This window comes from Furipterus horrens, unplaced genomic scaffold (assembly GCF_987537825.1).
Source record: "Furipterus horrens unplaced genomic scaffold, mFurHor1.1.pri manual_scaffold_12, whole genome shotgun sequence".
NCBI lineage: Eukaryota > Metazoa > Chordata > Mammalia > Chiroptera > Furipteridae > Furipterus > Furipterus horrens.
In genome coordinates, this window is record NW_028327182.1 from 96,929,688 (window position 1) to 97,211,485 (window position 281,798).

General features: G+C 57.2%; 5 protein-coding genes across 9 annotated transcripts; 3 read left to right on the plus strand and 2 right to left on the minus strand.

The window, feature by feature from the left end:
• Window positions 1-8,069: 8,069 nt before the first annotated feature.
• On the plus strand, window positions 8,070-18,505 carry DEFB1 (defensin beta 1). 2 transcript variants are annotated; one of them, XM_090258387.1, is made up of 3 exons: window positions 8,070-8,264; window positions 17,804-17,968; window positions 18,339-18,505. In XM_090258387.1, exons 1-2 carry the CDS (start codon window positions 8,204-8,206, stop codon window positions 17,944-17,946), a joined length of 204 nt encoding a protein of 67 aa, XP_090114513.1. In that variant the 5' UTR covers window positions 8,070-8,203; the 3' UTR covers window positions 17,947-17,968; window positions 18,339-18,505. The 2 variants fall into 2 exon arrangements, with proteins under 2 accessions (XP_090114513.1, XP_090114512.1); XM_090258386.1 differs by having other exon boundaries at window positions 8,071-8,264; window positions 17,804-17,979.
• Window positions 18,506-22,798: 4,293 nt separating this feature from the next.
• XKR5 (XK related 5) lies at window positions 22,799-29,193 on the plus strand. The gene is given in 5 exon segments (XM_090258245.1): window positions 22,799-22,871; window positions 24,019-24,281; window positions 24,284-24,384; window positions 24,627-24,757; window positions 29,048-29,193. Coding segments are annotated over 5 exon segments (714 nt in total).
• A 17,261-nt stretch (window positions 29,194-46,454) lies between these two features.
• Window positions 46,455-72,844, minus strand: AGPAT5 (1-acylglycerol-3-phosphate O-acyltransferase 5). 4 transcript variants are annotated; one of them, XM_090258472.1, is made up of 9 exons: window positions 72,587-72,844; window positions 63,733-63,802; window positions 60,231-60,346; window positions 58,861-58,950; window positions 55,045-55,135; window positions 48,386-48,547; window positions 47,808-47,931; window positions 47,091-47,298; window positions 46,455-46,624 (listed from the first exon to the last, which is right to left on the minus strand). In XM_090258472.1, exons 1-9 carry the CDS (start codon window positions 72,827-72,829, stop codon window positions 46,622-46,624), a joined length of 1,107 nt encoding a protein of 368 aa, XP_090114598.1. In that variant the 5' UTR covers window positions 72,830-72,844; the 3' UTR covers window positions 46,455-46,621. The 4 variants fall into 4 exon arrangements, with proteins under 4 accessions (XP_090114598.1, XP_090114596.1, XP_090114597.1 ...); XM_090258470.1 differs by having other exon boundaries at window positions 46,455-46,628; XM_090258471.1 differs by lacking the exon at window positions 72,587-72,844 and adding an exon at window positions 72,221-72,484 and having other exon boundaries at window positions 46,455-46,628.
• A 16,213-nt stretch (window positions 72,845-89,057) lies between these two features.
• Window positions 89,058-216,511, minus strand: MCPH1 (microcephalin 1). Its single transcript, XM_090258246.1, has 16 exons — window positions 216,451-216,511; window positions 215,008-215,099; window positions 212,888-213,006; window positions 208,748-208,835; window positions 208,123-208,237; window positions 206,794-206,937; window positions 206,163-206,252; window positions 204,594-205,679; window positions 202,102-202,376; window positions 201,632-201,665; window positions 200,491-200,600; window positions 199,755-199,792; window positions 197,834-197,996; window positions 180,480-180,557; window positions 103,060-103,297; window positions 89,058-89,290 (listed from the first exon to the last, which is right to left on the minus strand). Exons 1-16 carry the CDS (start codon window positions 216,488-216,490, stop codon window positions 89,109-89,111), a joined length of 2,892 nt encoding a protein of 963 aa, XP_090114372.1. The 5' UTR covers window positions 216,491-216,511; the 3' UTR covers window positions 89,058-89,108.
• On the plus strand, window positions 138,239-177,978 carry ANGPT2 (angiopoietin 2). The gene is made up of 9 exons (XM_090258114.1): window positions 138,239-138,833; window positions 160,559-160,714; window positions 162,374-162,495; window positions 164,924-165,154; window positions 166,771-166,903; window positions 170,957-171,058; window positions 171,573-171,739; window positions 175,049-175,179; window positions 177,629-177,978. Exons 1-9 carry the CDS (start codon window positions 138,546-138,548, stop codon window positions 177,787-177,789), a joined length of 1,491 nt encoding a protein of 496 aa, XP_090114240.1. The 5' UTR covers window positions 138,239-138,545; the 3' UTR covers window positions 177,790-177,978.
• Window positions 216,512-281,798: the final 65,287 nt, after the last annotated feature.

The window sequence follows — 281,798 nt, forward strand, 5'->3', positions numbered from 1 at the left end:
ATAATACATCAGTTCGCTGTGCGACACACACCAGACCTGCAGATAACCCTCCGACTACCCCTGCAGGGCTCGCATTCCCGGACCACCTGACATCCATTACCCGGTCAGCGAACCAGACCAACTGACATCCATTATCCAGGTCACCAAACCTGACCACCTGACGCCCATTACCTGGTCACCGAACATGACCACCTGACACCCATTACCTGGTCACCGAACATGACCAGACATCCTGGTGTCCATCAACCAGACTCTCTTCAAGGTCATGCTACAAGTCCAAAGTGTCAGAAGTGCTGACTGAAGATGCAAAACCCTGCCTTAGAGCAAAAGGTTTCATGTCTCAACATTAGCCCAAGAAACCTCCTTTGGACATGACCCTCTGGGCCGATGCCCACTACAGGCAGTGCCCACGCAGGGTGGGCGGGCCGAGAGCATAGGCTTGGCTTAGCTGGGGGTGGCGAGGCCACGGGTAGGAGCAGGGTGCCGCAGGGAAGTGGGGTCCAAGCAGCCTGTCTGGCTTGTTCTGGAAGCACAAACCCTGAGGACTAAAGGAGAACAGGAGGGCGGCCTGGGGAAAGACACAGCAGACTCAGCTCGCCTTAATCTGGGGAAAATGCCTGGACAAAACCCTCCCAGAGCCAAGCAGCCTCCCCCGAGAGCCCGGCCCTGCCTTGGGCCCCCCATGGGAAAGGCCAGGCAAAGCCCCTGGGTGAGTGAGGGAGTCTATCCAACATACATGCATGCGTGACCCACTGCCAAGAAAACTCTCCACGACATATGTCAGCTGACGGAGCCGTTCACTGCATAAGGTGGCTCCTGAGCACGTGTGTGAGGACAGGAAAAAGAAAACGTAAAGGCAGAGACAAAAAGCGCAAGCCCTGCAAGGAGAGTTGCTAAACAACAGTGTTTACCTCTGGGAAAGGGAGGGCGCTGGACGAGAGGGTCGTGAATAAAAATCCCACCTGTGCTTATTGCGTACATTTGTGTCCTGGTTGATTCTTGCCTGGGCGTAGCATCGTGTGTTACTCTAAAATTTAATGTGTAAAAATAACTTTTTCTATGCTAGGCTCAACTGTTTAACCACAGATTAATGGTGGGAAATTCCATTTCCCCCCCACACACAAATCTACGGCAGGATTTGTATCCGGGATGTAACCGCATTTAAATCCAAGTTATCGGAAGCCAGGAATGGGATCAGCACCTTCCTGAGGTCACGCCAGCTCCCGTCTGTGACCTGTGAGGGCAGAGCCTTTAACCCTGAAACAGGGGCGCTCAGAGCCTGGGCCAGAACACGAGTGGGGGTGGTGGGCCCTGACTCGGCGGGCACAACACTGAGAGCGTGATGGGTCCAAAGTCGGGTCAGGCACGGTCCCACCGCCGGGAGGATGAGGAGGCCAGGCACCTACCCCTGCTGGGCCCAAGCCCCGCTCCGACGCTGAAAGAACCTGCAATTCTCACGGCCCTCTGAGAGGCGGGGTACGGTCATCATCACCGTTTTATAGCCGAGGAAACTGGGGCACAGGGAGCAACTTGCCCGAGGCCAGTTCCTTTGAGTGGGGAAGAGGCTTTTCACCTATGGCACTGGTCCTGTCACCCGGTCAGGCCGGGCGGGGACCGAGGCTGGTCTCTTGTCGGCGAGTCCAGCTTGGCTTTCCAGGATGCACTGAGCTAGGGCGGCAGCTGCTTGTGAGGACCCGGGGGGCCTTCCGCGGGCTTGACGAATGGCAAGGAAGCTGCGGGGGAGGGGAGGGTAGTGGGGGGCAGGGAGCGAACCCCCCTTCTTCCTGAAAACACGGCTGTTCTGACACCATTCTGAACATGTCACTCATGATTCTGTTAGAAATAAAACTGGCTTCGGCGCTGAACGCTGTTCAGGGAAGTGGATGTCGAAGCCCGCAGGTGGAGGTGGGCACCGGGGCCGAGACCCCCCGCCTCCCGCCTGGCCTCGGCGCCCCGCACAGACGGCCTCGCCGGCCCCGAAGCCGCCGGGGCAGCGTGAGCTGTGGGACTCAGGGGCAAGCTCTGCCTTCACGTTTCCATGCTGGTGGGAACCGCAGAAGCCGTGTGTACCTGAGACGTGGGAGAGCCGGGAGCACGTGGCGCTGGGCGCGCTGGGGTCGTTCTGGGAATGTGTCAGGAAGACAGATCCCAGGGCCTCCGGAGGTCTTGGCCATTCCAACTCACGGCCCTGGTGTCAAGGCTCCCCAGTGGCGCTGATGGGCTGCCCACTTGGAAACTGGCCCTTGAACCGAAACAAACCACAAGGCTCGTCCGACGAGCAAAGTCATCCCAGACCAAACAAGCTGGGAAAACACTCGTCCAGAGCGCGAGAGATTAGAGACTGGGGCACAAACCCTGCCGTGCGTGGCCTCTGCATGGACGTGGGAATTTTCAAAAGTTATAAAGAAATGTGAGGACAAATAGAACAATTTGAGTTTGAGCTGCATGGTTTTGTATCATTGCTGAATTTTTAGGTGTGGTGAGAGTTGGTGTTTTTTGGGGGGGTTGGGGTGTGATGGAGCTGTTCTATGTCTTGATGGTAGTGAGGTTGTACAAATCTATACATGTATTTGCCTTATAGGACTGTACACCAAAAAGTTAATTTTACTGGATGATAACTGTTAAATAAAATTTAAAATTATTTTAAAGAAAAACCAACATAAAATTCCTCATTCTTTTACTGGACGGGAAGCCGAGGATGGCGAGTAGCCCGTGACGGGTCTGAGGCTGCACACGGCCGGGCCCCGGGGTCAGCCGCGGCCTCCCGCCCCGTCCAGGGGCTTCCCGCCTCCCCTGGCCACCGCCCAGGCCTTCCCAGACCCAGGTGACGGACAGCTCCGGGCTCCCCACGTGTGCGGTGCTGTCCTTTCTGGAAGGTTGGTGGGCGGAGCAGGTCAAGACAGGAAGTCCTGCGGGGATCGCTGTTGGGAACAGAGAGTAACCCACGCGAAACTGGTTTTTCTTCTTTAGGGTCTAGCCTCGCCTCTGCTCCCCGCCCAAAAGGGACGGGGACTGAATCATCCTGCTGACTGCCTTTGTTGTCAGCACGGCCAACACTGAAAATCCACCCGGCAGGCACGTCGCTCAGGGCAGCTGAGGGTGGCTCGTCTCAGCGAGAGAGGCGCAGGTCCCCATAAATCCAGGAGCTCAGGGAGCCCCAAATGTGCTGCATTCTGAGGTTCTGGGAAAGGAGGGCCAAGCGCTCGGCAGCAGGCTGCCCCAAGGCAGAGGGGAGAGGCCAGAGCCCATGCCGGGTGGGGAGCTCACCTGGTCGGTGACCTCAGTCGCCCCCTTTCACCGTTTGCCTTGTGACTCCGAATGCATCTCACTCTCTGCAGTTAGTTTCTGCACCTGGTGTTTCTGTCAAACATCTGACTGCGGGGCCGGGTTTGTTCTCTCCCCCTGTCCCAACTCCCAGACGCCTTTCGTCAAACACAAGCTCACGGCTGAGGCCTGACAGGGACCGTGGACGTCCCGGGCTGCTGACGGAAGTGAGTAAGGGCCCGCGTCCCGGCCAGGCCTCGCCAGCCCTGGGGGACCCCCTGGTGTCCCTGAGATGCAGAGACTCCCTGGGGTAAATGCTCACGGGCCTCCCGCTCAGACAGCTCCAGCAGTGGGTGGCCATTCTGGGCGCACCTGAGAGAGGCCGCTCCTGGTGCGGGGCCCGCGGCTTCCCCAGCAGGCCCTGCCCCACGCCGCGTGGCAGAGTGCGGAGAGGCTGCCGGAGGGGAGAGAAGTCGGTGGTGACTGCCAACGCCGCCATCCCCACGTGCGTCTACCTCCCAGGGAGAAACCCCGTCCGCACTCAGGTCCGGTACAGAAACCGAGGCACGGTCAGCCGCCCAGGCAGCGTGGGGCAGAAATCAGAGCACCCCTCCTCGCCTGCGCCTCTGCCGTCCCCGACACTCGCCCCTCCGGATGGACGGGGCTGCAAGGGGAGAGAAGAGAGGGCGGTCGGTCACCGGAGATGCTGCTGAACTGGAGAATCGCTGCTGAGGTTGCGCTTCTCCCAAGTGCCTGGATTATCGTCCAGCCTGGAAAGAGAGGGGACTTCTGCCTGTGCTACGAGGGCCACCTGGGATTTCGCTGCGTGAAATAAGCCAGTCACAAAAGTGCGAATGCCGGGGGTTCCCCACGTATGACGTGCTCAGGGACGGAAAGGAGAACCGTGGTCCCGGGGGCTGGCGGAGGGGCGGGGGAGGGGCGGAAGCGTGGACTGGGCATAGCATGTCACCTTGGAAGGATGACAAGCTCAGGGGAGCGGGTGGCAGGGAGGGTTGCCACACGAGGGCTGTGCTCAGTGCCCTACACTGCACGTCACAAGACGGTTAAACGGGTGAGTTGTGTCCTGTGTCTCTTACTGCCACTTCCAAAAATAAAACACCGTATGTTTCGCACTATAAGACGCACCTGACCATAAGACGCGCCCAGGTTTAGAGGAGGAAAACACGAAAAAAAAATTCTGAACCCAATGGTGTACTAAAATACTTAATAAAATATAACAAAATCATATTTCAACCCTGTAGAACGAACAGCAGTCAACAGCGGTATTAAGAACCATCACCACTGTCATTAACAAATGAGGAGAGACTTCAAGGTCCAGGTGCTCTTCCAGTTTTCTGGGAACCCCAGGTCAGGTAATCCCCATCACGGTCTGTGACGCAATGTTCACTCCATAAGACGCACAGACATTTCCCCCCACTTTTGGGGGCAAAAGTGCCTCTTATGGAGCAAAAAAGACTGTAGTGTTTTCCAAACTCTTCCACTGCGGACGGAATGGAGACACTCCCCCAGCGCGTTCTCTAAATGGGGTGGGTCCCCGAGACTGGAAGGCCTCCAGGCGCGTGGGGAAAGGAAGCCAGCTGCGGGACCCACCGCTCCTGCCCCCCTGGGTGTGCCCTGCCTGTCCAGGTGTTGCCACCTAGGGCCGCGGGGTCAGCGATGCTCCCGTGGTGGGACAAGGGACAGAGACGAGCGCAGTCGGAACAGCACTCCCGGGGCACCCGCTGTCAGTTACTTCCAAGGCGCAAACGCGTTCAGCCCCCCAGCCCTCTGGGGCCGTGACGGCTCCTCTTTCCTACGCAACAGAAGGGCAGCAAAACGCCACGTCCAAGGTGACCCTTCCAGGTGAGACACAGAACCGAAACCCAGCTTCTGACTCAGGGGCGGGTTCCGCTCCCCGGGGCCTCTCTGAGCTCTGGGGACCGGCTGCATGCACAGGAGTGAAAGCCCCCCTGTGCTCCTCGTGCTCCCCGACCCCGGCACGGAGGAGCCAGCCCCGACACACGGAGCTGAGGGGGACTCTCGGAAGGGCGTCCGCCTTGGGCCTGAGGCTGGCTCAGCCCCGCAGGAAAGGAATGTGTCTCCTTTGAACTTCGGCAGGCGGGGCCCTGCGGCAGGTGCTCCAGCCATGCCCGTCCCACCCCGGCTCCCCTCCCCGCTGCACCCAGGGCTCGTGGCCCAGTAAACACCCAACGGGAACAGCTCCTGCCTCTGGGCAGCCCCGGCAATGTGGCCGGTGCGATGTGACCTAGAGCCCGGCTGGCCAAGGACGTGACCGAGCCAGACGGCCGTGAAGGTCGGTGGCCAGCGAGAGAACAGGGAGGGGGGGCTGGGAGCCGCGCCCACGGCTGCTGGGGTGTGCGCCGCCTCAAAGCCGAGCCGCGTCAGCAGACAGAGCGGAAACGTACGGGTGGACACGGGGAGACTTCCTCACCGCCCGCCCCCCCAGGCCCCCTTCCCGTTCCCGGAGGCGCATGCCGTTAACACGGGGTGGGGTGCTTTCCTCCTCAGGCCCCGGCTTTTTCTCTGCACCGTGTATGTGAGTGTGCCCATGCGCTTAGACTGGGACAGGGACGCCCTGTGCTGTCCCGTCTTGAACTGTCACTGGTTGCCATTCTCCAGAAAGTGACGCGGAACTAAGCGGGGGGCTGCCCTGTGCATGCGCCCTGAGGCCCCGCGTCAGTTCTCGACGCGGCAACGCAGAACGGACACAGACGTGAGAGGGGACATCGTCCAGGTGCCAGGAGCGGGTGCAGGAGGGGCTGCTGCCGGGATGGAGTCCCAGCAGCGAGGGTGTCCCCAAGGATGGGAAGGGTCACCCAAACATGCGGACAACCCTGGTCTTGGTCGGCTCTGGCTGCGGTGACAGGAAGCCCCAGCCAACAGTGGACTCTCCCAGCTCCGGGGGCTGGAAGTCCCAGGCACGGGCCGACAGGCTCGGTTCCTCCCAAGGCCGAGAGGTCTCCCCTCTTCCCTTCCCACAGCCCTGCGGGCTCAGGCTCCACCCTGGGAGCCTCACCGAGGCCTAATCACCTCCTGACAGGCCCCCTCTCCAAATCCAGGCACACTGGGCAGTTGACGGCGGAAAGAATGAGACTATCACCCTTGTGGCTCAGGGAGACGCAGCCCAGTTTGCAACCCAGGCCTCGTGACTTGGAGGGGCCACGCCAGGAGCCCAGGCTCTGGGAGACCAGTCGGGCACTTCCTGGGAGCACGTGGCCAGTCGGAGAAAGGAAAGGCTGGGCAGAAGATGCTGCACCTCACAGGCCGCCGGGGAAGGGAAGTTAAAACAGCAACGAGACGCCGCTGCACTCCTATCAGAGCGGCCGAAGCCAGACACAGACAACCGCGGTGCTGGCAGGGACGCGGGGCAGTGAGAGTTCCCATCACGGCTGCTGGGAGCCCGAAGTGGTGCGGCCACTCTGGATGACAGCGAAACGCCCTCCTAGTGTACGATCCCCTACGTGTGCTCCTTGGTGTTCCCCCAAAGGAGCAGAGAACTGTGCTCCCACACAAACCTGCACGTGGATGTTCACCGCAGCTGCATCCGTACCCGCCAGCACTGGGGGGCCACCCAGGCGCCCCTCCGTCACCGAGTGGGCAAACAAGCCGCGGCGGGTCCACACAACGGAATGTCTTCAGCACAAAAAAGAAAGGAGGGAAGTCCAGAAGGAGCCTTAGATGCACGTGGCCAAGGGAAAGAGGACACACTGAAAAGGCTACATCCATATGGGGCGAATCCGACTCTGTGACACCCTGGAAAAGGCGACGGATGGGGACAGGGACAGAGCAGGGGTGCTGAGGGGCTGCGTCATAGGGAGGGGTGAATGGCAGAGCCCGGGGGTTTTGAGGGCAGCGGGTCTACTCTGTGTAGACACACCCCACTCTGTGTTTGTCCAGAGCCACAGAAAGTGCAGCACAGTGACCCTGAGGTCAACGACTGACTCTGGGTGGCGATGATGCGTCCGTGTAGGTGCATCAGCTGTGACAAATGTCCCGTCTGGTTGGGAATGTTGGTGGCGGGAACCTGTGCATGAGGGGGTGGGGGGAAGGGGCAGGAGGTACGTGGGAAATCTCTGTGCCTTCCTTACAGTCTTGCTGTGCATCTAAAATTGCCCTAAAAAGTAAAGCCTTGATAAAATGTAAGCGATAGCATTGGCTTGTAGATTTAAAAAGATTGAAGATACATTATTTGAAAAGGAAGGAAGGGAGGGAGGGACTGGTGCTGGCCACTGCAGGGGAAAGTCCCCTCAGCGGCAGGGACTGAGAAAGTGGCCTCGGCCCAGAACTGCTTCCCGGAGCTGAAATGGAAGAGCCACTGTCTGCATCCGGGAAGGGGTGAGCTGGGAGGCCTTCAGGCGGAAACACAGTTCTGCTAAGGAGGCTGACGCAGGTTTGCGGGCAGGTGGGTGGCCCCGGCTTGTGGCTGCCCGAGGCCACTTGGCAGCTCTCTTCTGGGCCTTTCCACCGGCTTCTCCTGAAGGGGCCTCCGCAGGAGCCGCCTCTTCCAGGAAGCCCCCCAGAACTGCCCAGCGATGGGGGAAAGAAAAACAGCTGCAGGAGGAGCCAGCCCCAGGTTTCCAGGCTGGGCGCTAACCCCAGCAGGAGGAGCTGGAGGGGCGGGGGCACGGGGCCAAGGATGGGGAAGGGGCCTAACCAAGCAACATGTATTTATGCCTGACCCAGGGACAGGGAAGCACAGAGACTGGGGTGGGGAGAGGGGTGGGGCTGGATGGGGACCGCTCAGGGTGAAGGACGCAGGGGTCACCTACCAGGTTTCCCTCCGAGGGTTGCGACACCGCCCCGGGTTGTGCAATCCTCTCACCCATAAATACGAGGCGCTGCAGCCTCGGGAAGCCTGTCCGCTCAGCTCCTGGGAGCCTCGCCTCCGCCTGCCACCCGGCCCCGCCTGGCAGCCACCATGAGGGTTTTGTACGTGCTGCTTCTGACGCTCTGCTTCCTCCTCTCTCAGATGGCCCCAGGTGAGCGTGGGGACCTGCCGAGCACCCCGGCTGGGGCTGGGAGCTCCGGGGCCACGGGAGCTGGGAGGACACCAGCCTCGCCTGTCCTGAGGGTGGAGCGGCCAGACAGCATCTCTGGGGTTGAGGGACCCGCTGTAGGAGAACAGCAGGAAGCCCTCAGGGCCTGGGGTCTGCGCACTGTCCCCTCACCTGCTGGGACGGAGCCAGTGGGGAGCACATGCTGGCTGATTGTCCCGGGCCCTGCGGCCGCCCGGCTGCAAGACAGGTGGGCTCACACCTGGCTCCCTGTCTGCCCCCTAGGGCTCCATGCCCTCTGCACTTGGCAGGGACACAGGGCCGGGCCCAGGCACCTGCCGGCCCCTCCTAGCCCTAGCAGGTCTTAGGCATCTAGAAAGGACGCTCTGCTGGGGGTCCCTGCTCCACCTGCAAGACGGCCCCTCACACAGGCAGCCAGCTTCCTATCCAGCTGACAAGGTGCAGGCTGCCTGGCCCGGGTCACCGGCAGGGCCTCCCAGGTGCCCTGCTCCCAGCAGGTGCCACCCGCCCCTCCCACAAGGCCAGCTCACTGGGGCCTTTGACTCACCCGTGTGCAGACTGCCAAGACCCAGAGACGGTCGGAGACCCTCCGTGAGGAGCCCTTTCACGTCTCCCGGCCGGGACACCTTCCCAGCGCTTTCTCTGTCCGGCTGGACCACCCAGCTACTCTGGGTCAAAGCAGCTGAGTCCCTGATTAAGAGAAGGTGGCGCCTTGGGAGGAACGGGAGCACGTGTGACCCCAGCCCTGCCGCTCGCTCTCTCCGGGCCTTCGAGCGAGTCATGCGTTCCCGGTGCCGGTTTCCTCCTCCGCAGGAGAGCGGGCCACGGGCCTGGATGCAGCCACACTCTGACACGCTCCCAAAGGCCCAGCTTTGCGCTTCTCCAGGCCATCACGTGGTCAGACGGGCAGGACTCACGTCCCCATCCGAAAACGGGAGCGGAAGCATTCTAACGCAGAGTTTTTCGTGTTTACGGCTGGAACCCCTTAGAGAGGAGGAGAAATCCATGTGGACAGCCGCAGCCAGGGGGGTTCAGAAGCGCACGTGGGCCCGGGTCTGCCGGGGCGTGCCGGGGCTGAGTGTGCGTGCCGTTTCGTTACATTCTGGTCTCCGTGGGGTGCGCACGTGCGTGTCCGTCCCGACGGGCTGTGCACCGTCTCTTAGGGCCGTTCCGTTCAGGCTCAGAAAGTTGGCCTGCCGCTTTGTGAACGTGAAGGGCCAACGCGAAGGGCCTGGCCAGTGAGCATCCCCGTCAAAGCACAGCCAGCGCAGGTGCTTCCTGGGACGTGCAGGGACAGCTGACCTTGCTAGCTGACATTGGGGAGCCGCTCGGTAAACGCGGGGTCAGCGCAGAGACTCCCGGGGTGGGTGGGGGGCTCCCTGTCCTGTCCTTTCACGAGACGTGAGTCCTGTCTGCACGAACCCACTGGGCCACACGTTCTCAGTATGGGGATGGGGACACCTCAGGAAGGCGAGTCCCTTGGGGAGTGGCTGTTCCGAAAGGGGAAGAGCTGTGTCCACTGCTCCCCGGGCCGAGGCTGGGGGTGGGGGGCGGGTCACCTCGGAGGGTCTGCAGGCCGCCATCACCTCTGTGGCTTCCACGGCGTGAGGTGCCCAGGCGGTGGAAGCGGCCCCAGGAACGGCCGCCCGTAACACAAATATCTCCCGCCAGGATTTCCCGGGTTTTGTGGGCGCGGTTGTCGGGGAGGGGACAGCTCCCTCCCCTGAGTGTCTCCAGCTGCAGGAGGCGCGCAGTCCCCGCTTCACTTACGGGCGCGTACGGTGCCGGCTGGGGCTGCTGTCCCCACGGTCACGGTCACGGTCACGGCTGCGTGGTTGCTATGGCGGTCGCCGCCCACCAGCTCCGCGGACTGCTGCGTGTGGTCAGCGCGGTCACGGCCCGAGTTCCGTGCGGGGGGAGGGGAGGGGCTGCGCGGCCCAGGCCTGCTGCTCCCGCCTCACCCCCGACTCAGCTGAGCCTCGCGTGGGATCAGCCCGCTGCTCCTCTGGAGGGGCCATCAGAGCTCATTGGGGTCACCTGGACGGCCCCCTGAGGAGGAGGCCGGGCGCACAGGAGCAGGTCAGCAATGTTCAGCTCTGAAAAAATAAATGAGTTGCCCACATTTGTCTCATACCAGTGACCTTTCTGTGAAACCGAGTGATGTCCAAGGGACATGGTGACTCAGAGCCCTGAGCAGCTAGCCAAGGGCCCTGCGAGGTGTTTAGTAATCAGGACAGTTTGAGGCTTCTCAGGGAAGCTGAGACGTGGAGGGAAAATGGGAGTCGTTTCAGGGCTCATGGCATTTTAAGAAAATGAAATTTAACTTCTTCTCGGCATTTAAGAATCAGGATACATCACAGAGAGCTTAGATGTTTATCTTCTCTTACACACACTACGTCATGGCTGCCAGCCCAGCAGGCTGCTCCCCGGTTGCTGGGGACCCCGCTGCTCCACACCCCCTCTGCCCGGCCCCCGTCACAGAGTCACGTCAGCTGCTGACGCTGTGGGGGACTGAGGCTCCAGCCCTGAGCTAGATAAATGGGTGACAGTGAGCAGGCAGGGGGACGGCCCAGTCCAGACGGAAAGGGTGTCAGGGATGAAAGACCAGAGATGGGAAGAAAGGAAAAAGCAGTCGCTCACACTTTTAATTTAGACCTCACAGCTCCCGGATGGAGAAGCAATGATCACTAACCCCCTTTTGTGGATAAATAACTTGGCCAAAGTGACGTGACTGGTCACTGGTGAGCAAGGAGCAGGACCTGGGCTGGCCTCTCCGATGCCAGCCCTGCGCGTCTCGCAGGCAGAGGGCACCGGACAGGCGCGGCCGGACGTGGTCCCCAAGTTCGGGTGAGCCCCGAAAAGCTTTCACGCTGGGAAGGTAACAGAACCAGAGGTGGCGTAAGAGGCTGCTGGGCTGCGGTGTGGAGGCCGAGGGGACGAGAGCACGGGGGAGGGGCAGCGAGGACAGTCCCCCCCAAACAAAGCCCCCGGGCCCAGCTGCACGCCTCCCAGGCGATCCGCAGCCCAGCCGGGCAGAATTAGCCAAGCTCACGGTGAAGGCGTCGCTCATTCCTCCATAGTCTTCTTTCCTCTCCCTTGGGACCCCGCGCGCCCCTGGGAGCCTGGGCCTCCGTTCCCCCACCTGGAAAACGAGGGCATTAGGCAAAACGACTCCCCGTTGCCACGTTCTGTGACCCTCCATCTCCACCCGCCCTGCCCACACTGGAGTGTCTCACTCTGCCGTCCCCACCCCAACCTGCTGGCCCGAATTCCTTGCCCTGATCAGATCTCTGGCAACAGCCGGCAGGAATGCACCTGCTGGGCGGCCTCTGGGTCCCAGCCAGCAGAACGTGCTCCCGCGGTCTGACCCAGGCCGGCAGAGGAACCTGATGTGCCACGCGTGGGGAGCAAGGGGTCCTCCCCCACACCTGACGAGCGCGCCCCCCGTGCGACTCTGTAGCCATGATGGCAGCTCTGCGGGTGTGGTCTCACTGAACGCCCTCCGCGTCTCTACTGTCGGGGGACAAGTCTTAGTGGGGCGTCCCCATTTTAGCTTCTACCCCGTGTTGCAGGCTGGCTTCCAACAGTGAATGGCAGAGAGGCTGACTCTGCAGGTGCCTGGCCAGCAAACGCAGACGCTCAAACCCAGCTCTGACTCTGAGTCCCACGTCCTGCCCCCCCTTCCCGAAGCCCTCCGGACACGCCCCAGGCCCCGGGTTTTCTCGGGAACAGCCTGGACAGAGGCTGACTGAAAGCTGTGGTGAACTGCAGAGGAAGCGTTGGCGACGACCCACGACCGGCGTGAGGCTCTCGGGGGACGGGGTCTTCCCGGGCCGCTCGTCGGCGCAGCGGGCCTCGGCCCTTGGTTATAACCCGGGTCGGTGTGCAGTTTTGTGGTTTTGCAGGAGAGGCTTGTAGGTTTGGTTCTGTGCCCACACGGCTTTCAGGGAGTCAGAGGAAGGCGGCGTGACCCTCTCCGGCCTCTGCTGCTTGCTGCAGCAGCACATCCCCTAAGTTGACAAGTGGCTTTGACTTCAGTGACCCCAGTAGGAGGGAACCCACACTGGGGGGCAGCCCTACCCCCGGTTTGACTGCCGAGCTGCCACCGTGTCCTGACCAGGGACAGAACCTCCGCCGACTTGCAAGGCCCAGAGGGCCCCAATTAGCTGATTCCTCAGCTCTGCCCAGCCTCACGCCGCTCCCGCGGCCAAGCCCATGCCTGGATCGCCAAGGAGCGGAGCCTGCCGCAGGCGTCGGAGCATCCCAGCTCCGGGACGGACCTGTGCGTCGGGGTTTGCTCCTCCCACGCTCCATCTGATGGGTCACGTCGTCCCTGTCCTGGCCCTGACCTCCTCCCGCCTCTGCTCTTTGAAGTCCCGGGAGGAGGCGGGGGCATGGGTCTTGGCAGGGGCTGCATTTGGCGTCATCTTCCCCAACACCCATGTCATCTCAGCTCACGTCCACCTCAGCCTGGGAGTCTTCCACAGCGAGAAATGTCCGTGTCAGTCCACGGCCCTCCGTTTTCCCTTCTCACGGTGCTCCTCCCGTACAGCTCCCTTGCTCTGGTGGTGTGGCAGGAGGCAGGCTTGGTGGCCACACTTCAGAGTGGGGTGGCAGAGAGCAGGCCCATGGTCAGCAGCGGCCTGGTCGCCACGCTCCCCTCGGGCTTCTCTCCCCGCCGGCTCACCCTCTGAAAGGCTCTCATTCTCCTGCCTCCCTCCTGGCCAGTCCGGAGATCACGCTCTGTGTTCCCAACAGGCCCTCCTGGTGGCCTTTCTCCTCTGCTCTTCCCTGGACGGCCGCCCGCCGACATGCGCAGGTCATGCTTGATCACGGCAGTGCTGGAAGGGCCTGCGCTGCCTTCCTGCAGACTTTTCTGAGGACCAAAACCCAGCCCTCCTGCGCCCACTCTTCCAGCCTCTCATCTTCTTCCCTGACTGACCCACGGGCGCGGACTTCCCAGTTAGTTTCCCGCTACGTCCTTTATTCACCCAACACACGTTATTACCCTTGATTAGAAAAGCAGTTGGTGGGGCAGCTATAGCTGGGCAGGGGTTTTTTGTACCTCAGTCAGATTCTTGACTGGCCTCATTAACAGATATTTGAAAGGGTCGATCTTTTAGCTGCAAGAACAGAACTTGGACAGCTTTTGTGACGGGCCTATTTCTCTTCTGCCCATATTTTCCATTCGATTACCTGTCTTTTCTTACTGATCTGTAGTAGTTCTTCATACAGCGTGCAGACAAGCCCTCTGCCAGTTATGTGCATTACAAACCCCTTCTCCCTTGTGCCGTGATTTTTCACTGACTTAATGAAAACTTTCCTTTGAGGTTTTTATCATTAGTTTCATGAGGCTCATAAATGTGTCATGGCTTTTCCTTTAGGGCTGAGGTTCTTTTTGCACCTTAAGAAATCTTTTTTAACCAGGGACATGAAGAAAATCTTCATTATTGTCTTCTGTGACCTCACTGTTGTGTCTTTTACATTTAGACTTATAAATGTGTCTGCGTGTGTGTGTGTGTGTGTGTGTGTGTGTGTGTGTGGTAAGGCTGGGGTGAAAGTCCTCTCAATACGAATATCCAGTTGTCCTAGAACCTGCTACAGAGGAGCAGGTGTCCCCACTGCCCTGCTGAGCCACTGTTATCCCCCAGGGGCTCTCCGTGCACCCCTGGGACTCAGTCTGCCCTCCTCATCCTGCTCCATTGGTGTGTTTGTGTGTCTCTGTGTCTTCACCACACGGTCTAATTACAGTGGCTCCATAATTAGTCTTGAAATCCAGTAAAGCCAGTCTTTCTACCTTCTTCTCCAAGAGTGTCTTGGTTATTCTTGGCCCCTCAGATTTCCATCCAAGTTTTAAGTTTGCTTGGCAAGTTTCACTGAAAGAATCTTTTAGGGTGTTCATAGTATTGGGTTAAATCTGTAGATTAATTGGAGGAAAAGAAACATTTTAAAAAATAATGAATCTTCCAATACTTAAACAGCATTTTCACTTATTTAGGTCTTCTTTAACTTAACAAAAATATTGCATTCCTTATAGATAGAGGTATTGCACATATTTTCTTAGATTGATAAGTAGAAATTGGCTATTTTGTGCTATTCTATATGACGTTTTATTTTAATTTTATTTTTTGTATTGGTTGCTAGTATACAGAATTAAAATTAATTTTCCCTTTTTGCATCTTGATCTCATACAGGAAAGTTGCTCAATTTCCTTATTAATTTCTTTTGGACTGTCTACATATAATCATAATGCTTGCAAACAGTGAAAATTTTATTTCTTCCTTTACAACACTTACTCCTTTTATTTATTTTTTCTTATCTTATTCCCCTGACTAATACCTCAAGTACAGATAGCAGCTATGCTGGTCTTGTTGCAAATCTCAGGTGGAAAGTTTTCAGTGTTTGACTGTTAAGCATACTATTTGTTGTAGGCTTCTGTAGATACTCTGTATCAGATTAAGGAAGTTCCCTCTAGTTCCTTATTTAAGTTTTTTTTTTTTTTTATCATAAGTCAATGTTGAATTTTCTCCAGTGTTTTTCTGCACCTATGGAGAAAACTACATGATTTTTTTCCCTTTATTCTTAGTAGGCATTGACTACTTTTCAAATGTTAAATGAAACCTGTGTGTGTGAAATAAAGTGAACCTAGTTTTATTTTGTTTGCTGTGATTTTATTTAGGATTTTTGCCTCTGCTGATCAGCGAGGTTGACCTATAGTCTTCCTTTCCTCTCCTGCCATGACTAATCTTGTCAGATATTTGTATTCAGACTGTGTTGGCATCACACCATGAACTGGTGAGTGTTCTCCATTTTTAATTCTGAGAAACAGTTTGTGTAATGCAGACACTATTCCTTATTTGTTGCGTGGTAGAATTTGCTGATGAAGCCATCTTGGCCTAGAGTTTTATTTATGGACTTGATTTCTTTTATAGTAATGGGACTATTTAGATTTTGTCATTCTTATTTATTTACTTTAGTAAGTCATATTTTTCTAAGAACTTTTCTGTCTCAACTAAATTTTCAAGTTTGTCCAAGTGATTATTCTATTTTTTCTATATAGAAAATTATTACTATTGCAATTAACTTCCAAATTTTTAAATTCATAATAATTTTATTTTTACATTAATAAAATATGCTGCCCTTGCTTCATTCCCATCTGCCCCCAAATCTTGACCCAGTAATTCTTTAGTTCTCTGACTAAAATTTGAAAACCAGTGGTCCAGAAGATCTCGATTCTTTACTGCATGTTAAAATTTATCTGATGAGTTCTTTTTTTAAATGCCAGTCCATAGACCCCACCCCAGAACAATTATATCAATATTTTTATGAGTATCCAGTTGATTTTCATGTGTGCGCAGCATGAAGGGCCAGCCACGGGTCAAGACCACGATGTCTCTACATTGGCACCGCTGACATTGGGGCCACAGAGTTCTGTGACGAAGGCTGTTCTGTGTCCTGCAGGTGTCCAGCTGCATCTCTGCCTCAGCCCACCTGACACCTGCCTCACACCCTCCCCGTTGTGACAACCAACAATGTCCCCAGACACCCACAGTTCTAGGCTGGACGAGGTGGCTGCCACAGGGCTGTGGATTGACTAAGAGAACAATTCCGATCAGCATGAAAGCCCTGTTTCCAGCCAGCAGAGATACGTGACATTAGAACCCACTGTTTTCCAGAGTGGCGATGGCCCAGTTTATCAGCCGGCTGGGGCGGCCATGACGAAATACCCCCGCGTGGGTCCCTTAAACAACAAAGAGTTATTTTCTTATAGTTCTGGAGGCTGGAAGTTCAGGTTCAGGGTGTGGGTGGGGGAGGTTTCTCCTGAGACCGCCCACCTCAGCTCGCAGACGGCACCTTCGCGGGGGCCTCACAAGCCTGTCCTGTGTGTGCCTGTGTACCCACATCTCTTCTTATTGGGACATCCCTCACAATGCAGTAGGGATGGGTCATGTGACCATGTTTACCCCGAACCACATCTTTAAAGGCCCCATCTCCAAACGCAGCCACGTTCTGAGGCCCTGGCTGGTCAGGACTCGGACATGTGACTTCGGGGCGGGGGTGCAATTCAATCCGTAACTCCTGTCCGTGCAACACAATGGCTTGAGAGTCACTTACCTGGGACACTGTAGGGCAGCTTGGTTCTCCCCTGCACGACACAGCCGACAGACCAGGAGCCTGGAGACCTTCTAATTTGGGGACCCGGCGCTTCTGGGCGGAAGGCAGGATAAATCCCGACGGAGGAGAACAGTGAGGGCTTCACGGAGCAGCCGTGTGTCAGCCTCACGTGCGGGGACCGTAGGGCTCGGCAGCAGCCGTGCGGGGCGGCCGTGCAGCGGGGCGTCGCGGGGCCATTGGGGCCTGGCGACCAGCACTGGGCGGGGAGGCTCGGGCTGTGCTGGTGGGGTCAGAAAGGCGCATAAGACCCACGGCCAAGGTTCCTGCACCAGCCAAGCTGCCGCGTAGCGTGCAAGGGCGGAAACAGTGCTTCCCGGACCAGGCGAAGCTGAAGGCGTCCATCGTCCCCAAGCCGTTATTATGTGAAATGTCAGAGGGACTCACTTAAGAAAAAGATCAAAACTATGAACACTAAAATGAGAACAAACTCACAACAATCAACAACAGAACATAAAAAATAAAAACAAAATTCAACCAAGCAAACCAGAATAGGAACAGAATCACAGGTGTGGGGATCACATGGAGGGTTATCAGCTGGGAGGGGGAGGAGGAGAAATGGGGAAATGGTGCAGGGACTAAGAAGCATAATCGGTTGGTACAAAACAGACAGGGGGAAGTTAAGAATAATATAAGAAAGGGTGAAGCCAAAGAACTTATATGCACGGCCATGGATGTGAACTAAGGGGGGTGGGATTGCTGGAGGGAAGGGGGCTCATGGGCAGAGGGGAGACAAGGGAAAAGACGTTGGGACACTGTAACAGCATCATCAATAAAACATACTAAAAAAACAAAATGAAGACACGCAAACGTGGACACAGAAGTGTTCACGGACAGAAAAGCCTCCCTAAAATGACCGTGTTGGCTGCGAGCCAAGTGGATTAACTTCCCCCAAACCACACAGAGCGCTAACGGTGCGTTGATACTCCATAGACCAAAGCCGGTGGAATCTGAAACGGGAATGCTCCCCTAGGAATTAAAACGTGTGAGCTGCTTTCTTTTTTAAAGACACGTGGGCATTTGCGGGAGAGAGCATGTGTGTTGGGGAGCAGTGCGCCGTGGAGGCGTGAATCCCCATCTGAGGACTAGCTAGGATGCTCTGCACACCCTGACGCTCTCTGGGCAGAAGGAACCCCTCGGAGCCCTGCCTTTCATCGGCAGCCCTGGTCTGGCCCCAGCAGGCACGCACCTCAGTGGGAGGGTGCCCTGCAGATGCATTTTCCAGAGCAGCCCCAGAGGTCGGGGGAGGGTGAAGTGCACAGGGCTGTCTGTCCTGCAGGGATGGTGGCCGCAAGCCCTGAGCCTGAAGCGTCTTCTTCCCCTCCTTGCAGGTGCGGGCCTCGGGGGTCTCTTCCACCGGTACCCGGAGTACCTCTGCGTGAAGAAGGGAGGGACCTGCAACTTCTCGCCCTGCCCGCTCTACACCCAGGCCGACGGCACCTGCTACCGGGGCAAGGCCAAGTGCTGCGTTTGAGCCGGGGCCGCGGCAGATCTCTGTAAGCGCCCTTTGAGTGAAAGAAAAAACCCTTTTTTTAAAACATACCTCCTTTGGACCAGCATGAGCCTTGCGCCTCCTTTTGGCAGAGGTTAGGAGTGAGACGGGCCAGGCCCCCAAGCCCGCGCGCAGGCCGGGGATCCGTGACGAGGGCCTCAGCCACGTCACCGCCTCATTTTATCACCAAAGCAACATGTGAGCAACACAGGGGGTCCGCATGCCTCGAGAACATGTGACGAGGGGCAGATGACAGCTCACCCCGCAGTCCGTGCTCCTGGCTGCCCGCCCCCCTTCCTGGGCCTGGGACCCTGGGTGGGTCAGGCTTCGCGCCCGAGGACTTCTGCCCTGACCATAAAACGGCTCCTCTCCAGTTTCGCTCTCTAGGCCTCACGTCTGGGTCCCACACGCGCGTCACCTGGTTCCAGTCGCTGAGAGAGCACCTGCTGTAAGCCCCCTGCCCCCACAAGCCTGCGTTCGCCTGCTGGTGGGGACCCTGGCTCGCCCCCCTTTCTCCCAATAAATGTCTTACTGTCTCTAACCGGCGACGGCCCGTTCCTTCTCTCTGCGGCGCGGATTGTAAAAGCGCAAACGCGAGTGGACAGGTAGAGAGCCTCGCCCCAGGGCTCGATTTAGACGCAAGTCCCCTCTTCTGGGAGGAGAAGGCAGCCCGGAAACGGGGTCTCTGCCGTGCGCTCCCGCCTCCTCGGCGGCCCTTCCACAGCGTGCGGCTTCCACGACAGAAAAGCTAAGGAACCCCAGGTGCGGTGCCAGGCGGGGACTGGAAGTGTCGGGGGGACCCCTTTGTAAAGCGCGGGATGGCCTGACCGCTATGCTGTGTGCCTGAAACGCATACAAAATAATGTTGAATGTAAACTGTACATGAAATAATTTTTTGAAAATATAATAAAAATGACTTAAATGAACAAATAAAGCGCTAAGGCACCCTGCAGGACCACTCTGTGGTGAGAAGCAGCTTCAGGGGCGCTGGGAACCCCCCGAGGCTGTGTGAGAGGCGGATTCCCGCGGAGCCCCTGGGGCCCCGAGGCCCGAGTGGGGGGACGGAGGAACCCCGTCTGTGTGTCTGCCGCACACGCTCGCTGGGCCAGGCGGCGGCGGCCCACGAGGTCGCAGCAATTGGCCGCCCTGCCAGGCGCTCTGCGAGGAGGGCAGGAGGCCCTTCCGGAGCCACCGTGGGTGGGGGCCGGTCGTCCTTAGCTGAAGCGACGCGCCCCCTGCTGCCCGTCAGGCCTTCCTGCGTGAGAGGACCGTGACCAGCACCCCTGCGGTTCTGGTACCTGGTGTTTCTGCAGGAAGAAGCTCTGCGTCCCCAGCCCCGTCCTTCCCTGGCCCTGAAACCCCGAGCGCACAGGTCCGGCCCTCTGCAGACGGGCCCCAGGGAAAGCGGGGTGAGCGCTTTACCTTCTCGGGGCGCCATCTGCTGGCGAGTGAGCATAACAGGGGCTCCACCTGCCAATGGCCTCCCCTTGGCTCTAGTTTGTCGGTACCTCAAAACCAAGGGCCTCTGAATGATCGGTCCTGCATCCTCTGGCTTTCCAAAGCCGGCTTCCTGCACGCATGTTCCCTTGTGGCCTACCGTCCTACAACTTCAAGTTCAACGGACCCCTGCCACCTCCGGGGACAAGGAGCGAAGAGTGGGGAAGAGTGGGCTGAGGACCTGGCAGGCACCAGGTGGGGGCAGGGGCGTCAGACACCAGGGCAGGAACAAAGGCAGGCGTCAGGGCCGGCACGTCCTGCAAAAACAGAGGTCGCGAACTCCACTGAAGGGCCGTCGCCCATACGGTGGGCGTATAAAATTGAGCCTTCGAAGGGTTCCTGATTTAAATATACACCCGACATTCGGGGGAGTGGTAGCAGCGCTATTAACAAGACGAAGACCTGCTGCACCTAGAATTTGTGGGAAACTCCTCTCTTCAGCCCGCCGGCAGCTCCGTGGGTGCACAGGCAGCAAATTCATCATGTGGCACTAGGGCTGCTTTCTGTCCTTTGCGCTTCGGGACACGCCCATGCGCCAGTGAGGGAAGAATAGCTCAGTCTTAGGAACTAAGTCCCCAAAGGAATGACTGTCTTGAACAGGGGTGCTGGTCTCTGTAGAGAGCGCCCTGGCACCCCGTTATTCCCGCGCGGCTACCGTATCGCGCGCAGGGCAGGGTTCTCTTCAGCCGCTCCGCGCGCCTCCCCGTCTGGTAAACATCACAGCCCCACTGCGTTACAAACGCCACGTCTGTGAATCAGCTCAGCGGCTGAGCTGCAGCCGCGGGACAAGCCGCGCTCACGCGAAGGACCCGAAGGCGACAGGACGCCCGCCTTCCGGCTGCTCCTCGTCCAGGGCAGGAGACCAGCTGTCCACGCCCAGCGAACCAGGAAGAAGAGGCAGAGCGTGGATGATGCTGGAGAGACGCCATGTCCACGCCGCGGGCTCCTGAGCAATGTGACACCTGGCGGGGTGGGCACAGGTGCTCTGACCAGAAGGTGAAGGTCGGGCGGCACACAGCGCGGGAGACAGTGCAGCCACGCGCCGCGGAGCACAGGTGCTGGGCTCAGACAAGCGCGCGTGGAGCCCCCGCTCCACCGTGACCATCGCCAGCCGGTGTGGCCCAGAACGCTGCCCCTCTGAACCCATTGCCCTCGGCACTCTGGGAACAAGGCTGCCCACAGCACCCCTGGGACAGTTACAGAAAGCCCACCTGTCCGGGTCTCTGACAGTGAAGTGGAATAATAACGCGGCACAAAATAACCAACGAGGATGCTCACTGCTGCTAATCCAAAGAGACTCACAGAAGCCGGGACTCCAGAACCAAGCCGTGAGCGAACGGGAGGGACCGGAGGGGCGGCTCTGGCAGGGAGGTGGGTGGCGTGGTCCCCTCCTGCAGAGCTGGGTGACCCCATCAGCCCGGGGCGACAGACTGAAAAGGATTTGTGATGCTGGGTGAGTGGCAGAGCCTCCGCCAGCCTCAGCCCCCACATCTGAACGCAGGACTAGCAGTACCTGTCCTGGGGGTGGGAGTGCACCGGCGCCGCGAGGCAGGGCTGGCCGGCCTCGTGCCTGTAGCAGCGTCCCAGCCCACACGCACGCGCGCATGGATAAAGCAGAGGGTTAATTCTACCCTCCGTTTACAGAGCAGCTTCCTCATCTGCCAATGACCACACGGGCCCTGATAAACAGGAACTGGATGGGAGAAGCCGTGCGTCTGTGGCGCTTGTTTGTGTGGGTGTCTGTCACGCCTGGGTCCCCACACCAGCTCCCAGGAGCTTTAGAGGGAAACAAACACTTCTTGGCTTCCTGCAGTCTTGTCACCAGACCGCTGGGATAAGAGTGTTTACGTGGAAAAAACAGAGCTTAGTACCGAAGTCTAGAGCAGAATCTGCAGGCATGGCCCTGCCGTCGGCAGGAGGAGCACGCGGCAGGTGGAGCGCACCACAGGTCCATCCCTCAGCCCTTCACCACGCGATCCCCAGACTCCTTTAGCTCCATCGCAGCCCCCACGGCATGGAGTCACGACCGCCCCTCCCAGAGCCGGGGAAGTGGACTTCCAGCTGGAGGGGGACGCTGTCCAGGTCAGGCCCAGGTCTCCTGCTGACACCCCTCCTGTGTCAGGCTCTGTCACGTGGTCCCTCCGTGGACTCTGTCCCCTAACAGACACTTCCTTGGCAGAGAGGCATGAGCCTGGACCCCAACAGAATGTTACGCCTTTTGGGCTAACTGTGTTGTGTCAGCAAAGAAGAGTTAAGGCCTTTGGGCGGGGGAGACCGAAAAGCAGAAAGGCCACAGAATCCACTTTCTAAGGAGGATGGGCCTGCGGGCAGCTTCGCGGAGCTCTGGTTTTTAATATATTATAATAGCTCATTAAAACAGCTATTATTCGCTTGCATAATAGAAAACTTGGCCCCAGATCAAAGCCACCCAGAGCCCAAGGCAGGGGAGAGTGGACGTCCTTAGGATCGTTACGCTGCTCCTAAAAGCGAGTTTAACGCTCTGCCTGTCTGCATCTTGTGGAGGCAAAATGACACACGTGAATGACCGTGCCGCGCTTCCTGACACAGCGCCACCGGGTGACGATTTAGTTTTCCAAATGTCTTGTACACAGGGTTTCGATGTATCACCTTGGGATTATGGCCAGTTTAATTATTTTAAGAAATCTATTTTTCATGGTTGAAACCTGGAAAGCAAAGGTAATAAGCCTCCTGGTGGGAGGGACCCAGCCCTGCGGGGTCACCCAGGAGGCCCCCCTGTTGCCTGCCGGTGGCCACAGGCCGAATTCACCTTTACGGAGGCAGAAACGTGAAAAAATGTGTCACCTTGTTTTGCAACTTGGGGCTGGGCGTAGGGGACTGGACTGCACGGTGAGCCCTGCAGACACCTTTGCGGGCTGAGCACCTGCGCACACGGGCGTGTGGAACATGTAACGCAGGGGACAAAGGCTCGCTCAGCCCCGCCCAGCTCACCAGCAGGAGCCCAAAACGTCCTGCGAGTCTGTGGCCCTGCAGACACCTGGGTGAGCTGCGCTGATGGCAGGGACAGCCCCCGCTGCCAGAGACGCTCCCAGACCCTGACCTGTCCCCAGGGAGCCCCGCTGGCATGGAGCCTCCCACACTGGGGGAAGCCCCTGAGCGGGGCGGGGGCGGGGTGCCAGCGGGAGTCTCACCACTGCGGACTGGACGCGCCTCTCCTGCATCTGCAGCACGAGTCCGCCCATCTGCTCCACGCCCTTGCGCTCTGATTTGGAAACACACACCCGACACCCCCCCTAAGACGGGCCCCACGCCCCTTTTCCCACCAGCTTCACACCAAGGCGGTATTTTCTTCCTCAGCATGTCGGCCCCGGGCGTGGGCGGTGGCAGCGGGGCAGGGGTCAGCAGCCGGAGGGCCCCCCACCAGGCCTGTGGTGCTCCCCACTTCCTGGAGCGGCCCGAACCCCAATTCCCACGTGGTCGGGAGGGAGTCCTCAGTGGGAAGAGGGCGCGCGGATGAGTCCCAGGACACAGGGCGCCGTGCCGGGGAAGCACATACTAAGCACCCCTGCAGGCCAGCTCAGCTGCAGGGAGACTCAGGAGGGGCGTGGCCGCCCGGGAGCCCACCCTCCCTGAATCTGGGGGCTGGGGCTGCGTGGTCAGGGCCCACGTCCCCCTTTCTTGGCCTCGGGTGGCTCACTGACCGTCAGCGTTCACCACAACGTGCAGGAGGGCTTGACCAGGGCCCGCAGCGCAGCCAGCCGGGCGCGCAGGATTCGGCCTCTGGTTCCCCGTTTGAGGCTTGCCTGCCTCCCCCCCGCCCCCCCCCCCCCAAGGAAAGGAGGTGAGGGGATCAGCTTGGGCTCCTCCCACCCTTGCTGGCCCCTCCAAAGCTTCCCCCCGCGTCAGTTCAGGTTTCATGCTGTTTATGACAAGGCCCGGTTCAACAGGAAACTGGAAAGAACGTGGGAGGCTGCTGGAATGCTCTGTTCTTCCATGGTCAACACTCCTGATCAAAATAAATTCAGACAACAATGCAATTAAGATGTTTATGCACAAAGGAAGTGTTGCTGCTGCTCCTGGAAATTCCTTGAGCTGGGGGCTCCCTGGCTGTGTGGGGGCTCCCTGGCTGTGTGTAACCTCTGCCTGGGTCCTGCCGCGGATCCCTGACCTCCCCTCACCCCAGCCCGGGACCGCGTCCCCCGCGTGTGAGAGGTTGGGTTCCAAGGATGTGATCCAGTTATCGGGAAGCAAAATTCGCATTTTTACCAAACATCCCCACACACAACACGCGCGCACACACACACACACACGCACACACACGTCTAGAGCAGCCCTCAAAGACTGAGGATTTAAACCCTGTTACTACGTTGTTAAGTTCAGAAACGTTTGCCGCTTATGGAGGCTGGAGCCGGTGTACATCGCCCCAGCTACCCAGTCCTGGCCTCCAACAACAGCCCTGTTCTGGATCCTCCATGACATTTTTCTACTCAAAGCCGCTGAACCTGGAAGCCCGCGAGCCGCAGGGCGGGGGCAGGACATGAAGCACAGAACCTGGTGCCCTTTCTTCTCCTTTTTCAGGCAGCGTCTCGCTGGTCCTTTCCGACCGCCTGCTCCGCCCTAAGTCCACAGACGTCCGGCGGGGCTTCGGGGGGAGGTCCTGCCGCACTGCAGCAGGTGACCGCCCAGAGACAGAAGCTGCTGCCCGGGCCACCGCTCCAGCTGGGGAGAGGCCGGGGAGCCCAGGCACCAGCCAAGGGGAAGGCTGTGAGCTAACCAGCCCGGGGAAGCCCCCCAGCCCGCAGTGGGCACCCCCAGAGGCTGGGCCGGACAGCCAGGTGGCTGGGGGGGGGGGGGGGCTTTCTTCAGTGACGGCCACTGGCTGTTGCTGGGACTTGTCCCGAAAACGGGAAACGTGTCTAAGATGGACGCGGCCTTTGCAGCAGGGCAGGCTGGCAGCCTCTGTTCCCCGGCACGGCCCTGAGCGGGCACGCCGTGCCGCAGAGGAAGGCGCCGTTCTCCCGGCAGGAGCCCCGTCGCCACCCCGGGCCCCCTGACCGCGGAGAGGGCGCTGAGTTTCCAGGTGACTCACATGCAGAGGCTCGCCTGTTGGAAACGTCAGGCTACAGCTCTTTGGACGGTGACGGTGACGACCAAGCTCCTGCCCGGATCCCTCCATGACCCAGCAGGAGGGCGGCCTGGAGGAAGCAGCGGGGCGTTGCTGGGGCGCAAGAGGGAGGCTCAGGGGGGCAGCGGCGAGGAGGGGAGGGACGGGAGAGCGCCAGGCTGGACTTCAGTGCCGCAGCCTCACACCTGCAAGGTGCGGGCAACCCCGCAGGCCCCGGGGGAGGCCGCCCGCTCAGCCCGCCGCACCTCGGCGGGCCGCGGAGCCCTGTCCCGTCCCCGTGGCCGGCATCAGCCCGACCCTAGGCACGGGCCCAGCTGGCAGGCTCCGCCCCGGCCCAGGCTCCCCCGGCAGAGCGCTGGGCGGCTCCGAGTGTGGGGAGGAGCAGGAGCCCACGAGGGACCTGAGTCGCCTGCCACGGCCGGCACACGGGCGTCATTGTCAACCATGAGCCTGAGGCCCGCCGACAAACCCGGCCTCACACCCACCCCCAAGTCTGAGTCCACCCATGGGGACAGCAGCGGGCAGGAGAGGCTGCCAACCAAGACAAGTGTCTTCGTGTGACACAGTCACAGTAGGCGGAGACAACAGGCCGGCCAATCACGCTGGTCCTTGGGGGTCGCAACAGCAATGATCCCACTTCTGACACCTACACCCTTGGAGCATCACGTCCCCCTCCCCTCACTCAGCTGAAAAGTCGGGGAACCGGATTAGAGGACCTCTGAGATCCCCCTGTGCACACCACACGCCATGCACATGTGGGGGAGACTTCTGGCGCAGCAGCAGGGGGAAAAGCCTCCCCTGCCCCAAATTGCCTGCTTCCCTTCATGAACTACACGAGCTCTTATTTCATTGTATTGTATTTTCTGTGGGGGCTTCTAGGAAGCCCAGAGGTAAAACCCAGAGTCCTAGTGTATTCTGGGTTCTTGTTCCAGTTAGCTTCTCCTGACATGAGTGATTACTCATTGCTTTATTAAAATGCATCCTGGCACTTTGTGAAATCGTGGTAAGAGGATGTCAGCTCCCTGGAAGTGGATGGGAAATGTGTCCCTCTAACCAACCACCGAACTGAAGTGCGAACGTCACTCTGAGACTCCCCCGTCGCTGCGGCAGAGCCTACAGGATGTTTTCCCGTTAAATGCGGGGCCTCCTTCCCGCAGACCCAGCAGCAGGTCTCCGTCCGGCTCCTCCTCTGCACCACTGACCTCCCGCCGTTCCCTTGGCCTCCAGACTTGGCTCTCCCCTCCGACGGGTGGCAGCTACCCTCTGCGGTGTAAGCTCACTCACCAAGAAAGGCGTGGACGTCCTTTCCCCCTCGTGCTCCCTCTCTAGCCCACCCCGTGAGTGTCCCTGTGGACCAACTCTCCCGTCACGTCTGGACGCCTTCCTTCTGAGCTGCTGAGGGGCGTCCCGTTGTAACCCACAGAGCAGAAGGCGGTCGGCACACAGAGGGCGGGGGCTGGGGGCTGCTGGCACTTATGACCTTTTCCAAACACCTCTATGTTCAGGGACAATACCCAAGCCCCCGAGGGGACGTGAAGCCCAGCTCGCCAGGCTAAGGGCAGGGACGCACGTTTTCTGCACTAAACTCTCAGAGCGGTCACACGAGCCAGTGACAAGGGCGGCTGGGAACTTTTCCTACAGAACAAAAAATCATCCACTGTGACGGTGGTATTTAAGCATTTGGGCCCCTCCCCCATCCCTCCCCCAAACAGGAACCTGACCCTCTTCCCTGATTCCTGCAGACCCCCACCCCCTTTGTCCTCAGAGACTCAACTCAAGCCCCGTCTCTTGGGCACCTTCCCTTAAGGCCCCTACCTTGTCCCCGGGCCTGGGCTCGTACTCCACAGTCCTTTGCCCTCTAGTGACTGCCTTCCCAAACTTGAGTGCGGCCCCATCTTGAGGGCTAAGTAAGGCTGCAAACCTCAGCTTAGCTCTGGACAGTGCCTGGCACACAGCGGGCCTCGGGATCCCATGGGGCAAATGAGTTAGTGACGGCTTGTGTCGTGAATTTCAGCTCGGGTGCACGTCAGTCCTCGCAGGCTGCTGTCCCCACATACCATAGCCTGGCGGCCTAAACGACAGACGTTCATGCCTCACGGGTCTGAAGGTGGGAGCCCGAGATCCTTTGCCAGAGGTTTGTGTCCCGGGGAGACCCTGCGTCCTCTCCCTGTGTCCTCACGTCGCGGGGCAGAGGAATGAAGCTCTTGGTGCCTCCTGGGAGGACCTGCGGGCCCACCGGACTTCCAGAAGTCCAGAGGGAAGTGGAACCCACAGCACAGGGGCTTATTTTGTTTTTCACGTCACCTGCTGCCATGCGGGGGCTCTCACGCCCCTCTGGGTCACGGCTGGGGCGGTCCTCCAGCTGCTTGCTAATCACGCAGGGTCCTTCAAGCGCCAGGCGAGGACTCGACTGCAAACCTCAGTCTGGGTGCTGCCTTTAAAAGAGACGGATACTTCCCGGCCCTGAATTTGATCCCATCTTCTGTAGTATGTGGGCTGACCCACTATCCCAGTCTCCCCAGGACTGGGAGGTCTCCTGGGACACGAGCTCTTGGCGCTAAAACCAGAGTTCCAGGCCCATCGGGGTGGGCATCACCCCTACCTGTTAGCGGGGCTCCCATTTTCTGCCTGGTACAGGCACCAAGCCAGAGAGCAGGGAAACGTCTGTGGCTACCAAGCTGGGAGGGTGCAAGTCTCCTGGAACAGCCGCTACACCCCTCCCACCCCCAGCCCACCCATCTTTCAAAAATCAGCGTGACTGATGCGCCCCTTGGTGGTCATGACTCCCAACGTCAACACCACTGTCACCTTCAAGCTCCACAATGCCAGGAGGGACCCTGCCCGGAGCCAAAGCCACGGTTCAGACCTTCAGTTAACATCTCTCAGGGAGGGCTCTCCCATGGAAAAATACCATGGAAAAATCCAGGACTTTGACCACACAGAAACATTCATTACGGCAAAGCTGTAATTACCGCGTGGCCCGTCAGGGTTTCCATTATGGATGGGGCCTCAGTCTCGGCGGAACACGATTCTTTCCAGCTGGAGTTGGCCATGGACAGGTTTCCAGCCCACGGGGGAGTTTTCTGGCACGTTTTCACATTGGCACAGCCGGGGTGGGGGAGGGGACGACGAGGCTGGGAGCGGAATAAACAATATGGATTTTGTTCTCAGCCTGTTCTTTAAGCTGTAATTAAGGGGACACAAACAAGCAGAACACGAGCCACCGGGATCGCTGAGAGTGTCGTGATGACCTGGGAGTTCTGGACTTAAAGGGGGCGCTTTATCTTTAACTTAAGAGATGGGGCAACTGGTAGAAGAACAGGGACTTGGTATTTTTTCTCCTCCTACCTGAAATGTGGTCAGCCAGGGAAGCGATGGGCTTGGAGGGAGACTGTACATTAGGGAGCCCAGGGTGGAAAATGAGACCTGGCTTCCCCTCTGGCTCTTTTTCTAGCTAATTCCATGGTTGTGCAGAAATCCCCGCATCTGTCTGGGCCTCGGGCTCCTCATGGGTAAATCAGTCACCCAGGTCCTGGGTGTGAGCTGCTTACCCCATGATAGGACCCCTCTGCTTGTTCCCCCCTCCCGCCCTCCCCAGCTGCCCTCCAGAGTCCTAGAGTCCCCATGTGGGCAGGGCCCAGGGTCCCTGAGACCGTGGAGGAAGGGACACACCTCCACCCTGCTCTGGATCCTGGCTCACCCCACAGCAATTGCATACTGGATCCTCCTGGAGTGAGTGTAACCTTGGCTTTACTAAAAAGTTTTACGGTCACTGCTCCAAGGCCACAAAACCACCGGTGGCAGGTTGCCACAATCCGTGACTTCGTAAGGCACGCAGGGCAAGGACCCCCGGCCCACCGCGCCCTGCCCTGTGGTGGAGGCACAGAGCCTTCTCAGGTCTGCTAAGGTCACGGGTGAGCAAACGGCCCTTAAGAAGCCTCGCACGAACCAAACAGGACTCCCCAAAGCACTGAGTCTCTGTCTTCCCCTCTCTCCCCCAGGGCCTCTGTGAATGATGGGGGGAACATTTTACTTCGCTATTCAGACCCCGCTTTCCAGTCTCCGCAGCCTGAAGAATTTGGAGGCCACTACTTTTTCCCCAGCAGTCAGGACGTGGTGTGATTAATCGGAGTAACGGAGGTAGGTGGGCAAAGGCGCACGTTGAACCGGGGAGGGTTATGACAACTTTCAGGATTCTGAGCCATTTATTTTCAACAACTGCCGGCTGGAAGCGCAGTGTGGCTTCGTTCTGCCTTGGTTTTGACATCCACGGCCCCTGACCTTCCCCGCACTCAATTCGGGATAGGACGTAGCCCGATTGGAAGTTGCAAAAAGCGGTCCTAAGGAGAGAGCCACTCCCCGCGCCCGCCCCGCGTCAATGCCACGGGGGGCCCTGAGCCTCCTTCATCGCCTTCCACAGAGAAGACACCCCGCGGGGGCCTCCATGAAGCAGGCGCACTGCGCGGCTTGCTTTGCTTTCAGGTAAGGCGCCTGTGATCCCACGCAGTCCGACCGACCGTGGCCGCAGCATTGACCTTGGAGCTTCCAGCTGCGCCCGGACCCCGCGCTGCGCCCCGTCGGCCAGCAGGCGGCGCGCCAGCCCCTCCGCAGCCGCGCGCTCCCGGTGACCCCGCTCCACCGCTTCCCTAAAACGCACGCTTGGGCGGGGGTGCTCCGCGCGCTGCCGCCGCCCACACCCACGGCCCCGGGTGGGCCGTCCCGCGGGGCTCGCCCCGCCTGCGTTCTCCCGGCGAATACCCTACTGCCCGGGCCGAAGCCCGGCGTCGCGGGGGCTACTGAGGTCAGCGGGTGTGCAAACGCGTTACACGCTTCCCGTGAAAGGAGTGCCCTGGACCCCCATTCTCGGAGGCGCGTGCCCTTGAGTGGGCAGTCGGCGTCCACGAGAAACCCAGCCACGGCGCGTGCAGAAGCGGGGCGCGCTCGCCGCGGGACTGACCCGCCCGGGGGGAACCTGCGTCCTACGGAACAGGGTGGCCGGACTGGGGTTTACGGGTGGGGGGGGGGGGCACCCACGCGGCAGGCACGCGTAGCCGCTGTCATTTTAAAACGGCCATTTTCTGTGTCTCTTCCGGGACAGCGAATTCCAGGGCGACACTGTCCCCGGCACCCCCGTGCGGCCTCCGTTCCAAGGAGCCGGAGAGCGCTTTTCATTTCCTGGGGGTGCAAGGTGTGCCCTTCCCGGACGGTGGGGGACGGCTGGGCTGTGAAGAACCGCGCTATGAAGCCATGATAAGACGTTGGGGAACCTTAACAGCATCTCTAAGCGAAAGCAGCCAGCCCGGGACAGCTGCCCACGACCCCACAACGCTCCGCAAAGGCAGCGCTGCGGACAGAGGGAAGAACAGTGGTGACAGGTTTGGGGGGGGGGGGAGAGCAGGGGATTTTCCAGGCAGGGAAACTAGCCTGTGGATACCGGATACCGTAAGGATGGCCACGTGTCATTGTGTGTTTGTCCAAACCCACAGAATGTGCGGTACAGAGTGACCCTCGTGTCCGCTGTGGACTCTGGGTGACGATGACATGTCTGTGCAGGTCCGTCCGTTGTGGCAGATGTCTCGTCTGTTGGGGGTGTTGTTAGCAGTGGAGGTTGGGGGAGGCAGGGGGTATGTGGAATATCTCTGTTCTCTCCCCTCAATTTTCCTGTGAACCTACAACGGCTCTTAGAAAAATGAAGTCTATTCTTTTTATTTTTTGATCATACCCTTCCCAGCCATGAACCAAAACCTAGGCCCAGCCATTGAAACATTGACCTGAGCACCTACAAGTGCCAGGCCCTGCACTGGGTGCTGGAGACGGAGGCCCAGGGCCCGAGGGTCAGCGTCCGGGACCACGGCCACACAAAGGCAGGGCTGGTCTCCCTCCCCCTCACAGCCAGTCTGCAAACAGGTGCGCGCAGCCGTTAACCCCTCGCAGGTGCTTCGCAAATGTGGCACCTGCACCTGTGGGCTTGTTCGAAGAGGATCCTGGGTGAGCAGGACGAAACCGTGGAAGGCCCCCGGGTTCACGGTCGCTTGGGAGGGTGTCGCCCTCAGAGTCTGGGCTGGGGGTCAGAACCAGCCTTGCTCTTACCTGCCTTCCAGGGTCTGAGGCCCTGCTTGCGGGGGCCGGGGGGTGGTGACCTCGGCAGCTTACGGAACCTTCTACAGACCGGGCTTGTGCACGGAATCAAGTGGGGAAAGACCCACGAGCATCGACCATCAGTGAACATCCTTTCCAGGTGGGAGGCACCAGCGGACAGGAGAGGAGGCCACCAGCTCATCACCTCGGTGTCTGCGTGTAAGTGCCCATCTTTTTGCTGAGATGTTTGAAATCCCTCAAACCTTACAATGTCCTCATGGCGGCCTTTGCCTCCCCTGGGCTCCCCGGGAAGGCGGGCCCCGTGCCAGGACACGGGAACAGCAAGTCCCCATCCTGCATCATCTGAACCCCACTGCCCCCCACCTGGCAGGGTGTCCGGACCTTCGCCCGGCAGATGTGAAACTCCAGCGAGGTCTCTCAGGACCAACGATACAGGCAAGGAGCAGCTTACCTAGACCTTTCCTTAGGAAAAAAGAAGAAAGAAAAAGTTACAGGGTTTGTTTTTTTTTTTTTTTTCCTGGTTCAGAGTTCTGACGTGCTTCTCCTTGTTTTTCTTCGTACGCGGGGACAGCAGAAATGATGCACAGCCTCTCCAGAGTCAGTGGACCATGATATATTTACTGAGAAATTTTTAATAAATAAACCACAGCGTGAACCCCCGTGGCCTTACAAACTAGCCAGTTCTCATGGGGAGAGTTCAGGAGTTTCTGTGGAGCAATACTGTGTTCTCATGAGAATTTTATTAGAAATCAGAGATTTGAAATGCATCAAGCAGGAAATTTATGAGGTTACATGGGAACCATCCTTTCATTTTGTCATTCTGGGTTAATTTACTTCTTCGTAGGATGATGATTTACTCTGGAAGTTTCAGTCATGAACATTATTCTGAACTTCTCAGCAAATTCAAGCCAGCTAATTGATTTTTGGACTTTTTCAGTTTCCATTTTTAACCTTAAAAGAAAATAGATAATTGAGAGTCTCTATAAGAAAGCCCCCACATCTATGGGAAACCCTCAGTACGGGTCAGAAACGTGTGCAGACAGGCCTCTCCTAACGCCAAGGAATAAACAGCCCAGTGAAAAACATTTTTATAACCACATGCGAGTTTTTGTCGCTAATGTTTCCACTTAAACGTTTCTCCAAATATTTCTTTTTTAATTGTGTTTTGTGAAGTTGAAATTTCACTCACCCAGAAAAACTTGTTTATCATCCATGTAACTCAACTTGGAAAATAGCCCGACCCCAGAATAGCTGTTTGTGCCGGTGAAGTGGACGGGAAGTGCTGTAAACGCGGCCTCGTCTGGGCCGCGTCCAGCGGTCCGTCCATTGTCCGGGCTGCCAGGCCGAGGAAGGAGGCCGGCCGGGCCGGCTCCGCGGGAACTGGCCCCCCGCCGTGACCCCTGAGCCAAGGCCTCCGCGTGGCTCCCGGGAGAAGTCCCAAAGTTAGGTAACGGCTGTTCTTCGTCTCTCAGTTTAATTCTTAAATCATGACTGTGTTTCCCCAGCCAGAGCCTCGCTTTGGGAGTTGAAGTTGGTCAACCACCGGCTGGAGCCCGTGTCCTTTCACTTTCCTACCCACCCATCGCCCCAAGTTCCCAGGCAGCACCCATTTCAGAACAAAAATACACATCACAAAGCGATGCAGGAAGGCACCCTGGGACCCGGGACGAGATCAGCTGCCCTGTCCTGGCTCCGCTCCCCTTTGGAGTCACGGCAGCGGGTCACTTCTCCGGGATGCCAGTGGAAGGACCGGTCACCAGTAATCGTCACCGTCCACCCAGCTCCTCTACGTATGTGTCATGTATGTATTAGCACACTGGCCACTGGAAAGGCCCTCGAGGAGAAGTCCCATTGGTTCTTCCCATTTCACGGAGGAGGAGCTGGAGGCTCAGGGACGGGATCACACAAGCCCACGGGGCCCCTCCCCTGCGGCGCCCAGACTATTGGGGCCACACTCTGACCGAGGTGGGGGAGCAGACGGGGGCCGCGGGCAGCCCTCAGGAAGCTCTCTGCCTGAGCTCAGGAACGGGGAGCTGGGAGTAAGGCCAGGACTCAGAACCCGCAGGGACGTGGGCACTGTGCAGGGAACAGATGCCTTCCCAGCCACGAGGCGCTGGAAGCCGCCCCCCGTCACGTGTCACCACGGAAATGCTCACCAAGCAACGAGGCAGCACTGCACACGCAGGGGAACGTCCTGAGTCTGGAACCCGGGCAGTGCCACGTGCTGGCGAGGATGGGCGGAGCAGGAGCCACGCAGGGCGCAGCCACCTTGGGAGACAGGGGCCCGTTTGCTACAAATCAGGCCATTCTGAGCATACAATCCAGCAGTCAGGCTACTCGGTATTTTCTCGAAGGACGTCAACATGCATGTCCACACAGCCACCTGCACACGGATGTTTAAAGCAGCTTTATTCCTAATTCCCAAACTTGGGACGCAACCAAGATGCCCTTGTGCAGCTGACGGATCCACGCGGACAACGGAATGTTCTCCAGCTAAAGAGAAATGAGGTGTCAAACCGTGAAAAGGACATGGCGACCCCTGAAGCGGAGGTGACTAGGTGGCAGGAGCCAGTGTGCAAAGGCTCCCCGCTGTGTGATCCCCACTCTGTGAGGTCCTGGGAAAGGCGCGACTGTGGGGACGGACAGGTCAGGGATTGCTGGGCTGCTGGGGGGGAGGGGCGGAGGGAGGGCCGGACCGAGCCCAGGGAGTGAGTCTGCTGTCTGTAATGGACACACGTCACTATCCATGTGTTCAAACCCACGGGATGCGCAGCACAAAGGGGACCCTGATGTCAGCGGCGGACTCTGGGTGAGAATGATGAGTCCGTGCAGGTTCATCCGTTGTGACAAATGTCCCGTCCTGAGGGGACACTGGCAATGGGGGAGTCTGGGGGGGGGGCGGGGAGGGACGTGGGAAATCTCTGCTCCTTCCTCTCAGTTTTGCTATGAACCTAAAACTGCTCTAAAAAAAACAAAGTCTATTAAAGAACCAAAACAAACAAAGACACCCTGGGCTTAGGAACCGGTCACCACAGCGTCCCGGGATCAGGGCGCTTTGAAACAAGCATAGAAAGAAACCAAAATGACCGGTCAGCTCAGGGCCATGGGGCTGCTTCCCCCAGGGGGAAGGGCCGCTGCAGACCAGTGGAGGGCTTCCTGGCAGAGGCGGCTTCTCAGGGCGCACGCAGGGGGTGGGGAGTATTTGGGACAAGGAGGCAAAGGCGGGGGCCGGGGCCAGGGGTTTTTGCCTCGAGATTCCTCCCCCACCCGCCCTGTGGCTGCTGTTCTCTGAGAATTGTTAACAAGGCCAAGCAAGAAGCCCACTGTGTGCAGACCCAGCTCGCCAGTCAGGCCCAGGCAGGCGCCACAGGGAACACTTGCTCTTCAGCAAGAAGCCACGGAGGCAGCCTCTCCTGCCCCTGCCCCCAAGGCCTGAGGCCCGGGTGGCAGATGTCACTGCAGGGCCACACTGTCCCTTGGTGTGGCCATAGCAGGACAAGGAAGACCAACAGGGCTTGGCAGGGTCTCCTTCTGCCCTCTGCTGGGACGCTTCCAGCTGCCACACTCAGGGGACAGTCTCCCAGCCCTGGGACAAACCTCGGCTGGCCGTGGAACGCACCCCAGAGAGCTCGCCTCCAGATCGAGGCAGCCCGGGATGGGGACCGCGGCGGGGTTGGAGGAAACCTGGGAAATCGGGGTGGCTCTGAGGACGCTCCAGCTCCCTCCGCAGCCAGCCGGGCCTGTGACGAAGGACACACGCAGGTCACGTGTGAGACTCCACACAGGCTCCGGGCGCTGCCAGCCAGGCCTCAGGAACCCCCTGCTGCACACGAGCTTTGCCATCCCGGTGCCAGTTCCGTGAGGACAGAGCCCGCACTTCGCTCCTGCCTGGGTCCCCGGCTCTCACCGGGGCCATGTGCTCAGAAGAGCACCCCCTCCACCGTCTGGGTGGCTTTCGGCTCACCACCCCCCACCCCCCAGCCACACACCCGCTGCAGAGGACAGTTACCCAGCGGCCGGCGCTCTGACCCCTGCAGCCCCGCTGAGCACATGGACGGCAGATGGGTGTGTGCTCGGTCCCCTCGGTGGCTGCGGGCCCCGGTTCTCCAATCCATGGGTCTCACTCTCTGGGGTGGGGCGTGGCTGTCAGGGCTTAATGTCTCCCATGTCCCCAGTTTGACGGCCTCCGTGGGGCCTGCGACCTCTGCCCAAGTCCACACACACGGGCCGTTGAGGTCCCCTCGTGAAACCCAGCCCCCGGCAGAGGTCTGGCCATCACAGGAACAGCCCTGCTTTACGGGACAATGGCAGACGTGGGAAGAAAGGCATCGTGTGAGAAACGGGGAAAGGAGCTGACGTGGCCGCGGTGAGGGAGGGACACGGACACAGGAGGGCGGCAATGCCGCTCCGTGACCTCCCGGCCCACCCCCCACCGCCCCCACCGAGCTCCGGTCCCCTGTCCCCCGGCAAGGCTGCCCGCGTGGCAGGTGCGGCCCTGTGTGGCCACCGTCTGCAAAGCGCGCGGGGAGCGGCTCAGCCCTGCGCACTTGGACTCTGCCGAGAGGGTAGAGCTCGCGCGTTCTCACCGCCCCCGCCCCCCGAAGGTAACCACGCGAGACAAGGACCTGCGAGTTAGCTTCACACACGGTCACGGGGCCCACCGTTAGCACACGCAGCTTCGCTGGTCAGTGCCGGGTCCCCACGGCGGGCCACTCACATGTGCCTCAGGAGGAAAATCACAGGAGGGCCTGCCACTCCTGCTTGCGCCCAGGACCAGAGCTGGACCGGGGTGAGCGGAAGAGAAGGGGCTCACGGGGCCTGCGCCCTGCATCGGGGACACGGCAAGGCCTGGGGGCAGGCGGACAGCAGCCCCGGGCCCCTACCAGCCCCACAGACCGCGGGTCCCATCGAGGGGAGAGCCCAGGGGGGAGGCTGCACCCCCACAGCCACGTGGACACGCAGGGACACCGGGCCGCCCCAGCCCCACACCCGGCCGGTCACGCTCACGGCAGACGCCTCCCGTGCCAGGTGCGTTCCGGGCTCTGCGTGAGGACAGGCAGTGAGGGTGACCGGGCAGGTCCCCGCCGAGGCCCCGAGGCGACCTGGGGAGCCAGCCTCTGAATGGCATCAGCGTGACGCAGCCGTGAGGTCTGCGCCCACCGGAGGGCTGGTCCCGGCGCCTGGAGTGCGTCCGCCTGCACACGCCAGGCGAGAGCAGCAGAGGCGAGCTCAGCCTCGGGAGAGGGCGCGGGTCTGCCCGGCACCGCTCTCTGCGCGTGGAGCCCCCATCCCGGGCCCGGGGGAGGCGTCTCTGGGACGTCCCTCCAGGCGGGCGCAGGGACAGATGTGCGAGGGAAGGCTGGGCCAGCTAAGGCTGCAGAGTGTCATTAAACTGGGACCGAGAGGAAAGAGAGTGTGACAATCACACACAAACATCTGGAAGATACAAGCAGCAGGAAAGCAGTATGTGCCTGGCACGGGGACAGTCCAGTAGGAGAAATGGGGCGTCATTAAGGGAAAGGAAACGGGGCTGCCTTGTTGCTGAGAGAACTTCCTGCCGGCCTGGCCCGGGACAGGCGCGCGGCACTCTCTCTGCTGGGCCCTGACTGCCACCTTGGGCTGCAGGGGACAGGGCTCCATCCCCACCCCCATGGTCCAGCCCCACTCTGGTGGCTGTGACGAGAACACGAGGTGACGGAAGGGGCCGAGGATGTCCGGGGCCAGGCAGGTGCGCAGGGCGGTGTTCACCTGCGGGCCCAGCGGAGCTGGCGGAGAGCGAGGGTGACCCTGGGGACCCCGCCGGCGGGTGGCCCCTGAACCTGGCCTCGCGTGGGGATCCTCGGCTGGGCCAGAGAAGGCCAAGGAGGGAGAGGCCCCGCACCCCCCCGCTCCTCCTGCCTGCCAGCGAGCGTGGGTGGGCGGCTTTTTGCCTCTGGAAGGAAAAAGTGAAAAACAGGGTCACTTCCTGAAACAGAAGTAGGTGACCCTCAGCCAGGTCAGCCTGCGGCGCAGAGCGCTCACCCCTCACCCCGAGGCCGCCGTGGAAAACTACCAGGCTGAGGGGGTGTGCCCGCACGGTCACAGAGGCTGTGCATCCGCCAACGGCGGCCACACGGGGCCCCTGCTCCACCCGGGAGGGGGGTCCTCACCCCCACCTGCACCCACCTGCTGCCACCCCAGGGGAGTCCTGCTCACCAGTGCTGGGCCCAGCAGTCCCTGGCTTTGTCCTGGTTTTAGTTTCATGAGCTAAAGTAATTTTTAAGGAACATAGCACTGATTCTAAATGGCCACTTGAGTCACGAATGAAAAGGACGAGAAGACAACATGGGGGCCGGGTGACGGAGGGTGGGCCAGCCGCACGGTGGAGAGAAGTGACCCTGGAAAAAGAAGGACATGGGGACGCATGCTGCCATCCGATGACGCTGCGTGAAAAAGGCCAGTCCCATGGGACAAATACCGTGTGGTTCCTCTTCCACGAGGCCCTAGGGGAGCAGAATTCACGGGCAGACGCAGAATGGCGGGGGCCTGGGGGCTGGGGGAGAGGGCGCGGGGACTGAGCGCCTCTCAGGGACAGACTTTCAGGCTGGAGGGAGGAGGAAGTGCTGGAGACGGGGGGTGGCGGTCACACAGCGCTGCGAAAGGGACTTGTCGCCCGATGTTCTCACACACACGGTTACTGTGCACATGACATCCCTGGGGGATTGGCGCTTTATACATAGATTCACGCAGTCAGAAACCCTTCTGGACAGTCCTCGTGGACCGTCCCCCGCTGACCACTGCTCACGTCCACCTGCGTTCCCTCGATGTCACTAAAACACAGCTTTCAACCCTTGAAGTTCGACTCTGACTTTTCGGGGCGCGTCCAAGAGGCAACTGACGGATCGATGTGTCTCTCCTACATCCATGTCGCTTTCCCTCTCCTTCTCCCTCCCTTCTCTCTAAAAATAAAAAATAAAATGTAAACAACAGAGAGAGACTGTACTGATTTGAGTCGTAAAGGCTGCAAGGAGCAGACACACCGAGGCCACCGTCAGAATGGGCCCCTGGAGGTCAGCCCCGGTCCCTCGTCCGTCGCTTTCTTTCTGACACCAGGATGCCCAGCGCATGCGTGTGCAACCGGACCGGGGTTCCGCCCACGCAGGACACACCTGACTCGGAGCCCCCGTGCCTCAGGGCCCCGCAGGCATTTCATACACGCCCAGCGCGAGGACCCCGGGGGCTGCCCCCGCCATGCTGGTCCCACGGCAGGCGGAAGCCGGCACCAGGCCCGCTCCGTCCGGACCACGTGGTGGCCCGGGGCCCTTCCTTTGCCCCGGGTCTCGCAGGATGCCTGCTTTTCTCCCAATGCGTGTGGCGCAACCCATAACAGTGTACGTTGGGGGAACCATTCTGGAAAAGTAACAGACACCTGACGTTTCGGAGACCCACCTGGAAGTCTCTAGGGAACAGACTAGCTGCTCTGCCCACAGCGGCGACGTCGCCCGGCGCGGCCTTACCTCAGCGAATGAACTAAAAGCGTTCGGCCCGTGTCACAGACGTTCTGAACGTCCCCTCTCACGGCCTCCGCCGCCCCAGCCTCTCCCTCCCCACATACAACTCAGGGGAGCGGCAGGCACTGCCCGAGGAAACCGCACTCGTCCGCTCTGGTCTCGATCCTCGGTTTTTACCCCCTCGCGTCCCACGTGACCTCCGAAGACCCGGAAAGAAGACGCTTCTCAAAGCCTGGAGGGGAGGCTGAGGCCTGTCCGTCCGGAGCCGCTGCCCGGCACCGCGCAAACCCCCGGGTGCCGATGGGCTCGCACGTGTCCCACGGGGCCAGGCCTGCGGCGGCCGGACCCCAGGGACACGAGTGAGGAGGCGCTCTGACCATCACGAGATGCGAGGGCTCCACACCTCGGTGTCTCCCATTCAGAGCGGTTTTTCCACGTGGAGAGAAAGTGGTTGCCCAGCCCCGGACGGAAACGCGGCCGCGCGGTTTGGCCCGCCCGGGAAGGGCCTTCTCCGGCGGCTCCGGGGTTTGGTGACTCCCCACAGTTGTAAATTTCCTTCAGTTCACGGCTTGTTTACATCTGGGGAGAGGTTTTGTTTTGTTTTGTTTGCGAAAAACCCAAGCCAAAAAGAAAATAAAATGGTTCTTTTTTTAGTTAAAAGATGACCGTCTCCCATTCACAGAAAACAGGCATGGACGCCCCCGGGCTTCTCTGACTGAGTCAGTCTTCAGACAACAGTTGAAAACACTTCCCAGGCGCTGGCTGGGGCCGTTCCCGAGGTCTGACGTCTGCTCAGCACAGAGTCGCGGGCCAGGCTCTGCAAGCCCCTCGCGGTGGCGGCTGGCAACTGTCCCCTTGCTTTGTGGTGGCAGTCACGGTCTTTCCTCTGGTGTCCAAAGAGAGGGCAGAGCTGTGTCCAGGAGTCCTGCACAGTGACCCCAGCCAGTCCCCAGCGACACCCAGGCTCCGGGGCAGGTGCAGGCTGGCAGGAAGGAGACGGGAAGGGAGCGGGCGGCTGGGGTCTGCCCTGCGGACACAGTTCGCTTCCTGGATGGGCCTCGTTCCTGCGTCCAGACACCACCCGGGTCAGAATCGACTGGTAAGGGGCTCACGAAGCGGGTTTCTGGGCTCCTCCCAGACCTCCGTGGGCCTGGAGATTTAACACCCTGAGGATCGGGGGTCCACTCACCCCAAATGCTCCCCGCACTCTGGGGCCACGGACATGAATAAGGATGGTGGGGTGCTGGAGAGCCGCGGGGAAACCGCTGTGCCGGGAGCAGCTGGCAGGCAGGGGAGGAACGGGGTGCAGAGAGCACAGGTGCCCGCGGTCCCACCGGGGCGTCCCACACACAGCGTCTCTGCCCGTCAAGGCCTGGCGTGGAAGGAAGCCCGCTGGGCTAACACGCCGCCCAGGCTCACGTGCTCTGTTGTCGTTTCTGCTGCTTGGTTCCACCGATCTGTGTGTGTGAGCCCAGCACCCGATGGCGGACCGGAGCTTTCACTCCCAGGCACACGTGGGGCCTCGCGTGGCCAAGCTGGCGGGCCCCCTCCGCTGGCCCTTGGCCGGTGCCCACTGGGCCCATGGCCCTCAGCCCTGGAGAAGGCCCAGCCCGTTAGCTGGGCGCGGCTCAGAGGAGAGAAGGGAAGGGAGGTCCATCTGGCAGCGACGTTCAAAAGGAAGGAGGAAAAGAGCCCGATCCGGAGGCCTGTCTGGGGAAAGCACGGGGTCCGAGCAAGGACCGGGTCACAGAGCTGAGGGCTCCCGCTGAGAATCATCACAACATTCCTCAAAAGGCGGGAAGGGCACATGAACCGGGGGCCCCCAACCAGAGCCCCTAAAACTCGGGAGCAGCTCATTCCACAGGGCGCCCAACCCCCTCTCTGCAGGAGCCGCAGCTGTCAGGAGGCGCTGCCCCAGCCCTGGCCCAGGACACCTGCTGTCCAGCCTCTGCGTCCCCGGGGGAGGCGCGGGGCCCACACCGGACATGCTCCCGGGTCGTCAATCTGTTGCCACCACCGCAGGCTTATCTCCTGACGGGCGGAACGGCCGCCCCTCTGTGCCTCGCCCCGCGGCCACATCTTTCCGGCACGCGGCCCTGGCTTCCGGCTGGTGAGGCGGCAGCCCAGCAGCTCTGACGCCACGTCCTCTGCTGTCACCAGCCGTCGGAGCCGCAGGACGCAGTCCCAGGAAAACAGGAAGGCCTGGGAGGCCGGGCCGAGCCCCCAGGGCTGTTACTGCGCAGAAGGGGGGCTCACCGCTGAGCACCTGCTGCGGGCCAGGCCGTCCGGCCAGACACACTCCTCAACCTTCACCGCCGCACCTGCGCCACCGTGGCGTGTGGTGACCGCTGCCATTTTCCTGGGCCTGCCACCCGCCCGGCGTGGGAGTTCACTTTGTCCCCAGAACCTGTGCATAGCAGATCTTAGGGTTTGGTTCACTAAGCCACCCCGGCCAGGGCTCCCCCTGCGGCATCTAAATCAGGTCTCAGTCTGACCCCCTTTCCGCACCTGGAAGGTGAGCCCCGCGAGCCCGGTGGCCTCCAGCTTTCCTGGCTCTCATGGTTCCAAGGGGACCACTGCCCTGAGCTATTTAGAATCGCATCTGTGTCACATTAGTTCTAACCCTAAGGGCCAAAATTATCTACTGGAGGGCAAGCGTTCTGTTAACAGCTCCGGGGGGCGTTGTCTGTTTTCTAGGCACTTCCCGGGATGATTAACTGCGACCTCATTAAAAGAATGACATTCTTTTGCTGTGAGCGCGTTCATGTGTTTCTGAGGTCATTAAAAAACAGACGGCCTCTCAACACAATTCCTCCTCAGTAATTTCCTTTGGGAAGAATGAAAGGACCAGAGAACAACATGTCTCTTCATTAGAAGCAGATGCGGCAGCAAATATTTTCAAAATTACGGTTGGACTCACAGTACCATTCGCCGACCGCATCCATAGTGTGCCGGCAACTTACGGGAGGATTTTCCAAGTGCAGCGTTTGCGGCTTATAAGATGGTACTGATTCCACTCGTACTCACAGCAGCGAGCGAGGAAAAGTGGGGGCCACGTAACTCGTGCCTTCAGCTAATCTGCTAAGTAAAACCGTCCCTGCGCCCAGGCTCACCCTTTCAAACCTGGAAATACTTGGAGACACAAAAGACCCCCTCAGAGCAGCATGACATGGTACCCACCGCAGCCCCATCCGGAGTGAACACACGAGCCCCGGCTGCTGTGGCCCAGGGCACTGAGCGTCCGCCTGCAAACCAAAGGCCGCAGGTTCGATGCCCAGGCAGGACACAGGCCTGGGTTGCAGGCCAGGCCCCCAGCTGGGGGAGCACAAGTGACAACCAGACATGGGTGCTTCTCTCCCTCTCTTTCTCCCTCCCTTCCCCTCTCTCTAAAAATAAGACAAACAGACAAGCCACGAGCTGTGCTGCTAGCAGCCCGGCCTGACTTGGACTAGAAGGTCAAACTTCAACAGCCCCCACTCAGAGTCAAATCCAATCAGCCCCAACGAGCCAAAGCTGCCCCCGAGGGCCTTGCAGAGGTGGCGGGTCCTGGGCTCACGCTGCTGCCCCCTCGCCACCGGCTGGACGCTCCCCTTCAGTTCTGTCCCTCCGCCGCTCCGCACCGCACACGGGCTCTTCCTTGAGTCGGGCCCCTTCCGCAACCCTGTTTCCACCCCACGGGAAACGATCGCCCAGAGAGGCTCCCAGCCCGAGACAGAACGGTGGGGCTGCCTGGCGGTTGGGGAAACACCCACCACTGCCCTGCCACCTTCCTTCAACGAACTCCCAAAGGCCTCAGAAGAGAGGGGTGCAGGCCACAGAACAGGACGAAGGCTGCTGTGAGCAAATGAACACCGGTCACCGGCCCAGACGTTACTAGGAGATGGTGTGACCCACAGACGGGTGACTCAGGCACGCACGGACAGGCACAGCCTAAGGATGGTCCCGGATGACTGAGGGACACAACAAGTGTTCCTGGCAATCGTGTGTGTGAGTCCTGAACGCACCGCAGAGCCAAGGCCAGTCACTGGTCACACTGCAGACCCCGTAAGCGAGGCTGAGATGACGCAGGGAAACTATAACCGCACATTCAGGTCGTGCCTGGTGTAAGAGTGCGTTTTGACAACTTACTCCATTCGGCTCCTATTAGCTCTCTGAATAAGTACCCTCCTCATTTTGCAGACAGAGGTGGGCTCCCACGGGGGAGGCCACTTCCCAGTGTCTGTGCGCACAGGGACACGGCAGTGAGGGACCTCCCGTGGGGCCGTTCCCAGCTCCGCTCTCCTTGACGCCCCTACACGGGATGACCTTAGGACCCGCCGTGACCTCTCACCAACACGAAGACCCCATGTCCCCCACATGGGGTCCCCACAGGTGCTCAGGACAGACCATGAGGTTTCTTAGGAAAGATGGGTCACCTTCCCTTTTGGGACCTCTATCTATGCCGTCTGGTCACAATTTTAAACAAAACCTGCCGTCTTCAAATAGCTATGACTGTGGTTCGGACCACCCGAAAGGAACGGGAGACGTGGGAACACTGCGACTTTGTTCCCTGGGGGAGGAGGAGCGCGCACTCTCCGGGACTGGGACCAGCTGTGTGACTCGGTGTCTCCTCACACGCAGAGCCCCGTTCCCTTACCTGTGCAGCAGGAGCCGGGGGAGACGCGGAAGGACGAGGTGCCACGTCCCACGCTCCAGACAGGGCATTCCACACGTCACGTTACGCGTCCTCACAGCTCAGGCAAACATGACCACTGCGGCCGCTTCACCGATGAGACAGGGACAGACACGGAGACCAGCGGCAGCACCTGCCTGCGGGCCCTCGCTCTCGTCACGCCCGTGGGGCGTGCGTCCTCTTCTGCGGAGGGGCCGGCCCGTGCCGCAGGCGGCCAGCACACCGTCTGGCCTACAGCGAGCGCCCAACATACCCTGGCCAGTGCCAACCCAAAGCGAGCTCAGAACAATATACAGTCTTCTGCAGCGCTCTGGCACTACAACACACCCACATACATATGTGTGTATCTCGTATGAACACGTTATCACATGCATATGAAATATCACCAGTAGGTCTCCCATCACACATGTCCCCCAATAACTAACCTCGCAGGTCTGCACTGTCCTCTTTCTTGCTGAACCAGTGAAGCAGCAACGGAGTCAGGAACGGACGTCAGGACCGACACAGGAGAGACCACGGGGAGACCCAGCTGGTGGCCCAACCTTCTCCTGCCGGGCGCACCGAGGTCAGCAGCAGCACCTCCTTCTTCCTCCTCGTTCCCAGATATAAAGACGTTTAGAACTAGAACCGCAGAACGTGCCTTTCCTACGTATTCCCACGCGACCTCCTGAGCCGCTCCTCACTTGGACGAAACCCCGGCCCTGTCCCGTTTACGACGTCCGCCCCGCATTCCGGGTTTTCTCCAGCACAGGAGAAGGAGCTGAGCTCTCCCTGCGGAGGGGCGTTCTGAGAAAACCGCTGCTTCCTCCTGCTCGGGGTAACCGCCAGGGGTTCGTCTCTCTGACCTCACCATGGCCACAAGAGCCACCCAAACTCGGAACAGGTGTCAAGTGAGCACCGGGAATAATGTCAAGTCGTAACGACTCTAAACCAAAGTGAACTGGTGATGTGTGTACAGCGCTCCAACATATAAATAGTTTTAAATTCAGTCCGTTACATGGATACCGTATCTATATAATATCAAGTACCTGATTGTTTCCAAGCATTAATACTTTGACCAAATACTGATTTCCATCGTAATGTGTGGGTATTAGGTTAAGTTAGCCTGTTGTTAATGCCTGTTATACTAAATAGCAACATAATATTCCAAGTTAGATGATCTTTAACTTAAAAATATGTGTAACTCATAAAAAAAACTGCACCCCCAGCCCTACTTACAAACAAAGAGAAGTAACTTACTATGGGTGTTATCTGGAATACAGCCAAGACAATCTGTTCCCCCAAAATAACACTTCGAGAACAAGCATTATCAGGTGAAAGTTTGTTTTTACTGTGCGCTGCGACCGTACACAGGAAACACCATGACAGACGTTTCTGTCTTCTCAGACGTGAGTCTGGCGTGTATCTGGCAGGCACTTTGCGTGGCCCACACTTGTGGGCAAATTTTCTATCATTTCATTTTTGTTTTACTGACGATCAGTCTAATTAGATCACGTTACCGACACAGACCTGTTCAGTGAACATAGCTATAAACCATGTAGAGTTACCAAGGGAAGGACAAAGCGCGCGCCATCTGGGCACGGAGGTACCACGCTAAAGGAAGTGCGATCCCACGGACACGGACAGGAACGAGCCCTCCTGTACCTGCCGGGCGGCCTCGCGACGGGCATCGGCCTCGCCAGCCTGCGGGGCTCAGGCGTCTGACACGCTGCAGGGAGGCGTCCCGGGGGGTGGGGGGGACCTGTCATGCGATCCCTACCTGCCCCACATCTTAGGAAACCCCCAGGCGAGGTTACCTACCAGACTGAGACCCTGCTTCCCAATTCGCATGTTTTAATGCATTCTTTTTAAAAACTGGCTCAATACTTTAAAAAAGTATTGTAGTACTTGGGGGGGGACTGCTGGGGGAGGGAGATGCTGGGTGGAGGGGAGCAAAGGGGAGAAAATTGGAACTGTTGTCACAATATAATCAATAAAAAAAGTATTGTAGTTTTATGTATTCAGAACGCAGGGCCAGCCTTGACGCCTGGTTCACGTCACGGAAGACTGTTGGTAACTTTCTGGGTCACAAAATGTTAAACAGCGCAGACATGAGAGACAGTGAGATTTTATTTTCTCTTTTCCTCTCACCCACACACTGTTTTCTGAAAGACATGAAGGCACACACATTGATGATGTTCTCCCGAAGAAAAACTAAGTAACAACTAAGCTGTAAATCAACAGGAACACAAACAAAAGCTTAAATGATATTATGGGAAAAGATTTACAAATAGATATGGAGCTCTTAATTTTAGAAAACAATTCAAATGATATCAATGCACGTTAAAAAGTTCTAATTTTCCAAATATTGATACCAAGTTTTTAAACTAAGAAATATTTTAAAGACCTTTTGTGAGAAGAATATAAGTGTAGTCATAACCAACATGATTCTCAAGTGACCTGATGCAATTCACGGTGCCTTTTTAAAGTCAATTATAATCAGTAAAATTCTAATGGTATCGCTTCTTAAAATTTAAACTGAGCATCTCCACTCTATTCAAAGTAAGTCACACGACTTACATTCATTCTGATCTAACGAGAGGCAGGGTCTCATTTTAGGACTTAAAAAGAAGTGTGACAAAGACATAGAATGGATCTAAATGTCACTTCACAGGTAAGAGAAAATTACAGTTTGGTATGAGTGCCCTTCTCAGGGTGAGACAGACGTCCTGTTCGTGATCAGGCCGTCGTCTGGGCGGGAGCGTGTGCGTGCACACACGTGTGCGCAAACACACACGCACACACACGCGCGCTGACGCAGAGAAGCCAGTTCATGCTGCCCGAATGGCCTCCTCTCTGTCCTGGAGCTTCGGCCAAGACAAGACGTCCCTGGTGTGCTGTTTTCGGTCGGTCCCCCACGACTCACTCGGTGTGTTCAGCCGAAGCAACGACACCGTTTGGAACAACACCCACAGTGGCACAGACCAGAGCGGATCCCACTTTGGGGAAAGTGCTCTCCCACGCGGCCTGCTGCTCCGTGACGGGGCTTTGCGTGCTCGGCACCTGAAACACAGCTCTGGTCCGGGGGCCGCAGTCGAGCTGAGGGTCCCCAGTGCACTAGAGAGCTACACAGACACACCGGGCGCTGATGGACGGAGCCTGCCACTCACTGGCGTGAGGAGGGGGATCTTCCCAACACGAGGCACACGCAGAAGGCCTCTGCCACGGCCCGGGCGGCGCCCTCGCAGGAGCGCACACAGCCCCCTCCGCCAGAGCGCAGGCGCCGTGGCCACCGGGCCCCCCGCGCGGCCCGTGCAGGCCACGGAGCAGGGAGCTGGGCGCCTGGAGGAGACTGGCCGCGGGGAGCGCACAGTGATTCCGGGACGGGAGCGCTGCTGCCCCGGAGCGACAGGAAGAAGGCACAGCTAGTAGATCCAGCAGATGCTCGCAGGCGCCCCGCCCCTCAAACTGTGGGGAACTGGGTCCAACACGGGGACACATGATTATCTGGATATAAACAAATTAAAGGAGACCTTGAGGTTTTCAAGTACTTATGGCACAGATGTTGCGAAGTCCGAGGGCGTAGCTTGCAACGCTGGGCAGCTTCCAGTCCCGCAGCTCGCACTCAGGCCTCAGTTTTGTACCCGGCTTCTGTGCAGAGGAAGTGTTCCAGGAAGTACCGGGGGCGAGAACTATCCTGCAAGCGTCAAGTCAGCTGGGCTCGGCGCGGAGAGCAGGTGCCCACCAGAGCGGCGTCCCCACGGCGAGTCCCGGGCCGTCCCTTCCCTCCTCCTCAACACTTAAGTACAGTGTCTTTCACTGCCTTGAAGAAATTATGCAAAAATCAGAAAATCACGTAGCTGTAAGAACACACAACACTTCAGTGGTCAGAGTCTGGACCAGTCAAGTTGTAAAAATTAGAAATAACGAATACAGTGAAATACGCTGCAGACCGAGTCCGTGGCTGCAGCTAACTGAATTACACAACCGTAACAAACGCACGGACCCGTCCCCCGAAGCCACGTCAGGCCACAGATGACCGAGCACGGTGAGAACCCTGCTTAGCTCCCCCCGCACCGGCTGCCGGGCCCACGCGGTGACGCCCTGGAAGCGCCCAGACCCACCGCAGCTGCAGTCAGGAATTCTAGTTTATCGGTGTTCAGACAACACGGCTTTATTTACACTTCTTACTCAGCGCAGGAAACAGGGCAACGTCACGGGCAGCCGCCCCGAGGCAGCAGTGTGGGACGCCCCGCGCCTGGGACAGTCACGCTTTCACACTAACCCAGAGGCAGCCGATGAGGGTCCCGCAGACCCACGTTTTCACGTACAGCTTCCTCCCAGCCTCGGTCACCAGCAGGCCGGCAGTCAGGCCACTGAGGACCAGCAGGGACGGCAGTGTCTTCTTGAGACTCAGCTTGGAGTGGACACTTTTCCCAGGAAATCTGTTTCTTCGTTCTGGATCCAGGGAGTCGTAGAATTCTATAAGCAACCTACGGCCCGACGAATAGAGCTGTGAGTTCCAGTTTTAGTTATTTCAACACTTTCATCCAACAAACACCTACCAGGCACCTAACATGGGCTGGAAAAGGCACGGGTCCTTGGGAAATAAAGACAAGAACGGGAAACAGCCAGAGACTAGGTTAGCTGGAGTCTGCAGGCCTAAAGCATCTCCGGTAAGCCCGATGGGGCGTTGCGCACGCATTGCCGGCTAGGCAGCGGGTTCAAGCCCTTTCAGGGCCATGTCTCTGTTCTGTAAACTTCAGGTCTGTAGCGTTTTGCCACGGCCTGGCCTCCCACCCAGGTGAGGAGCCCTCTCGTCTTCTCCCTGCCTCCGGCCCCGGCCCGCCTCCCCCCAGCACCCCCAATCCTGCCCTGCCTACTCCTGGCCCCCCCTCCCCCGTCTACCCCCGGCCCCCACCGACAGCACAGTAGTATATCGGCTTAGTACACTGAAATTTGGTCGGAACAGGTTTTGATGTGCAAAACTGTTGTTACTCACTTATCTTTTATTTCAAAACGTTCATGAAGCCACCTTCTCATATATACTTGTTCTTCTGGGACATCTTTCTTGTCTATACGGTCAATGTGAATATGGATTTTTGGACATTCTTTGCAGAGAAATTCTAACAAAACAAAGATATCTCATTTTTTTCATTTTAGAATTCATGGTTATATAAAATAACAATGAAACCGAGTCAAAGAAGTTTAAGAAACAAAAAGGTACAGATTCCTTAGCAAAAAGGGGGTTAAAATGAAGATCGTCACTGGCGTGCGGGTTCCAGCCAAGGGGCAAGCACGTCCGCTTCCGCGTCCCCCGGAGTCGCCCACGGCGCTCAGCTCTAGCTGCAGACCGACGCGTGCGTCCTGCGCAGCCAGCCCGGGGCAGCGGCCCGCCCTCTGGAAGGCCACAAGGGCGAGCACGGAACAGCGAGCTGAGCGCGCCGAGGGAACGCGCGCCCCACTGCAGGTGACTACGGGGTCGCTGCGGACGGGACTAGGGCCGCGGGCCCGGGAGGCACAGTGCGGTCGGCCCCCGGCTGCTGGGCACAGCGGCCGGCACTGCGGGTGCACACATACCGAACATGGACGGCGCTTCCTTCCGCTGCCCTCTGTCGTCCACGGTCCCCTCGAAGGCCACCGTGACGTCGTAAATGGCATCTAAATAGTTCTTCATGGAATCGAAAGCGACGTGAGTGGCCTTCACCCTCGGCGTCAGCACGTGCTTCAGCACTGCCAGGCCTGGAAGAGACGGGGCTCAGCCGCGGCCCGGACAGCACTGCGCGCGGCCTGCGACGCCCGCAGACGGCCACCCAAAACGGCCTGCTGCGCTGCCAGGCCTCCGGGCCGCCGGCTGCAGAGTGCGCGCTCACACCACCAGTCACCTGCGTGGGATGCCGCGGGAAGCTGCAGGGAGGCCGCCTGGGGCAGCTCCCGACCCTGGGGAACCCCTGGATCTGGGAAACCCTGACGAGGGCCAACACTACCCTCCTGTCTCCAGCCAGGGGACGACGGTGGTCGCGTCTCGACCATGGCCAGGCAAGGCCACCTGCCGTTCAGTCCAGGGTGTCCTGACTTCAAGCCTGTGATCCTTTTGGTTCTACTGTATTTCCTACTCAGGCCAGTGACCAAACGACCTCACGGCAGCAAGAGACGCGGAGCACGTGAAGGGGAGCGCTGGCCTGGCACTTCCGTGGGGAACCCCAAACTCCAGTTTCTCGGTTTACTGTCCAAAAGGACTGAGGTCTAACTCACATACACAACGTCTACCCTTCTCAAGCGCACAACTCGGTGGCTTTCTTAGTGTATTTCAAGAGCTGCGCAAGCATCACCTCCAACAAACCCCAGGCCCTCCCCGACTGCAGACCCCACACAGCGGCCGCCCCCGTGACCTCCCGTCCCAGCCCGTCCCGGCCGCGGCGGGTCAGCTGCGTCTCCGCAGACTCGGCTGCTACGGACCCCGCACGTCAGGGAGCCAAGCAGTGCGTGGCCCCGTGACCCGCCTCGCCCACTCCGCAGACCATGTCTGAGGCTCTCCCACGCAGCCTGTGTGCGTACTTACTGCCTCTCACGGCTGGGAAATGGCTTGTGGGACGGACAGGCCACATTCTGGGCACCCCCTGACCACCTGAAAGATTCTGGGCTCTTTTCACTCTTGGGCTATAATGAAAAATGCTGCTACAAACATTCATACATATGACTGCTGCAGATGAACACGTTTTTGTATAAATACAGGACTTTAATTCCCTTGGGTACACCTGATACAGTCGTGTGCACGTGGAAGTCGTCTTTGTCTGAGAAAACACTGCAGTGCAGTAACCAACCCCACCCCGTCAGTGCGGCCACCAGCGCCGAGCCGTCCTGCCGCCCGGCGCCCAGCTGCCCGGCTCTCCGGGGACCAGACGGTCCGCGGCAGCAGGAAGGGGCGCTCTGAAGGGGCGACGAGAAAACAGGCCCGGAGGAAGCCTGCTTTGGAATGTCTCCTCCCTCTCTCCAGGGAGCAGCAGCTGCATGAGGAGGAACAGTTATAGGACGTTGGGATCTTCCGCAGAAGAATTTTTAAAATGCAGAGTGGTGTGGGAAAAACGGACGTTCCCACACTTCACATCCGCCCCCGGAGCGGGAGCCGCTTCACTTACTCAGACTTGCAACAGAAGTCTGCGCGGGTCCCAGGCTGGGAAACACGCGTCTGTCACTCGGATTAGTCAATACTGCCTTCTTTGCTGCCAGAGTGCACCCCGTTTTCCAGCCCTGTTCTGTATTAGCTGCAGGTACACAGCAGCATGTAAGCTCCCCCAATTCTTTAAGACGCACGTCCCACAGAACCACTCTGTGGGACTCGTAAACACAGTGCGTAGCAGAGGCTAAGTCAGTCGGTAAGAAGACAGAAGACAAGAAGGCAGAAGGAGGGTTTCTCCAACAGTGCGTCCTGGTCAAGGTCTGAACAGCCAGCCGAGCGACCGGTGACCGACCCGCACCCGCATGGAGACGCCACAACACCTGTCACCCTCGCGTGGGACACGCACGGCTCTGGGAGAGACAGCCCCCGAGGGAGGGACGGACGAGGACCCTGGCAGCAGAGACGGGCAGAGAAGCAGCGCCTCAAGGAGATGGCCGACCGTGCCCAGCGCGCCCGGGAAGGTGTGGCATTGGGACGTGGCCACCAGCTGCCTGACCCAGTGTGCGCAGTCCCTGACCCAGTGTGCGCAGTCCCTGACCCAGTGTGCGCAGGGCCGGCGGTGCCTGCCTGACCCAGTGTGCGCAGTCCCTGACCCAGTGTGCGCAGGGCCGGCTGTGGCTGCCTGACCCAGTGAGCGCAGTCCCTGACCCAGTGTGCGCAGGGCCGGCGGTGCCTGCCTGACCCAGTGTGCGCAGTCCCTGACCCAGTGTGCGCAGTCCCTGACCCAGTGTGCGCAGGGCCGGCTGTGGCTGCCTGACCCAGTGAGCGCAGTCCCTGACCCAGTGTGCGCAGGGCCGGCGGTGCCTGCCTGACCCAGTGTGCGCAGTCCCTGACCCAGTGTGCGCAGTCCCTGACCCAGTGTGCGCAGGGCCGGCTGTGGCTGCCTGACCCAGTGAGCGCAGTCCCTGACCCAGTGTGCGCAGGGCCGGCGGTGCCTGCCTGACCCAGTGTGCGCAGTCCCTGACCCAGTGTGCGCAGTCCCTGACCCAGTGTGCGCAGGGCCGGCTGTGGCTGCCTGACCCAGTGAGCGCAGTCCCTGACCCAGTGTGCGCAGGGCCGGCTGTGGCTGCCTGACCCAGTGAGCGCAGACCCTGACCCAGTGTGCGCAGGGCCGGCGGTGCCTGCCTGACCCAGTGTGCGCAGTCCCTGACCCAGTGTGCGCAGTCCCTGACCCAGTGTGCGCAGGGCTGGCTGTGGCTGCCTGACCCAGTGAGCGCAGTCCCTGACCCAGTGTGCGCAGGGCCGGCTGTGGCTGCCTGACCCAGTGAGCGCAGACCCTGACCCAGTGTGCGCAGGGCCGGCGGTGCCTGCCTGACCCAGTGTGCGCAGTCCCTGACCCAGTGTGCGCAGTCCCTGACCCAGTGTGCGCAGGGCTGGCTGTGGCTGCCTGACCCAGTGAGCGCAGTCCCTGACCCAGTGTGCGCAGGGCCGGCTGTGGCTGCCTGACCCAGTGAGCGCAGTCCCTGACCCAGTGTGCGCAGACCCTGACCCAGTGAGCACAGTCCCTGACCCAGTGTGCGCAGTCCCTGACCCAGTGAGCGCAGTCCCTGACCCAGTGTGCGCAGTCCCTGACCCAGTGTGCGCAGACCCTGACCCAGTGTGCGCAGACCCTGACCCAGTGTGCGCAGACCCTGACCCAGCGAGCGCAGACCCTGACCCAGCGAGCGCAGACCCTGACCCAGTGTGCGCAGACCCTGACCCAGCGAGCGCAGTCCCTGACCCAACGAGCGCAGTCCCTGACCCAGTGTGCGCAGACCCTGACCCAGTGTGCGCCGTCCCTGACCCAGTGAGCGCAGTCCCTGACCCAGTGTGCGCAGTCCCTGACCCAGTGAGCGCAGACCCTGACCCAGCGAGCGCAGTCCCTGACCCAGTGAGCGCAGACCCTGACCCAGTGTGCGCAGTCCCTGACCCAGTGTGCGCAGTCCGACCCAGTGAGCGCAGTCCCTGACCCAGTGTGCGCAGTCCCTGACCCAGTGTGCGCAGGGCTGGCTGTGGCTGCCTGACCCAGTGAGTGCAGTCCCTGACCCAGTGTGCGCAGGGCCGGCTGTGGCTGCCTGACCCAGTGAGCGCAGACCCTGACCCAGTGAGCGCAGACCCTGACCCAGTGAGCGCAGTCCCTGACCCAGTGTGCGCAGTCCCTGACCCAGTGTGCGCAAACCCTGACCCAGTGTGCGCAGACCCTGACCCAGTGTGCGCAGACCCTGACCCAGTGTGCGCAGACCCTGACCCAGCGAGCGCAGTCCCTGACCCAGTGTGCGCAGTCCCTGACCCAGTGTGCGCAGGGCCGGGAGGCTGGAGTGGCTTCAGCAAGGTGTCGACGTGTGACCAAGAAAACAGACAGGGCACCCCTCACCGTGACAGCAACAGAATGTGGCGCTTCTCTGACCTTCAGACGGCACCTCCTAACCTAACCCTGAGCCCCGGGGCCCCCCAGACCACACAGACAAGGATTTCCAGTCTCTGGCCTCGGGGTCCTCAGGGATCCGCAGTGAGGAGGGCCCTCCGACCCCAAAACCTTGGGACATGGTCACAGGACCACCGCACACTGGTCACGAGAACTTCAGCCGAGCGCTGAAGAATGGCACTCACGGCTCCCTGCTCGGACCCCAGACCCTCTGCCGCGCTGGCAGGTCTGACCGCCCGCAGGGAGCCCCAGAGGCCCGGCCCCCACGGACAGAAACAGCAGCCGGGCCGGTCCGTCCGCCCCGGCCCCGTCCGGCCCCCACCTCCGTGTCCGCTGCGCCTCATTCCGCCCCCACGCCTCCTGAGCTGCTACCTGCGACGAACTCCATCGGCCTTACCCTCGGCCACGCTTCTCCCCAAGGGCCAACCTGCTCCCGGCTGGAGTACCTGAAATTCCGAAACAGACGGGGACAAGCACACTGGCCAGGTGACAGGCTTACGTGACACGCACGTCACGACCTCACTGGCCTGCGTGTTGCTCACGGCACGCGGCCAGGAAGACCCTGTGAGGCCCTGTCAGTGCCCTTCTATTCAGGAATTACCAGCAAGACCCGACCCTGAAATGGCCACCTTGTAAGCGGGACGGCGCGTGGGGCACGGTGCGTGGCAGCGTCCTGAAGGCGCGCAGCATCCTCAGAGAAGAAGAACGGCGGCCAGACTCGGAGCTGCCTTCCGCCCGCCTGTCTGACGGTGAGGCTTTAGGGAGAGGACGCTGGAGAGACCGGGACGGGCGTCTGTGGGGCAAAGACCCACGGAGGCACACAGGGACAGGGACCGGGGCAGGGCAGGCAGGGAGACGGGGCAGGACAACGGGGTCACACAGGTGAGAGCTTTCGAGGGACAAGGCTCGGGCACTTCCACCCCCCCCCCCCCCCGAGGGACTCCAAGGCTGTCAGGCCGAACGAGAGAGCCTAGATGCTAAGGAAAAGCACTGACGTGCTCAAACCAGGAGAATTCTAGGTGTGTGGTTTGCCGGGACAGGTGAGGCAACAAAGCCCCGCTCTCTAATCCTGGGCTTGCTGGCTGCTTACGGCACAGAACCGCTGGGGACGCGCTTGGGTGGGCTCCGGAGGGAAGTAAGAGCCGTTACATCCCCAGTCCTGAGCAAGCGCCGCAAGCAGAACACCCAAAACGGGCCTACGGAGGACGGGCTGAAACGAAACCCGTCAGACGAGCGCGGTGTGAGCTGTGAAACTGGCACGCGTGACCCGTCGGACGGTCTCCTCCCCCGCCCACCTCTAACGGGCACGCAACTGCTGCTTTTCCTTTCTTTGTCCTAATGGAACTCGAGTGTAACATAAAGGGTCACCAACAGCAGACGCTCACCCACATGTTCCGGTGGAGACACAACACTCAGACCCACCCGACCTGCTGAGCACGTGACCCGTCTGAGGTGGACGAGTGCGCAGCTCTAAGGGCCAGGGGGCAGCGGCCCGGCCCGGGGTGGGTGGGGGGCAGGTCCTGAGACCCGGGTCAGCCCTGGCCCAGTGGCCCAGGCGCCGCTCGGAGCGCCTGCGTTAGAACTCAGCCGTGGCTCGGGCAGAGGCAGGTCACAAAGAGCCGCTGGAGGGAGCGTGCGAGGATAGGAGGGGACACTGCCTGCCCTCCGCGGGGCGCACCTCCGTGAGCCGAGGGCCTGGGGAGGGCCTCAGAGGCAGGCCCAGCGCGCCCAGGGGCGGCGCCTTTGTGGTGCCCACAACCCCCGAGAGCACACGCCGGGGCCCTGCTCTCCCGCTCAGCCCCAGGCCCGCCGCTCCGGGCCCCGCCGCTGCCACCCCTACGGCTGCGGCTGGCCCAGGTGCCACTCGGAACCACGCAGCCGACATGAGGGCAGGAGGCGGCCACAGGACCGGGATGTGAGCTGCAGCTGCCCCGCCAGGGGAGCGGCGTCCCGAGCGTCAGCACAAAGGGACTCTGACAGCTTCTCACTCCCTCTATTCGCTCCTGCCCTCTTTCCCAATTGACAGGCACACTGGGGTCAAAACGCTACGCTGGGACAGGAGAGCTGAGGGTGCTCGTCCAATGATTCTGCCGTCTCTGCATCCTGAACGCCTCGTGGGGCGCTGCCCATGGCCCCCAGGGGAACAGACAAGTGCCCACGAGCGGCAGGGCCGGGCTGCCCAGAAGTCCGGAGCGGGAGGGCTCGCCTCGCTGTTTTTCAAGATGAGGAAGCGGAGGCTCAGTAACACTGGGCAGCGTGAGCCCAGCTAGCTAGTGAGAGTTGGAACTGGGTTCCCATCCAGGTCTGTCACCCGACGGCCCCGAGGTCTCCAGCCCAGAGCCCACGCTGCGCAGAAGCAGCGGCCCGCCTGCGTGCGCGCACACCTGGGCGGGTCCCCCGACACCCGTGGCCCAGGCATGCGCCGGGGAGCCCGACTTTGAGCTCTCCGACAGAAGTGACACCGTGCCCAGGAACTGACGAGAAGGATCTTCACTTCCCAAGGGGTAACATGTAACATGTGCTTTCATTCAAGGAACAAACAGGTTCCTTCATTTCAATTGTTGTAAAACATAAATACCTTCACTGTGAACAAAAATTTACAAGGTCATTATCTTTAAAAATGATTTTTTCAAAAAGAGTCACGCTTTTACTTACCTTCTCGAGCAGCAAACGCTTGACTAGCTGAAATGACCTTTGTGAGCTCTGGGTTATACCTTGTTCCCTCTGGAAAGATCACAAGATACATCTGTGAAGCACAAAGAAAGCTCGGTTTGCTGTGTGTGAGCTTTCTGTTAACTTACTAGTGCTAACCCTGTTAACGCTAAGGGAGTGTTTCCTACAGTGGGAGACGCGCATTTTCATTTACATACGGCCTTCACTTCAAGCAGCCACCAAAACGCAAAAGTTCAAATAAGTCTTACACAGACTATATTTAAAATGCAGCCCGACAGTCACTGGGAGGCAGGTCGGTGGCTAAGAATCTAACCTTTCTAATCACACGCTGCTTTTCACTAAGTAAAAATACGGCCATGGAACGCTGACTCACACAAAGCCTCGGCTAATTAATAAAAGAGCTCCCCCCCGCCTAAGTTCTGCAAAATGACCTTTAAAAAGGTGCACATTTTAGACAACTGTGTCCCTAAATACATCTTGAGAAAAGTCATATTTAAGGATGTAAATTTCCACAATATAAAAGGTAGTAAGTGTCCACATTTCAAAAATCACACAGTAAGATTTTACAGAGCTTTCCTGGTGCACTGTTTTCTAACCCTCCCCTGAGGACGTTTTTCATTGTTTTTGCTTTTGGAGAGGAAGGGAGAGAGACAGAGAGAGGCAGTGAATGGGGCCCCAGGGACTGAACCCGCGCCTGGGCGTGTGCCCCGACCGGGCATCCAACCTGCGACCCTCTGGTGTACGGGTGTCACCACCCACCCGAGTCCCTCCACGGGAACACCCAGCTGGACGTTTACTAAGCAGCCCAATGGGCTAGGCGTTTACGTTGACCTGCCTGGGAAAGTCAGGGCAGAAAGTGCAACAGTGACACCCTCCAGCTTTAGAACTGAGTCCCAGAAACTACCCCAACCTGTTCGGCAGCCCAGAGACAAAAGGGGACTTCCATCGCCTCTTCCCAAATTCACAAAAATTAACTCAGAATGGGTGACAGGCCTGATGTAAAACGAAACCTGTCAAACTTTCAAAGAACAGGAGAGAATCTCATACCCAGCGTTTGGCAGGGGGTCTTACAGAGGAAACCACGAGAGAAATCAAACAACCTGACTTGAGGCAAATGGAGGGACTCTGATCTGCCAGGCACGGCTGTGAGTGGGAAGGGGCCCGTCACCGACGCCCCAGGAACTGTGGTTCTGTCACAGCCCCCAGCGGAGACACGCTGTGGTGCTACTCGGCGGTGGACACGCTACTCATCAGGGGAAAGAAACAAAGACACTGACCCACACAATAATATGGAGAATCTCAAACTAATCACGCCGAGTGGCAGATGCGGACAGACTGAGCGCCGCCATCCCTATGGGATTCCAGGAAGCACAAACCTGTCTGCAGTGGCAGAGGGCAGACAGCGGCTGCCCTGGAGCAGAAGAGGCCGAGGGCGCACGAGGACACGCCTGGAGGGAACTGATGCGTGTCCATCACCCCGACTGGGTTGGTGGTTTCACGGATGTGTGCACACAGCGAAGTCCATCATGTTCTACCCTGCAACTACCTGTGGCTTGCTGTGCACATCAGTCACTGCACTGATACTTCAAAAATCAGTGTCCTAGGCTACGCTGTCACAATGGCAGCATGTCCTTTTTTCAGGCTGAAAAATACCTCACTGTACAGAAACACAGACCGTACCTTCCTCATCCACGCAGCTACAGAGGGACACTAAGGCTGTTTCCACATCCTGATCACTGGGAATGTTACTGTAATGAACATGGGGATGCAGATTACTCTTAAATACAGTCTGTGTGTGCATGCGATATGAGGTCTGTCCAGAAGGTATCCAGCCGTACAATATAAAAAATATTCATCTATTGAGGAGTATTCTATATAGCACAGTGACGGCCCAGTCTCCGTCAAAGCAGGCACCCTGGGGCCTCACACAGTTCTCCCGGTCGCCATCAGCTGCCCTGTTATATTTTCCTGAGTCACATCAACAGTCTGAAGTCTTCCCTTTCAAAGGTGATTTTAGTTTTGAGAAATGCCAGAAGTCACAGGGAGCCATATCTGGGCTGTAGGGGGGCTGAGTCACCTGGGTGATGTGATGTTTCACTAAAAACTGCACAAGATGTGATGCGTGAGCAGGCGTGTTGTTGTGACGGAGCTGCCAGTCTCACCGGCTGCCCACAGCTGCGGCCTCCTGAATCCTCCGAATAACTTCTGCAGAGGAGTGTTCAAGCTTCACGCAAAATTGGATGCAGATTCATGGCTCTCAGGCATTTTGAATGCAATGGCCACACAGCACACATGCTCACTCAGGGGTGTCTACAGCCCCGCTGACTAGTACAGTGAGGTCGTCATTGTTCACACATAAGCATTACAGTCCCCTCTCCTTGGCTGCCAGGTTAATTCAAGGTTTTATGAACAATGGCTGGGACTTTTTCTGGACAGACGTCAGTGTACACCCAGAGCAGAACTGCTGGATCATATGGTGGGCAGTTCTAGCTCTGACCTTTCCGTTTTCCACAATGACTACACCAGTCTGCGCTCCCACCAGCAGTAGCTAAGGGCTCCCTTTTCCCCACATCCTCACCAACATGTTATCTCTTGACTTTGTGATAACAGCCATTCTCACAGGTGTGAGGTGACATCTCACTGTGCTTGTGCCCAGCATTTCCCTGGTGATCAATGGTGAGAGCACCTTTACATGTACCCGCCGGCCCTTCTTTGGAGGGATGTCTATTCCAGCTGGTTGCCCCTTCCTGGGTGCCCCGTTTCCCTGCCGGTGAGCTGCACGAGTCCCTCACATATTTAGGAAAGTAACACCCCATAGGGTACGTGCTTCGCAAACATTTTCTCCCTCTCCATAGGTGGTTTTCTCATTTAGATTTTGTAAATCTAAAATTATTCCAGGCTTTAAATTTTATTAACAACAACAACAAAAATAGGAGGCAGCTCTCACTTAGGACATAGGATGCTAAAGGAATCCTGCTCCCAAGCCAAGGACAACAGCGAGTCCTGGCAAAGCTGCAAGCTGAACCCTTCGGAGGGGGGTTCACCCCACCGGGGAACGTCTGTAGGAGAAGAACCTGAGCACCGCAGCAGTGATCGGCTGCTTGGGGAACCCTTCCTTAGACACAAGCCCTGGAGAGAGGCCCGAAGACGACAGCAAGGGGCCGAGAGAGGAACAAGGAGAGGCCTGCACCAAAGGCGTCTCCAGGCAGGACAGCGACCTGCGCAGCCCCGGTGAGCCCCGCGCACGCGGCCGAGTCGCGCTCTCCTGTCCGGGCCCCCAGCGTCTCTCCAAGAGAACTCGGGGTTCTCTGCGGGAGCAAAGGGTTATGAAGTGACAGTTACTCTGAATGAGTCTTTGTCTGTAGACACTGACCCTATGTTTGGCTTTTCAATAACCCAATACAGACGAGAGGTCTCGATTTACGCTCCCCGGCGGAAGGCAGCCGCTTCTCCGGGACGCCCCGACACTGAAGACACCCGGGGCGGGAGCTCCTGAGCAGCTGAAGGGCACGGTGACAAGTGGAGTCCGGCACGCTATTTTTAGGCCGAGGTCACCAGCGTCCTTCCTGCTCCTCCCCTCGAGGTCAACAGCGACCGCGGCCGGCCAGGGACTGGCGGCCTGAGCGGCCTTTCTCGGGGCCCCGGAGAAACGCTTACCTGCCCCCGGAGGGCTTCCGTGGCCCTCGCACCACTGCCAATTACGCGTTACACACGGGGCAGCACATTTTCAAAACGACTGCTAGACTCTAACTACACTCCGAGAGGGGAATGGGGGGGGCCCGGCCGGCGCCGTCTTACGGGAGTCCCCGCGCCGGTGTAGCTCTGCAGCTTCCTCCTCATCTCCTTCTGGTCGAACCGGGCGCTCCGCTTGACGTAGATCCCTCCGTGCTGCCGCGGGAGAGACGGGGGGAAAGCACTTGGGTGAGCGTGCCCGGGGGCCGGGTCAAAGGGCAACTGCGCCCAGCGCGTGAGAGACAAAATGACATCTCAGGAAGTAAGCCTTACTTAGTAGACACTCAAATATCAGCATCTAAAGAACATGAGCTGTGTGTCAACATAATTCAAATAAAACTGCATAATGCATCGGAAAGTACATGAACATTTACTTTTGTTGGTAGTTAAAATAAAAATGCTTTCTTAAAAATACATTTTTGAAATAAATAAACTCGATTGCAGATGCATGCTAGTTCTCAATTTTCCACTACTTATAAAACCACTAAAACGTACCTGTAAAACTAACCCAACTACAGGTATTTATCCAGCACTGTTGTAGACTCGATTCTGTTTCCCTTCAACTCTTACATTTAAGTCCCCATGTGCAATGTGACGGAACGTGAGGATAGGACCATCACGGAAAAAACTCAGGCCCCCCGAGGCCATGAGGGCGGGCCCTGATTCAGCAGGACAGCGCCTCATAGGAAGAGACTTGGGTGCAGACTGTGTGTGCCCAGCGTGAGGACACAGAGGGGGCACCCGGGGCGTGGACGGGGGGCCGGGAGCGCCCAATGGGCAGGCCCGCTGCTCTCTGTCCTGGGATGACCTTCAGATCGACACGTTTTCAGAGCACACTGTAACCTCGGCCTTTCTTCTTCAGTCTGTCATTCAAGTCTCATTAATAAGAATGTCCTCCATACAAATTCTATACTTCATACTTAAAAAATTATCAGATCGTTTATTCAGAAAAGGATTAGAAAAAGTAATTACTTTTATTATTAGTTTAAGATAACTGTGTATCAAATTCTATGATGTTAAGTTTTCCTACTTGTTTGATTTTTGTAATTTGCATTTTTGCTATTTAATTTAACTATACAGGTAATCAGATGTGTATATACATATACACTATTAAAAGCCCTAAATAGTCTTGGCCAGGTAGCTCGGTTGGTTAGAGCATCGTCCCAATAGGCCAAGGTTGTGAGTTCGATTCCATTCAGGGCACATACAAGAATCAACCAACGATGCATCGATACGTGGAGCGACAAATCAGCGTTCTTCTCCCCATACTTCCTCCCTCTCTAAAACTCAAAAAATACTTTTTAAGTAAAAATAAAAACCCTAGACATAATTACTTCAATTTAGAAAAAGCTGCTCACTCATACAAAGAACCCCCCACCCGTACCCCCACATTAAGCACACGCTCAGTGTTAGAGCCGAGCGGGCGGGCGAGTTACCTGGGAGAAGTAGCAGCCGTACAGCGGCAGCCACTTCAGGCCGTCCTTCAGCACGTAGCGCACGTGCCCCAGGGCGCCCTGCCGCACGGCCAGGATGTCGGCCACGATCCAGTCCACTGCAAAGACAGAGCCGTCAGCGCGCCCCGCGCACAGCAGGGGGCCCCGCGTGAGGTTGTGTCTTTTCCTGGAACACCTGCTTTTAAAGTCGGGGGAATCTGGACGCTGTGTTTTACATTAAAGCCTGCACGGCTGTGTAATGGCCGAGGGGCGTCTTCCAGACGCTGCTAAGAGGAAACGTAACCGCTGACATGAGCTGTGCCCTTGGTACTCCAAAAGGAGGAGTGGAAAAGTTTAAGGACTGCCCTAAGCAGCCAAGAGACACAAGCTTTGTGACATCAATGTTTGCTCCTCAAACTTTTTTTTCACTTTTTCTGTTTATTCTCAATGAGGTTTCAGGACAGGAGGCAGGGAGAGCTGGGTTCCTGACAGCTGAGGCGAGGCGGTGCCTTGACAGCGGCTGTTACACTTTGTGACCTGGCCTGACTTCAAAGACACCGAGAAACCGGCTCCACAGGGACCTCCCTGGGGGTCCTACAGGGCGGCACTGCTGTCCCCTTAACTCAGGAGGGGGAGGGGAGCCGTGAGGAGAGGCCAGAGGGACGCAAGGTTCCCTGTCCAGGTTATGATGTAACAAGTTCCTAATTTGCAAGGGTGCTGCAGCGTCGAGACACTGCTCAGGGAGCCCGGGCCTGCACGGATGCACCGTCATCATCACAGTCATGCCTGCTGTTACCTGTCCCCGCGGAGCCTGGGCCTGGCATGGATCCACTACCATCATCATCATCATCATCATCATCATCACTCTGGCAGTCACCTGTCCCCGTGGAGCCCTGGCCTGCATGGATCCACTGTCACCGTCACCGTCACGCCTGCTGTCACCTGTCCCCATGAGCCGGCACTCTGGGAGATTACAGGCCAGCTGTGCAAAGGGCCTACGCCCTCATCAGGAGCGATCGCTCCCCACTTACCAGTAAGGCTCAGGGAGGGTAAGCCGTCTGCCCGCGGTCGCCCAGCTCACCGCAGAAGAGCACATAAACCAGGGTCGCTCTGACCCCAAAGCCCCCACCTGTGTATGACAATCTGCACACCACACGTCATCAGTCAAGGAAGACGACACCTAAACCAGGGAAAGGGAGCGTTCCACGAGACGGAAGCGGCAAGGAGAGCCCGAAGCAGAGTTACAGGCCGGGAGGAAGGACAGAGCCGCGCGCTTGCTGCTGACCCGGAGAACAAGGCGGCAGCAGAGAGCAGAAGTGCGGGCAGCGAGGAAGCACAGGCGGGCGGGGGGAGGGAGACCCCGCGCCCCGGCTCCTCTCCCACAGGCCAGGCCAGGGGCAGACGCGCGCCCAGCCGACCGGGGAGGCGGCGACGGCACAGTCTGAGCCCAGCAGCAGTCCTTGAGGTGCTCTTTCTGCCACTGACAGTTTTAGGTGCTCAGCTGTGACTCCTCACACCTCAAGAGGGTTTAAAAAAGGGACACAACAGGCCAGTGACCCACGGCCACGGACAAGCTCTAGGGGCTCTGGAACTTAAAGCCAAATGCACATTTTTATGAATCCCCCACCCCTTTTCTGGGAAAGGCTCCAAACCTACCCCCTGCGTTCTGACTGAGTTTAAAATCCCCACCTGGTCACGACCCTAACGCACAGGCTTCTAAGGCACTCAGTGCGCCCTCCCCACCCTAAGGCTGCGGGCAGCCTGGCCCTAGAGAGGCAGGCCTGGGCCGGGACGTCTCGGGCAGCTGAGGGCTGCCCACAGGGCGGGCTGCCCAGCACCCACGAGCTGGGCACACGAGGGGCTGTGCAGGCTGCTCCCTTCCCAGCGCGGCCCCGGAAGCCTCTGCTCCTAAGGGGCGCACACGGAGGCCGGCAGCTGGGAGGCTGTTACCACGACCACTCCAGCACCAGGGGTGTTAGGAGGGCTGCTCCCCGGGTCCGCCAGCAGGAGCGGTTTGTGCCGCAACCCGGAGCGAGGGCAGTGGGCAGGGAACTTGAACCAGGAGTTTTCAGAGAGAGCCCCGTTAAAGAGAAAGCAAGCTCAGCGGCGCAGCAGGAAGGAAGCGTGGGCTCTCTGGGCCAGCCTGCCCCGGGGGAACAGCCAGCGCGGAGCAGGGAGAGCGGGGCCACGGCGGTGCGCAGCCCTAGGGGGCCTGGAGAGGTGCGAGCCAGGCGGGGAGCAGGCCTGGCCACGGGCCGCTGCTCTGAGAGCCCCGTGCAATGACATCAGATCACCTGAGCCCGCCGCACGGGTCAAGTGCGCAGAATACACAAGCACACGAAACTGCCTGCCAAACCCGCAGCACTAACGCGTGTCCTGTAAGACTGAACGGACCATTAAGGAGCCGGCTGAGAGGCGTGCGTGCGCTGCCATCTGCCCCTAACCCTTGTCTGCGGTGGAAGTGGAGGCACAAGCACCCCGAGGCCCAGAGGCCCAGCCGGCAGGAGGCAGACGAGGGGCAGCAGGGCCCAGATGACCGTCCACGCAGGCCCTGTCAGGGGCCATGCTGCTCCGTTCGCCTGTCTTTGTAGTGAGGGAAAGGGACATCGATCGGCTGCCCAGGGCGCGCCCTGAGCACGGACCGAACCCGCCAGCCAGACCTGTGCCCTGATGGGGAATCGAACCTGTGACCTTCCGCTTCGCGGGACAACGTCCCACAAGCTGAGTCACGGTGGTCAGGCTGTTTTCAGCCCTCAGCTTCCGGGCGCTGCGTTTTTAAAGTAACAGTGAAATGGAGGAAGTTGCATCAAAAGCAGTCCCAGGTTTGAAAAACTATGAAGTGGGGTTTTTTTGAACTGAATCATGTGGAGAACTGAGAAGTGCTTTCACCGGGTTCTGATACTGCGCAGTTATGTAAGATGTCGCCTCTGGGCGCACCTGGTGAAATTCTTGGAAATCTGTAACTATTACAAAGTAAAAGAGGTTTAAAAGTGCCCTGACCTAATTCAAAGCATATACTGCACTGTATTACAGACCTGAGCCTCTGTGATTCTCCTGGTAGGATAATAAGCTGTAATTACACCCGAGTACTTGAAGGGGCAGAAGAGGAACTGCAGACACCAGCAATTAGTGCTCATTAGTGGGTCTGGGAAACGCCTCCTCACCCAGTGGAACAAACGCTCTGCAGCTTAACCATCACAGATGGGCAATGGGAGTACAGTGGCCCACCAATCCCACATCCAGAAACAGAACTGACGAAAGAACTCCTCAAATAAGTAGGAAAAAGGAAGAAAACAGCTTATTTACACCCATCGGAGGGAAAACGTAAGAATAGGAAAATTCATAGTAAAATCACAGAAATACAAGGTCACGTATAATATCTGCATTAAAATTTCATGTTGCAACAATAGCAAAAACTTTCCATTTAAATATACAAAAGCATTACTTTGAACGCCTACGTATTTTCTGTAGAAAAACCTAAGTTTCACACAAATGAAATACAAACCTGTGCATTGATGATTTGCTAAATATATTATATTTTCTTTATTTTTTGGCAAATCTCCATATAGCAATATCTAAAAAATAAAACAAAAAGAAACATTACTTTGGTATTTTAAAGCATGCACTGCTGTAACACACTGAATAGGACAAAGTCAAAGACTGACAAACACGTGCTGTCGCGGTTATTTCCAATCACGACGCGCGAGATTCAGACTTTCCCTGGGAGCCTCGGAGCGCGCGCGTGGCAGCTGGCTGAGTGGAGCGGCGCCCGCTCTCTGCCTGGGGCCCCACGCCGCCCTCCCCCGACCCCGCCTCCCCGGGGGCTGCCTTTCCTCTCCCTCCTGAGCTCCCCGCCCCGCTTCCGCCTCTGTCATTGTTCCCTGCGCCCACGCGGCCCCGCGCGCGCACGCGGACGGGCACTGAGACGGCCAGCGGGGAGGCGGGAGCGGCAGCGTCGGGCCCCTGGGCTGCTTCTCCTCCGGAGGCCCCGATGCGCGTGCGTGTCAGTGCCGCCAGGGCGCGGGGGGCTGCTCTCCGGCCCGTCTGTCTGGGCCGTGTAACCCGCAGGGGCCCCCGCAGCCTGAGCGGCAGAGGAAAAGCGCTGCCCGCTCTGCCCTGTAACACATTTGTCACTAGGAACACAGACTCTAACATTCTCCACTTGTAAGTTTCTGTTTTCTTTTCAGGGGCTACCTGCCGAGGTGGGGACAGGGCCATGTGAGGAGGAGGAAGGCGGCATGAGGCCAGGGCGCCCGTCGGTGGGACAAGGCCGGCAGGGGAGCTGCCCTCCGGGCGACGGTGTTGGGGCGCAGGTGTTGCCTGGGGCAGGCGGGCGTCTGCTGTGTCCGGGCCGTGGGGAGAGCAGGTTTTATTACGAGCAAGCATCCCCGTGGCCAACAGACTGCGTGGGTCTCCTCACTGCACGAAACGCAAGTGCTCCGTCTGGGGCAGGGCAGACGGCACCGGCAGCAGGCGGCAGTGCAGGCGACGCGGTCACACGGCCCAGTTTCCACGCGGCAGCCGGGAGTCCAGCCGCCGGGGTGGGGACGGACGCCCCGACAGACCGGCTGGGCCGGAGCCTTCTTGGCGAGCAGCTGGGACCTGAAACCCAGCCCGTCGCCTGGCCACGTGAGCCCGGGCAGAAGGACCCACGCGCCCCGCACCTCCCTGCTCCCCCGTGCGGTGAGCTGCCACCAGGGACGCCCCGCGGGGCTGCGGCCGCGCTCCGGAGGCTGGGACAACGCCCGCCGCGGCTGTTAAGCGTCATCCAATAAAGCGAATATTTTATTCAAAACTGTCTTAAGTGACTAATGAATAAGAAAAACAGCCATGCAGGCTCTTCCTAGAAAGGCTCTGATTATGTAGAAATGCAGCTACCAAGGTTTTCACTTTGAGTAGGATCGCATATACAATTTATGCTCCACGTTTATCATCATCTGAAATGCTTTTTACCTGCGTTTTTATGCAAATGAAATACACCCCCAGTACCCCACGACACGGTCTCTACTAAAATGCACACGAACACTGCGGTCCTTTTCTGCCCCGTCGGACCATTTCCCCAGCCAGGAAAGTGACGATGCCCCTGAAACAAGACCCCTGGCCTAACAGGAGCACGCACCAACCACCAGCAGGCACACGCAACGGCCCTCACGGAGCACCACGCTCCCTCCCGCACGCCGCCACGCATCTCTGTCCTTAGTCCCAGGGACTGACTTTCTGAGCGTCTATGACGTGCCGGTCTGTGCGCTGGGCGGCTTTGCCGCCTGTCCCGGTGAGGCTGTACGGCCACACGACAGTAAGCACCCACTCAGGACGCGCACAGAAGGCGGGACACTGACGTTCCCGCAGACACGCAGCGTGGCCGAGAACCAGAAATCACACCCAGGTTCTCACACAAGATCCAAAACTCTCTCAAATGTTACAAAACCATTCTCTGCCAACATCCCAAATAAAAATGCCAAGTGACAAGGCTGCTCATGTACCAGGAGCTCCTGTTTCCGCTCGGAACACTCGCCAAAAGAGACGAGCAACCTCTCAGTGAGGCGGCAGGAACAGGACGTGAGACGCTCCTCCTACAGAAAGACCCACCGAGCGTGGTGGTGACACAGGCCCCGGCGCGGGGGACCTGGCAGCCCCCCCCCCCCCCCCCGCAGCTCTGGGAGCCCCGGCACCACGCCGCGCGCCCTCGGTTCCATGCCCTGCGCCCTACTCTGGGACGTGTCTCGGTGCACGTTACTTGGAAATGGCCTCTTCCCACAGCTGAGGGCGTGCTGCTGGAGGGCGGGGGCTCTCACCAAACCGGAATGGGGGCGCCGGGCACGCGCTCAGCACTCAACACGCTTCCTTCCCGGGCATCAGCCCCTCACTGCTTTACACTCTGGGACGCCCCCCGGACGGGACAGGGCCAAGCTGCCTCCCACACACGCTCCCACTGACCCCCACACACAGCCCCTGGATTGCCCACCCAACGCCTGCTTGCTCGGGGCGCTCACTGCAGCTTCCTACAGCAAAACCAAGGGAACATCACAAACCCGAGAGAAGTGCATTGATTCAAAAACTGCGAAGCGTACACGCTTTTATTGGGAAGTGAACAGAAGCTTTTCTGACCTGCCAGCTGTGCAGAACTCCCTCCGTTTTTACAAGGTCTCTGACCTCCCCTCCACCGTGCCAGCTGAGGGTACGGCTCACGGTCCTCCCTCCTTTATCCAGGTCGGGAATGCAACCGGACGCACGACACCTGCAGACCCTGCCAGAGCAGAGCCTGCCAACGAGCAAGGCCATGCAGCCCCACCTTAAGGGTGACGTGCACCTGCCTTTGCACAGCCACAGACCAGAGACCCCGTGGACTGCCCTGCCCTTCTGCTACAAGGGGAAAAATCCAGGCAAGTAGCTCCCCACGTCCAAGGGGTCACGCCTTGTAGAAGAGAAAGCAGATCTATGAACGTGTGCTCACATTAACGGTACACGTGCTAACGTTACAGGTAAGTGGTTCTGGCCGTCCAGATGGGGCAACGTGGTGACAGAGGAGGGGGAACAGGCTGAGCTGGAAGAAGGCACAGAGGGCAGGCCGAGAGCCTGGTTGAGGAGGTGGTGGTAACGGGGGCAAGGTGCGGGGAGGAAGCAGCAGCCGGGCCGAGGGAAACCAAGGAGAGGACACGGGCCGGGGCAGAGCGGAGTTGCCCTCATGTCCCTCCGGCTCTCCGTGGAGAGCGCCTCCCCTGAACACACCTGCTGCTCCCTCCTGGTGGAGGGCAGAGGCTCCGCAGCCCCCAGCAGCCGATGCCGCCCGTGGGAAGAGCCCAGCCCAGCCTCTCCTGCGTCACGGAGCTCCCACACAGCCTTCCAGTGCCAGCACTGTCCCTGTTCCTGACTGTCCACGTCTGTCCTAGTACAAAAGTTTCCTAGCATAAACACCTTGAGAGGTGGCACCTCATTTCAACCGCCAGAACCTCACCACCCAGCAAAGCAGCTTCGGAGAATCGACCCTGAAGCTAGACCGCCCTGGACCGAATCCTGGCCGGACCACAACGCACGTGAGCGCTCTGCGCCTCGGTTCCCTCACCTGTCAGGTGGGCAGGACTGCGCGACCCTGCAGAGCGAAGGGACTCGGACAGCAGAGCAGCAGGAGGCCTGGGACCCTGCGCCTCCTCCCCTCCCCCCGCAGCTCCGCCCGGGACCTGGGACGGCAGCAGCACCTGCAAACCGTCCGCCCAGAGCTGCAGGCCAGGGCCCCTGCTCCCCCCGGGCTCACAGCCTTGCGGGGGCCCAGCGCACGTCACCTCTCGTGTCCTGGGGGATGAGAGGAGCTGCAGGAGGGCGGGCGGGGCCCTGCGTCCCCTCCACGTCCCCGCAGGGCCTTAGTGAGGCGCCCTCCTGCTCCGGTACCAAAGCAGAGAACGAAGAGCGGGTTCTAGGGATTCCTTGGTCAGAGGTTACTGCTCAGTTTTGGATCGTCTGTCAATACCAACCTCTGTGTGAGGAGCCACAGTGCAGCAGGAAATGCTAACGGAGCACTAGCTCCTGACTCCGGGTAAGAAGGGTCAGCCCGCAGGGCATGAGCTCCACCGCAGGACACACCCAGGAGAGAGGCAAAGCAAATGGTGTGTGAGAATCCCTGCCGTAGAAAACCTGTGTCAGATTTCACGGTTTACTGTTACACTGTGTACCGTTAGCATTCGGGGGAGAGGGAACCTGCAAGCAGCCGTCAGAGTCATGTCTATGTCACAGCAGCCGCCACCCGACAGAAGCAGGAAGGAACCGGTGACCCCGCTAAGCAGTCGGTGTTGACGAGAAGACGCCTGTCACGTCACTCGATGTTTCTGGCCTACAAGTACCAATGATCAGTTTCTGCCGTGTTCTAGCGGAAGGAAGGGAAAGAGCAGAGGTTTTTTAAAGACAAAAGGATTCTGACATTAAGAGAAAATTACAATAACTTTTACCCGCTTTCAAAGCACTTTTAAAAAGAACTTTCACGGTCGATCATAGCTACTCCAAGTGCTGTCTGCGCAGCCGCCTCGACACTGAGGACAGAAACCTAGGACCGCACGCGGAACCGCCGGGCTTCGCCTCGGGTGCGGGCAGAGTAACTCCGGGGCCTCCCCGGGGCGGCCCCACCAGCCCTCTCCGCGTCCTTCTCAGCATCCCCCACCCTGAACCCCAGCTCCAACGTATACACGCGGCCTCGTTTTCTTCCGGAGTCTCCAGCCTCACACACGCAAGTCGCTTCTCTTACCGTACACGGGAGTCACGACGGTGGACGTAACCAAATGCCAGTGTAGGCGCCACGTTTATATACGGTTAAGTTCTTAGTAGAAGTTACATTGCCCCTAATTTATCAGGTTTTCAGGGTTTTCCTAGTAAGCACTCACAAGATGGTAATGTAAGAATCAATTTAGAATTCAGAAAACACCAGCACATGAATAAGAAGTTGGTTATTATGATATAGAAAAAAGATTGGTTCTGAAAATAAGACAACTATTCAAATGCTCTAGATGAGGAGTATGTGAAGGTAACTTTGAAAATTAGATACTAAAAGCTTATGGGAAATTTTTTAAAAAAGGACTTTATTTATTTTGAGAGAGAGGGGAAGTGAGGGAGAAAGAGAGGGAGAAACATCCATGTGTGGTTGCCTCTTGCACGCCCCTAACTGGGGACCCGGCCTGCAACCCAGGCCAGTGCCCTGACTGGGAATCGAACTGGCGACCCTTTGGTCTGCAGGCCGGCACTCAGTCCACTGAGCCACAGCAGCCAGGGCGAGAAATTATTTTAAAAGTAACCTTGGCTTATAAAAGCAGGTCCCCTTTCCTTCAGCGTGTTAAAGGATGTAGACACCAAACGCTTCCACACACCTAGAAGACCAGGGCACACAGTTAAGCTAAGAGGCAGCAACAGAACAGTAAGGAAGAGGAATTCAGGGGTCACCCCTGCAGTGGGTTTCCATGACGACCCTGAGAAGATGTGCCCACGTCCTAAGCACGGAGCCTGTGAGTGTGTCCTTATCTGGAAAAAGGGTCTTTGCAGATTGCCATTGATTTGAGTTGAAGAGACCCTCCCGGGTTATCTAGGTAGGCCTGATACCCAGGAACGAGTATCCTTCTACGAAAGGCAGAGGGACATCTGAGACAGATGGAGGAAGAAGACACAGTGTGACCCCTGACGCAGACGGCAGGGATGTGGCCACGAGCCAGGGCACGCCAGCAGCCACCAGAGGCTGGAAGAGACCAAGAAAGGATTCTCCGCTCATGTTGCCGGAGGGAGTGCACCAACAAACACCCCGATTTCCCACTTCTGGCCTCCAGAACTGCTAAAGGATAAATTTCTATTGTTTTCAGCCACTAAATTTAAGGTGCTTTGTTATGGCAGCCACAGGAATGTAACACAATTACTTAAATCAGGGCTCCCCCAAATAGTAAAAAGGTGTGTTCCAGTTGTCAGTGGATCTCAAATTAAGAGAAAGACACATAAAACTGTTAAAATCCCAAAGGAATAAATGGTGAAGAAGGTACCCAGTTGAGTTTCAGCACTACCGAGATCCTAGGAGAACCTAAAAAGGTAGGTTATCAGCCGTAACCTCAGTGACAGCGGCTGGGATGCGTTCCCGTCTCACAGACGCAGATGAAGATGAAGCAATGAAACTGGGGAGAACAGAGTGTTTTCCTGGAAGCCACGGGATCCCCACGTGCACGCCCTCGCTTACCTGCCAAGCGCAGATCACGAACTGCACGGACCCACTGCTCTTCAGCTTGAAAATTCCATGCGTAAGAAAATTCTGTCTCACAACTGCTACGAAGCATTCTTTTTAAACTTAGAACTTTAAAGCATGAAAAGACCATTTTAAAAAATCTAATTTGAAAATACTTCTGCAATGCACGGTTCACTTATCACGGCCTCACTGTATCACGGGATGTTTAAAAATATTATATTTAATTATTTATCGTGGATTTTTCGCGATATCACAGGATTTTGCGGTACTGTATATGTATGTTGTTAAAGTGATGCAGGTTTAAGAGTGTAGAATATGTTTAAGAACATAAGTAGTGTTTATAAAGTGTGGGAAAGGTGAATAATGGAGTGGGAAAGGTTAATAAGGGACTGGGAATGGTTTATAAGTGTGGGGGAAGGGCTTATAAAGCCTTAAAACATATATAAACACTAAAATAAATGAAAGGTTCCTACTTCGCAGATTTTCACCTATTGTGGGGGGTCTAGAACGTAACACCGTGATGTGAGGGAATCCTGTATACGATTTAATGGTGAACTTCCTTTTTCATTCAAAAACTTATATTCTTTTACACAGAATAAACAAGAGGATCATCACCAACTTTGCCAATGAAAGCTGATGAACTCAAGTAAAAAAAAAAAAGTCCCCTAGCTAAACAAAAAAATAAGCTAAAATTTCCATTGAAACTTGGCAACGACAAATCACCGAGGAAAAGTAAAAAATAAGGTTACAGAATGTCCACTCTTAGAAATCCATTTCCTTTGGGTTTCTATTTTAAAGTAGCCACTTATTCCTTTATTGATTTAATCTTAAAAGAACGCATTAGGAGTATTGGCAGGTAGCCTTGTCTACCTCGGAACCCCAGATTCCAAAAAAGACCCCGAAGAAACATCCTGCTCCGTTATCTGCTCACCAGCAAGTGACTCCCTGAGAAAAGCAAACAAACGAAGATAACGCAGGAGGAGCAGGCCAGTCTTGGGCCTGCATTTTGCTTAGACGTTGAGAACCTGCATCTGAGGGCCGGGGGCACCCACCCCTACAGACGGGCGTCTGAGGGCCTCCAGGTACAACTCAAAACTGTCCCCAACGCCGGTCCCGGCGACCGTCACCAGATGAACCCCGTGCGCCGAGGCCCAGAAGGCCGACGGGCGTGGGTACTGGGCAGGGCACGGGGGAGCGCGGCGTGGAAGCTTCCACTTGCTTTTTAAGACAAGGCACGTGCTCAGCCCCGCGGACTCGGGGGTACACGGCGCACGCTGCTGCCCGGAGCGCGGTGCATACTGCGGGCGGAACTGCAACACCCAGCATGGGGCACAGGCAGCGCCCCTCTTCCGAGAGCGGAGCGGCTCGCCCCACGCTCCGAGTCCCGGCCGCCAGGCGCACGCGGGTGACAGCCTCACGCAGGCAGGCGCGACACCGCCACGCACTCGCACTCGCACGACCAGGAGGAGCACGGGGGAAGCGACGGGTCTGCTTCAGCGGCGATTTTCGGGGAGACCCGCTTTCCAAGGCCCTTTCTGCGAGCGCAGTGCTTCCTCCTCGCCCGGGAATCAAGGCTCCGGCGGAGACGGGGATCCCGGCTTCTCGTTCCCTGCAGCCGAGGCCAGCTCGGCCCCGGGGACCCCACGGGGGGAAGCAGCTGCTTTAGGGAGAAAAAGAAAGACCAAAAAAAAGCCACGGGAGCAGAAGCGCTAACCCAGAACCACGCTCGTTCTTCCAGACTGGGAGATGAAAGAAAACCCGCCGTCGTTACTTTGGAGGAGACTTCAAAGCGCCAAGTTCAAGGTCAGGGGCCCAGCTACGGCTGCTGGCGGACGCCGGGGACCTGCACCCCGTCTCCGCGGAGACAGACAAAGGAAGCGATCCATCCGACGGAGAGAGAGAGAGAGAGAGAGAGAGAGAGAGAGAGAGCGAGCGAGAAAGGAGGCAGCGCGGGCACACGCCGCGCCCCGCCCGCCGAGCTGGCAGCGCGTTATCGCCGGCCAGGCGTCTACGGTGACAGCCGGATCCGTTTCCGCGCGCGGCGGGGCGGGAGGCTGACCCAAGTCGGGTTTCTCGTCCCGGCGGCGATCACCTGCTGCAGGGGCAGGTCCCGGCTCCGGGTTTCGGTCCTGAGCGCGCTTCCGAGCTGCGACAGGCCCGGCCACGGCCCGCCGCGGGCCCCCCCTGCAGCCCCGGCTCCCCGGCGTGTCTGCCCGCAGGCGCTGGGCCGGGGCCCGGAGCGCGGCCCGAAACCGGCCCCGAAACCGCCCCCGCCCCGGGAGGGCCGCACCTGCACGCCGGTGTAGTGCTCGAAGAAGAAGAGCACCATGCTCTGGTACGCGCAGTACAGCCGGTCGTCCACCGCCTGGTAGAAGCGCGCGGGCAGCAGCGCGGACAGCAGGCGCCAGGCCCCCCAGGCCAGCACGTAGGTGGGCGCCGTGCCCAGCATCACGGCGGCCGGCAGCACGCAGCGCAGCGAGTACATGTGGAGCACCAGGGACAGCAGCATCCTCCCGGCTCCGCGCGCCCGCCGCTGCGCCGGCCCCGCCCCGCCCGGCCGCCTCCGGACGCCGCGCGGCCCGCGGCCGACGGCCAATCACCGCGCCGCGCCCGGCCCCGCCGCCGCCCCCTCGCCTCCCCGGGCCGCCGGCCGCACCTGGGACGTCCCGCCCGCGCCCGCTCGGGCCTCCGCCCCCGGCCGCATGGGCCGCGCCGGCGGACGGGCGAGTGCGGGGGCCGGACGCGCCTCCGCGGCCGCGGGCAAGGGCACTCCGCAGCCCTCCGGGGCTGGCAACTCAGGGGCGCTGCCACCCCATGACCCTATCCCGTCACCCTGTGCCCCGTCGGGGGCGGGGCTCCGAGGCAACAACACGCCTCCTGATTGGCCACCCGTTTCCATAGTACCCCGCCTGGGACGGGAGCCCTCGGCACCGGCACGCCTCCTGATTGGTCAGGTGCGGCTGACGCTTGACGCGCCGCAGCCAAGGGCACCGGGGACCGCGGGCCCCGGCCTCTGCGCACGCGCCGCAGCTCGGGCTCGCCGCGGGCGGGGGGCCGAGCGGGGTGACCGTGGGTGCCGGCCGGAGGAGGGCCCTGGGCACGGGGGGCGCCCTTAGGAGGCCTCGTGCGCGCAGCGGGTGCTTGCCGAGCCCCCCGTGGGCAGGACGGGACGGTAGAACCGCAGGCGTCCCAGAAGGGTGAGCCAGGCACCCAGCCCTGGCCCCGGGTCCCCCGCGCAGGCCGGGCGGCGACGTGGCGACCTCCCGTTCCCGCTCCTCTGCCCCGGCCCCGCGGGCGCACGGGGCCCCTCCGCTCCCTGCGCTCCCGCCGGCGTAGTGCAGGCCGGGCCCCTTCTTCGCCCCGCCGCCGGGTTTGTGACCCTGCCCGGGGAGAGTCGCCTTTTTAAAAAGCTTAGGACAGAGAACAGCTTTTTTCCTTAAAAAGTAGCCCGTGGGGCAGCTCCACGCAGAAGGCGCCCCCGTGGGAAACCCCGAGCGGGGCCGGGACGGCGGGCACCCATGGCCCGGCCGTGCGTGGCTGCAGCAGCGGGACGGGCGGACGGAGCCCCCCCGGAGCGGGGACGTGCACGAGCGGGCGGCCGGCGGGGAGCACCCCCAGGCCAGGTGCCCGCGGGGGGAAAGCGGGGGCGGGGTCCACGCGGCACGGGCGGGGGTGCAGCCCGCGGGGGGAATGTGTCGCCTCCTGGGAGCCACGCCCACCTCGCTGTGGCGAGTCCTCGGGTTTGGGGCGATGCCTTGGCCTGGGGACCCCGCGGACGCCCGTGTCGGGCCCTGTTTGCAGGAGGACCCGGTCCCCACCTGCCCGGTTGCCCCCCGCGCCCCTGGGTCCGCCCCCACCCCCTTCGGAGCCCCACGCCCTCTGTCCCCCCCACCAGGTACCCTTGAGCCCCTGCAGCCGGCTCCCTCTCCCACTGCCGCTCCCCGCGTGGGTGGACCTGGCCCTGGGACCAAACGGGGAGCCCGGCGTTCATGAAAAGGGGGCGCTCCCGGCCCAGAGCCGGAGGAGAGCCCTTTGGCTCCGGGGACAAAGCCTCTCCAGCGGTGACATTTGAGACGCCGCGGGGGGTGGGGGGGTCGGGAGGTGCGAAGGGACAGGACGCTGGTGTCAGGCGAGGACAGGGTCCCTGGGGGCCGGCGGCCTGGAAAGCCCCGCGCGGAGCCCTGTCCCGGGCCTCCCGCTTCTGCTCGTCACTGCGGTGCCCCTCGAAGAAGGCCCTGTGCTTCCCACCCGCGCTTTCAAGGTGACAGCTAAGACCACTTGACCGTCCGCTGAGCTGCAGGAGCAGTAAGTGCGGATGAGTCGCAAAGGACATTTTAAAACAAAGTGGGGACAGATCTTTTGAACGGACCCCACGGGTTATAAATACCATAGTGACGTAATACCGTCAACCATTCAAAAGTCCTGAAGGTTCTAGCAGTTGAATTTTACATCGGTCCTTTCTCTGAAAACGTTTCCACTCCACAGAATTTGTCCTAATGGAGTATCGTTTCTGCTTCAAAGCCTTTCACTGGTCCGACTGTTTCATCAGGGCTCTGAGCTGAAGTTTGCTGGATGGAGCCATTGCAGGTGCCAGCAGTGTGGCTCGCTCAGTGCGTGTCCCAGCGCACCGTTGCTGTCAGGGAAGGTGCGGTTCTGCCCCGGCTGCTGCGAACCCAAGGACCACCAGTTCGATCCCCAGTCGGGGCACAGGCCTGGGTTGCGGGCCGGGTCCCCACTTGGGGGCATGTGACAGGCAGCCACACGTTGATGTTTCCCTCCCTCTCTCTCCTTCCCTTCCCGTCTCTCTAAAAATAAATAAATGTTTTAAAAAAGTAAAGTTTTACTTGAAATGCCTGTGTCAGTGGTGGCTCAGTCAGGCGACTTTGTCGGGTCCCCTTCGGGTGTTGGCAGGATCTTCACCCCTCCCGGCCTCGGTGCAGGACAATGCGGTGAGACGTGGGGCGGGCCCCGTGGCGGCCACTGCCAGGCCCCACGGAGTCTCACGGGCCCATCAGCTTTAGTCAAGTTAAGTGTCTGAAAACTGGGTCCCTTCAAACTTAGGACCCCACTGTCACTTATTTTCAGGGATCCCCGTGGCCCAGTTTGAAGGTTAAGGTGGAGAAAGTCGGGGGCGGGGGAAGGAGACGGGGGAGATGAGGGTTGAGTCAGGCAGGGGCTCGGGGGACACAGAACTGACTTCAGACTTGATCCCGGGGGTCCTGGAAGCTGCTACAACTGAGGCGGGAAGCGACAGGATGAAGTTTGACTCAAACAAGCCCTGCTCCTGGGCTGTGCGGAGAGGAGCCGGGGCTAGACTCCCAGCTGGACGTGCTGCCGCTCAGACTTTGACCTTGGCCACGGATGCACGGCCGTGAGCACTGAAAATGGGCCAGGAAGTCCGAGCGGCGCCGTGGGCCGTGAGTGCAGGCAGGGGGCGGGCCAGCCCGCGCTCTGTGGGACGGTCGCGCGAGGGGCCCCGTGCGCGCTCGGGGCAGCAAGGTGCTGGGTTGTACAGGCGCCGTCTCCCGTTGCTGAGAGTCAGACACGCTGATGCGTTTCTGCGGGCAGTCGACTAGGGCCTGCAGGTGCCCGCAGGGTCTCCCACGGAAATGCTGATGCCCCGGGTCGGGGCCCGCTGCGCGTCCCCCCGCGGGGTGCCGGACAGAACAGATAAAGGCCCCAAGGTCTGGATGGAGCCTGAGCCTGGGGTGGGGAATGGGGGTTACTAGTGACAAGGCACTTCGGAATCCATAAAGGAGCAAAGCGAAGAGACGACCTGCGTGGGAGAGCCCACAGGTGTGGCCGGCGGTGCGAAGAGGCGGTGGGGACGCTCCCAGCTCCAGGCTCAGGGACCGGGGCGCTTGCTGTCATCTGCCGATGGAGTGGGAACTGGTTCCGCGGGGCCCGGGACTTGCTGGGCCGGTGGGGTGGGGAGGAAAAAGCAAGCTTACACACAAAATCAGGGTTGAACATGGATATCTACTTAGAATGAGAAAAACAGAAAATAAGATTTTAAAAGGTGGCCTGTCCAGAATACTAACTATTGCGTGCCTTTCTCAGGATCATGAAAACCTTTTGTATTCTCTGCATATAGAAAGGGAATTCTGTGCTCCGGCCTGGTAATTGGGAACTGGGCTTTCATCATCAGTCGTGAGGGGGTGTAAGTATCAGCCTCGTCCTGTGACTGACACACAGTCCCTGGGAACCAAACTGGCTTTTTCTGAGGGAGGAGGTGCCCGGGAGAAGGGCTCCCCGACAAGTTCATTCTGAAACACTGAGTGCGGCAGGTAGCAGGATGCCCCCACACAGATGGCCACATACTTTCCGGGGCCTGTGGTTGTGTGAACGTGCCCGGGAATGGGGCGCTCAGGGCTGCCAGTCCGATGGCCTGGGGTCCCCGGGGCTACCCACGTGGTACCACTGTCCTCCCCGCGGTCCCCAAAGATGCAAAGAGGCAGAAAAGGAGCTCAGAGCGCCCCATGTGAGGGCCCCACTCCTGCTGGCAGGCTCCTGAGCTGGGAAGGGAGGGTGTGGCCCCCCCAGAGCCCCGTTGGGAACTAGCTCTGCTGCCCTGTGACTTGTCCAGTGAGAGCCATGTGGGCCTTGTGACTCCAGATCTGGAAGCCAGGTTCACGTTACTGAAGCCACTGGACGTGTGACCGCGGCAGTGGAAACTGGCACGGGAGCAGTGTTCTGGCGGGCACCAGAACGTACCGGAAAGCTGCCAGCATGGTGTGTCCCTGGTGCTGAAATCAGCAGCTCAGTGAGCAAAACGAGGACATCGGAAACCCACGGACTGCATGCGCGACCTGTGTTGTGAATGATGTGACATCTAATGAAATCCGAGGGGGATGAGTGAACGAGTCAAAAAGACGACCTCAGTAGCAGCGTTAGGAAAAGGGTTACAGGCAAACGTGACAGCCTGCACCAAAACAAAAGCAGGTGGGATTCAAACGTAAAAGCACTTTAAGGCTGAAAGGAAACACACTAGAGAGGACAGGTAACAGCTTTACAATCTTGAGGTGGGAAGACTCGCTGGGCTGAGACTGAGGCCAGCGGTCAGGATCAAGTGTCGGGCGTCTGAAGACTCTGGCGTCTCCGCAGGGCAGCGTGACAGCGGCATCAGGTAACCTTGGTGGTGGCTGTCCCACAGACACCTTCGTGGGCTGCCGAGGGCCTGGGGCACGCGCAGACGGCCCGTGCGTGGACGCAGGTGGTGGCCGGCGCTGGGGAAAGCAGAAACCTAAGCAGCGCGCTCCCCGGTGCTGGCCCGGCAGGGCCGCCGGCTGTGCTCGCAGAACGCTGGCCAGCGCATCCTGTCCCTGGTCAGCTCCCACTCAGGCGCTCGTCGTCAGTGTCGGCAGGACAGAAGCAAGGCGCACTGGTTCTGAAGGACGGCAGCGACAGGCTGGTGTGAACACTGACTGGAGCATGGACGCCTCCCTCCCTTACTGTCCCGAACCCGCCTTTCTCACCCAGAGCTCAACCGTTGGCATAAACAACTTTCTACTTGCCTTCCTGTGCTGCCGCTGGTGCATGTGTGGGACCCCGTCCCCCTTCCTGATGTCACCAGGACTTCCCTTCAGATCAGGTGTCCGCCCCGCCCTCAACACAGCTCACACGCTGTGGGGAGCCGGGCCCCCCACTCCCTCCCGACGGACCACAGACCAGTGTGAGGCGGGGCTTGTTTTCAGGTGTGGACCTGGAGCCTCAAAGCTCCCCGAGACGCTTCCAGGTGCTCTGAGGTGACAGATGGTCCTGGTGACACCGGGACGACTTGCCCTTTTCACCGTGTTGCGTCTGGGGTGTTGGTGGCACGTAGACCTGCTAGTCCCTTAGCAGCACCCGGCAGCGACACCCAAGTGCCAGCAGCCCCGCGGCCTCCGTCACCCTCCCACTTGTCCCACTTAGGCCTGTCCTTGACTCCTGACACAAAACTTAACTTCACGAAATCGCAACGCTGGAAACACATCATTTTAAGTCTGTGATTTGTGAGCTGAACCCTTTTTTCAGGGGCATCGTTTTCCCTTGGAAGGACAATGGACGAGCTGCGGTTGTTCCAGCACTTTCTCAGAAACGAACCAAACGGTCCCGTCCCTTCAAGGAAAACAGCTAACAGCGTTGCCAATAACACTCACGCTTTCACATGAAAATGAGAATTTTGGGAAACTGAGATTTGCTCCCATTTCCCCCATTTGCTAGCCGGAAGGAACCACCGGTGCTCGTGTGCCTGCGGGGTCAGAACTGTTTTCCTGCAGTCCAGACTGGGCTTCATGGGCTCCGTCTCCCTCAGCGGGTAAAAGGGACCCTCGGGAGCACACTGGTTTCAGGTCACTTTGCAAACGAAAGGAGCCGTCACAGGCCTTTCAGTCAGCCAGCCCGGTGACCCTGACGAGGGCGTGAAAGGGTCCCCAGCTTCCTCTGCGAGCTGGCCCTTCTCAGCTCACGGCTGACGCGGCCCCACTCACCGTCTGTTTTTCACGTGTCTGTGACCCGTTATCCTCACATTTGCTAAACATGGTGGCAGTTTTGTTACAGTCAGTGCCCATGGCTTTTCCTGCTTTAAAATAAATGTTGAAAGTCAACACTATTTTTCAAAAGTTTTCTTCTAATAAATTGCTTTGACATTTCTAAAATAAGACTGTTAGGATCCAACCATACCACGTCTCTAATCTGAACTCTTCTAGACCCAGTGTTTTTTCTGTTGAAAGACACGCATTTTGGAAATGTCCCCCCCGCCCCATTTCTGTGCAGACAGCACCGCCCTCGGCAACAGCCGGCTGCGTGAATGGGGCACGGCTCGCTGTGACTAGCCTCAGCCGGGCTTCCGCTCCACCAGAGGTCCCCACGATAATCCCCCTCGTCACCTGCCCAGGGGTGTCACCAGCCGTCCTGTACAGTGTCGCTCCCTCTGCCCATGACCCCAGATGTGTGTCCCTTGCCTTGACCTGTGACCGTTTTGTTATCCGGCTTCCCAGTGTCTTTCCGAGAGCATCGCTGGGCCGTGGGGACAGCTCCGTGGTCCCTGGCTCGCGAGCCTTTCTGAGGACCGCTTGGCGGGGAGAACGAGCTCCTCTTCCCCGTACTTCCTGCACCACGCTCGAGTACGTTTTCCTTATCAAACCTGAAGTGATTGTTTTAAACGACTGTTTTTTCTCTGGAAATCCGTGCCAGGGTCTACGGTTGACTGAACCATGTATCACTCAGACTCATCCTCTCTGCCAAGAGCTGTGTTTACTCTTTAATACTTAACACAACCGCAAAGCCCTCCCAGTCCAACCTTCCGGAGCCCCGGCGTACCTGCGGGCTTTGCGCCGTTAACCTCGCGTCTTCAGCGAAGGCTCTGTTATTCCCGCAGCGCTGTCCCGTGTTTAGCCAGGCCCCCGCACACAGTTTAGGGTAACTTCGCCTTCTCTCTTGGTCACATCAGCATTTCCTTATTCGTTCTTCTGTGCCCGGTGTCACTTAGTTTCACAGTTACTGTGATGTCACCACGCACGACGCGGGGTCAGGCACCGAGCGCATCCCATTGAAGAAGAAAGACGTGGCCTTGTTCTCCGGGAGCCGACAGACCCGGAGGAGAGAGACCAGGTTGGTTTGCTTACGCACCAGCGGTGGTCAGTGCCCGGCTCGCTCACAGACTGCGGATAATATTAATAAAGGGAGCACAGCAGTAACTCCCTGAAACTAGCGAAAGGGGGGGAGGGATAAAAGCCTGAGAAACGGCCCGTCCAAGGGAGTGTCCGAGAGTTTTTACCTCCTGACTGATCTGCAGCCTGGCAACGGGACCGCAGAACTGCGCAGCGTCTCGGATGGAAACCAGCCAGAGACCCTGGTTTTCTGGCCGTAGGAAGCACGCCTGTCAGCCCAGAGCTCTCTGTGAATCAGAAACGCGCTGCAGAAACGAAGGCAAAATACATTTCTGAAAGAAAGGAGATGAAGAGAATTCGACCCCAGCGCGCCTGCTGCTGAAGGAACTATTCCAGGTGAAGGCAAACCTGGACCTTCCGCAGCAGAGGGAGAGCCGGAGAAATTACGAGTGTCTGGACAGATATAGTCGGTTTTCTCTCCCTTTAGCTGCCTGAAGTGTGTGTGCGGTTGAAGGCGAACAGTGTAGCTGGGCACTTTGGCTGTCGCTGCTGCGGCCGTGACGCACGCGACATTGGTGTACAGGGGTGAGGGCGAAGGGCCGAGATGCTTGGGAGGCTTTGCGTTTCCTTTGAGAACTGAACCATGAGGCCATAAGAGTGTGTCTGTTGTAACACTCAGAGCTACCAGTTAAAAACATGCAGTGGGAGACAGTTTATTTTTAAAAGATCAATTTAATTAATTATCTTTAATATTAATAAATATTTAAGCAATACAGTCAAAATAGGCAGGAAAAGGGAAGCGTGGGAACAAAGAAAAAACAGGACAAGTTGAGAAAATGCGAGGCCTACATTCACCCACATCGACAATATTAAGTGAATAATTTAAACACACCGAGCGAAAGACAGAGTTTTCCCACTGGGCTTGAGAACGAGACTTCATTACATGCTGTCCACGGGAATCCCACCTTCAGTGGGGCGGCAGGTCAGACGTGAAGCGATGGGAAATGTCACCTGCGAACACCGATCCAAAGAAAGCTGGAGGCCACAGTACCAAGTAGGCAGACCGCAGAGGAGAGACAGTCAGTACCAGGGAGACACAGAACGCATGATGACGAAAGGGCCAGCTCGCCGAGGAGGCGGCTGGCACGCCCCGTACCGTTACTGCGGAGTGTCAGAGCACGTGACGTGAAACCTGACGGAATTACACTAAAGGTCCAGCCGCAGCAGCCACGCCAGCGACAGGCTGTGACAGCCGAGCGGAGCGGCAGGAGACAAAACCGACAGGTGAGAAAGGGCTGCCCTTCTGTGTGCTAACACGGACAATCTAAAACGGAAATGAAAGCATCTTTATTTATGATAGAGTTTTCTATAAAAACCTTAGAAATGAATGTAGCCAGAGGGACCACAGACTTGTACACTGAAAACCAACCCCCCAAAACAAAATTGCTGAAAGAAATGAAATAAGTGGAGAGACAGCCCATTTTCGTGGATTGGAACACTTAATATTGCCAACGGGCCAGTACCACCCAGAGCGACCCACAGACTCAAGGCGCTCCTATTCCTTCTCAATATCATATATACATATACATATATATATATATATATATATATATATATATTTTTTTTTACAGAAATACAAAAAATAGAAAAGCTCACCCTAAAATCCACATGGAATCTGAAGGGACTCTGAGCAGCGCAGATAGCCTTGGGCAGGAACAGAGCTGGGGGACGCACCGTTCCCGGTCTCAGCGCCCCAGCAGTGCAGGCCGTGACGTGAGCGAGGGCCGAGGCACGGGTGGGGGGCGAGCAGGGCCTGGAACTGAGCTGCTGCGCACGTGGTCGGCTGGATGCCGACAGTGGTGCCGCGGCCGTTGGCGGGGGAAAGGCCAGGGACGCCAGCAGAAGGGTGAAGGCGAGCCCTCCTCTGACACAGGAATTGACTCACAGCTGTTCAAGGGCCTACATGCGGGGGCTACAGTTACAAACCTTACAAGAGAACATGGGGAGTGTTTACGGCACAGGATTGGGCAATGGTGTTTTGGAGGTGACACCAAATACACAGGCAAGACAGGAGGAATCGGTAAACTGGGCTCATCAGTATGTAGGACGTCATCAGGGGAGTGACAGGGAACCAGCGGAACGGGAGAAAATATGTGCAGGTTATGTATCTGGTAAGAGATTAATATTCAGAATATAGCAAGGGCTCCCGCGACTCAACAGTGGAAACCAGCCCCATTAAAATGTGGGCCAAAGGTCCGACTGGACGTTTCTCCAAAGGAGATACACAGATGGCCAAAGCGCACGTGAAAAGATGCTCCCAGTCACCTGTCAGAACCGCAGTGAGCTGTCCCCCAGCAGCTGGCAGGAGGACACGTCAAAAAGCAAACAAGACAACAGGAGTTGGTGAGGCGGCGGGTGGCCCAGCTGTCATGCTCCGCGGAGTTCACCCGAAGGAGCTGAACACGTACGTTCACACAGGAGCCTGAGCGCCAGTGCTTACAGCACGCCACCCTTCATCGCCCACAGCTCGGGAGCAGCCAGGATGACCTTCCGTGGGGACACGGAAGAATAAACTGCTACACCCAGCAATGGAATTTTACTCGGCTATACAAAGAAATGAGCTGTCAAGCCACAAAAAAGGCAAGAGGGCCCTGAAACGCAGGTGACTAGGGGACAAGCCAGTCTGGAAAGGCTCCCCGCCGTGTGATTCCCAACTCTGTGATGTCCTGGAAAAGGCGAGGCTGTGGGGACAGGGACAGGTCAGGGTTGTCATGGGAGGGAAGGGAGGGGGGACGGACGGACGGACGGATGGACGGCGCCCAGAGGCGGCTCAGGGCAGTGGGGCTGCTACGCTCTGTGCCGCGACGGTGAGCGGCACCTGCCCCGCGCTCCTCAAACCGCAAGGAGCGCACGAGACCCAGAGCGGCCCCTGCGGCCAACACGCCACGGGCCTTAGTAAGAACAGATGGGTGCCGGCCCTCGGGGTAACGCAGGTGCAGCCTAACGTAGGCTGTTGCAGACTGCGGACGGGCGCCCGGCGGGGGGCTGGATGAAAACCGCACTTTCTTTGCTTGCTATTTTCTGTGGCTCTAAAACTGCTAGAAGTTGTCTATTAATTGTTGTCACTCTCTAATTAAAAGTGTTTTATAGCCGTCTTTTTTTTTTTTTTTTACCACAAACAGAGGCATACATTTTATTAACATCACCTGTTCTCATCGCTGGTCCTTTGCTTAATTTCCTTGCCACTTACTTAGACCGGCTCAATTCTCCTCTCTCCGGTCACAAATAGCCACCAGCAGAGGGCGCGGAAGGGCCGGCCTCCCCTCCCCGCAGAGGGGCCCCGGGCTAGGTGGGTTTACCATGCACCTGGCCACGCGTCTAGTGCGGGCGTTTTCAAAGAATGTAGAGTCCGTGCGTCCTGCAGGGTGTCTGAGGCATTGCCTTCCAGATGCAAGACAGGGATCTGGACACCAGAAGTGGACCCTCACTTCCTTCATTTGGATGTTAACGTGTAAAAGTTGAGGGTTCTTTCCCCCGTTTTGTAGACCCCAGAGTTCCCCATCTCAGTTCTCGAGAAAGGCAGACTAAATTCCACTGACGCTAACCCTGGTTACGTGAGTGATCCCGGTTGTGGCTTAATTTTGTTTTTTCAAACAAAACGAGTAATGAGAGTGAATGAGGGCGCTGGACGCTCATTTTAAGCACACATTTCTCAGCTGTTTATTACTCTGTAAAGTCACTATTTGGGGGCCGTTCTGTCTCCGAGGCGCGCTCGGAGCTGCTAATGGGCTCATTAAGAGCCTTGTTCGGCTTCCCTCAGTAACATTCTGAATGCGACGTCCCTGTGTTTTCAGGGTTATCCAAGAAAGGAAGTGGAGAACGTTCTTTTAGAAAGCATGAAGTGGGAAAATGTTTAAAACTATTTATAGCAGCACTTAGCTGTGGAAATCCCAGACTTTACCATCTATTTATAGTTCTCCTTTGGGTTAAAGGGCTGAAACCAGAAATGTAGAAAATGCTGCCTGCTTTTATCCAGCCGTTGAAGCTAATAAGCTGTCTCTCCGTGGTTACGATAACCAGATACTCCGAAGAGTAATGACGGGGAAAACTGCCTGAGCGCAGCTGAGCAGTGCTGTCCCTGATGGAGCGGTTTTTACGTGGTTTCCCTGTTTTCCAGGTGCCTGCAAATGGGATTTTGTGCGTTATGGGAAGGAGGGTCGAGGTTACAGAATCCGAGGGGCTAATGGATGAGCCTCCAGTGCTGGCCGATGCGGCTGAGTGAAGAGGGAGCCAGGTCACAAGCCCAAGAGCAGCCTGTCCCTGCTGCTCCGAGCCCCCAGCTCCGGAGCGTCCCACCCCGGACTCGCCCACCCGCCTCTCCTGCAGCCTTGCCCGCGGGGCACGGACCTCCCACGGGGCAGCATGGACCGAGTAACCCATCCACCCTGCGAACGTGCCTGTGTCCTGCCCAGGACGTGTTCCTGCAGGAAAAAGACAAGGTTGGCGGCTGTCGCCGTGGACGGCCTGGTCCGGCCCTGGCCACGAGCCTGGGGCCTTCAGAACGGACCCGGCCGGGCTGGGTGCGGGGTTCCAGGGTCAGGAACGGACGTCCTGTACAGAAAGGAGAGACGGGTGGTAGAAACACGACACACACGCCCTGCCGCCGCCCCCGCACACGCCGCACACACAATCCCGCCTGCCAGCGGGCACCGTGGTCACTCACGCAGACCCACGCGCAGAGCAGGGGCCCAGCATGTGTTGGTGCCATCAGCGCAGACAGAAAGCCAGGCCCCCCCCACGGCCCCGGCGCGGGCCCGAGGCTCACGGCACTTCGTCCGCGGCCGCAGCTTCCGTTGCGGGGTGACGCAGTGTCTCCGTGGGCTCTGATTTGCTTCTCCGCTGAGTAGTGATGCTGCGCGTGTTTCCGTCCGTCTGTGGGCATCAGCGGGTCCTCCTTGGAGGACTAAAGGTCACTTCATGTCCTCTGTCCGCTTTTTGATTGGGTTGTTTATTATTATTTGCTATTGAATTCTATGAGTTCCTTATATGTTTTGGACCTAAACCCCTTATATCACTGGCAAAATATATTCTCCCATCCCATGGGCTATTTTTGTTTTGTTTCGTGGATGGTTTCCTTCGCTGTTCAGAATCAAAGACAAACACAGTATGGTTTCACTTATATATGGAATTTACGAAAACAAAACAAGACGAGGTCATATAAACAGAGATTAAAACTGATGGTTGCCAGAGGGCAGAGGGGAGGGGACTGGGCGAAAAAGGGGAACGGGACGGGGAACGACGTGATAAGTCTGTGCGGTGACAGATACGGTTACCAGAGTCAGTGGGTGGTCACAGTGTTGGGGATAAAGCTGTGGAATCATTATCTTGTACACCTGGAACTAATGTAGTGCTGTGTGACAACCATAAATTAAAAAAATAAAATTAAAAAGAAACGTGCGCGTCGGGTCCCCAGAGCACGCGCCACGCCGCCCGGCTGCTCCCGGCCCTATGCGCTCCGGGCACGCGTGTGTCTGCGGCAGCACCCCGCGTGGGCGCCCCCGGCTTAGGCTGCAAGTTCATGCAGTTTCACGTGTCAGGACTAAGAGACCCCGAGAGAAGGAATCGCTTAAAGGTGCGTGGCACGGGGTGTGTGTTGGGGTGCGTGCTGTGCACTTACCACCGGGGCCCAGGCACTGTATTTCTTTGGAGGAAAAGAAAACCTCAGGTGACTGATTCACAGCCAGGGTGGAAACCCACTGCATCAGAACCGTGACACACACACACACACACACACACACACACACACGAAGAACAAAGGCTTCGACCATTTCTCTTCTCCTGCCCTCGGCTTTGTAGGCACTCAGTCTCCCGACAAATATTGCTTTGGCTTTTTGGGTGCCCCACTCTGGGGACTGCTCTGGCAGAATCTCCGAAGGTATCACATAATTCAGTGCACCCCAGATCAAAGCCATCATGGAGCTGCCCCCCAGTTTTACATTGGGAATCGATTTTCCACAGCGCTGATGTCCTCGTGACACAGCTCTCCGAGGGCGCAGGTAAGAAAGCGGCTCTTTTCTGACCCACCATGATCCGGCCCGGCTCCCCGCTCCCGGAGGCGATGGCGGAGCCCAGTGCGGAGCGGGAAGCGGCCTCTGAGCTCGTGCAGCGGGGTGACTTGCCTGGCTCACGGAGTCCCCCTGTCCGGGCGTGCGTCACAGAAAGGGGCGCAGCGGGAGCCCCTGAGGAGCTGCCCGCGGCCAGCCCAGCAGAAGGTGGGGAGATGCTGTTCCCCCCCCCACCACATCCCTCACAGACTCAGAAGGGACCCCTGCTCAGCCGCCACTGGGAGGTCAGCGAGGGTCTCTGCGGGAGACTTAGAGGGCCGGGGGGCCCCACGCTGTGGGGAAACCGAGGCCTGGACTACGGCACCACAGCGCACGGCTTCATCGGTAGGTCGTGGCCGTGGGTTCTGTGGTCCCTGCTTGCACAGCACATTAAACACGGACTCTCTGGGTCACTTAGTATGTCCAGACGTGTTCTTTCTTCAAAGGCCCGTTATTCTTCCTTCCCTGTTTCTTCTTTTTTAAAAAACATTCTGTTTCTCAGTGATCTTGACTTTCGGTGTAATGTCACATTAGTCTCAGGTGCGCAGCACAGTGGCCAGTCACATACTTCGTGTGATGACTCCCCCCGATTATCCCAGCACCCACCTGACACCCTACATCGTTCTGTGTGCTACACTTACACCCCTGTGACTATTCTGTACCCCCTGCCAACCTGCCCCTCAGTCCCTTGCCCTTTGTCACCAGCCCCCCCGCCCCCGGCAGCCGCCAGTCTGTTCTCTGGTCTGTGAGTCTGTCTGTCGCCATTTTAAAGAAGCCAGCTAACCCTCCACCCACTGAGAATCCCTAACATAAACGAGGGGTTGTCAGGGCCTATGGATCCCTCGCCACAGACTCCGGGACCCCTGCCTTCCTCCCCAAACCCCACTGTCACTGCCCGCCACCTCCTCGCGGGCCTCTTGGCCTCCAGCCGCGCCCCGCGCCAGCCACCCAGCACAGTCCTGTCAGGACGACCTTCAGAACGACCTTCTCTCAACACAATTGGACCGTGTCGTTTCCGGCCCACCTCCCGGCGGCTTTCCAGGGCTGACCGAATCCAGACAAGCGGTGGTGGCGCGGCCTGCCCAGCCTGTCCCCAGCTCGTCCCATCTCCCTCCCCAGCACCCGAACTCCGCAGGCTGCACATGTGGGTGCATCACCGCCTCCCCCAGGGGCCGCCACACAGGTCCGTCTGCACACCTCCCTAATGCGCGCGGTGCCTTCGACACCCCTGGGTCGTGTGCCTGATCCTGGCTCTGCCCGCGTGGAGGTGCTTCTCAAATCCGCGCTCGGAAGCCTCCACGTCAGACTGGTGCTTCGCGCGGATCTGCTCACACTGCACACTGGAGTGGCCTTTGTTTGTTCAGCGAGGACTCAAGGGGACGTCACGGTCCCTTGGGGTCAGGCTTCACTTCGTACCGGGACAAGTTCCCTCGCAACTCAGGAGCACAAAGGCAACAAGCTGGCTTCTGGGGGCGGCCCGGGCTCAGCCCAGACCCTTCGCCTTTCCACAGGCACAGCGTGGTCTGATCCTCCCGAGGCTCCGGAGCAGAGACTTCCTGCTGAGAACACTACTTTCCCAGGACAAGGAAACGGAGGAAAGTATGTGAGAGGCTTTCCAGCAGCAGGACTGAACTTGGGGGTCGCTGGTTGGCCACGCTACCCGGGGACGTCGGAGGGCCGTGGCGCTCCTGTCCCTGCGTATCACGGTTAGCTGGAGGTTGATTGGGTCTGAAAGCAGCGAGTGACGTGGCACATTTCTTCGGAGGCTGCAGCGTTCCAACTGCGAACCTCAGTAAGAATCGAAACCCTACTTCCCGCGTCCAGGCCCCACGCTTAGCTTCACTGGGGTAACATGATTCCGTTTGGATGGGGTGCTGGAGCTTCACAAGACGTTGACTCTGCTCATCCATGAGCTTTCGGGGGCGGGGTGGCTTTAGTTGGGACTTTGAGGATCTCATCCATATTCGGAGAACCCTGCAGACATACTTATTTGCTGTTTTTGTCCCGAAGGGATAAATGCCGTCTTGTTCGGCAGAGGCAGCGTTATATCACTAATCCTACGTAATCTCGAAGGTAGCGTCTGGGTGGGAGAACGCTGGCACGGTGACAACCGCACAGCCCCCTGTGCTCCTTTCCCGATGCTGCCCCACGGAGCGGGGCCCTGCTGGCGGCACCTGCAGTGCCGGGGAGGTGTTCCAGAAGGGGGTCCCCCCCAGCCACACCGGGCTGGCCGCCCCGAGGACGGCGACTGGGCTTCCCTTGTGCCAGCCCGCGTCCCCCTCCAGGAATGGCTGTCACGGAGATTTCCCGGGGCGCCAGGACTTCAGATGTGGCTGCACCGGGAGCCCCCGCCCCATTTCACCGGGGAGGAGGGGAGGGGTGGCGGAGCGCCATGGACCCAGAGCGCCTGAGACAGAAGCAGCCTCTGCGCCCTCGGGGAGGAGGCCCTCCCACCCTCGGCCTTTGGAGGGGTCTCTGGAGAGCGCCCGGCTCTGGAACCCGGCGATGGGGTGCGGTCGCCCTGCTGCCCCTGGAAGCGGTGGCCTGGGTGTTCCTGACCTGCCCGTCGCAGGCCTGCCTTCTGGGCGGCTGTGGTCTGCACGGGCCCCTCCTCGCGGGCAGTGTCCCCGGTACATTCGGAAGGTCACCAGCAAGGGGGGGTCCATGTCCATTGACCCCACGCCCCCATCTCCAGCCTCACCTCTCCTCCAGTGGGGCGGGGGGGGTGGCGAGGGAAGGGGAGAGCTGAGTCTCTTCTGGCATCTTCCATCCCTGCGCCCTTGACCTGTGCGGGCCTCCCGTGAACCAGACGCGGGATTCCCCCATGTCTGTGACAAACGGTGGCACCGAGCTAGGATGCCGGACAGAGGTCCCTGCCTGAAGAACGCGGGTGGCCACCCTGGAGCCTTATTTCACCTGCTGAAGCCAAGAGAGAAGAAAAGAGGCAGCGAATATTTCTCTGAGCCGACAGGAAGCTCCTCGCCGCTATTTTAGGCACCGTGGGCGCTGGCAGACACACGTCGGAGCCTTGACTGCGCAGAAATAAGTGCACAGAGCCCAGGACGCAGCCTGGCCGAGACATTGAGACCTGGGGTCCCTCCAGCTCGCGGTTCCATGGCTCTTGATCCTGACACGTGACGTCTATTTCCGTCCGTGGGGACTGGCCAAGGACAATCTCCTCTATTTGCTTTTCACTTATTAGGCAAAATAGTTTTATAAAGACACAGCGAGAGGTACGCCGTCCCGTGCAGACCGTTAGTTTGCCAAGCGGCACCGTCTACAAAGGAGAGGCAGGAGCGAGCGTCACTAGTTTCCTGTTTCCCAGGTTTTAAGGAAATAAATCGGTTCTTTTCCATTCCCGCCATTTTCAGTCGCATTAAGAACTTAGGGATTTAAACTTCTTTGAGAGGTTTTAATTCACTGCAATTATTATTAAAGCTCAAAGGGCCTCACTCTGTCCAATGGGAGCTCCTCCAGCGGGATTCTAGGTCCTCTGGACGTCCCCGGAATAGTCTGGGGGTGTCCTTGCTGTGCGTGTGACAGGCCGCCCCAGGCTCCCCCCACACGCCCTGTTGCCGGCACGAAAGCAGCCTTTTCTCCCAGACGCCCCCTTTCCTTTCTGTGGGGAACGGCGTTTCAAGGCCACAACGTTGTCACCGAGGGATACTGAGTGAAGAGAAATAAGACACGTAAATACGTTTAAAGTAAAATGCCTACCTTGTGAGTCTGACTCAGATGAGAGTCTCCAGGGCTCACCCTCTTCTCAGTTACATCTGTGTCGTCTTCCTTCCGCTCCCGGATCTCTTCTCAGAGCCACGGCAGCCGTGGAAGCATGTGGCGCTCACGCCCATACCGAGAGCAGCTTTAGAATGAGGACGGCAAGGCCACCCACGGGAGCGCCGGGAACGCCACATTGCTGCCATGGGTGTGCCTGTCTTCCCTCCATTGTTCCTCCTGCCTCCGTTTTCTCAAAAGTATATGTTACTGATGATGCCGTTACAGTCGTCCCAATTTTTCCCTTTGCCCCCCTCCGCCCAGCACCCCCATTCCCTCCACTAATCCCCCCCCTTTGTTCATGCCCACGGGTCGTGCATACAAGTTCTTTGGCTTCACCCTCTCCTATATTATTCTTAACTCCCCTGTCTCTTTTGTACCAACCAACTGTGCTGCTTAGTCCCTGCACACACATAGACCTGCGCGCCGGGGCTCAGTGAGCACCGCCTTAGCCATGCGGGTGTCCAAAGGGCGACCTCTGCGGACATCATGAGGTGGCCCCTGGGCCCCGTGAGCCTGGGAGGGAAGGTGCTGTGGGAACGGCTCAAGAACACACGTGCCAGGGTCCATGTAACCCGACCCCCGCATCTCACGGCGAGGGCGGCCTCCACGGAGGTGAGGCGGCCGCCTTTTGTCCTTTCGTCGCCCCTCGGAGCTTCCCACCTCCCACCGAGCCCCGGCACGGCCCCAGGCCTGGTCTCGGAGCCAGACTTGTCGTTCGGTGAGTCACAGCCCCCCGGCCCCCCACCCTGGCCGTCAGCAGCTCTGCACACCCGGGACGAGGCCTTTCTCTTGGATCTCCAACGTCACGATCGGGTTTCATGTCGCTGGCTGTCAGCGGGCTCCTGGCGCGCGGCCTGGTCTGCCAGCCTCTCCCTCCCTGGCATCCCCCGGCCCCGATGAGCCGGCGCAACCACTGCTGATGCGCTTCGTCCCTGCCTTCGTGGTGACCAACGGACAGACAGACAGACACTTCCCCCTAACAAGTCCTGTCCCTTCGGTTTGGCTTGCAGGAGGGGACACCGGATTAACTGTTTCTCAGTAACTCTGCTCTCTGGAATATTAAAGATGTTAAGCTGCCTGTCCCCACCGGAAAGCTGTGAATCCAAACAGTAAACAAACTGAAAGCTGGTTAATAAAGACGTGATGGGGGCCGGTGTCTCCGAGTTCCAGGTGGCGCTCGGGACATGGACGGGCCCCCCGCTGTGGGGAGGGGCCGCCGAGCGAACTGGGGACGCACCAAAGCAGACACGGGGCCGCCAGCGTCAGCTCAGTGACTGCAGGGCTCGCCCCAGTGGCCACTCGGACATTCGGGGGACAGAGGGGCTTGTTTGCTTTCCTGGCACAGAAAACAGACTCGATAGTTTTCAATGAAGAGAAAGTTGAAGCAAAACTGAGAACAGGGACCAGGAGCATCAATCCCGGCTGCGGCCACTGCCAGGTGTGTTTCCACTTTACAGTCACGGTCAACGGAGCTAAAAATAAGGCCCATCCAGGTAAGTGACAGTCCCTGTAAGCGACCAGGTGCGCGGCTCCGTCCTCCTTGTCTGCGTCGCTCGCAGGGAGGCCTGTCGGCTGCGCACTCCTCGTCTGCACTGGGAATGGGGCGAGCTGGTTCGTCCGCGCTTCTGGGTAGACACACGTCCCTGAACAATGCAATGGGGGCTGCACCTGCTGCCAGGCCCCTAAGAGGAGCCTGCGTGTCGCCAGACGCGTCCTGACACGTATCATCGCGGCGACTGACGCAGACTCTGTGCCCGACCCAACCGGGGCCACTCGGCCCCACCTGTAAAACCCGGAGCAGTAGGACCCGCTGGGTCAGCGTAACCAGACCCTCCCCGTCATACCTGGTCCCCCTCGCTGTCTGAGGGGCCTCCGCTCCCCCACCCCCAGGTGAGGTCTGGCCACCTGGCTGCCCTCCGCAGGGACCCTGCTGGGTCAGTGTAGCTGGGTGACCAGGGAGTCCACCCTGGATTCAGCACGAGGAGGGCGGGCAGTGGCAGGCAGAGGCCTCAGCCTGTGCCCACGTCACCTTCAGGGCACAGGGGTCTAAGGCTGCAGTCCGCTTCCTTTAGTGTAGAGAGACCACCCCGGATCTCCTCGGTGGGCCAGGCAGTCAGTGTGGGCCCAGGGGCCTGAGCCGGGGGAGGGGAGCAAGCAGCGGGGTCACAGGGGAAGGATGGGGACGTCTCCCACGTGCTGATGGCTCTGCAGGCGGAGGTAGCGGCACCAGCCAGGAGGGCGGGCGCCCCAGAAGCTGGCAAAGGCAAGGAAAAGGGGAGGGAAGTCATGCTCCCCGGAGCCTCCAGAAAGGACTGCAGCCTGCCCACGCCCTGCTGAGACCCCCAGAAGGGAGGGAAGTGAGGAGGCGGAAGAGAGGGCCTGGGCGTCGGGCTGAGCACAGAAGAATAAAGAACGAAGAGGCGGAGGCGGGGCCGAGGGCCAGGGGAGGGAAGGAGCCCCGGGACAGGTGGGCTCGATTGCCATTTTCAGTTTGCAAGGAGCCGAAGGGTCTGCGCACCCGGCCCCAGAGGGGTCTGAGGAGGCGCTGGTACCCCACCAGAGGGGAGGGAATTCGGGCTCCGGGCGTTTGTGTAACTTGGCCAAAGACGCTGGGCTGACTTCGGAGAGGCAGGAGGGAGGTCTCCGGAGTTCAACAGGCAAACTGCTTGTTTGGGGCTCAGATTGCTCCTCAATAAAACGACTTAAACTAATTTCCACTCTTTATTTAACAAACAAGCGATACAGGTTCTGCGGCCTTGGAACTGGGGTCATGACTGTCCCTAACAGGCGAGTCACAGCTTCACGGAAGCGCACGGTCGGTCAGCAGAGGGTCACACAAGGGGGTTCCCGAGGGGAGGCCCCGCAGCACACGAGGCCGACGTGATGCCTTCTACAGAAGCCCCTCTCTGGCGGCCCCTCGCCTTCACGGTTCTGTCCCACTGGGACGCCCGGTGACGCTGGAGGGACGTCCCCCTCACTGCAGCAGGTAGTCCTCATGGGCGCAGACCCTGTGCTCCGTGATGGAATCTGGAGAAAGAGAGGCAGTTGCATGGATAACGGCCAGCCCCGCGGGGCAGGGATAACCGCTGCAGAAACGCAAAGTCCCATCCTAACACCTTAAATGGTCCAGGGCTGCACTTTCCACGTGTCCACGGCGCACATGAAACTCAGATGACATAAAGTGAAATAAAATGAAAAGTCCGGTTCCTCAGTCACACCGGCCACATTTCACGGGCTCGGTAGCCACGCGTCCATTAGCTGCGGCACGCGTGGGGTGCCCGCGCCACGGCCGAGCCTTCCCTTAGACACGGGGGGATTCGGCCTGAGTTCTAACCTCCGCTGAAGCGAATGCTCTCTGGCTGAAGGCAGAGCATAAATACGCGTACACGTGAGTTCTAGTTATGACACTCACCACGCACCAGGCCGTGTGACTGCGGCCACCGAGCGGAGAACTTCATGGGGAACGCGAAGGGTGAGCACGCCTCCCAATTCCGCTGGAATACGAAGAGTTTCGGTTTGAAACAGTTATTTTGTGACGATTGCAAGAACCACCGGGTCCCGGGTAAGCTGCAGGGGCAGGGGTGCGGGCCAGCCTGGGGGGGCCCCGCACGGCTCAAAGCTACCCCTCCTCTCTCCCTCCTGCTGAGGAGCCCGCCGCGCCCCGCCCGCCTTCTGCTCCGAGGAAGGAGGGACGCAGAGGCCCCGCCGCGCCGGCGGAATTATGAACTCAGTGGCACGTGTGGCTCCCCATCACCGCCCGGAGGTGGATGGAGTGTATGCGCGGTCACCGTGGGGTGCCGTGAGGCGCAGACGGTAAGCCCGGGCTTGCCCTCTGAGTGCGGGAGGAACGGCTCACTTCGGGCGTAGCTCAGGGCACAGTCCGAGAAGTTAATCAGGCCTTCTCGCTGCACACCCACTTCCACGCAGGTCTGAGCTCGTGCTGAACTGCGGGAGGCGGGGACGCCGGCCTCGGTTATACCGACATCATGTGACAATAACGAGTAACAGGAATAAAACAGAGTCGTAGCCGTCGGTGTCAGTACTACGCACGCCACTGAATTCTGCAGCGCCGTGAAGCAGGTGGTGCTCGTGATGGTTTCCCTGGTAACGCCAGTCCTTTATCTGTGATATGTTTATCTATAATCTCTCGGTTTGTCAGTGGCTTTTTGACTTTCCTAATGCAAACGTCTGCCATGCAAGACTTTTTATCTGTTTTCAAATTATATCAACCTTGTTTTACTGTGTCTGGATTGTGAATCATAGGTAGAAAGCCTTTCCTTATACTTGGTTATAAAGTATTCAGCCTTCTTTTCTTCCAGGTTGTAAAACCTCTGTGAATTCATTTTTTATATTAAGATTTTTTACAGGATGTCATTTTCAAAAGCCAGGAGATGGCAAAAGGATGCTTTTCCCTGATTAATCTACTAGGATCCTAAAATTCCAAATATTTCTTTTTAAAAAATTGAGAGGCTTATTCTGAAGTTTCTATGAAGGATAAAATGCACAGGAAGATGATTCTGAAAAAAGGAATGAGACATTCATAAGCCAGATACCAAAGCACACTGTGGAGTCATCGCAGCAAAACAGGACAGTGAGCACAGAGCAGAGAAACAGAGTCGACACTGCACAGCGCGGCTGTGACCAACGTGACGGCGCCAAACAGCCCGATTCACACGCAGGTCAAGCGCGAGGCAGGCAGCCCACGGAACACAGGTCCCCGTCTGAGGCGCGCACACGCCTCAGCAGCTTGGTGAGCAGGGAACACCGAGTGAGTAACGGGGCCCTCGGATCACCAGACACTGACCACGTGGGGGACGTCCCGCATGGGCACGGGCGCGGCCATGGGACCCGGATTTAAAGCGCACCCCAGGGCACAGGAATCCCACTCCCAGGAATCTATTTCACAGAAACAGTCCTGCCTGGGATGGAGCTGGAGGGACTGCAGCTCATGACAATCTCTTAAAATTGAATTCAAATCGTTCCAGTTAAAACACATGGAGTTTGTAACAGAAACAGTGGGAATAACCCCAAATGTCTAACGATAAGTGTAAATTAATGACAGTACCTCCAGTGGTTAAAAGAATGAAGTAACTATGTATGTGTTAAAATGGGGGGATCTCCTAGCCACAGAGTTAAGTAAAAAGTTCTGAACAATATGTGATCCGTCATTTATAGAAAAGCAAACCCTCACATGATACATATGTTTATATACATTGATTTTATGTCAGTGTGGCTTTAAAAAGTCAGAAAGGCAAACGTCCATCTTTACTGTAGTTACGTTAAGGCACTATGATTTGGGGGCTCGATGTATTTATTTCTCTATTGTTTGAATTCCTTGACCATAAAATTAAATGTCACTCCATGAATCTATGCATCCACCCATTCACCCACCCACCAGCCAGCCAGCCATCCACTCATCCATCCCTCTGTCCATCCACCCATCCATCCACCCACTCACTCATCGTGGTGGGGAAAGACCGACTGGAGAAGAATCCAGTTTTAGGTTTTGATGAAATAAAACAGAGCCCACACAAAACCTCATGACGAAGTCTGGGCCGGCCCCTTGCCCTCCCTGGGGGCCTGTGACCGGGCTGCTTGAGGAGCGAACCTCACGCCTGGGGACGGGCCGTGAGAAGAGGTACTGAGGTCCCCAGGTATCGTCAGCTGACAAGAGTGTCTGACTGGCAGCCAGGACGGCCCCGGATGGGACCCCCACAGCTCTCCGTTCCCAGCTGTGAGCGCACACACGAGAAACGACTTCCATCCAAGGTCATCTGGCATCTCAAGACGGCCACATCCCCAAACTCCTATGTTACATCATATGGATGATCCTCAAACACCCCATAAAATACGGCCGGGGGACAGCTGTTAGTGCAGCGCAGGCCTGGCCCGAGAGAAGTGGCCGGCACGTGAGCAGCCCTCTCAGAGCTCAACCAGGAAAGACTGGTTTTGCTCGTCTGTTTGTAGCAGGGTTACTTGGCAGGCCCTGGCCCGCCTCCCCTGTGCTCCGGGGGGTCTCCTGGTCAGGGTACTAAGTTGGCATGCTGCCTGCTAACTTCCTCAGTGCGGGGGGCAAGTCCCTTCCTAGACTAAACTGCCAAGGGCCGGCCGCCAAGTGTGGCCAATGGTACAGGGTGCAGAGGTCAAGGGACGCTGCTGGGCACTTTATTTAAACCAGCTGCCACGTTTAGAGCTGGGAGGAACGTCAGGGGCCTCGTGGGCAGATACCGTGGGATCAAGCAACCGCCTGTGCTGTTCTGTGGAATGAGGGTCGCCCGGCCCCTGGAGCCCTCACGACGCTCGCGTCTGACCCACTTCCTGCACTTGAAATCCTCCGGGGACTTGCACTGCCGTTGGGACAGAACCAGGCGTCTGCCCATCGTCTGTGCAGACCGCAGGGGCAGGTGCTGGGACTCCTCCGGCCTCACCTCCTACCACCCGGTCCCCTCATGGAGCTTCAGCCACTCTGGACTCCCCGTCTCTCCTTCATGCTCACCCGTGCCCCCAACCGCTCCCTGGCCTGAGAGGTCAGACCCTTAGATCGGCACCCCCCCACCCTTCTGCTCCTCATTTGGGCCTTGGCTCAAACGCAGGGGCCAGGAGACCCCTCACTGTCACTGTCACAGCCACGCCCTGCTTCTCCCTGGCAACCCTCGCCGTCCGGACGTCCAGAAGCGCTGCTGGCTGTCTTTGCAGGTTGTGAGTCCTGCTGGGCCAACCCGGCCTGTCCCTTGTCCACTGCTACCCGGCAGTGCCCAGGAGAGGCTGGCGCGTGACGGGGGCCGAGCAGGGGTCTGTCACGTGAACGAACGGCCCGATGCCCGTGCAAACTGAAGGACACAGCGTGTCTAACGGCAGAGCGGTTCTCAGCCCCCATTTCTGCTCGGACGTCCGCGGGAGCCCTGCACGTATCCGACGCGCTTCCGGGGGCACCGGGGGCCGGCCGGGCCGCAGGCGGGGCAGCCGAAGCTTGCGGGGCCCCTCGCGCGCCAGCTCTTCTTCCTCCCTCTCGAAAAGTGCCAGCAACTCCGGGCTTGGGTCACTGTTAGTTACTCTCTCTGGCCCGTTTCCCGTCCACTGAGCACAGCGACGCCGATGCCTTTAGTGAACGGGCCTCATCAGGAGCGACCGCGCTGAGTTCGCCGTTAGGCTTAGGGTTCCCTAGGAAGGTCATTGTATCAAACACAAATAAGATGACTCCTTCCTTCCTTTTAATCCTTCGACTTTGTTTCTTGTTTTATCCCCTCGAGTAGAAACTGAGAACTGTTGCAAAGTAAGGGATCTGTGGCCACATGTACGTATTTTGTACCTGACTGAAATCTTAGACTAAGGTTTTCAATGTTAAAATATATGTTGTATTTTTTTAAAAAAATAGATACACTTCATCAGGTTAAGAAAGTTCTCTTCTAGTCCTAGTTTATAAATACATGTATTTTTATCGTGACTAGCCACTGGATATTCTCTACTGCTTCTTAACCTCTACTGAGAAAACTAAGGAATCAGAAAAAAAATGTAATGATGCCATTTATCCTTAATCCTCAGGTTAAACCCCACTTAGTTACGTGCTCCTTAATACGCGGCTGGATTTAATCTGTTAATATTTTATTATCCATGTTCAGAGACGAGCCTGGGCTACACTTTAAAAAGAAACAGTGTGAGGTCACGGTAAAGTAGCCTCGTAAGATGAGGTGATTAGCTTCCCTCTCCGTTCTTCTTTGAAATAAGCTGTAACATTTGGGAACACTTATTAAAAGCAGAGAAGGCGTCTGACGAACGTTTTCCTGGGGGGGACAGACGTCACCTCGCCACCGTCAGCGTACAGGTCAGCGGCACGGTCCCTCCCCAGAACCTGCGCACGGCCCCAGACGGAATCGCTGTGCCCTTTAAACAGTAACCCCCACCCCCGCCCGCCCCCCGGCCTGGAAGCCCGTCACAGTTTCCGTCTCTAGGACGCTGCCCGCTCCAGGTGAGTCACAGTGGAGTCGCACCTGCCCTCTGGTGCCTGGCTCGTCTCACGCAATGTCGCTGCGTAACAGAAGGTCCCCTCCCTCAGGCTGGTAATGCTTCACCACGTGCGGACGACCGCTTTCCGCGTGTGCCTCCTTCCGCCGCCGGGCACCGGGGGGGCCTGCAGCTTTCGGCGGCTGTGAATGGCACTCTGGGTGCTGGGGGTGCTGAGAGGTGTCTGAGTCCCCGCTTTCAGTTCTTCTGGGGACGCGTCTAGAAGTGGAACTGCAGGTCTCATTTCTCCAGGAAGGACGTGCTGTTCCCACGGGGGCCGCGCCAGTCGACGGTCCCAGCAACCGTGCACGAGACCCCAGGGTCTCCGCGCCCTCCCCACACCCGCCACTTTCTGTTTTCCAGTTTCGTCGTTGTTCACAGTGGCCGTGGCAGTGGGGCTCTGCGGGCTTCCCAGCGCAGCTCCGATCTGCATTTCCCCGACCACCGTGAGGATGACCGTCTTCTCCGGTGCTGTGGGCCAGCCGTGTATCTTTGGAGAGGTGTCGAGGCCGGTCTTCACCCATTTTTGTAACCAGGTGCTTTGTTGCTGAGGTGCAGACGTCCTTCGTATTTCTTTGGGCCTTTCCTTTGGCCGACAGTGCTCTCTGATGCACGAAGGGTTGAACTTTGCCGCGGCCTGACTATCTGATTGTCCTTTCGCTGCCCACCTCGTGGCGTTCGGGGAGGTGAGAGCCTTTTCTGCATGCGTTCCGGCCTGACGCGGCCAGTCCTTCCGGGGTCCCCCGGACAGAGCACAGCGAACAAGGCCCACGCGCAAGGAGGACACCAGGAACTGGGCTGTCAGGCCCAAGTGGCCGTCCCGCGCCCGTGAACCTGGCCCGGTCTGTGCGCGCGCGTCCCAGGCGGGTGTTGGCCTCCGAGGTGATCAGCTCCTGCCCCGCGGTTCAGACGGCTGCCCACCCCGCGGCGTTTCTGCGGGGAGACGGGGGCTTGCGGCCCCGCAGTCTGCGGTGCCCCTCCGTGCAGGTGTCCTCTGATGGGCGGTGAGAGGCGGGCTGCTGATGACAGCTCAGTTTCTAAGGGGTTGAAATCATCCAGGTTACTTATTTCTTGAATCAGTCTGGTGACACTTCTCCAGAAATCACCCACTGGCCCGTTTCCGCTTCCATAGTCACTGGTAACGGGTCTTCGCCGGGCAGCCTGACGTTTCAACCACCCCTGCTGTTCGGCCGCTGCAGAGCCGACCCCGTCCTCAGTGCTGCTCCCCGGCCCCCTCCCTTCCTCCCTTCAGTGCCGTTAGCGCCTGACGGCCATTTCTTTACCGTCCAAAGAGCTTTTATTTCCCTCTCAAAAAGTCTTTTTTCCTCTGCTTTGACGCTGTTAACAACTGTGCCCACCCTCACTGGTTTTCTCCCGCATTCTCCAGGGTCGCTTTGCTGCGGTCCATTCATTCCTCTGCAGGCACCAGTGTCGAAGGGAAACCGATCATAAAGTAAAACGGCTTCACCCGGTTGCTCTCTCCTGTTCCCACAAACCGGGGAAAGCCACCTGCTCTCCCCGTGCTTGGCTTGAGCGTCGCAGCCGGAGGCTCACAAAGGAGGGATCTGAGCTCCGAGGCAGGTGACTGGGGACTCGGGGCCTTCCGTGCACCGTGTGGCCCCGCTCAGATCTCAGTGGCCGGGCTGAGTCCCCGGTAACGACCCCACCTCCAGGGAAGGGCATGAGGTCCTGGCCCGTGTGCGCGGCCGACGGCGGTGAGTGAGGCCGCAGGCCCATGGCCGGCAGGTGCAAAGGAGGGTCTCTTCTTTCCCAGTTCACTTGCCTTCAAAATGCTCCCCGCCCCTCATGCGGCCGAAGTGCTCACACGCAGTGACGGGGATCAGTGGGAGGAAGGAGAGCCAAGCAAGACAGGCCTGGAAACACCAGGAACCGCCTGGCGCCGGGACGCAGACGTGGAGGGCGGCTGAGAAGCCCACGCTCTGGGCACGGCCTCCCCGGCCTCCCATGGTACGTGCTCGGCAGCGTCCGGGCAGCTGGTGGTTAAACTAAAAGGAAATCCACAGAAATGATCCATTAAAACAAGAGGCCTAAACACATGGGATGTTGAAAGTGTAAAATTCCCTGAGTCTGTTCTAGTCTTTGTTCACTTTTCTCCTGGTTTCATCTGTGGTAACAACTGGAAAGAAAAATAATTATTACCGTCTTATTGTCTGAAATTGTAGCTTAAAGTGCCAATCACTTTTGTTTTTCTCTGTCTTCTTTTTTGGTTTATTTTTTTTAGCTGAAGCCTAGTTGGTACACAGTCTTACGTTGGTTACGTTAGTATCAGGCGTACAACATCGTGACTGGACGTTTCTACAGCTCACGCGGGGTCCCCCGCTAACTGTATTATCACCTCTCACCGTGCGAACTCACCACGACATTAGTGACCGTGCTCTCCTTCTGCTCTTCTCCAGAGGGACACACAGGTGGCCGACAGGTGCACGAACCAATGCTCAATGCCACATGGCAGGGAAACGAAACCCAAACCACAGCGAGATGCCACCTCACGCCCGTGAGAGTGGCTGTTTTCAGAAAGCCAGCAAGCGCCCTGCGCTGGTGAGGATGAGGCGGGAGGGGACCCGGCCCACGGTCACTGTGCTGCGGCTGCCTGGTGAGAATGGGATCAGCAGTCCCCAGGGGCGGCCCGGAGAGGACCCGCCTCCTGTCCTCCTCCGCGTCCTCTGCAGTGGGCTGGGCTCCAGCTCCCACCCGCGTCCTCATCTGTGTGGTGAGAGCGGGGCCTGCGGAGCTCAGACACGTCCGCCTCCCGGGGAGCTCCTGTGAGGCCTTCCGCTCCCAGACCCCGCGTTTCAGGGCACGGAGGACCCACCACCCACACTGGCGTGCGAACGCCGGTGCTATCAGCGATCGCTCCCTGGGAACTCGGCGTGGGGAGACATTCAAACCACATGCTTTCTATAAGCTATAGAGGAATCATGCCCAGGCTCACGTTTTATTTATTTAATTTTTGGCAACACGGCTGAGAATATCATGCGATGTTCCCACAGCAGCATAAACTGTGTCTTTTCACTTGAACGGAGCCCAGACAGTAAATGGGCGCCTGAGCCTGGAGACCTGCCGTGTGAGGAAGGCCAGACCAGCCGTCCTCACACTCACACCCACAGGGGACGAAAGAGTGACCGGGAAGGGTTCCAGCCTCACAAGCTGCGAGCCGCCCGCGGGGAGCGCACGGGTCCAGAGCCCGCCCGGGGGTGGCACCCTGTCCCAGGCTCACCATTCCTGGGGTGCAGAACAGGAATCAGACGCCAGGTAGTCCGGGGGCGTGGGGGGCAGGATGCAATTCCTGGAACACGCTTTCAAGTACAGTATGTGTCAGCAGCGCCAGGTAAAGGTAACAACGTCTCACTTCCTGGTGCCAGGAACTCAGTGTTTGTTTTCCTGCTTATTTTCATTCATATTCAAGCGCCCAGAAGAGCCTGTCTCTCAGAAATCCCCACTTCTCCCTCTGGTTGAATGATTCATCCAGAATCTTGGCCCCAGCATCCTGCTGTTTCACGGAAAAGGGACTCTGGGGACAGCTGGGGAACACACTCGTGACTGGGCCAGCAGCTCATTCGAAGGCAGCTGGTGTCTGCAAGCTTCTCCACGCAGAGGAGGAGGAGACAGGGCTACTTCCCACACAGGAGCCCACGGAGGCTCCGCACAGCTTCACGCACCTCTGCGCAGAGGGCTCCCAGTGTGGACGGGGCAGCAGGGGACCCAGGGTGGACAGGACAGTGGCCAGCGAGTCGGGGCTCATCTCCGGGTGAGGGTTCTCCACACCAAGAGCCAGGGACACACAATACCCGGATGTTGCCAAGGGCACGGACGGTCAGTGGCAGACGCGGGACATGAGTGGCAGGAGAGGAAGGGAACTGGCCCCCGGCTGCAGCCCCGGCTCTGGCGCTGACAGCTCCCCACGCGCCCTGCAGACAGGCGGCCTCGGCTCCAGCTGGGGACGGCCACCTCCTGGAGTCCCCGCAGCAGAGCTGGCCAAAGCCGCCAGAGGCACCGCCTGTGCAGAGACAGGGTGACCGGGAGGGGCCGGCACAGAGATCAGCGACCCGGAGGGAACGCGTGTCCACTCTGGCCTCCGGCCTCCACACCCCCCTGGGCTCCAGACCCTGCGAGCCGGCTGCGGCCCCTGCACACGGTCCCGCCGGCCCCGCCCGCCTCACTGTGATACGTGAACTTTTCTAAGCACCAAGCAAGAGCCCCTGTGTCAGAGCTCAGGCTGTTCGGAAGGTTACGTCCTTGGCCTTTAGAAAAGAGTAAGCAGCCTCCTGGCTTTCTGGATTGCAGCTGAAATCCCAGGTTTTTTAAAAATTAGTTTCCAGGCAACAGATAAGTGACTCTGCATCAGGTAGATGTCAGAGGTGACCCCCAGCCATTTCAAGGTCATTCAGAGACTGTCTGTAGTTACGTAAGAACGCAGCTCGGACAGATGCGATATCGTCTCCTCTGTTTTGGGGTGATGTCTGGGAAGGGGTGAGAAAAGCCAGAGTTTGTGGTTTAGACACAAGGGGACGTAAATGGGGAGCAGACTGGAGAGGAGGTGGAGGGGACAGGGGGTGGGGGGAGGGAGGGAATCCACTTCTCAGCTGTTGCGAAGCCGCTGCGGGCCGCGGCCCAGGGCGGAAACCGGGCATCGCTGCTGCAGGGTGGGCCATGCCCGCCCCCGCCCTCCCTCTCAGCCCAAATCCACGCGTGGGAGTCCTGGCACCCAGCACCTCGGCACAGGACTGTGTTCGCAGATAAGGGCCTTTCAGGAGGTGGCTGCGTTAGAAGGAGGTCACTGGGGTGGGACAGAGTCCAGGGCAGCTGGCACACGGGGGGACATCACAGCAGATGCCAGGGCAGACGGGGACCGTCCCACCGACGCCGGCCCCCGGCCCCAGGGCTGAGAGTAACGCTCGTGCTGTGGGAGTGGCCACCCCTGCAGACTGACAGTCATCAGCTCTCGAAGAGGCACAGTGACATTCATCCCCAAGGTAACGCCCCCCGGTCACGCCGCTGCATGCGCCTCAGTCACAGCAGGACCGCCACCGGCCGCGCGTCCCCTCAGTGTCCTGGCGGCCTCCTGCCTGCACACCAGCACCCTGGACACCGGGCAGATCTCCTGCCACGCTGTCCCCCCCAGGGACGAGCGACTCGCTGGCACCACTGTGTGCTGTGACCTGAGGCCAGGCCTGTACGCCACACGCACGAGACAAAGGCCGCGGGCCCTGCGGAGCTAACCGGCCCCCCTGGGAGCCCGAGAGCCATCGAGGTGCCAGGGGCAGACCCGGCCCCTGGAGGCAGAGCGGGCGCTCGGGGAGACAGGGCCTGGGGTTAGGGGGACAGGCCCGTGGGCTGTGGGGCGGCTTTGGGTGGCCTGGGCTCAGAGGACGCCCTTGTCCGTGTGAACTGTACTTGGGCTGAGAGTAGAAAGCAGGACCGCTGATGTCCGCCGCGAGGGACCATGGCAGGGCTCTCTGCGGGCAGGTGTGTGGCCCCAGGCGTGTGGAAGGCGTGGGTGGGCGAGCTGCCTCCCCGGGGAGAACCCAGCCCAGTTACAGAACCGCGCCCTCGGGGGGCGGCTGCTGCCTTGGAAGGCCCCTCCGCACCTCCCGTGCACCCCGCAGCACCCCGGCTGTCCCCGAGCAGACTCCTACCTAAGATCCACTTCTCCGACAGGTGCGTGGCGGTCCCCTTCTTCTTCCCTGGGCAGGGCCCGATGAAGATGCTGGCCTGGTGGGGGACGCCCGTGACCTGACCCCCGCAGAGGCGGACCAGCTCCCGGAGCTTGGCTCTGGGAGGGTCACTGGCCGGGGAGATGAACATCGCGGGCTGACCGGCAAACAGGGTCCCCTGGCGCTGCCCCGCGGAAAGGTGGCGCTCCCGGCGGCAGAGCTGTGGGCAGAGACAAGAGGGTTAGGCCGCGAGGCACGTTCCCGGGTGAGTTCTGAGTTCTGAGGACCCCGCACACGGTGACATGGATGGTGACGTTTTCTGAAGCAATCTCCGAGCAGAACTCCAGGCAAACAATTTACAGGCAGAAAAAGAAAAGGGAAAAGGAGAAGGTATAGGCCTCTGAATTGTTCCAAATTCTATCCCCAAACACAGACCGCGGCTGCTCTGCTGGAGAGTGAGGCGAGCCACCCTGCGGCGCTCCCTGAACGCCCCCCGTCCCCGGGCGCGGGCTCCGCGCAGCACTCTGGGGCGCGGGCCTGGGCAGGGCTCTCGGCGCAGCCCACGGTTCGGGGGGGCACGGAATGGAGTCCCCCAGTGGCTCCCGGGCAGGGCACGTCCCGGAGGGAGGGGCATTCCGGGGGCAGGACATGGAACTGCGCTCCTTTTGTCCTGACGAGGTCCTGGGGACGGCGGGGAGGCCCGGTCACTCTGGACACGCACCTCACTCAGGACAAAGTGCGTGTGATGCCTGGCTTCTGTCCCTGATGGTCGAACCGCATGTCTGAGGTCACTGGCTCAGAGAAATCAGGGGTTTTCATGGGACGTTTGTGGGGAAGAAGATCGGGGTGCTGCTCAGAGGAGGATGACCTGGTGGGGGGCAGCGGCGGGAACTGCTGTTGGCCAGAGCAAGGCAGGGGCTGGCTGGGCCGGGGAGGGCAGCGGGGACTGTCGTGGTCAGCCCGCCTCGCTGACAAAGTCAGAGAAAGAACGGACTGTTCTCCCACAAGGTGTTTGAACTGCTCTCAATTTTAAGAAAAGAGAATCTTACTGTTAAAAAAAAATAGCCCCAATGTTAATGGATCGAGTCAGAACACTTCAGTGCGGCCGCACGCAGGCTTCCCAATCCTAAGTAAAACGACTTCTGGGAAAGCTTAGCCAAGATTTAGGCACTGGAAACACAAACCCATCTGGGAACTTAACCTATAAAAACACCCCTGACGTACACAAGGACGTGTGTGCAGCGCAGCTCACGGCCCAGAGACAGACAACAGGCCAGTCTCAGCCACGCCACAGACATAACAGGACACGCGAGGCTGCTTGTCACGGGGCTTCAGCGCCGCTCTGTCCGGGACGCAGAGTCGGAGCACGTGGTGCCCCCCACCGCTCCCGGGGAGCCCGGGCGGCCTGAGGGTGGGCCCGTGTGACCTGCGGTGCCACCGTGGGCGTGACGCGGACGGGGCTGGTCAAGTTTTCTCTCCCGCACGCACCATTCCGTCCCCACTGGCACGTTTTTACAAGCACGTTGAGGCGCGTGCGGCTGTGAGCCGGACGGGAGGGGAACGGGCAGCTGTGCGCGCTGTCCCCGCAGGCGTGGCTCTGGACTGGCCACCGCAGGGGACAGGCCTCCGCCTGCAGCCACGGAGCGGCTCGCAGCCGGTTACGTCTGTGGCTTTTTCTCAGTCCCTTTTGTAAAAGCGATTCATGGCGACGTGCTCGAGTCCCATTTCACGTCAAATGTCTCAGCGCAGACAGAGGCGGCACGGCGCCTCGACCAGAGGCCCCTCACGGATGCGGACGGCGGAGCCCCACGCAGCCCTGGTCGGAGTGAACGGTGTTAAGGTCCCGTATGCAGCTATTCTCTGTGACATGTCTGCCTGCATTACTACGGGGTGTTTTAAATGACCTGCCCACAAGTAAGTGTGTCACAGGAGAGACAGGGCACACGCAGGTCGGCTCAATCACAGCCGGAGCGATGGCTAAAAATGGCACATCTCTAAGAGCGGCACGCGTGCAGATGGACACACCCCAGCAGTAAGGGACTGACGTGAGTCCAGCCTTGTCACCGGTAAGCAGACCAGGAGCTGCGGTGACGCCCAGAAGCAGGGAGGGGAAGGCCTGGCCGGCACACAGGGCTCTCCAAAGACCCGCGCCCAACATCCTCGCCGCGTGGAAGCTGAAACAAAGCACCCGGGCGACACCCGCGCCAGCTCTCCCAGAGCCGCCTAAGGAGCAGTCCCCTGGTCTGTGCCTGACTTGCCATCGGGGCCAGGGCCACGCGCGTCGCCCCTGAGTGCCGCCAAGGTTCCCAGACGGCCACGTGACAGCTCCGTGCGGGCTGAGCGAGGGCCTTCTGAACGCGGCATTGGCGCTCTGAAGGCGGCATGAGCGGTGGGAACATAATCCTCTTGGGAAGCCACAAATAACTCTAAAAAAGTCATGAATCTGGACTCCGTGCTTCCCAGTGTTCAGCAACCCTAAGAAGTGGGGGAAGCCCCGGCGGGGGCCCCACCCCCCTCAGCGGCGGGACCTGTCTCGTTTGCCTCCCGAACAGCCGGGCCGGCGAGCCGGCCACACGGGCTTCCGGGCTGCTTTTCCCCCTCACGTGTCAATGGTCGCGACGAAATACACGTATGGAAACCACCACTGGGGTTTACAGAGCTTTTTAGTTGACTCTTTAAAAACCGCCTGGTGGGTGGCAAGACACTTGTGACCCCAGGAGGACACTAAAGTTGGGGTTCGGAGCAAAATGGTGGGAAGGGCGCGGAGCAGCGGCCGGCAGAGCGGGGTGGCCTGCGGCGTCAGGGCCCGTGGTCGTTTCTGTCCTGGCTGCACAGCAGAATCACCAATGCAGCTTTTCAACCCTGCTGCGGGGGCCCGCCCCGTGCCCATTAAGTCGGGGCTGCGGGCAAGGAGCCCCGGCCTGCGCCGCCGTAGTGCTCCGTGGTGACCCCGTGGCTGCTCGGGCTGGCAGAGGCTTACCACGGAGGTGCTCCGACCGGGCTGCAGACGGCGGCCGCCCGGGCGGCTTTAGAAGCACTAGCGCCGGGCCAATGCCCGGCATTGTGACGTAATTAAAGGACACGCGACCTGGGCAGTGGAAATCACCCCCCCTTCCCCCAGGTGATTCCAATGAGCCAGAGCCACCACGTGAGAAAAAAAGAGGCTCCGAGTAGCCAGTCCCTGACCCTGGAAGAGCCGGTTCTGAGAGCCAGGAGCTCGGGGACACCTGTGATCAGTACTCAGGAGTGGGCGCCACCTGCCCTGCAGGGACCCACCCACTGAGGGGAGTCACACGTGGTCTCCTGGACTCCCACACACTCACCATGGACACACACGTGCACACACATGCAATTTTATATAGGTTATACAAATATATGTATTTGTAATTCTTTTCTACTTCAAAGTCACACCTGCAGGCCCTATTGGTTTACTGCATCTCTTAAAATAATCAGCATGCAATAAAACCCAGAAACACAAGACAATATCCCTCAGCACGGCCAGAGGTCAGACCCAAGAGCAGAGTTTAAAAGAGTCACAAGGAAGCTGGGCCAAGGGGTGACTAAGGGGAAGGAGATAAGATCTGTCTGCAAATACCTGGAGGCCGTAAACAAGGAGGAAGCCACAGAGGCCCAGGAATGCACTGAAGCTTCAGGACAGGAAGTGCAGGGGCGCAGCTCCCCACGGCTGCGTGGGAGTGGAGGGCTGGGCTGGGCGGCCCCTCCGCCCCCTCCCCACCCCGCCGGCCCCCGGTCTCTGCGGTGGTTCGGCCGATCTTTCCCACAGCTCGCCAGGACCCAGCCCAGGGCGCCTCGGCCACCTCCCTTCAGGACTGTCTGGCTTCCCTCCATCTGTCCCCACTCCATGGCCCGAGACCAGGACCCGCGGTGGCTGCAGACCTGTCCCATCAAGTGGAAAGACCTTCGTTCGGTCTTGAGGCCTCTGACCCTCTCAGAGCACCCTTCCGGAATCTCTCTGCTCAGGGGGGCCGGCCCCCAGGCTGGTCTGTCACTCCCTCCCAGTCAGACTTGCCGTTACCCGAGGACACTGCCCAGTGTCTAAACTGTAGGTGCCGGGTTAGAAATCAAACGTAACAATCGGCCTTGCCTTCAGGAAGCTCGTCGTCTAGCAGGAGACAGACAAGCAGCTAATGCAGGGACCACTGAACGATCCTTTCCAAACGGCAGGATTCATGCCGGCGAAACCGCCTCAGGTGGAGTCAATTTCTCCTGGAGGGTCTGGGCAAGGCCCCCGGAAGAGCCTGTGCTCAGGACCACGAGAGGGCAGGAGGCGTGTGCAGCGTGTGTGGCGTTGCGGGTCGGGCGGTGGGCCCAGCAGGGTGGGGCCGGCACAGCCGCCTGGTACCCGGCCCGGGAGGCTCGGCTTTCCGTTCCACAGTAACCGAGTTCGCGCGGCATCAGCCGACAGCAGCTCTCAGGACGGGGCCCCCAGGCTTCTGCCTTGCGGCACTGACAGTCGGGGTCGGCCTGACAGTGGGGATGTGACTTTGGGAGCCCAGACCCCACTCCGGACGGACGCCAGTTGGAAGTCTGGCTGCGGAGAGCCGAACCGGCGTGCTCACGGACGCTGGCGGACGCCGCCGGCAGCCCAGCCTGGCCACACGCTTAAGCCGTGTCACGGGCCGGGCCGTCAGGGACGTCCCAGGACGGCAGGCCCTGCCTGGATCCAACAATGGGCCGGAGACACCCCCCTGGAGAAGACACACACACAGCAAATGAGTAAACGCCCCAGGCCAGAGGTCACCAGGGAAGGGCAAACTGGAACAGCAGCCACGCGCCACTGCACTCCCAGCAGAGCGGCCAGAGCCCAGATGTACCTTGTATATCTTATTATCATGGCAGGAAGAGAGCTAAAGCCAATCCCCTCGAGGGAAACAAGACAATTGCCTTTGGAACACCAGGACAACATTCCTAGTCCCTTACCCATTAGGCATCGCAAGATAAAATTCTCAACCCAGCAAGCTACCTCCTGGTAGACAAGAGTTACTGTACCAGTTCTGAGGCTGCTCTTGGTAGGAAGTTCTGCTTACGCACTTGGTCCTCGGCTGCACCCAGGAACTGGATTTGAGGTGGATTCCCTCCATTTCTTCATGGATAAGAGAGGCCTGCTTTGCCTAAATCCCTCATGTAAATGATGCATTTTGTACCCAACGCCAATCCTTCTGGGATCTGGACTTCATCCCCCAAAAGGACAGTGCCCTTTGCAGACTTTGCTTTCTGTGTTCTGCTGTGACCCACCGTACCTGTGAGCTGGATTGTATGCTGGACTCCTTGTAATGAACCACCCAGCCTGGTGGTGGTCTTGGGACCCCGGACACAACCCTGTCTTCAAATATGAACACAATATCTAGGCAGGGACATTTCTTCCTAATGGTCACCCTGTACCCAGCCATCTTCTCACTTCCAAAGTCAGTCCACTAATAAGAGTTCCAGTCCAACATTGGTTTTAACTCTGCTTGAAATTATGTGTATTTTCTAACTGATAGGTATTGGTTTCCCTCTATACCCATTAAACCACATGCATCGTTTCTCTCAAAGCCTTGATGTCTTTATTGCTTTAAATTATTTATCATATATGACAAACACAGAAGGGCTAACACCTAAAATGTGAATTTGGATTTTCCCATGTTTCTGTTTTAATTTTTCCAGTTGCTGCTTCCTATATGGCACCGAGTCAGTTCAATTCATAGACCAAGAGAGAGAAAATGTCTTAAGAAAAGATGTCCCCAAGTCCAGAGGCTGCCCTGGCTCCTTGACATATGGGCGCCTCCCCCAGGGCTGGGTACTTCCTGCAAGTTGGCTCCCACAAAGCAAGGAGGGAAATGGAGACTCTAGGAAAAGCAAGCCTTGGAGTCTTATTCTGGAAAAAGTCTCGTACAATCATGTGCCACCCTGTCTCCTTTCCGGTCCCCTGTTGTTGAGAAGCAGGACACAAGACTCAAGTCACATCCAAGGACAGGGTGTGACATACGTGTACAAATAACAGAAGGTGAGGGGCCTGGGAGAGGGATGATGTGGATTTTGATGGCACAGAGTGCGTAACAAATGTATCTTTATCACGATTGGCTACTTGGTTGGCTGTTCGAACCATCTAGAAAAAGAATGACAGTTATAGTGATTATGGTGAGATCCCCCCCCCAAAAAAGGTAAGAAATGGGTTCTAAAAATAGACACATGACTGACAATTAAAATTTAACTACAGAAACGTCACCTTTTCATCATAGAATAAGAGCTACTAAATCTATAGCTTTTGTCTTAGATAAAAATACAGATGCGGCTCTCTTGAAGTGATCCTCTTGCTTTTTTTCCCCAACAAAATTAACAGTGTTTCTTTTTCTTATTTCCTATTCCCATCTTAAAAATCCTTAATTTACTTTGAGTCAATGCTCTACTCCCCAGTTTCCAAAATCTGACTGTTTATAACACACATCATGCTGTTATTTATCTTAGTGAATATGAAGAGGAAAAAGAAAAACATGGTTTTAATATATGTCACGAAAAAGAAAACTGTGAACCAGTGATTACAAAATAGATTAAATCTAAAATAGGGTTTAAAGAGTCACAAAATTGAAAGAACCCACTTGAATGCTAATTATGGTGCCCAAAGTCCCTTCAGGCTGCTTTTATTAAATCTATCTTTTGCTTTTATGATGGAAAAGCAAAGGGCTCTTGAGCCTTTTATGGTAGAGTCATTATTTCTAAAGGGAAAAATGTCACCATTTCTGTGACGTGATTTCAATATCACACGCACCCATTTACCCTGGTTTTCTTTACCTTTGACGTTTTTATAATATAAGATGAAATACAATGGATTCATCAGAATAACACAAATAATCACTCTGTTTTCCAAAACAAAATTGTGTCGCAGACAGTTTTTCTAGAATTGTCCGAAGTCAACACACCCATCTTTCCAGGGATCGCCTGGAGATATTCATAAAAACTCGCTAGCCCTCCTGGGCTACCGTCATGAAGTCCGTCAGAGTGATGAATGGCCTAACATTTTATGTGGCTGGGAAAGAAAGGAAAGTCAGGAACTTTATGGCTTGAAGAATTTAGGGTATGACCAGCAATCCTTCCCAGATACGTGGTCCCTCTACCAAGGCAAGTGTTCTGTGAGGAATACCGGGTAAACGTAGAAACAATCCTTAGCTGCTGGTGATCTTGCCTTTTCACGGGCAGCGGCCCTATGGTATAACTACGTTTCGTACCGTAAAGTCTGGATGCAGTGTGTCCTGTTTCTCCACCAGCCCAAACGTGAAATGTTTTGTTCACAGGTTTTACTCATGAATTAGTCTCTGCTGTTAGGGAACCTCAGAACCAAATGGTCTTGGGGTCCCAAATCTGCGTTCTTGGACTCCACACGTGGCCACCTGACTGCCTTGCTTCGGTACAGGCAACGGGAGTTATTCTAGAAACCCCAAGGAGCCTGAGGAAATAGGGAAGAACGTGGACGTGTCTACGCCAACAGACTGACCAAGGAGCTGCCATTCGGCCGGGCTCTGCAGAGGGAAAGAGTGTGAAACTCTGCATGCCCGAAAGGGAGGGGGTAGAGGAGCATCTGCAGGAGGGAACCGAATGAGCGAGCGGACTAATGAGCCCGGGGAAACTGAGGGAAAGCAGAGGGAAAGAGGAAGCTGGTCACGGAGCAGGTGCATATGTCTCCCTCACGCAGAGAGGCCCAGGCTGCTGAATTTCGCCAGAGAAATGGCACCTGGACACAGCGCCTCATTGCCTGTTGTGAGCTACGATATTTCTTATACGATGAGTCCCTCCTTCTTCTCGGCCCATTCAGGCACCTGCCTCTATTTCCCCGTCTCTCCAAAAGGCCAATAGGGTATGTGGAGAATGAGGGATAAACTGGGAAAAGGCGTTGCAAATTGACTTGCAAGAATGTGGGGACTTTCCAAGCGGCGAGGTGTACGGGATTGGTCCGAGGGATGCTTGCTATTCCCGGCCTTATTGCCTGGCAGTTCCGACCATGGGCATAAATACATAGGTTCAGACATGAAACCTTCTGCATGGCATTCTGTTAAGGGGCCGAGGATGCTGTGGAGTGTCACGTAAAGTAGGAGGAGAGCCGAGAGGGATTATCTTGTAATATAACACGCAGGTCCTGGTTGGAGCATCATCCCACACGTCAAAGCGCTGCGGTTCGATTCCAGGTCAGGGCACATACGTGCAACGTGGGTTTGATCCCTGGTCGGGGTGCATTCAGGAAGCAGCCAATCCATGTTTCTCCCTCCTAGGGATGTCTCTCTCTCTCTCTCTCCCCTGCCCCTCTCTGCCTCTCTCTCTGTCTCTCTCAATTCCCTTCTTTCTAAAAACAATTAACATATCCTCACGTGACTATTAGAACACTCATTATTAACCTAGTACCCTAAATGTCCGTGACACGGCAAAATCACCTGCCTAGCAATAACCTGGAAAACCACAACGCCAGTCAGAAGCCATCATCATCAGACCCCTGCCCTGCGAGGAAGTGATCGGACAAGCATTTTAAAGCATAAAAAGTTCTTCTGTAAGCGATAATGTTCTTCTCCCGTTTTTTTTAGACCATGGAAAACCTGAACAAAAAACCAGAAGGTATTTTAAAACAAGAACGAGATGTAAATGATGCACATGAGACAGGTCACCCCTGAAAGAAAAAAAAGGGGGACGGAGGAAAGGCTGCGTCAGAGTCGCAGAAGCTCAAACGTTCCTCGGCGTCAGACTTGACATGGAACAAAGCGTGAAGGACGGTCTCCCGGCTGAGGAACATGACATGCTGTGGGGTTGTCACCCACACACGGATAAGGAGCAGTACAAGCGAGCACTGGGCCAATGAAATGATGACCGTATCACTTATGTGTCCTTACGTGGTAACAGACTTTCAAACGCACTGACAATGACTGTGAGGGCCAGAGACCCCATGCCGTCTGCCCCGAAACCTGCCCTCTGAGTTGGGCCGTGGCCAGTGGTCACTGTGTCCTTGGGAGCCGTGACCTGCAGTCCCCCAGGACCTCAGCCAACACCTGTGTCGAAACACAGAGGATCCAGCAGGGTAACCCATCCCCCTAAGGGTCTGCTCCACACCCTCAAGAATCCCTCCATCCCTTCCCTGGGGGCGGCGGCCCTCCAGGACTCAGTCGCCTGCTCGGACATCCTTCAATGAAGGCTTTGACCTGGTCCCCCCAACTCTTATCTTCTTCCAGGCACAAACCTAACAACAATATATGGTGAGCTTGCCAACACGTAAGAGTAAGATGTATGAAAATGAGAGTCAAGTTCTGAAAGGAGAGAAAACAGATTCTTACTATCGGTATCTTTTCTGGTAACGTGGAAGCGGAACAATATCGCTTCAACAAGTGAGGCTTCAATTAAACCGTGTGAACAACCCCATCAGGGGTAAATGACGAAAGCCCTTCCAGGCAGCAGGCGGTCATTGGTGGATTCTTGTGTGCGTCCTGAACGGAGATCGAACCTGCAACCTGACCTAGCAGGGCAAGGCTCTGTAACTCTTGCTCTGATTAGAACTTCTCTTTGTGTCAGCTTGGTACCAAGCTCACATATGGGCAAGCAGTATCATCCCATGACACACAGTGTCACCATCTCGTCATGTTACGCTTGCAAGCACCTGGCATCATACTCTACTTCTGCACGGGCAGTGACTCCACTTGAACTTGTCACCTTTTTCAGAGTTTTAATAAATGCACATTCATGACTACCTACCGTCCTATGTATCCATTCAGACATCCCTCCCCCCCCGTGTGACCTCCCCCATTTCTGTTTGTTGCCACTCTCCTCCTGGTTTGTAACCATCCTTTAAGGCGTCTTGTGGGGCTGCTCTGCTCCTTACGATTTTTGCAGCCTGTGTGGGCTGAACAAGTCCCCGTGTCCCCGTGGGAAGGTATTGTCACTTGGTTTGAAATTCCGAGAGGAATATTCCTGCCAGTAACGATGAGGAGACCATGCTCACCCCCGTCTTGGCTTCTCTGGAGGGGACGCCTTTTCACACTGACTTCTTTGGAAAGGTTCTCTTTGTTCCTACGTTACAGGAGTTTGATTACATTTGAAAACAAAAAAATCAATAAAAGAACCATATATCAGAACCATTCAGACTTCTAAGAATTCAGTGCGACGAAGGCTGGCTTCTTCTGTCACTTTTTTTTTCCTCCAAAGAAAAACAGACAGGGCAACTAAGTCACAAGGCATCATCCAGGGCGCTCCATCTGTATTCTGTCCACTGAAAAGGGAAGGTCTGCTTCCAAAATGCAAAGCCTGTCAACAAGGTCAGGATTATAGAAAATGGAAAATACATAATTTTCAAAACATGTTCCTGGGCATGCGTGTGTTTTCAGGTAGCGTGTAATTGAGTGAAAATATAAAATAAAGATAAGTACGATTCAAGTACATGTTTTAGTATGCATATAATGACCAACCAGAGAAATAACAATCAGTTAAAACTATAGAGAAAGCATATTTGCCCAAAAGAAAAAAATCAATTGCATTTAAAATATATATATATGCACATATACATATGTTCATTAATTTTAGAAATAGAGAAAGGGGAGAGAGGGAGGGAGAGAGAAATAGAGACATTGTCCAGTTGCCTCCTCTACGCACCCGGGCCCGGGATTGAACCTGCAACCTAAAAGCGTGTCCTGCCCAGGAATCGAACCCCCAACCCTTTGATGTCTGGGGTGATGCTCCAACCCACTGAGCCACCCCAGCCAGGGCTGAAGCTCTATCTTGTCCATGGAAATAGTTTACGGTAATAAATCAAGTCAAATTTTCAAGTATATCTTTCCTAAAAAATTTCTGCTGCCTATATCTTCTGACCTGTCATTTAAGAAGGATGGGAAGAAAAATATAATTTTCATTTAAACCAAGTTCCAGTGCAAATTATGTGAAGTGTTCCCACTATTCAAGTGTTTCACGGTCAACCAAAGACATGCAGAATGTTGATAGAATAACATGAATTCATGTAAAAGTTTGTATAGAATCGTACGCTTTTAAAAAAGAAAATATTGCTGAGATAAGATTTAGGTACCTAACTATTGAATTAAAGAGAAAGATCCCACAGATGAATTAGAAAAAGTGAAAAATGAAAGCAAAAAACTCCTTTCTTGGGAACAGACAGATTCCTGGTCAAATGTTTTACAAACAGAAAGAAACAGAACAATCCACTGTGGTCTATTTTTTTTTTTTTACATGAAGTATAAGTCCTCGTAAGTGGTGCTGGAAATTGGGTACTCAACCGCGCCTTCCACATGGTGAGGATGAGGAGTTGTTCTGGAAGAAGAACGTCCGTGAAATTAACGGGCTTGTGTTTTTTATTTTCATTCCTAACCAGACCCCCCTTTTCCACGGCACGGCACAGTATGTTTAATGAACTCCCCATGAAGACGTTAATAAAGGGGATCCTCGGATGACGCGAGGAGCCGCTCATCTAAGTGAACGAGGGAAATCGGGGTGACGAAGCTCCCTTACGTTCTTGGGGGCTTGGCATTCAAACGGAGCAGCCCAGCTGAAGCTTGACAGTGAAGATGAACACAGGCTTGTTGGGAAGTCAAAGCCTCTCGGAAAGGCTCCCAAGTTCACTTGCGTGTTCTTTCATAGAACATTGGATTCTGTGACCTTCCATCTGCAATCACGTTCACTTTTCCAGTGAAAGGGCCAGTCTCGCTGGGAATTTTCTGGAAACATGGGGACAAGCCATCACCTGCAGCGTTCACGGCCCATGTCTGGGGAAAATACATCCTAGGCTCTTTCGTCACCTTCTCTGCTTCCAGATTTCTCCGCAAGTTTCTGAGCCATGCAGCGTTCACTTAATTAAAACACTCACATCTCACAAAATAGAGTTTTTATACCAGCAGGAAAGATGAAAATGTATAATTTTAAAAAGGTACAGCTTACATGAATGTTTCAAAAGACATAATTTATAGTAGCATCAAAGATATCATTAATTATAATTGTATATGTGTATGAATTCATAGACATATGATCATATAGGTAACATGTGTCTATGAGTAGTTGGCTAAGTGTGCCTATGTGTTTATACATGTATGTGTATATGTGTATAAAATACAGGTAACAGAAAAGACTAATTTAAGAAGCAAAATAAGATACTGCATTGGACCATATGAAAATAAAATTAAATACACCAGAAAAATGTTACGGGCGTGGGTAAGAAGACCATCCACGGTTAGTAGGTTTCTACCTTCCACGCGGACATGGTCCGATGGCCGACTGGTCTCTTTGGGGACCCGAGGGAGCACGCCGTCTCAGGAGGTGAGCGAAGCTCCTTCCAGCACCCGGCAGATCCACGGTGGCATTTGAAATGCTAAAATGGACGCGTTCCTTCCTTGCCACGGTGAGGTCCAATGTCACAGCCTCCTTCCAGCGGACCCGTCTGGTAGCTGTGCAGAGGGCCCAGAATGCTTTCCTTTCCTAGCGATGTAATTGGGGCACCCTGGGTTCATGAGATTGCCTGGGTTTCGGGGGCCCCGTTGCACGATGCAGCATCTATGCGTGTGCGCAGTATTGTGTGTGCATTTGCCTCCCCTGGTCAGGTCTCCTTCCATCACCGTTTATTCCCTGTTTCCTCTCTTCTCTCCCTCCCACCCCCGTTCCCTCTGGTAACACCACCCTGTTGTCCGTGTCTGTGAGGTTTTCGTTTGCGGTTTTTGCTTGTTCCTTTCTTCGTTTGTTTTTGCTTAATCATTTCACCGCCAGCCCCCGCCCCGCTGCCAGCTGTCCGCCGCCCTCTGTATCTGAGAGTCTCTTTCTCGTTGGTTTGTTTCGCTCATTAGATCCCCCAGACGAGGGACGTGGTCCGGTGGCTGACTTGCCCTGCCTGATCAGCCAGCCACCCCCCTCCCCGGGTGTCCACCGTGCCAGGAGCTGGGGGACGAAGGCACGGGGGGACCTCAGACCCCTCCAAGAAGCAGGACCTCTCGCCACCAGATGGGACAAGCCCCTGGACTCCGGGTCCACCGCCGAGCGCTAACAAAGATGGGGACATCTCCCTGGGGTGGCTGGCATCCTGATGCTCCCTGTCCCCTGTCCCTTTCCTGCTGTGTGATACCTCGGCACAGACTGTGTTGTAGGGAACGCACCCCTTCCACTGGCTGCTGGGGCTTCTTTCTCTTCTTCTGAGGGACACACTCGGGACTGGCAATCATTTAAGTTCATATAAGTTGTCAGCGTCGCTGGTCTCCAGTACAAAGTCCCGTTGGCCCTGGATCGCACTGCATTGGCACTGAGAAGACCGCAGGGCTTCCTGAAGTCCCCGCCCACGTGGGCAGTTACCCGTGTGGGCTTCTAAGTCACGCATGTGACACAGACCCTGGGTACTTATGTGCCGATGAAGGGAGATGATAGTACCACAAGCCTGTAATATCTGCATGTCTTAAGTTTACATGAAAGTCTCCGGACCACCGAACAAAGCAATGACAGTCCCTTAAAAGGGTCCTGTTTTTCTTAACAAATGTGTGTCCTGGACATTTTGAACATGACTTTTATTTAAATGAGTCTGTTAACATTGACAGGCTCTTGTTCTGTCAAAGATTGCTGAGGAAGAAAGAATTTATAATTTTCCAGTTAATTCATGGTTGGAAAATATATTACATAAAGATTGATTAGATACTGTGACTCCATTTCCCCACAAATACGAGTTTATTTCCTCAAGGAATCATCCCCGTTGACAAAACAGAGTTTCAGAAAGCCGTCTCTTATCTCCAGAAGCATTTGTCCTTGACTGTCGGGGGAAGAATAATCAGAGCTTTCTCCGTGAAGCTTCATGGGTATTCAGAGGATGCGGGACTCTCCCTCAATTTTATGTCACGCGACAAACTTCATTGGCTGGGGCACACGTCACTTCTAATACCTCAACATGACGAAACACTTCGACAAGAAAGCGGGACCACATTGTTTGCTTTGTGATGAATTAAATGAGCATCTTCTAACATGGGCATCTGGGCACAGCGGGCAGAGCCCTGGCCTTTCGGCGTTGATGATTCGTTCTCCTGCCAGGACTCGGAGCGAGAGGCCGTCAGTGGGCGTTGCCGGCAAGCTGCCGTGGAAGCCACCAGTGCCCCCACGCCCGCAGCCTAAGGGGTCTCGTTGCAAAATGGCTTGGATGCTTCCAAGGCCTCAGGTGGATGGGAGGGGTCTTGAACCAGGGGATGGTGTGGAAAGCACGCAGAGCTTACGTAGGGTTCTGTGAATGGTCAGAACTGTTGGCGACACCCACTGCGTCAGAGGCCGCAGTCAGGGATATATTGGCAGCTGCAAACACTTTAGGGGGACGGCGTGCTCTGGGGCTGTCTCCCTTGCTGGCGGGTGTTCGCAGGGGTGCTCTGGAGAAGGGGAGGAGGTCCACGCAGTTTGCAGGAAGAAGACAGTTTGCAAGGAGGCTGAGAATCACGGCGGTTTTGCATTGAGAGCTGGAGGGCACCACAGCACAGAAAGGACCTCCCCAATCAGACAGAATGATTGGCAGCCGCTGGTAAAGCCGGACTGTGTTTGGGAAGGAGGGAGACGGTGTTTCTGACCTTCCTAAAACTGGCCAGGTTTGGTAGGGGGGAGGCAAGGATATGTGTAACTGTTAACTAAACAATTTTCTTGTCACTCAACGAAAGTTGTAATTCTGGCGGCGGGCAAGCGGACCGCTAACTGAAGAGCCCGTGGGCTTGTTTTCAGTTGGAGCAGCCCAGGGGTTCCGTAACAATGTGGTGGGCACTGTCTTCAGTTCCACAAATGGGGGCACTGAGGCACAGAGGAAACAGATGACCTGCTCCAGGATACACAGTTCCTGAAAATTAAAAACTAAAAAAATAATAAAAATAAAAAACTTAAGAAAAATAAAATTAAAAATAAATAAAAAATAAAAATAGAAAAGGTCATCTCATTAGCCTTCAGAGGATCATCTCGAATATATTTAAAAAGTAAAATATATAAAAAAAATAAAAAGAGAATCATCTCATTACCACTAAGAGGATCATCTCATTATTTATTTTTTATTTTTATTTTTTAATTATTTTATATTTTTATACTATTTTTATTTTATTTCACTTTCATTTTTATTTATTTTACATTTAATTATCTTTTAATTTTTTAATATTTTTATTTTAAGTTTTATTTTTATTTTATTTATTTATATTTTGATTTTTCATTTTTTATTTTTACATGTTTATTTTTGTTTTTATTTACTCTTATTTATTTATTATTCTATTTGTTTTGTTTATTTTTTATTTACTTTTATTTATTTATTATTTTAAAAATATTTTTAATGAGATCATCCTCTTAAGCCTTAATGAGCTTAGACTTAATGAGCTTAAGGAGTTAATGCAGGTGCCGCCAACGTGCCCACCACACCCCAATCACGTGCCCATCACGCCCCGAAAACGCCCTGATCACGTGCCCGTTGCACGCCAATAACGCCAGGATCACGTGCCCGGCGCGCACTGATCACGCCCTGATCACGTGCCCGACTCATGCCGATCACGCCCCGATCACGTGCCCTACTCATGCCCATCACGCCACTATCACGTGCCCGGCGCGCACTGATCACGCCCTGATCACGTGCCCGACTCATGCCGATCACGTCCCTATCACGTGCCCGGCACCCACTGATCACGCCCCGATCACGTGCCTGACACGTGCTGATCACGCCCCTGTCACGTGCCTTAAATCCTTTATGCTCATTAACTGCTTAAAGTTATTAATGCATTAAGCTCATTAACGTCTTAAGCTCACTAATACTTAAGCTCATTTGGACCTTAAGCTCATTAATCCTTAAGAGGGTCATCCGATTAAGCCTTTTGAGTATAACTTACTTGTCCTTAAGAGGTTGATCTCATTAAAAAGTATTTTAAAAATAATAGATAAGAGTAAATAAAAAATAAAATAGGAAATATAAATAAAAAATAAAAGGAAAAAATAAAACAAAATAAAATTAACAAATGAAAATAAAACAAATAAAAGTAAATAACAAAACTAAAAAATAAAAATAAAAATGAAATAAATTAAATAAATAAAAGAAAAATACAACTTAAAATAAAAATAAAAATATTAAAAAATTATTAAGTCAATAAATAGTAAAAATAAAAATTTTTAGAAATTAAATAAAAATAAAGTGAAAATAACTTAAAATAAAATAAAATAAAAATAAAGAGAAGTTCTAGGTGCTCCGCAGGAAGTCTTCCCTATTGTCACGGCTTTGACCTTCCTTGGCTCCTCCTGGGACCAGGAACATTCAGAAGTGCCCCCAAGGGTTCCTGAACGGAAGATTAAATAAAATCATACCCTTAGTTTATCACGATTAAATACTCACGTGCCTACCTTTTTTCACTTTTGCAATTAATGACTTTGACACCTTAGCTCCCCATTAAAGCATTGACTCTGAAGGAACAGCAGCCACGCGCCTGCCCCGGCCTGTTCGCAGAGAGCCCACGGCTGTCCTCTCCTGTCCTCTCCTGTCCGACCTTGGCCTTGGTGAGGTCCCTAGGGACACACGGCGTGGGTGCTTCGCAGCCAAACAGCCTCTGAGCCCTGGACTGAAATGGGCTCCGAGTTCAAAGCCCACGGCGCGGGTTTGAGCCTCACGCCCCTAAAGCGCCCTCCAGGCCTCCTGGGTCTGAGTCCCTTCAGCAGTGCGTGCCTCACGGCCCGATTCAGGACCCGGACCCTCCACGGGGCCCTGCCACCCACCAGCCATGTCGTTCAACTGTTTCTGAGCCTCGGTTGTTTGTCTACAAAAGGGGACATCAGAGCTGGCCCCGGCCCCAGGCTGGGCTGCCGTCACTTGACGCGTGCGCACCCACCTGCCACGTGCGGACAAGATGTGCCCGCGCCAGCCAGGCCCGTGGAGGCACCGTGGGCGCTGCCAGAACCCCCTGCCGGCGTTCCCGGGCCGCTGACGTCAGATGGCAGAGGGGGCACACGTGGGGGTCACGACCCCAAGTGCTGGCAGGGACGTGGGGCAGCCGGAGTCTCCTTGCTGCGGGGGGTGGGGCGGGCGTTTGTTACAAAACTGAACCCACTCTGAGCACACGGGCCAGCAGCCAGGCTCCTCGGCATTTACCCAAAGGAACGGGAAACTGTGTCCACGCACAGACCTGCGCAGGTGTTACGGCAGCTTCGCTCACAATGGCCACCACCTGGGAGCCACCGAGGTGCCCTTCAGACGGGGATGGATACACAGGCTGTGCTCCACCCAGACGGTGCCATGTTGTTCAGCCAGCGGACAGACAGACAGACAACGGAGCTGCCAAGTCCCGGAAGGTCCAGGAGGAGCCTTGAGTGTGTTCCTAAGTGGAGGAAGACCACGTGAAGAGGCCACACACGCTGCGGGATTCTGCCTCCACGACACCCTGGAGAAGGCTCAGCTGTGGGGACAGTGACAGGTCAGGGCTGCTGGGGGGCTGGGGGGTGGGGTGGGGTGGTGAGCAGGCGGAGCCCAGGGGACTTTCCAGGCAGGGAAACGACTGTGTGATGCTGTGGTGATGGGCACGTGTCACTGCCTGTTTGTCCAAACCCACGGGATGTGCAGCACAGTGACCCTGGTGTCAATGGCGGACTCTGGGTGACGATGACACGTCCGTGTGGGTTCACCTGTTGTGACAAATGTCCCGTCTGGTGGGGGTGCTGACAATGAGGCGGTGAGTGTGTGTGTGGGGGGCGGTATACAGAATATCCCTACCTTCCTCAGTTTCGCTCAGAATCTGAAACTAGAAGTACAGTCTTAACTAAAAAGAAAAAAAAAAAAAGAGGTGCTGTGTCCAGGGGGTACAGGCCTTGGTTGGCACCTGCGCCTCTTCCAAGCCTCCGTCACACCGTATGGGGGCGGTTTCAGATGACCTAATGCAGCGGAGGGGTGGCCAGGGCCGCACAGGTCAGAGCAGGCCTGGGAGTCGCCCCCGGGGACCCTAACTGCCGAGCCCTGTCCCCAGGACCCCTTCCCGGGCGCCTCGCGAAGCCCCATTAGGAGCCGCCTGGGACTCGTCAGCGAGACAATGAGTTTTTGAAACGCGGAGCTCCTGCCTGGGTGGCTGAAGCTCCCGTGTATCTAAGGCAGCCGCCCAGCCTCGTGGCTCGGGACAGAGACCCCCCGGTGGACGCCAGCCCCCAGGCCGTAAGTTCCACCTCAAACGCCCATCCAGCTCCTGCCGCCCAGCGCCCACTTCCGCAGGCTCCCGAGAGCAGGCAGGACAGTGGGACACACCCCGCAGCGCTCTGCGTCTCCATTCACCTCCACGCCCGGCCCCGGCTCAGGGTGGCCTTTGAAACAGCAGGAGCACAGCCGACGACTGCTCTGCTTGGCTTTTCTCATTTGCACGTGTGTTACCGAGCGAAGGGGGTCTTTCCCGTGGCGCCTGGTGTAAACCCAGCGACTAGTGTTGAGGGAAACAGGTCTTCATTTACAGTGTTCCAGCCTGGGGGGGGCTGAGCACTCCAGCTCAGAGCCCTGTTCTCCCATGGGCCCAGCGCTGCCCTTGCTCCCCAAAAGGCCGTAAGCCAAAACCACGCCCAACAGCTCCCCACCCTTGCTCTGTCAGCTCCCCTGCGGGATCTGGGGTACGACGTCACCAGCCTCCATATGACAGTCCAGGGAAACATGTACCGTGTTGCACTGGATCACGCATGGTTCGCCCTCTGCCCTTTCAGAGCCGCACGGATCTTTCCTTCTACAATTGCATGGTGCTTTCCTTGCAAATGGCTGCCCCCTGCTTTTTAAATCCCTGACCGTGGCCTGTGACGCAGTGGGCAGGGTGACCAGTTCTGACCATTCGCAGAACCTTGCACAGGCACATACGCTCTCTCCTCACTGTTCTATGGTCCAAACCGCTCCCATCTCCGTGGGGCCTTGGAAGAGCCGAAGGCACCTGCGTAACTAAGACCCTAACCACCAGCCATAGACATGCAAAGGCACTGAAAGCTGTCCCGTTCCCCCACCCCCCAACCACAGGCTCTGGGGAACCCAGGGGACCCCGCTCTGTAACACACAGGGATCACTATTTATCTATCCACAGACACGGATTTATGGAGCATCACCCCCGCTGCACTTACTCGGTCTTGTTAGCTGTGATTTGAAAAGTGTACCGGTCTCTAATTTAACCTCTGTACTTCCTGTCCCCATTCACTCCACTGCCTCAGGAGGAGAACAAACAAACAAACAAACAACCCCCCCCCCCAAACAAACGAAGATGAAAAGTAAAGCCGGGGGAAAACTACCAGGCGACAGGCTCTCTCCAACAACACATGACTCAGCGAGCACCTGAGAATGTGTTGTCTTGTGAGCGCCGAGGCTCTGAGCTTCCTGTTCCAATAAAATACCAAACAAGTTGTGTTTCCTTTACAAATAAGCTGTTACATCAGGCGCAGTTCCTATCATCTCGGGTTTCTGTCCCCATTCCAACATTTTCTTTGGCAAACGCAGAAACATTCTAATTCAAGTGGGAGGAAAACAAGCATCACTCACCGCCGCGGGAGCGACGCACAGAAGCACATCCTCGTTTTTTCCTCCTTTTGCTGGCTGCGCTGCGCTTTGAACGGCGCGGGGACCGGCGTCACGCAGTCCCGGACCGGTGCCCAGGTAGTGACTGAAAGCGGGCCTGAGTCACTCGGAGAAACATTCCAAAGGTATCAATAATTCCTGTCACAAGGGTAACATTCCCTGAACAATATCCTTCCGGGCCGGGAGGAAGGGCATTCCTTTAGGCAACACGTAACAGCAGCAAGGTTTCTTTCTGAGATCCTCAGATTACGCCAGGCCTTCCTATTTACGGCCCTTCGAGGCGGGGGCGGGGGGGGGTAGAGGGACTCTTTCACGTCCCCGGAGCTCTCCAACGTCCTCTTGTATCGAACCTCTAAAGAGCTGCACGTTTGTGCCGGGCAGCACCGTCTGAACCGCTCCCCTGCTTCCGCAAACACCCGGTTTAATGAGGGGGCCCGAGCCCGTCATCCCGTCCGAGGCTGAGCAGGGGTGTCCACCCGCGTCTGTGTGCCGGCGCGCGTCTCAGCGCAGAGTTCCAATGACAGCAGCGCTCCTGTCCTTTAACTTCGGAAAGTCAGGATGGGAAGCGCAGCGGCGCGGGTGGGGCTGAAGTAAGTACGCCGTGGGCTCTGCGTGCGCTCTGCCCCCCACACCCCCACAGGAGCGGGCCTCGCCCCCCCTGGCTGCTGAGGCTGCGGCTGCCAAGCTCAGGTGCAGGTCCCCTGCTGACACGGGTGAACACGCATGCTCCAGCCCAGATGGTGGCACCGACAGGGTGGCCACGGCCGGGAGCAGCAGGTACCTTGACAAACTGTTTTCGGACTCTTTACGCTTGTCAAGTGCGCGGCAGGCCCGGCGGCCCCGGCACACGCGTCTGGAGCCCATCCTACAGCTCAGACATGTCGCCGGGAACAACGGCGCTGGCCCACGCTCTAGACTGTTGCAGACGGGGCCTTCGTCGCTTCCTGGACGTCCCAGGTCCGCCCGAGGCTCAGGAAGGACCCAGGAAAAGGCCGCGCCAGGCCGGCTTCCCCCTCGGAGACGGCCCGCGGGCCTCGCCCGGGGCAAGGGTGTCCCAGAACATGCGCCGCGTCCTGCGCAGGAACTAAGTGGGATGCTCCTTCCCTCTGCCCTGTGCCCTGGAGTCCCTGCGGACGCACTGCGATGTCACTCACCTCTGGAATCAGGCTGAGGGGTGTCTCTCCCGTCGTCCACACAGCGGCCTTCACCCCCGCCCGCCCTTCACCTCTGCGCCCTCCCCGGCTTTACAGAGGGGCCATCGGCACACCACAGCGGGGTCAGTCGTCGGCCGTGACGTCTGGATGCAGGGCCGTGCCCCCACCCCCCAGCCCTGTGCCCTCTGTGGCTGAACCCCAGCACAGACGACACTGTTGTGGCTTCGGTCTGGCTGGCGAGTCTCAGCCCTGCAGTTTGCTGGCACCTACTGTGCTCTGGGCTCAGGCCGGTGGCTGGGAAGACGAGGTCAAGTGCCACGGTCCTGCTTCCTGGGAACCCCTCCATACGGCGCCTGCAGACCCCTGCTTCCCCACCTGCCTCCCCTGAGTCCTGGGTCATCGGCTGTCTCAGTGCCTGACGCATCTGCCACGTGCACGGGGACACGGGGGCTGAATCGGGAGCACTGGGCCAGCTGTCCTAGGGCGGGGCGGGTCTCAGCCTCTGGACTCGGACTGGGAGGTTGGGCTGCAGCAGGCAGGGCCACGCCTGCCCCGCTCCCCTACGCGTCCCAAGGGCCCCGGCAGCGCTTTGTGCCGAGTGGGCGCTCAGTAAAGGCTTTTCAGCCAATAAGCCGTCTGTGTTTACGCTGGGGGTTAAGGACCCGAAACGTGGAGTGACCGGTGTGAAGTCACGGAGCTACTGGTAGACTGAGCTGCGTGTCTGTCCACATGGGCCAGGGGCCGGCGGGGCGTCTGCCCACAGCCCGGTCGGGACCTAGAGCAGCCCTGCCGCGTCCTGTCCTGCCCCCGGACAACCCCTCCTCCTGGAACTGCCCTGAGGGCAGCGGGCTCCGGAGCATATGGGCCGGCGGGGCCCACACCATGTCTCAGGGCTGACGTGTTACCGGCCCCTGCTCCTGGGAATGACCTGGGCCAGCCGAGCAGGCTGGGGGACAGTCCCTCTGAGGGATTTCCACGCTGTGGGCTGGGCAGCGAGGAAAATGGAAAATGCGGGTGAAACCCTGCCCCTGGGGCTCCCATCACAAGGGCGCTCTGGGAAACATGCACCCACGTGCTGTCTCCTGGCTCGCTCGACTGATTTGCTCCCGTGAATTCCCTTAAAACAAATAATCCTTCACAATAACACTCTCTGGGTCTTGCCCAAGGAGCGCAACCGCCAGCCCCCAGCACACGCACACTAGCTCCCGGGGCTGCCTCCTCCAGCCGGGGCACAGCGGCCAACCACGCCGGCTAGAAGGACACAGGATGCGGTAGCTCGTCCCCTCTCCTCCCCACGGCCCGTGTGTCCGAGGACCGCCGTCCCCACAGCCCAGTCTGCCTGAGGATCACTGTCGCCACAGCCCGTGTGCCCGAGGACCGCCATCCCCACAGCCCAGTCTGCCTGAGGATCGCCGTCCCCACGGCCCGTGTGCCCGAGGACCGCCGTCCCCACAGCCCAGTCTGCCTGAGGATCACCGTCCCCACGGCCCGTGTGCCCGAGGACTGCCGTCCCCACGGCCCAGTCTGCCTGAGGATCACTGTCCCCACGGCCCGTGTGCCCGAGGACCGCCGTCCCCACAGCCCAGTCTGCCTGAGGATCACCGTCCCCACGGCCCGTGTGCCCGAGGACCGCCGTCCCCACAGCCCAGTCTGCCTGAGGATCACTGTCCCCACGGCCCGTGTGCCCGAGGACCGCCGTCCCCACGGCCCAGTCTGCCTGAGGATCACCGTCCCCACGGCCCGTGTGTCCGAGGACCGCCGTCCCCACAGCCCAGTCTGCCTGAGGACCGATGGCGGAGCGGCCTGCCCCCACCTCGGGCAGGGCGCTGTCCGTCACTACTGGGCCTGCTGTTCTCCTGAATCACGCTTCACAAATCTGCCGGGCACCGGATTAACATCCAGCAGGGCGCTGTGCCAGGCGAGGTGAGGTTTCAGGGTGAAAGGAACATTCTCACCCACGGGGCTGCAGTCTGACCACAGAATCTGCCCACAGAGGCCCAGAGCGCGATGTCATTTCAACAAATTCCCTACGCCTTGTAGGTGCCAAGACCTACGTGCAGACCTTCAGAGGAGGGAGGGAGGGGGAGAGAGGGAGAGAGAGAGAGAGACAGACTCCCTAAGGCTGATGAGAGCTTCCGGGACGGGAAGGGCTTTGGAAGCAGAGCCTTACGTGTGCAGAGCCTGGGAGCGGGCCTGGCAGGAGCCCAAGGCCAGCGGGAACCGGCTCCTGTGCGATGCCGACCGGTATCGAGAAGTTCCCAGAGAGGTTACGTTCCTCAGAACGAGGGGCGTGTGGCCCCCGCATCCAGCCACACACAGTCTGGGGGTCTTCTTCTCATGACTTGCTAACTCGCTTGTAAGAAGTCTGGCAGGAGCCGGAAGCTCATGTTCTACCTCCACACGAGAGCCTGACGCTGGAGTCCCGCGCTAATGGTCACAGGGACGACCAAGGGCGGGACCCGGCCCAAAGCCGGGGCAGTCCCGACACCTAGCCAGGCCTCGCCCCCACTTTGCGTTGACCCTCCCCCCCACTTCCCTGAAAAGAGCCCACGTCTGTCACTGAGTGGCGTTCCCAGGGGTCTGCTGGATCTGAGTCCTACCCCCGGGGGTGACGGAGTTTCTGAAATGGTGACAGAGGTCCAAGGGAGACACCTTGCGTGCAGAGTTCTGGCTGCTGGCTGTCTTACGGATGGTTCTATTCTATGGTCTCCAAACTACTGTCTCTTCTGACAGAGAAGAGGGAAAAACCATGACAGTAAATTTAGGTCGTTTAGAAAATGATCAAGAAGGGTTTCTCCCTTTCAATCATTAAAACGTGTAAAACGTCCCTTAAAAAATGGGTCTAGAAAAGTTGGCTATCAGCTCTCACGTCCTGAAAGCAGGCGTATTTCTAAGCCCTGAGTAAGCACGGTATGCAAAGGGGATTCCCGAGTTTGAGGCTCCCAGCCTCCTTGTTCCCTCACTTTCCTTTTGCCAACTAAAATGTTGTTCAGCACTGAAACGGGGCAGCAGACAGCTGTAGGTTCTGGCCGAGTGTTTTCCTAAAAATTCCAGTTTGGGAAAGAATTTCCCCCTGGGCCCCCGTCCTGAGAGCCTTCCTCTTCTGGGAGACCGGGGAGCAGATGGCCCCCGGCACAGCCCGGCGCCTGCGAAGCCGGGCCAGGGCGGCATTCTGAGCCCTGGGTGGAAGGAGAGACCGCTCTGACCGCCTTGGGGTGGGGGTGGGGGAGTGCGGGAGGCTCTTCCAACAGGCAGGGAAACAACCAACGCAATTCACAAAACACAGGGGCTATTCTGCTGCCTCGGGGGAGGGGCACACCCAGAGGAGACCTTGTTCTCTGAGACACCTGGCCTGGGACTGGTCTGACCTTCAGAGCTACTTTGGAGGCAGGGGGAAGACACACGCTGGATGAGTTTGGCTCAGGACCAATCAGATCCTGTGGGTGAAGTTCACGAGACCATCATGACCTACCAGACTACTGAGAAGTCCTTACCCTGCATTTCTGTTACAACTAGCAGGAGGCCTTTGCCTCTCGTCTGTCATGCTGAAGGAAATGAAACAACGCTGCAAACTCTGGGATTGTAACATTACAGCATCCTGTTTAGTCTCTGACCAAACCTAACACAGCTCCGCAGATGGGGGCACGTGAAGAATCACCCTGTCCTTAGAGAGAGGGAACGTGTCATCCTGAGGATGGCCCATGCGAGCCCTTTGGTTTATAGCAGCGTCCAAAAGGAGTTCTTAAAAATGTTTTGAATCGGGGCAGCAGAGTAAATGTAAACAGTCTCAAAAAAGTATCTCGAAGGAAAACATGCAGTGCTTGGCTGTTTATGAGACGCCCAGCCATGCTGTGTACACTCAGCATCTGCAGATGCGTTTCTCTGAGGACTATCTAGTCTGCATCAAGTGCTGTGTACTTGAACCTGTTCTGCATCAAGTGCTGTGCACTTGACAGTTCAGTTCACCGTGGAGCCGTTGACTGATACACTGAGTGGCTTCATCCCCACACACAGGCTCTGCAGCAAAGAAGGCGGCAAGGATAGGCCCCACGGAGAGACTCAGGGTGTACCCCAGTTTAAAGAAGCCCCCAAATAATATGGCCAGCACTCCAGATGGTCTGGAAAAGGGCATCTGAATACTTAGAAATGTCTTAAATTAGCCCCAGGGCTTGCGTCACCTTCACAGCGATGTAGCTCAAAGCCACCGTCCCCGTCTGAGCGGGGCTGCTTAGGTGAACTTGCAGGTACCACTTTGACACACACAGCAGCAGCGACCCACTGAGCATGGCCCAGGGTTTAACAAAGTCACCACCAGGGAGCCAGGGGCAGTTGCAGGCCAAGCTTGACGCTGTCCACCCCGTTCTGCCTGCAGAGATGCAGGCAGGCTTCCTGGAGGAGGTGACACTTGGGCTGGGCCTTTGAGGAGGAGGACAGCCTCACGCAAGGATAGCAGCAATGAAAGAGGCTCGGGCTCTCTGAGAAGCACTTTTACTGTTGCAAAGTGAGGACTTGCATGGTTGTCACCCTCACGTAAATGCTGGAGCTGCCAGGATTTCCTGCCCTCAGATCACACAGAAAGGGCACCGACCACATCAGATCAGGGCCAGCTCTCCCCCAGCGCAGCCCCGTTTTCACGCCTTGCCTTTCCACTGACCTGTTTCCAAGGACACGAGGGACCAAGGAGCTGAGACGCAAGATACCAGTGAAGATCATTTTTAGAAACACAATCCAACTACAATGAAGGCCCCCAGAGATATGATGGGTTCTAAGAAGTTACCTTGCTGCCAAATATACCTTGCAGGTTTTATCCTCAATGACTGTACTTGCAGCATGTCACGGGCGCTGTGAAGTCCCTTCTTACTGGCCAGACCGGCCTCCTTTATTTGCATTCTCGTTTCTCTCTCCAGGAAGAGGAGGGTTGGAAGAGTCGCAGAACCCGCGGCAGTGAGCTTCTGCTCCGGGGCAGGGCCTGCTGCGCAACTTGCTCTGGAGCGGCCGAGAGCGTCCGGATGCTCGCAGTTCACAGAGCTGTTCCTCCGCGTGGTTTCCACACACCAGTTACCGTCCGCGAGCCGGGGTCCCTCGGCAGGGCTGGCACTGACGGTGTCCTGAGAAGAGGTCTCGCCGCTTCTGGCCCAGCTCACCCTTGAGCTTCAGACCCTCACATTCAACAGGCAGACTCCGCGGGGCTGGTGCTCACCCAGTCCAAACAGACGGTGAACAGAGGGGCGCCCACCTTGTCCCTGCCCTGCTGGGCTTCCCCCCGGGTGCCCGGGATCGCCCTCCGGCCAGCTGCCCCGGGGGCCGCAGGGTCCCGGCCCCGACTCCGCCCCTCACTCCTTCTCCCTGTCCCACGAGGGGCCTGCCGGTCAGTCCCCGGCCTCTCTGAGTCCGCAGCTCGGTGCCTCTCATCCCTCCGGGACACCCTTCAGGCCACTATGCCTCCGAATACCTCCTGCCCTGCTCTCCTGCTGCCCCTCACGCCCCCGCCGGGTCTCCCCCGCTGCCTTCCCAGCTCCCGCGGCCTCTTTAGACTCGTCCTCAGGCCCGGGGAGCCTCTCCTCCGACAGACATGTCTGACCCTCGGTTAACCATGCCCTTTCAGTCACAGGTGTCAGCTCCTGTACTTTTTCTTTCTGTACATTGTCTTTCCACAGCTACAAGATTCTTTTCTTCTTTACTTTTCTGTCCCTTCTTAGCGTTATCCACATTTTATTTTCTACCTTCAAACATGGTGAGTGTCATGGGTTGAATCGTGCCCCCCCCACCCCCCCCAAGATACACGTGCTAACCTCCGGGACCCAAGCCTGACCTTGTCTGGAAATGAGACGGTCGCAGATGTAACTACAGGCATGTGCCGCATGACGGCCACGTATGCCAGCGGCCCATCAGGCGGCGGCGGAGCTGAACGCACCCGTGTGGCGAGCAGGACCCGGTCTCTCAGCTCACGGAGCTCCGCTCCTCCCCGCCTGGGGTGGCAGCCCGGCCACCAGGCGCGCGGAAGTACCCTCTGGCTGTGTGTGATCGTGAGGCTGAACGCCACTTTTTACAGGCGTGCGCGCACGCGGGGGTGTTCACTCTGCACAGGCCGTGGGGTCCTTCTGCATTAAAACAACGATGAAAGCATTCTGGGTTGTGCATTAGTTGCCAGTGATTGATGTGCTCAATTACATCTCATTTCTATCCTGATTTGAGTGACAAGTTAATTTTGCCTGTTATCTGTTCTCAGACCAGAAGAGGGAGCAGGTGAGCATTACCTGAGGCTTCGAATGTGCGTTCTTCTACAGGTAACATATCTAACAAGTTCTATTGTCGTCAAGCAAAACTTTCTGACTGATAAATTAAAGAGGTCACTGAAATGTGCATCAGGATGTTGGAAAAAAGTAAACACTATGTTTTTTTCCTGTAATTACTCGACTAGTGTCAGGGCTTTCAAAAACCACTACTGAAAAAAATTCTTTTTCTGAGGGAAATACGTGCAAAACCTGAGGGACCTCAATATTCTTATGGGTGATCCCTCTTCACAAGCTTTGTAAAACTTACCTCCCCTCATCGTTCGCACCAACCTTCCTTTGAATTCAGACCCTTTCCTTAACATTAAATATCTTGGGGAAGAACAGTTTATTAATGGAGTACCAAAAAATTGTAAGAGATGGTGTTTAAGAAAAAACGTGGCGCGTACACAAATTTGGTGACCAGGAAAGACTGACATGTCTGGTGGACAGCCTCGCTTCGGGCTGAACAGAAAGGCGGGGAGCACTTTTATACAGCTGAAGGCAAACATGACTTCCTTTTATGCACAACGGTTTATTATAATTCTGATATCCTTCAAAAACTATATATAATTCTTCAAAAACACTTTTTATACATGTAACTCCATAATCAAGCCTAATTTCCCATAGGAAGATTTTTTTTTTTTTTATCAAGTGAGACCGATGGGAAATACCCAGAGGGGATCTTGTGCTTTTATTTATTTTTACTTCTTTGACATAAGTGATTTTATTTACATTAACCTATAACCAAGAGCGATAATATATCTTAATGTAAATAGCACACATGACATTGTTATCTCCCTTATTTTGAAAGGTTTCTCAATAATTAAGATAAAAATTTTATAAAGCTAGATTAAACAGAGATTAATCTAGGTGGCACTAAGCCACTTCCAAAAAGAAATTCATTCTGGGAGAAATTGAATTTTCAGTAGAATGGTTAGGACAAGAGACTAGACACATTTCAAACCAGCAACAGAGTCTGAATTCCCTACAGCCTTGGTGAACCGCGTTTAGGAACCTTTAATATAAGCTGACAACCCGTGAGCAGACCCACCTCCTCCTCTCTGATGTTGTTAGTCAAAGGAAGGGCTTTATTGATGTTACCCTGGCCGCGGGCAAGCCAGTCACCACTGACACCTGCCCACGAAAAGAAAACGTTGGGCCCTGTTTTCTGTGGGTAGAAAACAGGACACAGAATCAGCAAAAATATTATCAGGCGAACGCACCCATCTGTTGTGTAAGAATTTCATCCACTAGCCTTTTAAAGTCATGATTTGTATCTTGACCTTTGAGGCATTTTTTTTTAAATGATATGGTAAACTATTCCATAAAAATATTAGAGAATGAAAATATTTAAAAATCAAACAGCATCTGAGATAACTTTTTTTTAAATAACAGGAGAATTATATAAACCAAAATATACCTAAAAATTCATGGAATTCATGATGAGATCTTAAAAAAAATAATTACTTGGGATATTTCCCAGGTCTCTAATAAATAAAAAGCTTTTCGTCCTAAAGTCTTTAAGGTTTCGTATTATATACAATGTGGCTTTAAAAAAACAAATGTTCTGTAGCAGATGCTATGCTGGTTTTTGGCAGTACACACTGTAAGTTTCTTTTTAAAAAATATGTCCTCTCTAAACGCCTTTCAGACATTATTTCACAGCAGACACTGGCGGGTCAGAACGAGTGAGCGCACGGGGTACCTTTGTAATTGGCCTAAATGAGAATGACAGACACCTGAAGGGTGGCAGGAGCAACGGCGGCCTTCCCGTCCTACTGACTCGGGCTTTCCCATCCACACACAGCCCCCAGCTCCCGGCTGTGCTCCCGTCAGGCAGAAGCGCCACGGCTGCAAGGACGGAGGGGTGGTGGTCACAGGGAAGGGCGATGCGCCCCGGGCTCTGTCCCGCACGCCTGCACTGGGCCCCTCCACGCCAAACCCAAGCGGGCTGGGCACCTCGGGGGAAACGGCCGTTTCCCAGGAAAGGAAACCGTGGGAAACGCAGGCGGCCAAGGGCTTTTTCTCCCTCTGGCCGGCGGACGCCCATTGCAGCAAGCGGGACATCTGCCCTTGCCCACGGCGGGGCCTGTGGAGCCAGCGGCCCGCCCCGAGCCTTTAGTCTGTTCTCTAAATACATTTTCGGTCAAATGCTATAGGCATATTTTTGCAACAAGGACAGGAAACAGCTAGACTCTGCATCAGCTTCACTTCAGAAACTGTTCCAGCTCTAAAAGGCACAGCACACTCTCCCGGCTGCCTCTCCGGGTGACAACTCGAGGCAAAGGAAGGAGGAAAAAGCCGTTAAAGCCGGAAAACTGAAAATGCGGCTCCAATGTGTACGTGAAGCTTCACAGACGCCCTTGACGACCGCTGGATTTCTGGAGACCCTCCTACGTCTGCCGGGCACCCCTCCGATGCCGAGGGGCCAGGAGGCTGAGCAGGCTTGCGGCCGGCTCCCTGGTGGCCCTGGGGCCCCAGCTCAGGACGACCCAAGGCCACAGAGTCTCCGTCAGTAAAATGGACCCTGCCTGTCGCCAGGGATGTGCGCTCGCTGACAGAGGTGGCAGACAGGGTGAAACGGCGAATCTCCGTCCTCTCCAAGGAAGGCTGAGCCTTGCCTTGTTAAATCGGGGTGGAAACCACAGCTTTAAAGCCATCGGCACGAACGGCACAGACAGGCACAGACGCGCGCGCGGCCATCTCCTCCCGGTGCCTGGAGCTACCCCCGCGGCGGGGCGAGATTTACCTCCGAGTGCGTGTGTGCCTGTGTGTTTATACTGACACTTTTTTCCTGTCTTTACGGTAACTTGAAGGGGCTTTTCCTTTGGTACTTTTTTCAAATCCCAGGGCTGGGAATTCTCTCTCAAGGCTGCCAGACTCGCCAGCAGCAGCTCGGGAGCAAGGCGACACCGAGGTTTCTGCAAACTGCCTCAGTCCAACGGATCGGGAGATGCAGCAGAAGCAGAGCCCGAGGGCAGGAGCCCGCTTCGGGAAAGCTGAATTTTTTTTTTTTTGCCAGTTGTGCCTTTTTCTTCAGCCCTCACTCACTACTGTACACAATTTTTGGGAAAAAAGTAGTAAAAGTAACTTTTCCTCTAGCGATTGTATGTCCAGTGACCGTGCTGATGGCCCTCCCTGTGCCTGGAACATTAGTTGGGACGTAAACGTGTTGCCTGATTTTATTGGGCTGAGCGGGAGCAGGCCTGGGGCGGGCGGTGGACGAGATGCCCCTGCGGCCCCCGCGGCTCCAGCACGCCAGGTGCCCGGAGCCCCGCGTGTGCCCGGCGGTCGGCCCAGAGTCCCGCATTGACGCAGGGCGCCCCCGGCTTCCCTTCTCAGGGTAGGGGCTTCAGCACAGAGCGCCCCGCTGCCGGGACACACAACGCTCCCGCCCACAGGCAAGGCCACGCTGGCCACGGGAGCCTCCCCTGGCGCCAGGTCTGAGGCCCGCGGGCAGCGGGCACATACACGGCGGGTGACGGACCCGAGCCCGGAGGATCTGCGTGCACGTGATGGGAAAGACTCCGGCACAGCCCTGGCCGGGCGGCGACGGTGGCTGGAGCGCCGTCCTGCGCACCCGAAGGTTCGCTCCCTGGTTGGGGGCACACCGGAAGCAACCGATCGATGTTTCTCTTTCTCTCTCTCTCTAAAAATAAATAAATATATCCTCGAGATTTTAAAAAATGTTTAAAGAAATAATTTTAAAAAACGACAGCCCAGAATGTACCACGAATGCATTCCTCTGAGCGCGTCTGAGTGCTGCCCGCGCCCGCGCAGGGGGATGCGGGTCCTTCAGAGCTCACGTCTGTCCTGTGCACTCACTGGGACTTCGACAGTGAGCCCGGCCCTTCACTCCCTGGGCCAGGCGGTCCGTCCTCTGACCTGTCCAACCAAACACTGCGCGGTACGGCGGGTGGTCTACGGGATGACAGCTGCGGCCAGACGGGCCCCTCGGAAACTCTGTCCGTCTGGGCTCCACGCGGATTTAAAACTGGCACCTTGGCCGGCGGCTCCGTGAGACAGCCTTCAGACGGGCAGTGCCCGAGGGCCGCACAGACTGCCCCGGAGACCAGACTCCGGGTGACGGTGATCGGTCAGGTTCCTGATCCAGACAGAAGAGGGCCTACATCCACCAGAACCCGCATTCCTGGAGGGTCAGCGAGGCCTCAGCCGGGGGGCGGGGGCTTGGGCTTCCGTCCGCAGGGCACACTGAGGCACAGGGGCCTTTGTCCAAGCCCTTGGGGAGGCCGGCCACCCCCTCGGCTCTTTGGCGCCCTCCCAGCAGCTCCGCTGAGGGTAACAAAGGCTCTGCGACCGCAGCCAGTGAGGGGCTGTCCGGGGAGACCCCACCGCAGCAGGGAAAAAAGGGGCCGGGCCCGCTGCGCGGCACCGCTTGGTGCCCTGACCCTGCCAGGCGGGCAGGCGGGCGGGCGGTCCCGGGGCGGCTGTGACACTGCTCCTCAGGCCTGAGCCTGACCTGCCCTTAGCCCGCCCGCCAGCAAGCCACCGAGGAAACCCCAAGGTTCTCCTGAAAGGGGGTGCTTCCGAGAGCCCCCGAGAAGCCCCGTCCAGGGAGTGGGGGGCGGCGGCCGTCACGTGGCTGCCAGTGTGGGCGCTTCCTCAACCCCTGCGGAAGGGGGGTCTCGAACAGGGCCGGGGGTGGGGGTGGGGGCTCGCCCCTGGCACCTCCGCCCTCCTCCGGGGGGTCCTCCTGGTGCCCCACGGGGCCCCCGGGCACCTGCAGGTCTGCCTGCCTGCCCGGGCGACCACCCGTTCGTGGTGGCCTGGCCGCTGCGGTGCCCTGCACGAGTGGGACGCGCCTCTCCACAGGGCTGCTGTCCCGCGCCTCCTCCTGGCCTTGCGTTCCCGACCCGGCTGCCAGGTGGCACTTTCTCTCAGGCCAACGCTCTGGCCTGTCACAGGCCCCTTTCCCGGCTCCCTGAGAAGCTGTGCCGTGACCGGGGCCATGGAAGAGGGCCGCTCCCACGGGCCGTGCCCTCAGGCGGGCCTCGCCACCACGCCACGCTCCCGAAGGCCCCCCGCAGGTCTAACTCGGGGGGGTGGGTGCCGGACCACAGCCCCTGGTCTGCGGTGAATGGCCAGTGGGCTGGGAATGGTCTTTACATTTCTAAATGGTTGAAAAAAATCCAGAAAAGGCTATTTCATGACATGCGGAAATTAGAAGAAATTCAGGTTTCAGTGTTCACTTGGCCAGCAATGCACAGGGCATTTACGATCCCACCCTCCTCAGAAAAGTGTGCTGGCCGCCGGCCCGCCAGAGCTCCCCCCGGCGCTGCGCGAACGACTTCCATCTGGGGACCGAGGACGAGCTGCGCGCGGTGCGCTCTGGCCCCGAGGGGGCAGGAAAGGGCAGCTCCCGTGCCAGCAGCCTGCAGGGCCAGGGCCCCAGAGAAGCCGCTCCCCTCCCCAGGCCGCATCCCAGAGTCACTGCCACCCTGTTTGCTTCCGTGGGTCTCAGGTCCTCCATCCCCAGGGCCCTGCAAGTGTCTGGCACAGACCTGGGGGACGAGGAGTGCTCGTGGGGCCGCCAAGGTGACGTCTACACCAGGACTGCAGCACCAATGCCGTACGGTGGGTTTCCCAAATGGGAAGGAAACTTGGATGGAAAACTGTGGACCCTGAGTTTCTGTTTCCCACTCAGAGGACAACGCGGTCACAGGAATCGGTGGTGGAAGAACCAAGTTCCGTTGACCAGAAAGTGGCGATGAAGAAAGGAAAGGGAGATTTCCAAGTCACGGCTGCCATTTTGTATGATTTCAATCTGAAAGGCATTGGAGGGAGCACTGCCCCAGGGTCGGGGAAACCCAGGCTTCGAGGACTTACACACCTGCGTCAGGTCTCTCTGACCAGGGCTCTACCAAGTCTCTACGGTCAGGACGGGCGTGCCATTCTCAGCCTGTGCCTTGCGTGGAAACCAAGGGGGCTCCCTTCGCCGCTCCTGCTCTGGGACCCTCTGGAGCGCAGGTCCCCCTCGGAGAGCAGCAGGAGTGGCTTTGCTCAGACAAGGAAGGATGAGACCTGTCTGGGACCGCTGATGGCAACGTGGTGCTGAGAGCAGGGGACAGCGTGAAACCCTAAGAGAAACGCCTGTGACGTCTACGGACGAGAAAGCCGCTGCGTGAGCCACGGCTGTGACCTACTTGAAGGTAAAGGAAAGGCGTGTTTCAGTTCAAGCCCAGGGACAAACACGCAAACAAGCACGTTTTCCCATCCAAGTTCACGGACCTCGGTATGAACCCCGCCCCAGCAGTTACCTGGGAACCGGCCCGTGAGCAGAAGGAATGCTCTCAAAGTCTAGCGAAGGCTCTGGAAAACACACCCCGGGAGACCTGCACTCTATGCAAATTCCATGCTCACCCAAGAATTAAGTCACGGCTCTGCACTCCTGCATCGACGTAAGATGTCCGAGCCTGCACGGAGCACTCATGAGTCTGAGTCAAACTGAGGACGACTGCTCAGAGGCAAAATCTCAGTGCATTGAGAACGGGCTCTGGAGTGTGGCAATTTTGCAGCTTGTTTAAAAAAAAATTATTTTTAGAGAGAGGGGGAAAGACAGAAACAGTGTGTGAGAGAAACACTGATCGGTTACCTCTCATCCCCCCACCCCGCCCCGCCCCCAACGGGGAACTGAATCCGCAACCCAGGCAAGTGCCCTGACTGGGAATTGAACCAGCGACCTCTCGGTTCATGGGACACTGCCCAACAGAGCCACACCAGCCAGGGCTAGCAGCTTATTTTAAGTGTTAGAATCGATGGAGGAAGTGAGCAGGGGGTCACATGAACCCCGTGGGTGGTAGATTAGGGAGAACACAGAGCAGGGCGATCTCTGGGACTGGATAAAAAGTAAAAAGGCCAGATGCTTCTTTCCCGATGGTGGGCACCGGAGAGTTAATAGTTAACGCTTACACAGAACACAGAGATGGTGTTTGGGAACAAGCTAAGAATGGGACAGGTGGTCTCCTGCTCTCGGTGGGCTGCCCCGAGCTGTGGGGAAAGATTACTCTGACATTTCAAAGGCATGTTATCTCAGATGCAAAAGGACAGCAGGCAGCTTCGAGGTAAGGCCTGACCTTTGGCCAGGGCTACTGCCCGGGCTCGGTCTCCTTAGGAGCCTTTTCGGGCCGTGCGGTGCGGTGACTTTTGGTCTGAGTCTGTAAGGTGACCATGTGGCAGACCCCCCTGCCCCGTCCCCCGGGTGTGTCAGGTGGAGAGTGTGTCCCCTTGGTCATGCTGCACGCCTGGAAGCTGAGCTTGTATGACACAGACGGACACTGGTCACCACCAGGTCACCACCACTGAGGGTGAGGAACACGCTCAGGCACTGAGATGCCACCACACATCCGGGTGGCGCGCACACCGTTACTCTCTCCAGTGCTGCACTGCACGTACCAGGGAAGTAACGGGAGCACTTGCAGGCCACGGGGCTGGAACCGAGACGTCTTGGTGGTCAGTGCAAATCCTCACTTTTACAGATGAGGACACTGGCACTTCATTAAAAAGGGGAGGTGATTTGTCTGAGTTCAAGGTCAAATGGCATGGATTTAACTGATCCTGGAAAATGTTACAAAATGGTAGGATGTGAGCAAATCCTGATCTAATAGAGGTCCATGTGTTCCTCTCTCAACATCCTCTCATTAAGTTCTGATTCCTCTACTATTGTAATTCAGCGGACTCTTCATCAGTCTATTTTAGGGTTACTGTGAACACGGAAGTGGGTGTCAGAGCTCAGATGCTGACCTTCCTACCATGATTTAATAGAGCGCGGTCTTCCCATCAAACGGCGTGAACGTGAGAACTGCCCCCGGAGCCAACGGCTCAGCAACCCGGAGGCGCCCTGACACTGCCGCCCGCTACGCACGGCGACTTCACAAGAGCGGGGCTGCTTCCTCTCTGTTCGTAATAACAAAAATAAACCGCGGTCCTGACATATTTGCAGCATTTCTATTCCTAAAGGAAAAAACAGGAACCTGCATTGTACTTCAAGTTATTACCTCAGCGACGGGGCCAGCTGCCGCGGTGACAGCGCGGGACGAGTCACCGTTACCAGCACAGCAGCCCCGCGGTGCCTCCGCCGACCGCCCGGGGTCCTGCGCGCGTCCCGGGGCGCTTCCCAGGGCGCCGCTGCCGCAGCCCGGCCGGAGGTGCGCGGGCCGAGGTTTTCCTGCCGCCGGCTGCGGGCCCCCACAGGAAGATAAGGGACGAGCCAGGAGGGCGGGGCGGCCCGCTGCACGTGTCTGGCTGCCCTTATCAACTTATCATATAAGGGAGGCGAGTGATTGATTCGGATCCTGACACGGCGGGCGCACGGGGGCAGCGGAACAAAGCAGCGGCAACGCCGACCCGGAGGCGGACGCAGCCCCCCGAGTGCGCAGGGGCGCGCTCCCCGCCGCGACCCGCCAGCGCCCCGGGGACGCGGGACGAGGCCCCCGCGCACGGACCTTGAGCCCGCGGCAGCGGCTCCCGAGCGCCCCGCGTCCGCCGAGCGCCCGCGCGGGGAGGATGTGGCGGGTGGTGCTCCTCGCGCTGGGCTGGGAGCGCGCCCTGGCCGCGGCCTACGGCAGCTTTCGGAGGGGCGCGGACGGCGGCGGGCGGCGGCAGTACCAGGTCCAGCACGGCGCCTGCAGCTACACGTTCCTGCTGCCCGAGAGCGACCACTGCCGCTCGGCCGCCGGCCCCTACGTGCCCAACGCGGTGCAGCGGGACGCGCCGCCCGACTACGACGACTCCGTGCAGCGGCTGCAGGTGCTGGAGACCGTCCTGGAGAACAACACCCAGTGGCTCATGAAGGTAGGGCGCGCCGGACGCCGCCGCGGAGCGGGGCCGCGCGCTGGGTTACGGGCTCCGCCTCGGCGCCAGGCGGGACGGGGCGCGGCTGGAAGGGGCACAGCGTCCCGCGAAGGGCGTGCGGGGCGCACGGAGGAAGGACGCGGCGGCGAGGGCCTTCCGCAGGCAGGGCGCGGGCGCGGGGGCGCGCGCGGCTGTTTAAGTCGTTGGAGCCGCTGCCGGGCAGCGTTAACCGGCTGCAGCCGGGAGGGGGCTGGGAGCGGCCGCCGGAGCCAGGAAAAACGTGACCACCATGTTAATTACGGACACATAACGGAGGGGGAAAGGGCTTTACCAATTTCCTGAATTTATTTACTAAAAGGAGAGGAGAGGAAGTTAAATAAAGCAGACCTCATGCTTCTCAGAATCCCAGCGCTTCGCCCCACGGGGCTGTCATTTGTAAAGGGGTAAGTTTTCCGGGGGCGGGGGTCAGCACCGCAGCCCCTCCAGGGCCAGCCCGGCTTGGAAGGGGACCCCGGTGGGACGGGGCGCGGGGCCACATCGCTGCGCCGGTGTTGGGGCGGGGTGCTCACGCTCTCCTGTCAACCCCACGAACCGCGGCGCGTGAGGTTCCACGGGCTGGGCTGCGTGTATCCTAAAGGAGGGTCATTAAGGACCGTGACGCCTTCCCCGGGAGGCTTACGGGCTGCAGGGTGCGACTATTCAAAGCCACAGAGGACCTTGAACAAGCTGGCCCACCTCCTTCACAGCTCTGTCCCAGAAGAGTGTGATTCCCATCAGTCCTTCACGCCCCCAGGAACTTTCCGTTAGGACACCTTATCCGAATCGGAACAGGTCTGGGCTCCTGGTCTGCGTTTCTCATTAACTCTGCCGCCTTCCGAGAGGAAGGGGCTGAGTTCTTAGCGGAGCTCAGGAGCCAAGCCCGAATGAATGAACGCTCGCACGGCATTCACGCGACAAGACCGGTCGCTTCAGATCAAAGCACAGAAAACACAAAAACCTACCAGAGAGACCCTCCCTGTCCTATAAAACTCACTAGTGAGCTCTCCCTCAGCACGGTCCCTTCTGGGTAGTTTTCCAGTGGGTGCCTCTCTTTTCCTGAGAACGCCCCTGAGGTCTGCTCTTTTTTAAAGCTTCTAACGCTCACAGGGGTGTGAATAACATCAAACTTGTGCCCAGTACGCACGACACAGGCTCCAGTGTTTGGACGACAGCCCTGCCTCCTAACTCCCGGCTCACCCTGTCTGGGCGCGCTCACACCTCTGCAGCGCCCCGGTCTCCCGGTGCAGGGCCGGGACCCCGGCAGGGAGGGAGAAATACCCTCCGTTCTAGTGAACACTGTCATCTGCCAGCCGCGAAGTCACCTCTTCAGATAAAGAGCCTGGAAACATACGAGAATGTTTCGCCGACTGCCAGACTGCTAACTTGTATCAGCTCAGTGAGCCCGCACCAGGTCCCCGGGAACTGCAGGAGCGGGGCTCATGCTTCCTCCTGAGCTAAACCCGTTCTCTGGGATCTCACACCCTCTTTAAAAAAGGAAAAGGACAAGGAATTTTGCATTATGTGACCCCAGTTTTTTTCCTTTCCAGACTAAGTATTTGAACAGGGGCACAGGGGTGTCTCTGAACCCTTCCTTAGCCACAGAGCGACATACCACCGAGAGCGACTTAATGTTTATCTTTCCTTCGGCCGCACACCTGCTCCCCCGGCCCGTCTGGGTGCCGCGCACCTGAGAGTCAGTTTGTGTTTTTGCTCAGATTATGGGCTTCTGGTTTGGGAATAAAAGCAGAAGAGCAAAGAGGATCCCACTTAGTGACGGCATGAAGCCTCTCTGTTGTACTCTGCTGTGTTTGGCCACCTGTGACAACAGACAGTGCTCGTCTCCTGAGGGGGAACATAAACATGACAGGATGACAGATACGCAAGGATTCCAGGACCAACAACACTAACACCTCCTGACAGGTGATCCCAGAAGGAAAGGCACAATTCTGTGGTTCTCGTTTCCCACACTTCCTTTCCTTCAGAGATATTTAGTTATATGTTTTCCCGTATTTCCTTTCTCTGCCTGCCAATACTGAAAATGGGGGGGGGGGGGCGGAGGGAGAGAGAGAGAGACTTCTAAGCTTTTAGAAAACTGGTCGAGAAGGAAAGTAAGACCCAGCTTCTGGTTACTGTCAGGGCAGATGAAGAGCATTTCATCTTGTGGGTGGTTAGTGTTGCCTCGGGACTGGGACTAGAGGAGCTGTTTTGCATTTCAATTTCATCAAAAGTGCCAGTCACTCTGCCGCCCCTTTAATCTGCCGGGCGAGGGGCGTGTCCTCCCGGGAATGGGGGCCGGGGCCTTGAATGAGCAGGGTAAGAGCCGCCCTCAGAGTGGGCAGCTCCCGATGGGGGCCCCGAGCGCCCGGGCCGCCGCTCCCGCCTGCGCAGCTGCCCCGGCCTCACACCTCTGCCCCAGATACTAGACGCCCTTTATAAAAACGGACAAATAACCTAGCAAAATGGGTCAGGGCTTGCTAAGAGACCAAATGTTTTTCCACCCAAGAAGAGGAAACAGGGAACGGAAATAAACAACTATTTCACACTGATGGAGACCTTAAATTTGTAAACAACTGCAAAGCCTATTGTGCGTTCACAGACTGTTTTGAAAAATACAGCTAATGCCTATGAAATCGAGGTAAACATTTCCTCAGTCCTCTTACTGGGTGCTTTTTGTGTTTTTTTAATGACAGAGTAGAGGCTGGAAACGGCAAACCTGAATTTAGATCCTTCACTTCCTTTAGAAGTGAGATCTGAGAATGTTTAGTACGAAACGAGAACCACTGCTCATCGTCACTGTGTGGTAAACAGAGCAGTTTTGCTCCTAAAAACAAAGTCGCTGTCCCCGGAGAGAGGCCTAGGGGGAGGGGCTCACGGGCGTTCAGACCACGGCCCCTCCCCACCAACTGGGGCTGTGTCAGCGTGAGTGTGTGAGTGCGTGTATGTGTGCCTGTGTGAGCGTGTGTGTATCACGTGTGGCTCCTTAACGGAAGGAAACAATCCCCTCAGTGCCCGCAGCTTCCAGCCCCGGCTGCATGGAGCAAAGGGACTGTCCCCACTCAGCCTCTGTCCTGTCCTGCATCATGAGCTATGACTGAGTGTTCAGTGTTCAGAGCCAGCTAGGGCTGTTTGGATAAGCTGATTAACCCCTTTATTTAAGACTGTAGGAAAGTGGTTATGTTATTATTTAATTTATATCAGCACCGTTATGGTAAGGGATGAACAGATGATTCAAGATTCACTGTGGTAGGGCCAGTACAATGCATTTAAGTTTAAAAAGCGCAAGTAACATAGAATATTTACTGTAAATATTAAGCAAGATGCAGACTACAACCCAAAGCATAATACATGTTTACTCTGCCACGTATGAGCACCTACGGAACGTTTGCTTTCTGTGGTCAGGTGGCCTCAGCTGATTACATGTGGGGGGGGGGTGTCACACTGGTTCAGCTCTGCAGGTACCACACTCCAGAACTAGGAAACGGACTTGTGCACACGGTTTCCCCAGTATCTCACTTCCTGTTTAGACACTGGCTACTCCGTGTGCTCTCCATGCTGAAATGTGCAAGTCGGTTGGCTGCAATCACCGTGGTTCTTTACAGCTGACGAACAGTAGAAACTAGAAAGTCCTCTGCTGCCCTCGTTTCGGTCCCCTTCTTCAGGATGTGCATGTAGAGATCTATAGCAGCTCCTTATTGTGACCAATTGCATATCAAAACGAATGAATTTCCTTCTTAAAACATACCCAGTGGCATTATGGCATGATCAGAATCTTCTCTTGGCTCATAAATGGCATGAAAAGAGGTTGGAGGGAAGAGGTTTTAATTAGGGAAAAGGAGGAAAATTTAGATGGCGGAGGCGAAGGAGAACACAGATTACAGATGTGTGTTCGCAAGAGCGAGCGAGGGGAGGGATGGGGGAGACTGCAGACTCGCCATGAAGGACTCTATCAGACAAGCGGCGGGGGCAGTGCAGGGCATGGCCATTCTGACCGTGGCTGCACGGGGAGGGCAGGGCCCAAGCAGCTGGCTGGGGTCCTGACCTCACGGCACGGGGCCCGTGCGATGAGTCATGAACGCGTGGACTGTCCAGGTGCTCACTGTTTGCAGAACATCCCACTGACTTAATGACGGGCCAGCCCAGCAGACAAACTATCTAAGTCCATAGATGCGTATGCTTATTATATGCCTCTATACTTAAAACTTAACAATTTTTATTAAAAAAAAAAGCTGACATGAGCCACAGATATATATATATATTCTCTCTTCACTGCATCCTTCCGTGACTTGAAGAAAACGGGCAGTGGGATTTTTCTCCTCAATTATCCCACAAGCCTGCGGAGAGGAGCAGAGCCGCCCCAGCCAGCCCGCTGCCCCTGATGTCACCGTCATCCGTGGTCACGGGCAGCAAGCAGGCGGCGCTGACAACCTGTCAGCTCTTTCTACTCTGTCCCCAAATGGCTCCAGAACAGGCGGGGCCCCATCCCAGCCGTGGACACGGGCCGGGAGGGCGCGTGGCTCTCTGCGCACGGGTGTGCATGGCTCCGCAGCGCAGGCCAAACACTGAGCGTCCCGGGGGCGGGCCAGACGCAGCTCGCCGCTCAGAAGTGCGGCCGAAAGGGAACCCAGTGTCATTATCTCTCAGTTCCTCGGCGTCCTCTGCGTCAGAACCGACCTGGGGTGGGGTTTCCACCGGGACAGGTGTCTTCAGGTTCATTTCTTTGTGCGACGAGCATTTGCTGAAGGCGTGGCGTGGCCAGGCCCGGGCTTGCGCTGAGCCGGTGAGGCAGGAAAAGGATGACGGGCAGGGCACGCGTGACATTTCAGCACCACAGTCTTCCCAGAACACGCATGACGGGGTGGCAGGTGCTGCGCGCACGATGACTGAGCGAGGCACAGAGGGCCGCGGCAGCGTGGGGGGTGCCTCGTGCACCACCTGCTCCCGCACTGACACCTCGTCTACGAAAGGAAGTTTGTTCAAGCCATTTCCGGGGGCTCGCTTCTGATCGCCCAGGCGCTGGGTGGTTACTGCGGGGCGGAGCGCACAGAGGCTGCACACGGAAGCAGGCGCAGCGCGGCCGTTCTGACGCAACCACCCTGACAACTCCCTGCCGCCATGAGCCTCGGGTGGGCGATCAGCTTTAAACCTGCTGCGGGTGCGCTAGGATCACACACACCTGCGCCTACCTGATCGCCCACGCGCTCTAATTAACGGTGAAACGGGGAGGCGAGGCTGAGAGGCTAAGGAACCCGGCCACACGCAGGCTGCATTCCGGGGGTCGGGGCTCGGCTCAGCCCTGAACCCCGCAGGAGTCCACAGCTGCCTTGGCGCCTGAGGCTGCTGAACGGTCAGCCTGGTCACCAGGTGCCGTCCGTCTGGGAGGGGACGGTCCCAAAGCTAAGAAAAAAAGAGAGATGCACTTGGGAGTCTTATGTGCGAAATAGTCGCCTGCGTCCCAACAGTGGCCCCGAAATGCAAAAACAGATTCTGTGATAAGAGATTACACACCGTTGCCACGGTAACAGCCCTTTCCTAGAGGCTGGCTGAGGGCAGCACCCTGAGTGTGGCCGAGCCACATGCCCAGGAAGCCACCTGCGACCGGCCCTGCCCCCAGGTGGTGCTGCAAACAGCTGGGGGCAACCCCCGCCTCGGGGGACGCCCCTGTGCAAAATGAGAAAACCGCCCAGAGCCCGCGGACCTCAGGGGATCGCCAACGACAGAAATGCCGGGGGGGTGACGTTTCAGAGTAAGTGTCCGTGTTCACTGGGATGGCAGCAACGGGCTCTGTGTGTGTACGGTTTGGAAGGAAAGGGGTGGACGCCGCGCGGTGGTAGCGGAACAGCGACTCAGGTGTGCTGGCTGCCTGCTCTTAAATTAGTGTGTTAATTAGACGTTTTCCCGTGAAACCCCTTCCTTTCCTACGTTAATCTTGGCTCCAGCCAAGGATGTGAAATCCATTAAAAATCTCCAGAGAAGTGGGCCTAATCCTTTAACCATCACCATTGTCTCCGCGGCCACAGCGGCCTGATTAAATCCCCCGCAGGGCCCGCTCGGGGGCTGGGCCGGTAATTACTTGGCTCCGAACAGGCTCGGCCTCCTCTGAACAAACTTCACGTGTCTATAAATTGCTTTTGGAATCTTTGCCCAACTTAATGCTACAAAGTATTCACTTCCCGCAGTTAACATTTAAAGAAACATTGATCAAAGTATGTATGTTAAGAATGTAACCTGCCATTTTAATATGTAATGTTAGGGTTTTCTGTTTTTGTGGACAATGGTGATTCTTAAGGGACGAGACATTAAGATGCAGAGGTCCTGGGGGCCACACAACCATTTCCCAAAGTGCTCCCTTCTGTCTAGACCCCACGAATGAACACCTGGTCACCCACGAAGGGTGTTCTTGGTGCGAAGGGCCGATTCCACTGGGGTAACTTGATCTGGGGCGCAGCCCGGTGCTGGCACCCTTCCCCCTCGCCCCCCAGCATTCCAGGACAGACACACCCGCAGCTCCCTGTTTTCTGCTCCAGGAAGACCAGGGATGAGAGTCAGGCAGGCCCGCGGTGGGGGGGGGCGGGGGGGGGCTGCTGTATGCCACGAACTTGTACCACGGGCCAAACACGCTCCACGCCGGAGGTCTCTGCTCTGGCCCCCAAAGCACAGGCTGGCAGTCAGGTTCAACAGCAACCGGGCAGACTCCTGCCAGGAACTGTGGACCAGGGCCGACGGCAGCATGGCAGCCAGTCTCCAGCAGTGATGGGCACAGGGAGCCCCCCAGTTCGCGTCTGAAGGCGTGGTCAGAGGGACCAGGAGCTTCTGAGGCCCTGACACCCGTGGAAGGAGGAGGGAGGAGGGAGGAGGGGCTGGGACACCCAGACCATTTCCGGGCCTCCCTTCTGGCCTAGGGCAGCCCTAGGGATTTGGCCAAAGGCGAGCAAAGGGGAGAATGTTCCCCCGCATCTGGAACACAGGCAGTTCAGTGACCAGAGAAGAGCGAGCGTGGAGTCATGAAGCCGCCACGCGCACGAGGCCCCCGCTGCCATCAGCAGACAGGCCTCGGGGCAGGTCCTGCTTGGGGTCTGTGGGTGTGCGCAGCTGCAGAGCCGGCGAGGGCGGCCGGGTCCCCGTGCGCGCTGAAGCTCCAGAATCGGAGTTTCTGTCGCTCCTTCACTTGCTCCTCAGTCTACATGTCGGGAATGACTTTCTAAAACGCAGCTTCAGGTTCTCGGCAAAATGGAGTGGAAGGTGGGGAGCTTTCCCGTGTACGCCCTCCCCAGCGTCCGGTATTGGCATGTCATCTTAGGGCCGCTCTGGGCACCGCGTGTTCCGTGCGTTTGCACAGAGGATGAGGACCCGAGTCCACTGTGAGGCCTCACACAGAGCAGGCTGGTGGCCCGAATCCCTCCGCTCCACCTGCCCCCACCCCACCCCACACCACTGACCTGTCCCTGTCTCCAGCCTGGGCTTTCCCAGAGTGCCAGTGAGCTGGGACCACGTTGCCCTCACCTCTTCAGGCTGCCTTCTGTCACACAAATGGCTTTTTCCCCGCATGGGTAGCCTTACATTTGCTTAGTGACCTTGCCCCATTCGCCTGGGGTAACTGGCCGCACCCCCACTGTGTGCCTGCTGAGCCGCACGGGGCCTGGGGCACTGAGCAGTGCCCGGTGCCACGCTGGCGCTGGGATTTCCATCCCAGGATGAGACGCATGGACCCAGCTCTGCCCTGGATCGTACACTAAGGGTGGCAATTCCACTCACTCGGATCAGCTTAAAGGCCCTGATTTTACACCTGAGGCGGACACCTCCAAGCACATCTTCACCCTAAGACAGCGAACCCCCTTTCCGCACAGAAAAGGACCATTCTAAGTGTGCGTGCCAAGGCTCTTTACTTTCTTCGCCTGTCTGAGGGGCCCCCTGCAGAAGCACCCTGCTCCAGGATGGTCCCCGGCACCTCCTGAACCGCCCCGTCTGCAGAGAGCTCAGGGTCACCCGGCAAGCCCAGCGACATGGCCGGACGGAGGGTGAACCTCAGTCTGTATCGCCTCCACGCTCGGGAGGTGAAGCCTTGCTGGTCTGTGGTTCGTTCTGTTTCACTGTAGGAGGGGGCAGGGACCCCCCCACACCAGTCGGCCCACACGTCCTGGTAGAAAAGAGTCTGAGTTCCGAAGAGACGGTGTCTGCTCCGGGCTGAGGACACTGTTTTCTCAGTCATTGGCTCTGTGGGATCCGCAGAGATGATCCACTCCTGGTTGTATGCTAGGTAACCACAGGTGCGCGTCTGAGGCCAGCTGAAGCATTCCTTTGAGTTTTATTCACTACTTTTGAGTCTCTGGAACCCTGAAAAATTACTGCGTATGGATGTAGCTTAAAACTTCTCTAAGCAAAAGTTAATGGGAAATTCTGGTGCAAAAAAATGCTGCTAGAGAGACGATATTTTGCTGACTCACATAAAATAACCAAATTCCAACCACACGCTAATTATCCATGCTTAACATTTAGCATAAGTATATGAATTCCCTTAATTATTTTTAGTCACTACGGGATATTCTCAAATTTCCTTTAAAAAACGCTTGCCCGGTTTTAACTTAATGAAGTGTTAATAACAGGAATTCCTGACCAGAACTGGGTTTAACTCAAGTGTAACAGTAAAATGCCCTCAGAAGCAGCAATGGTGGGGTAACTGGATTACAAGTTGAAGAACGGGGGTTAATCAGAACACCACCTCCTCCAAGGACGAGCGGTCATTTTGTGACGTGTATGCAACTGTCCAGACTTCGCAAACGGCTCCCTTCTGGCTCATGCCAAGCCCAGCTGACCCACAGGTGCTTTCCCCTCTCTCGGACACCGTGGGGCACATCAGGGCTGCTGACCGTCGGGAGACACGAAGCCGCGCGCCCAGCATCGGCTGAGAGCTGACTGCCTCCCCCTCCTTCCCCTCCCCTCCCACCACCGTGAGGCACAGGCTCCCTGGAGGAGAAAGAGAAGGGCGAGGACATCTGAGGTCAGGCCACTCTCTCCACCTGGCGGGACCCTCTCCTGGTCCCTCCCACTCGCTGAGCTGGCGCGCAGAGGCCCCGCCCACTGTCCCACCTCTCTGAGAACAGCGGGCTTTGCGGCTCATGGGGGACGTCTGCGTCCCTCGCCGGCTTCTCAGACGGCCACAGCGTCCTTGCAGGAGGGGACTGTTCGGACCGCGGCCGTCACTGGGGGTCGAAACTGAGAGCTCTCTGCCCTCTGGTGCCCTGTGGCTGTCACTGTAAAGTGGCCATGGGGACGGGGTGCTGTCCGGTGCCTGCAGTGGGGTGGCACTGGCCCACTTCAGGTGGACCCCCCTCTTTAGGAAGGAACACGAGCTCAGAGTGGCGTCCGATGCCCACAGCGGGCAAAACCACGGTCCGGTTTCTTTACCCCAGAGCTCTGTACAGGGACGGACATCCCAAAGACTTCGTACGGAGCCGCACACTTTCCGTGTGGCTCAGGGGGGCTAACAGACGTCACCGCATCACCCAGACGCCCACCCTCTGACACCACACGGCGGCCAACCCGGGCCTGCCCACCCAGAGAGCAAGAACCGACGCGGGACACGGGAAGGAGCAGGAAGGGGCCCTGGGTGGTGTCACTGCTGCAGGAGGCCTGGGGCGTGGGGAGAGGGGCTGAGATGTTGAGTGACTTGCAGACAGCAGAGCGGGGACTCGAACCTGGGACGGCTGACTCCAAAACCCTGCCAGGAAGGCAGTGTCCCACCTGCCCCCCAGCTTCACTCTTGCGTGCTTGGGACCAGAGCCTAGACCGACAGAGGACGCAGGCCCTCCGCACGACAGTAATGCGCACCAGCACTGACGGTAGCTGCTGTCCTGTGTCACAGACGCGTGCATCACAGTGGCCACGGCAGCCCCGCTCCCCACCAGCCTCACCTCCTCACTGGCCCACACGGGCCCCCGCTCCGGGCCGTGCCATCTGTCCTACGACGTCCGGCACTCAGAATACAATGAGCCAGTCTGGAGTGACCGCCTCGATGACGCTTTGTGGACCCGGGTCACGACCGCCCATCCTGCAGGCTGCCCCCCGCAGAACAGGCACCATGGCCGCTCCTCGGTCTCCTCCAACCACGCTCCAGCGGGGCCGGGGTTCCGGGGGACCCCGCACTCAGCGCTGGAGCCCGACGAGCTGCCGAACGCCCACGCAGGTCCTTCCCCCAGGGGCCTGCACACCCGGGGCCGCACGGTCTCCGCTGGCATTCGGACGCTAATTAGAAGCCAGACTCCCACCACCGAGGGGGCTTTCAAGAACTCCTGCCAGTGCTCCCTGAACTGGCCCGTAGTGTCGAGACCGAGACACCCGGTAACCTCAGCGGCCACGGGACAGGGGCGGTGCCTCACTGTGACTCAGCCAACGGAACCGAACCAGGGAAACCCGCTGCGGCTGCTCCCGCTTCCCGGTGCCCCTCACGCCCCCTTCCCATGAGCACCCTGCTCCCACGAGATGAGTCACTGAGGACGTCCTGCGTGTGCTGTGCAGTGCGTGTGAAGGAGGTGGCGTGTGCCGCCTGTCAGGTGCGCTCACAGACAGCACGCGACAGGCATAAACACGCCTCCCTGCAGACAGAGCAGAGCCAGCCACGCTATGTGGCCCCAGGTGACACTCAGCCCACTAAGGAGACGCAGGTCTTTAAGTCGTGTCTCCCTCAAGCTGTAAGACGTCAAGCATGTCAAAAAAAAAGCCACTTCTGAGTGACGTGCTTCCCACAGCCGCTGCCGCGGAGGGACGGGGACAGGAATTTCCCACTGGCTTCCGCTGGAGCCGATGTGCACGCGGGACGGCCTCCAGAACCGATCGAGCGACGGGAGGAGGGTCCCGGAGCGTCCGAGTGCCGGGCTTTCCTGTGTGAGTAAACCAGGGCCGCTCGAGGGTCAGGGACGCGCGGGAACGGCCTGCTCTGGTCACGCATCCTGCGCCTCCGCTCCGCCGCCCGGAACGCACCCGCGGGGGCCAGCGCGCCCGCAAGCTTGCAGAAAACACGGCGGTTTTCTTCACGGCGTCAGAGGCTGGGAAAAACACGCAAGTACACGTCTTAGCGAAGACCTCACATAACGTGCGAGTTCTTCCGAGCTGCTGGTTTTGCAGTAAGCACATCACGTCACGGAGACGGCACTGACAGGCAGTGTCTGGACTGGGGGGAAGGGCGAGGGGGGACAGAGTGTACCCCGGCAATGCAAAGCTGCACGAGAGGCACTGGACCGCCTTCCCAGCTCCCGGCAGCCTGCTTCTCAGAGAAAAGTGTCGTTCCAGGCGCCTCCAGGCCGAGAGACGTGCCCAGCAGCAGCCCTGATTATTAAGGACTCAGGTCCCGACAACGCGGGTGTGTACGGCCGACAGTTCAGGAGCCCGTGAAAACCACAAATGCACATGAACTGGAGCAAAGGCGTGGCCCTCTCCTGGTGCGTCAGGCCCGGCACTTGGGAGGGAGCCTGTGGGCCGGCGGCACGGCCCCGCGTCTTGCACTTGGAACTGGACAGGGCCCTTCCAGCCCCAGGCCGGCTGCCCCGGCGGCAGCCCCCCGCCCAGCTCTGCACAGCGGCACAGCCTCGCAGCCGCGGACTGTCAGCCACGTGGGGCTCCGCGCCCACCCTTCCCGCGGCCGGCAGGTGCTGAGAGCCGCAGGCTTCCCTCCGACAGGGAACTGCCTTCCCGGCCCCTGGGAGCTGGCTGCAGGGAGCCCCCCCGGGGGGCTGCGGGGCGCCGAGGGCTGCGGTGGACTTGGGAGCCGGGCTGATGGGCGCCAATTAATTTTCACACGAACACAGCACAGCGGGCACTTCCACGGGCGTTTGCCAACAACAAGCCCGAGGTTAAAGGAGGCTGACCTGGCAGCCAGCATGCAGGTGACCTGGGACCACCCCAGGGGGGTCTGAGGCCGCAGGTCGGCGTGGCAACGACTCTGCAAACGAGGACTCTGCAACAGCTTCAAAGCCCGCAAGTGGGGCTCCCTCCTGCCCGAGCCCAGCCCAAACAAAGCCCCCCTCTGCTCAGGGTTTCCCAGTGCTGCTCAGCAGCAGGAAATGCTGGAATCGGATGAACTCAAGCTGCGATCAGATTCCAGAGACTGAGTCACGGACTTCACTTTCCCCAGGGCAGTTTGTACGCGTTCCCGTGGGCCCCGGCAGCCCCGCCGCTCAGAGGACGGACCGTGCTGGTCCTCCACCCGAAGCCGCTGCGCTCCAGCAGGACGCAAGCCGTGACTCAGATGCTTATTTATTTGTTATTTATTTTTAGACTAATGGGAACGGCCTGAATTCTTTCTTGGTCTTCCAAGAGCAAATGCCTTTTATGCCGGACCCGGAAGAACTGCGCTTTGGAATGTTCGGCTGCTGATTTACCGAAGCGACTGCTCCGGACCCTCTTCGGGCCACTCTCCTGTCCTGTTCCAACCCGGGTCCCAGCTTCCGGCGGCCTGGCGGAGGACAGTGGCCCTCCCAGAGCGCAGAGCGACGGGGGTGGCGGCAGCAGCAGACCCCGTGAAACGCGGCCCTTCTGGTGTGCCTGCCCTTCCAAGGGCTTTTCATCAAGGGCCCGAACTCCAGGAGCGGCTGTCTGAAGGGCGCCAACCTTTTAAAGCAGGAGCTGACTCCTGTCATGAGCCCCGGAGATCCAGACAGAAGCCCTCTCGGCTCCCTCCCCTGAGAGTTCCCCCCAGCCTGAGGGGCGCCCAGCCGTGCCCGCTCCGCTCCCCCCAGCTCCGCGCCCCCACCGCCCCACCAGCAGGTGTGCTCTGCTCTGGAACCCGATGGGAATGGGACCCCCGAGGAAACACTCATTGGTGCCTGAGTCACAACGTGGGAAGAAGAACCAAAGCCACGCGGCCCTGCGCGGCCGCCGCACGTGGGCACTGACTCGGCGCCGTCACGCTGCGTCGCAGCTGGTTAGAGAAAAGAAACCTGCAGTTGAGCAGCTTTCACACCCAGTAGCGCGCTTAACGGTGCTTTCCAGCCTCAGAAAGTCGTGGGCAAAACACGGTCCAATTAAAGAAATAACGTGTATTTCGAATGTGAGTTCTAAAAATAACTGACCCCTTTGCTTCTGCAATCGCGGGCCAGCACCCGAGTCCTCAGAGCATGTGTGCCCGGCCCCTGAATTACGTAAACAAACAAAACAGGAGCAGCTGGCACCCTTAAACACCTTCGAGAATGAGGACCGAACCAGAGGCCACGTGAGAGTCCCCAGCTGGAGCGGAGAAGGCAGGTTTCGCCTCTGAAGTGGTTCAGAGAAGCAGGGACGCCGGCCGTTATAAATTCGTAAAGCGCACCAGCTGAGCTGGGGCCCTGCGAGCGCAGGCCCTACATGAGAAGAGCACGCGTGCCTCACTGCGCCCCAGCGTCACGCCCGCAGCGACACCGAGGGCGGGCAATGCCGGGCGGGGGCAAGCACAGAGGGCGCCGCGTGCCCTCCCTCCACCCCACGGTCCGTCGGCAGACGGAGCGCGGCTGGGCCCCGAGGACCCACAGCTCCGCGGAGGGCTGCCCGGACGCTCCGTGGCCAGGGTCTCCCCGCCTTCTCCTTCTCTCCACCTTCTGGGTTGGTGGGCGGAGGAGGAGAGAAGGCAGCAGGAGGTCTGAATTCTGAGGTTTCTCAAGCATTCCCAGGCTCCCTCCCTGCCTCTTAAAGAAGCCACAAGGCTTCCTGCCTGCCTTTCAGAGAATGAGCTTGTCATGGAAGTATCTTCAGAGGAAAATCATTGAAATTCCTTGAGCCTTTTCTTTTCCTGCTGCCCAGGACAGTAACTGTGACACTGTAAACTTACTTCCTGTTGAAAAGAAAAACACACACACACAAAACCCGGCTCGCTCCGAAGATGCCGGCCTTGTCTGGTCCCCAGAAGCGGACCCAGGAGTCCAGCAGACTCAGCGTTGACAGCAGCAGCAGGGACCGACCACAGGCACAGGCCACCTCTGGGGTCCGAGCACGCCAGCAGGGAGCGAGCAGTAACGCTGTCGGGCCGGTGCAGGTGGGGCGGTGCCCTGGTCGCAGGGGAGGGCCGGGCGCCGGAGGCCAGCGGCTAACGTCACTCGGCCACCAGCTTGCACGGTGGCCCCGTCCCTGAGCCCTTATTCGGAACATGCGGGATTTCCACGGCGCTGCTGAGTCCGAAAGCCTTTCTCCCCGGCGTTGGAAGGCCTGTCACCCCCCGACCGAGAACGCAGGGACGTACTTCTGTTCGCATGGACACGGGGCTCGGCACGTGAGGACGGGTGTCTGTCTATAGATACGCCCGTCTCGGGAGATGCCCGTTTCCCGGTGTGTCTGCCACAGACACACCGAGGCTCTGGCTCCGTTTCCCCTCCCGGGGCACCTGCATTCAGAGCGGCAGGCGCGGCTTCAGTTTCATTTGCAGAGAAATGCCCAGGGTCCTGCAGCCTACACTCGTGACCCTCGTTCCCAGAGCTATTTTCCATCTGCGCCGGTTTGTAGTAACGGGCAGTTCTGTTCATTTCGTAAGAGAGAACCTCTGTCTCTCCTGAGTGTGTCTGAGCTGAGGGCGGCCCGAGAAGGCGGCCCAGGGAGCAGACCTGGGGGCCAGTGCAGAGCGCGCCCCTGCGCAGTGGGGACGCGCTGAGCTCAAGTGTGTCCCCCACCAGTGGCCTCAGCCCCGCGCCGTCAAGCTCATGCTACCGCCTCCGCCCCAGCCCGGCCTGCATGTCTCCAGTCTGTCAGAAACGGGCCCTCTCCGCAAAGCCCCAAGTGGCACCGGCCCGCTGATGTGAGCTTTACCCAGAGACCCCACGCGGCCCGGGGACCCTGCGGCCGCTCCACGCCGGCCTCACCTACTGTCCCAGCGGCCCACGGGCCTGTGGGGGAGGCAGGAGAGAACCACCTGCTCTGTCTCAGGATACCTCTTGGGATGGCTCTCGCCCCCACCCCCCCTCGCCACTCCGCAGGGACAGTCTGCGGGCCCTGCCACGGTCACTACCAGAGCCCTGCTCCTGCCCAGCAACGTGTCCCACTCCAGCGGCCTGGGGACCCTGGTGGGAACCTCTCCAGGGCCCTGGGGAGCAACCCCAAGAGTGGCGGGCGGATGTCCGCGGGGCAGCTCCGGACAGTCCCCGGGCTCCGCAGAAGGGCTCCTCCTCACTGCTTCGCCTGCCTGTCCTCGGGCGCGGCTCCCTGGGACCACGTCCTAAGTAAACTTCCTGCGTGCTGCCTTTGTCTCGGGCTCTGCTCCGGGGGACCCACGCGGAGGCAGCGTGAGAACCAGTGAGAGCGTTTGCAAGCGGCTGGGCCTGCCTGTTCCCGCCGTACACAGACGCCCACGTGACCTGACGGCGTCCGCGGCGTGTTCCTTGCTCTGGACTTACAGGGCTCCCTGAGGTGCTGGGAGCCAGAGCTCTGCTGGGGCAGCGTGCAGGAGAGATTTGTGTTAATATCTGTACCGCCGACCTTAGGAGCCGTCGGTGCAGCCCTGGCGGGTTCGAGCCCCGTCAGGCACGGACGAGAAGCCGGCCGATCCGTGTGTCTGTCTGTCTGTCTGTCTATCTGTCTCTCTCTTCCTCTCTAAAACCAATTTTTACAAAGTCCTCAGGTGAGGATAAAACAATAAAAGCCTCACAGGTGTAACAGGTGACACTTCCTGCCGTGCAGGTGTGGGGTGGGAGGAGCCCGTGCGCTGGGGTCCGGACAGGCGGGTGGGAGGGGCCTGTCTGCACCCCTGGCAGGACCACACTCCTGCGGTTCCGAGCCTGTCCCCAGAGCCTTCTCCTGGACAGGGAAAGGAATCCCAGAGCCAGTGGGAGGCAGGTGGCTTTGATGTGGACTTTCTAGGCTAACTAAGCTCACGATGGTGTCCCTGCAGAGAGGGCACAGGGACAGGCTTGCTCCCCAGCTCCCGGGGCACCTGAACCTCCCCCGCCGCCAGCCTCCTGCAAGCTTCAGAGAACAGAGGCTGCCCGAGGCCACGTCCCCGCCTGTCCCTTCATCTCAGCATCTCTCGTCAGCTACAGCTGAGCGCACATCTGCTCGCGCAGAAGCATCTCTAGATGGACGTGAACAGACTTCCGAAGGAGGGAGGAGAGCCCAGTACTGCCACTTTCCTGTCTGAAGACCTCCTGACAGGGAACCAAGAACATTAGGTCAAAAGCCTTCCAAACAGAATAGTCCTGTGTTTCATCATCTTGCATCCGAGTTCTCCAGCGAGTTATAAGAGCAAAGGTTTCCCTTGTTGCCAGAACGTATGTCCGTGGAACGGCTACAGAATTTCAGTGTCCCAAGCAAACTGGCACACAAACCCCCAGTGCTTGGAGATTTAACACGAAGTGAAACAGAAACAGAAGGGTCTGGGTGTCACGGTGTTCCCACAGCGCAGCGGGCGAGGGCGTCGGCTCAGCGGGGAGAGGACGCCTGTAGAGGGCCGACTGGGCAGCGGGGGGCAGGGAGGCCGCAGAGGGCGGCCCAGGAGGGGGCGGGGTGCTGCATTCCATCCCGTGCGGGAGGCAGGCACCTGAGCCCGGGGCAGCGTACGCAGGGGGGCGGGGGGGGTGCTGCGTGAGAGCCCAGGAGAGGCTGCGGGCTTTGGGTGGGAGGGAGGGACCAAGTCGGAGGGATCCCTGGCTTAAGGGAAAGCCATCCTGAAGGACAAGTCAGGAGAGTAAAGCATTTCCAATGAAACCTCAAGGTATTTGTTAATTTGCGGGGGAATTAGGTCATTCGGGTGAGCAAGAACGAATTAATGAAAAGGCACCAGGACATGAAGACTGACTGAAGTGGGAGCGACCTCTTAACCCGGATCCGTGCCGTTGGTAAGGGACCGACAGCCGGGTCTCGAAGCTGGGAACCGTTTTTGGAAACTATCGTATGTTTTCCTTTCCCCAGCCACATTCAAGATTACTTTCCTTTTGGTAGAAAAAAAAATAATGATGGGTAATCTTGGCGAGAAGGAAGGTGGCAAGGGAGATACTTTAATGTGTTATCCGTCTGCCACACTGCCTCGCAAATGGACTCATTTTCCTGTCAAACTGGATCATTCCAAGTGGAAGGGGCGTCAGGAACAAAACGTCAGGATGTAGTTCACATTTAGAAAACACGCCGGTGTGTGCTAAGGATTTTATTCCGGGTGTTGGGGCTTCGCCGTGTTGCCCGCTTTAAAGACTGAGTCTGAGGTGCAGCAGCCCTCCCGTGGCGCAGGTGACAGTGCCCGCCTTACACTGTCGGTGGCCCTGGGACCCGTGCTCTGCGTCCTGAGCCAGGAGGGGCAGCCCAAGGACCCGCTCTCAGCTCGTCCACAGACAGGCGGACAGGTGGATGTCTGCACAGTCCTTTATGACGCGTGCTGGGGACCCCTGTAGGTGCCTGCGGTCACGGAGCAGCATCCCTGCGAGTCCCCCTCAGACACGCGCGTGAGGTCCGGCACGCCTGCACAGCGTTGTGTACGCACGCGGCTGCCCCTGCGAAACGGGGATGCGCCGAGCCCCCTCGGGGGCTGGGGTCCCTCAGACCATCGGATAAGGGCGGCGGGTGCGCACGCCAGGTGGGAGCCCCCCGGCAGGAGGCAGATCTCAGTCACCTCCCGTGATTCCTGCCTCAGGACTTCCTCATGCTGATGGGGTTTCGTCGGGCAGATTTCTCTGTTTCCGGGCTTCAGCCACAGACAGTAAAGACCAGACACTAAACAGAAAGGCATTTCAGGGCCGTAAATGAGGCAAGAACGAACCGGTCTGGGTCAGGAGCCAGGGAAACGTCACAGTGCGTCCTTTCCGTGGGTCCCCAGGCCTCATCTGCGTGTTTGGGGGCACCTGGCCCTGCCGTGCAGAGGGCAAGGCCACCCTGACGGGGCGCTGCCTTTGGAAATGCTCATTGCCACTCCCCATAGTGACCATCCGGAGTCTTCCTCTCCAGCAGTTACTGCCGGTCTTTGGAGGGAAAACAGACTCCTCGGTCGTGAGCCTCCCCGGAGAGGGAAGCAGCGTGAGTGATCTTCCGGCCGAGGCCCTTCTGTCTGTCCAAGCAAGCCCGCCCTCCCTTCCCTGCGTGGTAGCTGGTCTCTCTGGATTTGAAGGCACTGCGGTCCTTGGACATTCACTCCTGCAATCCGGGGGACACGCCACGGGGGGCTGCTGACAGGCGGGACAGGGGCGGAGCGGCCTGCGGGCCAGTCTACTCTGTCTCCTGGTCACCATCCCCCGCCCCCCGCCATGTGCACTTGTGACACCAAGCACCGGAGGCCCCCACACCTGAACCCCAGCCGCGGTGGCTGTCCCTGAGCCGTGCGCACCTCTGTTCTCAGCGAGTCCTCAGCGCTCCCACTTCTCCTGAGACCCTCGTTTAATGCCACTGCCTCGGGTGGGAGGAAGGCGTCTCTCTGAGAATCACACAGCACGTCTCATACTTGACGCTTCTGTTTCTGTTCCACTTTCTCCCAAGACGTCATTGGGTAGCCGGCGGGCCGGTTTCACATTGAATTTCACTTCCTTCTGTTGTATGTATTGTATTTAGAGACTGCACACACGTATCCCACATACATGACACCTGCATCCACACATGTGTATACACACGTCTGCAGCTTGCTTCCATGTAAGATGACCCCCCCACTCTACACACGCTCTGTCACGCTGGAAAGCTGACAGCAGCGACTTAAAAAGCACTTTGTGTCCCGTCATTATCAGTGATGGCAATAAAGCTAAGAACTTTTATTTTTATACTCTGGATCTTTTATGTCTTTTAAAGTTCCTAAGTGGTTTTAAATTGGAACATGACTTCAAAATGTCAAATTAGAAACAGCCTCTCATGCCTCTTGCTGGCTGTGGACACATTTGACCACCAGCTCCAGAAATGGGGCCGGGGAAGGGTTCAAGGATTCGCTTTCCCCTCTAGTCGCAGAGCGCAGAGTGGCCACAGAGAGCGGGTCTTCCTCGGCTCTTAAGCACTTCAGTCGGTGAGATTACAGACTGTATTTATAACTGCTTGTAAATGACCACTTCGGAGTGCGGACTTCACCGCGCTCCAGCCTGAATCTGCCGTGAATAGCTCCAAACTCCCCAGAATAAGTCTTTCTAAATATTGTTTTTGCTCGGGGTTGAGAGTAACTAAGATAGCTTCTCTGGATGACCTCTGTAGCTTTAACTTCAACCTCAAAAATGCCATTGTTCCCATGGGGATACATGAGGGGGCGGCAGTGGGACGGAGCGAGGGGGAGAAATGACGAACCCCTACACAGCAGCTCCCTTAAACGGGGTGTTTAAACCATGTGAGTTGCGATTCTGAGCAGGCAGAGGAGGGGAGAATGGACTGAGAGAGGGCCCGGCCCCCGCGGGCCAGGGCCGGGCGGGATGAGGGAGGCTGGTGACGCGTGACGTCTGCCCCACGGACAGGAGATGCCGGCTGGGCGGCCGTGGGAGCACCAGCTGCCCTGCCCCACACGCGGAGCCACGGCCTCCACAGCCAGGCCTGACAGAGAGACAAAGACGGGGCTCCGGCAGGTGTCGGCTTCCCGCCGCTGGTCCCCCGACGGCCGTGGGGAACCGGGGACAGCGTCAGGGGCCCCGTCCCCAGTGCCGGCGACGGGAAGTGTGTGGGCGCGGGGACGGGCCCGTGGCCAGCGAGCCACGGAACGGACGGGGTGGGGGCGCCGCAAGGCCCAGCGCTGACCCTCAGACCCTGCCACCCCCCGGGGACACGGTGTGCGGACCCCAGCACAGAGGCCCCGGCTGAGGGAGCCGCCCCGCCCGCTGCCAGGCAGGAGCGCAGAGGGGCCCAGCAGGGACCGCGGACCTGCGGGCGCTCCACGGGGCCAGGATGGCCCAACAAGCAGTTGTCACCAGTGTTCAGTCACTCACCGTCATAAAAAACCCTTAGTTACGACGATGTGATGAAGAAACAGAAACAGGGCTTCTGTCCTCACTTTAGATTTTAGACCAGTGACTGGAACAGTGGCTCCCGTCACTGGATCGTTACAAAAAAACAAAGAAGAAATAAAACTGAGACTTAGGTGCCCCAAGCCATGCACACACAGTGACTGAAAACACAGCGTCACGAGCCCTGGCCGGGCGCTCAGCGGCTGGAACGTTGTGCTGTGCTCCAGAAGCCTGAAGGTTTCGTCCCCGGTTGGGGCGCTTCCGAGGGACAACCAACAGATATTCCTCTCTCACCGCCCCCCATCCCTCCTGCCCTCCCTCTCTAAAATCAGTAAATATTCTTGGGTGAGGATGAAAAAACAACACATAGCTTAATTTATGAAAGCAGCCTAAGTGTCCATCAGCCTGTGAGCGGCTTAAGAAGCCGTGGTGCACACACACAATGGAATAGTACGCAGCCACGAAAAGGAAAGCAACCTTACCATCTGCAGCAGCGTGGGTGGGCCTAGAGGGGATTATACTCCGTGCAGTACGCCAGGCAAGACAAATACTACATGATTCCACGTATACGTGGAACCTAAGGAACAAACTAAACAAACACACGGGATGGAAACAGACCCCTGGATACAAAGAACAGACTGAGGGATGCGGGGCGTGGGGGTGGGGACGGGGGGGACAGGGTGAAGGGACTGAGCAGCACAGACTGGCAGTCACAAAGTCACGGGGTCATAAGTACAGTGTCGGGGACGCAGCCGACGATACTGTATTAACTGTGTGTGGGGTCAGGGCTGCTAGACTTACTGGGGACCCCTCTGTAAATTACATAATTCTCTAACCACTATGGTGTACACTGGAAAGGAACAGAAAATAATGTCAACTGTCATTGAAAACATAGCTCCGTTAGTGCCTAAAACCGTCCTCTGACCCATCAGAAACACTGTATTGTGTACGAGGTCCCCGCAAAGATCAGCAATTTAGAGTCAAAGGCTGTCAAGTGGGGAGCAGGCTGCACGGCCCAAGCCCACCTGGCCCGGCCCCCCCCCCACCCTGGCCTGCGTGTGTGTTAATCACATTGCCTGGTGGCCAATGATGGCTACCGGGACCGTCGGGCATGGCATGGGCGCCCCGCTCTCCCATGCTCACACTCACAGCACAGGGAGCCTGCAGGCCGGGCCCCCCAGTGACTCAGGCAGGAAGAGCCCCCCTTGACCGGCATGTGAAGTCGTGGATGCTCTAGTCTGATATGTGAAATGATGAGCTCGTGACAAAGGCACACACGTTTGGAAAATGTTCATAGGTCTCCTGCGTGATGAACTCAGTAGGAGGGAAGGGATGGGGGCGTGGGGGCGCCGAATGCGGAGCTGAGGGGCGACCCTGCTAGTTACGGGGGGAGGCCCACGGTGAGCCTGTCCCCACACACTCTCCCGAAGTGGACGCTTTGAGGACTAGGTCTAGAGTGCGGCAGAAGCAATGATGCTTCTGAGAACCAAACTTGTACTCCCTGCAGAACAGGGCAGAGCTATGGCTGGGCAGGATGGCCGTAACAGGGCGGAAGCTGCGGCTCCTCCTGGGCAGCCCGTCTGCCCGTCTGCCTCGGGAGGCGGCCTCGCTCCCTCTCCTGCCTGCCACGCGGCAACTCCTCGTTTGCCTCCTGCACACAACGCTGCAGAGCTGCCAGATCTTGAGTTAAATAAAATCACACTGTATTTTACGTCTGGTGGTTAAAAACAAGCAAAACAACCAGCCGAATTCCCCCATGAGAGCGAGTCCCAGGTCACCCTAGATGTGTCAGAGGCAGGGAGACTCCCGGGCGTGGGACTCACGCGTGCCGCCCTGGCGCGGGTCTGTTTGCAGCTGGAGAGCTACATCCAGGAGAGCATGCGGAAGGAGGTGGCGGGGGCGCAGCACAGCGCCGTGCAGAACCAGACCGCGGCCATGATCGAGATGGGGGCGAGCCTGCTGAACCAGACCGCGGAGCAGACGCGCAAGCTGACGGACGTGGAGGCCCAAGTAAGCGACGGGCGGCCCCGCGCGCGGCCCCACGACCCCAGAAAGAAACGGGACGGGGAAGGGGGGCGAGTGTAGCAGAAAACAGGGTCAGTGAATGAGAATTTGAGAACTTGTGAGCAGACGGGACTTTAAAATCAGTGCATAATCTTCACTTTTCATGCTGAGGTGCCATGACATGTTCTCTACTGGGACCCTCGAGTCACTTCTTCCTCAGGCCAGGTCAGTGCTCCTCCGCCTCCCTGGGGGGTGCTGGGCCCTGGATGTTCCGTCCATGCTGCGGTAACTTTTCGACGCCCTGAGAAGGAACAGCACCGAGGCAGAGGGCCGTCCATCAGGCCGCTCTTCAGTTAAGATCAAACCCAAACCTCCAAGACGGTTAGAACGTTTGCGAGGCTGAGGGTACAGGATTTGTCCCGGGAGCCGTTAAGAGTCGTTGCAGGACTCGGCAGAGAAACGGGCAAACGCGCGGCAGGAAGCAGGGTGCCGCTCAGAGGCCCCGCTCCTGGCAGTGCGGACCCTGCGGCGGCGCGAGTGCCCCCGGGCTGGAGGGCCACACCGCTGACCCCGAAGTTCCCTTTTAGCTTTCAGATCCTGTGAGCTAACGGTTCGCAGTAGCAGAAAAGGCGGCCAGGGAATATGAACGGAGTAAAAGAAAAACTGCGGAATATTGAGACGGAAGTCATGGGGTCGTGCTGAACGGCGCACCCGTGACCAGGAAGCGTCCAGGGGGGCGATGCAGCTGGAGGACTTCACGGAGGCGCCTTCACCGTGGCCCCGCGCCCTGGCTCCGAGGCCCGGCCTGTCCCTGGGCTTCTGCAGCTGGTACTGTGCTGCTCTGAGCTCTCAGCGATGCTCAAAGAAGCAGCAGCAGTTCTAACTGTAAACAATGCCCACGGCATGTGATTCCCAGGGAAGGCCAGACCCCGGCCAGGCGGGAAGGGAGGCGGCCACCTCCCGACTGAGCAGACCTGGACGGCAGGTGCAGGTGTGGGTTGCCTCCCTGAGGCCTGTCGCCCGGGGGCTGGCAGACGCCAAGGGTGCTTTCATCTGAGGACAGAACAAGTTATCTGCTTACCAGATATTTCCACAATGTTAGAAGTTTAGGAAAAGTATAAGCATTTTATAGGACGGATCACAAAGAGGTAACGAAAGGCAGGAACGAAAACACAGAAACTGTGATCCAAAGACGCAATGGAAACTAGGACGCGGGAGAAGGAAGCGGAGGGAAGACGGCACGAGCGACCGGGCAGCACCGCCGCGCGCGGGCAGACCCTCCTTCCTTTGCCAGCAGCAGCTCCGGGCCCCTTACACGCGACCCTTGCCGTGCGCCTGCCTGTCCCGCTGTGTGACAGCGCGGCACGTGGCAGAACGAGGAAAACGGTGCTATTATTTGACACGGATGCCACTGTCCAGAACTTTTAAACCCTCTCCAAAATAAAGGCCTGGTAAAAAAAACTTGTAAACGAACTGACGTGATCCGGGAAATCAAGACTTTTCTGATGATGAAAAATAAGAGCCAAAATGAGGCCAAAATAAGAGCGCTGGGTAGACACATGAATGCTTTAGTTCTGTTTTCCTATAATCTGGATAACTTAATTAACGGTAAATTATGTCTAATTTTAAAAATGGTAAATAGGAGCTTTCTTTTGTTACATTTAGGTATTAAATCAGACGACAAGACTCGAGCTTCAGCTTCTGGAACATTCCCTTTCCACAAACAAATTGGAAAAGCAGATTTTGGATCAGACGAGTGAAATAAACAAGCTGCAGGATAAGAACAGGTAATAACAGTGCAAGCCATTTACAACCCGGGATGGCACACTTCCCGGCTACACAGGACCGTTCTGTGCCACCGTTCATCGCGAGCGTTCTTTGCAAATGCCGCGCTTCCTCACTCAGGGTCCCGCGGCCCGGGCCCGCTGGGGCGGAGGGCGGGAGCGGGGTGGGGGCGAGCCCTTCCGCAGCGGCACCGCTAGCCGGCCTCGGCGGTGCGTCCCGTCCTCTGGCCCCTTAAAGACCTTCTACCCGCAATCTCCAAACTCTGCCTCCGTATGACGAGAAAAACGCTGCCCGCGCTGTGGGGAGAGAGGGACCCCGGCCTGGGCGTTTTCAGGTTAACTTTCCCCAGTTTCTCTGCCTCTGGAAAACTAGTTTTTTCCCCACGGAACACAGTCCACAGCGGGCAGACCGCCCTTACACTGTACACCAAAGCACGTTTCCTAAGGCAGTCGCTGCTCTTAAAACTTAAAGACCCAAAGTTAAGATTAAATGATATTAGTATTTAAATATAGAAAAATGCCAAAAAATACAAAAACAACAATCATGGGTGATGGGTGGGGGCTGTTTTCCAAAGTTTCGTCCCTCGGGGGGACCTCATTCACACGCTTGGGGCACAGCTTCCCGCTTCTCATCAGAGCATGCGGGTGACGTGCGCGTGGCCACGTGCCCGTGTGCTCTCTGCTTCACGGTGAAACTAGGTCAAGGAAGTCACTCTTTGCTCTGAACCAAAGAGATGGTACACTGTTTTATAATCATTCTTTCCTGTGACTCAGGAACGAGGCTCAATCACTCTTTCGGTCCTTTGGGTAGGACGTTTGACTCACTAATTTAGAATCTGCAAAAGCAAGTCAGCTTTTAATCCAAATACATTTTTTAACGTTTCACATTTTCTCTTCTGCGAAGTAGGAAGGGAAAGTTCGGGGGCGACACCAGCCTCTCTGACACGATCTCGCGTGGGGAGGCGCCCACAACCCGCACTCCTCGCGGGGGCCGGCCGGCTCCCGTCCCTGGCCAGCCACGCCTGTGAGAACGTGTCCCCTGTAGAACACGCCCGAGTACCGCACACTGTTCCCTCCGTCTGAGTCTATGACGCTAACGCTCCCGTTTCAGTCCGCACATCTTTGTAAAGATCTGTCAGATCGCAGTGCCGTTGGCCCAGAGAAACACGCATCTTACTCCCGAGTTCAGACACACGGCCCCACACGGTCACTTCCACAGCAGGCTTTGTCACACGTCGGCACGAATCGCTTAAGACACAGCCAGCAGCGGTCAGTCCAGTCCTGATGGTGCCGGGTCTGGTGGAGTCTCCTCTGGGAAGCTTGTCCCCGAGCAAGCGGCTCACCCCGGCCACCCCGCAGCGGCTGGGGTGCCTTCGCTCTTGCCTGTAGGATCCTCCGCAGCTTTCTTCACCTAAATGCCTCCCACTTGCCCCAATTTAATCGTCTACACAGAACCGTAATGTACTTGTCCGATAATGCTAACCCAGTTTCGTAAGACGTGAAATGTAAACTTCCCACCTGCCCCATAAAGCCACCAACCGTAAGTAAAAATAAAAAAATTGCTGGTGATTTGACACCTCTCAGTAAGTTTGGCGCACCATGTTTTCGGGTGCCTCAAATTTGGACTAAACTAAGATTTAATTTGCAAGAATGTCACTGCAAAATATGTAAATGTACTGAATATAGCAGACATAATTTAAATTACCTTCAATAATTCCCCTAAAGTGCAACTGCTTTCTTTATGCGTTAGTTTCAAATGAAGTCAAAGTATTTACTAAGGGTCAGCGTTTTTCTGAAAATCGCCACTGCTATACTTTCAAATTCACCAGCTGAAGCTGCAAGTTACTATGGGTTTTTCCCCTTGTCAGTCTTTTTTTTCCTTATAAAAATAGTTAATTTAGGGGCTACTTGTACCAGTTCAATTAAGTGGTGACTGTTGGCACCATGATTATTGTTACTGGAAAGTGCTACCCTTGGCAATAAAAGTTCATAAAATCAACATGAATCAGCCTGGATATTTCTGCTAAAATAGGATATTTCCCCACAGCTCCCAGCTGACCATGAATTATGTTAATATAAAGCTAAGCTGCACCCAAGTCCAACTTTTATGACCAAACTGACCATCCGGTATCAGACCGTCAAATAAAATGGCAGCGAGCCTCCTCATCAGCGAGGCTGTGGCCCCAAAAGCCGCAAGTGGCGCCCTGCTAGACCGCGCGTCCCTGCCAGGGCACCCTGTCCTCGGGTCCGTGTCTCACCCACGTCGTAGCTCCCTGTATAATCTGCTGGGCCAGCCTGAGGGCCTCTCCGGGGCCGTGGCAACGCCTGGGCCCTTTATAATGCCTCTGACATCTCAACGCGTGCGTGAGCACTGCTAGACGGGGAGATGTTCAGGAGGCACCGGGTCTTGACCATGACTTCCCTCCACCAGCTTCCTGGAGAAGAAAGTGCTCGACATGGAAGACAAGCACGTCGTTCAACTCCAGTCCATCAAGGAAGAGAAGGACCAGCTGCAGGTGTTGGTATCCAAGCAAAACTCCATCATCGAGGAACTAGAGAAGCAGCTGGTGACGGCGACCGTGAACAACTCAGCCCTGCAGAAGCAGCAGCACGACCTCATGGAGACCGTGCACAGTCTGCTGACCATGATGTCCGCGCCAGGCCGTGAGTGACGCTTCTGCACCGCGGTACAGTCAGTTCCCAGGGGACCCCCGAAGTCCTAAAAACCCTCGTCGTTCAGAGAAAAGGCACCATCTTCTTTACACATTGGTTACGAAAGCTTTATAGGGTCTCAGTATAGAACCAGTTGAGAAGGAGAAAAGGAGGGAAGGGGGATGTATTTACACCAATGCATTATTACGAAGCAAAACACCCCAAATCCAGTTTTGAGTCGCGGGCATCCAAGAGCCGTACGTGAGTTAATCCCGTCGCTCGCTAGACAGGGGGGCAGGCGGGTTGGGGCGTGCAGCGGGAAAGCAGCCCCGGAGCCGTGAGGCTGTGTCTCCGTGGGCCCCTGCATGTCCCCACGCCCGCTGCAGGGAGGGGCCCGTCTCCCTCGCTCACAGGGGCTGTGACGAGCGGCCCCGCGGCCTTTTTAGGTTCTTTCTTAAACAAGTCGGTCTCGTTCTTGCTCTGGCGTCTCTCACAACGGCCCCGTAGCCTTCGACCCAGACACACTTCATGCAGGAATCACGCTGAGACGCTCGTCGCCCCACAAGAACTGCGCCCTCACACCTGCTGGGGCCGGGTGGTCGTTCCACTTTAGCAGAGACCCTCCCCCAAGGTCTCTGCTGCCCAGCGGCAGCTCCCGCCGGGCGCCCCTGACGCACACACCCTCCGACTGGGCTGCCACACTCTCACGGTTCAGGAAAAGCGTATTTTTTAACTTTCAGAGGAAAGGAACAGGCGATTCTCTGACAGTGTCTGGAGGGACTAAGGCAGTGAGAGGCGGGGGCTCCGATGGGCCTCCGCAGAGGGGCTCACGCAGCTCGGCTCCTGGCGGGGGGAGTGAGTGGAGAAAGGGCAGGGCCGGCGTCCGCCTGCCCGACCCCTGCGACGCGCACACCGGCCAGGCCGGGCAGGAGCGCGGTGGGTGTGGAGGAAGCACAGGTAAACACCTGCAAGGACACACGTGCACACACACATGCACCCACTTTTTTAATGTGGCAAGGAAGGACTGGGGAGTCTGAACATTGAAATCTGAGAGAATTTCAGTCCTAGAATTCTCAGACTTGGGTGAAGAACTGCAGAGGCGCAGATACACGTTAGGTTCCCCTTTAAAACAAATCCTATGGGGCGGCTGCTAAAACTCAGTAGGACACAGAGTGTCTGACCCCAGTAGCCGAGCGGAACGTATAAAGGCTCGGTCCTGCACACACAGCAGAGAGAAACAGTCCCGCCGCTGCCCGGCTGCGGCCACGGCTCGGGGTGGAGCAGAGCAGCCCCTGGACGGGTCACACTGTTCGCGGACACGTTCCGTTATTCCCCGTCATCACCTTCTCTGAGCCTTCTCACGCGGCAAGATTTTAAAAAGCAGTGGCTCACTAGAGCTGTGAACTATGGCATGACCCTGAGCCACTCATCAAAAAGGACGCGTGGGCCACTGGTCACAGTCACGGAGAGTTCGTACAAAATGGGCCGGAAGGGTAACTTTTCTGGCAAGGGCAGAGAAGTGGCATACCCGCCTGACTTACTAGGAGACCTCAAACGTAAGGAAACGTCCCAGATGAGCGCACCTTGCAATCCACGAGCTCCACATAAACGCTGTTCGTTTCTCCACGCAGCCAGGGGAGCGCCGGCGGCCAAGGAGGAGCAGGCTGTCTTCAGGGACTGCGCGGAAGCGTTCAAGTCCGGCCGCACCACCAACGGTGTCTACACGCTGGCCTTCCCCAACTCCACAGAGAAGGTCAAGGTAAGGGGTTGCCCCCCGGGTTCACTGCCCGGCCGCGTGCACGGGATGTCCCCCCGGGCTGCAGGCCCCAGTCAGTGCGGGCACTGGCTGCACGCGAGGCCCACGGGGGTGCTGGCGCACTGTCGCCCCGCCATGCGCTCCTGGTCCCGGGCTCGGCCCCACATGCCTCCGCTGTCTCCCGGGCAGCGTGAGGCTCTTCCGTTAAGTTTAAAGAAAACATCTTCCAATACCAGGAGTTTGAACAGCCACGGTGTGCCTTTCAGTCCTTATCTCATGTAGCAACGGTAGCCCGTCCCCCAAAGCAGTCCTTCAGCTTGCGGCCTCTGGCCCCCGGCCCCCGGAGTGGCCTGACCTCCGGCCCCTGGCGTGCAGAGGCGGGTCACACACGTTTCCAGCCGGCACACAAACATGGAAAGACGCGCACTCGGCAGCAGGGGCTTCCTAAAGCCGTGCCCTGACCGCGTGGTCAGACATCCTGAGCGGCAGGAGCGCAGCGCCATGCGGTCTGCTTCTCACTACGGCACCAGCGGGTTCACACCCCGGTGCCTGCGCATGACGCGCGCAAACACCAGGGCCACGTGGCGTGAAAGGACCTGAGGACGCAGTGTTACTACGGAAACAGCGCCAGGGGCCAGGGTCTGGGGACCCGCAGGCCACTCCCCCCGGACCCCCGGGGTAGGCGCCTCTCCCCCGCCACGGCGGCAGAAGATGCACATGCAGCATCAAGGGCAGAGCATCTTCTCCCCGGGACACGCGTGTGCTCCGGCGTGCGCCCCTGCCCGTGCCTGTGCCGAGTGACTTGAGGCGCGGAGGCTGCGGCTGGGGGAGCTGGAGAGCAGCGCGCTGAGGGGGGCTCTGCAGTTGCCCTGGGCTGCTCCGGGGAGGCTGCTCCTCCCAGGGGCCCAGAGCCGCCCCCCAGGGGCTACTTTGAGAAGCTGGAGGAAGCTCAGCAGAGAATCAGTTGCGTAAATGTTGTGCGACCGCAGGAACAGCTGTGAGCATGCTGCACTGTACTGCAGAAGCAGCGCACGGGGACGCGCACACCGACGGACAGGCACTCGGTACCGCGTCACACATGGAGCCTTGAGAGACGCCTGGGGGACCTGCCTCTGAGTCAGTGCCGCCCTCGGCGCAGTAATAACGAAAAACTGAAAGTATAAGCACTAAGGGTTTAAAGACACGGGATCTGAAACGGTAACAGACCTTGATTATGAACGTAAAGGACAAATACTGTGTTGGTGAAGACAACCCTTCCCAGAGGAACCCAACCATGCAGCTGCTTTAAGTCACCCCTGAGCATCGGCTAACGTCCCCGGAAGCACGCGCTGAGGTTGGAAAAGCCCCGAACAGTCTGCTGCGGCCACGGAGCGCCGAGCAGCCTCTGCTGAGCCTTTCCACCCGCCCTGCGGTCCGGTTTTCATGACGATTCTTGGGATGCTATTGTCTGTCCCCAGACGCCGGGCTCTTCTTGGCACAGGTAATGGGGCAGGAGCGGCAGCAGGGGACACACACGCTGAGGGTACAAGTAAGATGTGGCTGCTGCCGAGGCAAACCCAGACGGACAGTCGCCGCCCAGCTGCTGAGTTAACGTTCTTGTGACTCAGCCCCACGCTCCCACCTGGCGCACGAGACCCACCCAGGGGCCTGGCGAAGCGTCCTGTAGGGAGGGGCAGCACGCAGGAGTCAGGGCGGCGTGAGTCTCCGGTCACCGCAGGGCACAGCGGGCCCCGCAGCCCCACCTCCTCGCCTCCAAGGGCACGGCCCAGCGCGAGCTGCCCAGGGCCCCCGCGATGGAAGGCCCCGCAACTCAGCAGCTGGTCCAGGAGAGGAACTAAAGCGGCCCCGGCCCCGGGACGGGCACTGCTGTGCTGATCCCAGTACCGGCTGCCTGGGGCTGCTGGCCTGGCGCGGGGGCGTGGGGCCCGGGCACCCTCTGAGGGTCCCTGCTTTGCCCATCCTGACGTCGTCTGCGTCACCCTTTCCACTCAGCGCCTTCTGGAGGTGTGGAGAACTCCTCTCGGCGTTTCACGACCCAACTACCTGTGATACTGCACTTCGGATTTCATACGCTCTTTCTGTTTCAAGAACCTGGACAAAGTCACATCGAGAAAACGTTCCGATGACGGAGCTGGAGGACAGTGTGGCTCTGGTCGTTCACACCCCTGCAGACACCCTCGGCCACCCCAGAGCCTTGACTCCGATCTCCAGGACAGCCTGGACTGGTTCTCTGACTTAAAGACGATGGTTCTCACACCCAAGGAGGACCGCACAGCCTTGGCACAAGGAAAGGCACATGAAGAGCCACAGCAGCTCCGCCCACCGCACAAGGCTCCCCGGGATTCGGGAGCGGACACCTCTGCACACACACAGCTTCTCAGGCCCCTGTGGCTAAGTGTGGCCTTTAAAAGACGTCCTGACGGACAGGAGCAGGACTGAGCGGACGAGAGGAGGGCTGTGTGGGAACTGCCTGCCCCTTGCAACTGTGCTGAGGGCCTTCGGGCCTGTGCACAGAGGGTCAGGTGTCCGTGTCGGTCAGCAGGGTCTTGCGGGAAACACATGATCTAATTAGGAACTGGAGAGCCCTTATTCACACCCTGCATTCCACTTCACAGCTGAAGGCCTGATCACATGCATCTAACGTGACCTGATAGGTTTCTTGCTCTCAGAAGCGCAGTATTACCTATCACTGCAGGTCACGGTCAGATCAGACAAGCTGACCACGGACCTCGCACAGACGTGGCACAGAGCGTGCCGGCGCCACAGCGGCCGCCCACAGTAGTGCTGATGAGACGCAGGGTGGTTGCTGTTAACCAGATCGATGTTAAACGTTTGATTCACTTAAAACAGGAAAAGCATTTTATTCTTTGTAACGGTGATTTTCTTTTTAATGGAACATGTTTCCAAACATGAGAATCAGCGGGGAAAGCAATCGGGGCCAGGCAGCCCTCGTTGGAGAGGCTGGGAGAGAGGCAGCCGGCCAGCCCTTCAAGTGCAGGAGGGGTCTGGGCACCCCCACGCGCCAGGACTTTAACTCAGGGTAGTTCACGTCCCAGCTTACTCGGCCAAGATGTTCACCATTGTTACCAAAAAGACCGTGGCAAACAAAGGAAGACTGTTTCTAATTGGTTCTGAACCTTAACTTTCACGTGTACGGCCTGGTGTGCTGTAGGGAAATTTATCTTCACTTTCTGGAAAATGTTTTCGTTCTACTATAATCTCATTATTTAAAACTATTTATGTGACCTTATTTTCAGGGGTTTTTAGTTTCATAACGAACCTCCAGCCGAGCTGAAATTGACCGTGCATGCTCGTAGCCCAGGAAAGAACTCCGTGTTCTGAACCAGGTGCACACCCGGCCCGAAGGCAGACGCAGAAAGAGCGGGGGAGAGAGATGCCGTGGGCAGTGGGCAAAGGGCAGGCACGCCCGCAGCGTGGTCTGTGGACACAGCTGCCGGGCCACGCGCGGCCCACAGAGGGTGCGCGGCCCACAGAGGGTGCGCGGTCCCTGCGTCCCTCTGCTGAGGATGGGCTGAGGAGCCCGGTGTGCACCCCCAAAGTGGATGCCCAGCAGCCCCCGACACACTCTGTCTCAGGGGCCAGGGAACCCTGTGCAGCGAGAGCCCCCACCCCGAGTCCTGCAGAGCTGACAGGGTTGGCAGCCATCGTAAGGGCTGTCAGGGACGTGGACGCGAGTGCAGGCGTTCCTGCAGGCTGGCGGGGAGCGGTCTGGGGCCGCTCTGCCAAACGGCCCACTCCCGCGACGGCACGGAACAGCGGCCTCTGAGTCAGCTGCTGGGCGGGTCTGCAGCCTGACACAGGTGATGACAAGAGGGGCCTGCTTCCCTCACTGTGTTGTGTTATGTTACTGTTTATTTTCTATCGTCATTTCAGATCCGTCACTTCCCAGTTATTTAAACCATCTGTTTCTTGGAAGACCACAAAGATTTACCCCGAAGAACCCCGTGAGCACCGGTCTCGTTCACGGGGCTCTGCGCGGGGAGCACGCGGGCCTAGGCCGCGCGCCCCCGTGGTGACCGCGCCTCTCGTTGGCAGGCTTACTGTGACATGCAGACGGCCGGAGGGGGGTGGACCGTCTTTCAGCGACGGGAAGACGGCAGCGTCGATTTCCAGAGGACTTGGAAAGAGTACAAAGCGGTATGTGCGTCCGTTAAGCCATCTCAAAATCATTCTCTCGGGGGCAAGGAACTTTCGAGGTCCGCAGAGCCTTCGCCCCAAACCGAGAACAGCCGTGACCGACGACAATTTGTTCCGTTAACTCCCGGGTTCTTTGTCACCGTGGGTCAGTCCCCCTGTTAAAGGCTGGTGCTGTCCACGCAGTGCCGGCCGTGCGTCGAAAGGCTCTGGAAGGCCACCCGCCAGGCAGGGCTTCCCAGCCCCGTCAACTTAGCTGATGGCACCCCTGTTTCTGCGGGGGGCTCCCAGTCGTCCCGGTTATTCTCACACGAATTTCCTCCCAGGAACAGCTCGGTTCCTTAAAACTGACCTTTCACAGAGAGACCCACACTCTGTCACGGAGGCCCCCTCCAGGGTTCACGGGACAGGAAGGCATTTCTGCTGAGGCCCCGACAGCACCATGCTGCCGGGGACGAGTGCCTTTGGCGCGTGGGAAGAGGGGCACGCGGTGACCGGGGTCGCCTTGTGTCCGCAGGGCTTCGGGAACCCCGCGGGCGAGCACTGGCTCGGAAACGAGTTCGTGTCGCGAGTGACCACTCAGAGGCGCCACGCGCTGCGCATCCGCCTCGCGGACTGGGAGGGGAACGAGGCCCACGCGCTGTACGAGCACTTCTACCTCTCGGGCGAGGACCTCAACTACAGGTACAGCAGCGCGCGCCGCTGAGCACGCCCGGCCCGGCCGTGAGCGCCGCTGGGGGGACGGGCTTGGGCCACCCTCCGCCCCCTCCCCTGCAAACCCTTGTGTCTCTGCCGCCTTCAGGTGCGTTTCTCTCGGTTTCAAATTCTACCTTCGGCTTTAACAACGTGAGGGACACCGCAGGGGACACGGCCGCGTCTGCGGTGTGTGCTCTGCACCTTCAAGGCGCAGGCTGGCCTGGCAGGGACCGGGGCGCCCCGCTGTCGCAGCACGGGACTGCTGTGTCCCTGGTGTCCGCTGCCAGTGCGGGGGCATAACAGACACACGCCGACGGGGCGTTTCCCAAAAGGTTTTCAAAGTTAAATCTGTCTTCCTGCAGTTTAAGTGCCTCCAGTCGGTACGTCCCGTCCCAACGCCAGGGCGCGCTGCTGCGTCTGACAGTGGCAGGGCTCGCTGGGACGGTCGGCGGGCGACGGGGATGGGCCTCCGCTGCCTCTGCCACGGCGCGCACTGCCCATCCCCTTGTGCACCGGCCGGCGGTGCGCGCTGAGGCCCGCATTCGCTTTCCGGCTCTAAGACACCAGGAGAGCAGAGGTCGGTAGCAGCGAAGGGCCTGAAGGCCTGAGCCCCGACCCCTGTGCTGTGAGGCCCACCCATAAAAGGCACTTAGGGCGTGTGGCTCCACGGGAGCTCAGACACAGGTGCCCGTGACGGCGCATGTGTGCACGAGGCACCACCAGCCGCTCCGAGGAGGCCCTGCGTGGGGTTCCGCCGCTGGCAGGCCCCGGGGCCGGCCTTGCGGGGGGCACAGGGGCAGCACTGGAGCTGGGCTGGGCTCAGCTGCCCCCCAGCGGCCTGAGAGCCGCAGCGTCCACACGGCTGCATTGTGGGGGGTGCTCAGGGTGCAGAGCACGTTCTGGGACCAGAGCGGCCACGTCCCACGGGCCCCGACCTGGGCTGCGGAGCCTCAGAGCAGCCCACACCTCGTCCCAGCCAGGGCAGGGCTCCCTGGGGCGGCCACGCTCCTTCGGGTGACGGGACAGGTGTTGGGGCCCCAGGCAGCTCCAAGGACACTCCAGAGAGACCGAAGGTGCAAGGACTTTTCAGACGCAAGTGGCTGGTCTTTGTTTTACCTCCAAGCTAAATATTTTTTCAACTGGCAACAGTTAGGGATCTGCAACAGAGGAATTAAAAACAAAACAAACACAAAGCAGCACAAGAATTAAGGATTAGGCTGTTTATATAAGAAGATTTTACAAAATGGATCATTACCCTTAGATGCTGACGTTATAAAAGTATTTTAATCTGAGATGGTTCGTAACCGATTGCTGCCTTTAGAAACGTAAGTCGGTCTGGGGTGGGCCATTTACAAAGCACACACTCAGCTAGCGCTCCGTGTAATCCGCTTGGCAGCACGAGACGGACACCGCACGAGAAACGATGGCCTAGTGAGCCCCGCTGGTGTGATGAGAGAGCTGCCGGGCGGCGGGGGCCCCGAGTCAGCACGTCGGCCGCCCGCGGCAGCTGGGCTCTGCCCCCACAGAGAGGCCCCCACACACTGGGAAGCTGAAAAAGACATCAGGAGAACAGGACTCTTTTTACTAGAACTAGAAATTATTTGTACATTGAACTTTAAAAATGGGCCACTTCTCGCAAAGCCCCTGGCAGTTCTGGGAACGCTGAGGTGTAGTTGTTAAAGGTCGGCTTTGCCTGGGCCCTCACTGCCCCGTGGAAGGGCTGCCGCCGGAGGAAGCCCGTCAGGAACGGGGCTGCTCTTCACCCCACAGTGCGGAGGGCGGCGGGCCGTGCCTCCCGAGTCTGACAGACTAAGAAGGAGGCGCCCCGGCCCTCATTTTGCTCACTTTGGGGAAATCGAGTCCCATGAGGGCTGGCAGAGTTCAAGGGGACGGGCGCTGGGAGGAGGGGGTCGGGGGCCATTACCTGAATGGCCCCGTGAGCAAGAGAAGGGCCTGGAAGAGCCCACGCGCGCCTCGCTGCGGGTGTTCAGGGGCTGCGCTGCGGCCGGGGCGTTTCTGAACCGCGAGGACCACACGGAAATTGGGGGCTCCAGCCAGTGCTCCGTGATAGCGTTTCCTGAGCTACCGTATGAGAAACAACTTTACACCTGAGCACTGACACTGATGTCACTCAGGATTGACGCTATGGAGCGCCGTCCCCCAGAGCCACCTGCTCAGCGAGCGGTCACCCCAGAGGGCGGGTGTCAGGCAGGACCCGGACGGAGGCGTGAGCGCCGACGTGGGTTCCTGCCTCTGAACCTCAGCCACCCGATGTGTAAAAACGGGGGCCGCAGGCCTCTCAGGTTGGCACAGGCTGTGTGTGCGCCCCACGAACGTGCCCGCCGCAGCCTGGTTGGGGTCAGTCCCCGGTGAGCCGCCCTCTCTCTCGCCGGCCCCTCCGTTCCAACCCCAGTTCTCTGGTAGCCTCCTCCGGCGGAAGCGGTCAGCCAGCAGGAGCGGGTGTCACAAAGACGAGCATCATCTGGGGGCTGAACGCACGCTCTCCCCGAGGCCGCAGGGCTCTGTTCTGCAGGAAACCCGGGCGGGCAGACGCGAGGCCCAGGCTCCCACGCTCCACCCACCCACCCAGTAACGCCCCGTGAAGCCCTGCTCCCAGCTGTCCTGGGCCGGCTGCCTGCCCCGGGTACCTCCAGGCAGAGCTGTGCCCCCCTGCCCCCCATTCTCCTCGCCAGCACGCTGGTGCCGGCCACCCTCTGCCAAACTCAGGAAGGATAGGCTGTGGCCTTGCGTCTCACGTGACGGCACCGTCAGCCCTGTCCCAGTGCCTGGCATGTATGTATGTCACACGCTGTAGAGACACAGGGCAGAGCAGCCAGAGGGGCTGGGCTCTGACTCGGTTCGGGAGATTTCTACTCCAGGTCAGTGATGAGCCCCACCCCGCCGCCCACTGGGGACAGTGGTGTGTGGGCCTGTCCAGTGACCACGAGGCCCTCGTTTCTCTCTGGGTGACCCCGTAGACCTGGAGAGAGGAACCCCCCTCATGCTGTGGTCCCCCTTCCTGTTTATGTCAGAGCAGCAGGAAAATAAGCTGTAGGGCCCTCAAGTCCCCGCTGAGGCTGTGCAAGTGACAGGCGTTGCCGGTGTCACGCAAACACCCGCTTTGCCTGAGGGTCTGATGATAAGTGGGTTCCTGTTTACATCAGAGCAGAGTGTGCCGGGGCGCACCAGCCAGCCCGGAGCGCCTCTCGGTCGGACGGACGCTTCCTAAAAACTTTCCACCGCGCGGGGCAGGAGCCCGAGCCAATTAACGCTGTGTCCCCCTCCGCACGCCGACAGGATTCACCTGAAAGGGCTCACGGGCACGGCCGGGAAACTGAGCAGCATCAGCCAGCCGGGGAACGAGTTCAGCACGAAGGACGCGGACCGGGACAAGTGCGTCTGCAAGTGCTCCCAGATGCTCACAGGAGGTGGGGCCCGCTGTCTCTCCCCTCTGCGTGCGGCCGCGGGCCGGGTGGGGGGCTGCCACCCGGGGGGGCTGCCACCCGGGGCTGGGACGGGCGCGTGCACCTGCCCCAGGGGGCCGGGCTGTCACCCTTCCCGACCGTGGGCTTTCGACGGGAATGGGAGGTGGAGCTACAACGGTCTGCGGGCCCCTGGCCTGCTCCGGACCGCGCCGGGCCCGCAGGGCGCACGGGATGCCCAGCTGGTTCTCCGCTCGGGGGCTCGCTGTGCATCCGGTGCTGGGGGAGGGGGCGGGGCTTCCGTGCACTTTACCAAAAAGGTTAACTACCCACCTTGGGAGCCAAAGGAGCGAGCGAGACTCACTGCTATAGGAAGATTTCCAAACAGGAATTTATTGTTCAAACAAGGAGTTTTTTGACAGGATTTCATGAATCGATAGCTAACGAGGGACCCTGCCTGTTTAGTACACAGTTAATATGAACTGTCTGGTTTAAGTTAAAGCCTTTATTTTCAGATCCCTCTTTTCTACCTTTCACGTCAGGCTGCTTTTTAAAGAAAACGGAAAACATACCTCTAAGGCAATGACTGTTCTAACAGTCACTTAAAAAGGCGAGATTCCTATTCAGAAGCACTTAAGAGTTTAATGACAGGAACCAACTGCTAGAAAACTTCTTCCGATTCCTGAAAGTTTAAATTGAATACGTGGCACCAGAGAAGAAAATGCTGTGAACTTAACTCTTAAAAATGCTGCGAGACTCAGAGCAGCAACCCAGGGGGGCAGGCACAGGAAATGGGGGGTTGGCTGTGGGGACTGTGACCGAGCTGGGCTGGGCTTCACTCATTAGCCCCGGGGCACGGAAGGCACAGTTGGGGTCCACAGCCCAGCCCATCACACGTTTGCCCCTCAGTCAAAAGGAAGGATTTATGACAAGTAATTTGAAATTCAGTGATTTTTATGTCCCTAAATTAATGCTGAAAGGGCCGTCTGCATTACAAAAACCAGCCCTGAGGTTCCTCCGATGATCTGTGCGCACGGGTAACTCCAAGTCGGAAGCACAGGTCTCCCCTCTCAGCCCCTTTACTTCCATAATTCTGCACCGAGGGCCGGCTGTCGCACCGAGGGGTCAGAGCTGCCTGCCACCCCCGTCCTGCCAAACAAGCCCCGTTAAAGCCAACGGGGGGGGGGGCGCTGCCCCCAGTGCTCTCCCCTGCCTGCCGCCCCTCACTGAGCCCCCGCCCGCTCCAGAGCAGACGTGCGATGAGCGGCCACGGGAACAGTCCGGGCACTGGCTCCCGGGACTCAGGGCTGAGTGAGAGCGGAACTGGCAGGAGAACACAGAACAGCCTGAGGGAGAAGCCGAGCGGTTCCCCCAGCAGGGCCCGCGGGCCGCCCGCCCTGAGGACAGCTGGGTGTGCGTGGACGGACACTCCAGAATGCCGTCAGACCGCAGGCTCCAGCACAGGCAGACCGTGCCCCTGAGACAGTGCGGATACTCTGGAGGGTTCCGAACGAAACACAGCTGTCCTGTCCCACGGACATCAGCCGAGCCAGCCCCAGCCATGGAGCTGCGACTCTCAGGGGAGAACTGAGGCCCCTGGATGAATAACTGGTGACCACAGTCCGATGCACAAGTAACAGAACGTAACATAAATACTGCATCAGAAGTGTCTAAAGAAATAAAACACCCAGGTACAACTAAAGCCGCTCTCACTGAGCAAACCTCTGAACTGAGGTCCATTTGTGTTACAATCTTACTACAGATGAAATATCAGTAATAATTCCGTTGTTGCATTCTGTATTCTACACGTTTTATATAAATGTGTCCTTCCAACGCAGCGTTTTGGGACTTAGGCAGATCAGTGCGTGCAGACCCAGCCCCCCCGCCCCCAACTCGCTGGAGTTCTGGCGGGGGGGGAGCCCAAGCCCAGCCCGGGGGTGGATGTGGACCCAGCTGCCCCCCAGGCCCCCGCAGTGCCATGCACACGCACAGCCTGGCTCTACCTCAGTGAGTGCACCGCTGTGGCTTTAAATTTCCTTTCTGCCTTTTCACCTAGCTGTACTGGGTCCTTCAAACTCAGGGTTATATTTTAAACGAAAAGAATTTCTTCGGTGGGTGGAGGGAAGCCTGAGTCAGTCCAGGTCACTGGGCTGCTCTGGGGGAAGGGCCCACGGCCCACCGAGGGTGGTCCCCCACGGCTGGGGTGTGACATCCACACAGACGGTGGGGTGGCCTCCTGGGCACGGCCTGGCTGCTGGCCCTTCCACGCTGTGCAGGGGAGACCAGGGCAAGGGCACTCATACCAACATCACCGTCGTGGAGCGGGTCCCCCCCGGGCGAGGTGGACAGCCTGCCCTCTCGCCGGCCACCCCGCCCATGCCGCAAGCAGGGCGTGTGACCGTGCGGGAGCGGGCCGGGGCCCCTCGTCCCAACGCCGTCTGTCTTCCCTTCACAGGCTGGTGGTTCGATGCGTGCGGCCCCTCCAACCTGAACGGCATGTACTACCCGCAGCGGCAGAACACGAACAGGTTCAACGGCATTAAGTGGTACTACTGGAAGGGCTCGGGCTACTCGCTCAAGGCCACGGCCATGATGATCCGGCCGGCGGACTTCTGACGCAGGGGGCCGGCTCGGCTGTCCCAGACTCCGTCCCAAAGCGCCATGGACACAGCTGCATTCTGTCCCCCCGGCCACCTCCGACGGACGGACGGACACGTGCCTGCGCCTGCCCCTCTAGGCGAGCCCGAGTGCAGCCCCCGCGAACCTCCACCTTGCGATCCGGCAGGACATGGACGCAAGCAGGCCTGACGGTCCCAGACGCCGCTGTCACGGCAGGAAGGCCCCGCGCGGGCCCGTCAGTAAATAACTGGAAGCCCGAGCGCGCAGGCTGGGGGCAGAGGCGCCCCGGGGCCGCATTCCTCCAGCTCTGTTCACAGCCGCGTCGGCCCCACGGGTCCTCCCACGGCACCGCTGTCTTAACTGAGAGGAAGAAAACGTTCCCCGAGCCTCGCAAATATACGGCGGAGTCGGGGGGTTTTCTGAGAAGCGCTTATTAGCAGTTGAATATTTGGAGCAGGAAGGCAGAGTTCCTGCATGTTTGCTCCGCTTCGTAGGTGCTTTACATTTTCATTCTGAAAACAGCATAGAGTGCTGCCAGCTTAGGTTAAGTCAGTGCTCAGTACAGATTTCAGGTTTATGTGGTGAAGACTCCAGGATCTTCCAAGGATGTATTCTTCCACTTTATGTAAAGGGTGTACTTTTTTTTTTTTTTTGCTGCCTGACTGTTAAATATGAAGGTGTTTTTAGAAATTAAACGTAACTTATTAGGTGAGATGACCACGTTGAACTTTCTGGTGGTGTTTACTGTTCCGTAATTTGATTCCAACACAGCCACTGGTGCCTCGTGGCGCGGAAAATCCTCCTTTTCAAGGAGGAAGGAAATCATACATTTAACATCGTGACAAAGAGACTTCCCTCCCTCTTTCTGCCTGTCCCCACCCAGAGGCCCCTCTCTCCTCTGGGGACACTGTTCTCGAGAAGCGGGCTGTGCCTGGGGCGCAGCTGGGAAAGCCCTTCCATGTACGGCGTGTGAGTTACACCCTCCCCGGAGTTATTTTAGGAAAAAAATAACTTGCATTAGTAAGATTACAAAACAAAAGTCTACCAGAAGACGTTTTAGGAAGCATTTGAAGTGCACACCCCACACGTGACGTTCACGGCGTATTCACACGGGCACAGAAAATGCTGAGATCGTGGGCGTGCGCTCGGGACTCCCCCAAGTTCCTCGCGTGTCCACGGCCCGGGGAACACTGACGCTCGGGTGTGGGAGGCCCTACAGTCTGGGAGCGATTTCTCGTGCGCTTGCTTTGGATTCGGTGGCCGGGGAGCCCGGGGCCAAATCTGCAGCCTCATGCCCGTCCTCACCTTATACTTTTCTGCCACAATGGGGTCCTTCGTGCCACCTCCTTCTCTAACTGATCTGACACCTACGCCCCGCCCCCCACGCCGCACACTGTCCCGGTCCACGTCGGCCCACGGGCCCTGGGCGGGCGCCCTCCTGCGCTCTCAGCAAGCACCCCCGCTGAGCCGGGGCCGCCCAGCTGACCGCCCTGAGGGTCTGTGTGTCCAACAGAGGCACCAGCTCTGCACCAAGTGAAAACGCCCGACCATAGGACGGCAGCCCCGGCTGCAAGGAGACGGGATGTCCACGCGGCAGACTCGAGGGAGGACATGACTCAGGGGCGGCTGGCAGCCACCGCCTCACCCTGGGCCGGCGGGCCGCGCGGAGGAGGGTCAGGGTCAGCCCCACTGCCTCGCTCATGACCCCGCGCGCCCCTGTACGGCGGAGGACAGGGGAGCTCATGCGCTGCTCTGCGCCTCGGTTCCTCCTGCCGTAGTTCAAAGAGGCTCGCTGGGAGGAACTGTTCCCTCCTTAAGAAAATATTTATCAAGTTGACAGGAAATCAAAGCAGTAATCTCAGAAATGAAAACAACCCCCCCCGGAAACCACAGGGATTTGGGGCAGAGGTCAGCTTCTTGTCCTGTGATAATGACATGCCACAGCCAGACAGCCAAGGACACATGAGCACGGGTCGCGGGTAAAAGCCCCACTTACCTTTCGGGGATCAATCTTTTCACTGAACACACTGCCATGCACCAGTTCACAGTGTAAACCCGAAAATCGGCTCCCCCTCAAGCCTGCCTCTACGGAACCCCGAGATTGCCGACCACCCTGTTCCTCCGTGTTCGAAACGCGTTAGAACCTGGAACTTTTCCACCAGCGTTTGAAATACTTAAAACGCGGTCAAGCTGAGGCTGCGTTTAGGAAAAACACGGAAACAAAGTCCACATCTAACACGTTGTGTACAGGCGGCGAGAATTCGCGTCCTTTCTAAAAGGCATGTAAGTCCCCGGTGCGCAGCGTGTTAGCACCGCTGGCCGCAGCTTTTCTGCCTGCCGGTCCTCTCTCTGCCGCCCGCGACAGCAGTGTTTTTAAGGCCGTAAGATGAGGACATGACGCTGCCGTCTCAAGAATCCAGGCTCTCCCATCTTTGTTCCTCTCGGTCCTGAGGACCTCGGCCATTCCCGTTGCTGGAGAGGGCCCCCTCACAGGCTCCTGCAGAGCATCCCCACCCCTGTTCTCACAACTGAAGAGGTAACACGTGGGGAGTCGGGCTACCAGGCCCTTTTCGTTGTGGGCACCAAGGTTCCTAACTTAACAAACGCTCAAGTCCGCGGCCATGCTAATGACAATGTCCCGAGGACCCCGCATTGCACTGCCCCTCACAGAATGACGTCCGACTCACGGGAGCGGCTGGGAAGGCATGGGACAGCTCGAAGGGCTCCTCAGGAATCCAGTGACCCAGCTCCAATGACCACAGCACCTGTAGTGGCGCAAAAAGCAGGACATTGTAAATACCCGTGAGGCCCCGAGGGGGGGATGAGCCGCCTCGGAGACAGAGCAGAAACCAAACAGACGCGTGCCCCAGCAGGGAGCGCACACACGCCCCTAGGCCTGACGCCGGGTCCCGGGCAGCCAAGTGTCCCCGAATCTTCAGGCTGCAGACGTGCGATGTTCACAAACGCTGGGTTAGGAGGACGTTTCCCACGACTGGCAATCGGGGTCGGTCTCCCATGAGGCCACATGCTAGACAACCCCCGTTTCTAAGCATGTGAAATACACCCTATATTTTTTAATTCCAAGTTTCCGATTTAAGGAGTCATTAGAGACAACGCTCAGTAAATTATTCCCACAATCTTACTAATTAAAACGAACATAAATTAGGCGAAGACAGAGCAGAGCCTGAATTCAAACAGCGACCCACGGGTGTGTGACTCTGTTTCCAACATCGGCTAATGTGGAGCAGCTCTCCACGGCACAGGGAAAGCCCTCCCCGAATCCTGAAGAGTAAAATGTCTCATGAACAGGCTTTCGCCCCCTCCTTCCTCATCGCATTAGTATTTGAACCCACACATTTTTACATGGTCAAAACAACGTTTTCATTTTTATTCAGCAATGCTTGAAATTTTGCAGCCACCTCCGCTCTGTGACCCACCCCCCCCCCAAACCCCTATGTTTCTACGCCCCGGTAGGAATTTACAACTAAAATAAGCAAAGCATTACATGACTCATGTTCATGTCTTTATCTGCAATTTCATTTCTTACATTCAGCGAACTCATTGTTTCTGGAGTTGCTACAGAAAGCTTATGTCTTGCTGAATTATGGGAAATAAGGCTGAACATTTCATTTTTAGAGTTTCTAAGGTTCGGAACCATCTATGGGAAGCCGATCTTCATCCCCCTTTCAACATATTAAAGCTCGTCGTCCTCCAACACGAGGCAGCGGGATGTGGTTTCTCCAGACGGGGCGTGGCCGGGAAACGAGGGAGAGCAGCTCATCTGAACGCTGCCTCCCAGCACGGCCTCGGCCCTGCAGACACATTTATTTACCCAGCAGCTCTTCTCTCTGCTCCCCGTCCGCTCCCCGGCTACCACGCAGAAGATCCCACGCCGGGTCCTGGAAACAGACCCAAACCCAGCGGAGCTCAGGCTCCGTGGGAGGCATGAAGGCAAACCACAGAGCGGGAAGCCAGCTGACTCAGGCTGGGAGAGCGAAGGGGGGCCACAGAGGAGCTGGCGCTTCAGCCGTGTCCTCGCGGCTGCGGGAGCGCGCCCTGGGCAGAGGGTACCCCAGCGCAGCGAGACGACCACGGGCCAAGGCGGGGTGCCAGTGGGTTCCTTTCCTGGCTAGGGAGAAGTGGCGGGAAAACAAGGTGAGCTGGACCCGCTGGCTAAGGCCTGACCGGTGCCCTGGCTCTCTCCCTGTGTGCTCAGGGGCATGGGCACGGGGTGGGCCCCTGCTGGGCAGGAGACTGGGCTGGCTAGCCAGAGGAGGCAGGACAAAGAGGCCCTGGGGCACCGGGCCCCAGGGGACATAAAGGGCCTGAAGTGGAAGGAGGGAGATCCGTCTCCAGCAGAGAGCGAGAAAGCGATGCTGTGTCCTTGGGGACGCTGCTCCCTCCTCAGTGAGACCTGTGTGCACACAGGCCTGTGCTGTCTCCGGGTGCCCACTGCCTAACCAGCACCGCGGAGACCCAGGAAGGGCTCATCCTGACCAGTTAAACGGAAGGTGTTAGAAACTGGGTCACTACACGAAAACCATGTTCTGCCTGGCTCTTTCTGGGGGCGTAAACACACTTACATAACAGGGTCTCCCTTCCTTCCGTCAGTCAATGCACATCGTCACTTACAGAGACACCCTGGCGATGCGTGGGGTTCCCTACAAATGCATACAGTCAGCCCAGGAAATAAAACAGAGTTTCAAAATGAGGCTCACTCCAGACAGGAGGCCATGAGCCCCAACGGGACAGTCAGAAACATGCTGTCCCAGGGCCCGCGTCCAGGAACCCCTCCCAGATACGGGTGGCGCTTGAGTTCCAATATAATCCACATTAAAATGTCAGCTAAATTTAAACAACCTCTTGGAGAAAATTTATGTTCTCTGAGTTTGTCCATCTCTAAATGTTATGAAAATAAAACCGTAGGGCGTCGACAGCAGAATTTCAGTGAGTGAACTATTTCATTTTTCTAGGTACCCAGTATGAAAGTTACAAGGTGATAACAGAAAACACAGATTCGATTGTGAGGGTTGTCAGAAATATACGAGGGAAAAAGTAGCAGCTTTCTTCCGTTAATGCCTTCGCTAGCCACTTATCTTTACCTTAAGATTCAAAATAGGGAAAATATACTCTGCAAGACCATAGTAAAGGCTGTAAGGGACCTTAAAAATAAAAAGTTAACCCAACGTATTCCCCATAATACACGTGATAGAAGAAATAATTAAGATGGTAAATAAAGGAATGGGGCTGGAGGGACACAGAGGATCAAAGCCCATGTTTAACAGCCCTTAAAATGAGGGCTGAGTTAATTCTGTACCCAACACAAACGAATGTGGTATTTCTGACACTTTAAAATTGTCACTCATAAAACGTCAACCTCAATGAGTTCAAGTAGGAGCCGTGTGCTTGCCCGTCATTAGAGTAACGGCCACCGAGGAGCCCGCATGCCGCAGCGCAGGACGGCCACGCAGTCAAGCACAGGCCTGCCCAGCACACGTGGGCCTCTCGTTTTATGGACATCGACTCGTTGGCTGCCGGCCAAGCCCAAAAACGCCACTGCGGTCACATGCAAGTCAAGAAGCGCTTCCTCCACAGGGAGGAACAGGAAGTCGACCGCAGGTACACGAAGCAGAATGGCCCCTGCACCACGTCCCGTACTCAGCTGAAATGATGGAGTGGAAGAGAATGGGAGGCGTCCACAGCAGCGTAACTATGATGATGTTTTGGAAATTGTCAAGAAGAGGGTTCAGTGGTAATGACTTAGAAGGGCCAGGGAAAGCTCTAATCTCAGGGTCTGGAGAAGGAAGTCACTAGAAAGGGTCCAATGACCTTCTGAGGGTCCCAGACAGACAGAGCACCGAGTGGCGCAAGGTTTACCTGCCGACGGGGTGCGGAACGGGGTGAAAAGGGGCGCTCTCCTGCCCCCAGCCCCCTCCTCTGGAACAGGACAGAGTAGAATCTCAGGCGTTTCTGGGAGCAGCAGCGCGAGGAGCGGACAGACCTCCGGGACAGCTGGCCCTGCACACCAGCAAGGCCCTGCAGCACGACACGGGCCTTCTGCTCTGGGGACAGAGACCAGCCCGGGAGAGAGAGACACAGAAATCCTAACACACGACCCTCCCCCCATCAAACACCCGCAGACACTCCATGCTATCTGCACGCCACTCCGGCAAGCGGCAAAACCAGCTTTCCAGGGTCTCCTGTCACGTGATCGTATGCCCTTGGACACATCTCTAGACAGAAGACAGAGGCCAAACCACACCTAAGGGATTCCTGGGATCACACTGGTGACGAGTCTCAGGACGACAGCGGCTCCGTAGACCTGGAGAGAACTCGTCTCTGGGGCTCACGGGGGGGTGTCCCCAAGAAAAACGAATGGGATGGGAAGATTACTTGACATGTAAAAAGATTTGAGAGAATTATAACTAACGCTTAAAAATTTTTTTTGCAGTGAATTCATGATAAGTACATAGAAACCTAAGCAAGCAGAATAATTGTGGAAAACAAACAAAAATGACCAGAAAGGAACTAGAACTGTAGTCCGTTATACGGCGCGGCTGAAACAGATCTCACATAATCATCCACATGCGTGTGTGTAGGTGCCTGTCCGTACGCAGAAGTTTCAACAAAAACCACAGCCACACTGGGAAGATCCGGAAGGGGAGGTCCGGTCCCAGTGAAAGCCGTACAGCCAGTTTAACGTTCCGTGGAGGTCTATGTAACGTCCAAAAGTGAAAAACCAGAAAACGGCAGGAGCGTTCTATTGGGAAATACGTAGGTGAAATATCAGCCGGCTATTTTAGGAGCGGGAACTGGGTTGAGAAACAACAGGGCGTTGTTCATTATAAGCCTCGTAAACTTTACTTGGTTCTTTTAAACATTCCCTTTTGGAAAACTTCAGACTTACAAAAAGGCTGCTCAGGAGGCACAGCGTGTTCTCTGTGCCCGTCCCCTCAGCTCCCGCACTTGTGCGTCTCCAGCGCTGCTCTGGGTCTGTCACAAGCGCTGCGCCCACGGGGACCGCGTGTCCAGACCCACAGAGACATCGAGCGGGGCTTGTCCCTGGAGCCGAGCTGCAGCTCGAAGTGGGAAGAGCGGACAGCATCATAAATATCTCGGTTCCCAGCTCAGCAACGCGGTGCCTCTCTCCTCTGACCTGGGCCTTGGGTCCTTTCCTAGGACTTTGGTAGTTTTCGGCCAACAAACCCTGCCAACAGTTTGTCCTAGTTCAACTTAAATGTTTCCGTTTCTGCGGGAGTAACATAGATGGGATTTTTAAGAAATCAGAGTTCCAGTTCCCCTTTGCTAGGACACAGAAATACAACTGCATCTTGTATATCGACCTCGTGTCCTGCAACATTGCTGAGCTTCTCTGTGGCTCCGTGGGGCCCTCCGCGTGGACAGTCACGCTTCCTGCGCACGGACAGCTTTGTCTCTTCCTGCGTCTGCAGGTGCAGGCAGCGTCCCTCCCGTGGCGGCACCGGCTAAGGGCTCGCAGTCCCACGCAGACGGGGACCAGCAAGGGCATCGAAGCCGCGGAACCGCCCCGGGCAGGAGGGAGCTGGGTTGTTCAGGGCAACGGAAGAGCCTGAACCCACAGTGTTTCTGGATGCAAAGCAACGTTTCTATGGAAAGCACACAGTTTTTTTCTGCTTAGTTTTGTTTTGTTTTTAAGTAAAAAGCACAGGCTGTCATCTAGCGCTGGCGGTCACGGTGCCTTCAGGGGCTGCCTCAAATCCCTGTCCCTGAAGACTCAGAAAACGCGGAGTGATCCAGAGGCCTCTAGCTCCACATCAGTCAATGTCACTTTCCAAAACAAAAACAATCGAATTATTTTTCCCTAACGGGCATCCTAATTTCTTAAGTTTTCTTAATTTCCCTCAAAATGTTCTTCAGCTGTTAAAAAAAAATTGATTCACAAATAAGTGAACACTCTAAACAAGGTACCCTTAATTTCTGACTTCTCAAAAAAAGTTAAGTGAGAAAAAACACAGAATTATTTAAATATATGAGTGATGAAGGGAAGTTGGGATTAAAGAAAAAGGGACCTAGAAGAGTGATTTTAGGTTGCACTTGAAAAAATTAATAATTCCATATTATATGGAGTTATTATTATATGATTCACGCCTGGTATGGAAATTGCCATTGCAATGTGAAGCTGATTTAACTCACTTGAGAGCCTTTCTGATCATGCTGAAAACATTTATTAGTATTCACAGTTTCTTAATACAGTTGTAACGCTGAGTTTATCCCAAGTGTCTAAAGCGTCGGGCAGGTCAGTCACTGGCGGACCTGTCTGCAGAGCACGGCACCTGCCACACGTAGCTGGTGCACGTGCGGGGCAGCCACAGCACTAGAAACGCCCGTGAGAACACAGCAGGTAAAAAAAAAAAAGGAACAATAGGTGGGGGGCTTTCGGGGACAAATGCCAACAATACTCTTTGCATACAAAATAATTTATATCGTACAAAACACTCATTCTTCAATCAAAATCAAATCGGACAGAACGGTGGGCCAGCCCCAGGGCTGACCCCCAGGAGTGAGCTGATTTTGAAGCTAAGGAGTCGGCTGTCATCCCCAGCAGGTGACCGGGCGGCGCCCCCCAGCCCCGCCCACCTTCTCCGCACTCCACTAGCCGGGAGAGAAACACAGGCTCAGCATTTGCTATGCTGAGCTAACAAAATGGTACAGATCGTATTACACACATTTTCTCATCAGATTTTATGGATTCTTTGTGACGAAGGAAACTGAAGGCCTCAAACAAGAAAACCTGCAGAGAACCTGGTCCTGCGGGCGTCGTTTGGATTTTTTTCGAGAGGGACAACATCAGCTTCTCTCACGACGGGACAGTGTAGTTAGTGCATTAAGAGCCCAGACCCCAGGCACCTGGGTTAACCGGGCTCTGCCTCTTCGCGGCTTTGCGACACGGGGCAGTTGGTTAGTCTTTTCTGTCGGAGGAAAACGTGATACGTTGTTACAGATTACCAAGCATCCGCGCGGGTCACAAAATAGTTGTGGCGATGAAGTTCTATCTACGTTAAAGTTGGGGAGAAATAATTGGGGCTATCTATAGCACGATTTTTATAACAAATAGTAGGGTGCTTATGTCCCGAACACTTTGGAGCCAGAAATCCGAGGAGGTCTAGTCTTTAGAAAAGACCAACTCGAACTGGCGAGGCTTCAAGGCAATAAGCTTTGTTCCAAAATAAGCCATTCCTCTCTATTTCCAACACATCGCAGAAAACCAATAAAGACTTTCTGTAATTCCATCAAGTTATTTTAAAAACACAAACCTATACAGCAGACGTCACGTGTTAAATTGAGGCGAAATGCCCCCGATCTACAACTCCCCGCGTCGAGGGCACAGCTGAGCGGCGTCCAGCACGCTCGGTGCGGGGCAGCGGCCGCCTTTCTCGCCCCAGGACGTTGTAATCACCCCAGGAACGCACCCCCTGCACCCACACGGCGTCACGGCCCCGCCGCCCCTTCCCGCCAGCCCTGGCGGCCACGTGTCGGCCCCTGTCTCCGTGGACTCGCCCGCCACAGATACGTCACGGGGAAGGGTCGCAGGTGCGCGGTCTGTGTCCCCTCACTGAGCACAGTGTTCCTGCGGCTCATTCAAGTCAGGGCCGAGCGGAGGTGAGTGGCAGGTGTCCACCTGCTTGTTTAGTGACAACAGTCACTGACAGTCACCGAGTGCCCCCTGATGGCGTATCTGGAGACAGAAACGGGGTCAGAGGGGCGGGCGCCGGGCGGGTCACACACAGTTGGTCGGGCAAGGCGAGCCCTGCAGGCCACTCTCGTCCCCTTGTCCCTCAGACGCCCGTGAGGTGCGCACGGAACGGCCCTGTCATGTTTACGGCAGCGGGGGGCACGGCCGTGCTCCAGGCCGTCTCTGGAAGGAGGGGCGAGGAAGGGCCTGGGCGAGGAGCGGGTGATACGCAGAACTCCAACACAAAGCTCCCCGTTTTCAGGTACTGCGATGGGGAGCAATTACTGACACTCACGTTCTGGACTTGAACAGATTCAAGTCTCCGTCTCCCCCCGGAGGACCGTCCGGACGCGCTGAGAGGGCGTGTGTGCATCTCCCGACCGGGAGCCCCACGTCTAGGCGTTCCCTGAGACCACCGGGAGCGCGGCCCGAGGCAGCCCCTCCCTCCCTGCAACCCGCTCACACACCTTCCCGGGCACCTCAGGGTCCCAGACCAGCAGCTGCCCATCCCCGGGGAGCTGGTGGCAAAGAAAGAAGGGGACCCAGACGCATGGACTCAGGACCCGCGTTTAGTAAGGAGCCCAGGGATGCACCTGTTTTTAAGGCTTAGCGCTGCGCTGTCCTGAAAAAAGTGGCACGAAACCAAAACCTCAGCGTGACCTAGTTAACCAAGACAGAGGAGGTGAGCCATCACGTCCCAGGAACACGGCGTTAGGACCTCTTCTCCCCGTTTAGAGACAGGCGCCGAGAGGCGGAACGTCCGAGCAGCACGAGGACGGAGAAGCCGCCTGTGGGCAGCGCCGTGCACAGGCGTTCCCGTCCACTCCCGCGGCGGCCCGGGCTCACCCCGTCTTCGGATCAGTCTTGGATTTCAGAGCTTCAGGGCTCGCTCCGCGCCACTTTTTACTTACTGCTGAGCAAACACCGGGGGGCGCGTCCTCTCACCACGGGCACTCGCATGTGCGGCCCAAACATCTTTATAAATAACACGGGCTCGTGTTTTTCTTATCACAATGAAAACAAAGGAATAAATATAACACATTCCAATGTAACTAAAATAAATAGCAGAAACATCACTTTACTTTATGAAAACAAAGTAGGAATTATAATTAACATCATAGACAATAATCCAAATATTATGGCTCCTAAGAGCAATTATTGTTTTATGGTTCTTCTTCTTTCCGTGAACCTGAGTTACAAAGATTTCTTTTTCCTTTCGTGAGCATCAGGCAACCTGACTTCCATGAATTTTAACAAGGAATGCACAAATACACGGATACTTTTGTCATTTATAGTGATATACGATGTTCGTACGTGACATTTTTAGCTCATCAGAGGCAAGGGGAAATGCTGAGATTTTTGAAAACTAAATGAGTGCGTTGAGCTACCCATCTCGTTCACTCATCCAGCCAGCGCTGAGTCCCAGTCCGCCCGGCGCCGGGCCGTGCGGGCCGAGGGGGCCCAGCCTGTGCCCTCAGCGAGCCCGCCCACTGTAGAGCCCGTGCCGCCGGAAGGGTCCTCAGCCTGTGCTCCGTGCGCGTCCGTGAGCCAAGGAGGGTTGTGGCTGCTGTCTCCCGAGGTTTATGACCAGAAACACCGTTTACCATGTAACGACCGAAACGGATGTTCTGGGTCAGTGAAGGGCAGCACACGCGACGTTAGGAATGGGGACCGAGAAGAAAACCCCGTCTGTAGCATCAGGTGTCTGTGTGCTGCGCTCCCTTGATGTCTGGTCTCACACACCCCCAGGCAGGAGGACGCACATAAATGACGTCCGGTGACGGGGCACCTCTGTCCTCAGCGCAGGCCGCCCCGTGGCAACAATGCAGCCAAGGGTGGGCGGAAGGGCTGCGTGAAGGGCAAAGGTGCCCGCTCTGCCCGGTGGCAGGAGAGCCGGCGCGGGGGCCCCGGGGCGCACTGGTGCTGGGGCCGTGCCCGGCTGCGCAGGACCAATTAGCATTCAGGCAAAGGAACGAACTCGCCACAGAACAAGAGCCAATTCAGAAGAAGCAAGAAACAGATATGTTACCACGCCTGCAAGGCGAGCGGGCAGTTCGGCTGATAAAGTCACTTCTAGTTACCTGACTCCTCACTCTCTGCTTAAAAAAAAGCCTAAAGTTTCCCCACGAGAACGTTCCAGGGCAACGCACTTTCTGAGACACGCACGATGTGGGTTCACGTGGAAAAAGAATCAGGCAGCAAAACGTACAATCTTGTCAATTATACTTCCGAAAAACGTGCAGCAGTTCCCTAAAACCCAGTGTTTCTCACATCAGCTCTCTTCAAAAACTGATAAAAGCCCTGGCTGCTGTGGCTCAGTGGACTGCGCGCCGGCCTGCGAACCCAAGTGTTGCCGGTTCGACTCCCGGTCAGGGCACAGGCCTGGGTTGCGGGCCACGTTCCCAGCTGGAAGCGTGTGATAGGCAGCCACACATGGATGCTTCCTTCCCTCTCTCCCTCCCTTCCCAACTCTCTAAAAATAAATAAATGGAATTTAGATAAAACTTAAAAAAAGATAAAATAAAAATAAACAGGTCTCATCACGAAAGCCTCACTGACAGAGGCACCCACACTAGCAGAGCTTGGGGGAGCGGTTCCTCATCAATCTATTTTAACTCCAAACAGAGCTCAGAGACCTAAAAGCAAGGGGAGGTCACGCTGTCCTTGAGAGCCAGCTAATGAAATGGGCAGCTGAAGACCGTCTCCAAAAAGCCCCGGAGCAGCCCATCACGGCTGCAGCTCCCAATGAGACGTCTGTGCTATCGATTGCTCACAATAAGGGCTGCCTCGCCGAGACGCCGGAAACAGACGTGAGGCGTCCTGAAGGCCACAGAAGGCGGCGGGGAAAAGACAATGAAGACTGAACTTTGGGCCAAGCTCACACTGTTCGCTGACCACCGGCCTCGGAGGTGAGACGGGATCCTCACGGCCCACGAGGAGGTCCCAGGGTTCTCAGCCACAGGCGAGGAGCCAATCAGCTGAGGCTGCCCCAGGTTAAACAAAACCAGGCGGGGAAACAGTGCCGCCCCCGAAGGCTGTAATTCTGAAGAGAACAGGCAGCGACCAGTCCCAAACGGAGGCCAACGGCTTCATGTGCTGATTTTCAGCCTTATGCACCCGGACTGTGTGCCAACCGTAGCACTTCTAACGCACAGAACCCTAACCCAGTGTTGCTCTTCTCCTGGGAGACCGACAAACCCGGCGCTTCCCCAGGCTGCCCCCGAGCGCGCCGCAAGGAAGTGCCTCTCCGCACGGGCCCTGCCGCAGGGCCTGGCTCCCACCTCGTGGCGCCCACCCAGCTCCCAGACCAGCCCCCCAAGCCCGGCCCGGCCCGGCCCGAGGCCTAGAAACAGCGCTGCACTCGCGCGTGCCTGCCGCTCTGTGACTCCCCACTTTCAGCCCTTTTCAGCCTTCCGGGGGCTGCTCCCCAGGCCTGGGGGACACCCACCCCATCTCCTCCCCGTCCACCCGTCAGCAGCCTCCGACAGAGCCCGCACGCTCTCCTCCGCGACAGGGCCCTGCGACGGAGCGTCACGCTCTCCTGATGCTCGCCGGCCACCAGCCGACCCCCCTTGGTTTCCCTGCGTGGCCCCCTCCTTCCCAGGCCTCGCCCTCCGCTCACCTCTGCTCCCTGTGCGTTTACTCCCGAGCGCTGGAAATGCACCTCCTGTGTGCTCTGTGCCCGAGGCAGCGTTCCCAGCCCTGACCTCCCACGGAAACATGCACACGCACGCACGCACTTCCGGTGACACGTGGCGGCGCCACGCGGATGTCTACCAGGAACTTCACACGCAGCACATGTAGAGCGGAGTTTGTACTGAACCCCACACCTGAAGACACCACTGCCCCCCAGTATTCCCCGCCTCGCTGCATGGCACTCCCCCTCCCCGCGGCGGCCCAAGTGAAAGCAGGTAGGGGCTTCCGGGCCTTCTCTCCCAGGCCAGGTCACGGCCTCGGGATCTGTGCGCACGGGGCTGGGCCAGGGGCACCAAGCAGATGCAGCCGGCGCTGTCACCAAACTGCCAACAGGGAGACGTGAGTCCCCGATGTGGTGACGGAGCCGCACCCCAGGGCGAGGGCAGCCTGCCGTCTAGGAAACGCCGTCCTGCCTCTGGCTCCCGCGAGTCAGCCTAAGGACAGTGCCAGCCCTGCTGACGCCTCCTCGCGTCCCCAGGAGGGCGGCGCCGCGGGGAACCCCGGCTTCACACCCGGGGAGGCAGGGCCGCCCCTGCAGAAAAGCGCCCTGGGCCTGGCAGGTGAGGCCAGGACGCCTGCTCCCCGCGGCAGGGAGGCCCGGCGCTCCTGGGGGGAGCCAGGGGCTTTCAGGGCAGCCCCTCCGAGGGCAGCGGCGGTGCCCACAGGCTGTCGGCCGCACACAGGCGCCGTTAGCTACGCATGACGATCGGGACAACAGCGCCAGGTCCCGGAGACAGAGCCTCGCGGATCAGTCACGTCGTGAGCTCAGGGCAGCGCCCCCACCGGGAAGCCAGTTTGCTTTATCAGACACCTGGTCACAAAGGGTTTCTCTGTTTTTGCTTTTTCGTTAATAACTGTTCTGAGGTTTGACGGGAGGATGGACTTGGATTCTACACTCTTGATCTGCCCCTAAAATGGGTTTAGTTCACGTCCCGCTCTGAGCCTCACACACAAGCTGTTCAGAACCGCCTCTGCCCTGCATACAGGCTGCGCCCACCCCTCTCTGTGCCCCCCGTTCTAATGGGGACAGGAGGGAGGAGGGGGTCCCTCATGCCCCAGAGCCACAGCAGAAGCGCAGGGAAGCCAGAGAGGGCAGGGAGACCCCAGTAAGGACAAGACGGGCAGGAGCCGAGGACGGCACACCGTGCTCCAGGAGCTGAGTGCAACGGAGCCCCGGAGCTCAGCTCAGCTTCTCCCTCGCCCGCCCGGCGCCCGTCCACAGGGAAGAGCGGCTCCGCACGCAGGTTTCCCTGCACCTGCCGGAGCGTTTGCCACGCAGCAGGAGAGACACCAGCTGCCCCCGTTGCTGAGAACGGCAGCGCTCACGATGGAGTTGGGGCTGCCCACATGCTGCTCCCAATTGTTACAAAATCACCATCATCTTTTTTTGGATGGACTAAGGGGGCCACGAACAACCATCCAGTTTCCAGAACTGTTCGAACTCTACAAGCAGTTTCCAGAGAACACCACACAAACCCTGAAATAAAAACATTCTCGGCCGTGTTTGTCTTGGAGGCCAGGTTCTGCTGCCGGCCAAGCAGAACATTGTAAGAATCCCCACGCTGCCCTGGGGACAAGGAGAAGGGAGCGGGCCGCAGGGAGCCACCCCCTCCTGCCCAGTGGGGCCCGCGTGTGCAGGGTGGCTGCCGCACCGCCCTGCCCTGCGGGAAACGCGGACTCCGGGGCTCCCAGCCGCAGCCGCCACGCTGCAGACGGGCAACCATTCCGCCTCGGGAGAGCGCGCCACATTTGCCCGGCTGACTTCCTTTAGAAAACTAGAGACCACGCAGGAAGGCACCTCCTTGTCCTGCGTGAGGCTGGGGCAGACACTTGGTTCCCTCCTGAACTTCTCCGCCCGCAGGGGGCAGCCAACAATCCCTGAGGGAACCCAGCGCGGGCACGTGACCGCCTCTCCCAGCGTCATAGGTCCCTGTGAAGCCAGTGTCCGTCCTCTTCCGTTTCCCGGGAGGAGGCGCCATCAGGGAGGCCAACAGGGCTGTGCTTTTAGGGACACAAACCCCACCACGTCCCTCTCCAGGACGGGGCGCTGACCTGCAGGCCCCGTGCTCTGAGGGACGTGCGGAAGGGGCGCTGTGAGGACCAGTGCCAAGGTGGCCTCGGAGCAGGGTCTCAGACGACACCGGGACCCCGGGACCCATCGGCGGGCAGCACCCTCCCAGGCAGCGCCCACCCCGACACCCCAGGTCCCAGCCTCCTGGGAGAACGTGGCCCAGCAGCCGCAGCCCCAGCAGGTCTAGGGCAAGCAGACCTCTCCTCTGCAACTTTGGGGGCCGCGCACCCCTTTTGTACCTAACACTCGGGTGACAGCGGGCAGCACCTGACGCTCCCAGCTCTCGAAGGCGAAGGAGACCCCGTGCAGGTCCCGGTGTGAGGCTGCCATTTTTAAGTTCTCACTTCTCCCAGCCACTGGGACTGTGCGTGTGGGAGTGTCCGCGGTCACAAGCCTGGGACGGACGGTCACCACTATTCACAGAGGAGGGGACGGACGGTGGCCGGGAGTCGGGGCGCCTGACTTGTCTGCTGGCTAGGAGGCTCCCGGCGCCCGGGCAGCCAGCTGTCTGCGCCCGCTGCATGCGGGGACGGGGGTTAACGCCCAGCCTGAGACCGCCCCCGTCTAGGAAAAGCCAGGGAGCGCTGCCCGTGACCGTCCTGCACTGAATTTTCCTGTTTCCGTACTCTCTCCTGTTAAAACTTGGGAGGCCTGGATCTCGTGTTAGTTTTGTGGGTCTCCTATCGCAGAATGATCCCGATGGCAATGCGGCACAAACATGGATGTGGTAAATGATGCCGAGAACACAGCGCAGACGGGTGGGACCTCTAAGCGGAGCGCACACACGTGCATTTTCTCACGCGCACGCATGTGTTTTCAGTGTAACCACGCGAACAGGAGCTGCCTTTGCACCCCGTTCTTCATCTCTGAACGCTCCTGGACCTCCGTCTTCCCGGCAGAGGCAGGGAACAAACGAGGGGCAGACAGAACACACAGGCCTGCCAGCAGTCGCATCTTGCCAGGCTGTGGCTGGCTGACTCGGGGGCTGAGTAAAGGGGGAACGCCATTAGGTTTTGAGGCAACGGCGCTCCCATGATTTAAAGTCACTGGTTTCTGGGGGGTTACGCCGAGTGAAATCAGTCGGAGAAAGACAAAGACCACACGATCTCACTCATATGTGGACTCTAAAGAGCAAAACACACACACACACACGGGACAGGAGCAGACCCAGACCCGGAGGGCAGCCTGAGGGCTGTCAGAGGGGCGGGGCGGGGAGAGACTGACGAGTGCAGATTGGGCGTCGCACACCAACTGGTCACGAGGACGTGAATCACAGCAAACAGTCAGTAACACCGTGGTCACTAAGTGTGGCGCCAGATGGGGCCGGGAAATATCCGGGGACCCCTGGTAAAGCACATGATTGTCTGCAGACTGTGCTGTTCACCTGAGGCTGACAAAGTAATACTGCACGGAACCTGTAACTGAAGAAACAGTGAAGGGCTTGAGCCTTTGACAATGAATGAGACAAAGTCACTACATCACATGTGAAATGTGTCACTTAGAAACCGGGATCCGCAGGCCCGGTGCGCCGTCCTGCTGGTGTTACCGCGGGGGACGCCGGGGCTCCTCTGGCCGGTCCCTACAGGGTGCCCCCGCCATCACCCGCGACCTCTCCTCCCGAGGGAGCACGAGCAGCTTCAGACAGCTGGGGACCCAAGGTAATCGATTTCGCTCTTTGCAAGCATTTCCTCTGCCGTTTCCCTGAGTGTGCTCTGCTCCTCGGCCCCTTCCTCCTGTTCTCAGCCAGCAGCCAGGTCTGCAGGCCGGCCACCCGAACTCAGCGTCAGCAGTGCGGTGCCCCCCCGCCGCAGCGGAGGCTGGGGAGACCCTGGGCGCGCCCCGTCTCCTCCAGAGCTGTCTTCCCGCTGCGTCCTTCTGAGCTTGGAGAGCTCATCCTCACAGAAGTGAACCCGATGAAGAGCCGTCACCCTGGGGCGCACGGAGCAGCGGCCCGCTGTGGGGTCGGCAGCTCGTCTGTCCAGTCACCCGCCGAGGGACAGGCGCCGCCTCCCGGCTTGGGGGGTTATTATGAGCCGAGCCGCTATGAACGCTCTCGTTCATGCACAGGTTCTGGGGTGAGTATGAGCCGTCACTTCTCGAAGGCAATTCGCCCAGGAGCGGGGCTGCCGGGCCGGCTGGCAGGTGCACCGCTGACCACACCTGCCACTTCCAAGCTGCTGTGCGCCAGCCACAGCGCTCTCCATGCGCAGCTGCGGGGCGCGGGCACCCCGGGGCCGGCACCCTCCGCGAGGACCGCCTCCTGGGCGCGTGGCAGGCCCTCACTGCGCGTCTCTCATGACTGATGACACAGCACCGTCTCAGGTGCTTCTTCGCCACCTGTACCTCTCGGCGCTCAAGACGAGTCGGGGTGCGGTTTTGTTTGGGTTGTTTTCTCATTTTTGGGTCTTGCGAGTTCTTCATACGGTCTGGATGTCAGTCCTCTGCCACAAGGTTTACAGACACCTTCTCCCAGTCTCTGCAGCGCCTCGCTGAGTGAACACTTAGGCAAACTGTGGGTCATTTCTCCATACATCCTGCTGCTGGTGTCGGAGCCCAGCCCTCCGTGTCAGAGCCAAGGGCTGGAAGAGTCTTCTCCTTGCTGGCTCCTGAGGGGTCTTCATTCCATACTTCAGGCCAGGACGGATGTGGCTCCAGCACCACTCACTGAACACACTGTCCTTTCTCGGCTGAAATCCTCGGCACCCTTGGCAAAAGCAGCAGCCACGTGCGGGCGGGTCTCCCCCTGCACTCTCCGCTCCGGTCCGTTATGTCGGCGCTTGGCCGTACCCCCTGCCTCGATCAAGGGTGCCTGAACTCACGTAGTGCCAGTCCTCCCGCTTCATCCTTCTCTTCGCAAACGGCTTCAGCTACGCCAGTTACCCCTTCTCTGTGCGTACATCTCAGCCTCGGCTTGTCCGCATCCACGAAGGCATCTCCTGAGATTTTGATTGGGCGCGTGTTCAAGCTACAGATCGTTCTGAGGAGGGGGGACGTTCTAACTATGTGGCCTGCTAACCTACGAACACGGGGTGTCCCTCCTTTAGTCCTTTGGTTTTAAAATTAGGGTTCTGTAATTTTCAGCACACAAACTCTGTCCATGCTGTTAGGCTGACCTCACTGTGTAGGCTGACGATTTGCTGAACTCACTCACTAGTTCTAAGAGCTTTGTTTGTAGATTCCTGCAACGGTCCCCACGGACCTCAACCATGTTGTCTGTAAACATAGCTCTGATCTCCCCTTCTTTCCTTATGGCACAGACACCTCGTCCGTTCACTGATGTGACTGAGCGACCCCTCCGGGCAGGAATCACATCTGAGCACCGGAAGTTGATTTATTTCCCACTGTGTTCCCAGAGCGTGGCTAAGCGCACACGGAAGCCAAAGTGGCCCCTGGCTCGCTGCCACTTACAATCAGGGAGGCCCCTGGTGGCACCCTGGGCAGAGCAGAGAGGCGCCCCGCGTGGCAGAGCAGACGCCGGTCCTCGCGTCTGACCCTCCAGCCTGCCCCAGACCCCGGAGAGCAGGGTGGGCACAGAGTCAAGGACAGAGGATGTCTACGTGAAGGATAAGGAACATCTGTTCCTCTGGGAGACGGGGGAGGCACAGCTGACCGAGGAAGACACATTGTAACTGGAGAGGGAGAAACCAGGGGTTCACGCACGGAGGCTGGACGGACAGAGGCTCTTCCGGGCCGGCCAGGGTGGGTCAGCGCTGACACAGAACTGGGGGAGGCGACCCCCAGTTGCCATCAGTGCAGACAGAACGTTCTGGGGCAGTTTCTACCTTCTGCCCTTTAAGCACTCACGTCTTACACTTCTTGGACCAGAGAGCTGCAGGGTTAAACCCCCACACGGGGACGCCCTGTAGCTGGTTTGCACATTGTAACGGCTCTGGTTTAAATGCACGCAGCACTGATACGCTAGGTTCTCCGCAGGAGGGAAGAGGGCGCGCAGACGCAAATCAGCAACACAGTAACACGAGTAACAAGGACCCCCCTCAGCAGCCTCTGGAGTGGGGGTGGGGTGGAGGAGCAAATAAAAATAGGAACAGTAACAAACAACTTCCGTTTTTATGCATAATGAAAACCATGACTTAAAAGAAAAATGACCGTTCTTCACAGCAACGAGGGCAGGCGCTGTTACAGATAGACATACAGAAGAGAAAACATGTCCAAATGGGATTAGATGTACATGTTTCATCCTAAGTGAATCCATCTGTAAAAACAATCGCCGAATTTTTGGGGCTTTGTAAACCATGGCAGACACAGGCCACGGTAATTCTGGGTCAGGCCCAGAAGAAATGCGTGCGGCCGTGAGAACACGGGGGGCTTCTCCTTCCAAGTCTGTTCTAACCTGATTTCTCCCAGGGGCCGAGGTCCCGCTGTGCCCGCCCCCGGGGGTCAGCGGTGGCTGCAGGTGCTGGGCCAGGAGAACGCCCACCGCCCACAGCGAAGCGTGCCCACCAATGAGGGGTCCGTGGGCACGGCCCCCACTGCACCCACCCCGCCTGGCACCCACAGCCTCCCCGGTGCCCGCCCCGCCGCCCCGCCCCGCCCTGGCTCACCCACTCATAGGACAGGATCCAGCAGCCGCGCGCGATGCCCAGGAGCACGTTGAGGGTGCGCAGTGCCTGGCCAGCCAGCACGTGTGTGGTGCTGTCACACACTTCGCGGGCCACCGCAAAGCCTCTCAGCTTGGCCACCACCCGGAGGACGATGTTCTGGTTTCTGTCAAACAGGGAAAAAGGAAATCAGCGAAACGAGCGCTCCCTGCCTGTCAGCGCCAACGTGAGTGCACGGGAGTTTCGCGAGCCTGAGAAAGCCGAGGTCCTCCAGAGCTCAGCTGCGGTGGGCACGTCTCAGTTTCTCTACAATCCACAGCCTGAGATTCGGGGACGTGCGAGAGCCTCCGACCGCCACTCCCACTGTCGGTCCTCACGTGTGAGAAGGCAGGCCGGCCGAGGCTGCCCCGGCTTCGCCGCGTCCCGTCGCGATGGGACCCCAGCCCAGTGCTGCCCCCACCCCACTCCACAGCAGCCACGCCCTTCTCAGACCCCCTGGGACAATCTGCGCATGCTCAGGACCCAGCTCTCAGCTGCGTATTTCATTGGGAAAATAACGACATTTATTGAGAGTCAAGCACACGGTTTTCTACTAAGAGGTGAGGAAGAGGTCCTTGCCACTCAACTGCCACAGCAACTCTTAGGGCAAATCTGACCGGGGCTCCTCATTGCCACAAAGCTCGTCATGTTTACCTTCTGCTCTGCTGTTACATCAGTGTCTTAAGTGCCTTTTTTATAAAAAGAATGCTTCCTTCCAGTTGAGCTTCCTTCCCTAACAACTCTCGGTTCCTCCTCTCGTCCTGTCTTCTGCCTTCCGCACTGACATGCTGCGTCTCCCTCTCCCTCCTGCCGCGTCTGGAAACCTCAGTGTGGCACGAAGGTGACAGCGGGCTTCCCGGGCCCCACGGGGACACACACATGAGCTAAGAAGTAAGTTCTCCCCTCTGCAGAAGTCCCAGGGCGGAGGGCAGGAGGCTGCTGGTTCCCACCCGCTCCACGGGACAGCCCTGCTCAGTTTCGGCTCCCGTGATGGCGCGTGTTAATGCCAAGGCCTGTTTCTCCACCTGTGAAGGGCAGGGTGAGCTGGGCCCCGTGTTAAATCCTGAGAGACCCCGTGGACACCAGCAGGCTGAGCCGCGGGTCCCACCGCCCCTTCAACCAGAGGCCTGCACTGGCCGGGGCTGCGGGAAATAAAAGGGGAGGCCTGGGGCCGCAAAGAAAAGCAGAGCAAAAAGCAGCGGAAATCTCCGCAGCGCCCAGAATGCGCCATTTCGGTGCGCCTGTGACGTTCCTGGCTCCACGTCTGGCTTTGCCAGCTACGGGCTGGCTGTGCTAGGAAGCTAGTGTGTTCGAAGCAGGGCTCATCAACAGGGCAGCAGACGGGCTGTGCGCTGGCCCTTTCAGAGCCGCGTGTGTGTGGGTGGGGAGGTGACACGGAACGCAGGCAGGTCTGGGGCACGGGGCTCTGGGCCAAGAAGGAAGGCGCCGCACCGTGTGACCCGTCTGAGGAAGGAGGACGGGAGGCGCACACATCTGCGCCACGTGAGGAGGGCCGTCCGCACGCACCCCAGAGTGTGTCCCAGAGCTTCGGGGGAGACCCGTCAGCCGGCGAGCAGGAGAGCGACGCCCCATCTGCCAGCCACGCCGGCAGGAGGCGGGCACACGCAGGCAGTGGGCGCGGGTGGCCGGCGAGACACCCAGCCCCGATCCCCAGCCCCGACCGCTGGCCCAGAGGTTCGGCCGGCGTCAGCGCGCGCGCTTGCAGCCCTTGACCTGCCCCCTACCCCCCAGCAACCTTCTATTGCCCCGCGAGCGACCTAGAGAAGCCACGGAGGGGCACACGCCACCGTCCCTGAGGCACAGGCTGGGTGGGACGCTGCTGCGCGGCTGGGAGCGGGAGGTTGTCAGAACGAGGAGTACTTACTCCGCAGGCATGCTGGTCATGACCAGTGTCCTCGTTGGCTGGAGGTTTCAAAAGAGAAGGAAGAAAAACAGTCAAAAACATAAAATATTTTTTCCCACGGAAATAAACTTCAATATTTTGAAAAGTTACATCATTAAAAGTAAACATTTAAGCGTTTAGCTATTAAAAAAAAAAAAAAAAAAAAAATCCCTTCATTTTCCTAGGAACGAAGAGCCCGGGAGAGAGAGACAGAGAAGCCATCCCAGGACCAATGCACGCCACCCGGGGACGAGAGGGGGCCGAGGAGACCAGGCTGCCCTCGGAGCCCGCCCGGCCCACGGGCCGCCGCTGCCTGGACTCCGGGGAGGCGCTCCTGTGCGGCCGAGGGGCTTCGTGCCCAGGGCTTCCGGGGCTCCCGGGGGCCGCCCTCCTGTCTCAGACAGAGGTGCACGCGGACACGGGCTCCTGCTGCATGGACCCGTCTACACCCTCCACCCCCCAGTCCCTGCACCGCGCAGGCCGGGACGAAACCGGTCACTCCAAGGACCTGAGGTCGAGCCCGACTCACGCACAGATGACGGGTGTCTGGAGCCGTTGGCACCATTACACGCAGGGACCCCCCTGGCCAGTGCGGGACAGCCGGTCCCAGCCGCAGGCCCCCTGCCTGAGCCCACGTGGGACGGACCCGGGGTCAGACGGGGTGGGGGCGGGGGGCGCAGCAGCACCCGGAGCCTAAGTCACCCCCCCCAAAACTGACCTTCTGGCCTCTCCCTCTTCTCCTCGGTTCCTCGTGAGGCCTGATGAGGTCTTTACGGCCAGACCCCGAGCCTCCCAAGCCGTCACGCCTGGCGGGTCCATCAGTGACGCCTACGGCCAAGGGGAGAGGGGACGGGTCAGCGCTTTCCGTGCAGTGATTACAACGCAACCCAGGCAACCTGGGATTTCGCCTCTGCTCAGGCCCGCTGGCTGCACGGAGCCCCGTCCGTGGGAACCAGCCCTGCAGCTCCTTGCTCTCCGAGTCTGCTCAGAACGGCCGGTTTGCTCCACTCCCGTGCGCCACGCGATTCACCAGCTCAGGGGTCAGAAAGCCCCGAGCCTGCCAGGGGACAGTGCTGCCCCAGCTCCCGTCTGTCCCTCTGACAACAGGACAGACGCCTGTGCCTCACGCACGACGCAAACGCCAACTCCTTGATTTCCACGTGATGACCAAGCCCCAGCTCTACCGAGAAGGCGGTTCCTATCGGAGGGCACAGGCCGTCCTAGCTGTGGGCTCCATGGGAGCTGCTTCAGAAATGTCCCCAGGACACAGCCCTCACTCTGCGGCGGAGAAACACGATTCCACGCCCCGCCAACTTCCGCCGCCTCAGGCCAGCATCCCGCCACCAAGACACACAAACGACGAAGACACTCGTCACGTGAAACGTGGCTTCAGCAGATGCTGCCAGTGGAAAAGCCCTGAGGGACCCGCCATCGTGTGGGAAGTGTTTGCCTCTACACGCCCCGTAGGGCCACCCCTCCCCGAGCCCGCCGGCCTGCGCTGCCTGAGACGGCTGAGAGCCCCAGTCACCCCCTAGCTGGGCTTGGGGGGGGGGGGGAACGCACAGGGCAGCCTTGAGAACACGGCCCAGCCACGGCCCCGGGCTGGGGAGCTGGCCGCAGCCCGCCTGCAATGTCGCTCGTCACCAACATCTCACCACCAGGCACCCCCGCAGCTCTAAGGACGTGCAGAGGCCCCGGCATGGGGGTTCACCTCCCAACAGGCGGCGTGGACATCGAGGAACGGATACGAGGCAAGAAAAACTGAAGGGCCACCAGCCACTGGGGACGGCTTTGCAGGTGTGGCAAATGAGAGAGGACGCGCTCTAAGAAGGGGTACAATCAAGCCCGGAGAGTCTCACCTGAAAGTTTAACCCCACCTTCAAAACCAGGGACCTAGGGAAGAGCAAACAGAAAGCAGAACAATGGTCAACTATCTTCCTGGGTTCACACTGGCTGTTGCCGCAACGTGGGGCCCCGAGTGTCAGGCCCTGAGCCCCTGCAAACCCTCACGGGGTCCCCTCGGAGCCACCCCGGATCCCACGCTGACCCCACTACGTCCCGGGCGAGCTTCCCACGCGACCCTCGGTCCGGCCCTCCCCGCCCTGCTCGAGGCCTTCCTTGGCGTCCGTCCTGAGCTCCAGCTCAGCTGAGTCCGCATGCGGGCAGGTTCCGAAAGCAGCGTGGCCCTTCCGTGCACCCACCGTCGGTGTGTCCGTCCACCCGATGCTTTGGCCCCACCCCATCCAACAGCCACTTTCTGAGAACCCGACGCCGTGACTGGTCCCCACAACCCAGAGCCTCCCGTGTGTGCTGAGCTGTGCAGCCCCACCGCCACAGGGCACACGGCCGGCCAGGTGGGCGGGCGAGGAGCCTCCCCGGTCGGGCCCGGCGGCGTCCTGCACTTGGCCACCCCGACCGCCTTCGGGGCGGGGGGGACAGAGCTGCGGGCAGCAGTGCCACAGGGCGGGGTGACACAGAGCAGCGGCCCCCACTCCCAGCCCCCTGCGGTGCAGCTCAGGGCAGCCCAGGCCTCTGTTCCCAGGCCAAGTGGGGGCGGACGCGGCTCCTGACCCCGGTGACTGTCCTCAGAGCTCGACGCAGGTGCTGGGGGGGGGGGGGGGGGGGCTTGTTGCGAAACCGCGGGAGGGTGGCGCGCGGGCGGGGTCCACCAGGGCAGCCCCCAAGCCAGCAGCCCACACCCCGCTCCGGGAGAACCACTGCTTGTGGGCGGAGCTGACCCTGGCGGCGCCCTCCCGCGTGAAAGGCATTTTCCAAGGCGAGACTCAGAGCCTGAGCACATCAGCCTTCACGACGCGCGGGGGCCGTCCCCTGGGGACCCCGGCTCGGGCAACGGTCACACCCGAGGCACGAGTCCATGCTTCTCCTGCGATGGGCAGCAAAGACCCCTGAATGTGGAGTGTTGTGCAAACATCTTTTTCTCATTGAAAAAATACTCACGTATCTTCATTTTACCTCCTGGCCCACAACGCCTAAAGCGTTTGATTTATAATACAAAAAACTGCCTGACCACTGACAGAGTCCATTAAAAAATAAAGTCCAGCCCTGGCTGCTGTGGCTCCGTGGACTGGGCGCCGGCCTGCGGACCGAAGGGTCGCCTGTTCGATTCCCAGGCAGGGCACAGGCCCGGGCTGTGGGCCGGGCCCCCAGCTGGGGCCTGCGAGAGGCAACCACACGTCCATGTTTCTCTCCCTCTCTTTAAAAAAGTAAAATAAAGTATATTTGTTGCTCTGTTGATATGGAACAGCGACTTTCAACCTTTGTCATCTCGTGGCACATACAAGCTGATGAACTACAATTCTGCGGCACGCCCGAACGCACACTTCCAGCTCTGAGTCACGGTCTGTCACCGCAGGGCCCGCCCGCACCCCGCTGAGTGATACCGCACACCCCCATCGCCGAGGCCCGGGTCCCCGGAAGACCCCTGCTGCCACTGGGGTGGGTCCCAGACATACCACCTGCCCGCCTCCAGGACGGCCCCCCGGCCCCCCGCCACGGACTCCCAGGGTGCGCGCTGCTGCCTACACCCAGCTTTTGTTCCTCCTCCGTCGGCACGTCCTTCAGGAGCACCCGAGAGCTTCACAGACGCACGCGGCCCAGGCCGAGGCTGGGCCCGTGGGCTCTGAGGACGGAACACCCTTTACACCCAAACTATCCTACACGGCTTGTGCTACGTTAACTCTGAGTTGACACAATCTGAAAATATTTTGAAAACATGTACTAAGCTTAATGGAATATAAAATCCAGGCATCAAAACTTTATATTTTCAGGAAACTAAGATATAAAAACTACATTAAAAACATACAAAATTCTTTGGTGAGGTGATTTTGGGGAGTTTATTCATACCCGAGGAAAACATATGCAATACACCTACGCTTATGTGAACCCCCATAACTTTTCCATCTTGAACAGGGAGGCTAAAACCATTTCAGGGGTACAGAAATGATAAAAAGTAAACTTGGCCTTAGTGAAAAATCAGCCCAGTCTTGAAGTAAACGCAGTTAAAGTTCAAGGTGCCCGTCTTTTGATGGCTGAAACCCATCTGTGCTTAAAGTCAGGGAAGTGCAAAATGTTCACCAGTTTTGCCCCTTTTGCTACCATCACTGCAATTACGTAGAGTTCATTAATGTGGTTACAATTAAATTAGACTGAATAACCCTATTTCAGCAACATCGCTTAACGCAGAATAAACAGAGGTCAAGCACGGCGCTGCCACGCGCCTCTCACCTAAGGGAGACGTAGACGCCTCTTTAGGGCCAGCAGCACCTGCCCTGCTTCACAACGGAACTCGCTCACGCCCTCACGCACCCCACCCACGCGGCAGCGGCTGGGACCTGCCCCGCCCCTGTCTCCCTTCGGGGACGAGCAGCCGCACTGTCAGGAGTGCCACCTTAGGCACAGCCGCCGTGCGTGACAGCCGTGCGTGACGGTCGCGCCGCCGGGAGAGGCTGTGCTACCACGAGGGGCTGCGTGCGCCCTGTGGCCCCTGCATCCGGGGCGCGCAGTTTTCTCTTCACCCGCGGAAAGCAGAGGGCCGCACACGTGTGTTCCCAGCAGCAGATCCGACCGAGACACTCCCCAGGGCACAGAGCCATGCAGCTCTGGAGAATGTATTACTGGGAAATATTGAGCCCATACCTTTTTTAAATTAAAAAGAAAGGAAAGGCCTTTTTAATTATAAGAAGGCTGTGATGAACGTCAAGGATGGAGCCATGGCCTGGTCCCATAACAGACGCCGGGCAGCCAGGGCTCTCCTGCACCCCGCGGAGTCCCCCGGCCCCCCGAGGTGCGTCCTCACTCAGTCCCCAGCAGCATCGAGCTTACAGTCGCTGGGAGACGCGCCTCCAGAGGCCCCCGACGTCCTGGCAGCAGCACCGCCTCTCCGCCCGCGTCTCAGGCCCTCCGGGTCTTCCGTCCCCTTGCTGCCTCCCCTCGTGGGACTCGGGACACCGAGATGCGCGGGTGCCCAGTCGGTGTGCGACCGGGGGCTTCCGCCGGGGACCGCGTCTTCCGTCCTCTGAGCGGCAGGCTGCCGGCACCGGCCCGGCGCTTCCCCAGCAGCAGGTGCTGTCCTAGGGGTCAGTCCCCCCGAAGGGCCGCCCGACTCGGCGCTGCTGGGTTTCTGGAGACCGAAGCTGCCTTTTGCTGGTAAGCCGGCCGTGCCCCCTGACGTGGGGCTTTTACCCAGGCAGGAAAGGTCAGCCGTCTCTAAGACGCTCGTCCTCTGCCTCTTAGAGAGCCCGGCCCCGCCGCGGAGCTCGGCAGGGCTGGAAGGCGAGGCGCGCCCGGGAAGATGAGGCTCCGAGCTCCTCTCCTGAAGGTTTTCGGGGGAGAAGTAGTCATCGTACGAGGACGCCGCCTGGCCGAGGACCCGGGCCGCAGGGCTGGGCGTGAGCAGCAGGCGCTCTGCTGACGGGAACAGCTGCGCTCTCGGCTCGGCGGCTTTCCTGCTGCCCTTGCACTTCCGCAGCAACTGCTCGGGAGGCGAGTCCCGGCGCCCGGACGTCCTCGTCCTCTTGGCTGAGGAACCCCTGCGTCGGGACTGTCCCAAGTGGTGGCCTTTGGTTGCGGGAAACGTAGGGGATGGGCGACCCTCCTCATCCAGCGCCTTCGACATGCCCCCCGACGGCTCCTCGTCAGGGGTGCCCATGTTGCCTATAGGGTCTTCCTCTGGAAGGGGACATGCAGGTTTCCCCGGTGTCGGCTGGCCGAGGCGCCGGGGAGACGCTGGTGAATGCACGCGGCCTGTTTTCGATGCAGGTGAGGGAACACACAGATCCGCGCGAACGCTGTCAGCGAGTGCCCCCAGCGTCCTTTCCTGGTTCCTTCCTCCGGGGTCCCCACAAAGACAATCCCACGAGAAGTGCAGGCCGCCAGCAAAGGAGTCGTCTGGAAAACACCGAAGAACCAACGCTGAGAAGTAATTCAGAGTCAAGCACGGTCCCTTGAGAGGAGGCCGTCCTGGCTGTCCTGGGGCCTGGGACAACGTGCAGGACGTCACCGGCCACTCAGGGACACGCTCCGTGTACCCACGACCGAGGCCAGGGACCGCGGCCCTGCAGCCCCCTCGCCGTTCCCTGTACCATACGGTTAGGCTGCAAGCAGGTTAGGTCACGCGAGATTCAAGTATTTTTAAATGAGCAATTATTCTGGGCCAAGAAAGCACATGCCTCAGAGAAAAACCACAGGAACCATGTGGTTTCACATGCCTTAGTTTTATTATAATTGCCTGTTTTTCACTACAATACCTGATTCCATGATAAAACTCATGAATTCTAGTTTTCAACTAAGTAGTCTTCTCACCAGATGAACTTCCAAATAAGGAAATAATAATATTCTTAAACCTTAAACACATCACAGACAATAACTTACCCGAACACAAAGGATCCTGTGAAATGTTCAAAGGCGCTTCGCAGGAAGAATTAACTGCACCATCACGAGACTTTTCAATCATCTGGGAAGCTGAAAACAATGAAAACGCTTCGTCAGGTGTGATTTTGGTATTATTTCAGACAAAGCCAGCAGGATGCCCACCACACACACCCAGCCTCAGTCCCGCCTGCACTTCCCGTCCCGATGTGCCCCAAACCAGCACGAGGAACTCACTCGGATTCGTTGCACGTGGTGAGAATCATAGAAAGCCACCCACATAACTCACACCACAAAGAAGGACTAAGTCACTGGGTCACTCCAGCTCGGGGGGACCGTGAAGGTCGGCCTGCCTAGACCCAGTGGAAGCCCAGCACAGGCAGGCGCTGCCTGACAGCCAGGCCGTCCCCCTGAGGTCGCCGCGGCAGCCACCCCTCTGCCCGCAGCAGCGCTGGCTGGCCGGCTCCCAGCAGCCCCTGCTACTGTCTGCAGCCGCTGCCCAATGCCACGGGCCGGGAAGGGGGAGGGGAGCCAGGTGGCTGGCATCTAACAGGTGCAGAAAGGAGACACCCTTCACTCCGCAACGGCGGCGCCGGTCTGCACCACCCCCGTTTCCTGCGACGCGGGCACTTACAGGTGGGGGAGAGGTTCTCCCTCCTCTCCTTCATCGCCTGCAGCCGCCTCTCCATGGCGCTGTGCTGGCCCCCGGGCACCGCGACGGCGGGGCTGTATGCCAGGGAGCCGCTGGACTCGAACAGGAGCATGGGGATGTCGCTCTCTGGAAGCAAACACAGGCGCGATTTTAAGCTCAAAAAGCGCCTTCTGACTTCAACCAAAGGACGCCTCTGAAGGAGCGGCCCTGCGGCCGGCGCGTACGTCGGCAGGGGCTCAGCATCACTCGGCACCCAGGAAATGCAAGTCCAAACCCGAGGAGCTCGCGCCGCGCACCTGCTAAAGCGACTGTCATGGAAGGGACGCGGGGCACCATGTGCTGGGGAGTGTGAGGAGGGGCGCCCTCGTGCCCTGCTGGTGGGGACCCCAACGCCAGCGCAGCCCCTGGGGAAACGGGACATGGTGCTGAGGTTCCTCAGAGATAAAGGCAGAGCTGCCCTACGGTCCAGCAGACTCGCGTCTGGGCATCCAACCAAAGAAAAAGAAGACACTGCCTCACGGAGACACCTGCGCCCCATGCTGACGGCAACGTTAATTATGACGGTCAGACGCAGAAGTAACCTAACTGTCCGTCCACGGATGAGTGGGCCAGATGCAGCACACGTGTCACGGAATACGGCTCAGCATAAGGAGGAACCCTGCCTGTGAGGCGGTGTGGAGGGACCCTGCGGGCGTCACGCGCGGTGGGATCCATCAGCAGAGAAGGACAGAGACCACAGAGAGTCACGTACATGTGGGACCTTAAAAAACCAACCGAACAAAAAGCAACAAAGACAATCCCTTCCACCACCCCGATCGCACAGAGGACAGAGGCCTGCTGCTTGGAGGGAGGGGCCCAGGGACAGGAAGGGGGGAGGGGTGGAAGGCACAGATGCCCAGTAACACGGCGAGGGGGCCACGGAGCCGCACGTCCCACAGGGGCTGCAGCTAGAGCCCTGCAGTGAGCGCCTGAGGCTCGCGTGGAGGGTTCACCTGGAAGGCACCGCATCCCGAGGAAAGAAAGGAAGAGCTGGAACTACGTGTGGCCACAGGTGTTCACAATGTTCACAAACACCCGTTCCCTACGCCGCGCCCCGGAAACTAACAGCGCTCTCTGCCAGTCAGGCTCCAACGCACACCAGCACCGCAGGGTCAAGGGCCGCCCAGGTCGCAGGCGCCCCGTGTCCGACGTTTCTTCCTTGGCTGCTGCGCATCCCCAACGAGGCCCCGGGTGCCCCCGGCCCCCAGGCAGGTCACACTGGACGCAGACGCGTAAACGTGGCGAAGGACCGCACTCCGCTTCCCCGCTTACCTAGCGTCGTTTTCTGCCTTTGTAGCTCATGGGCCATTTTCTCAAATTTCTTTTGAAGCCTCTTATCGTTTTCTGGTGTTTTAGGAATGAAATCTTTGGGCTGCATACACTTACGCTGCGCAAAAAAAGAACATAAAAATTACACAGCGTTGCAATCATGCAAGACAGGAGAGGAACCGATCAGGGACCCTTCGGACACCTTCTGTGACATTACTGGCACCTTCTGAAAGAGGCACTCTTTGCACTGATGGGAGCCTGTGCAACAGCAAACACACACAGAGCTTTACGACTGAACGAAGGGCAGGCTGCACACGCAGCTGTTGTCTGGGGCATGTCCATATCCCGGCATCCTCAGTTTCCATGAAAATTAGCAAAACCAGTCTCTCTTCTTATTTTTTGCTACTCCCATGTGATGGGCCCACCCCACAGAAAACCCTAACGCAGCAATGGGACACAGACGCAGCCGCCCCCCTCAGCCCGGGAGGGCCGAGAAGTGCCCCAGGGGCTCCCTAGATTCCGGAGCAGCTGAACCCCAGCTAAGTGCCACCATCACCGCAGAAGTCAGCAGCAGTAAGTGCTGCAGGTAGAGGGAAAAAGCCGGCCTCCTGGGCTGTCACATACTTACTTTCTTCTTCACGGGGCAGGGCAGGTGCTCGTGGGCCCGGGCGGCGGGGAAGAGCGCCTCGTCCACGTGCGCGCCGGCGGTCCTGCACCTGCGGGCGGGAGCAAAGGCTCTGATGAGCGCCTCCCGTCGGTAAGGCGTGCACAGCCCCGCACCTGCGCGGGCCGGCTGGTCCCTGGAGAGACCCACGCGCAGGCCGTCGGAACAGACACGTCTCTCAGAGCAAGCACACGTGTCACCAAACAAAAGTCAATGGAAATCCAACTTTCCGAAGTCTGCTCGGAGGCTGTGCTAAGGGTCAGAGCAGACGCGGGGGGGCGCATCGCAGGGAGAGCGGATCAATGGGCTGGGTGCCCCCACACCACAGCGGGGTGCTCAGCTATAAAACTACAGATACACATCAGCACGTAACGAATGGCGTGGATGAACCTCAGAAATATCGTGCTCAGCCGCGGCAGCCAGGCAGGGCGAGCCCACGCAACGGACTGCCTGGGTGTGAGGCCTGGGGACACACAGCTGGGGCTGGGGTGGCAGAGGCTGGTAGGCAACCACTGTGGGGTGGGGGCAGGGCGACTGAGCATGGGCGGGGGGGACTTGCTGGGAGATGGGGCTCCACGTTCTGACTGCGGAGCCTGCACAAGGCCAGCGGCGGGTGGGCATGACCGGGGGTCTGGTGGGAGGGGTCAGGGGAGGACGGACGGAGGTGGTCCCAGGACAGAGGGGCTCCCAGGACGGAGGGGCTCCCAAGAGCAGCTCTTCTGCTGGAAGGTCCTTCAATCGCCCTCACCAGCTCTTCTTACTCAAGCACCAGGCCACCCACCGCCCACTGTCCCCAGGACAAGGGAGCACAGGGGGTAGCTGAGGAGCGGCCGACAGGAGATGTGGTGACAAGGACCAGTACAGCAGGGAGAGGCTCAGCGTCCCCACGAAGGGCGGCCAGCTGCCCAGCAGCCCCCGACCCGCACAGGGGGCAGGGCTGTAGGTTCTAACGCACAGCTGGGGACACTGAGGCTCCTGGGTCACCAGCCCGAGGTGACGGAACCACTGCGCCCGCCCAGCTGGCAGCTGGGGAGACGCCGGACGCAGGCAGGCCCCACTGAGCCTGACCCGGGAGGAGTGGTCGTCCAGGCCTGCTCTGTCCCCTTGGGCATCAGGCCCCAGCACGGTGTCCAAGAAGAAGACACGTTCCGACGCCACCGTCCTCGGGTGGACCCAGGACCTTCCCAGGGAAGAAGCAGGGGGCCTGCGTGCTGCAGTGCTGACCCCCGCACATCACGCACCACGTGCAGAGTGACCTGCTGACCGCTGCCCCAGACCCCGCGCTCCTGAGGGGCTCAGTCAAAACCCACTGAAGACACCGCTCACCCGACAGGTTTCCACGTTTCTCCAGAAATGTGGCAGGGACGCTGCCCCATCTAGTGGCTAAGAGGAGAAGTGTTTCAGGAGACGCCTCTGAAGGTGCAGCCAACCTGCTGACCGTCCCTTTCCAGGTGCTGCTGCTTCCTGGCCGATGGGGAAAGGCAGCGTGGGCCACCCTCCCCGCTGGGGGGTCCTGCTGGGGACCCGCCACCCAGCCCCCCTCCCCAGGAGCTAAGGACAGAGCACTGGCACTGCAAGCCGGGGGCCGCCCCCCCAGCCCACTCAGGACAGGCCTGCCACCGAGCCCGGGCTAGCACCCACCCCCCACGTGTCCCTCTGCGGCACCCCCAGGAGGCTGCAGCTCTGGGGCCGTGCTCCTCACAGAAGAGTCCGTGTCACACCCGCCCCTCCAGCGCAGGAGGCACCAAGGAGACCCAGAGGCCCAGCGACCCGCGCGCCAGGACGCTGCTCCTGTGTGCACCCAAGGAGGAGCCGTGTCCACACAGGCAGGGAGCCACGTGCACACGCCACACGTGAGCGGGGGCACCTACCCTCCAGAGGCCCCGGCACACGTGTCCCCGCGTGGCCCCCGACTCCAGCAGCACACGGGGTGGGTGTGAGGGGTGCAGGAAGGACCCACTATCACCACAGCCCCAAACTGGGGGGCACCATGTCCCCACCGTGCCCTCCGACAGCGGAGCTGGACGTGGGGGCCTCACGGCGGGGGTGGGGGCGCGGGGCTGCTGCGAGAGGGACGGGCACTGGCAGCGTGGCCTCTCGTGGGCTATGCGGCCAACTCAGCTCGAGTTTAGAAAGGGTCGTAAAATGTAACTTTTCACCAATTTCTCTCAACCGAGAGGTGACGCTCAGGCTGACCTCTGCCCCTTCACCTTCACGTCCTTCCTCAGGACAAGCGCCTGGCGTGCGGAGGGGACAACAGGACGTGCCGGCCGTCTCACGGCCGTCAGCCTGCTCCTGAGAGGAGACCCAACGGAGCAGGAGCCCAGCGACCCCTGGTGGCCCTGCCTGGGGCTGCTCACGGTTTCAGGGCAGGGCCCGCAGGCCGAAGGCGGAAGGCCGTCTGCCCGCTGCGTCTGAGCCTGGGGAGGACGCGCAAGCTCAAGCGGATGGAGACAAAGTCAGGGTTACTTTTTCACGCACGAAGTGGGAGAGATGAAGACAAGCCGCAGTGCGAGCAACCGGAGCCCCTGTACATGCCGGGAAGGACGGACACCCGCACTCCCCCCAGGGGGCCACGCGCCAGCCCGCTAACGCAGACGCCCGCTCTCGGAGCTCAGACCTGCAGGAGGCTTCTCTCTGCAATTCTCTCTGCGCTGCCTCTGATCGGGAAGAAAGCAGGACCGAAACCGCGGCCCGCCCGGCGGCACGGCAGCCCACACCCCTCTGGGAGGCTGGCACGAGGGCACACAGGGGTTCAAGCCCACGAGGCCTGTCTCCGCGGGCAGGCTCGGAGGACGGCCTCTGATGCACTGGAACTGCGGGGGTGTGCGTCCCACAAGGACCCTACGTGTTAACGTGGGTTCTCATAAAACACAAGTTAGGAACGTGCACACACACGTTAATTACATGCTTAGAAAAAGTACCTAATGCTCAACGGTGTGCTTCCCCCAACTGAGGGGAGAAAAATAAGGCAAGAGGTGAACGAGACGAGGACTTCCCCCTCTGAAAGCGCACACACGTTCAAGGGCACATACGTGTAACTCCCACCAGGAGGCACCCCCAGACTCGCGCGTGAAATAAACCACCGCCTGCCCAGGGAGGTCCCCGCGGGGGCCGGGCGTGCACCCGCAGCAGGCACGCCCCAGGGACCCCTCGCTGCCCCGAGACCGGCGCCCTCGGAAGCCTGCCCGGCCTGGGAGACGGCAGCCGTCTTTCTGGCTCCTCGGATGCAGACCTCACGCCATCCTGACTCCCGCCCTTCTCGGCAGGCCCGCAGCCCAGGCCTCGGGAGACCCAGAATCATGTCCTGAGCCCGAGGTCCTCCAGGGCCTGGGACCCCCAGCGGCCTGCCACGCCCCTGCCCCGCGCCCTCACAGACCACCAGGACCTGCCCTACCCACCCTCCTCCCAAGCTTCCCCCGAACACTCCTGTCACAGGCTCAAGTGTGTCCCCTCAAAATTCATGCTGAGTCCTAATGCCCAGCGCCTCAGAACATCAGGACACAGAGTCGGTCAGAGGGACAAGCCAGAGAGAGGCCTCCAGGGACCCAACCCTGCCGGCACCTTGACCTTGGACTTTAGCCCCCAGACAGTGGGGACGGAAGTCTGCTGTTTAGGCCCCATCGCTGGGGTGTGACGGCCGCCCCAGCAGGCGGATCTACCAGCTGCATCAATGTGCCCCCGACAGTTTCCTGAGCACACGGGGCACGAGTGTCGGGGCCCCCGTGCTCCCGCCCGGGCAGCGTCAGGGGTCACACCGCCTCCGTCTCTCAGCGGTGGAAACTGAGGCCCGAGCACGTTCCAGGACTTGCCCATCTAAGCCACAAAGAGGGAAATCACACATGATCTGGTTGCATGATCCACGCAAAGACAGCGCCACACTTTACCAATACTAGACACTTAAGGAAGAGCATCAGAGGCTCTGGCCAGGGAGCTGGGCTGGTCAGAGCCGCGTCCCGATACGCCAGGGCTGCAGGGGTGAGTGCGCCCTGGCCGGGCAGACGAGCAGCAGCTGGTGAATGCACGAGCAGGTGGGACAACGAAACGGTGTTCCTCTCGCTCTGAAATCAGTGATAAGAAAAGAGCGAGAGAGAAGCGACTTACTTCTCCACCCAGAGCACGGAGACGAGCTTCACGCCCCTCCTCTGCGCCTTGTCCCACGTGTGCGGGTACCCGTCCTTGAACACGACATGTGTCACCTGCTTGTTAAAAGTCTTTGAAACCTGCAGATAAAGTGCAAACATTTTTTTAAAAAAGTCAATCGTTACTATTTGCACACAATTTCATAAAACATAAGCAAAGGGAGACGCTAAAAGCTGTCCTCCGACAGGAGGAAGCAGACAAGGATGCCCGGCGTCCCCGTTAGACTCCCTGGCCCTCACCAGCGCAGGACGTGAAGAACAAGAAGTGAGAGCCATCAGGGTCAGAAAAACAAAACCGCCGTCTGCACATATGTCTCAATTGTGTGTTTTTAAAGCCTCCCACATACCACAGAACTCATAAGTGAGTTTGACAACTTTTCTGGACACAAGGTAGACTCGCAAGCACTAACTACTTCCAAATGCCAGCAGCGCTTAGCAAAAGGAATTTCAGAGATGCCATTTATAACAGCATCAAAAACCACCCTGGGAAACAGTAAAACATTAATGAAATATATTTTAAAAACCAAAATCAGTGAAGGCACATATCAAGTTCATGGGCTGACAAATTCTGTTTCGTACAAATGTCAGTTCTCTCTACACTGACCCATTGCCATCAATCTAATCCCATCAACCCCCCGAAGCTTCGCGCTGTAAGAGGACAGACTCAGTCTAAGGCCGGTCTGCGAAGGGCAAGGCCGGAGCTCTGTGAGCAGAGGAGCCGTGCGGACGTTCAGCGTGCAGAGCAGTGAAGACGGGCCCTTGTCACGAGGTGGGCACGGCACCGCAACCCAGCGACCTGACCGGCGACAAAGGCAAGCTTGGCTCAGGGATGACCTTTTCAATGGTGTGGAGCAAAATGAATATTCCCATGGAGAAAAAGGAAATTATTTCATATCACATACAAAATCCAATTCCAGATACGCTAGGAATCTGTATGTGAAAGGTAACATGGTAAGGCTTCCAGAAACAAAAGAGGAGAAAAACCTTCAAAACCTTTGTGTGGAACAGATGTGTTTAAACAAGACACACACACACACAGAACCTCGCCGTCATGGGAAAACTGGATTAACACCCCCTGCCCCCCAGTCCCACCCTCACACTCTGTTCACGCCAAAGGCGGCAGGCGGCAGGCACCTCATCTCAGCTGTCATCAGAAGAGACCACTGTGGGGGAGAAAGTCACGCCAGAGTGACAGCAGGTCAGAGAGCATCCGGGGGCGTTTCATCCCGCGCCAGCTCCCGGCCACTGCGCTGGGCTCGGCCGTGACCTCACAGCTCCCCAACCTCAGGTGTCCTGGCCAGCCCCCACTTTTCTGAAGTCCACAGTGTGTGAAAACGCCACCACTCCGTCCTGGCTGGGGCGGCTCAGTGGACTGAGCGCCGGCCTACACACCAAAGGGCCGCCGGTTCGATTCCCAGCCAGGGCACAGGTCCCGCAGGGCGTGCGAGAGACAGCGCACACCGATGTTTCGCTCTCTTCCTCCCTCCCTTCCCCTCTCTAAAATAACTAAGTAAAATCTTTAAAAAGTAAGAATAATAAAATAAAATTCCCCCACTGGAGTTTGTCCCTCGCTTGACTTCCAGACTTATTTTCTGGATTCTCCGGACGCCCTTCATCTCTGTCCCCGCCCCCGCCCCCCCGCCCGGCCCCGCTCTCAGCCCTGAAACAGGAAGCAGCGCCCACCTGCAGACCTTCCTCTAAGCTCCTGAGCCCCGAGTGCTGACCCCGCAGCCACGTGTCGGGCCTTGCCCACGAGCCCCAGGTGTGTGTGCCTGAACGCCGGTCAGGCATGTCCTTCCCGTCACACCCGTGTCCCTGTCCCCGCACCCTCACTTTGATCAACACTCACGCATCCAAGTGACCGGGCGCAGGGCCCACATTCTCAGCACAGAGCCCTCCTTCCCCACATGAGCACAAGGCCAAGCGCCCTCTAAGTCCGACTGCGCCCCGTCTCCACGCCGTGGGTTTCTTCCTCTCCGCCTTCTCCTCCCGCCCTGTTCCCAGTGGTGTCGCCCCCCCAGGGAAATGCAAATGCACCCACCGCTCACCAGATGCCCAGCAATGGGGACGTGGATCTCTTACCTTTGCGCCCATCTCCACAAGCTGGTTTGTGAACGCCTTCGAGTAATTCTCCGTCCCGTTGGCCGACCACACTTCCACATAAGCCACGACGCCTGAGGACAGGCAGGGGGTCAGCACGCACACGCTGAACTCCCAGCGTCCCCCACCCAGCGCTCCCAATACATTTGTTATAATTACATTCAAAAATAAACTTTAAACTTCTCCCGTGACAAGCCCATTCAAAACAGAGTCAGTGCTACTGAGGCTCCCAAAATGCCAGGCAGAGAGCAGCCTTCCTCATACACACGTCGCCGTTAGGCGCTGACACCCAACGCTGTCCCCACACTCCGCGCCCAGGCCCAGCCTTCCTGGGGCGAGGGTCTGCTTCCCGCGATGACCCCGAGGATGAGTGCGTCCCCTTCGGCTCTGAGAGCCATGCGGGCACGCAGGGCCCCCAGCAGGGCAGCCACGGGCGCAACCTACTGAGGGAGCTCCGAGCTCCGACACAACTTCATACGCAGACATCACTTCCCCTGGCCGTTCTTCTAAGGGCGTCACAACAACCCCCGCCCCTGTCACCCCCACCGCCACCCCCACCCCCCATGTAAAAAGGTAAAAAGCAGTCCCGGCCTGCAGGACGCACAAACACCGGCAGCGGCCGGCCCGGGGAGGGGCGCCGCCCGCAGACCCCGTCCTGGGGCCCCTTCTCCCCAGCTAACGCGGTAAGAGTCCCCGGTGCGGCGCCCCAAGTACCTGTGAGCGAAGCAGGCGCACAGGCAGGGGGACTTACTAACACGTGACGGTGAGAAGCAGCCCCATCGGACGGCGCTCACGGGAAGCCTCGTCCCCCTTCTGACGCCCAGGCCGGCGCCCGGGCGCCTCGGCGCGGACCCCGCGACCCACCGCGCTCTCCCCGGCGCCGGCTCTGCCCCTGCCCCTGCCCCTGCCCCTGCCCCCGACGGCGCGGCAGGAGACCCCGATCTCAGAGCGGACTCTGCGCGACGGCACCCGCGCGGACTAGCTTGGGGGACGGGGGCTCCCTGCGCGCTCCGTGCCTCGGTTTCCCCACCTGCGAAGCGCAGTCAGAGCTGCCGGGCCGTCAAAGCTCGGGCAGTGCCGATCGAGTGTCCGCCCAGTCCCGGGACACGACTCCCCGGCGAGGGGCCGCTGCCGTCCTCCCGACAACACACGGACGCGACGGCGGCAGGGGACCTGCTTCCTCTTCCAAATGCCACCCCGTCGCCCGGCCGGGGCAGAGCCCGCCCCCAAGCGCTCCTCCGGCCCCGGACCCAGCACCAACCGCCTGCCCCCGCCCGGGCGGCGCGGGCCCGGACTCGGGGGCTGCCCCCCGCACCCACATGGAGCCAGGCTCACTTCCGGGGTGCGGGGGCCTCCGCGCGCGCCCCGCCGGCCCTGTGTCCCCGCCCGCCCCGCACGTGCTCCGCAGGGAGGCCCAGCGCTCACCGTTCAGGACCGAGCCCCGCGGCGGGCCGGGGGCCGCCATGAGGAGCGCAGCGGAGGGAGCGGCGCCCTCGCCCGCGCCACGCCGGCCCCAAGGCCCCGGCAGCCGCGGCGGGAGGCTCGGAGCATGCGCAGCGCCGGCGCGCCCCGCCCGTGGGGCCGCGGGAATCCGCTCCTCCGCGTTTTCTCTGCTGCCGGAGCGCGGGCCGCGCGGGCCCCCCGGGCAGCCCGCGGAGCGGGGCCGACGGCTGCGCGGGCTCGGGCTCGCCCTCCGGGGCACCGGGGTCCGCATCCTGCCGCGCGAGGCCTGCTCTGGCCCCCCGTCCGTTACCGGGCCGCTCGGCCCCTAAGATCCGCGTCGGCCCCTTCCGTCCCCACGGGGGACTGAGACACTCCCGGGAGCGCGGCGGGGACTGCGGAGCCTCACTGCTGGGAACCCCGGTCCCCTCCGCGCCCCGCGCCCCCGAGCGCCGCCCTGTCGTCCGCCCGCGCAACGGCCGCTCGGGGGGAGGCTGGGGCGGCCTCCGGGGGCGGCGACTCCGGACCTCGGAGCCGCTGGGTCCCCTCGCCTGGCGCCCTCTCTGGGGCTGTGCAGCTCGCAAACCCCGGGGCGGACCCGCCTGCCCGGACGGGACGGGCCCGCGCAGGGAGCAGCCCCGGCCTCGCTCCGCTCAGGGGCCCGGCTTCAAACCTCCCGCCGCTGGAGCCCCGCCCCCCGCCGCCGCGCAGGGCGCAGGCGCAGGCGCAGGCCCCGCCCCGAGGCCGCGCGCACGCGTCCGCCGGGAACGCGCACCGGGAGGCCCGCGCGGGCGAGTGGGCGTGGCCCCCGGCGGCGGGGCGGGGCCCCGTTTCAGGTCCTTGAGTCCGAGGCGCAGTTAAAGGGCCCGCACCGCCCGTCCTCAAGGATGAGCCGGCTGTGCGGAGACGCTCGCTTCCCCGCTTTCGGCACCATCGGGTGCGTGTTCTGGCGCGTAGGACCGGTTCCGTTTCCAGCTCAGGGGGAGCCGCGCCCTGAAGAGTAAACTGGACCCTCAGAACCGAGGGGTGGGAAGTCCGGGCCGGAGAACGGACGCCAGCGGTCAGGGGGCTGGATAAGGACGCCGGGGCTGAGAACGAAGGCGCCCCTGGACCGCAGTGCGGGGAGAAGCGGGGCGGGGGGCACCGGGGAGCAGTCTCCGCCGGACCCGACAAGCAGAGGCGGCGGCGCAGCGCCCGTGGGCGCCGTGCTCCGAGGGCCGCTGACCCGGGAAGGCGGTGGGCCCGCGCCTCGTGCGCCCGAACAGAGCGTCCTGACTTCCGCTACAAACGGGCCCTTCTTGTAAGGAGCGGGGGTGCAGGTCAGGCGCTTGCGGTTCAGGGAAGAGGGGCGTCGGAGGACGGCGCGGCATCTCCCGTCCGCGCCCCGGGGCAGCGCGGCCCGGGCACCAGCTTGGTTGGTGCCCCCCCCCCCCCCCCCCCGAGGCACAAGGTGGGCCTGCGTCCGGTCCCCTGCAGTCGAGGTGGGTCGTGCCCCCAGGTCCGGGAACAGCGGCTTTTTACACACGCTGATTGCTCAGCTCATTGGCTGTCCCCTGAAACTAACCTTTTCCGACGTTTGAGTCCCCGTCCGAAGGAGACCTGACTTGGGGTGGTGAGCACAGCGCAAGAGACCGATGATGTGCCCCGGACTTGTACCCCTGAAGCCCATGTAACTGTTAACCGATGTCACCCCAGTAGATTCAGTGACTTACAAAGATGCAGAAGAAGGCGGGGGCGGAGGGACGCGCGGGGAGAAGGATGGGGAAGAAACCAGGGAGAAGGGAGCGTGGATCTGGTGTGGAGACCCCTCTCTAGGTGACTCACAGTCACGGTCACAGGGAGCCGCGCCCTGCCCTCCCCGCTTCCCTTCCCCAGCGCGGGGCCTGCGGGGCGGTGCAAACAGTCACTAACGCGGGGGTCACGGGCTCTAGATGTGCAGCCGAGTTAATCCCGCCGAGCTGGGGAGTGTGCTGGAATTTACAAAGCACTCCCGTGTACTCTTCCCGTCTAGGTTCTCCCTGAAATTCTGTTATTCTAGAGCTATTTATCGTGGTAACCTGGAGACTCAGGGTGGCCGCCGCCTCCTCTGCCCCTCGCCCCAGCTCTCTGACAAGTTAAGGCTTTCTCTTGCTTTATATTTTGTATCCTTCGGTGCTCACAATAGCCGTGACGTAGCAAATGTGGTTATCAACATTGTACACACGACTATCATATAAATATGTAAGTCTGATCTTGTTCATACTGCTCAGCAACACCAACTGAACCATGTAGACGTTACAGACCTAATTGGCTTATGGAAGGCAGCATGCCACCCAGCGAAGAGGAAGTAGCTCCCAGGGGCTGTGGAGGTGGGAAGGTTTTTAGAAGCATAGAGGGTCTGGGACAAGGAAGTCAACTCCTGTAAAAAGGGTTATTTCAGGCAGGGTCGCCTTCCTTTGGGGGGCCATCGGGATCAGCTCACGGATGCTGACCAGGAAATGCCAAACCCGCCACCGAGGGTTACAACCCCGGGCAAGGCTGGAACCGTAACTAAGTCAAGTCTCACGCCCTGGTCTGCGGCCGTGGGACTTCAGTGCAAATGATTCCATTTGGGGCCTGTCGCTTCTTTTTAACCGTGAACCAAAAATGGGGCTCAAGCCTCACAAGCTCAAGAACTGAAAGTAACCACACAGAATGCTTCCATCGTAGAAGAGTCCTACCTGAGCAGGGTATGATGGGAAGTCCCATCCTAAAGCCGACGTGGGAGATGGACTTTGAGCAAACTCTGCCCCTCACTTCTGTACAACTCGAATGACATACTTAAAATTTCAAATGCTCTCTTCTTTAGACCTCCAGAGATGAACACCCCACTAGTACTGAGATGAGATGACCCCAATATTCTTCACTGTTACCTTTTACCTACATACCTCTAAATTGTATGTTAAATGTTAACTATCCCGCACCCACCAACATAAAAGAAACACGTGCCTTTCGATTTCCATCCCACCCTAGAGATTTCCCCACTTTATTTTCTCCCTCCGCCTTGATGCGCCCACAGTGGATTTCATGTCCCTTCTTACATCTTCTCCTCTGATCCTCGTGTAAAAGAAACTGCACAACCCCTGTTTTCTCTGGAGTATTTTCTCAATCCTTTGAGATTTTGCTTCTGGGACTGGCCCCTAAACCTTGTTTCAGGTAAATGCTTTAAACCTTTCTTTAGGTGTGAAGCAAAGGGTCAGTGGTTCGATTCCCAGTCAGGGCACATGCCTGGGTTGCAGGCCAGGCCCACGGTTGGGGGCACACGAGAGGCAACCAACCACACACTGTTTCTCTTCTCTTTCTCCCTCCCTTCCCCTCTCTCTAAAAATAAATATATTTAAAAAAGAAAAAGAAAAGGCCTTATTTTAGAGAAATACACACTGTAGTGTTCAGGGGTAAAGGAACATCATGTGTCAAATATTTCAGGGAAAAATACGCGCACACACATTCACATACGTAGAAAGAGGACAATAAAACAGATGCGGTTAGATGTTAACATTTTGGGAGCCTGAGTGGCTGGCTTGTGGAAGTCCTTTGTGCTCTTTTGGGCTTTTTCTGTAAGCCTGAAATTCTTGCAAAGTGAAAATGATTATGATGGAAAGGAGCTGGGGGGACCCGGTCAGCCCCGGGGGCCCTAAGCTCTCAGCTGGGAGAAGGGCCCGGCCCGGGTGCGGGTGCGGTCCGGGGCCCAGAGCACTTCCTACCGGGAACCGTTCTCATTACGCACGTGGCGACAGCCAGGAAGGGTTTTATGAGGATGCAGCCCGAGATCAATGTCATCATTTAACACATCTTCTCCCATTAGGAGAAACTGGGGTGCTGCAAGGATTTTAAAAACGAGCAACACCTGACTATCGAGTCGGGCAGGGACCTCTTTTCCCTCGGATGGTCAATGGAACGATGACAACAGCCACCGCACCAGTGGCCTCTGGTGTGAATGGATCAAAATTACACTTTTTTTTTTTTTTTTTTTTTGGTCAGATCGGCAAAAATAGATATTTTTTGGTGTGCTGCAGAATTTTATATATGGTTTCTGTGTGCCTTGAGATGAAAAAGGTTGAAAGTCACTGCGCTATATAATTTATACTCATTTCTGTTAAGGATGGGATGGCTTAAATACAGAATTCTAATGTCTAGGCAAGTACTGCTATTAAATGCCACACTAAAAAGTAATTTTATTCCTTATCTAAACTGGAACAATATTTACTCTGCCCAGAAGAGAGTTTCAAGTGTAAAGTGTTTGATTTTGTGCCACTTGAACTGTTTCAGAGATGGAACAAAAAGTCTTATTTAAAAAAAAAAAAAAGAAGAAGAAGAAGAGGCTTAACTGAGCAACAACATATCGAAAAAGACCCTTCCCCTACACACACACACACAAGACTAACTTTAAATGATGTCGTCACCCAATTCAATACGTTTGTTTTAGAGATCAGAGAAATAAGCCTCCCAGCTCAAACTCACAGACACTTAAATTAGTATCAGCTCTAGAACTTGGGTTTCTTCCAGGCTCCATACCTTCTGCAGACATGGATGGAGCATTTTCTCTGTACCATGGACTGGTGCATTTAGATAGATGGTAATGACCTTTTCTCATTTGCTTCACTACCCCTTCAGATCAGAAGGAGAATCTATCATCGTAGCCGAGGACGATGCAGCTCATTATTAAGAGCCAAGTTCATTAAATGAATGAGTTCAAAGAAACTCGACCTTTGCACTAGTACACGCTAGCTTAATTTTTGTCATTGCATTTCTATTCAGGGTTTTTCAGAATTTAATTAAGTTAATTGGGGTGACATTGGTTAATAAAATTATATAGTTTTCAAGTGTAAAATTCTATCTGCATCACCAGTATATTTAGGGATTTTAACAAAATCACTTAATCTAAAGAAAAGACCTAGTAGAGTCTCAAAAACGGTATCCGTGCCTTTTCATTTTTGCTCTCTGCAGACTAAAATATGAAAGCCATTTTCTCTGCCAACACTCCCCCGAAATAAAAGGAATGTGGACGAGACAGCCCTTTTGTACCCACTCGGGGCACGGGGAGAGCTGGGAATGTTGACTTCTGAGGGAAATCCACTTCGACTCAGCAGGGGCGCGGTTCTCAGAGGCTCCTTCCCGACAGGCTGGCAATTCTTGGACAGGAAGCAAGATGTGAGGACCCAGAGAGTCCTGGCAGAAGTCAGATGAAAGGCCCGGGTACAGAAGGAAGCCCGGGGCCCTGAGCTTGAAGTTCCCTCTGGAGTCCTCCCATCTCAATAGCATATAAACACAGGGCAGGCGTGGGCCGGGGCTTCCTGGGAGTCCCTGCATTTCAAAGGGGCGGCACTCGGCACTGAGTTACATTCATTCCTTTATGGTGTTCCCACAAAACCGAAGGGAAGGACAGTGGAGAGGGACTTAACGAAGCAGGCCCTGAATCTAACAGAAAACTATTTTCTAGTGAAACTATAGCTCTCTAATTATTAATAGTAGAAGCAAATGTGGCCTTTTTCTTGAATAATAAGAGCAAAATGTACTCTCAAAGTTAAAATTCTTAAAAATGAAGTTCTGAAGCAAGACTATTATTTGATGGCGTGGAGTTACTAAGATGCGCGCACTCACGCATGTGAAAAGGAACATAAAAACCCATGAATCCATGCATGGAGGGTAAGAGAGCATGAAGGGAAGAAAAAGCAGAGGGCGGAGGAACGAGACCTGGAATTCTTTGCGAGAATACTAGTTATTTTAGTTTTCTAGCTTGGTGATACTTTACAGCAAGGAAAACAGAATCTTATAGCTAACTCAAGAAACTGAGGTAGTCGAGTTCTTACAACGGGCCGGAACCCGGGTTCAAATCAGGTAAGGCGTGCGAAGCAGGGAGGTGTTACTCTGACCCGCCACGGAACTTCAGAACCTGGAAACAGCCCATCGTCTGTTCCTCCTCGGATCTGCGAAAAACTCCATCAGAAAACCTGCCCCTCCTGCCCACGTGGGGGCCGAACAGGACGAAAAATGGCCAGAGGCATCACCAGGGAATTGCTTGTTGTACGGAGCAGCGTCACTTGGTTACAATGACTCAGGTGATTACAATTAGAAGTGCCGGTTAGCGCCTGTTCTCACCCCTTGTCGTTCTGACGTCTCGTCCCACCTGCCTCGTCCTTCATTTATTCAACACAATTTCCCACGCCCTGCGGTCCAGGACAGTGGAAGGATCTGGAGTCCCAGCAGTGAGCCAGACACGAGGAGGAGAGGGATACATGTCTTGAGCCAGGATGTCCGAAGAATCTTCTGTGGCCAGAAGCTACTGACCCTCCACACTCTTATTATGGTTCACCACTAACGCGCCTTACTGGTGTTCCGTTTGGTGAGAGCGCATGGCCATTCTCTGCTTCACTTTGAGACGTGGGCTCCTCCCGTTCTCAGCATACATTTGACATGGAGGATTTAGTCCAATGTCTGGGCTTTCTCAAGGACAAAGTCTATTGAGGGTCTCTCTCCTGTGTGTGACTATGTTTTCTTTTTTTCTTTGCAAGTCCCATAATTTTTTTTTCTTAAACTCTGGACATTTGAAAGTATGTAGTGTGGTAGTTCCAGAAATTATATTCTTCTCCATCCCCAGGGTTTGCAGTCATGGCTTATTGAGTTGTTTGTAACTCTTCTGAACTAAACCTGTAAAACCTGTTTGCTTTTTTGTTGGTTTTGTGGGGCCACCAAAGTCCCTGCTCTGCTAAATGAGTGGTCAGCTGATGACGGGACAGCGAGTTCCTTAGAAGCCGGGGGCCGCCCTCCCAGTGGTTGATAAGGGCCGGGTGTGCCTGCTGGACGGGCCCTCAGCGCCCGGCCAGGCCGCTCACAGGTCGGCCTCCCCTTCGCTTCCTCCGGCTCCCAGCCTCCGGGGCAGAGGCCGGAGCTGAGGGCCTTCTCGGGGCCTTCCCCGCACGGGTCCGACCCTGCAGGCAGTCTGCTACGCTCCCAGGGCACGGTCAGGGCTTCGCAAAGCCCCCTGTGGGCATCCGCTTCCTGGCCACGTTCGTGTACGTTTTTAGGTCAGTCTCTCGATAGCTCTCGTCACCAATGCTGCCTCTGAAAGCCACACGTTGTCAAGATTTAAAACCTGTGCGTAGGAGTTTCCAGGGAACTTTCATGCAGGTCAGAAAATGACTATTTGCCCCGGCTGGTGTGGCTCAGTGGACTGAGCCCTGGACTGCAAACCAAAGGGCCACCGGTTCGATTCCCGGTCAGGGCACAGGCCTGGGTTGCAGGCCAGGCCCCCAGTTGGGGGTGTGCGAGAAGCAACCCTGAGTGGCTGCAGTGCTGAGTGGGCTGTCGGTGTCAAGGCAGAAGTTAGTGACTAGTTAAGCACCGCATCACTCCTAAGTGAGGGAGCTCAAAATGTTTATGACCTTGGGTCTTTTCACCGTTCTCCAAAGAGGAGCCCTACAACTTCTACGAGAAAAACATTAAAACATTTGTTAAGTACAGTTCACAGCCAATATTATACTCATTTCAGGTGTACAGCACAGTGTTTAGCGTTTCTATAACCCAGGAAGTGATGCCGCTGGTAAGCCCAGTATCCACGGTCATGACAATGTCCCTGTCTCCGTTTCTGTGCCGCACTTACACCCCGAGACTGTCCTGCACCTGCAGGTCTGTGCTCCTCAATCCCTCCAGCTCTTCCGCCCCGCCCCGCGGCCCCCTCTCATCTCTATGAGTCTGTCCCTGTTTATTCATTCATTTTGTTCCTTATATTCCACATGTGAGCGAAATCATATGGTGTTTGTCTTTCTCGGGCTTATTTTACTTAGCGTAATCCCCTCTAGGTCCACCCACGCTGTTGCCAATGGTAAGATTTCGTTCTTTTCATGGCTGCGTAGTGTTCCATCGTGTGCGTGCACCACCGCTTCCTTATCCGCTTGTCTATTCATGCGCAGTCAGGCTGCTTCCACATTTTGCTTATTGTAAATCCTGCTGCAACGAACATAAAGGTGCACCTATCTTATCAAATTAGTGTTCTAGATTTCTTTGGATAAATTCCCAGGAATGAAATTCTTGGGTCATAAGGTAGGTATTTTATTTATTTTTTATTTTTTAGGAATCTCCATACTGTTTTCTATACTGGCTAACCGATCCGCAATCCCACCAACAATGCATGAGGGTTCCCAGAAAAAGATATTTTTTACCTTTTGCATCATCTTTGAGTTCCCTAAAGGATATACCAGGACGACAATAAATCACGTGCCAGCAGTGGCAATAGCAGACGAAGAGCCTGAGGTCCCGGGCACACGGCAGTACACGTGGGGTCAGCATTCTTGGCCAGTACCGTGACGTCACACACAGAAGCTTCACGTCCACAGAACTGTTTATCTGCCACTCTTTACACACCATTCCAGCACGGCCGCCTGTCATATGACCAGAAAACATCCATCTCAACAATGTGTGAGACATTTCCGGCATAGAGCCCACCCATGAAGAACGTCTAAAAATCCACTGAAGGAATAAGTGATGAGGATGGTCATGTGTCTTTGCGTGGACCGGTTATCTGCAGAATAGCTCAACATGGACAAGAGAATTACAGACTCTGGGATGTGTTTCCATCAGAGAAACAATGCCTTCATTACTGCATGTCTATCTTTAGGTAAAATCTGTCTGATTTCACAAACAATAATCCCACAATCTATAGAAAGATGTGGAAGGTGTGAGCTTTTACAGGAAATACTGGGTGTGGGCAGCCGGTGCTTGGGAAGAGTTCTGAGGTCCTGGCATTACGGTGACCGTTTAGAGGGTCTGTTTCACTAGCAAAAACATACGTTTACTGTCTCGAAACGAAAGCAGGCTGAGGACCTACTGCGTGCTCCCAGGGACGCGTTGCCAAGACCGGCCGAGCAGGAAAAAGCGCCGGCACGGCTGCTGTGTCACCACGAGGTGGCGCTGCTCCGCTGCGAAAAACTTCGGGGACCCGGCGAAACTCCCCCAGGGCAGTGCAGGCTCCAGCCGGCGCCTTTCCCTGCGGGACGTGCCCTTGACCTTCTTCGGCTTGGCGACCGCGCGTGTTCCAATTAAGCCCGTCCCCGTGTGCAGGGGCCTCAGGAGCACGCATTCCGGCCTCCCACACTTTGTGCGCAGACGGCGCCGCGGACACACGACACATGCGACGTAAGTGCTGCACATACGTGTCAGGACACACACGAGGACGAGTGAAACTAACCGCGGGGAGACGGGAAGCGCCGAAGCGCACGACAGCGCTGTAGGGACAGGACACAAATGACCCAGATTCAATCCGGGAAAACGTGCACGCAGGACAGGCGACTAAAATAACGGTGAAGGGACTCAGAGCGTCCAACACAGCTTCCGGGGAGGCGGCGCGCCGCTCCTGGCCGGCCGTCCTTCGCACCGTGCCGCGGCGGGGCCCCCACACCCCCACGTCCGCGGGACCCCGCGCCCCGCCCTCCCCGCCGCGCGCCTCACCGCCTCCGGGCGTCAGGGGGCAGTGGAGGCCGGACCGTCCCTGTCCCCGCCGGGGCTCGCGGGCGACACGTTTCCTGGCAGGAACCCGGGGAGCGCGCGGGCCACGTGTCCCCGCAACGTCTAGAAACCACGCGGCAAGGGCTCCTTTCCGGGTCTCGTCCTCTCCGGCACGCTTGCTTTTCTCCACGGCTTTGACTTCCGTGTCCGAAGTCCACGTCCCCCAAGACAGAGCTCAGAGTCATTCTGCAAAGTCAAGCGAAATGTGCACCGAAGATACGGATGGGAGTCAGGCTTGTTCACCGCCGTTTCCGTAAAGACATGCATCAGGGACGTGCGGCGCGTTGACAACGTTCCTGGACTAATGTGCCCTCAGGAACGCCTTTTCGCTTAACGATTCTTGGAGAAGGGCAGACAGGTGACACTTTTGCCCACGGTTGGGACGGCGAGTGAACAGTCACCTGCCCCGGGCCACAGTCTTCTCTGCCGTTTGCCAATAGCGGGACCGCGCTGGTCTGGGCCAAGTTGTACGACATTTCTGAGCCTCCAAAACCTTCACTCGGGATCGATGTTACCAACGTAGAAGAACCTCACTGAGCATTGGAGAGCACAGGGAAGGGTGGCCCATCGCAGACACTCGGCACATGTTGGTTGTGGGGGACCACTCCTTGTGCTTCCGGGAATGGTAGCCCCGGCCGTGAGCCAGGCTGCTGCCCTCGGGAAGCCTCTAGGTCTCCCCAGAACCCTGGAAGGCGGGACCGACAGGACCGAAGGCCACTCACAGGGTTCCCATGGGAACCGGATTTAAAGAATGCTCATTATGCTATTCTCCGTTAACGGGAACAGCCACCGCCCCCCCCCCCCCCAGACAGAATACAGTGCCCTGGACAGATTTGTCCCCCCGGGCGTGGAACCTCTGCTGGGCAGGGGGGTTCCCACCGAGCCAGGGCGTAGGGGGCAGCTCCGCCTCGGTTGGCTCCTTCGTCTCTCCGGGTGTACTTGGTTTCTGGTAGGAGACTCATACAAAGCAGCCTGTTTCCTGGGTGTTCTGCAACAGGGCTGATGTAAAATGGGTAAACATTTTGGTAAGTTTTGTGTAGTACTCGTAAAATCTCTTCTTCAGCTCCGCTGAGCGGTGGCCCACCCTCTGGCTCCTGAACCGTAACCTCTCCCCCAGCGTTTGCACCAGACGTTTGCAGGTAGAGAAGGGACCCTGCAGAGCGTCTCTCTCTTACTCGGCAGAGGAGGAGGCTATTTTCCTTCCTGGATGTGGCAGGGGGGGTGTTTCTCACTGACGCCTGCTCATTTGTCATGTTTGTGGGACTAGGCTGTGTCTTTAACCTGAATGATGGAGTGCCCAGCCTTTGTAAAGGAACTAAAGTCGTCTGTAACTTCACTTACGTTGTGACTATAAGCAGACCAAGCCCTCCCCTGTGTAGGGATCGCTGCTTCCTAACTAGGATTCCCATTTCTTCACTGCTTCGCATACATGGGGCAGGTCACTTCCCCCTGTTGCAGGGAAGAACAGGGGAAGCCATGCCTGCTGTCTGTCCTCCACAGCGCAGAATAGCTACACCCAATCACGGGAAACTCTTCAAAATTTGCAGGATGAGTGGACGTTTCCAGTAAAAAAGAAAAAACAAACGAAAACCAGTGCCCCCCAGGAAGCAGGATGGAGGGCGGGACAAAGAACCTGTAACATTGGCCGGAGTGGCCGAAACGAGAGGCTCTGAGGGAACCGAGTCATCACGGGAGTTAAGTGACGACAGAGAGGGTGACGTGGGGAGTTGAGGGTTGTGGGTGGGACCCTCAGGCGCGCGGAAGAGCGGCCCCCGGGGGCAGCAGTGGAAGCGGGAGCTGGAGACGGGCGTCTCGGGGGAGATTCTGAGACTCACTGCCGAGGCGCACAGTTCCCAGCGGGGACGCATCAGGGGGTGGGTTCGGGAGTGGACAGAAGGGCAGGGTCCTGCCTGGGCCCCTGGGGGACAGAGAACCCAGAGACGTTGTGGTAGGAGTCGGGGTGAGACCATGGTCCCCAGAGCAGGTGCAACAGTGCCTCGGAGGGTCGTGAAGTCTGCCTGCGGGCCAATGGCATCGCAGAAGCAGAAGAAAGACTGCGCTGCAGGTGAAAACAGGTGGGCCCCGATGTGGGAGAGCCGGGCACGCGGGTCGGGGGGAGAGGTCCTCATCAAACGTTTCCCGGAATAAGTGTGGTGGCAGGTTAGCAGGGCTCCGTGGGCCAGGAAGTGCCCTCTCTGGGGTTCAAACGGAGGCAAGATCCATTTCTTAAAAATCCATATGTTATGAGAGGGTCTTAGTATAATTAGTTATTCAATCTGTGCTCTTGATCATGAATAAAAGGAAGAAACCAATTTTCTCTGTATCATGAGCTGTTTTCACAATTGTAACTAGAACAAATCCCTAGGAAAGCACCTCCTCTTAAAACCAGTGTTTGGGAGGGTCCAGAGGGGCACTCGGTGTCGCTTCTGAGAGACTCTGCACAGGACGTTCCACTTACAATTGTTCATTGTTTTACATGCAGCCTTTTCCTTTCTCTGTGTCCCTCCCGCCCCATTTTGTTTTATCTCCTCTCTGTACCAGACTTCCAGTTTCTTCTTCTTTGATTGCTCATTAGGGTCTTTCTCTTCGGAAGGAAAGCAGCAGAACTAGGAAACACTGAGAACAATGAAGTCTGCAGAGATGAACCCTTCCCCCCGGAAAGGTTTATAAAGTTTCTGCTTTGGGTGACGTCTTTATCTCTTCGATTTATTCGGAGCTGCGGAGTCTTGTGTAATGACCCGAGACGCCTGCAGGGGTGGGCCCCAGACTCCCCCAGTCCCGGCGACCTTTATTTCTTCCTCACGCCACGCGCTCGGCAAAGAGGAGGCCCACTGACCACACCGTCCGTGGCTGTGTGCTCCCCCGGCTTCACTAAGGGGCGGCTGGGGTGCAAGAGCCAACGCAGGCACTTAGTGCTGAGAGCTGGCGAGTCTGGACATGCGTATACACACGTGTTACCGTCACCACACGTCTGTGTGAGCTGCTGCATATGTGTGCTGTGCGTGTTAGTGGGTGAGCACCGAGCGTGAGATCTGCCCCCTTCATACAGCTGTAAGTGCCACTCTGACCGACGGGCCCATGCAGACCGGCCAGTCCCGGGAACCCACCCGTGTGTGACCTTCCAACCACCGAGCACAGGCCCCCGCCCTGCCCTCCCCGAGGTGGTCGCCACCCTGTCGTCCGCTTCTGTACCTCGCAGGGTACACGTGTCTGTCTCGGTCCCTGTAGAGGCCCGCCGAGGACGGCCGGTGCCGACGGACTCTGCCTGCGTGCAGGAAAGGCGGCGTGGGAGAAAGCAGCGTGGGTGTTAGGGGGGCTGACCCTCGTGGGTTTGGGTTCCAAACACCGGGGGGAGGCGACAGCGTCCCCTGGTGGGTCAATGAGTTTTTTAAAAAAGTGGCGTATTCATATAATGGACTCCTATTCAGCCTCAGAAAGGAAGGACATTCTAACACAGGGATGAACATGGGTGAGCTTGGAGGACTTCTGCTGAGTGAAATAAACTTGGGAAGGGACAAATACAGAATGGTTCCCCTCATCTGAGGGACCCAGGGCAGCCAAACTCAGACAGAGAGGAGAGGACAGTGCCCGGGCCTGGGGCGGCAGGAGCAGCGGCTTGTTTCCATTTGGGGAGGCGAAGGCTCTGAAGGGGGGTGTTGGTGACAGATCCACGGCAATGGGAGTGGACTTAATGCCACGGAAAAAACGGTAAGTTTTGTGGTATCTGTATTCTACCTCAATAAAGTAGGTTTAAAAATAGGGATGATAATTTCTGCTGTTGGGACTGCCAGAAGGATTAAGTGAGACATGAGCTCAGAGGGCTGAGCAGACGTTCAGGAAGGGTTGACCCCTAGAGCCTGGGTTTGAACCCCACTCTACAATACGCTGTAAAACACGAGCCCCCTCCTCCCCTCCCCCCAGGATCCTTGGTGGGGGCAGAGGGGTGGTGGCAGGAAAAGGGCTCTCTGTCTCTCCAGCCATCAGCAGGATCTCTAACTTTGCACACTGACAAAATAGCCTCTCAACGACGGCTTAATTCGGGAGCGTGTGGGACGTGACCTGGAAGAGGCCACCATCCACGGTCACAAACCAGAGCCCAGACCAGAAGACGCTGAAGAGCAAAGCGTAAATCCGTGTTTTCGGTTTGGACTCCGAGCGCCTAAGTTTTCCATTCGCGAGGATTTTTAAAATCGATCATGTTTGTCTTCCACTGCAAAGACCGTGTTCTCAGCAAAGCGTCTGAATGTGCTTTAACCTTATAACCCAACTGTTATGTCTTGCATTTAAAAAGCCACAGACTCTCCAAGTAAACGTGGGCCGTGACCGCTTCCGCCCCCCGCCACCCCGCACACAAGCGAGGGCGCGTTTCAGGCAGCACAGCTGCGTCGCTTTTCAGAGTGAAATGTCCGGGCCGGGAAACGATTATTTTGGCAGAGCTGGTATTTAAAATAACGCGTGGATTCGTGAGCTGAAGGACACCCGCAGGGTGACTCCCAAGTGTGCCCACGCCCTCCTTGCTGGTGACGAGCCAGGAACGCAGCATTACAGGTGGCTTGGTCGGGGCTGGCTGCAGGGGACAGGACTCAAGGCTGAGGGGTGGCGGCTCTCCCCGCCTGCGGGCTGAGGGAGGGGCAGGGGCTGGAAGGGAGTCGCCTCCCCGGGGGGACAGAAGTCAACCTACCCCTCCACCCTGGCCGAGCAGTGCCCCCCAAGGGCAGACTGGCTTCCGGATGCACGTGTGGAACCAGCAGGTGAGAGAGAAGTACCTTTTCTCCGTTCTTCCTGCGAAGTCAACTGAACACATGGGATGCTGCCTATAAAGCCAACGTCAGTCTCTGAAGGGTGCGGAGCAGGCCGACCGGAGAGGACCTCGGGGCTTCGGGACGCCAAGATGTCAGGGTGATGTCAGCCAAGGCCCAGCGGGGGGGCTGCGCCTCCTCCTCCTCCCCAGCAGTAATGAGGGGACCTTCCCACTTTGTGGTGTCAACAGAGACCGAGTGGGGGGGCCCCAGCTTTTCCCTCCACCTCTTCCCCTGACACCAGGTTTTATGTTTGCTCCTGTGACAGCCTGAAACGACCTCGCGTGATTGACTGGAAGTCCCCATAGTCCGTTCTACGGCAAAGCGGAGCCCCGCAGTCCCTTCAGGTGGGTTTGATCTTGGGCTGGGAAGGCGGGAGCTCCCATGCCGGACCGTGGTGTCCGTATGGGCAGAGGTTCGCTCTAACTCACCTTCGAGTTAGTCAGACTCTAGCTGGGCTTCTGCTCTTAGTACAGTGTCTGGGCACATCGGTATTTGGTAAATACAATATGACTGGTAAATACAATATGACTGGTAAATCCTGGCACTTGACACGAATTTCGGGAGTTGTTGAAAGTGTAACGCTATTCACACATCATAGGCACCTGGTTCTGTGTTAACTAACCCGACACACCTACCAGACACAGGCCCAGACAACAGGCTGGAACGGCTGCTACAGGCACTGAAGTCTGAAGAACAGCGGGAGAGGGACCGCAGAGACGCTCCGCTTTCCTTGGGAACTCACGGAGGCAGGAGAATGATGACCAAGCGGGCGAGCAGGTGGCGGCTGTAGCGGCACGACCATTCCCCAGTTAACGGCGAAAGCGAGGCGTTGGGGGGACTCGCGTCCGCCCCTCTGGGAAGTCACACGGGGAACTCTATTCAAGCGGAAGTAGGCTTGGAGACCAGGGACCCAGAGCAAGTGATGGCCGCCCCACCTGGCTAGCTATGACCACTTAAAACCCCAGCTTTGCTAGAGAGAATTATGTGCTAAGGGAACCGGAAGCCACTGTGGAGTCTTCCTTGGACAGTTTTGGAGATATGAAAATTCGTACATTTCTGTTGAAAGATGATCTAATTTGGAGTGAGACAAATTTCAGCTCAGTGCTCTTGGGCAAATTACACAGATTTCTTGTATTTCAGTGTCCTCACCTGTGAAGACAATTTCTTTACAAATTATTTCTGAAATTCAATGAAAGAGGATATTTGAAAATTCCAGCTTGGTGGCTGGTCCCTAAATCAGCCTGACTGGTCTCATCCCCTGATCTGGTGCTGTCCTCCCCACGGGGCACAATGAGCGTTCTTCAGGATCAGGCAGCATCTTCCAGTGGCTACAAGTGACCCCTTAGGGCAGGTACTTCCTTCTACAGACGATGGGCTTATTTACGACAAACGCTTCCTTCTAATTTTCTTAGGGAAAATGGTTTTTTAGCCTCAAGTTCACGTCTGAGGGTAGCCTGCCGTTGACTGCATGATACAACTTTGAAATAAATAACTGACGATGATAAGACCACGTTCAGCACTGACCTGTCTTTATGGCTACTGATGTGCAAAAGCAATACGAGGTTGGAGAAGCCCCACGTGGAAGGTTATGTGTTTCCCAGTAAGGATCTTACTTATCACCGTGGGCTCGTGTCCCTTTCACTGGGCTGCTGGCTTTCATGGGGGGGCAGCTAGTTCTTGTTCCCGTGCACGTATCTCTGTGGCTGGAGTACGCCTTGCCCCGTATCCAGCTTCTTGTTGCAAAGGCCTGGAGGTAAGACAGATGCCTTTGGAAGGTGGAAGTAACCACCCTCAGGAGAGCAACGGGCAGCTGATAAATTAAGTGAGTCTGGGAGTTGAACGGCCACCATCCATTAGTCCACTTGTACCCAACAGGAACGGTGAGCAGAAGCGCTGCTCAGTGTTTGCAATGGCCGGGGTCAAGTTTGCCAGCGTCAGCGGGGGAGATCCTGGAAAGAACATGGGCTTGAATCTCGAATTTGCCCTTGAATCCTGGCTTTGGCTCTTAGAAGCTCTGCTCCCTTGGGTAAAGGAGTTATTTCCTTGTAAAAATATTTTAAAATGACTAAAATTTGATGCTTTATTATGCACGAGGAGCCGTGCTTTGTAATCCACATACAGAGTCCCGTTCAGTTCCCACAGGCCCATATAAACTGGGATGAGTGTAACCTGTTTTTCCCAACGAGGAGACGAAGACTCAGAGAGATTAAGTGACTCACCCAAGGTCTCATGACCAGTAGGTCACAGAATCTGTCATGGAACCCAGGCCTTTCTCGCTCTGACATCTGACTCTTAAAACCACCCTCTACTGTGTCATCTGCAGAACTCAGAAAATAAGACCAACCTTGAAGGGGTTTCAAATAATGAAATGATACAGGTAGAATTTCGAGAGCAGAGTCTTGCCCAAGAGTCTTTGCTCAACAGAGGTAATTCTTATTATGCACGTATCATTCAGAAAGATCACGAAGAAGAATTGTGTATAATATTCAAGAAACTAATGGTTGCTGCTGTTACACATGGTCTGTGCTGCACTTCCTGTGAAGGGAACATACACACTATTGCACTGATGGCTCACAAAACTCTGTTACATAGTTTTGAAGAATCACCTTGTTCTTGTAAATGAAGATGCCGCGGCTCAGAGGGGTCAGACTTCCAAATACAGTCGCTTCATACAGCGGTGAGAAGCGGAACCGGGGCCGTAGATTCCAAAGCCAGGTTTAGTTTTAGTTTTTATTTTTAATCATTCTGCTAGGTGGCCTTCCGAAAGGAGAGAAGCTTCTGATGCCCCAAATGAGCCTGGATTTTGGAAAAGGTGTGTATGAATTTGTAAGACAGCCCATTTTAGGTAAATATCCTTGGTAATGGCCGATGAAGAATAAAAAACAGAATTTCAGCAACCAAAAAGCTGAGCAGGAAAACATGTAGTTTAAACCAGGAAACAGTTAATTCTTCTGGGGGAAAAAATAACCCCAAACATATAGTTAATGAAAAACAAAAGCTGGGAAACAGTGCAGTGAATCTTGTTAGAAAGATTGATTTTGACTCCCTCCTGTTCTGTTCATTACACCTGAATAATCACTACAACCTAATCTGTGAATGGTCAAATTTCTAAATCAGATGGGACCGAGATCTCCATTTTGTAAACTCTGAATTAATTCGGTAAGACACTGAAGTGCCACGCAAAGTTACTGATGTCGTATCTAATTCTCTCTGGTCTTCCCATCAACCGTAGCGCTCCTCTAGCTTCCAGAGGGAAATGCCATTATAAAATATGCAAAACGCTGTGATGTTCAGCCGCAGTTTTCCCTGAGGGATAGTGCTTCCCGACCAGCCGCATGGCATGCCCCCCGAGTCCTAGCCACATGTCACTCAGCCCTTCTTGGGGTGGCTCCCTCGCTGGTAACGCCCCACGTCCCCTGGCCTCTGCTCAGCATCGGAAGTCTCCCATCACCCATGCTCGCGGCAAAGCCCACGCGGCGACTGGGATGTATCCGTGACGACGGGCCACGTCTAGTTTCTCTGCCACAAAGGCAGACGCCACAGCAGCTCTGCCCTCTGCTGTGCCCACTACAAGGCTACCCTTAGGTTGCAACCTATGGAGCTGCCAATAATCCACCGCTCTTAACCCACAAAAGCAGCACCTTCGTAGGGGTCGACCAGATTTCTATACGGAATAGGTATTCGAGGCGTATTTAATAAGCGTTGAAATAGCGACACCAAGTGCTCTGAAGTTGAAGGCTGCGTGGGTGCGGCACCACCTCCTAGTTCTTAAAGGGGGGTGGTGAGGCTTGGGGCGTGGGCGTGGGTTAGACCACAGGATAGTAGCCCTCCTCCTAAAGGCACCTTTCAAAGTCGATGAAGGGGCGGGGGTTTTGCAGGCCCCGGGGCAATCCGTCGGGCTGACTGGGCTTCGAGGCCCGCACTGGTGCCGCATTAAAGCACCAGAGATGAAGTGACCGCGGGGGTACCTTCTGACCGCGCCCGGTAACCGGAACAGAAAAGAACTGATCAGCATGTCTTTCTTTTCTTCGACATTTTGGAGAGAAGAAGAAACTGCTAATTATTGACTGTTTGCCCCTGCAATTTCACTGGTCCCCAGAGACTTGAGCAATACTCGGGGTGACAGCTGACGAGCGCGCTGTAGCCAGGCTCAGCGAGCCACGCCCAGCGATACAAACTCCACACTGATGCTTCGGGCAAAGAACAAAGACACCGAAGTAGAAACAATTGAGGCTTATAACCAGGTTACAAGTACCTGAGACACGGAGATTTAATCAGGATTTCAAGGGGGCGTGGGACTGCTCATTCATTCTGGATGCCGTAAAGCGAGGCCAGCCTCACAGTTTCTGGGAGGAAGAGGGGGCGGGATTTAATCTCCAAAGTGTCCAGATCTCCTGAGAGCAAACATGCCAAAGTCAAGCACATAAGACCCAGAATGTTTCCCTTATAAAAGAAGATACTATTAAATGAGGAAAGATTTTGTTTTAGAGAAATAACCCCGCCCCCCGACACGACATGGATACCTGTGCTGTGTAATGGAGGGTGGACATGTTCCAAAGAGACACGCCTACTCTGTTAGGCCTCCACGCATAGCAGGCCCACACCTTCCCCAGCTTGACGTCCTGTGGGACTCAGAGCGTCTTTATCCGGCCTTGGGACGCAGGTGACGGTGTCGGCTGTTACGGCCGTTACCATTCCGTCCAGGAAACCGTGGACACAAACAGGTTGCCCTTCGTTTCTCCGTGTGAAATCCTCCGAAGCAGCAAAAGCGACCTTCGCGGTGCGTGTGCGTGCTGGTTTGCTGCCACGCAGCATCCCCCGCCCCCTTCTCGAGCACACGCATGTTCCCTCGTGGGCAACTGTCGCCGCGCTGTGTGCTGTCACGGGTGCCTCTCTTCCACTTCAGAGCCGAAGTGGCCGGGGTCTGTCCCTCCCCACCGTGAACGGTGGCCGAGAAGCAGCTGGCGGGCCAGCAGGACCTTCTTCCAGGACTTTGGTTCCTCAAACAGCGGCCCAAGGAGGAGCAGACCGTGGCAGGGGCCCCGCCCACCCTGGTTTCTGCCCCCCAGCTCCCCTCTGCGGGCTGCCGGCTGCTTCCGCCATCCTGGGCCGTATGAAGCCCCGACGTGTGTGTGATAAATGCCCTTTGTTTTAGCCTGAACCAGCCGCCGCTGCTTCTAACCAAGCAGCCCTACTACGCCACTCAGACAGAAGGCAGGAGGACGAGCCTGGCTCCATGGAGCCCGCGTTCCTGCTGAAGGGAGACCGTGGCCTGCCTTCCCTGAGGCTGAGCTCGCCCACGTCTGCCCGGCAGCAACCGTGTGTCCCCGGGCACACCCGTCATGCTTCTAGACTTCATTCCAGAAGGGCTGTGAGACGGCCCCACAGTGCTTCCTCTGTGAAGGGCTGTCAGGAGAACGGAGGGGCTCGTGCGTACGGGAGAGGGGCAGGCTCTCCCCTGCGGTCAGTGCTCCCGCCGGGTCCAGAGGGAGAGCCGACCGGCGCAGCGCCACCAGGCTGCCGGTGGCACTCAGTTCCTCATTTACTCCACGCACAGATAGTCACCGAGCTGGTCTGCGTATCTGCCGGCAGCTGTCCTGGGCAAGCGTGAAACAAAGAGGAGAGACAGCTTGTCTTTCCGGAGGTCAGCTCCTGGCCGAGGAGGCAGGTGGCAGCAGGTGCCTGCCCTTGGCCGTGACAGCACAAGCTGAAGGCACACTGTGTGAGCGTCGGCCGTGGCGCAGGGGGCTGCGGAGCCCCTGCACTTGCTCCTGGAAGCAGACGGATTCTCATCAGCCGGGCAGCAGGAACAGATACTCCAGGCTGAGCGCACGGCCTGGCGTGCTGTGTCCCGGGCACTCGGTGGGTCCAGACATGGCGGGAAGTGCACAGAGGCCCTGGCCGCAGATCGGGCCGGACGCCTGGGTGCTCCCGATAGCATGGGGGGCCCGGGCTCCCTGGCTAAGGGAGGAGGAGACCCCAAAGGACTGCAGGAGGGGCGAGTTCTCCTGCGCGGTTCGGTCACGGTGAGCAGCTCCGCGGGGCTCTCACAGGTCCCCTCCGTGTGCCCTCCCAGCAGCCCGCCTGCCGGAGAGGGTCAGGCTCACGCGCAGAAGCTGCGCACGGCACCCGCCGGGAAGGAAGGGACATTGCTACACACAATTCTGCCTTCAGCAAGGATTGTTTTCATGCTGAGAATTCAATAAAACCAAATTCCACTGTAACAGCCGCAGCAAATCAACAGACAAGCCCGGGATTAGAAGCGATTGGGAGACAGGGCGGAGGAGCCAGGGCAGTCACGACAAAGAAGAAGAGCAAACAGCAGAGGAGTCTCACTCCCTGTCTCCTTTTCATTTGTCTGTTTCCCTCTTCTTATCATTTCCTTTCTTTGGATAATTTCCATTTCCAAGATTGTTCCCTGTAGGTCCCACGTTATTAGGAAGGAAGAGTCCCAGGTACTAAGGTCCTGCTCCCGCCTCCTTGTGAGGGAGGACTTCAGGTTTCCCCAGGAGGACCCCCTTACTGAGGTCTGATTCAGATCAGAGGCCCCTAAACTTGTCACATTCATGGATCTCTTGGTGACTCCCGGCGTCTCTAGGCCCCAAACAGAGCTAACAAGCACTGACGGACGCCTCGCGAGCAGTCCAGCAGTCCTGCTCTTTGGTACTTCCCTGAAGGAGCGGAGACTTATGTCCTCAGGAAAACCTGCACACAGACGTCTATTGCAGCTGTTTTCAGAAGTGCCCGCCCTCGGAAGCGACCAAGGTGTCCTTCTGTGGGTGACGGATAAGGGAACGGTGGTCCGTCCAGATGAGGGAATTTTACTCAGCGCTTAAGGGAAACGATCCCCGAGCCATGGAAACACAGGGAGGCACCTCGCACGCACGTGACTAAGGAAGCCACGCCGGAAGCTTCCAGCTCTGCGATGTTCTGGGAAAGGCAAAGCTGGAGGGACCGTGAAACGATCAGGGTTCGCAGGAGAGGACATGAGCAGGCCACACATGGAGGGTGTTCAGGGCAGCCACGACGTGCTGTGGGGTGCCCCACAGGGGGTGCATTCGGGATGTCACACGGTCGTTCGCGCCCACAGAACGGGCCCCGCTATGGGTGACTCTGCTCTCAGCGGTGGACTCAGGGTGACGACGGGGAGTCAGCGCAGGGCCACCACCGGGGACGAGTGCCCCGCCCTGATTTTGACAGTGGGAGAGGCTGGGACGTGGGGCGAGAGGGGCCCCAGAAACACTCTGGACTTGCTGGCCAGATTGCTTGCCAACCTAAAACGCCTCCGAAAAAAATAGTCTATTCAAAACGTATTATTAACTACGCGGCCTGTCAGCTTTGTTTCCTTGCTTAATTATTTTGATAATTAGTAACATTGGTATTTTTATTCAAGATTATTTTATACCATCATATCATTGCTCAGAACTCCGTTTCCTTAAATAACATGTATTAGTTTCCTTCTAGACAGTAACACTAACGTTGTTTTCTTTCCCCCCAATCCCACTCTTCAACCACTCATAACTATTAATATTACTAGTCATGGTTTGTCTTCGTACTCTGACATCTGTTTATGCTGTGATTACCTCATTGGCCTTAAACTATGTTAAAAAACTCCCAGCTACTGAGGATTACGCATTCAATGCACTCGCTCGGATTTTCCCTCTTGCTTCTCTCTGTCCTGCCATGGTTCCGCTAACTGAATCCTTCTTCTGTCGTTTCAGGGCATGTGATGTGTGTATTACCATCCTCTGCCCCCGGCCTCACGTTTGTTCCTGTCTTAGTTCTGCAGTTGCACACCACATTTTTATGGTGATTTTCCTAACTTGTCTGGCCGAGACTCAGCCTTTATTAATTTCCTCAGGACGTCTCCTGAGGGCGATGCTGGGTGTTGCAGCTTTTATACTTGAGGGACACACGCTGGCGGCAGCCAGCGCGGGCCACACCTGTGGCTTCCCTGTGTGACCTGCCTGCTGGGTTGTCCTGCGCCCCCTCAGGAGCCGGGGAGAGTGCCAGCCGCCTGCCCCGCTTGCGCAGCTTTGGCCCAAATCAGCGGCTTTGGCAGCCTTCACACATAATTCGTAGTCTGTGGGGTAGGTCTGTCTCCGAGTTTCCCTGAAAAAGCGGCTGCGAGACGGCTTTTGTTCTCCTTACTGCTTTTTTCCGGTTTCTGGGAGGAGGAAAGTGCTGACTCACGGGCCTCGCGTGCCCAACACTCAGAAACGTTAAATGTAGAGCTTTTCTTGGTGTGCTTTCGGATAGTTACTTCTCACTTTATTGCTTTATGGTCAGAGACCGTGGTCAGTGTGCTATCGACGTAATTACATTAGTTGAGAATTTCTGTGCAACGTGGCAGGGAGTCAGGCTTTCGTCCGTGTCCCACCTGTGCTTGGGAAGGAAACGTGTCTCCTGATTGCTGGGCGTGGGTTCAAGGGACGCACACGCGTTTAAGCTCGTCCACTGCTTTGTTTACGCTTTCTTCAGTGTTTACTTCTTTTTCTGCCTGTTTTATCACTTACCAAGAACTGTATGTTAAAATCTCCACCATGCCTGTAGATTTGACCTTGTAATTTTTTTTGTATAGGATTTGTGTAGGTTTTGGGGTTGTCTTGTGTGGGTCACACAAGCATGTAAGTTGTGGTAATCTTCCCGGGGAGTCGCTCCTTCCTTCTTCTATGATTCTCTTTAACCCTTCTGCTGCATTTCACATTAAAACCATGCCGTCTGCTCCGTATTACATCACACGCCACTTTACTTGGTCACGTTACTTCCACTTCGCTTTGTTACTGTATGTTAGGTAAATCTCTTCTAAATGGCATACAACTGATTTTTTTAATATAATTTTTAAAAAATTTAATTTTGTTGTCGTTCAATCACAGTTGTCCCAGTTTTCCCCCGTTGCCCTGTCATTGGACTTGTAGGGAAAGTCCTATTATCATGACAAATACAGTGTCGGCCAAAAGATTTACAGTTGTTTGTACAGAAAAATAATACAATAATTAATAAACAATAATACAAGAATAAACACTGTTTCATGTACTCACATCTGCAAACATACTTTTGCCCCTCCTGTATACTTAGATTTACTTATATTTCCTATTTATCATTCTTTTACTTTTTCTGTTTATTTTTCTTTTCTTTTGGGCGGTATTTTCTTTACCTACCAAATATTATATTATCATACTGGACACCATGGATGTGCTAAGTTCTTAGTGTCACTGATTACTCTAGAATAATAAATGTGAAAATGTGAAATAAAAATGTAATGTAAAACTACTGCTACTAAGAAAACGATGCCTCTGTCCATCTTATTTATTGAGGCTTTTATCTAATCCTTTATTTGAACACGGGTTCTGCTTCTTAAAAAAGGTTTGAAAAGCAGCACTTGGGGGAAACCTGCACCCCCAGCCCGCAGCCTCGCTGTGCGCCTACACCCATGGGCAGCGGGCACTGCCAAGGTCAAGAACAGTGTGTGGGGCTGTGGTGTCCGAGACTAGAGCTGAGCGGGAGGGAACACCGGGCCTTGGTTCTGTCCCGACTGCAGGTGGGTGGCCCACAACCCACCTCCGCCCTGGATTTCCCAGAGTCGGTGTCCGGCTGCGGCGGGGCAGAGCTCAGTGAGGCCCCTGACCTCAGAGGCCAACTGGCTCCCACTTGGGTCCCCTCCCCTCCCCTCCAAGTTCTGAAATTCCATAGGACCCAGGAAGGTACTGCACGGAGGGTCCCAGCTTCCTCCAGAGAGTAGGAGAAGAGACCCGTGGGGCAGAGCTCCCACCCCGTCCTCATGGACTCAGGGCTTGCCACCCTGTGGGGCACTCGGGTGTGTCCCAAACCAGGGAGTCCCCTCCCCAGAGGTCTGGCAGCTCCTACTGCCCTCCCTTTCATAGCCAGCCTGGCCCTGAAGCCATCCAGGGGAGCAGCCAGTCACCTCTTTAGCATAATAAAGACTCTACTGTCCCTCAGGCAACTTAGAGAATCCTGCAGGCTCCTGGCAGGCACTGGGGACAAGACCAGAAATGCTTCTTATCTTACCACAGCTCTTTGAAAGCATTCTTTTTGGATTCTCATTTTGGATTTGCTCTCACCAGTCTCTGTGTCTCTGTGATGCCGCAGAGCCCAGGGCTAACTCCTGATCAATAGCAGGCGTCCACTTTCTCTGCCTTCCTTGGGTGGCAGGTAGAAGATCAGGGGGACTTTAGGGGAAAGGAGCCTTTGGGGGGGCCGTAGCTTCACTCACCCTTCCTTTAGTTCAGGCAAACGATGTTTTTTAAGGGCTTTATTTATTTTTAGAGAGAGGGGGAGAAAAAATATCAAATACGTGACAGAAACATTGGTTGACTGACTGGGGACAGGCCCACAACCCAGGCACGTGTCCTGACCTGGAATTCAACCAGTGACCGTTCGGCTCTCAGGACGATGCCCAGTCCACCGAGCCACGCCAGTCAGGGCGGGTAAAAGGAGCTCCCATGCCTAATGGGGACTGGCTTAGTTCACAGGGAAGGAGGCCAGAGGCACAGGCCACTGTAAGGACCGTACAGAGCGTCTGCTGGACTTGCCGTTGGTGCGTCTGCGCACTGGGACCCAACAGGGACGGCTACTGTGTGACGCAGGACCAGGCCAGGGTTTGGGGGCGAGGCTCTGAGGCACCAGGCCTAGGACGTTGGCTTTGCGTCTGTCCTCAGGAGCCTGCCTCCTCTGGGGCAGCTGCGTTTCTGCACAGGTTCGTCTGCTTCTCTCCACGGCCATCTACTCTACATTTCCTGTCCCAGCTCTCGTCTTTGTCAGACTTCCTCCCTCCTTGGTGTGCCTTTCTGAGAACTTTGAAAGCTCCAAATAAAAGAGCATGCATTTACGTGGCGTGAATAATGCATGAGCCCATCCCTTTCTGTGCATGAAACTGTGCTCCTTATAATGTCACTCATTAATCCATATGGCAAAAACAGTGGGAGAAGGTCGATATGGTTAAAGATAATTAGGAATTGATGAGCACCTGAGAAGCTCAAGAAAAAGACACATTTCCTCCCAAGAGCTTCAGCTGGTAAAAACAAGAAATTCTAGTTTCAGGCAAGTCATGGGGTTCAGGACTGAGATGGAGAAAAACCTTCCCGTTAATATGAGCACGAATCAAGGTAAATATTTATCTGGGAACAGAGACGGGAACCATACCCAAGTATTCATTATAACGTGTTTTGTTAAAGAGTATCTGTCACCAGAGGTCTGAAATCTTTATAAAAACTACTCCGTGGTAAACATTTGGAACACTGAATATTGCCACACCAATTAAGCCTCCTGTTTTGCCCAAATGCATCCAATAAACGAGGATATTTCTCTCTGCAGTCTGTTCCGGAGGACTCATAAAAAGCCAGCGCTTTGACTGGCAATAGATAAGAGACGGGGGCCAGAGCTCAGGGGGGCCGAGCTGCACAGCCCACGCTCCCTGAGTGGGTACAACAAGCGTGTGGGCCGGCCACACGGAGGAGAAGGAGGGGCAGAGATTTTCACACGACGTCAGTGGCCTCACCTTCGTCTCCCATCCTTTCTTGTGCATTCTGTCCTTCCGCACTCTCAACCTCTTCCTTCCCTCATCGCCCTTCTTTCTTCTTGTCCCAGGAGTCTGGAGGGACCACGGCAGCTCCTCCTTCAAGTGGGGTGAGGAGAAGGGGGCTGTGGGCTCACAGCTGTCCCCTCTCCTCTGCAGGGGACACGGTCTGAGAAACTCGTGCATGCCTATCCCCGCAGACCATGCTTCTTCCTAGACGTACACACCTGTCCTAGAGTTTAATCCATCACCTGGGCTCAGCAAGACACGAACACCAGCAACTCGCAGTAAAGCCGAACAGTCATAACAACGCACCGCGATAAAGGTCACGGGAACGTGGTCTCTCTCTCAAAACACCTTCCGTCCTGCGCTCACCCTTCCCCTGAGGCTGGGAGGCGGCACTGCGTCCGTCCGCGTGATGCCACAAGCTGAGGGGCACGGTGGTGCAGCGACCTCCGCTCCGGACCGTCGTCCTTCTGAAGCCGAGAACCTGAACCTTTTCACACAGAGGACGCCCCTGCGGAACTGCCAGCATCGCTGCTCTTGCACTTTGGATCATTAGCAAGTAAATAAGGGCGGTGGGACACAGGCACTGGGACAGCGTGACAGTCGGACTGGGCACAGAGGAGGCTCCAGTGTGGGGAGGGCGCAGGGCATGGGCCCGCTGGACGGACACGCAGCGTGGGGAGGGCGCAGGGCATGGGCCCGCTGGACAGACGTGCAGCGTGGGGAAGGTGCACGGTGTGGGCCCGCTGGACGGACGTGCAGCATGGGGAAGGTGCACAGTGTGGGCCCGCTGGACGGACGCATGGGGAGTGCGCAGGGCGTGGGCCCGCTGGACGGACACGCAGCGTGGGGAGGGTGCAGGGCATGGGCCCGTTGGATGGACGCATGGGGAAGGTGCACAGTGTGGGCCCGCTGGACGGACGCGCAGCGTGGGGAGTGCGCAGGGCGTGGGCCCGCTGGACGGACACGCAGCGTGGGGAGTGCGCAGGGCGTGGGCCCGCTGGACGGACACGCAGCGTGGGGAGTGCGCAGGGCGTGGGCCCGCTGGACGGACACGCAGCGTGGGGAGTGCGCAGGGCGTGGGCCCGCTGGACGGACACGCAGCGTGGGGAGTGCGCAGGGCGTGGGCCCGCTGGATGGAGTGAGGCCCCACGCGGGGCACCAGAGCTGCTCTTGCAAGACCTCGCCACGTGCCTCCGAACCGGGCGTGCAAGGAACACTTAGGAATGATTCCTGAAATTTTTAATTTCATCTTTTCCGACACGGGGTTGAAACCATGGAAAGAGAAATGACAGGCGTCAGGGGACGTCCAGCGCACAGCCTGCTGGAGGAGGCGATGGGGAGGAGGTCCCCTCGGCGCCAGGCGCAGGGTGGATCCTCGGCCCCGCTGTCCTGGAAACGACTCTTCTGCCGCCGCCCCCACAGCTGGAGCCGCTTCCTCGGGGCCGCCTTGAGAACCCACGTGCTGCTGGGATCACGCGGACTGGGCACGTGCCTGAGCCTCCGTGAGGCTTCGCTGTAAACGTGACGATCCCGGTGGGGCCTATTCGCCTGCGGACACCGAAGCGCAGCCGCAGAGGTAAGTGAGGTCCCTGGCTTGTTGCAGCTGCCGCCTCCCTCGCTGCGCTCCGTGCGCGCCGGGGCGGGTGTGCGAATCCACACCTTTTGTAATAAGCGTTGATCAGAAGAGCTTTAAATGTTTTGTGTGTCTGTAAAGGCACGCTGCTGTTCAACGTGTGGAGTGGCGTGGGAGTGGGGACTTTATGTAAACAAACACAGACTTTTACCAAACGGGCAAGAGAAAAAGAAACATCCTCCCCACAGAGTTGGCACCTCGGACAAAGACCGCAGAGCTGGCTGGGTCATCGTCACCTGCCTTTCAGACAGAGCTGAAGGGGAAGATGCAGGCAGACAGGAAAATATGTGGGTTCCAGCTTCCTCCCTCCCCCAAACGCCTCCTCTGGTCCCGGCTGTCGTTTGATAGTAATTTCTTAAGGCAGAATATCCTTCAATGACCAAACATTTACTGAAGGTTTTCTTGGTGGATTCCCTTATGCCACGGACGGAGTGTTTTCTTTATTACGGAGTGTTTTATGGTGATCTTTGAGCACCCTGGGTTCTCCTCCCCTTGGCGACCTGCTGTGACGTCCAGGGGCCTCCCTGTGACCTCAAAGCACCCAAGCTTCTGGGTCTCAGACCCACGTTTGCCTCCTTCTTGGATCCCCTCATGTTAGTGGGTAGAGGGGGCTAACGGGAGCTAGTGCGGGGTGCAGCGCCTATCCCGTCTCACTGTGCATAGAAGAAATGGGAGGGAAGGTCCTCACGTGGCACTGGGCCCATGGGATGGGAGGGAGAGAGAGCCGCAGGTCCGCACGCGTGCCCACGCCAGGGGCTTGCGCGCAGCCGCAGGACGCGCCTGGATGCTCCCCGCCGGGTGAGAACGGGTCCCTTCCTGCGCGCCAGCTTTCACCTGGGGGCTTAGGAGTAGGGGAGGACTGTGTCTACACGCTGAAGCCACTGCCCGCCGCAGAAAGACAGCCGGGGAAAAACCCTGGGGAGGCGGCCCCCAGTCTTCAGAAAGAGCGGGTTCTGACTATAGGTAAAGCCGGCTTGCCTGGGGGCCTCCGGTGGCCTTCCTTCTGAGACCAAACAACAAACCTGTACGTGGTGAACGGATCACGGCAGGCCTGGGAGGCCATCAAAGCCCATTAGGAACAACCGAGCCTGTCTGTCGCCTTCTACAAAGTCACATTTTTTGCCCCTAAGAGCTATTTGTATTCTGCTCAGGTTACCCTCTGAATTCACTCCGTTCTCTTTGACTGTGAAGTAACAGTGAGTTTCTGTCTCTCATGAATCCTAAAATGCACACTGGGTAACTTCTGCCAGCCTGTACAGTCAAAATGAACCCTGTGGAAGTCATTAGAAAAAGCTAGAAAATGCTGCGAGTTGTAAGTGGTGCCTGGCTCTCTCCTTTTCCTCGCTCTTCCTCTCTTTAATAGGCTAGGTGGCTCTTGGCTGGGAGACAGGTGTGACCAGAGCGCGGCACCCAGATGCATCAGGAGGACCCCCTGGCCTGCCCTGAAGCTCCGCCCCTCTGCGCATGTCTGGCGGCTCTGGAGTGAGAAGCCAGAGGTTGGAGGATGCCCAACTAGCCAGAAAAATAGGTGAGGCGCAAGGCGTTGGTTAGAACTGGATCGATGGCAGCAAGGGACTGACCTCGGCCACCCCATGTGCTCAGCACAAAGCTGGGTCCCTAGCATGCGTTTGACTCGGTGGCCTTCAGCGGCCCGTGGTTTCAGGAACACAGGGTGCAGTTCCAGAATGCTCCTTGTCACCTGGATGCTCCTCCTCACGTGCCCGCGATGGGCCAGGGAGTTCGCAGCCTGGTCTCGGCAGCTTTGGGCTGCCATTGAGGATTTAAAGGCCTGATACCCCTTCTTCAGTGGGAGACTCCGCTGTGGGGTCCTCTGATGCTGGGGGCTACGGTTGTCCTGGTTCTCGGTCACTGGCGACGTAAAGGAGCCGTTTTACTCTCTCTGAGGGCTTTGTGGGCGCGGCTCAGCTTGGAGATGCTTGTGCAGGCGGCAGCGACTGGGGTTCTGTCCACGGCAGGTGGAAGGGCTGGTCTGCAGGGCCCGGGGTGGCTTGGCTGGAGGGCAGGGCTCAGCTGGCATGGTGGCCGGGACGTCTGCTCTACCTGCGGTGTCCGCAGCATGGCGGTCCCAGCGTGAGCGGGAGGAGGAGGTCTTCGGAGTCCGGGGCTGGGGGTGGGTGCTGGCACAGCTCCGCTTCTGCTCTGCTGCGTCATTCAGGCTGGCGTGGAGCCCCCGTGGATGCCAGGGCAGGGGCAGTACCCCCGCCTTTCAAGCATCTGTGGCCATTTTATTCGATCATGAAGAACCTCAAATTAACAATGGGCTGTACCCTGGATGGTGTGGCTCAGTGGGTTGGGTGTCATCGTGCAAACTGGAAGGTCACCAGTTTGATTCCCAATCAGGGCACAGGCCTGGGTTGTGGGCCAGGTCCCTGGTTGGGGGCGTGTGAGAGGCAGCCGATCGATGTTTCTCTCTCACATTAACGTTCCCCTCCCTCTCTTCCTCTCTCCCTTCTTCTTGCTCTAAAAATAAATAAAGAAAAATATTTTAAAAAATATGTCAATAGCCAAAAGGCAGAAACAACACAGATACCCATCCGTGAATGAGCGAATAAGCAGAATGTTGTATGTTTATACCATGGAATATTTTTCAGCCATAAAAGGGAAGGGTATTCTGGCACATGCTCCAGCACACGTGACCCTTGGGGACATGATGCCGAGTGAAATAAGCCGGGCCCCAAAGGACAAATACTGCACAGTTCCACTTAGGTGACGCCCCTGAAGGAGTCAAACTCATAGAGACAGAAAGTAGAACGGCAGCTGGCTGGGGGTGGGGGGGGCAGTGGGGTCTTGTTGTTTCACGGAGACAGAGTTTCAGGTTCGGAAGGTCAGAAAGTTCTAGAGGTGGATGATGGTGGTGGCCACACCACAGCGCGAATGTCCCTGATGCCGCTGTGCACCAAAACACGGCTGAGGTGGGAACCTTTATGTAAGGTATCTTTTACCACAAACATACAATTAGGTAAACTGTGTTAACATACAAAATGGACGGCAGGTGTCTGAATTGGAATGATCTCTCGCACCTGCGATAATGGCTGAGTTTTCCAAGGGACTGAGGGGCTGGATGTTTTCGTTGGGAGCGGCGAGCATCTCTATAATCTCCCCCTGAGGTCTGGTACCTAAGCTGATCTGCTTTTAAATATAAGATGAGCTAGATCCACGGATGGAAGGAGAAGCACAGGCGGTTCCACTCTCGGTACCAACTGGGATAAACCGATCAGGTGAGATTTGCGAGTGTCATTTAAAAACGTGAGGCTGTTGAAGATGTTCTTATCCCCAGGAAAATGTATTCCTAAATTATTAACGCTGTTTTGCTGCCTTATTAAAATAAGTAGAGTCAAAGGGAGTTACTGAGAAGTCCTTTAGCTTACCTGTCAGCGTCGATCAGCAGAACCAACACAGGATGCCCTGCCCACCTTGTCTGCTTGGATGCAAATTACTCACTTCCCCCCGCGGCGCTGCTGCTCAGGGACAGACGGACAGAGCTGGCGGGCTTGCAGGAAGCAACAGCAGTAATTGATCTTGAGTTTAGGTTTTCTGTTTCTTTTCTCCCGTAGTGACGCAGCCTTTATTGCCTTGTATTTTTCTATAATGTTTCAACTGATAATTTTGTCAAAAATTTAAGTATAACGTATCCAGAAAGGTAACACAATTATAAATGGCCTGTTCAGTGTGTTTTAAGACTGCGTGTGCCCTCGAACCTGCACCAGGAGAAAGCCTCCCAGAATCCCACTGCCAGCCGCCCTCCCCCGGGGCAGCCTCGCCCCCGACCTCAGTACCACACACGTGGTTTCCCTGCGTTCGGACTCGCGGGAAACGGAGTCGCGCGGCAGTGACCCTTCTCGCGCTGGCTCCTTCCGCTCAGGTTTGTGTCCGTGAGACGCATCCGTGCACAGCTCGTGGCCGCAGAGCTCCTGGGTCTCACTGCGATGCGCCCCGATCGATTTCCCCTCCTGCTGCTGGGCGTTGGGGTGACTTCCAGTTTGGGGGCTGACGTGGAAAGGGCGGCCATGAACACGCTTACGCACGTCTTCTGACACAGACGCGCCTGCCTGTCTGTGGGCGTCCCTCCCCGAGGCCGACTCACTGCGCCTCAGGGCAGGGCGTGTCGTGCTCCACGTGTGCCCAGCGGACAGTTTCCTGAAACCCGTTCTCTGCGTGTGCGTCCCCGCCGCCGCCGCGCGCGTCCCCTTGGCTCCACGTGCTCCACAGGCGCGCGTTTCCAGCCTTTTCCACTCCGACTGTCCCGCCGAGGGCAGTGCGTCACCGCGTGCTGGGCGCCTGCCACCTCGGTGACCACCTCTGTGTCGTGCCTCTTCAAGCAATTTGTTCGCTTCCTTTCTGGTGGCTTCCCTGCGTTTTCCGTCTCATTTATGGACATTTGACATGGACCTTCTGGGTATGAATGCTCTCTTGGGTGCGTTTGTGGCAAATGCGATACAGTCCCCCGTCCAGTGGCTTCAGTTTTCAGTCTTGAGTGTTGTCTTCGGAGGAACAGGTTCTTAACTTAAACATGTGGGAGTGTGAGCCAGGGTTCCCCATTTTTCTTCTTGCACAGCACTTTTTGTGAGTGTATTGGGTCTGGTTTAACATATTTCTCTACCTCAAAGGCAGGACGGGAGTGTCCATGACTTTAAAAGTTTTATTGTCTTTTAGTTTTAGATCTGCCACATTGTGCTGTGCGGTGGGTGGTTGGTTCTTGGGTGAGAGTCACGTTTACCTATTATTCATTTATTTATCTTTATTCTGTTACAGCCGTCCCGATGTCTCCCCAGAGCTCTCCCCTGCCCCGCCCCCTCCCGACCCCACAGTCAATCCCGCCCCGTTGTCCATGTCCATGGGTCATTTCTACCTGTTCCCTGAGAGATTCCCGCTTAAGTCAGAAAACTTTGAGTAAGCAGATTGCCCTCCCTTATGTGGGTGGGCCTTCGCCACTCAGCTGAAGGCCTAAATGGAACAGAAACATCAGTCTCTGCAAGGAAGAGGGTGTTTTCCTGCAGACTGCCTGGGAGTTCACCTGCATCAGTGGCTGTCCGGGACCTCAAGGCACGTGGGCCCTGCGGATTTTGGACTTGCCAGCCTCCATAATCTCTCTCTCTCTCTCTCTAACACACACACACACACACACACACACACACACACACACACACTTCCCACTGCTTTCATTTCCCTGGAAAGCTCTGACCCATACATGATGCAAGCTGGTGGCCAAGGCACATTTCCGGTGCCTTGAGCACCTGAGCGTGACCCCAGGGCTGCGTGGGAACCCAGTTTGATGCTGTTGGTCTAGGAGGCCATCTCTGGGTGTGCCATTTACTGCCTGCTTCCAGATGCCCACTCTTGTGGATCGGAGTGTCTGGGGCATCGGAGGGGCCCTCAGAATGGGCGAGTCCGGGTGAGCACGTCAGCCGTGCCGCCTTTCTTTACCCGCACCCCCCTTTCTGCCTAAGTAACCCCGTGCTGACGGAGGTGATGAGGATTTTCTAGTTGCGCGATTTAAGACGAGGTTTTACGTGTGATGTGCATTCAGCCAGAGTAGGGAAAGGCACGTTTTCTTTTGGTTACATACGGAAAATAGTATATATTGTTAACTGAATGAGCAAGAATGACAAATATTACTTCTAACATAAAAATTTTTATTCAAACTCTGCACTTCCCCCTAAATATTAAGTCCCGAACAATGACTCCTGTTTGCGTGTCTGGTTATTCGTGCTGTGTCCTCTCGCTGCTGTAACCAATACGTAATTTTAGGACAAGAAACTACTCACCGTAATGAAAATTTATCTGGTTGCTACTAGAGACACCGAAGTACAAGAAATGAAACAGACAGACCTCCTTCTCTGTTGCCAAGACAAAAACAACAAAACCGGGCCGTTGTTGGGAGTGCTGGAGGCACTGAGATCCTGCGGGAGAGGGGGCGTCTTCCTCCGACCGCCCACCCTCAGAGGGCTCGCAGGTGCCCTCCCCAGGGCGTGCGGCTGCTCTGTGGTGCCTGCCGTCCGTGCCGTGTGCGGGATATTCTGGGTGTGGCTGCGGGTGTCCGGGTTAAACACGCGGCAGCCTTGAGACTTCGTCTGATGGTGGACGGAAAACGTGAGCACAATGGGGGGATTATATACAGCGGCACGTACGGGGGCTCCTGGCAGTTGAGGCTTCTCTGTGGCATTTCTTATTCTGTCGTCCTGTTTCACATGAGATGAACTATCGGACCAGAAAGAAGGGCAGGCCTGAGATTAGATACCCGAGGCGGGGCAGTTGTCAGCACGAAAGCTCCTCAGGGACTGGCTGGGGCTGGGGGGTGAGATTCCCAAAGACGTACCACCCGTGGGAGGGTGTCAGCGGAGTAACAGTCTAAGGCAGGGCTCCAAAAACACAGAGCAAAGGAATCTTGAAGGTGTGTGTGGTAGGGTGTGTGTGTGTGTGTATATAGAGAGAGAGCAGTTTATTATAAGGAGTTGGCTGAGCTGATGAGGCCATATCTGCAGAGTTGACCAGCAGGCTGGAGACCCAGAAAGAGTCGATGTCCGAATTCAAGTCCAAAGTCAGAATCAGAAGAGGGTCCATCTTTTACTCTGTTCAGGCCTTTGCCTGTTTGGATGAGGCCCATCCATGTTGTGGGCATCACTTGCTTTACTCAAAGTTGACTGATTTAAGTGTTGATCTCATCAGAAACACCATCACGGAAGCATGCAGAATAATGCTTGACAAGCTCTGTCACTGCGGCCCATCCAGACTGACACAGAGAATGAACCGTCCCATCGGTCAGGGAACACACTTCTAACAGGGAGAGTTTTTCCATGGGCAGGCTCTGTCCGTCTCTTAAGGGAGCTCAGCGTGAGTGTCTTTCTGACAAGACCCATTTCCTGACCCGTGTGCTGTATGCTGAATTAGGAATATAAACAGCTGAGGAAGGTGGTGCCAGGGGTCACACGTGCCCTGCGCCCCCTTCTGGGAGGCAGTGTCTCCGCTCTGCGTCTGCATGGGGGGCCTTTGCAGTGCAAACTGTTAGAAAAGAAATACTGAGGACGGTGAGGAGCCTGATGGTCAGCACTGAGGATGCCGCATCTACCCCAGGAAGGGTAACTGGGTTCTGCTCCTGCCCTGGGTAAACTATGAAACTGTTCGCACATGCTTCAGGCCTGCAGCTTCTCTCCCCGCACCGCGTGGGCCCTGTCCTGTGAGCAGACCAGCGCACTGTCCCTGCAGGGGACAGAGAACAGAGAGGCGCGGCCCCGCGGGCTCCCGGCCGAGCCAAGCATACAGCTGCCTCACATCAAAGGGCAGCTGGCTTCCAGGGCTGTGGGGGGCGGGGAGATCAGAGGCTGGCCCTCTGCAGCCTCCGTGTCCTTCAGCACGCCTGCCCACGTCACGGCACCCTGGTGCCAGGCGCGTTCCTGCTCCGCCGAGGGCCGCATCTGGACGTCCTTGTGTTTGCACAGGGCGGGAGCGAGTGGAACTGAACGTTAGGACCTTCATAGGTGCGTCCAGGCAGCTTTTCATCATCATTTCACTTTCTGGCTAGAAAAGAAAACAAGTTTTTAGGAAAACACACAGAAGAGACTCGATAATAAAGGAACAGAAGCCCTCCCAACATTAAACTATCGACTAATATTGCATATTTATCACATGCCAGGTGCTGTGCTTGAAATAACTGCTAATAAGGCACATTCATTGTGTGGTTCCCATAGAGACCCATAGAGATGGTACTCATTCTCTCTGTCTTCACACACACACACACGCACACACACAAACATGTCTGTGTGTACACGTACCATTTTAATTCAAAATTGAGGCAGCATTGTGTGACCCTGCAGATTGCTTTTTCACTTAAAAATGATGGTGTGTGTTTTCATGTCATCAGGACGGACTCATGTCATTGATTTAATTCTTATGTTCTTGTTGAATATTTAATTTTATTTTTTTTTATTTTTGCTATGATAAAAAATGTTATGATCATTCTGGTATAGGCATCTTTGCTTATTTTCTTAGGACAAAGTCTCAGAAATTTGATAGAGAGGGTCAAAGACTTGGAACGATGTCTCTGGAAAGGTCCCTCTAGCAGAGCGTGACCTAGTTTCCTGTGCGTTTATTAGTTTTGGGGGTTACTTTGAAGGCTGCCTGACGAATAGACAAATGAAGAGAACTCGTTTTCATGGGCATTTGCTGATGACGGGAGCGATCCCAGTATCTGGGCACTAAGTTCCTCCCTGCCGGGGCTGGCAGAGCTCGACCTAAGTTGGGCCTGGCTATGTAGGCTTTGCGGAGGTCTGTCCTCAGATTTTTGGGGTGGGGAGCATGCGCAACGAGGCGGGGGAAGGAAAGTGGGAGCGTGAGGCAGGAGGGACAGGCCAGCCAGCGGGGACTGGAGCAGGGTGACCCGTCGCTGTGGAGAGGGACAGGTGTCCTCTGGGTGCTGACTGGCACCTCCGGAGCCCAAGGCTGCGTTTGTGTTCTGGCCCTGCCATGGGTACCCGTTTGACCTTAGTGAAATTACTTAACCTTCCAGCGCCTCAGTGTATCACCTAAAAATGGGGAGGCCAAGAACCCGCACTTCCAGAATTTGGGAGAGGATCCCGTGATTGAAACGCTTGGACTCAGAATCCTGGAGACATGGAACCATGTCTGGCTCTTGACTCGGTGAGCGCGGCCTGCTCTTCCCGCAGTCGGGCACGAGCTTCTGGGTGTAGGGCCCCCGACAGATGGTGGTGTGTTAGACGCCTTATAAGGGCGTGGATCCCAGGCACGAGGGCTCCGTGCTCAGAGTCTAATCCCCTCCCAAAGCCTCACTTCCAAACCCCGTTGCCTGGCGGTTAGGGTTTAGTATAGGCATTTCGGGGACACCCACGTTCCATCCATAGCGAACGATGAACAGATCAGACGGACCTCCCTGCCGCCAGGACCTTCAAACTGAGCCCACCTTTCCTGTATTGGCCCCACAGAACGCTTGTCTCTCCTTTTCCTGTGAGTAATCCTCCCACTCTTCTCATCCAGCTCACTTCCTGCTTCCTTCCTCCAAGTCCTCCCTGGCCCCTGCAGCCGGGTCCGAGGTCACCCGTTTAGTGGCGCAGGGCCTCTGGCAGGCCGCGGAATTATTTTCTGGGATCTTTCACGTTCTTATTCTTCACTTCCTGCCGGCGCTTGTCAGCGTCTGCCTCGCACGGCGGCTATTTTTGCTTGTGACTCTTCCCTCGTATGAACGTTCAAGTTCTTTGCAGCCAACATCCAGGAAGTATCCATCGCGTCTCCCTTGCATTACCAAGTGCACGGTCATGCATGCAACAGATGCTCAATAAATGATGTTTGAAGAACACGCGTGAGGGAGGGAGCTGGCCGTGGTTCGAGGTGTTTCCCGCGGGCGCTGATCAGGCACAGACCTGCTCACCAGAGAAGCCGAGCACTGTCGTCAGCACAGCCCGTGTGGTCCACCGGGCTGGGGAGGGTCCTCCCAGAGCAGCGGCCTGCAGGTGCTGCCCGGCCGGCGCCTGCCCACAGCGTTCCTGGGGCAGAGCGCGGCGGTGAGTGGGATTGCTGCCAAGGCCATTTTCCTTCCGAAGGGTCGCCGTCCAGCCCAGCTTCCTGGGACATTCGGATGTGGCGCTCATTTCCTGTTGCTACGGTAACAAATCACGACCACCCTCGTGGTTTACAGTAACACACGTTTATTACCTGCAGTTCCGGAGTCAGAGGTCCAACCTGGGCTTCCCGGGCTCAGAGGGCACGGCGGGCCGGGCTCCGGTGCTCCCGGCGGCTCCGGGGGGAGCGTGTCCGGCGTGTGTCAGCTTCGGGCAGGGCCCGCGTTCCGCAGAAGCCAGCGACAGCACCCGGGACGGTCCCCGAATGCTGTATTAGGAAGTTGGACGGTTGTCCCCCCTCAACAGGATCATGGAGCTAATTTGGAAAGTTTACGGGGAATTAACTGGGAGAAGGAGAAAGCATCACTCGTGGCCCTGAGCTAACAGCATCCTTTTTTCAGTTAGTTTTACAGAAGATGCGAAAAGAGAACCATGCCGTCCCCCTTTCTGCCTGCAGTCTGTGTTGTCTTGCAAGCCCAGGATAAGCAACGGAAAGAAAAGTGTGATACCTACAGTTAATATGATGAGTGCCTGAAAGGAAATCTTGATTTCATTCCTGTTTGGAAGGGAAACTCACTCTACTCAGTAGGGATTTAATATCTGTGAATTCAAGATAAATTTGTAATATTAACCTTAATTGAGATTATTTAAATAGATAACATGTATTGAGAACCAGAGGCAGGACCCTAATGGAGACCAAAAACACAGGCTATAATTTTAGAAGTCATTAGAGATTAGTTTTCAACCTTGTATTTTCTTTAACCTTGAAAATTATATTACATTAAAGAACGTGTTTTTTCTTTGATGCAACGTATAACCAAGTTGTCTAAAATAAGTTCACTCCTCTTCTCTGCAAATGGAAAATAGCTGTAAAAATGTCGGCTTTTAATTTGTTTCTGACTTCTAGAGAACAGTGACTTTGAGCTTCACAGCTAAGCACCCGGTTTCTACAATATATTGGCGGCTCAAACCCAAAAGGTTGCTTGTGGGTCAGTTGTTCTGAGCTTCGAGTTTGTTTCAAAACTGTGGTTGGATTTTGCCAGGAAGCTGGTTAAAGGAGCCCAGAGCCTATTTCAGGTGTGCCTGTGAGGGGCCCTCCTTGCTTAGGACAGTCCCCGGGAAAGAGACTGTCTGACTCAATTCACGAATCATTCTAGAACTGCTCCCCAAAGTGCCACCTCTGCTCCCCTTGAGCGAGCCCCTGAGCCCAGCACCTTGCTCTGTGCTCACCTCCGGACGCATGCTCTTCCGTGCCCTGTCCTGCCCAGTGACCTCTGCTTGCAGCTGTGACCGGCTCTGGGCTTTGTGTCTTGGATCTGGATGGAGCCTGACATCCGCTCTGCCCTGGTTCACAGCCTCACAACCCTCGTTTTCATTTGCTGTCCCCCATTGTTGTGGGGCAGGGGGAGCTAAGAAGCCTGCCGAGTGCCTGAATTAGAGGAGAAACCAGAATCAGGGAGCCGGAAGACGCCAGAAGGAGACCAAATCCAAGTCTTCTCCCTCCGATGAGGGAGTTCCCAGCACACCAGGGACCCTACTCTGTGGTTTACCGATCAGCCGACTTCATATGCACCAGAAACTTATGAGGCAGGTGTGATTATCCCCATGTATAGCTGGAGGAATCGACGTTGGAAGAGATTAAGTAACTTGCTCAACTCCTAAGGGGTGGAGCCGGGCTTCTGACCCACGAGTCGGGAGGCGGAGTTAAGCAGGTGGCCCTCCCCTGTGTGGGTGGCCTCAGCCACTCCCCTGAGGGCCCGGGTCTGGGTGGAACAAGACTCCCCCCCTCTGCTGACCGCTGAACTGGAGCCTGGGTCTCCTCCTGCTCCCAGGCTGGGACCTCCGCCTTGGCTCTCCCGGTTCTCAGGTCTCTGGGCTCAGACTGGAACTCCGTCGCCTGCTACCCTGGGTCTCCAGCTGACAGAGGGCAGATCACGGGACTTCGTGCTTCCATAGTGATGGGAGCGATTCCCCACTGCCTGTCTGTCTGTCTGCCTATCTGTCATCTATCTGTCTGTCCTGCTGGTCCTTCTTCTCTGAAGAGCCCTGACTGGTGCATGTGGACTATTATTCTATTGCTGTTACTCCTGAGAACTTAACTGAAGTGGAGGTAAGGATCGTGTGCAAAGAATTCATATATTGAAAAAAATAGCTTGAGAATATGCCATTTTGGATATGTCTGTATATACTAAGTTCCCTCTGCTTGCATCTTTTCATGGTTGGGTTGTTAGCTCTGTATTTATTTTCTGCCTGATGGGTTCAGCTGATCTTATTTAGAGAAAAACAAGCCCTTCCTCACGTGAGGCTGGTGCTTCTGTGGGCAGATGGTATCGGTTCACTCCCAGCCGGATGGCTGCTCTTGACCCGACGCTCCCCGCTGACAGCTGAGATGAAATGTGCTCGCGTGTGGCATGAAACTGTTGACTATCTCAAAGAGTTTTCTTTTGGAAACAGGGCTGCTGCTGATCAATGTGATACTGACGACAGCGGAGCAGATTTTCCCTTGTCGTAGAGATTTCATCTAATTTCCCATCAGGCTTATGCTCCTGGTGTTATCTTATCGCCCCTAATTGTAAACTCTTCCTGGGAACCACATAAACCTGTAGAGCTGGGCGCGGGGAGCCCCGGACGGTGAACAGTAGCGGCTCAGACATAACGAGGCGGAGCGGGGCCCAGCTCGTTTAGTGTCTTCGCACACACTCGTGTGCCAGCTTTTCCCGGGATTCTTCCAGGGACAGAGTCCAGGGCTTGGATGCCACACGGACCGTGCCCGTTCGATTTGCAAGCCCTGGCGATGGAATGACCCGGAGCACATTCTGGGGAAACGAGCATCGCGACAGTGTGCCACGGGTCACTGCGTGAGGGGACGGCGTGGCTTCCGAGCCAAGGTGGTGGCCTGTTCTTGTGAGGAGGGCCAGAAACACTGAGTTTTCACAGCGGCGCGTGCGCCTGCCTCAGACACAGGGACTACGTTTTGTGAACCCCGACGTTAGAGGGTGTGGGGTTAATCTGAAGACTCTTGGATATGTGGTCACGAGTCCCTGTGTCTCGTTCATGAGCCTCCTCTTGCCACATTATTGGAGTAACCCTGCATTGTTGGCGCGTGGCCCCTCTGGGGGCTGACGCGGAGGGGACACCGCAGGGCATGTTGCGGGCCGTGCTCACCAGCCCTGGCTGATGCTGAGCGGTCCCTGCTGCTTCAGGAGGGACGCCGGCCCCAGCGGCAGCTGCACCTGGGGACTGCGCGCCCAGCGCCCAGGAAGGCTCGTGAGAAAGGATGGGAAGAACCTATAAATGTCCTCTTGTTTGTAATTATAACCTAGATATCTTATATAAAATGGCACCTTTGGTTTCCTTAGGCCCTTCCTACCAGTTTGTGAGTACATTTGAGATTTTGTTCTTCTTAATATGTGAATGCCATTGCCCCATCGGTGTCACCTGCCAACAGGCGGTCCTTGGATGGGCTCACGTGTAGACACCAGCCTGCTAAGCTCTCCGGCGTTGCCCTTGGCCTTGCTGGCTTTACACGTGTCCTCTGCAACACCGCTGCATCTGCGTGCGAGCTTCTTTTTAAAAAAGATTTTATTCATTTATTTTTAGAGAGAGGAGAAGGGAAGGAGAAAGAGAGGGAGCAAAACATCCATGTGTGGTTGCCTCTTACATGTCCCCAACTGGGGACCCGGCCCACAACCCAGGCCTGTGCCCTGACCGGGCATCGAACTGCTGACCCTTTGGTTTGCAGGCTGGTGCTCAGTCCACTGAGCCACCCCAGCCAGGGCTGTGTGTGAGATCTCCTGGTTGACCCCAGGGGGACAGTCGGGGTGTGGGGCTGGGGGCCCTTCCGGTCTCCGGGGGGGCGGGGACATTTGCACTCAGTTCCCTGTCTCCCTGTCTCCTCTCATCTTCCTCCACTTCCCTGTTGGGTACGCACCTCCACCGTCAGCCAGAGGAGAGGCTGCCATCTGCCCCTCCTCACGCCCGTCCTCACGCCCGTCGGTCCGTGGGGAAATGCTGTCCTCACGTGGCAGCCGGCCCCTTCTGGGTCGCGGTGGGTTCAAAGCCCTGCACAGCGTTATTGTCTCCAAGTTCACAGGCAAAAGAAGCTGGAGCAGAAGCGTCACGTGACTTGGGGAGGGTCAGACAAGGAACACGCAGCTGCAACGAGAGTCTAACCCGGTTACTCTGACTGCAACCAAGTGCTTCTGCCCCGCAGGGTCAGTGGCCAGAGCCGGGGCCCCGAGCCAGGCCGGGCCGCGCTTCGTGCTCCGCAGGCTCCTGCAGTGTGACCGTCACATCCGATAGAGGCCGCCTTTTCCGTGTGGGAGCTCAGGCCCGGCACATTCTAGAAGAGACAGCGATGCTCAGACTAAGAAGCAGCAGCCACCACAGGACTTAGCTGTTTCTGTGCAGAATGTGTTGATTACCGAAGCTGCCACGCAGACACGCGCAGAAGACCAGATGGGAACCTCATCGCGCGTCGTAAACTGGATGACTCACGCCGTCCTTCTGAACCTGCTGCCACGAACTTGCCCTTTTCCAGTTCCGTGAGGGGGAGACGGCCGGGGAGGCGGGCGAGCGGTGCTCTCTGCCGTGGCCGGTGTCCCGTGTCCTTAGAGGAACCGGGGTCCGCCAGGCGGTTTGACCTCGGCCACTGTCGGGTGTCTCTCTCCGGATTCGTAAACCGTGTTCTTCAGTCAGGAAATGTGTCGCATGCTGTGGTTGCCTGTGCAAAAACGTTTAAAAAATAGAGAAACAAACAGCGTTTTAGGAAGGAAAGAAGACAATGTGTTCAGCAGACCTCTTACACAAAGAGCCGCTACGGACTGAGTGGAAAAATGAGCGGGCAAGCGTAGCTCATAAAGGAGCCCAAAAGTAAGCAAAAAAGAAACTACTTTCTCTGCGGACTTGACCAGGACACGAGCAGGGACCCTGCTTCCCTCCCGTGGCAGCTGTAGCCACATCATACGTGACGCATGGGGCGAGACTCATCAGAAACTTGTCACTGGGGAAGCCATCTACTCCCTCACCTCTGTTTTCGTAAAACATAGCACCCGATGACGTCTCTGATGTGTGAAGGGAAGAGATGAAAATTCTTCTGTCAGGAAACGAGGCATCGACCGTGTATGTATCGGATGCCCTCCAGTCTCTCTATTACCGGCTGCGGTCAGTAGGTGGGCCCAACGATAGAAAGGATCCACTAAGGTGGCCTCATTCTGGGGGCGCAGCTCAGCAGATCTGGCGACGCTGGTGCTGCCTTGGTGTTTCAGACATTGAGGCGTGTTTAGAGACGTGTTATGTGGCCATTCTTTGACATGCACATGTGTCTGCACGCTCTGGTGCCTGGGTTAATTCCCACTGCTATGAGAACGGGTTCACGTGTTAATATTATTGTGCTGGGGGTCTGCAGAAGGGGGCCAGGGCTCCATACCTTGTCAGGACACATGGGCCTGCTGTCGTAGACGGGCCCCCCGGCTTGGTGGCACCTGCGTCATTTCGGGGGCTGCGTGAACAGAGATAAACCTGCGTGGGCGGGGGGTGAGCCGTGAGCAGTTGTCGGCGCAGAGACGTGCGCACGGTGGCTTTTTGCGTACATGGCGGCACCCACACTTCTGCTTTCCGGGGCGCCTTCAAGTGTTCAGTGAGTGGGGTTCCAATGAGCTGGGACCTCTTCTTCCAGCAGATGCTGCAGCAAATTGCTTCTCTGCTGCCGCCTCTCCGTAAGATTTCTCTAACCCGAGAGTCGGCTTACCTGGCTGCAGGCCGTGTGCGCCCTCCCCTGTCCTGCTGTCCCTCAAGGCATGGTCTGGGCCACTTTCTGGTGGGAGTCACGGTCGCCCTCATCTCTGCTTTTCCCACCTTTCTCCTGTGCTCGGCCTCCAAGCTCTCCCTGAGACACTCTCTGACGTAGTCACAGCACTAAACTGATAGGTTGGTGTCCCTCCCGGAGACCGACTGAGTGCTTTCTATTTCTGGACGGGACACATGTGGTTTGCCACAAGAAGCTATCCTAGGGGACCCCCCCCAAAGCCGCTTAAGGGAGCCATCACCCCGTATTCATTCGTTCTGACATAGGGTGCTTAGCTGTTTCTATGCAGAATGTGTTGATGGAGTAATCGAGTTCTCCTCTGGGTTTAGGCCTTTCCTACGTTTGTTAAGTCAGAGGTGCCCTCTGAACAGAATGTTTCTGCTGTATATGACGAGCATCTGCGTGACCAACTTAAACTAACAGTGTCTGAGAATGTTAGTGGGAATCCCATAGTTATTGAGGGGCAGCAGGACTCAGAGGAGGGGTAGTTGAGGTACTTCAGAAGCTTGTGTGTTGTTCCCTTATGTTTACCGCAAGCAGAAGCCACCCTTCCAAGAACAAGGAAATAGGGTCACAATGTGCCCACAGTTGCAAAGACGGCTGACTCCAGAAACCAAGATCAGTTATGCCTCTCAGGTATCCGTCTCCTCTGAGCTATAACTTAATTGAATCAAAGTCTAATTCAATTTTCCGACTTGCTTTCTGGGAGCCCCAACTCCTCAGTGACAGAGCGGCCGTGGGACCCCCGGGGATGCCGCTCTCGAGCACCGTGCTCTAGGGCGTGGGGGAGAGGGTGTGCGGTGCATTGTCAGTTATGAATTTGAAGGCTCCCTGAAAATATGATACTCCTTCTGCCAGCGTTGGAGGGATTCTAAACAAGGATCGCCTTGAAGGTTTTGAGTTTGCTCGCGCCGACTCGCGCCCGCTTCGGCCATGCCGCCTGTGCCCCCCCGCGGGACATCTCCGCGCATGTCAGAGCGAAGCCGTGTGGCCACCAGAAGGACACCAACGGGCAGGGAGGGAGCTCTACACTGAAGAACGAGCGGTTCCAGCCCCGTCTTTCTGTAGCTCTCCTTCCAGACAGCTCAGCCGAAATGCATTTCAGAGCAACTGTGTAGACAGGAAGGAGGGACGTTTGTCGTGAGCCCTGGGTGCTCTGGATTCGTAGGTGGATTAGACCTTGGGTCCAATGTGGCAGAAACTGAAGTAGCTGATGGACCCGAATATGGGGGAGGGGCTGTATGTGTTGAGTTTCAGGTGTGACTTGTCCGGTGGCTTCAACAATGCCATTGACCCTCTCTCTCCTCTTCTCTCAGCTCCGTTTCACTTATATGTTGCCTTCACCCTTCGGCATTTTCTGTCTGCCTGATGGTGAAGATGGCTTCTTGTCACTGAGAGTCCCAGGCTTGTTCCCATCCCATCAGAACTGCACCATGGGGCTCTGGTCGGGTGGCTCAGTTGGTTAGAGTGTCGTCCCCATATGCCAAGGTTGCCGGTTTGACCCCCAGCCAGGGCACATACAAAAAGCCACAAATGATTGTTTAAATAAGTGGAACAACAAATCGAGGTTTTTTTCTTTCCTTCTCAAATCAATAAATAAAAATAAAATTTAAAAAAAGCCCAGGGCAGGGATTCCGTTGGTTGGAGAATCATCCCATACACCAGAAGGCTGTAGATTTGATTTCTGGTCCGGGCACACACCTAGGTTGTGGGTTTGATTCCTGGTCGGGGCGTGTATGGGAGGCAGCCCATCCATGTTTCTCTCTCTCTCCTTTCCTCTTTCTCTAAAATCTGCAAACATCCTCGGGTGAGGATTGAAAATAAATAAATGAAATCCCTTGTTACGTGCTGGGCGGGAGCTGCAGGGCTGGAGGGTGGGCAGGCTGTAGGGGTGGATGGGGTTCGTCCCTGCCCTCGGGATGCAGAGCATCTTCCAGGGAAGAAGAGTGTGGGGCTCCCACTGAGAACAGGCCCCGGGAGCTGGGGCAGAGCCCGCTTTCAGGCCCCGGCGCCTCTCCGCCCCTGGCGGTGTTGCCTGGGACTATTTTAGGAGCCAAAGCCTTGTTACTTAGAACAGTCTTAAGTGCAGAGCCGCGCGCGCGGTGAGAAAGCCTGACGTGCTGGTGCTCCCTGAGTCGCAGCAGAAGCTCTGACCCACTTTCCAGGGAGAGCTGCCCCTGGAATTCCCTTCTCTGAAGCCCCGTGTGAGCTCAGTTCCTGACTCCTTTGTAAATCCACGTCCCTGTCTCTCCAAGTGGGGCAGTGGGTTTTGCACAGGGTCTGGGCCGGCCCGCTCAGTCCTTTCCCTCGGCCACCGCAGACTCTGTATCCCGCTCCCTGCCCACCTGTCCCCGTCCCCACAAAGCCTCCCTGGGGTTCATTGCCGAGTGCTGGGCAGGAGCAAGCCTAACATCTGAGGGTAGAAAATGCTTCCCACCCGTGTCCTGTGAGTCAGGTTATGGAAACAGTCAGAGCTGACCAAGGAAGTGAAGGTCAAGGCCAGATGAAACATCCAGGGGGCGGGGACTCAGAGAGGAAGAAGGTCCTCAGCAGAGCAAATGCGCGGGCGGGGGAGGGACTCAGCGTGGCACCGGCCTCCTGTGTGGTGGGTCCGGCCCTGCGTGCACTTCAGGGGGACGGTCACGCAGGCCCACAGCCGCTGGGCGGTTTCCACCGCCGAGCACGCCCGTGGCCACGGAGGCCCGGTGTCACCGTCACTTAGTGTTAGCTCTGTGCTCATCGATCGGTGGGTTGTAACTAAATTAATTAGATGCTGAGGCCTGGGGTTGTCAAATCACGTTAAATGATTTTGTATCCAGTGCGGGACCTCTAAATCCATTCCCTGAGTTCAGGATGCACTGCTGTAATTACTGATATTAAATCAAGGCTCTGCGTGGGCTGTGTGGCCTCTCCGGGCGTTCTTTGTGAGAACGGGAACTCTGGCTGCCTTCTTGGCGTGCATGTATCTCTTCCTGCTAGGATTCTCAAAGCTGGCTGATTTTGATTTATTTCTTCTTTCTTTTTTCTTGAACTGACTGGGGTGACACTGGCTAGCAAAATCAGGCAGGCTTCAGGCGCGTGGTTCCGTGACACAGCGCCCGTGCGCCGCCCCCCGCCAGGCCTCTGCCTCTCACTGTGCATCTCCTGCCGCCCCCCACCCCCAAAGTTGGCTCAGTTTTTAAAAATACAGAATTAGAAACAGCGTAACTGAGTATACCCTGGACGGGCCTAGGACGGCCACCGACTCTTTTCAAACCCAGAAGGATAAGAGTCTCAGAGTATTAGGAAGGCACTGCTCATCTTTAGAAAGCGGAGGGTTCTCCACGCTGGAAGAAGGGCTTTCTGTTTGGAATCCGCAGAGGTCAGAGAGACGGAGCAAGAAGCGGGGCCCAGTCGTGCCCCAGGGCGGTGCGTCCCGCCTGCGTCGGGGCCGGCCCTGCGGTGGACCGTCTGAGGACTCGCGGGAGGACGGGCAGCAGGTCCTGTCTCCCTGCCCACCGCGCTGCTCCCAGTCTTGCCGGCCTTCCCCACACGGACCTGAACGGCCCTCCCGTCGCCCCTTGCCCTGCCCCCCACCCGCTCGAAGGGCTGTTTTTCAAAATGACAGGCGGCTGTGAGCCTGAAGAGCGCCTGGTGGCCCGGGACACGGACCCAGGCGGCTCGGATGCTGCGCCCTTCCTTCCTGCCCATGGGGAGGTGCTCCCGCCAGCCCGCAAGCCCGTTTTGTGAGGGGAGGTCTGATCCTGCCAGCCCTCTGCCCGGAAACCTCTCGGGGTGCAGACCGCCAGCGGAGGAAGGGCGCTCAGCACTTCTCCCAGCGCACTCACCGCTCAGCTCTCAGCCCCACGCCCCAGCCCAGGGCCCCGTGAATGAACCTGCCCCCGGAGAGCACCTGAGCACCGGGGTGCCGCGTGCTGGAGAGGCCAGCTAAGGAGGTTTCGGGGTGCACTGCACACCCATAATTTCACAGCATTAAAATGTCTTGCAAACTCCCCGGGGATCTCTGGCGACCCCAGGCTGAGCCTTGGGCAGCTGACTGTCCCTGAGCAGTGACCCCATGTGGGCTCATGGGACCAGCTGGGGCACAGGCTCAGCCCTGCACGTGTGGGAGCGGCGCCAGACCCCCTTCATCCACCTTCGCGGGCGGGCATTGCAGAGGGCTCCCAGAGGCGGGGAGCCGGTCCCTCCTGAGCGTTTGTGGCATCACGGGACTGAAAGACGACTAACAACACACAGTCTGGAAACGCTTTGCAGTCCCGGTGGTGGTTGGAAATTGCTTGGGACACAGAGCCTGACTGTGCCGGCGCGTGCTCACGGGGGTCCTAGAGCCGGGAGTCGGTCCCTCAGAGCCAGTGGGAGCAGGAATGACAGGGGTCGTGTGCCGGGGCCGCCACGTGCTCCGCGGCAGGGAGGCAGACCCCCCCCCCCGCACCCCCCGCAGCCCCCCGTCACTGAGGTGGGAAAGTGCTGCCACCACCCTGCCACAGTCCCGGGCCCAGCGGGAGGACCTTCAGCTACAGGTCAGCGGGTTCCCGAGCTGCACCCAGAATTACCCACAGCTGGGCCCCAGCAGGCTGGTGAGCTGGGGGAGGCTGGTCTGCAGCCCGGGGGCTTGGGGGCATCCCAGGGGCCTCCTCGCAGGCGCCTGGACCAGGGCCCCTCACTCGAAGCTGAAGGGCGTGTGGTCCTCACGGTCACTTACAGGGTCTGTGGAAATTCAGGGTTGTGCTTGACCGTGGCCGTGGCGGAAGGCTTCTGCTGCTGCCTCTCTGAGTCTTGAATACCCTGCTTTTAACTCCATGAACGTTTTCAGCTTACCTGCCATACGAAAAGGAGAAGAAAGGGGTCCATGACTCTAGCTAGCGTTCCTTGTTAGTAAGTGATCCCGCTGTCTCACGTGTACTTTAGAAGGAAAACCACCGTTCCCTTAGGGTTAAGGGACATCAGCCAGTGTAAAGGTCAGGGACTGTTAACAAGTTATGTGACCCTTGGCAAGTTACTGACCCTGCGTCTGGCTTCAGGTCTCGAGGGTCCCATGAGAACCAGAGTCATAGGCTAGTTGTGAGTATTAAATGAATTAAAATGTTAAATTTTTAGAGCCATAGTTGGCCCATAGTAAGCACCAGTATGTGTTAGAAGGGACGCCCCCAGCATTTGAGAAGCAGCTGGTCTCTCACTGGTGACTGTCAGGGCGTTAAACTGCCGAAGCCTCAGGCTTCTCCCGTGCGATGATGATGTTTACTCTGTGAGACCACGCGGGACCACAGATGTTTACGAGGTGTCTGGTGTGAACAGAGAAGCACACAGGTGGTGTCCCAGGTGTGTCCGTTACAGACTTAGAAATGGAGGTGAAGGCACCTTTCCCCTGCTCTGAGCTACTCTTCCATGCAACGGATGTTTTAAAAATGATAGCAATTTCATGACGGTAATGAGCAGCCCCTGCAGAAAACTGGAAAACATAAGCCAGCAAAAGAGAAGGTTAAAAACGACTTATTCATCTCAAACCTGAGGTCTCTGCTCTTATATGTTGACGTGTCCTTTGTCACATGTCTAATTTGTCACCACCCATCTATAGTTTAACCACGCCTCGTCAGGTGCCTAATGCTGGGTGTGTATAAGGCATCACCATGTCTGCTCCCCGAAAGTCCTCCCATCTCCTGGGAAAGAGGGCCGCCGGCGTTTAAGAGCTGAGTTGCAGGGAAAGCTGTCTGTCGCGGCATCAGATAGGGTCACTTTCAGAGAGAAGACAAGGAGGGGAGAGCTGGAGACCGGAGGGGGCAGCACGTGGGGCAGGGACTGTTCAAGGATCGCCATGGCCATTCTCGCCTTCTTTCTTAGGGGGAAGAGCTCCTTTCTGGGTGACAGGTCGCCCCAGGTCACCCTGTTCTGATGGGCGTCTTGGGACTTGGCCTTCAGTGCTCCTTTGGGGAACAGCCCCTCAGACATAGAGGAGAACGAGGCTGCCCAGCCCACGTCTGACAGGGGTTACGTGCAGAAATGACCTGTGCAAATTCCTGGCCCTGTTCTGGGAAAGGGACGGCGTCCGCCCCCACTCTCTCTCCTCGTTCCCGAATCCAGGAGGCGGTGGGGACTTGGGAGCCGGCTCCTGCGGAGGGCGCCCTGGGGTCGCAGCAGTCACGAGGGGAGCCCCCGGGCTGGGGCCTGTTGACATGTAAGCGTCCACCAAGGCAGCACCCCGGCGAGGCCAGGCTGAGCCCTTGGGTGCCGGGAGACAGGAGGCCAGGACCGGCGGCTTGTCCCTCGGGGCGAGGGGGGATGCTGGTGCGCTCCTCTTCCCGGGGTCTCTCACACCCTCATTTCACAGGAGGCAGAGAGCGGGCCGTTGCAGGAGCAGGACGCAGGGTGGGCTCGCTTGTCTGCGCACACGCGTCTGCCCCCGGCTCCCTCCCTTGGCCGCCAGCCCGGTGCGGGCCTGGGCTTGGGCTGCTGGGTGGCGCTTTCACTCAGCTCCCCACGAAGACGACACCCGTGCTTTTATGGCCGAGCGCATGCTTGCCCTGCACCCCTCGCTGGCCTCTGCATGACAGTGAGAAAAAAAACCTGTATATTTTGGGGGCAACAGTGTTGTCGGGGCTCTTTCTTACAAAGGCTGCTTGGAAGGGACTCCCGTGAGGACACAGCCGCTCCCGTCGGAGAAGCTCCCTGCAGACACCCTGGCACACACAGGGCTTCCGTCCAGCGCTCCGTCAGGGGCGCGCACGGGCCGAAGACCGTTCCCTCTTCCCGGCGCCGTAAGGAGGCGCGGCTGGCAGGTGTTTCTCGCGCTCAACGGGATGGAACCGTGTCCCCTCGTTTGGTTACCGTTCGTGGGCAGTTCTAGCTGACTTTGAGGATGCCCGGCTTCAGACAAGATTAATCCGGGTGAAGTGGCCTGTTAAACCAAGTATTTATCAAAGTGTCTTATGGGGGCACCGGTTCATTATTCTCTCTGTTCGCCGTGCTACAGGGAACATTAGCTTTCCGAACAGGTCATTCTGAAAGCGGTCCCCGTGGTGGGACCGAGACTTCATAGATCGCCTCCAGTAACCGTGGCTCTTGCCTGCTCTCTGGTTAGAGAGAAAGCAGCTTTGCTCACGGTGCGCAGTTCCCGGGGCTGCGTCTCCTCCTGGACCGCACACCAGGGACACGGGGGCGGAGCCGCGGACTGAGGAAGCGTCTTCCTTCTGGGCCAGCCCAGCGGGTTCTGAGCGGCTCCTGCCTAGTAGGGCGCGGCTTTGGTGGAAGACCTTCCCATGTCTCTGTTTCCTCAGTCGTCAGCTGGGCGTCCTGCTCCCTGCTTGGGCTATGTCGTCGGGTTCCTGCCAAATGAGAAAGGGAAACACCCGACATCTCCTACATGTGACGTTATGTATCATGCTATTCGTCATACAGTTACCTTTGGCTATTGAAACGTATTATAAAACCTCTTACTCTCAATTGGCGGAGGTTGAATGTATTTGTTAAAATGTAAGACTGAAGCTACTCCTGACTTCATTCACTTCTAATAACTGAATTCCCATCTAAGAGAAACCCGATCACATAGAATAACTACCCGCTTCAGTAAAAACACGGGTATAATTTTGTGGATATTTTCATTGGTGAACAAACAAAATCTCTTTTTGAAAACCCATGCTGAGTAAGTGGGGGCAGCGGCCCTGAAATGACATTCTAACCAGAGCCGTAGCCCTGGGGTTTCTGAGACCTGTGTCCCCGGCCCCGCCGGCTCATCCGATCCCGTCACTGTGAGGCCAGTTATTCCGTGCGCCTCATGGGCTGTCTCGCATGCTGCTCAGCAAAACTGAGTCGGACGAGTGTTAACATTTGCTCGTTAGGCTTTAAACAAAGGCGAGGGCTACAGCAGGAGAGGCCTGGGTCGTCCCTGTGGGGTGACTCGCCCCCCCTTCATGCAATAGCTGTTCCTGCATGCTAGGGACCAAATATCTTTGCAAAGCAACATTTTGAATCCCAATAAGCGAGATTCTGGAGGAATCCGTGGGTGTGGTGTGTGTGCTGTGCTGTGATTACATAAGACCCCCTATCGTAAACTAGGGGGACATCCAAGCTTTTGTCGTTTAAATATATATTTAAACCCGCCACCGCCTGCTCCCTGGGGTCAGGGCATCCGTTAGCTGCTTTATTCCCTCAGCAGACAGCGGCCGTTGCTGCAGAGGCTGAGCCCTGAGTCGGAGGGAAGAAGAGTCAAAGTTCCTGCTTCCAAAGGGAAAGTTCGCTCCAGCAGGCACGGGAGGCGTGCACTATACAGAGAAGGTCATCTGAACAGCGAGCAGTGCTCTGCAGGACTCCGGCCACGGTGCCCCGCAGGGGTCAGCAGCCTGCGGCCTCGGTCCAGCCCGGCCTGGGGCCTGTCCTCACAGTGCCCGCGGGGCCGCAGCCATGCCGGCTCCTTCACACTCACTGCGGCTGCTTTCTCGCTACGTGTGCGGGGTTGAGCGCCTGTGGTGGGGAGCAGCGGCCTGCGGAACCTCGAATGGTCACTGTCGGGCCCTTGAGAGAAAGGGTGTCACCCCTGGCAGCAGAGGGGAGACGCCAGCAGGGCCCTCCTGCAGCGGAGACCTTGAGCAGGGACCTGGCCAATGAGACACGCACGGCCCTGAGCTGGGATGAGCTGGCAGGGTGGGGACAAGAGCGAGGTCCGTGGCTGGTGTGAGACAGGGCCAGGGCCACCGTGGGGCGGGCGTCCCTGCGCGTCTGGGTGCCCACGGTCCTCGCGGCGGAGCCTAGGGACCTCTTCCTCCCGGAACAGTTTCTAAGTGTGTAAAACCCAAGACAGGGTTCCAAAGGAGACTGAGTATAATGTCACGTGGCCATCAAAATAGAAAAGCAAACGTGCCCAGTCATCTGCTTTAACTCGTCAGTGAGCCAGAGTTAGAAGTTAGTCCTATGATTATTATAATTTTAAAGCAGAGGTGAGGGCGAACATTATTTCAAGATATCAGCAAGAACTGAGTGCCAATAGCTGTGACTTATATTAGCGCAGGAGGCATGGGTGCTGCTGAAACTGCCTGTTTTGCTGCCTGTGTTAGTACTTGAAGGGGCAAGATTCAGGGTTTCCCAAGACAGAGCCCACGGGAGACTGATTATCCCCCATCATCTCTCTATGAGAGAAGCAGCTGGTTCATGGGATCGTGGAGGCTGAGCAGTCCCATCGTGGGTTGTTTGCACGCTGGACACGCAGGAGAGCTGGTGGTGGGTGAGTCCCAGTTCAAGGGCAGGAGGAGGAGACCCGGCTCACACATGCAAGCTGAGGAAGTGACTTCTTCCCGCCGCCCCCCTCAGCTGGTTTGATGAGGCTCACACGCACGGGGACGGGAGAAGGTCTCCACTCTGTCCAGTAAGGGGCCCGTGTTAGAACTCTCAGACCTGGAGAGAATTTCTACTAGAGTTTATGTGGCCCACCCTCACAGCACACGCTTGGGAGCAGGACCTCAAATGCTCCCGAGAAGCGTGGTTTTCCAGCTTCTTTTACGCATTTGAAGTGAAGGCGGGAACTTACGGAGGATATTCTGTGGAGGTGGGAGACCCAGGCTGCAGAGGTGGGAAGAGCACCCCAAGGCCTGTCCTTCCCGAGAGGCCAACGGTGTTCAGGCCAGGAGGCTGTAGAGTCGGCTGCTCCCAAACGGTGTCGTCTTCGTTATGAAAATACAGGTGTGCCCAGCGGACCCGGGCCTTCTGCTCTGCTCACAGTGCTGACTTTCTTTTCATTAGTTTGAGTTTTTATTTTTTATTATTTAAAAAGACCTTATTTTCAATTACAGTTGACATGCAATATTATAATATGCATAATGCAGTGATCAGACATGTATAGAACCGATGAGGTGACCCCCGGATGAGTCTGGTAGCATACTGCTGACCTTCCCTCACCTGTCTCACAGACCTTAGTCAGAGAGAGGTGTGGTCCTAGCTGGGCCGCTTCCTCCGCTGGGCGGCACCGAACGTCCCCGGCGTCGGCTGTGGGTTTACGCACGGGAGCTGCTTGGGAGAGCGGCTCAGCAGGTTTGCAGTGGAGACCCAGCTGGCTGCGAATCGACCCTCTTGTCTTGCAGCCTGGTCTGACCGCCTCCTGTCCCAGGAAGATCCCTCGTTCTCTGGTTCCGTTTGTATGTCGTCTCTGGGAGGCATCAGGAGATAAGGCTGCTTGGAGGGGTTGGGTTGACAGATTTCTGCCTTTACTTCCAAGGACCTTGAGCAGGACCCGATAGGAGAGGCACTGGGACAGGTGTCAGGAGACAGATGCACAGTCAGCAGAGCGGAACCAGTCGGCGCGCCAGGCGCCTCTTCCTGTGGAAGCACGAACATCTGGTGTGAGCAGAGAGGTGGTGCCCTCTTTCCGCTTTCTGTTTATATATTTTTTTCTCCACGGCTGTCTATTAAAGGTAAATGGAAGCATCTAGAATATTTGTAACGTTAAAAAGTATTTGCCTTTGAATTGTTAGTTTATAACGTCTTGAGAAAAGGAAGCATATTTATTGGACTAGTTTGTGAAACAGTTCCCTGTTTTCCTGGAGAGTTAATATTCTGAACTGCATCTCCCTGGAGGTGCACACATCTGTGTGTGCATGCCCAGTCATTTCGGGGAACCTCACGGCCACTCACAGCACATTTTCCAGGCAGTGACGGGGACATGCCACCTGCAGGGAGCCAGGGCCGCCGTCCGACGCTGGAGTCCGTTTCGTGTCGCATTTTGTAACTTGTCGTTAAAAAGAAACCGTGCCTGAGACGGGACATGTCTTCGAATGACAACCCCCACGTGCAGGCAGACCCCAGATGCCGGCACGCCTGCCCGTGGCGAGCCGTGCCTGGTAGTGTCTTCACGTGCGCGTCCTTTGACGTTTGAAACACGGAGCAGGAGACACGAGGAGCTGGGGCCAGACCCCTGTGCACACGCTGGTCTGCCGGAAGGACGTCACTGTTTGATTTAACACCGTGGACACGTGCAGACTAAAAACAAAACACAACCCCAGGCAGCAAGGAGCAAGCCCGTGGGCAGCTAGAGCAGCCTCCGTTCCTTCGCGACCTCCGTGGGGCTGCTGCGCCGTCCTCCCGGTTCTCGGGCGCACCTCAGGGCGCCGTGGTTCCGGGAGGACTGGGTGCGGGACCCGCACGTCTGTGCGGCGCACGCGTAACTTCGGGTCGTCACTCGGGCCTGTAGACTGGCGTCTGGGAGACGGTGGCCGTGGCTGTCTTGTCCGCAAACCCTCCTGGGAGGAGGGAACGCCCCCCTTAGGGCGCTTTAGGGCTAAGAACGGTGTCTGGAAGAACATGAGGAAAACTCCTCAGACGGTACTGCTGCGCCCCCCTTTGTGCCCCATGACAGAGGCCCCTCTATCCGTCCCCACGCGGCGTGCATTGCAGAGTTCTGCGCACCTCCGCCTGCCCCTGGGGTGGGGGAGGGGTGGGGGGAGGGTTGCCGGTGGGGGGATGGTCGGTGATCACAGTTAAGTGAATTACTTGCTGGCTCATCTCGAACTTTAATTACTTTCTCCTCCTCAACTTTGCAATTAGCTGATGTGGCTGCAATTTTTGTCACACGCTTAATCTTTATATAGCGCTTTTGGCCAGAGCACAGCTCAGGTCTGTGAGCTCCTCTGATGTCTTTCTGCAGAGCTGGGGCTCAGCCCGCTGTGACGTCCGGCGAGGGCACCCTGGCGTCACCTCACCCTCGCCGCCACCTGTCCTTCATTTCCACAAACCCCCCGATTCGGAGGCAGTGTTATTCCGGTTTTATAGGCGTGGGACTGAGGCTGAAGAAAGTTCCAGTCACCAGGGAGAAGTTCCCTTGAGATGTCTGCTCCGCAGCAGAGGAAAGCCCCGGTTTGAACACGAGCTCTGCAGATGTTTGTCCACGTCGCGAGTTCTCTCTCTGTGATAAGTGAAGGGAGGGCGCACTTACTGGACATTCTCCATTTCTCAGGCCCGGGGAGAGTCTCTCTCGTTCTTCCGTATTAATTTTCTCCACCGTTTCTGGAGAGCGGAGCAACGTGCCTGCATTGCAGGCCGACAAGCTGAGGTTCAGGGGTGCAAATGATTTGCCTAAAAGAAGACAGCTGGTGAGATAGGATGCCGGCTGTGAACCCGGGGGGGGGTATGAGAGAGGGGGAAGAAGCAGTCACCTGCGGCCTCTGCAGCAGCTGGGGGTGCCGTCTTGCTGGAGTTGAGGGGCTGCTGTACGTTTCCCTCCTCCTCTCACGGTTCTCACCTCCCGGGAGAGGAAATGGGTGGGAGTCACCTCCTCCTGGGGAGCTGGAGAGGCTGCTGCTCCCCTCTGCCCACCAGCAGCTCTTCACACGGGGGGGCCCTGCTCTGGAGCGGGGCTGACTCAACAGCTAGTCTTGCAAACACATTTTTTTTTAATCCTCACCGGAGGACACTTTTTCCCACTGCTTTCAGAGGAGAGGAAAGGAGAGAGACAGGAGACAGGAAAACGCCAGTGAGAGAGGGGGGCATCTTGGTTGCCTGGCCTACGCGCCCGGAATGGCGATAGAACAGGGTGCCTGTGTACCTGACCAGGGATCCGGGACTAAGGACTGAACTGGCCACCCAGATGTGTGCCCCGACTGGGAGCCGAACCCGCAACCTTTCGGTTATGGGACGATGCTCCAACCAGCCACGGAGCCACACTGGCCAGGGCACACCCAGTCCGTTCTTACAGACACGTCCCCAGGAGCAGGAAGCGTGAGGAACTGACAGTGACCCGCATCCATCAGTGGTTTGGTGCGACTCTAGGAAGAGTTCAGCCGCATTGGAGGGAGCAGAAACACACTCTGAGCCCAGAGGTGGTGCAGAACGCATCCTTAATGTTGACGATCCGTCATTCCCTGGTCTGTGTCTTCTGGGACGTCCAAGCTCCTTTCTCTTAACTTCCATTCCTTCCTGCCCTCCTTTTCTGCTCCTCTTTCCTCTCCAGGTACTGGCTCCATCTTGCCCTTGTGGCCATGCACAGAGCATCTTGCAGTCACTGAGCAACTACACTTTCTAGAACTTCAACCCTTCTTAAGATAGTATTAATCCCCTGCATCTGAGTTCAGGCTGATATAACAAAAAACCGCACCGAGAGGGTTAAGCTATAGACGTTCATTTCTCAGAGTTTGGGAGGCGGGAGGTCCAAGGTCAAAATGTGGGCTGATCCAGTTCCCGGTGAAGACCCCCTTCCTGGCTTGCAGACACAGAACCTTCTCTCTGTTCTGACGCGGTGGAGAGGGGGAGCTCTGGCGTCCCCTCCTCTTCTCACAAGGGCACCAGTCCCATCCCGGGCGCCTCCCACACGATACAATCTGCCCCTAATTACCTCCCGAAGGCCTGTCTCCCTCCATCATGACATCGGGCCTAGGGCCTCAACACCTGAGTTCCGGGGTGGGCGCAGACATTCCGTCGGTAACACCCTGCCATTGCTCATTTGCAGTACGTACACTCTTGTACTCAGGAGTCTCTCCTAACAGGGCGAAGACAGGCAGGACCAACGTGGGTGAAGGAGACAGAATCCTGCCCTGAAAACCTTGAACATTAAGGGAAAACATACAAAAAGAAGTATTTGGGTTAGATTCTGCCTACTGAGAGTTGCAACGAAGGAAACCAAAGGTCAGGTGAAAATCAGAAAACCGAGGGTTGGAAAATGACTTGTGAATCTCCCAGATGGAGCAGGCCTGAGCTCTGATGTCCTCAGGTAAAGGCTCATCTTCCGGCGTCTTGTTCTGGGGCCAGCGAGGGCCGTAGTTTCGGCGCTGTTCTGTTCGACCAAGTGACCATAACAACCTTCCGTGAGACGTACCGAGTGACCCCTTTGCCAAGGAAATGGCCTTTGGAGCCTGTGAATCACACCTCGATGTGACATTTCTTTCTGTTCCCTTCCTTTATTCCCATGTAAGATAGTTCAAGTGACATTATGTGTACCATGGAATTGTCAAGGGAGAAACCAACCAAAGTACTTAGAAATATCTGCATATTCAGAAAAAATCACTTGCCCTGTATGAACACACAGGAGTGAGTAAGTCTCGTGGGAAGGAGGAAAAGGTTACTCTCCAATTATACAAAGCAACAGCTGCCCTGGCTGAAAAGGAAAAATCAATACCGTAAAACACTTTGATTTTTAAGGTATAACAAAGCAGAACGTTTGCAATTATAGCCTTTTTTTTTTTTTCCTGGTCATGGCCCAACATTCATCTTTACACAAATGCGTTTGATTGCTTTTTCTTGGACAAGAACTTTCTAGAACGGCTTATCTGTAGTTGGGTAGGGCTCAGTGTGAGGCTGTGAAAAGGTGGGAGTGGGTTTGTGAGCCTCAGATCGGTGGCCTGGCTCTCTGCGGAGGTAGGATTTGTACGGGAACGACCGGAACTGCGGTGTCTTTAACCAGAAGAAGGTGCGTGCTCCATCCCCTAACACCCAGAGGCAGGCAGTCTGGAGTCTTGACTCTTTCTAGCGCATGTCTCTGTTCTTCCCAGAACTTGTGCTCCTGGCCCAGCGTGGTAATGAGGGCACTGGCTGTCGCCACGGCACTTGGGGCAGAAGAAGGAACAAAGCACACACACTGGGCACTCGGTTCTCAAAGCCGTCTTAGTTGGCACCCAGGGCCCATGCACAAAAGCGCACCATAGGAACGTGCAGCTTAATAAATTACCACCAAGGACACATTACGGCGTCCCCATAGCAGTCGAGAAGCAGGTGGCTGCCCCTCCTGCCGCCTCTCAGTCAGCGCCGCTCCTTCCTGCCGCGCTGGCTTCTTTGCCTGGTTTTCAGTTTTATGGAAATGGAACTACACAGCGTAGATTCCTTGAATCCACTGTCTTTCACTTAAAAATACATTTCTGACATTCGGCCCTGTTCTGTGCAGCTGCAGTTAATCCAGTGTCATTGCTGTCTATAACCGACTCGTTTCTTCTGCGGTGGGTGACTTGGGTTGTTTCCGATTCGGGACCGTTAGAAACTGTGCTGCGGTGCCCATCCTTCTTCCTGGCTCTTGGCACGCCTGTGTGTGCTCTGTCAGGGCTGCATATGTTTTGAGTGATTACAGAAATTTACCACCCATGGGTTTCCAATGTTCCACGTACTTCCCAACACTTGGTATTATCTTCTTCATTTTAGCCATACATATGGGTTTATAATAGCATCTTATTTTGGTTTTTGTTTTCATTTTGCTGATTACTCACGAGGTTGAACACCCTTTTCCATATTTACCATCTTTTGGATATTTGCCATTGTGAAGCGCCTGGTCATTAATTCTCTTCTCCATTCTCTCTGTTGGGTTGTCTGTCTTTTTCCTGTTGATTTTTAGGGCCTCTAACTATATTCTGGAGCCTGTTCTACTGTCAGTTGAACGTGTGGCAGGTACTTGCTGTACTCCATAGCTTGCCTTTTCATTTTTGTAATAGTAATTTTTTTTGTGTGAACATAAGGTCTTAATTTTAATAGGGTCTAATTTATAAATTTTGTGTTTTTGCTTTTTATCCCCCCTTAGTGTGTTGCGTAATCTTCCCCTGTCCCAAGATCATGAAGATACTAGCTTACTGATTTGAATTTTATATTTAGATTTAAAATCTCAAGTAACTTCTGTGGGTGGTGTGAGATGGAGATGAATTTTGTTTTCTGTGCTGTGAGGCCTGGGAAACTGCACCTGCACTGGGCAGTCCCCGCCTCCTGCTCCTGCTCCTGCTTCTCTTCCTGCTCCTTCTGCTCTTCCTGCTCCTCCTCCTCCGCCTCTTGGCAGGAGCATCCCTGCCGCAGAGCACTGAGCGTCCCGCATGTGAGGGCTCAGGAGAGCGTGACCCTTAAAGTGCATGTGGCAGCACTCCCAGTGGGAGAGGCGCGCTCCCCTGTGATTTAAAGAAAAAATGCTCACGTGAGAGCCGCTGCTCCACTGTGCAGAGGGACTGGGACACAGAGCATTTTCCTTGGGGGTGGCAGAGGGACGCTGCCGTGTCCTGATCCAGGATCAGGTGCCTGAGCCCAGAGCAGGAGGCTGAGTAGAGTCCTCGGGTCCTGGCCAGTCAGCTGTTCATGAACGAGCGAGTAGGTCGTTGAAAGAATAAAGCTTGCAGCCTCTTTTTGTGGCCGACGGCATCGCGCCCAGCTTGTGGGTGGGGAACTCTGTTCAGCTGTCTGGCCCTCGGTGGCGTGGGCTGTGTCTCCTGCAGAGATTCTGCCCGTTCCGGGGGCCTGGCGGGACCACTGCAGACCCTCTGGAGGGCAGAGGACGAGCAAGCACGCCCTCCTCGGCTGGCCCAGGATGCGGGGCAGCGGGGCGGGTCTCTCTTTTTGGCCTTTCCGAAGGGTAGACCGATCTCGTTAAAAACTTACTGTGCTGTAATAACAAAACTAAGGCACACCTCCAAATTAATCCCTGTAATTTTATAAAAATAGCCCGAGCAATTGCAGTGACCTTTTATGACAAACACCACGCATGTTAATCTAGAGCAGGTCAGTGAGCTTATGAGAGCTTTCCTGGTTCATCCCCCATGTGGTAAGTTCCTGAGACCGAGCTATAAATTGTTTGTATTACTTACAGCTTCCAGAGGTGACAGACTAATCTGAGCAATTAGATTCTTGGGAAAGATCAAGACGCTTATTAAATCATATCTTAGTCACTCCTAATTACAACCATCCATTTATTTCCGGGGAATACATTACTAATGCAAAGCCGCGATTCCATCGCCACGTAACTAGTCTTTATTTTAGGTGATTAAAAGAAACCGACATGACTGCCACCCATGCATAAAGGGATATAATTAATGGAAGTCCTGCTGTCACAGCACATCCCAATTATGGAGCAGAGTGGTGCCAGCTACTGCCACCACGTCGCACGTCACGTCTCCAGAACCGATTCACCTCGTAGCTGAAAGTCTGCACCTTTTTACCCGCCTCTCCTGATTCCCCACCCGCAGCCCCTGCACCCACCAGTGCACGCCCTGTTTCTAGGCCTGGAGCTTTTTTTTTTAATTCCACGTATGAGTGACACCAGGGGGTGGCCGTCCTGGAGCATGCTTCCTGCTCGCGGTGGTCGTCGGTCTCTGCGGAAGCTCGCCCACCCTGCCCTCATCCTTCCCCCGTCCTCTGAGCAGGTTACTCCTGCCTTGGGCGTGTTTGCTTTATAAGGAAGACAGGCGGTAGGCTGTTTTTAGAGCAGCTTTTCCCAAAGTGTGTTTGTCAGGCAAGTGGCTTTGGTTGCCTCTCACCAGGAGTGGACTCTGGAACACTGCTGTCCCCTCAGTTTGGGATCGGAGTCACCGAGGAAAACAGCGTAACCTGACACGTGTTTGCATGCAGAAGAGACAGGAAGATGAGCTTCAGCAGTGGGTGCTAATCTCCCACGGTCAGTGGGTCTCTCCCAGTGGCTGACTAGGACCATTTTGGTCTGCGTGCACCCTCTTGTGCTGCAGGATGAAGGGCCCTGTCTCTCTCTGCAGGAGACAGAGAGATCAGTGGAATTGGCTTGGTGACATGTGACGTTTAAGCAGAACAGAGAAGCGCACACTGAGTCAGAAACAAGGAAAGACATTTCCACACAAGCTGACCGAGTCTGTGAGGACCTTTAGATCTTGGTTGGGGGCGTTCTAGACCCGAGGCCCATCCTTACACAGCTGAGTAGGGGTCAGAGGACCTACCGCATACAGCCTTTCCCACCGCTGTTCAACAGAATTATTAACCGCTTAATAACTGCGGACAGTTTCCAAAGTTTATTAGGTACATTTTCAAGTTTTTCAGACTTATTATATTAGTAAATAGAGTCCTTTTTATGTTATTATCAATCATAAATTTTCAAGAGAGGGGAAAAAGGTATATGCGTTGTTTCCCAAACTTATTTTATTGCAGTATTTTAGTTTGAGGGGGAAGAACCTTAGAGTAGCTGAAACATGAGTTCAGAAATACTGCCTTACAGGGTAACTGTCCTGGGGGAAAATTCAGAAGAAGTCCTAGGAATGAGTCATGTTTGAAAAGGCCCTTAGACTTCACTTTCATGGTACTTGGTTCTCAGGAGAGGCCATTATCATCCAGTCCAATGCAGGAGCCATTCAACGGTGGCCATCAAATGGAATATAAAGACGTTCACTCAAGTACTACTGCCCTCTTCTACTTTATCCAAGATAAATTTTAGTAGACTATAATAGCTTTGATCAATGCAGATTGCATTTTATGTGCCCCCCCAAAGTCTTTTAAATAACATCACAAACCTCAGTGAACATACAATCCAAAAAAACAGCCAGACATGAACTTGACGCCTCTCAAGGAATGTTGCTTAAGGCACCTAAGTCTGTGTGGGAGGAAGGATGGGAGTCCCCCCTGGGACGGGCATCTGCGTCCGCCGCTGCCCGGACAGACCAAGTGCTTCGCCGTGTCATGAGATGCTTTCTGCCTCAGCCTCAGAGAGACTTCCCGTGGGGTCCTGCCTTGATTTTTCCCTTTGCAAGATGAAAAGTTAATTCCACCAAAGTAGAGTTATCCTGACCCCCTTCAGCTAAATTATAATCTAGATATTTTGAGTTCCTCTTGTGGACGGGGATGGGCTCACGTCTGGGTGATGGGAGCATTTGGCACGGGTGGTGTTGGCCGTGGTGCGAGGCAGGTGCCGTGACCCCAACTGCTCTTCGAAATGCGGCCTTTGACGACTGCCCCACCCCCAAGGATGCTCGTGCTGAGATCTTCTCCTCCCAGGACTGTCATCTGGGAATGGAAAATACAGTTCTGTTTTTCCCTGTGAGAGGGAACCCTTGAATGAGAACAGCCATTTCATGTAAATTCTCTAAGTAAAGATTAAGCGAAGACAGAGACCATTACTTTACCTTCCCTGGTTCGGAGTAACTCATTTAAAAAGAGGATCTCCTGGCCCTCATGGCCCCAGACAGGCTCACGGGGTGCTGCTTGGATCTGACATGGCTGACTTGCAGGTCCTTGTCTGTTCCTTAGCTCTTGCCCTAGTTCCTATACTTTATTACAAGGGGGCATGTTTCAGTGGACAGCGTCACATGACATGGACATGCTAAAGGCAGTTGTTTTAAGGGGTTCCTGCTCTAGACCTGTCGTCGCTGTGGGCGGGGCCCCGGGATGGCCACTCTGACCCGCTGCTGCCATGCGGGCTAAGCAGGCCCCCGGCCTGCGCGCTCTCCCTGCGTCCCCAGCTGCCCTTTGTCCCCTCCACCTGTTCCTGCCACGGCAGCTTCACCTCTAGTGTCTGGCGCCCGCCGGCTCAGCCTGGCTCGGAGTCCTTCCTTCCGGTCGGTCCTTCTGCGGCGCAGGTTGCCCACTTCCCACCTGCTGGACGCTGTTCTTCGTCAGTGAACGAAGTGGACAGAGGTCCCTGGTGCTGTGGAGGTCACAGTCCGTGAGGAAGACAGATAACCAACAGGGGACGGAATACAAACTGCGCTGCAGAGGGTGTTGGGAGGGTCAGTGCTGCGGGCCCTTTCTGGTGCAGCAGCTAGCGGGTGGGGAACGGAGGTGGAACAACTAAACACACCCCACAGAGGACGCGAGCGGATTCAAGGTTAGAAGCTGGTGGGAGGTTTCCTAAGACAAGTCTAGAGGGGGGCCCTGTGGGCCGGGTGATGCCAGAGAGCACAGGGAGGAACGCAGAGAGAAGGGCCGAGGTGGCCCGGGGCCAGGTTACCGGGCGCCTCTGTGTGAGGACTTGGGGCTTCACTGTGAGTCGGGCCGCAGGGTGTGAGCAGAGGAGCCGTGATGTGGCGCACAGGTTGGATGATGGCTGCCGGTGTTCAGTGTGGGGGCAGGGCAGCCGGCTAGCAGGGTGACAGCACCCTGGGGTAGAGGTAGAGGTTGTGCAGACGGGCGGTCGGGGCAAGGGGGTGAAGAGCAGTAAATTCTCGGTATTCTTTCAAAAGAGAGCCTGGCCGACAGACTCGATGCGGAATGTAGGGGAGTGAGGGGCGCAGGGGCGATACCAGGGGAAGAAAAATGCAGTCGCCATGAACTTGGGAGGGGAAGATGAGCAGGACAGAATTTGGGAGGGATGTAGGGGTGAGTTTTGAGTGAGATGTCAGCTCGATGACCAGGGAGCTCGCGTAAGCCGTTGGATACACGAGTCTGGGGCGTGGGAGAGGTCCTACACAGCAGAGGTGGATTGGGGTGCGGTCGGCATCTGGATGGTACTCGTCCTAAACCACCTGAGTGGTCCCAAAAACATCGCAGAAACTGGGGAGCTTATAAACACAGAAATGCATTTCTCACGGCCCTGGAAGCGGGAAGTCCCCGATCAAGGTGCCAACAGACTCCGTGCCTGGTGAGGGCCTCTTCCTGGTTCTTAGCAGGTTGGCATCTCTGTGTCCTCACATGGCAGGAGGGGTGAGGGAGCTCTCCAGGGTCTCTCCTCTGGGGGCACCAATCCGTTCATGGGGGCTCCCCACGTCCCTGCCTCCTGAAACCGCCCCCTTCAGGGCTAGGATTTCCACCTCCGAATTTGGGAACGCCAGCATTCAGACCCGGTAGGACTTGAAGGCTTGGAAATGGCTGAGGTGACCACTGCAGGTGAGTGCAGAGAGAGAGAAGAGGACCATGGCCACGCCAGGAAGTGAGGCGCAAGGGAGGGATGGACACGTAGGCTGGAAACGAGGGGCCCTTGCGGTGGGAGGAGAACCAAGGGCGTGCGCCAGCCGGGCAGCCGGGCGAAGGCGGTGTGCCCAGGAGGAGAGCGTGATCGCAAGTGACACCCCAGTGGAGGAGCAGACCGACCGCGGGGCTCGGCCACGTGCAAGTTGTGGTTGTGATGAAGAGTAATTTGCCTCCGTTGGGTGGGTTTCAATAGAACAGGAGGAAGGAAACTGGACACACATTTGAACACTTGACTCGTGACTAATCTCATAATCAGCCCTGTCTTACAGTCGCTGTAGGCAGCGGTACTGCCTGCGTGCCCGTGACCGTGGTCATAACTGTCCTGTGTGTCGTCATGTGTGTGTCATCGGGACTACACGTGTTGTGCTCAATTGTCATTTAAATTGCCTTTCTTATTTTTGTGCCCTGAAAATCTTCCCTGACACGTTCTAGTAAAATACAAAGTGGGGGAATCAAACAAACCTCGCAGAACAGGTGCAGCAGCTTGGGAAATCCTTGTGGAGACAAGAGTGGCACCTCTGCTGTAGAGAGATTTTAATTTTGCCACGCTGAGGTTGTGTGTGCCGGGGAGCATCGTGCCTTCAGGGACCAGTGCTCTCTGGTGTGCTTACACATTGTGGAAGGCAAATTCGTTTAAGTGTTCTTACTACAGTAAAAATAAAGACGTCAATCCATCAATAAAAGTCAACAAAGGAGAGCTGTTGGTGGGAGTGAGGTCTGTGCTGTTCTGAAGGATGGGAATAAACTAGGTCAATTGAATTGCCAGTCACTTTTCCTTTTCAGGGGTCATAAAATGGGCCTTCGCATGCACGGAGGCTTAGGTAGGATAAAATACCATATGCGGAAAGTGTTTTCTTCGTGAGTGTTACAGTTCTGTAATACGTGGGTCCTTCCGTCTACACCCCACACACTCCAGATCACTGCTCAGTCGCATCTGTGAATTCTGTTTACCTGGTAGCCCATAAATTATGTTCTCACAGGAGAGTCATTATCCAAGGAACGTTCTTGAAGTCTCACAGATTTAACTGAAAGATTTGCAGAAATCATATGTGTAAATTATTCCACTTGTGTTCGTAGTAATTTATTCTAAACAAATTGGATGCATGGCCATCTGTTATGGCGGTTAGAACAGGAGAAGCCAGCTCTTTTCTATCCGCACGAACTGATGTTGGAATCACACGTGCAGAACTGTGCAGACGAGACCGCCGTGCCTTTGAAGGGCATCGGCACAGGACAGCAGCTCGGCCTCCGAGTTCCTGGTGGCTTCCGGCCCCGGACTGCGTGAGTCTCACCCAGAGCCAGATTCGGTGTTTTCATCTTGGCTGAGGACTGCAGACTAGCCAAGGATCAGAGAAGGACAGAGCTGCTCTTGGGCCTGACCGCCTCCTTCTCTTCCTACGTCAGCCCTGCCTTCCCTCCCGCCTGCCCGCCTGTGCCGTCCCCTCTGCACCTTGAAGTCTTTAATGTCACTTCAATGAAGGCCACCCGGGGCACCGGCACTGCCAGCTGGGTCTCGCAACCTCATCCTGAATTCTCTTTCTGGCAGCTCTTGGATGGATTCAAACCCGAATACCATCCAGGTGTGACCAGGCCCCGTGGGAGACGCCTGCTCTCATGTCCTGCCCAGAGTTGTGGGGGAAGCTCGGCCTCAGCCAGGAGGGCAGCGAGGAACACGGCTCGGCTCCAAAGGAGACAAGTAGGCAGGCAGGGAGGTTGCCGGTGACAGTGCCGTTGGCGCAGCACGTCATCCACATGGCTCCACGGACCGGAGAGAGGGGGTGTCTCCCAGGGCCCCGCGGGCCCGGAGCAGCAGCAGGGAGCACCCGGTCCCCTTCTCCAAGGCTCAGGGAACGGTGTGATGGAC

Coding starts and splice junctions, on each gene's coding strand:
- DEFB1 (XM_090258387.1), top strand. CDS start 8,204: ATGAGGGTTTTGTACGTGCTGCTTCTGACGCTCTGCTTCCTCCTCTCT. Junction 8,265..17,803: donor CCTCTCTCAGATGGCCCCAG/GTGAGCGTGGGG, acceptor CCCTCCTTGCAG/GTGCGGGCCTCGGGGGTCTC.
- AGPAT5 (XM_090258470.1), bottom strand. CDS start 72,829: ATGGAAACGGGTGGCCAATCAGGAGGCGTGTTGTTGCCTCGGAGCCCC. Junction 58,951..60,230: donor ACGGCTGCTACTTCTCCCAG/GTAACTCGCCCG, acceptor CTCCCGCGGCAG/CACGGAGGGATCTACGTCAA. Junction 46,629..47,090: donor CCCTCATCGGCTGCCTCTGG/GTTAGTGTGAAA, acceptor AATTTCTTCAAG/GCAGTGAAAGACACTGTACT.
- ANGPT2 (XM_090258114.1), top strand. CDS start 138,546: ATGTGGCGGGTGGTGCTCCTCGCGCTGGGCTGGGAGCGCGCCCTGGCC. Junction 138,834..160,558: donor ACACCCAGTGGCTCATGAAG/GTAGGGCGCGCC, acceptor GTCTGTTTGCAG/CTGGAGAGCTACATCCAGGA. Junction 160,715..162,373: donor TGACGGACGTGGAGGCCCAA/GTAAGCGACGGG, acceptor TGTTACATTTAG/GTATTAAATCAGACGACAAG.
- MCPH1 (XM_090258246.1), bottom strand. CDS start 216,490: ATGGCGGCCCCCGGCCCGCCGCGGGGCTCGGTCCTGAACG. Junction 202,377..204,593: donor TAAGCTCGATGCTGCTGGGG/ACTGAGTGAGGA, acceptor CCCCCCCCCCAG/CACCTGCGTCGAGCTCTGAG. Junction 199,793..200,490: donor GAAGAGGGAGAGGCCAGAAG/GTCAGTTTTGGG, acceptor TGAAACCTCCAG/CCAACGAGGACACTGGTCAT.